This window comes from Mus musculus, chromosome 14, assembly GCF_000001635.26.
Source record: "Mus musculus strain C57BL/6J chromosome 14, GRCm38.p6 C57BL/6J".
NCBI classification, from domain to species: domain Eukaryota; kingdom Metazoa; phylum Chordata; class Mammalia; order Rodentia; family Muridae; genus Mus; species Mus musculus.
The window spans coordinates 72,501,061-72,763,206 of record NC_000080.6 but is presented as its reverse complement, the minus strand read 5'-3'; the positions used below and the strand labels follow the sequence as shown (position 1 = coordinate 72,763,206).

At 40.0% G+C, this 262,146-nt stretch overlaps 1 protein-coding gene and 1 pseudogene across 7 annotated transcripts; both read left to right on the top strand.

The window, feature by feature from the left end:
* The first annotated feature begins 52,505 nt into the window (after positions 1–52,505).
* On the top strand, positions 52,506–225,259 carry Fndc3a (fibronectin type III domain containing 3A). 7 transcript variants are annotated; one of them, XM_006519115.4, is made up of 26 exons: positions 52,506–52,649; positions 79,436–79,573; positions 111,116–111,191; positions 164,065–164,141; positions 173,216–173,453; positions 178,363–178,632; positions 180,192–180,250; positions 188,527–188,684; positions 188,796–188,855; positions 189,779–189,917; positions 191,719–191,772; positions 194,241–194,365; positions 195,723–195,897; positions 197,024–197,110; positions 198,463–198,601; positions 199,655–199,723; positions 201,491–201,609; positions 203,860–203,965; positions 204,052–204,227; positions 205,460–205,573; positions 206,219–206,368; positions 206,466–206,749; positions 206,848–207,060; positions 209,659–209,825; positions 210,608–210,735; positions 222,726–225,259. In XM_006519115.4, the coding sequence occupies exons 2-26, from the start codon at positions 79,475–79,477 to the stop codon at positions 223,038–223,040; spliced, it is 3,597 nt and encodes a 1,198-aa protein (XP_006519178.2). In that variant the 5' UTR covers positions 52,506–52,649; positions 79,436–79,474; the 3' UTR covers positions 223,041–225,259. The 7 variants fall into 7 exon arrangements, with proteins under 7 accessions (XP_006519178.2, XP_030103718.1, NP_997519.2 ...); NM_207636.2 differs by lacking the exon at positions 52,506–52,649 and adding an exon at positions 53,204–53,489 and having other exon boundaries at positions 222,726–225,254; XM_006519116.4 differs by lacking the exon at positions 52,506–52,649 and adding an exon at positions 53,521–53,813.
* Mlnr-ps (motilin receptor, pseudogene) lies at positions 230,552–232,186 on the top strand (annotated as a pseudogene).

The window sequence follows — 262,146 nt, the reverse complement described above, 5'->3', positions numbered from 1 at the left end:
ATTTCATGCATATGTGTTGCTCCACTTTGTTTTGATCTGTGCCCTTCCCTCGCACTCAGCTGTGGCAGTGCTGAGCTGACTGTTCATTTATTCCAAAAAGGTAGTCCCCACTACTACCTTAGGTCACATGAATTCATCCTGTCATCTCTTCTATGTCCAAGACCCACAATATTGCATGTATGTGCCCACACACATGCGCACGTGTGCACACATACATGCACACACTGGAATGTGCACGCATACTTTGTGTGTGCAATTTTAAATCTAGGTACCATTTTTGATAGAAAACATGTAGCTTTGGTCTGAGGCTTGTTTTGCCTAACACTTTGCTCTCTAGTTCCATCCATCTTCCTATGAATACCTTATTATTATTATCATTATCATTATTATTATTATTGGCAAATAAAACTCCACCATGTGTATGTACCGCATTTTCATTAGCATGTACTTATTGACGGACATATACAGGCTTGTTTCAATTCTGCCATCAGGAGTGGTTCAGTAATAAACAAGGCTGTGCAAGAATCTCTCTTGCATGGGAATGTGGCATCCTTTGGGTATACGCCTGAGAATGCTGTAGCTGGGTAATGTGATAAATCTGTTCTTATCACATGAACCGCCACACTAATTTCTGTAGTGGCTGCACAATTGCACATTCATGACAATAGCTTAGAAGCTCCTCCTCCTCCTCCTCCTCCCCTTCTTTCTCCTCCTCCTCCCCTCCCACATCCTCAGCAGCTTCTCTTGTCTACCAATGACAGGTGCTCTGACTGGGTTAAGATGGACTCCCAAGGAAGTTCCAATTTATGTTCTCTTGATGGCTAAGAATATTAATTTTTTTTCAAATATTTATTAGCCATTTATATTTATGTTTTGAAGACAGTCTATTCTGTTCCTCTGCCCATTTTTTGACAAGACAGTTGTGTGTGTGTGTTTAATTTTTTAGTTGTATCTCTCCTGGTCTGGTATGCAGTTGTTGAAGCTGTCTCCCACCTTGTGTGGTTTGCTTTTCACTCTGCTGATGATGTCCTTTGCTGCTGAAACCATTTCAATTCATAAATTTCCATTTGGCCAATTCCTGCTATTAATTCTTGTGATTTGGAGTCTACTTCAGAAAGTTTGTCCCTAAGGGTGCCTGCCTTGCTTATTGGTTAAGAGTATGTTTAAGACCCAGATATAGCTGTCTCTTGTGAGACTATGCTGGGGCCTAGCAAACACAGAAGTGGATGCTCACAGTCAGCTATTAGATGGATCACAGGGCCCCCAATGGAGGAGCTAGAGAAAGTAACCAAGACCAAGGAGCTAAAGGGATCTGCAACCCTATAGGTGGAACAACAATATGAACTAACCAGTACCCCCCGGAGCTCGTGTCTCTAGCTGCATATATATCAGAAGATGGCCTAGTCGGCCATCAGTGGAAAAAGAGGCCCATTGGTCTTGCAAACTTTATATGCCTCAGTACAGGGGAACGCCAGGGCCAAGAAGTGGGAGTGGGAGGGTGGGGGAGTGGGTGGGGGAGTGTGTAGGGGACTTTTGGGATAGCATTGGAAATGTAACTGAAATAAATACCTAAAAAAAAAAAAAAGAATGTCACTTCAAGATTACCTTGGTTATACCATTAAGCTTGAATGCATTGCCAAACTCCCAGACAGTGCAACATGGGAAGCAGTCATCCATACAGTGGCAATGTAATTAATCAAATTACTTTGTGGCTGCCTACTGTCTTAGTTCATTTTTTCTGTTACTGTCATAAACACCCTGACATAAGCAACTTTAGGGAGAACTGGCTATTTAGCTCATAGTTCCAGGTTACCATCTCCCATGGCATGGTAGTCATGGCAACAGGAACTTAGAGCAACTAGTCACATTATAGCTACATTCAGTCAGAAGGCACCAGTGGATATATGCATGCTAGTGTTGTGACAGTGCAAGACAGGAAAAACGTTCCTCCATTATGTACTCTTGCTGAGGCCATTTCAGGTTTAACAAGAATTTGATCTCCTTGATGGACAATCCCACTGGAAAATTAAACAATTCCAAAGGAATTGACTTTCTAGGATCCAAAGTCAAAATGTCCTAGCTAAGTAACCTTCTATTAAACTGCTTATTTCTGAGAAGTCTCCCTACAGCTGCTGAGCAAGAACCAGGATGTGGTTTTTGTCTTCAAAAACACTGTCCTCTGGACACTGAGGCCATACTTAAATACAAATACCTGTGTGTGGTCTCAACTGGCCAGAATAAGATTTTCCAACTGGCAATAAACTGTGAATGAGTGGTCATCTCTGGGCTACCTGTAACATTATTTACCTTGCTTTTTCTACTCATATACAGTGTAAGATCCTCTGCTTAGAGAACTGTCCTTCAACAAAGGGGATGCCTTCCCACCTTGATGAATATTAACATAATCAAGATAATTTCCCATAGGTGGGCTCAGAGGCTCATGTTTTTGATGGTTCTAAATTTTGTCAAGTTACATGTGTGTGTTAGTTGTTGGTTCATTTTTAGGTTTTGGGCTTTCTGAGATAGAATCTCACTATGTCACCCCGAAAATAGCTTTAATTTTGCTACACAGCTCAGGCAGGTCTCAAACTGTAACAGACTTTTAAGGACAAAGCTCCAGCTCTGGTGGGTTGCAGTATATTAGACTCTGCCTCCCATCCCATTCCACCAACTAGAAAGTGCTACTGAAAAGCAGAAAGAAGTCTGTTCATTGTAGCTGCATTAAGAAGAAGGGCCAGTGACACCAATGGGACAAGTGACCCCCAAGTCCATCTTCAGGGTACTGATAACAATCTTTTAAGTTAGAGAAAGAACTGAAGCAGAAGGCAAGCTTAAGCATGATTTTGCAGTCCTGGCCAAAATGTGGTCTCTGATCATCATCTCAGATCTAATCTTGCAAGAATGTCTGAAGAAGTCATTGCTCAATAGACAAAGTGGTCATGGGGAGATGAGTGGTTCTGGTGCAGGATAAAGCCTTGCCCTCATGGATAACTGCAAGATTTAGCTCTTGGAATCTTGGATGATTGTAGGTTTAGGACAATGACTTATCTCTGTGCCTTTAGCTTTAAAATGGGGTGAAATGCTTGAGACAAGTCAACCCTTGAGCAATTTACATGCAGATTTTGAGGGCTCATATGGGAAGTCAATACTTTTTAGCAAAAGTGGTTTCTAAATGCCAGTCTCAAAACTAGTGAACTTCCTACCCCAGCCTCCTGGATACACAGGTTATGGGTGTGTTGCCTACCCACCCAGAAAACTGATACCAAAAAAATGGGAGATGGTACTAGTGACCAAACTCTGGGTTCTTGCATGCTAGGCAAGTGCTATGTCTCGGAAAAAATTCTTAACTAATCAAGTGCTTGAGAGAAATGAGAGTTTGCTTCACTGGATTGTTAATAAAACGAGTTGCCTTCAGGACCTTGATATTGACGAGAACCTTTGGAGGGCCCAGGGGAATTTGAGAAGAAAAATCACAAACTTCAGTCTTACTTAGTTTAAGTAAGACTACCAAAGAACAGCTATAGCTTAAAATCATTGGTTACTTTTTTATATGCATGGGATCTATATTGTTGAAAGACATACCCAAAGCTTATCCATACTGGTCACATATTTATAGTACACAGTGGATCCCAGACCCAAGTCTGTCCTGTAAATAGGGCATTGATAGTGGAAGAGGGAAGCTTAAAACCTAGAATGGGAGAAATCAGCTCGAGTTCAAAAGACAGAGTATCATAAACCCTCCCCTGCCTGTGACCCTGAGATTCTCTCGACTGAAGTGGAAACTGTCCCTGCGTGTCTCCGAGAATGTTTCCCTTGGTTAATTGGTTACTTTAAAATATCTATTCCTAAGGACTTAACCAGAACATTCCTTGTGGCCACCGGACTCAGAATGGAGATTTGAGCTTGTGACGATCAAGAGGTAAGTGATCAGTGTGACCTGGAAAAATGAGCTGTAATAGAAACTAAGTTCAAGATTTTCTAATTAAATTAACAGAGACCCGAGGACAATGTGTGCAGATGCAAACCAGAAGGAAGAACAAAAGCTCCCATGGCCTCGTTAGCATCTTGGGAGCCAATGTACTAGAACACAAAATATCTCTTCCGGGGGGAAATTAATTTTTTTGCACTTGTTTGTTCTACCTAAAACATACAGAAAAACTGATACAGAAGGCCCCAGTCCACTGTGGGCAGTGACATTCCTAGGCTCTGGGTTATTATGGCTACAACAACAAGCACCTCATTTGACCAAATTCCTTGATCAGCATGCATGGAAATTTTCTCAACAAAAATGGAATTCAAGAACATGCTAAGAAGAGACCACATCACAACTAAGTTGGTTTCATATGGGGATGCAAGTTTGGTTCAATGTGTAGAAATCAATAAATTCAGTATATGAGCAGAAATAGGCAAAAGTCATATACTTACCCTGATAGATGCAGAAAAAGCATTTGACAAGTTCAGCATGTCTTCTTGCTAAATGAGGAAAGTAAGCATATACGAACATATCTCAATATAATAAAGTTTATATATTAGAAACCTACGCCATCATTTACTAAACAGGGAAAAACTAAGAACATTTCCTCTAAAATCCAGAATGTTCACTCTCTCCACTGTTTTTTCTTTTCAATACAAAGTTTAAAGTCTTAGCTGAAGCGATAAGATGAGAGAAATAAAAGGAACATGTGAGGCAGAGAAACCAAACTATCCCTCTTTGTAGATGACAGGTTCCTATATTTGACAAACCCTAAAGACTCTACCAGAAGCTTTTTAAATCTGATAAATACCTTCAACAAAAATAGGCTTTAACCAGGGAGGTTAAAGGTTTCTATAATGAAAAATTTAAGACACTGAAGAAAAAACAAAAAAAAAAAAAAAGGAAGACACTAAAAGATGAAATGGCCACCCATGCTCATGGATTGGAAAAAATAATTATATACAAATATCTGTACAACTGAAAGAAGTCTTCTAATTCAATGAAATGTCCATAAAATTTGATGACATTCTTCATAGAACTAGAAAAAAAAATCCTAAAATGAGTAAGGAATGCACAGAAGATCCAAGTCATTCCTAAGCAGAAACAGGAATGGCAGAGGCGTCACAATATCTGATCAGGCTATGCTACAGAGTAATAGCAGCAAAGCAGCATGAGGGTATGGTGGCTCAGCAAGGAATGTCACTTGCCACTAAGACTGGTGGCCTGAGTCTGACCTCTGGAACCTGTGTGATACACCATTGCATGGGCACAAAACAGAAATGTAAAATCAATGACATAATAGAGTACCCCAGAAATAAACCTGCAAAGCTATAACATTAATTTTTTTGGACAAGTGTCAAATCATATACATACCGGTAAACAATAAAACCAAACCAACAAACTAGATTTCATCAAATGGAGCAGTGCAAACTTATTTCCACAGATAGAGAGATGGAATGAGATCCATACTTCTCATCCTACACAAAACTATTTCAAAATGGGCCAAGTACCTTAATATAAAATCTAAAATGCTGAAGTGGATGGGGCAGAGAATGTAAATAAATACTTTAACAGGAATAAGCCAGAAATCTCTAAAAAGAACACAAATAGCTAAACAACTTAAAAACTGACAAGTGGTTTACATGCAATTGAACAGTACAAAAAAATCTTGAAAGCAAAATAAAGGGATAACCTACAGAAAAGGAGAAAATCTTTACAAATATACAACTATATCCATAATACAGACCAAAAAGTCTGCAATTTTTCAACACACATACATCTGTCTTCCAGTTGATGAGTGGGTTAATGAGCTGAATGGACAATTTTCAAAAGATAAAACACAAATGGCCAATGAGTATTTAGGAAAGCTTTCAATAACCCTACTACCAGGGAAACTGAAATTAAAATTGCTTTCAGATTTCATCTCAATCAAGTCAGAACTGCTGTCACTAACAAAGCAAATAGTAAATGCTAGCAAATAAAGACTGGCAAAGAGCTGGGATGGGGGCTCAGAGGTTAGGAGCACTTTTTGCTCTTCCAAAGGACCAGAGTTCAGTTGCCTGAACCCACCATGGGTAGGTTAGAAACACCTGCAGCTCCAGGGGATCCAATACCCTCTTCCAGCCTCCATAGTTACCAGCACTTGTGTGCGCATGCTGCACCTGTGAGCATGTAAACAAACATAATTAAAAGTAAAACAAGAACACTCACGTACCACAGATGGAAATTTAAGCTGGCACAAACAATGCAGAAATCAGTATGGAGGTTCCTGACAAAAAGAAGAAGATGATGATGAAGAAGAGGAAGAACAAAATCAAGGACAACAACAAGAAGAAGAACAATAAGACTAGCATTACTCTCTGATGCAGTTGTGCAACATCTGGCTATGAATTCAAGGGACTGTAAATGCTACCATGTTGATACTTGCACATCCCTCTTATTCCTGCAACACTCATAATACTAAAGAAATAGGACCAGCTTGTATGTCCATTAACAACAGACTAACAGGTCTCAAATGTGATACATGCACACAATAAGAATGGGAGGAAATGAAATCACAACTTTTGTGGGAAAGAAAATGTGTAGAACTGGAAATCATTATGTTGGGTAATATATGCCAGTCTCAGACATATGCTACAACTTTTCTCTTCCATGAAGAACTTAGAGGGATGTGTGTGTGTGTGTGTGAGAGAGAGAGAGAGAGAGAGAGAGAGAGAGAGATCATGAAACTAGAAAGAGGACTATGGGGGTGGGGAGAAGAGATCTTAGTGGAGGGGCAAGGGGAAAAGGGTAATAAAATGCTTGTAACATGAATGTCCAGTGGAGGAGCTATTCAGGACAATGAAGAGAACAGGCAAGAGAGGAATGAGATCTAAATAATACCAGTGGGAAGGGATCTAAATAATACCAATGTTTGAAAATGTTGCAATGAGACCCATGATTTTATATGCTAACTTGAAAAAAATGAATGAAACTAAATTTTAGGGATAAGTTCTGCAAAACAGTCTATCATTCTGTTGCAACCGTGCAATGAAACTTCCTACATGCTCCTAAGCATGTTCCCATTTATGTGTAACAAATCCTCAAATATTTAGTGCTATGTCTTCCTGAGTCTGATAATTGACTCCTTTAAACCGTGTGGGCTATTGCTTAATAAAGAGACAGTTTTACAGCTGGGCTTGAGTTCCACGCAAATCCAAATGCTGAGTCCTACTCCACTGTGAGCCAAGAGATGCTCTTTGGGGATACATAGTTTCATCACATGAGAGGATGCAACTTTTTGAGCTGAAGGGGCAGATGGATCCAAACCATCTTTCCATGCTTCTAAAAGTCACAGAGATACTCTTACCAAAGACCATTTGTCTTTCTTTTTGAAAAAAATTCACATCCAAAACAGAACTAAAACCTAAGCTGGGGGGGGGGGGATGATGATTCATTTATCACACATGGTGTGACCCATCTCATGCTGTGTATTTGGAATTACCACACCCTTCTGATAACAGAGAGGACCAAACAAAGAAACAACTCAATGTTTAAGTCCTCAGTGTTCTCTAAACCATAGAAGTCTAACTTTATCTCATCCATTCAAGTACTCTGATTGCAAAAAAAGGAATCAAAGTCTATCTGGATGCATTTATATACATATTCATATACAAATGCATATGTATAAATAATTAAAAATATAAATAACAATTAAATATTAACCATCTTAATCATCTATAGATATGCACATGATGAGTGAATATTTGATTTTGTAGAGTTATTTATGTGACATAAGACTAGTGGTTTTTAAGTGAAAATCTCTTACTGGCCATCAGATAATGTGAGAATTTTCTGAGGTGACTTATTAGTTTACCAGAAGCATGAGAGAATTTTGCAGTCTTTTATTTCTGCTATCCTTCAGAAGCATTTGACTCAACGTTCAACAAATCTATTCAAATACCTATCACATTTTACACAGACATGATATGATAGGGACCAGAACGAAAGGCATGTCTTGCTCTAATAGAAACAAACTTTCATAGCAATAAAATAAAATCACATAACTAAAGTTATCTAAGTTATCCAAGTACAATCTAAACTGAGCCCATGTGAAGGAATACTGTCTTAACTTGTGTCTTAGACAATAGTCTGTTGCCGTGAAGAAGCACTATGGCCTTGGAAACTCTTATAAAAGAAAGCATTTAGGTGGGGTTAGATTACATTACCCCCATGGATTACATTATCACCAACATGACTGGTAGCATGGCGGCACACAAGCAGACATGGTGCTGGAGGAACTGAGAGTTCTACATCCCTGTCTGTAGGCAGCAGGAAGAAGAGAGACACTGGGCCTGGCTTGAGTATTTAAAACCTCAAAGTCTACCCTCAGTGACACACTTCCTCCAACAAGGCTACACCTCCTAGTCCCTCTCAAGCAGCACCACTGGCTAATGACCAAGCATGCAAAATTTGAACCTAATGAGGGCATTTCTATCCAAACCACCACAGTTTGATAGGAAGAAATGTCATGTGTTTGATTTGAGTTTGAGACATGAATGTGAACTAATTTGGAGTCATTTATCAGTAGAGATGTTAAGGGGGCCAGTGCGCCTGCAAGAAGCGCTCAAATTGGGGTGAGTGAGGGGACTCAGAGAGTAAGAGGAACTTTTCACCAAGTCTAGCATCCTGAACTTGATCCACAAGGTAAAAGGAAGGAATTGACTCCTGCAGGTTGTACTGTAGGCTCACATGCAGTCCCACCTACCCACAAATACATACATACACACACACTTATATACGAGCATACATACACATATACATACATAAATGTAAAAAAAGTTTGGAAAAAGAAGAATTGAAGAATAGGACTCTGAATTCTGAGCATTAGCAGCATGGGAACTGAAGGGAAGATATACGGTACACTGTGAATAAAAAGATCCGTGCAGTGGGATGAACAGCCAGAGCGGGTCTTACTTTGAGAGGGGAAAGTGAACAGCTGTGGAAAAGTTACAGATGAGTGGCCATGGAAACAAACAAACAAACAAACAAGCAAACAAACAAAAGGGGAGTAAATCATAGGAAATTGGGAGTGGGGTGGTCTCTAGATGTAGATTTCCCTTTGTCAAACATGGAACATAGCATACATTTGTAGAATCACAGGTCTTGTTTAAGGGACATTATTTGGCTAGCTTGGCTGTTGTGTGTGTTCACAGCTGTTTAGGGATATTTCTCCAAGTTTCATAAAAAATATGAGTTCATATTTGAAATACAACAGTCCATGAATGTGCATGTAGAGTAGAGGTACAATATAAGTTTGAATATGGGCGTGCAGTCACTTCTCTAATTTTGAAATTTATTGTCATTAAAGACCTAGAAAAAATATCTAAAGAAGGAAGTAGAAATTGAACTCCTCCAAACTTCTTTCTACAGTTTCTTTACAAATGCCTATTCTCTGACACTTAAGATGATTTGATCCTATCACCTATATAAAAGGAAATAATCCATTTTTAAAGTCCTTAAAAGATAAGGAAGCAGCTTCAGAAGTGTGTGTTTAAAATGAATTGTGTGAAGCTAGATAGATGCCTGAGTGAGCAAGGGCATTGGCTGCTGGTCCAAAGGACCGGGGTTTGATACCCAGTATCCACATGGAAGCTCACAGCATCTGTAACTAGAGTTTCAGGAGACCCAACACCCTTTTCTACTCTCCTCAGAAGCTGAATATACACAATACACAAACACACAGGTAAAACACCAGTACAAGTAAATTTGACAAATTGATTTAATTATATACATTCAGTTGGTTTAAATGACCATATCTCGGGGGCCGTTAGCCATCTAACTATAGCTAGTGAGTGAGTGTTAGAATCAGGACTCAAGCATCTGCTCAATATCTCATTGATCATTCAATGTTTTCTTTAGTCAAATCTCATATATAGCATGCACTCTGTGTGTGTGTGTGTGTATATACATACAGTAGATCTATGAAATTATACACAATAAGGGAAGCACTCAATAAAAGAATAACAGTTGAATGGTATTACGCAATAACAATGACCTTTGGACAGTCTCTTGATGCATGCTATGACAGAATGTATTGTCAAGGACTTCTCAGAAAACTGTTTCTGAGTAAGCACTCTGTGGAGTCCCTAGTCCTCTTACAGAGCTGTCAGTCACCTGCCACGTATTCCGTGTCATCATCCTCTTTGATCTCAATCTGTTGTTTTAATACAGAAACCAAAGGCAAATTAGAAATCGACTCAGGAAAGAATTAAGAGAGAGGTGTGGCCAAGAGCCCAACTAATGATAGGAAATAAGGGTGTACCGAGTTCACTCCTCTTGATCAAAAGGCGAAATTAGCAGTTACAAGCCTCTCTCAGTGTCTCTGTTCTCGAGCCTTAAGTGAAGTTTAGATGCAGGGTTAATCTGTGTCCCTTGCTTTCCAAGAGCTCCCAGATAATTTCTTAGAACAAAAGAGTAGCCAGTTTAGAGAGTTTTCTTTTCTGTTAAATAATTTTGAGCCCAGGATAGGGTGGTTAGTCATTGAGGGCTGTGTCCCAGAACAGTGAGGCCGTGGGGATGGGGGTGGGGAAGAGAGGAAGTAACAAGAGTTCCATCCCACATATTTTGAATTTTAAAATGTGCTAATATGAATGGTGGAAAAGATATAAAAGATTTCTACTGAATGCTCTTTTTCTTTTTAAAATATTTTTCTACAGATAGAAATGTAGTTCAGTGGTAGAAATGCTTACCCAGTTTTAGCAAGACCCTGGGTTTGATTCCCAACACCACCAAAATTGATTATACAATATGATTAACTGTGTGATCATAAATGCCAAGCAAGAGCACATTCTGAAATGAAGACTATAGGAAGAAGAACTAAATCCTAGAACTTTCTAGCTTTTCTTCTCTGCACAAAGACAGAGCTAGAGGAGGGGCCCAGTAAGGGTTGCTGTTTGGCGGGCTGGTTTTATACATGATATCAAACCTTCTGGAAACTTTCTCTTTCCAGTTTCTCCTCTGGAAAGCAGGCAGCAAGGCATCGCCTACTAAGAAGGTGCAACCCACACATTGTTCAAGCAGAAACCCATGACTTCTTACTGGACTGGAGGATAATTAATTTTCAGTCTCACCATCATGAATACAGAGAACATGCCATTTGAAGCTCATTATTTTGTTTATCTGGAACAATCCTTGGGTCTTGCTTGGTCTGAGAGCTTCAGTCCTTATCTCTCTATGCTAAATTTTCATTGAATAGCCTAGAGCCATGGATAGGGCTCTAGCCTTGATGATCCCACCACCAGTTTTGTGTCCACTTCCGACATAATATGCCATGGTCTCAAGCTCTCTAAATGACAGAGCCAAACTCTCACACAGCAGCGTCCCGGCTCCATTTCCCTGTAACTTTTGACCATAATGGAGATACTTTTCCCCCCTGGTTTCTAGGACACAACTACATCCTAATTCCCCCCCACCCCACCCCACAGACCACTCTTTCTCATTTTCTTTGGTTGACTTTTCTTCCTGAGGCAACCCGTTGAACGTTAATGATGCCCTGGGTTCTGTTGAGTCCTCTGGGCTCTGTAGTCCTGTTGCAGGCAAACTCATCTAATGCTCTTCTCAAGTCAAGCACTGGTAAAGCAGAGCTCAGTCACATTTGATCTATAGCCCTTCGTCATAAAGTTTTATTAAAATAGCCACAATTATTTGTTTAAGTATCATTTATGGCTATCTTTATGCCACATCAGAAAAGTTAGACCATGTGAACTGCAAAGGCTAAATTATTTACTGTTAGGCCCTTATTAAAGAAAATACATATATTGGGGTTTTATTTAAATGATCGTTTCATATTGTCAATCCCAAGTCTGTTGAAGTGCACCTAGCTCAGTGGGAGACTGGGCATAGTCCAAGAGTGGGTTAAAAACAAAAGAGTAGGTGGCCAGTTCAGTCTGTGACCTATAAAACAAGGGTGAATCTGAGCAATCAATGCTTATAGCAGGAAGACACTTGAAGTCCCTCTTGCAGTTTCTTTTGACTCTGAGTGATAATTGTGATAACTGAGAAATTATATACTGGCAAGAGAACAGCACAACAGGAAGCAAAGTTGGAAAGATGGGGAGTCTGGCTTTGGGACAGCCAGTTAATGAGAGAAAAGGAGGAAGTTTTATAAGGTTGAGAGAAAGAAGGGTGCGAGAATACACATCTGGGGCCTGTCACTGTTTATATAAAGGGCTGAGTCTTAGACTGCAGATATTTGCAGAGTGTTTTAGCAAGTCCAGGTGAAAGGAGGCCAAGGTATACGCATATCTTCCTGTGTGTAACTCTGGCTTATTGATTTATCAAATGCAAATAGTGGTAAGAAGAGATAAAGCAAATCCACAGAGAAAGCAGGGGACACAAACCCTAAGCAAATGCTACATAATCTTGATTGGGTTATCTGCAGAAGGCCATCAACATTGCTGCACGCAGTACTTACTTAATTAAATCGTCCTCATGGGGCTTAGAGTGATATGACCTGGAGTGACCACCTGAGTGATATGACCTCATTCCCTGTATCAAGGATGCATGCTGTTGATGTCATGAGTGACTGGTAATGTTAGCTTTCATGGCTTAGTTTAGGTGTCACTATTGACTTTTATCTATAAATAACCACTCTATGGCCCTTCCCCATACTTCCTGCTTTGGAGTTCAGACTTTCATCCCAGTCCACACTCAAGAGAAATGAAGTTCCTAGAGGAGGGAATGCCTGACATGAGTTTGAATTCCTCTGCTAGGACTACTTGTCCCTTTTTTGTTTTATTCCCCCAAGGTATGCTTATGTCGGTGGGGTCCAATGTGCTATTTTTATACTTCAGGCTGTAATCTAATACAATATTGTTTCCTTTGTTGTTTTAATTGTTCAATAATAGGTTTGGACAGTTCTTTCAGGGTGCTCCTTGAACTCCTTTCACATGCCCCATCTTAAAAATTATTCATTTTTTGAGAATTATGAAAACACACACACACTCTGTTTTTAATCACACCTATTCCCCCATCCTTCCCCCAACCACTCTCAGACTCCCCCTGCTATGTGCATTTCCCAACTTCATGTCTTCTTTCATGACCCAGATCCAATTGGGACTATCTATATGTATATGCTTGGGTATAGGGTAATTCCACTGGAGTGTGGAAAATTTTCAAGCACTACTTCCCTGAAGAAAGTGGATTTTAGTAGGCCTTCAACTGTGAAAGCTCCACAGTTAAGAGTAGGGCTTTGTGGTCCGCATCCTGCTCCCATCTCTATTGGCATTTTGACTGCCTTGATCTTGTGCAGATTCTGTGGAAGCAACCACAGCTATTGAGGGTCAAGAGTACAATGGTTCTGTCATATCTAGGACACCATTTCATGGCAGTACTCCCTAGCATCTGGCTCTTACAATCTTTCTATCTCCTCTTCCACTCCCTGAGCCGTGGGAAGCAGATGGATATAGATCCAATTTGGGGCTGAGAAACCCACAATTATTCATTCCCTATACTTTAGCCAACTCTGTGTCAGTTGCCACACACTACAAAAAAAGATTCTCTGATAAAAGCTGAGAACTAAACTAATCTGTGGGGATAAAGAGAAGCAGTCGGAGGCCATTTGATACTATGTATGTAATATATGTTGCAAATATGTAACAAAATAGTAGCAACCAATAGTTCTTCTTCCTTATGTTTTCAGTTGACTCCTGTGGAGCTCACGCCTCCCATTCTTTATGTTTTTAGCAGTTCCTTGATTTCTGGCACAAAAAAAACCAAGATTATCTTCCATTTTACCGTAGAAATTAGCAGTTGTTTTAACTTTACAATGTATACATGTTCTAGTTTGCTTTTTCTATTGATGTGGTAAGACACTGACCAAAACAACTGGGAGGGAGGGATTTATTTCATCATATAAGTTATAGTCCATCATCAAGGGAAGCCAAGGCATTGGCCTAGAGGCAAGAATAGAAGCAAAGACTAGAGAGGAATATGGCTCATGGGATAGTTCTCCATAACTAACTTAGCCTGCTTTCTTTATATGACCCAGAACCCCTTATAAAAGGGGTTGCACCTCTATCATCAACCAAGAAAACAACCTACAGACATGTTCACAGACCAATTTGATGGAAGCAATTTCTCAACTGAGCTCTGAAGTTTCTTCTTTCCAGGTGACTCTAGTTTGTTTCAAATTGACCCAAAATCTAGCCACCACAATAAATGAAATAGTTTATTTAAAGTGTTAAATATCAAGTTATTAAATGAAATTGCAGTCCTGTTTTTAAAAGAACTAGATACCTCTTCAGAAAACCATATAGAAGAATGTGTATGGCATTGGTATTAAAATAGTGTAATGAGAGACAATGTAAATTTCCATGGATAAGCAATATAAAGAAATGTCCTATTCAATAGAATAATAAGATCACCCGTAAGAAAGAAAGGATGCTGTGTAGGCTTATACTTTTCAAATCCTACTTTAATAAGTGTACTTAGGTGCTTTAACCTCCCTTCTAGCCCACCACCGACCAGAGTTCGTGGAAAGGAAAGGTTAATAGGGCAAAGAGGGATGTAGATCTGTTTAGAAAGAATTTGGGGGGGGGGGCGAATCCAATCTGCATTATCAGGATATCAGCAGTTCAGTTCACAGGAGTCAGCAAACACCATTCATGAGTCAGCAACAACAGTTTGATCCAGAAGAAACCTTGAGGCTCTGCCAATTGGCCTGAGTCCACCACAGAAGTGGCAAGAAGCCTCTGGAACAACACCACAAGTTCTTTGGTGCATTTCTCTCTATAAAGTTATGACAGACGATGATCAGCAAAGAGCGCCAAGGCGAACCAATAGCACCCAGTGTTGCCCACTGTCTGTTGGGTTATATTTAGATTCTTTCCAAACATCCTGTGATCTCTCAAGCTTTTGCTCTAGCACAACAGCACATGCCCTTTTCCCAGGCAGTTTCCAGAAAAACACCACCTGTCTGGTCTCAGCAAAATGTCCTCCCACGTGTCTGCTGCAGCAAGGCAGTTTCCAGAAAAGCATCACATGACACAACTGACTCTCCAAAGAAACCAGAAATTTCCACTTCGTTGCTGTGCAGCATGTACAAACCTCAATAACATTAAATTAAGAGAAAAAAAAAAGTCTATCAAGTCTATTGTAAAAATCTACAGGTTATGTGATTCTCTTTGTCCATCAATAAATGCCTGGTCTAAGTAAATTTATAGACTCAGAAAATCCATCATTACTTGCTGTAGTGGTGTGAAAAAGAATGACCTTCATAGGTTCATACATTTCAATGTTTATGGAATGGCACTATTTGAAAGGACTAGGAGTTGTGGCCCTGTTAGAGGAGATGTGCCGCTTGGGTGGACTTTGAGGTTTCAAAAACCCAATCAAAGCCCAGTGGTTCTCTCTTCCAGCTGCCTGCAGATCAGGACATAGAACTCTCGGCTCCTTTGTTAGCACCATGTCTACCTGCCTGCCACCATACTCCCTGCCAAGATAATGATGGACTAAACCTCTGACACTGTTTTGTTCAGAGTATCTCTTCACAGCAAGAGAACACTGACTAAAGCACCATGAAGAGAAAGGGTGGAACGGAGATTAATTACTAGTAGGTACACAGAGTTTATTTTAGGGGAGATGAAGACATTTTAAAGTTAGAAACTGGCGGTAGAGCTACAATTCTGTAATTAGACTAAGAACCACTATAGTGTTCAATTAAAAAGAAATCAGTATGTGAAGTACATTTTAATAAAGCTGGCAATTTTTACATTCATTTTTATTTTCTGAGCGTTTGCTTGCATATAGGTCTGTGCACCACATCTGTGCCCAGTACACAAAACAGCTAGAGGTGGGCATTGGATTACCTGGAACTGGAGTTAAAGGTGGTTTCGAGCTAACATGTGGATGCTGGGAACTGAACCCAGGTCCTCTGCAAGAGCAGCCAGTGCTCTTAACCACTGAACATCTTTCAGAGTCTTACTTTTTTTTTTTTTTTAATAATATTGTACTTGGCATGATTGTCGTCTGGAGATCTAAAGAGCATCATCAATGAACAAATGTTATCTATTTTCAAGCTTTGGTGGTTTTTTTTTTTTCCTTATCTGATCATGTTCCCCTTTTCCCCTTCTCCTCCCCTCTCCTACCCAGGTCCCTCCCTCCCTCTGCCTCCCATAATTGCTTTCTTCTCCATCCCAAATGGGATTTAAGCATCCACACTGGGGAGACTTGAAGCCCCAGGGAATGGGAAGGCCTGGGGAGGGGGAGGAGGAGGGGAATATCCTCTTGGAGACAGGGGGAGGAGGAATGGGATGAGGAACTGTGGGAGGGCAGACTGAGAGGGGGTAATGACTGAACTGTAAAAAAGAAAAGCAATAATACTTTAAAAAAAAACAATAACCTTGTATTTAAAATTCTCCTGTTTAACACACTGGAGAGGCAGAAGCAGGCAACTCTTTTGTGAGTTCCAGGTCAGTCAGGGCTACATAGGGTGACCATATCTCAAAATAAATAAAATATTAAATGAAGATGTCAATCCTGGTGCCTAGTATGGTTGGGAGGGGTACCCACCATATGCCAAGCAATATTGCATAACACTGTTCATGTTTAAATACTGGTTGAGATAAAAATGACAATTTCATAAAACTCAGTTTAAACCAAGGATTGAACTATACTCTGTATAAACATCAAAAATGTAGCATCAGTTGGGAAATAGGCTCCTGTCAGCAAGCACTTCTTGGCATCCTCAACAGTGTCTGGGTTTGGAGCCTGTATTTGGGATGGATCCCCAGGTGGGGCAGTCTCTGGAAGGCCTTTCCTTCAGTCTCTGCTCCACACTTTGTCTCTGCATTTCCTCCCTTGAGTATTTTGTTCCCCCTTCTAAGAAGAACTGAAGCATCCACACTTTGGTCTTCCTTCTTCTTGAGCTTCATATGGTCTGTGAATTGTATCTTGGGTATTCCGAGCTTCTGAGCTAATATCCACTTATCAGTGAGTGTATACCATGTGTGTTCTTCTGTGACTGGGTTACCTCACTCAGGATGACACTTTCTAATCCCATCCATTTGCCTAAGAATTTCATGAATTCATTGTTTTTAATAGCTGAGTAGTATTCCCTTGTGTAAATGTACCACATTTTCTGTATCCATTTCTCTGTTGAAGGATGTCTGGGTTCTTTCTAGCTTCTGGCTTTTATAAATAAGATTGTTATAAATATAGTGGATCATGTTTCCTTGTTATATGTTGGAGCATCTTCTGGGTATATGCCCAAGGGTGGTATAGCTGGGTCCTCAAGTAGTACTATGTCCAATTTTCTGAGGAAACTCCAGACTAATTTCCAGAGTGGTTATACCAGCTTGCAATCCCACTAACAATGGAGGAGTGTTCCTCTTTCTCCACATCCTCTCCAGGATCTGCTAACACCTGAGTTTTTGATCTTAGCCATTCTGACTGGTATGAGGTGGAATCTCCCATGCTCATGAATTGACAGAATTAATATAGTAAAAAATGGTCATCTTGCCGAAAGCAATCTACAGACTCAATGCAATCCTCATCAAAATACCAACTCACTTCTTCACAGAGTCAAAAAGAGCAATTTGCAAACTCATTTGGAACAACAACAACAAAAGCAAACAGGATAGCAAAAACTATTCTCAACAATAAAAGAAGTTCTGGGAGAATCACCATCCCTGACCTCAAGCTGTACTACAGAGCAATCGTGATAAAAACTGCATGGTATTGGTACAGAGACAGGTAGGTAGATCAATGGAATAGAATTGAAGACCCAGAAGAACCCACACACCTATGGTTATTTGATCTTTGACAAAGGAGCAAAAACCATCCAGTGGGGAAAAAAGACAGTATTTTCAACAAATGGTGCTGGTTCAACTGGCAGTCAGCATATAGAAGAATGCAAATTGATCCATTCTTATCTCCTTTTACAAAGCTCAAGTCCAAGTGGATCAAGGACCTCCACATAAAACCAAATACACTGAAACTAATAGAAAAGAAAGTGGGGAAGAGCCTCGAAAATATGGGCACAGGGGAAATTTTCCTGAACAGAACACCGATGGCTTATGCTCTACGATCAACAATAGACAAATGGGACCTCATAAAATTGCAAAGCTTCTGTAAGACAATGGACACTGTCAATAGGACAAAACGGCAACCAACCAATTGGGAAAAAGAGCTTTATCAATCCTATATCCGATAGAGGGCTAATATCCAATATATACAAAGAACTCAAGAAGTTAAACTCCAGAGAACCAAATAACCCTATTAAAAAGTGGGGTACAGAGCTAAACAAAGAATTCTCAACTGAGACTATGGAATGGCCAAGAAGCACCTAAAGAAATGTTCAACATCCTTAGTCTTCAGGGAAATGCAAATCAAAGTTTGACATTTTAATGAGGAGAATTTGTTTTCCTCTTCCCAGCTGCTCATCAGTTTTTCTTTTGGTCAGTACATTCTTGTGTGTGTGTGTGTATGTGTGTGTGTGTGTGTGTGTGTGTGTGTGTGTGTGTGTGTTTCCTCCACTTTCCATTCATGAACTCACATCGGCTTCTGGTATTAGCTATATACAGTGCCCAATGCATGCTGTGGCAAAACAATTCTAGATCACCAGGTGAATCGAGAGGTCTTTCTTTGTTTTCTTCATTCATCTTTTCTGTTCTTTTTGCTAGTATCTGTTTGTTTTTAGTTATTATTCTGGTTTGTTATCTGTTTGTTTCTTTGTCTTTTTTCCCAAGGGGAGGGGGATACATTTTCTTACAGAACAAGACTGCATTGCAAGGGGAGAGCACTGCTTCTTATCCAACCCTATGCTCCTCAAACTTAACTACCTTATCTCTTCTTAAAATCTAACATTTCCCGAGAAAATATAATTTTTAAAAATTTATGTTCTTCCACACTCAGATGAAGAGCCATGTGGATCACTGTTCCATGGAATATCCCCCACATTAGGGATATAGCCCAGTCACAGGAAGCTTTTTAATAAATATGTAATGAAATGAATACATGAAATTACAAAGGAAACTGTCATTTTAAGGGAAGTTGCAACCTCTCCCCCTCCACCAAGTTTTCTTTATGGTTATTGTGATAGCGTTCTGAGAATAAAACAAAACCAAAGTGGGGAAATGTCCCTTTTATTCCAGCTGGAAATGCTAACTTCTGAGATGGGTGACCTCAGAGAGCAGCTGACAGTTCTGAAATATGAGAAGCGGGCAGAGATTAGACAATTCAGCAAGCAGGAGCAAGCATGGGGGCCCTAGGAAGGCTCACAGAGAAGGGAGGTGAAGAAAGAGATGACGCTCATGGCATCCCTCCCTCCTTTCCTCCTTCCTTCCCTTCCTCCCTCCTTCCTACCTTCCCTTTCCTTCCCTGCTTCCCTTCTTTCTACCTTCCTTCCTTTTCCTTCCCCCTTTCTTCCTTTCTCCTTTCCTTCCCTCCTTCCTTCCCTCCTTCCTTCCTTCCTTCCTTCCTTCCTTCCTTCCTTCCTTCCCTCCTTCCTTCCCTCCTTCCTTCCTTCCCTCCTTCCTTCCTTCCTTCCTTCCTTCCTTTCTTTCTTTTTTCTTTTTTCATTCTCTTCCTTTGAAATACAGCAGCTAATAATTGTAGTAGCTAAAATGGGCCTCAATTTAAGCACAGAATGTTTTAAATAGTTTGAGTAGATTACAGGCATCCCCAAAGATGCTGGTGGCCTTTGCTGGGGGAAAGAAACCAACGTGAATGGCTGAGAAAGTCAGGCTATGTGTGTTAGAGCCAACTGAGTTCATGGAATGTCCAAAGATTAACACTTTCTAATTAAAAATTGAGAATTATTTTCATTAAAGAACCTCACTTCTACTTATAGATAAACTTCTTATCGGCACTAGAACATATTTTAGTAACTTATCATTTGCCAAAATGACACCTTTAAAAGTCATCGTGGCTATCACTCACTCTCTTAAAACTTTTCAAATCCCTTTATAGCCAACTTTCGAGCCCAGCCTCACCCAATTGAGGTTATAAGTCAGCTACACCTGTTACCTATAAAATGTGGTTTATTATAACAAACTCAATTGTAAACCTAGATGCCCCATTGCTGGTTTTTATGGTGAAAGTCAAGCAGCCTTTGGCTTTTCTGTCTGGTCCCCAGTAGATGTCTTGAACAAAGCAGAAACTCTCAAAATGGCTACTCTCAATTCTGGTTAATTATAAGCTGTGCTTTCATGAATCATAGTCTCCCTGAAATAAAGTGTATGAGCCCTGGAAGATTTAAAAGTAAACAAAGCTATGACAGGGCCATCTTCTGAAAAGCTTAGTGCTTTTCTCAAGCAGGAGTACAGGTTCTTTCTCTGACATAGGTTTTGTGTATATGTGTGTGTGTGTGTGTGTGTGTGTGTGTGTGTGTGTGTCTGTATTACAAATCTACCAGTTATATCTTAACTCCATAAACCCACTCCCTCTCATTTGCAATGAATGAATTATCCTCATCTTAACTGCGATGGAAATTGGCTCTGCACAGTTAAATTGCCGCCATCCTTCTCCCAAAATAGTAATAATGATTTATATTTATATGCCTTGGCACAATTTGGAAATTCCTTACACATAAAAATTTTTTACCTGTGAGTGAGGTATTCTTAGTTGCAGTATTACAGTTATGGAAAATGAAGCTGAGAAGAGTTTGTTAAATTAAAAACAAACAAACAAAAAAATGTAGTCACTGTTGGACCTGATGACACAGACCTGTGATCCCCGATATTCCAGAGCCAGAGGAAGAATGGTCACAAGTTCAAAACCTACTTATCTGGTTTACAGAATGATCAAGACCACTCTGATCAAAATAAGAGGTAAAAAAAAGAGGGCTGAAGACATAGCTCAGTGGTAGAGTGCTTAAGGACAGAGTTCAAGTCTTAGAGAAGAACATCAACAATCCATCATTGACCTTTCTCTCTCCCACAGCCTCAGGCTCTATTATTTCCTATCAGGTTGGTCTCCTGTGGGTTCCTCATTGGGAGAGCAAACAGTGTTAGGAATCCAAGGCACTAGCATTTAGGGCTTTGGTGCTGGTCTTGCTGTACCCCAGAGTCAGTTAGTTCTCTTTGTATGCATATATCTGATCCCCTTGGACCGACTCTCTCTCTGAGCCCTTATCCAATTCCTGGCTTATCTGTTCTCCACTAGTACTTGAACTAAAGTGAGAGCCTCCACCCCCTTGCTTTCTTGGCTTGTGACCTGACCACACACCTAGGCTTCATATCTTTAGGAAGTGGAACCAGTTTCCACCTGGGTGGACATGTACCTCTAGACCACAAAAGGCTTTTGTAGTTATTACATGATGAAACTGACACCCACCTACACAGAGTGAGGCACTTTATGGAAAATGCCCCCAAAGTGCTCCAGATACAGGCTAAGACCTCTCTCTGCCCAAGTTCAGATGAAGCATATGGCAAGAGGCCAACCACATAAACGCTTCCCAGACAGCGAGCTCCTACTCTACAGTACAAAGCACATTTGTTTTCCTTAAGAGTTGATTATCGTAACCAAAATTTTCTCTTAAGCATTTCTTTAGCCAAGGAGGAGGAGGAGGAAAAGGAGGAGGGCAAACCAGAACACTAAGTTCTAGGGAGATGGCTACTTCTAATTGAGATCCTTCAGACATACCCAAATAGAAGAGGATACCTTTATCTCAATTAGATATATTGACACTTTTATATGGTATTATAAAACTCAAATTTTAGTACTCACTAAACTACAAATGGTTTTCTGTTCAAAATTCACAGTTGGTATTATAGATTTAGGGTGAAATCCTTAAAATTTTTCCTAAGGAATGTACACTTCTTCAGGTTTTCTGATCTCCCATTCATGATAGATGGCCTTCATACATCTGACCCTAGATGGTCTCTCTAGTCCCAGACATGGCCACCCTCCATTGGTCAGCAAGGCAGGAAAGATCAGGAAGAGTGTACTTCACCTTTAACTACACCTTTAACTACTTTTCCAGTTCACACATGACATTTCCACGGAAAGCCTGAATGGCTAAAAGTTAGTTTCACAGTCACATTTGACCTCAAATGAGGCCATATATGTGTGTGCTTGGTGACTATTTACTTCGCTGAAACTGGGGTTCTATTACCAAGTGAGAAAACAGTAAAAGAGAAATGAAGGCTAAGTGGCAACTAGAGGGGGATTGCCATCTGTCCCTTCTCAAACTACTGTTAGAACATTTCTCTAAAAAGGGCAATACCTTAGTCCACCTTCCTCCCAGACTGAGACTTTCCCTAGTGTCTCACCCTACCCAAGCCATGAGTCCTGTGAGCTGAGCAGAGTTTACAAATAAAACAGGTTGCCTGCGTGGGTGCAAAAGGCTTGCTGGGGGAATTTACGTAAACACGTGGCATGAGCTTCCAGCTCTTGAGTTTCTGATTCAGTGAATCAGAGAATGGTCCCTGAAAACTAAACTGTAAAAGCAAACATTGAGAGAAGTGTTTCTCAAATTGCTCTTGTTAATGAGCGTGTTTGGTTTGTGAGAATTCACTGGGTTCATCTGACTTCTGATGTTTGTAAGGCATTATCTTCTTTGGGTCCACTATGCTTCCTTAAAAGGTGTTCTTAAGGTTAAAGAGTATTTCCATCGGATTCTGTTGCACACCAAGTTAGACTGCAGAGGAAGAATGGACCAGAGATCGATTCTACCCAGTCCTCAAACTTTTGCACACACCAGTTCCCCTATTTGGACTGCAGTTCCTCTTTCATAGGTGTCTATAATAGAAGCAAGAATTAGCTAACTCACCTATCATTCAACCTGGGTTGAGACCAGATGAAAGGAGGATAGAAGTCACAGTACTGTCCCACGCTTTGTTTTCATGAAAATTCCTAAACTCCTCCTACTGCCTCTTGGCATCTCGGAAGTAAAGCGGGGTGCATTTGTTTTGACTGTCTCCCTGGTTCCCATTTATTGTCACCTTTCTCTGGTGTCTTTTCCTCTCTTGTCTCTCAGGGCCCACCCAGGACTGGGAAGGAAACTGACATCTTTTCTATAAGAGGTAGAAAGAGTAAAGGAGTTATCCAGGATGGTAGAAAAATGAGTTATGGAAAGAGAGACCATTCATCGAGGCCAAGGCTGTGAGGAAGAGCAGCGCAGCCCCTGTTGCCCCATTAAAGGACAGGAAAATATGCTGGGCAGGGCATGACCACAGGAATTCTGGGCTCTGGTCCCACTTAAAGTAACAAGGAAGACACTCTGGGCAAATCCAATGCAGCATACGTAGGGTGAAAAGACTAGAACATCTTCTGCCAGCAAGGATACTGACTGCAGAATAGGAATTGCACATTTCACTAAAGCTTGCTCTCCCCCATTAAAAATAATGGGTGGAGATGTTTTGACATACTTGCCTGTCTTATCAACCCCAAATAAAACATTAGCTGCAGTCATAACAATTTTTTACCTCAGATCTATTTTGGAATGCTTGCTGATGGTGCAAGTGTTCCCTTGTGGAAATGTGCCTGCTCTTCAAACAATGCCAAATGGAACCATTTTCTGGGCATATAGGACATTTTATTTTTGAAAATCCTTGCTGATGTACGCAGGGCCTGTGCAGTGTCAAGACACATATTTAATCAAGCATCCCTGGGAGAACAGCTTAGTACCATTAGCCTCATTACACAGATAAGAACACTGAAATCTAAATAGGTTGACTAGAGGTTGCCCGAACGCTTCTTAACAACAGAGTACTCTAAAAAATCCGTTGTGTATAAAGAAAACAAGTGAGCTCGTAAATGAGAAAGACTAGTGAAAACAGCCTAGAGGCAAAGAAAATTTACATTTTTGTTTTGAAAGCTTTCACAGTTGGTGTCAAAGAACACATTGTTCTCCTGAGCAATGTACAGTTTTTTTCTCGCTCAGGATTTTGGGGAATTAGACAACTTTATCTGCAGAACCCATGCAAACTAGAGGCCCGTCGGTGGCTTTCCTCCATGGAGTTCAATGTAATAAGAACACTCTGGTTATGTTGTTTCTGTCACCATTGTGAAAGTAAGATGTATCCTATGCAAATCCAATAAACCGCTGACTCTGACTTTCACCCAGCCGTGTATTGAGTGGTAACTCTGGATCGGTCAATAAGCTAAGCCTGGAGACTCAGGCATAAATAGGATAGCCCCCACCTTTCAGTGGCTTTCAGTCTAGGTGAGAGAAGCAAAATGTAACTCCAAACAGTTAAAAGATGATCTGCTAGTAAGTATGGCTACGTGAATAAATGGCTTCCTGAACAACTGTGTCCCCAGTGCTGTGAGTAGTAGACAGGAAGATTGCTGGGACTTGCTGGCTGCCAGCCTAGACTTTAATTTAATAAGGGATCCTGTCTCAAGGAAATATGACAGAGAGTTATAGAGCAGGACACACAAAACCCTACTTTGGCCTATATACACAGGCATGCATGCATACACACAGACACAGACACGCACACATATACACGTTCACATACATATAAACATACACCACACACACACACACACACACACACACACGCATACACCCACATAATCCCACAATATCATGTTAGTTAAACTACAAATGTATACAAACTACCCCAGAAATAAAAAGAAGTGTGGGATGTTCTCTGCCCATGAAAACAGTATCACTAGAGGACACAATACTGAAACAGTGTCTTAAAACAGAGTAAGGTGAAATGCACCCTGCCCAAACAGGATGGTAAATGAGAGGCTGAGAAGTACAGAAGTGTCATCTGGCCGGTATGTGCTGAAATGGGGGGTTGGGGTGGGGGATAAAGCTGGAAAGGCAGAATGAGATAGGCTGGTGACAGGTGGTGATCCATCATCACTGATGACTCACTGAAGGATCTAAACCAGGAAATGCCATGGTCATCTCTGCTTTCACAAACTGGGCTGAAAGGGGAAGTGTTGGAGGTCCGTGGGCCAGTCAGGAGATCTTGCATTCATGGTCAAGGACAGACATGATAATGACCTGAACCACCATGATGGCAGCAAGGGTACAAAGAGCCAACGGTATCATGAAGTGCGCAAAGTCAAACTCAAAAAGGCAAGCATCACATGTTTTCTCTTATATAGGGACTTTAGGAGGAAAAAAAAACCTATGAAAACAAAAGGGAAAAGTCTGAGGGTTAAGAGAGTATAGTGGGCAGCAAAGAATATCATATACATGCATGAAAACTTAATGAATCTATTATTTTCTACAACTAAAAAAAACTTTAAAATAACACCCAATGTAATGAGAATTCTGGAATATTTGTATATTTTAAAAACATAGAAATATTTTAAGAATATGCTTTTGTTTCAATCTCAGGTGCGGGGCTGGGGGGTGGGGGCTTCACGGCAGCTGACTATGATTTGCCTCTTGTTCTAGCAGAGGCATGTTTTTGCCAGCTGCAGATAGTTTCTGTGATTGTATGACGTTTGAAATTCTGGGAAATTTTCAGAGATTATATAAAATGCTAGGGCCCCAAGAGGTGGGGATGGTGGTTAGTGGTGGCTCAGGGGGGTTGGTTGTGGATTGTTAGTAGTCATCTTCAAGGAAGAAACAAAAGGAACAAAATTAGATTCAGGAATCAATCTCTCTCTCTCTCTCTCTCTCTCTCTCTCTCTCTCTCTCTCTCTCTCTCTCTCTCTCTCTCCTTTATCTAGTAAAGTATCTAACTAGAAGCTACATACCTTTCTCTTTTATCTAGTGATAGGGATGTGAAACTGGGTGGATAAAGGGTGAAAAGAAGAAAAACCCAGAAAGTAGTAAAGCCCAGCTACAACCCAAGACAGCACATGGGTGGGAGCTTGGTAGTACATGACTCTGATGTCACTGTCTGAATGGAGATTACAGGAAGAAAAGATTTTAAAGAAGCTAATGTTGATGTTTTACAATGTATATGGTCTTCTTTCTGAATAAATAGAGGACAGGGAAATACTTGGTCTTTTATTGCGTGATTTTCAGCACCTTATAATCTTCAGCTTGAAATGAAGAGTTGATAGATTTGGAAGAATTCTGTTAGGCATTTGTAAGTTTATGAATTTAGCATTAACATGTTTGAGGTTTTTGCTTCACCTCTCTTAAGGTGTTTTCCTCTCTTTGACCCAGGTATCAGTGTTGCACATGAATATTATCTTTTTCCTAAGTTAGTTAGGAAGTAAGGCCAGCAAACTGACATAAAAATGGGAACTGAAGGAGAGAACTGAAGGCACAAGTTTTAATTAAAATCAGCACAACAAAGAAATATCTACATACCCACATTTCAGCACTACTCATAACAATCAAGATATGGGCTCAATCTGCCAGCAGATGCACGAAGAAATGAAGATATGTATGTATACATGAATATTAGTCAACCAACCATAGAGAAGAATGAAATCTTGTCATTTTTCAGAAAAAAAAAAAAAAAAGGATAGAACTGGAGTTATCATATACCTGGAATAAACTAAGTACAGAACAGAAGATACAAGACATTCCTTTTCATATGTAGAAAGGTGATTATTTGTTTTGAGATGCTCTAATGTATCTGAGGCTGGCCTCTAACTTGCTATGTAGTAGAGCCTAACCTCAGGCTCCTGGTCCTTCTGCACCTACTTCCAGAATACTGATATTCTGGAGAGACGTGTGCCACTATACCCACTTTATGACGTGCTGCAGACAAAACCAGGGCTTTACAGATATCAAGCAGTTATTCTACCAGCTAAGTTTCATGCAAGCTCCAGTTTTCTTTCTGTTTTAGCTTGTTGGTTTTTTTTTTTTTAAGTCAGCTTGAATACAGAACAGAGATGAGTAAATAAAGGCCAGAAACAGATGGTGATGCTAAAAGGCTCAATTTGATTAGTGCACACTGTGTGTGCTGAAACATCACACTAATTTATATGTAAAATTAACATGTTAATTAAAACTTTTAAAGAAAAATAAATAGAATAAGCTTATTAATTTTAATATGCTATTTATTAATTCTTTGAGAATTTCTTACAGTGCATTTTGATTCACCCTCATTCCTCCATGTGATTCCTTCAAGTCTGCTCCCAACTTTGCTACCCCTCCCAACTTCATGTCTTCTATTTGGCTTTGTTTTCATTTGTAATAACACACTGTCTAATTTGTGTAGTCCATATACTCAATGAGTGTGGAGCCATCCACTGGAGCATGGTCAACTTTCTAGTGGCCACTCTTTTACAGAAAGCTGACTGCCCTTCCCCAGCATACATCACTGTCAATAACTCCTCAGTTAGGAGTGGGGCCTCATGAGACCCTCCCCCTTCCATCCTAGAGCGCTGATTGGCTTGATCTTGCACAAGTCTTAGGTAGGCAACCACTGATGCTGTGTTTTATGTCACATACAAAGGCACTGTTCCAGTCTGGTCCTCCCTGATCTCTGGCTCTTACAGTCTTTCTACTCCCACTTTCTTGATGGTTCCTGAGCCTTGGTTGTGAGGTGATATAGATGTCTCTAAGCACGACACTTATTCTTTATACTCTGACCAATTATGAGTCTCTTCATTAACCACAGCCCACCAAACAAAGATACACTTCAGATGGGGTCTGAGAGCTGGACCAATTTATGGGTAGAGAGATAAATTTAGAGGGTAATTTGATACTATGTCCACTTAGCAGAATAGATTATCAATTGTCTTAAAAGGTATGCCTTTCCATCTTTGGAAATTCCTCTATCCATTCCCACAGTGCTTCAAGTCATAGCATCTGGCCAACACAACAAACTACATGCAGAAAAAGAAAGTAGAGAGCCACACAGAGCATAAAAATGTTCTTCGGGAGTAACTTACAAGTAGTGAAGGCATTTTTGTAGATAAGGAAAGACCTATTGAGTTATTAAAGTAGCATACTTTCAGCAATCACATCACTAACAACTGAGACACTTTGGCAAATTAAGAGTTCAGTTCTAGGAGAGAGCCAACTAATTGCTCATTTGCTTTAAATTTTAAAGTTAAATGATGTGCATGCTAAAGATTCCAGTCACACGGAGCTTTTCAACGCTGTTCAAATTAGTGCACTTCACTCCTTACTTTCTTCTCTGCCTCTGTCACCATCACAGTCTAGCCTTATAGACAAGAATACAGATGTGGTCTTTCTAGTCCTCAAAGGGAGATTGTTTATTAAGCTCAAATATACCAATTATTTGAATGTGTGGCATCTACTCTTTATCTCCATATAGTAGACAGAAGGTAATCTCCCATTGCTAAGTATGCTATTCTATTTTGTTTTATTGTACTTGTTTATTTAATTTAAATGTTTCTAGTACCTAATGATCTCCAGGGTCAAAATGGCTTCATTAGAGGTGTGTGTGTGTGTGTGTGTGTGTGTGTGTGTTCACTTTATTCACTCATATATTTTTTACCACTGCACACGGATACTCCAAGGATAGTAAGCTGTTTTACAGCCCTGTTTCATTACTACTCTGCCTTCCCTTCTGAGGACTGCACATCTCTCTCCCATGTTTGTGTCTATTCCTTGTTTTGTGACACACTGAGATTAACCTGGGCTCTCTGGGTGACCTTGAGTTTGAAATTATCCATTGGAGCCTGGTGGACTCATCAGTGGGTACACAACTAAGAGAGGACAGGTGTTCTATTTTTAAAATATGTCCTCCTAAGGTAGTTGGCTCAGGCTTCCTCAATTTCTTTTACTGGTTTGAATTGTATTGTCAGTTCACCAGAAAGCTATTTTGTTTAAAATATATCTTTCATGGGAGCATTAGTGCAGTTTTATTGGACCAAAATCATGTCAACCATGCTGAATGAAGAGCTTTTGGGATTAAATAATATATTTGTTCATGGTTCAAAAGGATATATCCTTTCTTAGGAAAAGCTCTTTTCACTAGAAGTTGCTTTTGGTAGTAAGTCACTATCATCTCCAATTTTTCCATGTTCTCTATTTTTTCTAACTACCTTATGCATCAAATGCACTTCAGGGTAACTAAGGTTCCCCATTAATTAAACACCTATTTTTAAAAAAATAAATAGTAAATGGGTTTTTCAGTCTAGAATCCATTTATTGAATGTGACTTTAATCGTGGCTGTTTAAAAATAGCTTGTCCCATTTCAAATGAATAATGTCACTGCAGACCACCTCAAAGGTTACAGTGGGACCATAGCTGGGAGAGAGCTACAAACATGCATGCTTTAACCTTTAGAAAAGGGTCATTATTTGGTTCAATATCACACCCACTTAACATCCACATCTGTTTTAAGCAGTCATGTGCTAAATGATTACCCCAATGGATTTTTACTATATGGATACATGGAGATGATTTTAATACTTATATATTTTGTGTTTGGAGAAAGAAGTGACTGAAATATTCTTTAATAAGCACCAATAAAAGAAGAAAGTGCTTTTCCTAGAAATGTAGAATATGGTTAAAGGAAATGCTTACTATCCTCATTTCAAACCATTCCTAGAAATGATTTACCTGAGTATTTTGGCCAGTGGGATTAAGAAGAAGAAAGGAATGCACCAAGATTTTGTACAAGAGAAATCTGAGCCTGCTATTTCATCTGGCAATGGAATCATTTTACAGCCCTTTGGACCCCAGACACAGAAGCGATCTGTAGTCTGCTGCTTTGTACTCTAGGACAAGGCAGAACCCTTTGTTCAACAGGAGAAGGGGCCCTTCTGCGACAGACTTTCTGAACAAAAAGAAGTCCTTCATGGCTCAGTCTTGGCACACTCATGTAACCCTTAACTAGATCTCTTTGCTCTCACTGAGCTGTGACTTGTAGTGTAATTACATGGAGTCAGGAGATGCCAAGTCTTATAACAAGAGGCTTAGGTCATTAACAAGTTAAGATAATAAATGTCATCTGGGAAATATCATTGGGATTTAGTCAACCTGAAAGTACATCTCCCCTTTTCTTCCTGAAAAACAATGTTATGTTCCATATTTTGAGTGGTTTGGGAGGTCATGAATGTAGGCCCTTTAGCTCACTAAAGCTGGGTTTTGTTGTATGGTTGGTTGGTTGGTTGGTTCTCTTCATCTTATATTTGCCTGGTCATCTGCCCACATATTTATTTATTCATCCCTTCTAATGCTTTAAAGGATGAGAAAAGGCATTTCTGGCAAAGCCCCTACAATGGAGGACTCTATCTTCATTGAGTGAGGATGACCCTCCAGTATTGCCACAAACCGAAGCAAGGGCATACATAGCCTTCTCCCCCATCCATTCTCTCAGCCAGTCATTGGACTTGAGATGTTTCTTAGTAGGGGTGGTTCTTTGGTCAAATCAGTAATCTGTGACAGAGGACAAGTCCCACTCAGAAACAGTATAAGCAGACATCAGTCAATGTGGCCAGCAGTTGGGGGATGGAGGTGTCATTCTTCAGAGATTTCTGGAGAAAGCCAGTGTCTGAAGGCAAAATGAGGGTGTGTCTATTTGCATTACCTTGTCTAAACTCCTGAGTTTAAGAATAGACTTCTCACATCACCACAGAGGCTGTTAGTGTTGTTCCCTTCTACATAGTCTGGATTTCTAGTGTGTAATCAATAAACTAAGTTTGATGACTCAAAATGGTTGTCCTAATCATTGCAAATAGGGCACTTAGGTGACAGCATGGTGTAACAATCTTTCTTAGATGGCCCAAATGATCTCATCAAGTTCTGAATCATCCTTTCTGGGGGACACAGAGAACACTTGATTTGAAGCTTCTGTCAAAACTGCAGAAGACTCACCTACGATGAATACAGGCTTGTAATTTAAATTTACACTTTTTTTTAAACCTCATGCATTGAGAATACAGTGCATGTTGATTTGTAACTCTATCCTTGTAATAAAGCAAGAAGTTTGGTCTTTATAAAATCAACATATTTATGTACATAAAGACAAAACATCACTCTGACTTGCCATGGGTTTACAAACTTTTAATTCTTCAAGTTATTAAAGATGAGATTTCCTATTTTTAATTTACTACAGTCCAACTTTTAATTATTACACCATACTTCTAGTAGGCAAATGACAGAAAAAGAACGAGGCCCCTGGCTTTACAATTAAGTTAACATAGTACAATTTCATCTGAAATATTCAGACCTTACCTTCTACTAAAAATAACTGGTGTTGAATTCAAAACACATCCCACTGGGCCAAAAATTATATCCTCTAATTATCCAGTCTAAATTGATGATGATCTAAGTCGAGTCTCTAATCTGTGTAGACACACTCCTTTTTCAATCATCATGAAAGATATTCGAAGTTGTTATTTGCAAATTCTTAAAATCGTTTGGAAATTCAATTTGTACCCCTCAGTATGCCAATTATATCAAATCATGAGCTCTTTGGCCAGCTTCAGGCTGGATGACATTGGAATTCTAACTAAGGAAGTGGAAAAGCTATGTGAGTTGGCTGAGCCTCAATAAACAGCAAGTCATAAAATGGACTTTGCTCAAAGACTGATCATTCTATTCATTTAACTGTTATGACTGCTACCAATTCTCTGGAAAGGGATGAATAAGCTCTCAATAACAAATCCCTACAATTATTTGATGACCCGTCCCAGTTCAAAGAGTTGGCACAATGTTTCATAGCTCCCAAACTAAAAAGCCACACGTCTTTGTACCACCATCTCATTTCAGAGGCAGGTAGCACTGATTATCCGAATAATCTAAGCCTTATTTGTGAAGGTAAACTAATTTGTGCACAAGCAAACATTCAGGCTATGCTGGCTGGTTTTATGTCAAGTTGACACAAGTCAGTGTCCTTTAGGAAAAGGGGACCTCAACTGAAAAAATTCCTCTTCAGACTGGCCTGTGGGCAAGCCTGTGGTGCAATTCCTGTGGGTGGTTCCCATCCTGGACTGGTGGGCCTGGGTTCTTTTTTTTTTTTTTTTTTTTGATATTTTCTTTATTTATATTTCAAATGGTATCCACTTTCCTGGTTTCCTCTCTGAAAACCCCCTCCCCTTATCCCCTCCCTCCTTCCTCCTCCACCCACTCCTGCTTTCTGGTCCTGGCATTTCCCTATACTGGGGTATAGAGCCTTCATAGGACCAAGGGCATCTCCTCCCATTTATTGATGACTAACTAGGCCATCTTTTGCCACATATGCACCTGGAGCCATGAGACCCACCATGTGTACTCTTTGGTTGGTGATTTAGTCCCTGGTTGCTGTGGGAGTACTGTTTAGTTCATATTGTTGTTCCTCCTATGGGGCTGCAAACCCCTTCAACTTCTTGGGTCCTTTCTCTAGCTCCTTCATTGGGGACCCTGTGCTCTATCCAATGGATGGCTGTGAGCATCCACTTCTGTATTTGTCAGTCACTGAAAGAGCCTCTCAGGAGACAGCTATATTAGCAGCCATCCATCGAGAGACTGCCCCACCTGGGGATCCATCCCATATTCAGACACCAAACCTGAACTGATGGTATTGTGGATGTTGGAAAGTGCGTGCTGATGGAAGCCTGATATGGCTGTCTCCTGAGAGGCTCTTCCAGAGCCTGACAAATACAGAGGTGGAAGCTCACAGCCAACCAAGGGACTGAGCATGGGGTCCCTGATGGAGGAGTTGGAGAAGAGACTGAAGGAGCTGAGGGGGGTTTGCAGCCCCATGGGGGGAGCAACAGTGTCAACAGGCCAGACCCCTCTACCCAGGGGTCCCGGGAATGGATCACCAACAAAATAGTACCCATGGTAGGAACCATGACTCCAGCCACATATGTGGCAGAGGATGGCCTTGTTGGACATCAGTGGGAGGAATGGCCCTTGGGCCTGAGGGGGTTTGATGCCCCAGTGTAGGGGAATGCCAGGGTGGGAAGACAGGAGTGGGTAGATGGATGGGGGAGCACTTTCATAGATGCAGGGTGAGGGGGATGTGATAGGGGGTTTCTGGAGGGGAGACCTGGAAAGGGGATAACATTTGAAATGCAAATAAAGAAAATATCCAATAAGAGGGGAAAAAAGAAAAAGAGAAGAGAAAAAAAAAGAAAAGAAAAGAAAAGAAAAGAAAAGAAAAGAAAAGAAAAGAAAAGAAAAGAAAAGAAAAGAAAGCTTTTATTAAGCAGCGCTCCTCCATGGCTTCTGAATCAGCTCCTTCCACCAGGTTCCTGGCCTGTGTGAGTTCCTTCCCTGACTTTTCTCAGTGATAGATTCTAAACTGTAAGATGAAATAATCCCTTTTCTCCCCAAGTTGCTTTTGGTTATGGTGTTTTATCATAGCAATAAAATAAAAATTAAAAAAAAAAAAACAAACATCTAACTAACACCAGGAAACCCTGGTGTTAAGGTATTAATATTAAATAAAAGTGAAATTTGAGGTGTTCGTATCTCTCTTCTTGCACAGATTTGACCAAAACCAAATCTAGGAGTGTAGGATATGGGAAAGACTAGTCCATGGAGAAACGCTGCTTGTTGGCTTACCGTCATGATGGACAGTAAATTATAAAATGAAATAAACCCTTTCCTCTCTAAGTTGCTCTTGGTCATGGTGATGGTTACAGCAATGGAAAGCAAACTATGACAGATGGTTTGAGAAGAGATCATCCTCTGCAGTCTGCCTTGGGATACTAACAAAGGCTAATAAAGGACCTCCTTTGTCTCTCCCTTTGAGCTTCTAAAAGGCAGGATGTTCATAACAATGCCTAATGCCTAATTAATACCTTTCTTCTTCAAAGAGTTTTAAATAGAATAACTACCAATTAGGATCTGTGCCTACCTGGCCAGGAGAGACCCTTACCCATCCAGTGTTAATGTATGGTGTCCATGAAAACAAGAGGTAAAAAATAATTAGTCCATAACTGTCCTGAATGCATACACTATCTGGTAAAATTTCTGAGCCATTTTATATCCTTTAAGATCAACTATATTTTTCAATAATATTTTGTATTCTTTTTCCATTCTGTTTTATTTGTTTTGTTTTTTGAATGTGTTTCTTAGTAATTTTTTGTTTTATATATATATATATATATATATATATATATATATATATATATATATATATATATATAATATTCCATTCCCCAGCATTCTGGACCCCCCTTCCACAGTTCCTCAGCCCATTCCTCCTCTCCCTTGCCTCTGAGATGGTGCTCCCCACCCACCAGGACTCACCCTTCCCTGGGGCCTCAAATCTCTTGAGGATTAGGCACATCTTCTCCCACTGAGGCCAGACCAGGCAGTCCTCTGCTGTATATGTGCCAAGGGCCTCAGACCAGCCTGTGTGTGCTGCTTGGTTGGCGGCTCGGTCTCTGGGAGTTCCCTGGACACCAGGTTAGTTGAGACTGCTGGTCTTCCTATGGGGTTGCCCTCCCCTTTAGCTTCTTCAATCCTTCCCCTAATTCAACCATAGGGGTCCCAAACTTCAGTACAATGGTTAGGCATAAGTATCTGCGTCTGCCTCAGTCAGCTGCTGGAAGGGCCTCTCAGAAGACAACCATGCCAGGCTCCCATGTCTAAGCACATCATAACATCAGTAATAGTGTCAGGCCTTGGTGCCCCACCATGTGATGGATCCCAAGTTGGGCCAGTCATTCACTGGACTGCCTTCCTTTCAGACTCTTCTCCATTTTGGTCTCTGCAGTTCTTTTAGACAGGAACAGTTCTGGGTTTGTAACCCCATCCCTCCACTTGAGGCCCTGTTTATCTACTGGAGGTGGACACTTAGAGTTCCCTCTCCCCGTTGTTGGGCATTTTGGCTAAGGTCATCCCCATTGAGTACTGAGAGTCTCTCAACTCCCAGGTCTCTGGTAGCTTCTAGAGGGTCCCCCTACCTCCCACCCCCTGAGGCTGCATATTTCTCTTTTTCCCTTCTTAAAAGGAATGCATATCCCTGAAAAGCCTTAATAAAAAACAGGCAAGAAAAATACTTAGTGAATTATCAATTAGTTCCATGGGTTGTAATGGTGTACAAGTCTTTATTTCTAAGAAATGCAGTGAGGCATAGAAAAGATGCTGGGGTTTTACAATCCTGGACAGTTGTTCCAGGATAATGAGAGAAGTACAGTGAGTCTAAGTAGCAAGATGTATTTACATCCTGCAATTCCATTTTTAAAAACATTAAAACTACTTTTTATTGTATTTTGTTTTGTTAAGACCACTTCCTGCTATGCAGCCCTGGCTAGTGGGAACTTGCTATGGTTATCAGCCTATCTTGAGACAATTCTCCTGCTTTGCCTCCTGAGTGCTGGGATTACAGACATATGCCACCGTGCTTGCCTTAACCCCATTTATTCTCAGGCAAGATGATTTGGTTTTAACTTTAGTATTCCAAATATTCACCAGGAAGTGTGAACCACATTTTGGCTATTTCTTTGTTCAGATTCAATGTAAATGTAACATTTCACATCAGATTCCAGATCAAGTTAATTTGTACATTTATTTTTATATTTCTTGAATTGTACTCTTTTGAGGAGTTATTACCACATATATAATACTTCATACATATTTTTGCTGCTTTGAGAAACACTAGGTAATGGAGTAGGGGAAATATTGTAAGTGTATAATAGGTAAAGAAGTTCTAATAAATTCCACGGAAGCAGGGAAAACATTTACCTTGTTAGGACCACAGGGGCATTACCCTCTCCAGTAACTTTTTAGGTGTCTCGTGCTAATGTACAATATTTATCTCCCACCTTCAAATCCTATGCTACATTGACTCCTTGTGTGGACTGTACTTAATATAAGGCATGCCCATAAGACAGAAGTCTGGGTGGTCACCCTGCTGCCTGAATAGACTTGGTTTTCCTAAGCTAGATAATAAGTGCTTCCAGGGAAAGCTTTCTCCCTTATATTTCATTACATTTTCCCAAAATGTCCCCCAAGCTTCCCTTGTGCCACCTCAAGGAGTTATGTTAATAATTCTCTTCCTGAAGAAAGTAATAATGTCGTTTCCTCAATAGTGCAACATTGTTCCATCTCCCAAAATATATCTTGTTGTGATAGCAAGAAGGATAGGGGAGAGGTGAAGGGACTCCATTTAACCCATCTAAACCCATGTTCCTTGTAAAGGGTTTTCTTGGAAGATATATCCAACAATTTCTCTTCATTGTTCAGAATGGAATAATATAGAAGCCCTTATCCTTATGAAAGACTTGGAGATACAGGTTTTTGTTTCAGATGTTTTATTTGTTTCTCTTTTCTATGTGTATGTATGAAGAGGAGAATAAACATTGGTTAGATAATTATCTCAGCCCAATTATTAACAAGATGTAGACGTATGTATTTGTATATACTCTATAGGAAACATGAACTAAATAAGTCTAAACCTATTAGATATTTTTAAGGAAGATTCTATCAGAATTCTTAATGAAAAGATGAATGTCCAAGATGTGATAAAAAAAAATCTTGATGAGTAAAAATAGCTCTGACTTTCAAGGCTCTCAGTATAGTCACATACATGTTTGAACAAATAATGTCAACACAGTATCAAGTATCCCTATTGCATTGAGATAATCCAAAGTGTACCAAGAAGATGAAACAAATGGACTTTTCATATTGAAGGACAGTATAATGCAATGCATCTCAGCTACTGATGGGTCCATTAAAATACTGCAAAGGTCTACCATAGTATTCCAGGTCCTTGAGTTTGGTCTCCATATTATGGGCATCTCAAGCACAATATTTCCAATAATGCTGACTCTGCCAAATGAGTATTTCACAACAAACAGACAAAGCCTTCAAAATTCACCAAAGTTTGAGAACTAGAGTCTAGCCTTGTATAAGAAAGAACAAGCCAAAGAGATTATATCCAGTGTCCTCATCACACTCCTTTTGACTGTCTTACTTTAGTGTAGCTAGACTTCTACATAAAGGCATCCAATCTATATTTCTTAGTTATGAAGATGGCCAACTCTTTGGGAGATAGTCCCCTTAGGCCCTCACTGTGGTCCTAGTTTTCATCCTCTGAAGTTAATTCTGTCTTAAGGATTCAGGTGTGAGTAGAATGGTACAGGGATTCTGAGGTCTCAGGGGTGACATATTGTATTGCTTTTATGTGGTAGGATTCTTTGGCATGCTAATAAAACCTATGCACCCAATTCCAATAATAATTTTTCAAATGAATGAAGTAAAATGCAAAAGTGTACAGCACTTATCTTAAAACACAGCTAATAGAGACATATGATTGGAAGAAAGTCAAGGTTAAAAGGCCACCAACAGAGAAAGAAGAGAACGAGCTACAGAAAAAAAGATGAGGTTTTCTCTGTAAAGAAGCCAGCCAGTTCCTCCCACTCACACCAAGTCACTCACAGAGCTGGGAGCCACCAGACATGTATGCTCTGAGATTCGGGGGAGAGACTGTGCAGTCTCTAGCAAGTCAATGCAAGTCTGAATACAGCGTGTTACAAAGGAGGGGAGAGCACAATGAGCTGCAGACAGAGCCAGAAAAGGGATGTGGGAGCCTGAAGTTGAAGGATTTGCAACATCCACCCTTTCCCACAATCCATCATTGCCTGGAGGAGCAGAGAGTTCTGAACTTAGGAACTGGACTCAGAAAAAGGAGCAAGGGATCAAAATGATTGGAAAGAGCAAAGAGCAGAAGAACTGGGAACATGGAGCCAAGTGTGTGCTAATAGAATCTAAAGCTGACAGACAGTCTTCCAATGGCCCTCCCTCTGACTCAACTCTCCTTACCCCAGCCGTAGCCCATAGCAATGAGGAGCCGTAGCTATGGATTACAGGAAGTTTGTGTGTGTGTGTGTGTGGGGAGCTTGCTGCACTACAGGGAGATTGATAAAGGTAAACACAGGTTAGCTGGCTTTCCATGCTCTTCCTCGAAGCTCCAGACACAGAGAGAGCTCTGCCCAGACTTGTCTGAAAAGCTCGAGATAGAGGTGTAGTTTGCAACCTGGGGAAATCGGGCCTGAGAAAACGGGCAGAAAGTAGTCTCGGACCACAGAACCATCTTTCCCTGGAAGAATATGCTTGCTTGTTTGGATTACTGAAACTAGCAACCCTTCTCTCTATTTAAGAAATCTGGACTTTTAAAATAAGTAATAATAGGCTTGATGTCTTGAACATATCCTAGAGTTTGGGGGATTTTTGGTCATATTTGTTAATGTTTTTCTTTAAATGTGTCTGTCTATATTATTGTTTTGGCCTTTGTTCTACTTGGTCTTATATGGTAAATAATTTCTGTTTTTTTTTAATTATCATTTGATTTGTTGTTTTTTTTCATTTCCAGAATTTCTGTTTGGTTTATCTTTGGGACTCTAATCCCCTCCCAGTTTAAAAATTTTCATTTTGCATTTTTATACTTGCTCCGTGTACCATGAGCACGGACGGATGTGTTTGGAAGGTGCTAAGAAACTGCTTTAAAGTTTAGAAAATTTTTTTCAATGAAATTATAGCTGAGAAATTCCAAACCTCAACAAATTCAAGCATACAGGTGTTTAGAGTTCCAAAGAGGTATAACTGGAAAAGAATTCTGCATTATGTCATGGTCATGTTATCAAAAATAAGGGCCTGCGAGATGGCTCAGCTGGCAAATGCACTCGCCCCCAATCCTGACAACCTGAGTGGTATCTACAAGACTTTCATGGTAGGAGAGAATTGATTGCCACAGATCGTCTTCTAACCCTCACACATGCTCCATGGCCACTTCATGCCCACACATACTATCACATACACAAAGAAAATGTACTAATTTTTCAAATGTAAATCAAAGAACACCAAAAACTGTAAAGGAAAAAAAAATATCAACTCACATACAAAGGCAGAAACATCAGAACAATGCTCCCCAATGTGAACAACCCCCAAAGGCAGGAAATCATGGAAGAATGTATTCCAAGGATCTATGAAGGTAACTAACTGTCAACCTGTATTGTTATACCCAGAAAAATCTCTTTTAAAGTTGATGCAGAAAGAAGAATATTTGAAGACGAATATATCCTAAGGCCCTTCCTGATAAAGAAAGTTATCACTTTAGAAAATACTCTTCAGAGAGGATAGAGAAAGCATTTTACTCACGAGAAGACAGAAATGAACCCATTGCATGAGAGGAACCAAATAACACAGGAGGATCAGTAAGAAATCAATTGTATCCAGTAGGGAATTTCATACAAACGCTGGAGGAAAAAAAGAACTAACAACAACCCAACCAACTAGACCAGCAACCAACAAATTCATAGACAAGAGTACACTTTTAATCCAGCACTTAGAATTTAGGTGGATCTCTGAGAGTTCAAAGTAAGCCTAACATGTATAGTAATTCCAAGGCCTTCATTGTAAGACTTGTCTTTAAAAAAAAGTCAAATATGTACTGTCTTCAAGATAGTTATACAACTAAAAAAGGCAACAACATCTAAAAGCCAAGGCTGGAAATCAACCTACCAACAAATGGATGCTATATCCTGCTATATCACATATCTGATAAAGTAGACTTCAGAACAAAACTGATTAGAAAAGAAAGAGGGCCACTACATGGAGATATATAGGCCACCACTTTCCAAGGAGATATAACTACTGTAAATATTTATACACCAGATATGTATGCTCCCAATTGCACAGAACAAACACTGAAACATCACAGATGTCCAGCTACAGCAGCAGGAACCTTTAATATTTCACCCACATATTTTCCAAAGTAACAGTCATCAAGGAAACATTAGAGCTGAATTATACCACAGATCAATCAAGTTTAACAGGTGTCTACAGAGGAGTCCACGTAACAGATAGGAAATGCATACAAGGAAATAAAGGAATGAAGAGCTCCTTTGATTACCAGACCACAGTGAAATAAAAGTAGAAACCAGTAGCAAGAGAGCCCTCACAAATGCTTGGGGCCTGAACTCTATGCCTCTCTTCTTTAAAGAGATCTTGAGAAAAATGTCAAAGCCCTAGAATCAAATTAGAATCCTCAAACAGCCTACTAGAACCTTGGCATGCAACTAAGGCAGTTGTAACAGCAAACTCTATGGATATTTGGTTTTTTAAGGTCAGAGGGATCTCAAACAAATAACACGATGACGCACCTAAAGACCTGGGGGTGGGACTATAAACCTGGGTGCTGTAGATAGCAAGAAATAGAGATTGGGGGAAATTAGTGAGGCAGAGGGAAAGGAGCAATGCGTGGAGTCAGCTAAAGAGGTGGTTCTTTATGAAAAACGGAACAAGACTGACAGACTCCTAGATAATCTACTGGGGCGGGGTGAGAAATCAACAAAATTATATATGAGCACAACAATCTTCAATAAAACCCAAAGGATCATTTCTTTGAAAACCTTTATTTCAAAATCTGGAGAACCTAGAAGAGAGACAAATTTCTAATGATTCAACCCTACCAAAATTAAATCCAGAAGGCATAAACAATTAAAATAACCCCAGGGCAGGCAATGAGACTGAGAAGTAATGAAAATTCTCCTGGAAACAGAAAAGAGGAGGCTTAGAACTGTGGGGTTCTCTTCTGCACTCTACTGTACTTTAAAGTGGGAGCCAACCAGCATGTCTCAATCTACTCCCAGTAGAAAGGGAGGGACATTACCAAACTCATTCTGCGAAGCCAGTGTCAGCCTGACACCAAACCAGATAAAGTTATAAAACAAACGAGCCTAGAGACCAAAGTCTTTTCCCAACAAAAAGGTTGAAAACTGAGTTCTAAAACACATTAAGAAAATTATAAATTAAGACCAAATTGGTTTCATCCCAGGGATGCAAATTATACAATCTTGAACGTGTAAGTATTTAAAAATATAGTCCCCAAAGATGTAAAGCAATCTGTAACTAAGTTACTACTAAGACAAACTGATAACCTCAGTGGAAATTTATGTGTAAAACTCAGAACAGAAACATAAAGTGATTAATAAGAAAAATAAAAAGTTAAACATTAACAAGTTCCACAGAGCTGGAGAGTTTTGCAGGAACAGGGAAACACAGCCTTTCAGGTACATAGTCTTAGGTGGCCACATATTATCATAACAGAGAATTTAACAACATCAAAAAAGGAACTATTCTATAAAACATGTTCTCAACCTGGAATTCTTTAAAAGTTATTCAAAGAGGAAAAAATGTGAGACTTTCAAAGTGAATAAATAGTTTTACAGCATAGGTTGTAATGAGGGTCTCTCAAATGTGTCCTTCTCTTCAAATTTACCGCATTATATGCACAAAACATGTTCAACTTCTAATATGGGAAGCCTTCACAAGAAAGTGGTTCAAAACAAAACAGAAACAAGTTATATACCTTTCTCTACACATTCTTCTACTAAAAAAAATAAAGTGTGCTTTAAAAATGTTTGCTAAGAAAAAATACTTCCAAATAACCCAGTGGGGTGGGGAGAAATTATGGAAATTAAAATTCTCCTGGAATTAGTGGCAGCAGGCATATGTGGTCTGGAGGAAGGTCTTTTGCATGAGGACTCAGTCGTCCAGGGAGTTTTGAATCCCAGCCTTACACCTTTAACATCAGGAAGAAGGGCACGATGGAGTGTTTGAAAGATATGGTATAAAAGAAAGGACCAGCCTGACTCTAAATAAACCTAACAATTCCAACTTGTTGGGCCTATGATGCTATGATACTAAGCAAATGCTTTTAAGATTTCGAACTTTTCTTTAATGTGTTGATGATATCATTGCTGTTCCTTATACAACAAATGGACCAGAAGTAAATCTGGCTTATAAAATCACCAAACAAGCAAAAAGATCTCAGGGTAAAATGACACGAGTCTCCACTAAAAATACCACTGCTTGTTAGTGTGCCTTGCTAGAGGCTGTCTAGAACTTTACTGATATAGTGGCTTCAGATTATCAGTTCTGAACTTAATGAGAATAATTAACATCTTTAGAGAATAAGGGCTGATAGAAGAGAGATACTTCTTAATATTCTATATCTATTACAAAGGCTCTATTGTTTAAGTGGAAATAAGAAATTAAGTGAAAGAGTGAAATGAACTCGAAATCCAGTCACATGTTCCCTAGCCTTTTCTTGATCAGTAAGATCATTTCATTTCCTGGAAAAGAGACCAGTTTTCTTCGCAGTTGCAGGTATGAGCCTGCAACTTTTTATGCACTAGAAAGTGACTAAAACTATCTTTACAATTCCAGTCTATGGATAAAAGACATTCCCTACAGTTTCCAAATGTTATTATGGAGGAAGAATATCAGGCAGGTATTTCAAGGCTAGTCAACTCAATTCTTGACTTTTCCTTACTTTTGCATTGTGGAGACTGAAACAACTACTCAAATATGTTTTAATTATTGTACATAGAATGTACAAGAATTACCCTTTCTCCTCGGGTCTTTGATGGCAAAGAATTATTGGATTTGCCTCATGCTTATACCAAAAAAGATACTTTTAAAAATATCCCTTATTCTAAAATGAAGTATTGGATTTAAAAGAAATAAATTTGAAACCCTCTGAGATTCAGTGGTGTTAAAGCACTGGTAATAGAAAATTTACATTCAGTGCACAGGGGTTCCCCAAGTTGCAAGTTATAGTCCAAAAGTTGATTCAAGGTCTACTGTTTGGAAACTGCAAAGGCATCTCCCATGGAAACAAAGTTATAAGTAACAGTTGAATGTCTAACTAAGATAGCTCACAAAAAGATCTCGGGTATGACATGTCCGAACCCAATTGTTTCAATTACATGTTTGTAGCAGAATAAAACAGAACATTGGTGGCTAATTGGAGTCCCACTTGATCAAAATCTCTCTTTTTAGTGTCATTGGCTGGTCAAAGAAATGTTGCTATCTCTTCCTTATATCTTTTAAAGGTGTATTAGTCAAAGACTATCACCTTTCAGTGAGTATAGTTATTTGATCTCTCATAGTCCTGGAGATTGTCTTGGAACTAAAGCAAGAAACAAGTAAATATGTTTTTCTCTGGAAGAACAATTAGTCTTCTTCCTTATACAGTGTTTTTTTTTCCTTTCCTTTTCTTTTCTTTTCTTATTGGCTCATAGGCAAGTCTGTGGGGGCATCTTCTTGATTAATGATCAATGTAGAAGGCCCACTCTAGGTTGTACCATCCTTATAGAAGATGGGCAGCTGGGCACAGGTTATGTAAGAAAGCAGGCTGAGCAAGCCTTAGAAGGCAGGCATTTCTATCCCCCATTGTCTCTGCTGCAGTTCCTGCCTCCAGGTTCCCCCTCTGCTTCTGCTTTTGGCCCTAGAGATGGACTGGGATCAAAACACGTATCCCGAATAAACCCTTTCCTCCTCAAGTTGCTTTTGGTTAGTGTTTTATCACAGCAAACACACACACACACACACACACACACACACACACACACACACACACACACACAAACGCGGGCGCGCGCGCACGTGCCCCAAGAACATTTGGTGTAATGGAAATAAGCCATAACATTTTTTATTTAGTTTTGTTTTAATGTGTTAATTAAATACCTTTAGCAAATACAGTGACTTGGTGGCTATTAATAGCCTCTTTTCCCTTTTAAATAAAATAAATACCTTTTTAACTTTTGCCCATTCATTTTCCCAGCCCTTTATAAAATTGTTTAAAAATTCTTTATGTACCATTTAAATCATTCTGATCTTGGCCTCCATACACTTCTTCTGCATCTCCAGGCCTCCCATCATGGATTTCTGTTCTGGCTTCTTACTCTGGGCATACCTGATATTTTCCCACTTGAATGCTTTTTTAACTACCAGAATATTCCTTTTGATGCCTACTCTTCCATATTCCATAATATTCCACACTTTCTGAAGAAATGTGAACTAGTGGGAAGAGGATGCTGAGTACTACACAGCATTGAATCGCAGCCCTGACACTGTGTTAACCACCTGTTGGGAGCCTAAGTTGGAAGGCAGGTTTGCTCACCACTATAATACCAACACAGGTTTCTGGGAGCCTAAATTGAACCTCTCCAGTTATCTTTCTCCCATATGGAGTGAAACTTATACTGCTTTGATTACAATGTTGTTTTGAAGATTACAGTTTAAAAACTCAAAATTTCAAACTATGATGCTTGTCTTTTAGTATCTTTTAGTATCCCATAGCAGCTAGCCGCATTGTCCTTTTGAACTCTATACCAACTTTCATCTCAGCTGTTTATCTTCTTATATCTCGATTTTTTTTTTTTTTTGGCATGGAGTCCTCAAGCACTTTGAACCAACCTGTTTAAAAATCTATCAGTCAGCCAGGCAGTGGTGGTGCATGCCTTTAATCCCAGCACTTGGGAGGCAGAGGCAGGCAGATATATATAAATCTATCTGTCAAAGTCCAAATTAAGGCTCAGAAATCAGAATCCAGGATAAATTATTTCAGACAGAGTCATGTCTAAGAAACTAGTCATATATAGAGATGTTAAAACAAAACAAAAACAAACAAAACAAAAGCCAGAAGGAGCAAGTGGAGTTAGGTAGAGAAAGTGGCAGTAGTCTGGAGGACCACAGAAGTCAAGGGGCTAAGTGGAGAATCCTAGCCGACATCTTTTAAAGGAACTGTGCTGTTGGTCATCACAACAGAAAGCAAGACCTGTCTTCTGTTCTTCATCCCAGACACCCTTTCATTAGTAGAGCATCCATTGGCACCGGCTTTCCAAAGAAGAGTCCCGTGAAACGATTGGGACTGGGTAGATGGCCAAGTGGGCAAAGTGCTTGCTTTGTGTTGTGATTGTGGCATGCTAGGTCAGAAACATAGACACATGCCCATGTCCTTCCACAATGTCAGAATTTATTAAATAAATGTATGCTTGTCATTGAATAACTGTATTCAATGAATTCACATGGTGAAGGCGTTTCTGTGGCAGCAAGTTTTCAGATAATCCCTACTACCTTGGATCTAGCGGAGGCAAATTCAGGTCTTCTATTCTTATTTATTTATTTATTTATTTATTTATTTATTTATTTATTTATAGTGTGTATGGATATTTTGCCTGCATGTATGTCTTGATCATCTGGAACTGGAATTAGACACAGTTGTGAGCTACCTTGTGAGTGCTGGGAATTGAATTTGGGTTCTCTAGACAAACAGCAAGTTCTCTTAACTACTGAACCATCTCTCCAGCTCCTTTATTTCAATCTTAATTAACTCATACCACATATCACACAGTAATTCTACCTCTGTCTGTCTGTCTGTCTGTCTGTCTGTCTGTCTCTCTCGTTTACAGAACAAGTTCAAGTTAAAGAGGCTAAGCAGAATCAGAATATGAGATGTTTCATAAGTGGGCTGAGGGAGTCAGGATCGACAGAGAAGGTACAGTTGACTCTGGTTTCAATGTGAAAGGACAGAGCCACTGGGTTGGCACAGGGATGGCAGATCCAGGTCCAGAAAGGTTTGCAGGTAGACAGGCAGATGGCAGTCGAGCAGGTGACCAAGCTGAGTTGAAGCTCCAGGGATAGTTGGGAACTCTCTGCCTGTTGGTCCTTAAGCTGTATGCCAGCTATGAGATAACAGGTAGATATGAAGCTGTTCCATCACAGTACTCTGTTTCCGGCACTTTATAGGTCCAGGTGAAGGACTAGCACCCTTTCCGCCATCTGGAACATCTGATAAGTCCTTGGGCATGGTTTTTCTTGACACGATTTTAATACACCCATGTGCCCCTAATTTAGCCTAATAAGTAAAGAACCATATCATTTTTATGCTCAAGATTTAGTCATTATCAGTCAGTGCTATGTGGGTGGTACTGGCTAGATAGTAGTGTTTGCTGGCCCACCTTAGGAAACAATCATTCTCCGCCCTCGCAACTGAATCGAAAGCTGCTTGTAAACTAGTCTCTCAAGGCAGAGCACATCTGGAAAAATCTATTATTACATAATGATGAATAATGTAGAGTAGGGCACTTCTTCATCTTAACCCTGTACAACTATGAAGAACCAAGTCTGGACCCCATCACTCACGTTTTTCTTTTTTGAAAAAGGTAAGTATGCCTGTAAGAGTCTAGGGCCATATCACCCTGAATGTGCCCGATCTCATCTGATCTTGGCCGTGTGCCTGTAACCCCAGAACTAGAGGGCAGAAGCAGGAAGGTCCTGAGAACTCACTGTCCAGAGAGTCTGGCCAAAACAGTAAATTCCAGGTTCAGTGAGATATCCCCCCTCCTTCTCTCTTTGTAAAAAAAGGGGGCTGGGGGTAGAGCAGTGACTGAGGAAGATGTAACATCACACATATGTTCATCAACTTATACACATACGAAACAAATGGCAGAAAGGGTGGATTTAACGTTAAAAGCAAATTGTAAACAAAGGCTATGCATGGAACGGAAATCCATTGCGGTCAAGGCACTTGCTCTTTGATCAGAATCTTTATCAGAAATGGAATTCTATGAATATTTCTTTATTGTTAAGTGATTCTCTCCCTGGCAAAAGACCCTTTAGCAACTTTAGATTGTCAATTTAAATAGAACTCTTGTTAGAAGGAAGTCTGTACTTCTCGAGTAAGAGAACTAGTCTCATATATGTTTAATGGATACTGCTATTAAGAAAAAAAAAGATGTCATTTCTTTAATGACTACATATCTCACTGAAGTACCTAGTTGTTTTTATACCTAGAGTCACAACTTGAGCTTAGACTCTTTAGCCTTAGGACTAAAGCGTATTTGAACATGTCAACAGAGATAATACAGTAAGCTTATTTACAGAGGGGGAAAAACATAAAAATGATATGAAAAGTTTGCTTTGAGCTTGTTTGCCTCACAGTAGTGGTAATGGCTTAATGTTGGTAATGTTGTCTATACCGTGAGCTTACACAATGAGAGCTACAACGTCTATGAAATTAAAATATTGTTTTTGTCCACCTTCTGTTACTAATATTATAATAGCAAGAAGGAGTCTTTTCCATAGCAAAAAGGCTTATTTTCGTCCATTGTTCTGGAGGTGCAAAGTAAAAGGCTGCATGTGGTGGTAGTATTCCAACAGACTCCTGAGGTGGTACAGGGCATCCCTCTTAAGAGACGGAGGCATGCATGAACATGCGTTGCTTCAGATCTCATAAAGCCACAGAAATTCATCACTAGGGCTACATTCTGATGACTCATTCCTTCTCCATCCCATCTCAAGGCCTCATGTGTAAAGACTCAGGCCAACTGGGTGTCCAACTTTTCAGTTCTCAAGATAATCAGCCTACAGCATGAGTTCTGAGAAGGCAAACCAAGCTCATATCACTGCTATGGAAATGGAATGCTCTGTGAAGATTTGCTTGCAGGCATAGGGACGCATGCCTTTAATCCTAGCACCCAGGCCACAAAGGCCAGAGGAACTCTTGAGTTGTAGGCTAACTAGGTCTACATGGCCCAAGTCTACATGGGATTCTGCATAAAAGCAAACAAAGTCATACACACATCAGTACTTCCCTAGTTTTTCAACATCTATACAAGTTTGTCTCACTGTAAGAGCTGTCCATTTCATTCCAAGGTGTAGTTTAAAATATTATACAAAGACAAATGACTGTATAAATATATGCCTGCTGCCATGAATAGTTGATTTCGTCTGGTTGTTTTAAAATGCAATTTTGCTTAAATATTTAGTTCAAAAGTTTGAGAAGGAATTTCTTAAGTTCAGCAACTTACATTTGAACTTAGAGTATACGGATTTTCATCTCTAAACTCATGTACAGTTTGTTTTTCTAGATTAAAATTTCACTATTATCTTGGGAAAGAAAGCATTGCTCTAGTTTGAGGCATTTTTCCCCCTTCCTTTTTGGGGATGGTGGGATGCATGGGGGTTGGGGAAGGAGGAGAAGCCAGGCAGTTTGAGGATATTTTTTAAACTCTCAAGGCATCTACTGGCTTGTTTTTCTCATAGATGACTATCTTCCTCTTCTGTCTCTAAAATTGATTCACATGTCATCTGGTTGTGCTGGATAATAATCATGGTACGTTCAAACCTGAGGCAGATATAAGACTCTCCTAAACATGTACAAAGCATCAAAGAGCTGCTGACAGATCCAGGAACTGATATGGAAACTATCTTTCCAAGCGAGAGAAAAACCTTAGCTGTTTTAGGATTGTGTAGCCCTTTCATATGTGAAAACTTACTTACTTACTCAGTTTAAATAAGGCAAGTACGTGAGCCTTTTCCAATTTGGGAAGTAAGATCTGTCCCCTATAGTGTACTTTGAAACCATATCATTGGCAGTGACAAATCTGGGCTATTAGGATTATCATTTATGATTTTTAAAAAATCCCTTAATCCTTCTTAGTTTCTCTATAAGGAAGAAATCATATAAAATCTTGAACCATAGGCAAGAGGAACTTTTAAACAATTCCATTAATCCAAGTTAATACTATGTCACAGAGGAAAAAAATTCCTTGTGCAAGTTAACTGTGTTTGTGTTACTCTAAGATGCTTAAAGTATGGCCTGTGGGTCATCCACAGCAGAAGCCCTGGAGAGCTTATAAAATGGAGAATCTAGGAAAAGGTATGAGAAACGGAATGAAATACTATATTATATAGTATATAGTATATCATACATTGTACATCATATTATGTATTATATTGTATATTATATACTAATTACATTTATATGTTATATATTACATGGTACATTGGACATCATACACTGTAGATCATATTATATATTAGATTAAAAGTTTTTTTTTAACTATCATGTGCGCGCGTGCGCGTGTTTGTGTGTATGTGTGTGTGTGTGTGTACACATGAGTGCCAGTGCCTGAAAGGGCTAGAGACCTTTGATATCCCTGGAGCTGGAGTTTCAGGCAGTTATAAGCAGCTTGGTGTGGGTGCCAGAAATGGAACTCTGGTACTCAGGACGAGTGGGCTTAACCATTGAGCCATCTCTACAGCCTGAATTATTAGATCTTCAATAAGCATCCCAGGTGATTTTTATTTTTGCCAACACTTAAGAACTACCTCTCTAGGATAGTTACTACTCAACTCAGGAAATGACTTGAATTGTGTGTGCGTGCACGCGTAGGCATGTATATGTTTATTTATTCTGTTTTTATTTTGTTTTGTTTTGCTTTTTTTTCTCTGATGGTGAGAATCAAACTGAGCACCTCACATATGCTAGGTTCCACCACTGAGGCTCCTCTTCAGTCTTAGAAAAGTCCTTTAGTAGACTTTCTGGGTTCTGAAACAAAACTAAGGTTTCTGGGGCTATTTTGAATAAAAGGAGAGACAGAAAACAAAGCCCTCAGCTACTGCTCCAGCTCCACCCTTGCCTGCTTACCACCATGTTCCCGTACCAGGATGGTCATGGACTAAACCTGTGAACTCGAAGTAAGCCCTTCAGTGAAATGTTTTCTTCTTTAAGTTACCTTGGCCATGTTGTCTCCTCAAAGCAATAAAACAGTGACTAATACAGCTGGTGTATACCTGCATTTTCATCTCCTGTCCTTGCACTCAGTGTGAGAGCCAATGGTAGAAGTGTTCTCTCTGGCTCTATTCAGTTAGGACCGAGTAGTCTTACTCAGAGAATTTAGCCAGCATGCAGCCAGTCAATCTTCTGTTTGGTCTGTCTGTCTGTCTCCCCACTCTCATCTTTGTTAAGTGGCCTAAAAGACAATCTCCACTTTCCTTTTAAAAATTATTTTGTTTATTTTTATGTGTATTAGGTTTTTGCCTGCATGTATGAGTATATGCTGGTAGATGCCAGAAGAAGGCCTCGGGTCACCTGGGGCTGGAGTTAGAGACAGTTGTGAGGACCATGTATGTCCTAGGAATCAAGCCTACATCTTCTGAAAGAGTTGCCAGTGCTGTTAACAACTGTACCATCTCCAGCCCCAATATCTACACTTGACTTCTTCATCTTTTCCTCTTTTTAGTCCATCCTACCTCCTCAAATTTTCAAAGTTTCAGATTTTATCATCCTTTGCAGGATTAACTTAACGTGTTTCAGTTTTACAGATGCCAGAATAAGACACTTTGGGATCAAAAGACCGAGTCACAGCACAGCAGGCAGATGACCCACGTGGTGCTCCATTGTTGAATGCATTCCCTGCCTCCATAGTCTCAGGAGGCAACATGGACTGTAAGTCACAGCTAAGGAACTCGAAGCTTAGGAATCTCTCAATCTTTTAAAAATGCCTGCAAAACTTTTGCTCAACCTTGACTGCACCAAGGAGTTTTTATTATACTGGGTGATTTTTTTTTTTAAGGGCCCTCTCCTCCCCTGGGGAAATTATGTCTATTTTACACTACTGTCTGCCAGAGAGGAAATGTCCTTGGAAAGATAATCTACAAGGAAAGCTGTTGGTGACATGAGACACCATGGTTATCTGTCTTCCAACTCATTTATCCATCTCCTGACAGTGATCTGTCATTTCCTAGTTTTATAAGCCCACAACCTAAAATACCAAAAGGAACCTCGAAGGACAGCAACACTCAGGAAATATTTTTGGTATTTTCTATGTGCCAGGTACTACACAGGTCAATATAGACACCATCTGTTTTGTTATGAGCAACAGGAGCAGTACTCAGATATACAGAAATGTAATTGTACATTGTGGTAAATCATAAGAACTAAAAATACATGGTGATGGGATTGTTGATATCAATCAGGGATCTTAACCTTATCTGGGGTGTTAGATTTTGCTCTCCCGAACCCCGAGAAAATGTCCTATTCAAACTGAGCCCTGAAGAGTAAGTAGGGGATAACGGTTAAAAGGAAGAAGGGCGGGTATACAGAGCATACAACTATTCCAATCAGAGTACAACCGAAAAAACCGAAATGGTCAGGAAATCCTCAGCCCAGGAAGCAAGGGAAGAGTTATACGACACTGTGTTTAAAGGTCACCGAAAGAACTCTAGTTTTATTCTAGAGTAATAATAAATTATTTGAAAGTATTATGTAACAAGTGACATAGTCTTATTTGCCTTTTGAAAGATCATTTTGGCTGCAAAGTAGAGAACACACAGATTATCTGCAATTAGACCAAGTTAGCTCTGTAGTGACAGGAAAGAGGCGGAGTCATTAGGGGGGTTTTGGAGGAAACATTTCTAGGAGTTGGCACAGCAACAGATATGGGAGACAGAGTGAGGGAAATATCAGGAAGGATTGTTAGATGTTTGATTTGATGAGCTGAAGAACCAGGAAACCATGAAGTTGGGCCAAACCTTGCAAACCTAGGACATTTTGTAGCATGCCCGTCGGTAAAGAAACTGATGATGTGGAGGACTTTGGCACTGAATGCAAGAGTCTGGGTTCCAGGTGAGCAGAGATGTGAAAGTAGATGTGATAGCTTACACTATGGTTCGGTGACACAGCCTAGGCTAAGAGAGTTTAAGGAAAGCCCTTCAAAGGGACTTTAAGTTGTCCTGGGGTGCTGTGGAGAGGGTCAAGTGGTGTGTCACAGGCAGAGAGAAGAATGGGAATATGCGCAGAGAGTAGAGACAGTATGCAGGAAAAGAGGAGGCAAGTCTAAGAAAGAATGGTGTTCAAAGTGTTCACTGTGGCTGGAACTCAAGGAGGGTGAAGGTTGGAAATGGTTATTTATTCACTGATGAGGGAAAGAAATGTCTGCTCAAAGCCAACGTAGATTCCTGTGTCTCTCTGGCTAGGGTGATTTATGTCTTTCTTTCTCCCCAAAGGATATAAATCCCTCAGTTTTCCCCCTCCTCCTCACAGCATTGTGCACCATATCAAAGTGTCTAGGTCTACTTCAGTGATGTCTTGAATTACATGCCCTTGTCTCCTTCAACTAGTCTATTATTTTTTACTTTGCCTGTGGCATGTAGATGGGCTTTAAACATACTTATAAAAATGCAGGTTATTCTTAAGTTCATTTTTTATTTTTAATTTTTTTCATTATTATTATTTTTTGTCTACCACTGAATCATGGAACCAGAATCTTGAGGGAGTAGCGGTAGGATTCGGCATTTTTACGAAGTTTACAAGAGCAATGCTTTGGAAAATACTAGTTTGGAGTTAACTTTGGAGACTTTAGCCTCCAACCGAACAAGAGTTGGGCAGCAGTAAGGGGAAGCCACACAAGTCCTCCACATTCAGATATAAACTCTCCTATTGCAAAACAATGAGCAGTTATACTTCTGTTATTCCAAGCTCAGCTTTCCAGTAATTTTGTCTGGAAGAGGGCCAAAGCTGGAAGTTAAGAAAATGAAACATTTCTCTCAGGGAAAGGACTTTTGCCCCCTCTCCCCAACCCCCAAATATCTCAAGATGCAATTTGATAGAATCACTATCCTACTTGTTGACGGGAAGAAAAATAACCTCTCATTAGCTAGCTGTGGATACAAACATCGGATCAATCATTGCCTGCAGCCATAGCAAAAAGTAGGTGGAGAAGGAAGAAAGCGGGGCTTAAAAAACACCACCACAGGAAAATAGAAATGGTTAAAGTGGATGTACAGGCAGATGAACACAAGCCAAGTGAGGGGTCTTTAAGAAAAGTAAGAACACTGCAAATAAAACAGCACCAAGGTGGGGATTTTATACACTCGCGCACACCTCTGCAATCCCATGGGACTTTGGTACTGTCTGAGTATCTTATTTGATATTCAATGATCCACTAAGAATTTCATTATCCAGTTCTGTTTTGTTTTTTTCTTTTTTAAGAACGTAAGAAATTCGTACATCTTCGAGAGATTTCTGTCAAATGATTAAAAAAAAAAAAAAGATTGCCACCTTAAAACGCAGCGCAACCAATAAACTGAACTACAAGTCAGACGTGGAACCTGGTTTCATCAGTCACCAGTTTTGGCTGGACAGGGGGAGGACTCAGGTTCCCAAAGACGACCCTCTCCCTAAGGCTTCCGGTGAAACTGCAAAAGTAAGCAGTCCGGGCCGGCCCTCAGGCGCTACTGCAGCGTCCCCCCCACCGCCCCCCCATCGCTCGAGGCTTAAGGAAATTGTCGCCGCCTCCGCTTCGCTCTCCGCGGTGGCAGACGTCAAGGTAACGGGTTTCCACTAGATTCGGCTGGTCCGAGTCCAGAACCTTTAAGCTGTGCGTTTCTGAAAGACGTAAATCTGTTTCGTGGGTGCTAGAAAATGCCGGGGCTCTAACCGTCTGGGAGTGGGAAGGTCTGAGCCCACTTCGGGGCGCTTCCCCGTCCGGGGCTTGCCTCTAAAAGCACCTGCCGGCATCCTAAGTTCTGGGGCTTGCCGAGAGGGGCTGACACGGTTCGTCTCTGGGGGCGGTGGGTGGGGGGCGCTTTCTAAACTGCATTCGGAATGGCGTGTGGGGCCCCGGATACGTCAATCATCCGCACAGTTCCCGGGCTCTGGGAGAGCGGCACCGGAGCTCGCATGCCACACACACTTGCGGGCCCGGGAAGCCTCGGCTTGCGGGGCGGCGGGCGAGCGGGTTCGGGTGCGCGCGCTCGAGCTCGTGTGTGTGTGTGTGTGTGTGTGTGCGCGCGCGGGGGCTCCGGGTCCAGGCGGCCGGGGGCGCCGTCGGCGGGGCTCGCGCAGCCGCACTGGGCGCGCCGACTCCGGGCTCCTCCTCCCGGCTCCGTAGTAATCATGGCGGCGGCGGCATTCGCGGTCCCTCGGGTGAAACAGAAAGCGGGAGCTACGCGGAGAGGGAGCGAAGAGCGGGGCTGAGGCGGCGGCGCCGTCACTGCCGGGAAACACCCCTCCCCAACAACCCCCCTCCACAGCAGTCAGCGCAGCGGCGGCCGCGGGAGCCCCGGCCCACCGCCAAGCGAGTGAGAGGACGAGCCGGAGCCTCGCAGGAGAGACGCCCGGGGTGGGGGATCCGCCTTCCTTCGCTTCGGAGCGGCGGGATTCGGAGGTGAGAGCCGGCAGGGGGACGCCGGAGCCCGCGTCGGGGAAACCGTTAGGCTGGGGCTGCGGGCCGCGCCGCCGGAGGGCTGAGCCCGTCGGGGAGGGCGGGCGGACGGGCGACGCCCCCACGCGAGGCCGCGCCGTCCGCGGGGTGACGGACCCGGGACGCGGCGGGGACGTGCGCGACACCTGCCGGGGCTCGGCGACAGCGGAGCGCTGCCTGCGCACCTGAGGGTTAAATCCTCGAAAACACGCCCTTCGGGTCTGCGCCCGCCTGCCTGGCCGCCCGGGCGGCCGCCGCAGCCGGTGCCTGGCGGCTCCTCTTCCCCAGGTAAGGCAACCACCTGTTCGGTCGGTGGCGAGGAGGAAGGGAGGCTGCGGTGCTCGCCCAGCTCGGCAGCCTGCGTGGGTGAACTTTTGACACGACTCTGGGAAAGGGCGGCACGCGCTGGGTGAAGGAAAAGGAGCGAGTAATTTCGACGTCAGATCGCTAGCGCTTGCTGCTTTTACCGTGTGTGATAGGTAATTGTAGTTTTATTAAACTATCACCTTTCATAAAAAGCATTGGGGGGTATTCGTGTGTGTGTGTGTGTGTGTGTGTGTGTGAGAGAGAGAGAGAGAGAGAGAGAGAGAGAGAGAGAGAGAGGGAGGGAGAGAGAGAGAGAGATTGCTGAGGGTGCTAAGGATGGTGAGCTAGAGATTATTTATTTTAGTGAGACTGTAAGTTCCTTTGGGCACCTTCTCGGCTGTCCGTCTACTAACTGACAGTGGCAGGCGGACAAGGCTTTCCCTCTTTTTGTATTATAATCTTGAAGTGCTCACGGGTAGACTTTAAAAAACACCGAGCCACATAATGATGTTGCTGCATCCTATTGTGGTCTGTTTCAGTTCTTGAAACCCAAGTTTGTGCGTGTTGTAAGAAGCAAATAAGCATCGCCTCTCAGCCTCTTGGCTAAGATGAGTTGTAAGAATGAAAGAGCAGTTGAAGCTTTTCTGTAATATTTGAATCACTATGCTTTTGCCAGTATCAGTACGAAACATATGCCAGTCAAAACCGAGCCATATGTCAGACAGAAGCAAATTGAGATTTCTGGCTCATATCCCGTGTTTAGATAAATATTTAGTTTGTGTGTATTTGCGGAGTGTGTAATTCTTGTCATCTCGGAAATGTTGTTTAAGTCACCTAAAAATGTTCCAGAGAGATGACCCCCCTGCCTTCTTAACATTTTCTTGTTTAAATTGATTTTTTTTTTCTCAACTAATGAGATCAGTTACCCATGGAGACAGGTGTTGGGCCTATTGGAAAGCAATGATAAGGTCTTTTAAAACATGGCTTTTCGTTGGGTTTTTAAAAAAATTTAGTCCTCTTGTAATTTACCACTAATAACATCCTCTGAAGGGAGGAGAGAAGATAAGGGGATAGGGAGAAAAATCTTGTTTAGGTTTTACGTTTAAAAATTTTAGCATTTTCATATTAAATTTCTCTGTGTTGTTTTATCTTCATAGATCCTCTCCAGGCTTGCTTTGTAGGTTAAGTGGGACGTTTTTCTCTCAGGCTGCTTCCCTTTGGCCACCTGTATGCCTCTGCCTTAACTCTTTCCTTTTCCCCTTCTGTCTGAATCCTCGTCACCAGTGGTCAGGAAAAAGAAACTCATGCTTAATTAACACTAGCCTCAGGGAAGCATGATTGTAAGGGGAATTTTCTTCTCCCAAATTAATGGTGTGCATTTGAAAACACAGATTTTGTGTGTGTGTATGTGTGTGTGTGATGTGTCATCATTTCCTCTTCATGTAATTGAGAGATGATTTATTTTACCATACATTTAATGATTCCTTTTTACATCTCTATATTTCTATAAATTGAATACAAATGAAGAAAAAAATTCTCTGCTTTCCTTGTCTAGTGAGATGTAGGCTGAGAGATTCTGGAAAACACAGGAGAAAAATAAAGAATATTGTAATGGATATTGTCTTTTAGCTTGACTTCAGTAAAAGACATTTAATTTATGATTTGTTCAGCCATAGCTTAGACTCATATGTAATATTTCTACTTGAAAATATTTATATTTTTGGCATATATATGGCTTATTCATCTTATATTTTGCCTGTAGTGTTAAAATATCATTTGATGATGTAAACAAAATAGGTATTTCAAAGCAAAACATTCTTACTGCATTTTTTTTTCATGAAAATGAGTTTTGGGTTTGTCTTGGTTCATGATATAAGGACGCGCATATGATTTCCAAGTTTATTAGCCTGGTATTGATAAGCAATTCGTTGGTTTTTGTTGTTAAATGCTATCTCTAAAACAAGAATTACTAAAATAAGTTCTGAGTGTTTAAAAAAAAGTCAGCTTTAGAATTCTGTCCATTGAGTCCTATAGTACTTTAGTTGATCACTTTGGTACAACATGTGTATCAAGAGTGCCTTATTACAAAGAAATTGATGACCCACAGAGATAAAGGGCACATTTTGTTCTTTTACATGTATTGTGAGTGTTTATCCTGTTTAATCCTCTAGTCTTTATTTCAGAGTTCTTTTTATATCAGTATCCTTAACCTTCTCTCCAACTGGTTGGGTTTTGTTTGCCTTAATGTATACTGTGTACATTTGCCATGCGGCCTCTGGGCTACCAGTAACTTCTTTGTGAGTTTCATCTTCTGATGATCCCCATCCCCTATCAACCACTCCCAAGCTTTAGGCTAGTTTTCTGCACAAGATAGCTGCTGCACGATAGTGCTTGGGAGGAGATGGCTTAGACTCAGAGAATGATGAGCTTTTATTTAAAGTAAGGGATACAAAAGCAGTGGGATGTGTTCCTTCAAGTAATTTACAAATTATCTGAGAAGTGTACAATAACAAAGGAGACCATTAACAAAAACTTAGCACAATATCTTTAAAGTGTGTAGCATCCACTGTGACTGAAAGTGCTGTGAAGGAGGGCTACAACCGTCTGGGCATTTGGAGTGAGTCCAACTTGAAATTTAGGAAGAGTTTCTGTGTCAGAGGAAAACTCATTCCAAAAGAGAGTGACAGGCAGAGTTGGAGGTAGTAGTGAGAGGAGAGGTTCTGGAGCATCCAAGGACAAGTGTGAAGAAAAAGAAGATCAGGCAGAGGTTGGAGCTAGGCCCCATGAGGTGTGAAGAGTCAAGTAGGAAGAAGCCCTGGAGAAGAAAGTTTGCTTGTCATCAGCAGGAACTTGGCTATGAAAGTAATACAGAACCATATACCACTTTGTTTTGTTTTCACCATTTTTAGTTAGCATACAAAAAATAGAATTTGACATGACATTCTCACGCATATGTATCATTTACTGGGCTCATTTTTCTTCCCCACTACCATCTTTGGACCCTCTTCCTTGCTAATTGCGGGTCTCCATTTCCCCCAAATGCCTTTTCTGCTTTCATTGTGTGTGTGTGTGTGTGTGTGTGTGTGTGTGTGTGTGTGTGTGTGTGTGTCTGGGTGTATGTATATATATGTGTGTGAGTGTGGGGGGGTGAGTGCACATATTTCTGTATATTCCATTACCCTCTCCTGCTCCCACCTCCCTCTCACTTAATACCCCTCCCAGTCACACTTATGCTTTTATGCCATATACAGAGATTAAAAATTAAAAATTCTGTATATGAGAGAAAATAGTGTTTTATCTTTCTTACTGTTTTGTTTTGCTTAGCATTTTGATCTCTAGCTTTAGTTTTCTTAGTAATTAGAAAGATTATATATATTTATATAACTTAGATAAGGGTAGACAGCCTTTTTTTAGATTGCTTGGTAATATTGTCTTGAAAACTGTTTGTAATCTCTGTTGGATATTTTTGTTTGCTTGTTTAATTTTTTTTTTTAATTTAAAAACCATGTCTGCAGGCTAGAGTTAGCCATCTGGCTGAGTAATGGCTAACTGTCCATATAACACATATTGTAAAGTATTTTTCTAATGGTGTTTGAAGTAGTGCTACATATTTTTTGTGGTATATGAAAATAAAGAAAATATGCTAAAATAACCACAACTGTAATTATTGCCTGTGTAAAGTTGTAGCAAGAGCCTAGTCTAGGTTTCAGACAGGGAAGAAGTTGTCTTTGAGTTGGGCAGTGAAACAGCTGCACCGATGCTGGAATTAAAATGTGTGTGAAGTTAAACCTACCAACTCCGCTGGGTTTATGGTTTTAAAAAGTACAACTGTCATTTTAGAAACCTTGGTTAGAGTGCTGGAGGTCTGTAAGTGATGGCAGGGGACCAATAACCTGGTTTTTAACAGTAATCTAAGGTGAGTTCTAAACATTAGAAATCCTGCAGTAACCCCAAGAATAGTTACTGTTATGGAGCGATTGGTAATCAGATTGATAAACTAGACTCATCTAGAAAATATTATACCATGTAGATTGAAGGAGGGAAGACCCAGAAATCTCTAAAATATACTGTTTTGAAACTTCTCCTTTTGAAACATCTCTTTGAAGTTTCTAAATTTATAACATGTGCTTCTAAGACAGCAGCTTTCAAGCTGTGGCTTGCAACTCCTCTGGGGATGATTTACAGGGGTCAATATCAGATATCCTGCATATCAGATATTTATATTGTGATTGATAACAGCAAAATTACAGCTATGAAGAAGCAGTGAAAATCATTTTATGGTTGGGACTCACCACAATATGACATACTTACTGTATTAAATACAGAGTCACAGCCTTAGGAAGGTTGAGAACCACTGATCTAAGATAAGATACTTTTCTCCTTTTTCACTGTTTTTCTCCTATTCTTACGAGGTGACCCAGGGTGCCTGAGATTATGTATGGCTCTGCTCCTGAGGGCCGCTACATAGTTGTGATATCAAGAGATTAAAATGTAGATAGCGTAAGAACATATGTTTTATGCTTCAGGCATCATAAATATGCTTTGTATGTGGTGAGTATTGGGTGTTTGAGAAAGTAGAAGAGATATTGACTAGACAGAATTAGTACTGTTTCTCCCCCTTATTTTTCTTTTAAAAACACTAAAACCAAACCAAACATTAATCTTTTATGCTTCTATAACTTTGACTTCCTTTATAAATATTTTTACTATCTTAAGTTTAAAGGCAGCATAAGCTTTTTGAATTAGGTTTTGTTTGACCTTTCTCGATTGCTACCTAATACAATTTTGACTTAACATTGTGCTTTAAGAAGAAATTATTAGCCACACATGATGGCGTGTGCCTTTAATCTCAGCATTCCAGAGGCAGAGGCAGGAGGACCTCTATGTTAAAAGCCAGCCTGATCTACATTGTGAGTTCCAGGCCAGCCAGGGCTTCATAGTTGAGACCCTATCTTGGAAAAAGAAGGGTGTAGGGAATAATTCATAATTGGCCTCTGCTTTACCATCTTGCCATCTTCCCTGCCTAAGGGGGAGACCAAGAGCCTTGGATGGTGCAGGTCTTAGTTCCACATTCACTACTCATTAGTGACTGAGATTTTATGGTTTAGTTTTCTAAGTTTTAAAATTGAGAATATCTGCTTTGTTTTCACTACACACATTGTAAAGAGCTTAACAAGATGGTTGAAACATGAACATCTTAAGGTACCATGTATGTGTTTACATCAGTGCTCATATGTATGTACCAGAAGCTGTTGAACAGATTGTTTTTGTAATCTGACCAGAACTTTTGAGGTCGAGTTTTACTCCGCAGAGTTCTACAATCAGCCTTTTCAGGAAGTATTCAGTAGTCTAGAAAGTCATAACTGGTTTTTTGTTTTTTGGGTTGTTTTTTTTTTTTTTTTTTTTTTTTTTGCAAATAAAATAAGATATAACAAAATTTTCACTCATTAATCTTGAGGGCAGTTCTTGCTCCACTCTTCCTCTGTCCCTCTTTGTAAGGGAATGCTGATCTGTTCCATACTGCTTCGCTGTTGTATCCATAGTGGAAAGAAAATGGGTATATATGAAATGAGTGAAGTAGTTCTTCAGTAGAAGACAGTGTTTTGACAATACTGAGAAACACCTGCTAAGGTCATTGGACCATTACTCAGTTACTTTTAAAGCCCTGTATAAATCTGCCAGGTATTCTACTTGGGAATGACTTCTTTCTTCCTTCCTCACTCTTTGAGATGGCTTAGGTGCTAGTTGGTAGAATTACAAAGTGTAGTGTGTGTTTTGTCATCAACCTTGAAAGTTAGGTACATTTGACAGATAATTGTATGAACCAGACTATAGTCGTGTTGAATAGTGTTTTTTTTTTTTTCTGTTTTCTTCTTTAGAACTCACATCTTAATATACATTTGTACATAAAGATTTATATTTTCAAAGTGACTTTCTCCTTCTCTGGTGAGGGATCAGTTTAATTGATTTAAGTGTGTGTAGTTGTCTTTAATAAACCCACAAGCCACATAATGGGAGGGGAGAGGATCTTCTCACTTGGCTGCATATTTGGAGCAGATGTTTCTTAAGTACACTTCACAGCGTATTTAAGACTTCTCTTTAAGTGTAATTACAAGTTGAGCACCCCAAACCCCAAATTCAAGATGCTCCAAAATGTGAAACTGATTGCTACCATGATGTCACAGATGCAAAAATCTTCAGTTCATGTGGAGTGCTGGGTTACAGTTAAGGTGTTGGTAAGCTAAAAACACTGTATGTAGAAACACCAGGCCACGTATATAACGTATATATAAAACACAAGTGGATTTTGTGTTTAGATTTAGTTCCCATTTCCAGAATATGTCATGGTGTGTGCAGATACTCCAGAGTCTGAGCACTCCTGACTCTAAGCATGTTGATGAAAGGACATTGAACTTGGGTATGTTGTGCCTTGAGAGAAGTAGTCCATGTGCATACCTACTGCTTTGGTTGAAGGAGTAGTTATTTCATGTACTTCAAAATCAGTCTGTCTTAATATTTGCTTAAATAAAAAGAATTCATGATGTCAGTTTGTTTAAATTTTCTGGTGTTTTTTCTTTTAATATAGGCATTCTCAAATATGGTTTTGTTCTTGACTTTTTTTTTTTTTGGTTTTTCGAGACAGGGTTTCTCTGTGTAGCCCTGGCTGTCCTGGAATTCACTTTGTAGATCAGGCTGGCCTCAAACTCAGAAATCCGCCTGCCTCTGCCTCCTGAGTGCTGAGATTAAAGGCATGATTTTTTTCCCCATGTAGTATTTTTATTGATAATGTTTGGTGTATAAATTTTATTTACATTTTATCACAATGTTTATTAAGTACCTTTCTGTTGCTTTGTATATTGTTATGCCCAAGTACAACTACTACTTCAGAGCAATATCTTTAAAGAAAATATCATAGTATGTCAATGCTTCATTTATATATCTGTTATTTGAAACTTACTAAGATTGGTTCACATGGTTGGGCAGCAGTTTTCAGCTTGTGGGTTTCAACCCCTTTGGGGGTTGAAAGACTATTTCACAGGGACCGCATATCACACACATATCCTGCATATCAGATATTAACATAATTCATAACAGTAGCAAAATTACAATTATGAAGTCACAACAAAAATAACTTTCTGGTTGGGGGTCCCCATAACATGAGGAACTGTATTAAATGGTCTCAGCTTTAGGAAGGTTGAGAACCACTGCCCTAGGGTAAAGTATAGGAGCTGCTGTGTCCCTCTTAACCCACTTTTTAGGTTGCATCAGACTAATATTTTAAATGATGAGCTTATTAGAATAACTCCTCAATTTAAAGATATCCCAAATTGTCTCTTGACTTAACCATAGCCTTCTTTCTCTGCAAATCCATATTCTATTGATACCATTGGGAACCCCATTGTGTCTCATCACTTTCCAGCTTTGTACCATGAGGTAAGTGCTGTAACAGATTATTGGTTGTCTTTACTGGGTATATAGAAAAATGCTACTTTATCGCAGTGACCCCTGATTCCTCCATGTACAGTGGAATAATATCTGTCCTTTATAGGATAGTTTAAAAGGATTAAAAGGCAGAACTTATTTCTTGGGAATGGAATGAGTGCCGTAATATATTTATATCTGTAACTTGACAGATGTGTCAGTTATTGTCATCCGAGTTTCCTGTTCTTATTTTCACTATTAATTTATCTATCTGTCATTTGTTGAAGAATTAAAATGTCTTCGATGCCTGCAATACAAATGTTATAAAATGAATGTTATACTGCCTTCTCTCTGGGTTCACAGACTAGGATGAATGATAAAGTCATGTAAATAAATACATATTTTAAAATAATTAAATAAAATTCCTCTTCTCTTAACCCTTTTTACTTGTGTGACTCTTTCCTGGTTTTGACCCCGAGTAGCCCTGTTTCCAGTAGAGTGTTGTGATTGTGTACATTGTTCGTGTGTGAGTGTGTGTGTGTGTATTATATATGTTTTTGTATATTAGGTTTTCTAACTAGTGGACTGTGAACAGCACTGCTGTTACGGACAGTTTTGAACGGAAGGAGCAGAGAATCAGTATTTCAGGTGTTGTTGTTGGCAAGGACTCTGTATACCTACTGAAGCCAAGCTACAACAGGAGCAGAAAACAGCCATAGCTATATTATACAAAAATGAGTGTGGGTCTCTTCTAATTCAGCTGTATTTATGGAACAGGCATCAGGCCAGGTTTGACACCCAAGCCTTAGTTTGTTGACTCTTTGAATGCTACAAACTCTGTTCTTGGCTAGGACAATATTATTAATAAATAAGTTATTTATTGTTATAAATAAATAAGTGCTTTTTCTGCCTTGGGTGTTGTTCCAAACTTCACACATAGCTGCTTATTTGGTTCTCAAGCCATCTGAGTTAGATATCATTGCCACCATTTTTAAAATAAGGTAACTAGTATGCCCAAGACCATAGAGCTGTTTAGTGATAGACTTTGAGTACAGATGATGCTGGAACCTGGCCTTTTTGTTAATACCAGTTCTAATATGTTGCATCCCAGGAATGTAATGATTCAGTCTTAGGAGACATAGTCAATTAATTTACTATACAATTATTTACAATTATACTGATCTCTTTGGTGCTAAAAATGTTACTGTGCTGAATTCCAGGTATATAATGATTTACTTCTAGGAAATATTAATATAATTTGCCATATTTATGGATTTTAGGGACAATCATAATTATCTCTTTAGTGCTAAAATTTGTTTTCTTAAATTCAGTTACCAGTCCTAATAACTCACCATCAACAAGAAATAACCTTATAAAATTATTCTAGCAGGAACTTATATTGAATGCCATAGTGAAATACTAGAAGTACTTTTATTAAAAGATAGGAACATTATTAACATTGGTCCAAAACTCTTACCTGATTATTAAGAAACAAGAAAAATAACTTGTAATAGGAGAGTAGTACGTTATTATTTATAACTGAAATGATTGCAAACTTAGGAAATACAAAATAGGGCTGAGGGATGATTTAGCTTTAGAACACTTAACTATATAGCTGATGTTATGTGCTCTGTTCCCGGTAGCCCCGTCACCATCACCACCACCCTGACCACAGCAACGACAAAACGGAATTAGAAGAGAAGTGGTAAGACTAGACATCCTTTTCTTAAACATAGTGGCAAAGTATCTAGTTTCCTCATCTCTCTCTCTCTCCCTTTCCCCTCACTCTCTCTCCCTCTCCCTCTTTCCTCTCCCCCCCCTCTCTCTGTCTCTCACACACACACACACACACACACACACACACACACACACACACACACACACACACAGAGAGACACACAGATACACATGATAGTAAACTGAAAATTACTTAAAGGGTTTCAGTAAATATCTGGCTATGAGGTTAATTTACTAAAGTTTTTCTGTACCATCAGTGACTGACTTTTGAAGTAGTTAAGAAAAAGAGCAATTGTAAGTTATAAAATACTTTAAAATTGTAAAATGTGTAATAACTAAATGAAGAAAATATGATTAATGGAGAAAATTTTCTGAAATTAGTAACTCACTAATTACTACAAAGTGGCAGTTCTTAACCATATTAGTTTATAAAAATCATTATTTTAATTAGAAATTTAATGCCATTTTAAAATGACACTTGCAAAATTGAAGGTTGAAGATGGAGGAAGCTATAGAGGCACATAGCCAAATACAAGGGGGGCTTACTTATCAAAGGTAAAAATAAAATCTTTGTGAAGCTTTATATTTTTAAGATTTATTTGTTTTTATGTGTATGAGTGTTTTGACTGCATGTGTGTATGTGCACCAGATGTGTTCAGTGTCTGCAGAGTCTTTAAGAAGGCAAGAGATCCCTGGGAACTGGAGTTATGGTCAGTTATAAGCTGCCATATGGGTGTTAGGGCTTGAACCGAAATTTTCTTCAAAAGCAGTGAGTAATCGCAACCACTGAGCAACTCTTCAGCCCCTAAAAGTCTAACTTTGAAGCATTAAGAATCTGGGGTAGAGATAAGCATAATTATCAAAGGGACAGAATAAAATTCAAGAGAAAGAAAATATAGGGAACTATTGAGTAATGGAAAACTTAGCTTTTAATAGTGTAGGGAAGTCTTCCATACAGTTGGGTACTCTTAAGTTTCAAATGAACTTAAATATCCAAGAGGAAAAAAAAAAAAGACTAAATGTCAAAAATTTGGGGGGTAGTTTTTTAAAAAACCTTGGGGTGAAGACTGCCCACTTTTGGCATCATTTTAAAAAGGCAGTTAAGAGACTCGAATACAGTATTCACCAGGTAACAGAAAAAACACTGAAGCTTTATAAGTTTGCCTATAATTATTGTAACAAAGATAGCTTAGTAGAAAATAGGAAAAAATATGACCAATAAATTCATAGAAATAATAATGCAGAGATCTTGGGGCTGGAGAAATGGTTCTGTGGTTAAAAGCACTTGTTGCTCTTTCAGAGGAGCTGGGTTCCGCTTCCAGCCACATCATGGTGGTTCATAATCATCCATAGCTCCAGTTCCAGGAGATAGAACATCTTCTGCTGATCAGTCATGTATCAGGTGCAGATACGTACGTGCAGCCAAAACGGATCTTATAAACGATCTTATAAAAGATCTGGAGACAGCCACAGGAGGATTTTGAGAAATTTTGCTTAAAACCTCAGTGAGAGATGACTTAAAAACTTTGAAGTATAACTAGCAAATTATCGGGGAATTTTAGTAGTGTCAAACTGGAAAACATGCACTCAAGAATTACTGAACAGAGTATAAATAGGTTTTTTTTTTCTTTTTGAAGAAAGTAGCAGTTTCTGTCTACTTTTACCAGTACACTTTTGAATCATACCTATAATATAGAAATATTTTCATAGATTCCTGGAGAATGTTGATACTACATGGCTATAGCTGCAGAGGAAGGCAAACATAAATGAAAACTGCAAGTATGCCAGATGTGTTGGCAGGTGCCTTGAATCCCCACCCTAAGGAAGTAGAGGAAGTGGAATCTCTGTGAGTTCAAGGCCAGCATGGCCTTGTATAAGGAGACCTTGCCTAGAAAAGAAAAAAAAGAAGAGCTTGAGGCTGGAGAGAAGGCTCAGCAGTTACACATGTGTACTGATCTTGTAGAGACTCAGGTTCAATGCCCAGCTCTCATGGCAGGTGCTTTATAGCTACCGTGAACTCCAAATCCAGGAGATCCAGTGCCCTCTTTTCATTTCTGTGAGTATTGCACTCACAAGCATTGTACACATACATAAACACACACACACACACACACACACACACACACACACACACACACACGACACACAGACAAATCCTAAAAGCAGAATAAATTAAAAATAGAAGGTTAGGCACCACCAGATACATGGAATAGAGCTATGAAAGTAATTTTTAATGAAAATCTTCAAGATATTTTGCATGAAAAACCTAAGAGAGTCGTACATGTGACTTTATTTGTATAATAGCTGCTCCAGAATACCACTTGCACATGCAGAGGAAAAGGAGTGCTACCCACTGCAGTTGTGAAGCTTTAGAAGTGGAGTTTGGATTTGAGACAATAAAGAAAAAGTTATGCTTATATGTATATGTTTATGACAGCAGGTAAAGCCTTTGTGGTGTAACAAACCTGCTAACAAAAATGAAGACAGTTGGGTTTGGGCAATTCTGATCAGGCCTTTTCCAAATCATTTTCTTTATTGGGAAGTTTTAGTTTTTGTCCTTTCCTATGTATTTTTAAATAGTATTTTCTTTCACTTGCAAAAGCTTCCCAGTTGGTCTTTAAATTTATTCATAGTTTTAGAAATAACAATATCAAGGCCAATGGGATGGGTCAGCGAACAAAGACACTTGCTACTAAGCCTGCCTTCCCATATCAGTCTCTAATACACATGAAGTGAGTGGAAGGAGAGACTGACACACATACTCCCATGAACACACACATACATACCTGGCACCTGCAGGCACACATACACATATTATAATAAATAACAGGCTATTAAAGGCTAAGACTCAAAAACAAAATGTCAAAGGGAATAACAATTTCAATATAATGGTGTGTCTGAGCTGCAGTAAAGAAATAGGAATTACACTAGTGATTCTTAACATTTATAAGTTAACTGCTATCCAAATTAATCTTACTGTTTTTGTTTGTGTGTGTGTGTGTGATGTATGCATGTACTTACATGCCAGTACATGTGCAGAGGCAAGAGAATTCTGGGTGTTCTGCTCTGTTGCTCGCCACTTTTACTTCTTTGAGACACACTCTCATTGAATCTGGGGGTAGATTGGATAGCCAGAGGCCAGATGACAGGCCAGCAAGTCCACAGTCCTCCCATTCCTGCCTCCCCTGCTTTATCTTTTTAGATGTAATTCTTTTTTTTTTAATATTTTTTATTACATATTTTCCTCAATTACATTTCCAATGCTATCCCAAAAGTCCCCCACACCCCCCCCCCACTTCCCTACCCACCCATTCCCATTTTTTTGGCCCTGGCGTTCCCCTGTACTGGGACATATAAAGTTTGCGTGTCCAATGGGCCTCTCTTTCCAGTGATGGCCGACTAGGCCATCTTTTGATACATATGCAGCTAGAGTCAAGAGCTCCGGGGTACTGGTTAATTCATAATGTTGCTCCACCTATAGGGCTGCAGATCCCTTTAGCTCCTTGGCTACTTTCTCTAGCTCCTTTATTGGGAGCCCTGTGATCCATCCAATAGCTGACTGTGAGCATCCACTTCTGTGTTTGCTAGGCTCCGGCATAGTCTCACAAGAGACAGCTATATCAGGGTTTTCGATAAAATCTTGCTAGTGTATGCAATGGTGTCAGCGTTTGGAAGCTGATTATGGGGTGGATCCCTGGATATGGCAGTCTCTAGATGGTCCATCCTTTTGTCTCAGCTCCAAACTTTGTCTGTGTAACTCCTTCCATGGGTGTTTTGTTCCCAATTCTAAGGAGAGGCATAGTGTCCACACTTCGGTCTTCATTCTTCTTGATTTTCATGTGTTTAGCAAATTGTATCTTATATCTTGGGTATCCTAGGTTTTGGGCTAATATCCACTTATCAGTGAGTACATATTATGTGAGTTCCTTTGTGAATGTGTTACCTCACTCAGGATGATGCCCTCCAGGTCCATCCATTTGGCTAGGAATTTCATAAATTCATTCTTTTTAATAGCTGAGTAGTACTCCATTGTGTAAATGTACCACATTTTCTGTATCCATTCCTCTGTTGAGGGGCATCTGGGTTCTTTCCAGCTTCTGGCTATTACAAATAAGGCTGCTATGAACATAGTGGAGCATGTGTCCTTCTTACCGTTTGGGACATCTTCTGGATATATGCCCAGGAGAGAGGTATTGCTGGATCTTCCGGTAGTACTATGTCCAATTTTCTGAGGAACCGCCAGACTGATTTCCAGAGTGGTTGTACAAGCCTGCAATCCCACCAACAATGGAGGAGTGCTCCTCTTTCTCCACATCCTCGCCAGCATCTGCTGTCACCTGAATTTTTGATCTTAGCCATTCTGACTGGTGTGAGGTGGAATCTCAGGGTTGTTTTGATTTGCATTTCCCTGATGATTAAGGATGTTGAACATTTTTTCAGGTGCTTCTCTGCCATTCGGTGTTCCTCAGGTGAGAATTCTTTGTTCAGTTCTGAGCCCCATTTTTAATGGGGTTATTTGATTTTCTGAAGTCCACCTTCTTGAGTTCTTTATATATGTTGGATATTAGTCCCCTATCTGATTTAGGATAGGTAAAGATCCTTTCCCAATCTGTTGGTGGTCTTTTTGTCTTATTGACGGTGTCTTTTGCCTTGCAGAAGCTTTGGAGTTTCATGAGGTCCCATTTGTCAATTCTCATTCTTACAGCACAAGCCATTGCTGTTCTATTCAGGAATTTTCCCCCTGTGCCCATATCTTCGAGGCTTTTCCCCACTTTCTCCTCTATAAGTTTCAGTGTCTCTGGTTTTATGTGAAGTTCCTTGATCCACTTAGATTTGACTTTAGTACTAGGAGATAGGTATGGATCGATTTGCTTTCTTCTACATGATAACAACCAGTTGTGCCAGCACCATTTGTTGAAAATGCTGTCTTTCTTCCACTGGATGGTTTTAGCTCCCTTGTTGAAGATCAAGTGACCATAGGTGTGTGGGATGTAATCTTAGTTGTAGCTGTAGTTGAGCAGCAGAGTGGTTGTTTAGGCAGTGCACAGTCCTGGGTTCTATCACTACAGAAATTATAATTGTGAATGTTTTTCACCTTCCACATACCTCCATCTTTCATGTCATATGTGAAAAAGCTCCTCTTTCAAAGCTACTCCTAGGGATCAGGCAGGTAAGACAAGTTCTGCACCTCCAGAACTCTAAAGACAGCTGGTGTTAGAACTCTGGAGAGAAATCATTGTGTATTAAGAGTAAGGACAAGCTTTTTTGATAAACAGGATGGAGAGAAATGATGTGCTTATGGGAAATAACTTTTAGCCCAGGACTAGTTAGAGTTTTATAACAGAATTGGGAAAGCACTGCATTAAGTTACTGTGTTCTACTGAAAGGCTCTGTTCTGTTTCACAGAACATCAAAACAGGATTTTCCTGTGATAAAATTTGTTCTTTGCTAGTAATTGGTGAAGCTAACCATGTTAAGTATGCAAAGTTGCTCCAACTCTGCAGCATCTGCATCGATGTGCAAGCCATGATGCTGTGAGTAGAACTGCTAAGCAGTTAATGTGGTTAAAGAGGAGTCAGGTAGCACATGGTCTGGAACTTGAAATTCTATAAGACCAAAGTGAACGATCTATCACATAAAAAGTAATAACTTTTACAGAGGCCAATAAAATATCTGCAGATGAGAATAGAATTAACCCACGTGTAGTTACTTTTTGACTCTAGAAGTATCTCAGACGTCCTGCACACACCAAGACACCAGGGTCTAAGGGTTGAAGATAATGCTACTTAAAAAACATGTTTGGTTGTTGTTAAGTGGCCAATCTCAGTCTGTTACTGGGTTGGGCTTGCTCTTATTTCTATATTTTGTATCACATAGTTTTTATTTTTTTGTTTGTTTCTTTTTGAGACACAGGTTTTGCTGTGTATAGCCCAGGCTAGCCAGGAGTTTGCTGTGTAGCTTAGGATGGCCTCCATCTTACAATGATCTTATTGATTCTGCTTCCAGAGTGCTGGGCTTACAGTGTGTGCCACCATGCCCAGCTTACATTGCGCAGAGTGTCTCTATAATGGTGTGTGTGTATGTGTCTGTGTCTCTGTGTGTGTGTGTGTGTGTGTGTGTGTGTGTGTGTGTGCGTGTGTGTGCGTGCATGTGTGTGTGCATGTGTGTGCATGTGTGTGAAGCATTCTTTGGAATTAACTTTACTCTGAATCCAGATTTCATTATAGTGTGGCTTTGTTCTGGGGGAATGGGGACTGATTATATTTCCTGAATGTGTAATTAAATGCTGTTCACTAGATCAGACTAAGAAAAGTAGTAACAGTGCCTTTCAATACTGACCCCAAACTTCTGTTCCTTTGGGGATGAGGCCCACCCATCCTACCTGTTGTACCCATTTTTTTTTCCAGTAGTCAAGTGGAGCTGAATGTGATAAATATGTCATAAGAAATGTTTAGATTATTTATTAATAATCTATGAAACAATAATAGTAATAATGAATGTAGTTTAAAATACAATCTTTTAAACTTAAAAACCTTTACTGATTAAAGACACCACCCATTCCAAGACCAATTAAAGTGAGAACTAAGGATAGCTCTACACGTTACCAATTTTCACCCCTGTAGTTTGTACTTATGCTGCCTGTTTCATGCAGCCAGGTGTGCTAGAATCCTGAGTTAGAGGCCCCATGCAACCCCAGCTTAAGGTGACACATTTGAACAAAACTCATTCTGGAGGTTGCTAGTAATTTCAAGTCTTATACTGGAGTAAAAGCTATGGAATTGTGTCATTTATTCAAATAAGTAAATAGCTTTAGTTTTTCTTTTAGGTAAGGTCGAATCAAGAGCATGCTGATTTCCAAGAAATGAAGTCTGGCGTATACTCTTAAAAAATAATCATAATTTAAAGCATAGCCTGTTGCATGACCAAGACCCTTGGGGATTGGGGTAAAAAGGCACAAAGTCAAGGACACAGACTCTGGAAGTTGGGCAAGTGGCAAAACCAAACTCATTTATTACAGAAACTGGGCAAACCTTTATACCCCCCTCTCAGCATCTCATTGGCTCTCAAGTAGCCAGATATGAAACTATCTTTTTCTCAAAGGCTGGCTCCATTGCCTGGTCCAGCATCAATGGTCTCTAGTTGTCCTGAAAGATTCTAGGTTGGTTCAGGGAGGAAGTATCAGCAGCACATATGCCAGCATTGCGGCTGAGTTCCTCCTACAATAGCCATTTTGTCCTAGCAAATCTGATTACCATTCTACTGGCTATTGAGCACACTAAAAATGAGTCACAAATGTAGGTCCCTTGACATTAGAAAGTAAAAAGGATTGGATTTGCTTTTTGTCTTGAAACTACTAAAAACTAGACAAAAGGCCTGGAACAATATCACTTGAGACATTAGAATTCCACAAAAGAGGGAAAATAAAATAAGCCTGTGATTGGTTGAGCATTCTTGAGGTTGCCAGGTACAAAACAGTCAGGGCAACCCAAGTCTGTCCTGGCAGACTCTGACTTGAGATTAAGTTTCAGTCTAGGAAACCTATGAAGATTATAACGTGCCTGTCAAAGAACCTAAGATGGAAGAACTGCGTGGAAAACAAACTTTAAAAATCTGGAAGTGGTTCCCTTAAATAGTCAGCCAGAGTAGTAATAAATGGACACATTTGTCTATATCTCAAAGGAGACACCTAAATTGATCTTTCTGACCTAAGCTACTGCAGAGCTTGATAAAGCAAATGCTTCATTATTCAGAAGGCAGTTGACTACGGGGGCACTGAAAGCAAATCTGTACCTGAATAAGCAGTCCTATTCTGTAGTTGAGGGTGATCTGGAGTTCACTGTGTATGTAAGTCAGGTAGCCCGAAACTCATGGCAGTCTTCCTCTGTTAGCCTCTCACCTATTGAGATTATGTCATCTATTGCACTTGGCCATGTGGATTGTAAAGGACCAAGGACAAGAGGGACTACCAAGTGCCAGAGACTTACTATTGTTATAGCACCTGACACTACTAGAAGGGATGGATCACCTTGTCAGGTTGTGTGATTCTAGTAGGTCTGGAAAACAGAGCATTAAACCAAAGGTAATTATGCCTTTAGACCTTATGGTATTTGTACTGCTAGATTTTTAGAATTATATTTTGCTTTCCCCTTTCTGGACAGAACTTCTATATTCCATCATTATATTTGTAAGCACACAATTTAAAGGGGTTCACAAGTTCAAAGAAAAAGAATTATGTTGGAATAAGTCATGAGTTTCTCCCAATGATTGGTATAGGTGATGTTAATATGAAAATTTGAATTTTAGAGTTTATACTAAAACAAATTAATACTTTTTGGGACCATTGTGACAGAATGAAAAAGACATGAATTTGGGGAACAGGTAATGGCAGTGTTAAGTTTTGAATGTGTGTCTCCAAAATTCTGATTTGAATGCCTTAACCCTCAGTGTGATGATGTCAGGAGGCAGGGCTTTGGGAAGATAATGAGACCCAAGATGAGGTCATAAAGGTGGAGCATCCATAATGAAATTAATGTTCTTATAAGAGGAGGCACAGGTGCTTCCTCCCCCTCATTAGAGAAAACACGAAGAAGATGGCTGTCTGAAAGAGGAAGCAGGGCCTCTAAGAGCCAGCTAGCTAGTACATCACCTGACTTTGTAGCCTCCAAAACTGAGTAGTGTCTTTGAGCTACCCAGTGTGTTGGGTAGCTCATAGTGTTGCCTCACTATGACAGTTTGCAGTTTCTTAAACTGTTCTGAAAGCTCTCTGTTTCTGTGTAGAGTCCTCTGATGTGTGAACATTCATGTTAAATGTACTGCTATGTCTGTTTTATGCTTTTGCTATGTATGTACATATAGAAGAAACCCAGTGTCATGAAGCTTTCCTGTTTATTGTTGTCTAGGACTTAACTTTGATTCTTATTCTTAGATCTTTAACTTGCTAAGTTTTGTATGTGTTATAAGAGTCCAGTTTCACTCTGTGTGCGAATATCTCAGTTTCATGACCTCGTTGTTGAAGAAAATGTCCTTTCCCATCTTGTAGTCTTAGCACTCATAGAAGATTGACCATATGTTAGCTTATCTCTGAGGCCTATAGTTCATTGATCTAGTTGTCTTTTCCTATACCAGTACCTTATGTGTTATTACTGCATGGCTTTTTATATGTTTAAAGAATAGGAGGTATGAATCTTGCATCTCATTTCTCTTTCAAAGTTGTTTTGGCTATTTACAGTCCTTTGAAGTTCCATATGAATTTTAGGATCAACTTTTTCTACACCCTTAAAAAATGCTCTTTCATTGAATCTGCAGAACATTTGAAGAGTTTGGAAATCTTCAAAATAAATCTTTGAATAAATGAACATATAGTATTTTCTCCTTATTTGGATCTTTACCCTTTTCAGTGAAATATTATAGTTTCAGAGTACAAGTCTTACCTCCTTGGCTAAGTTTCTTTAAGTATATGTTTATTTGCTTGCTTGTTTGTTTATTATGTGTGTGCACATATGCATATGCCATCGTATATGTCTAGAGGTCAGAGGATCACTCAGGAGTCAGGTAGGGCTTTTCTTGTTTCTGTGGTTGTGCTCCTTACTCCAGGCCAGCTGGCCCAAGAGCTCCCAGGTGATTCCTATCTCTGTCTCCCATCTCAACATAAGTGTGCTGGGGTTATAGATGGGGCTACCCCTTCTGGCTTTTTATATGAGTTCTGGAGATTGAAGTAAGTGTCAGGCCTGCGTGACTCGTGCAGAATTACCTGCTGAGCTGTGTCCTCAGCCCCATCTTTATTCTTTTTGGTGCTACTGTAAATTGAATCTTGATTTCTTTTTCAGATTGTCCATTGTTAGTGTATAGTAACACAACTCATTTTTCTACATTGATTCTATATCCTGGAATTTTGGTAATTTTTTTTTATCAATCATAACTTTTGTGATCCTTACATTTTCTAGAAAAAATATGGTATCTGCAAATATCATCTTACTTTCGCCTTTAAATGCCTTTTTTTCCCCTTTCTTATATAGCTATTCTAGCTAGAACTTCTATAAGGTCATTGAATATATATGTCAAAAATTAGCGTCATTGTTAGGAAAAATAAAACTACAACCTTACTATAGTCTATTTCCATTTGAACATTGTAAATCCTTACAAAAATAATGTGTGTGATTGAAAATAAATCCAAACAACCTAATCCCAGAGACAAGTGCCAAAATAGCAAAACACACACACACACACACACACACACACACACACACACACACACAAACACACACACACACACAAAAGTCAAGGCAACATGACTCCTTAAAATTACTAATTAAATAGTAATTGACTTCAGTGAAAATGAATTAGATGAAAATTCAAAGTATTCAAAAGAATAATTATAAGAATGTTGAATGAAATCCAAGAGGATATGAATAAACTTCTTGATATATTTAGTCACTACAAACAGCTGGGTGAAATGAGGAAGTCAATACAGAATATGAAAGAGGAATTAAGTAGAGGTAGAAATACTGAAGAAAAGTTGAAAATTTGGAAATGAAAATGCCAATAAATGAAATAGTGGGAAACCTTACCAGTAGGATTAAATGGAAGTTAGTGTTAGAGCTTGATGACAGGCTAAGAGAATTAGAATACTCAATGACAAAATTGAAATAAAAAAGCATGAACATCATCTGAGATCTGTGGGAAACTATTAAAAGTCCAAATTTACAAATCATGGGTAGTATAGGACAAGAAAAATGAGCAAAAGGCAGAGACAATGTATTCAAGACAGTCGTGGGAAAATTTCCAAATCTAGTGAAGGAGGTGGCTATCCAATGTAGGCAGTATTTAGAAAACCAAATAAATAGGATCAAAAAAATAGAATGCCAAATCACACTCTGCCTAAAACAGCTAAGTATTCAGAACAGAGACTATTGAGAGCTGTCTGAGAGAAGCAGCAATCACTTATAAAGGCAAACCTATCAAGATAACAGTGGATATTCTAGTTAACTTTACAACTTGACACAACCTAGAATTAACCTGAGGGAAGAGTCTCAGTTGAAACATTCCTTAGATCAAATTGATATGTGGGATGTCTTGAGGCATTTTCTTTATTGTTAATTGACATAGAATGACCCAGTCCACAGTGGGTGGTACCATTCCCTAGGCAGTTGGTTCTTCTAGGCTATATAAGGAAACTAATTATGTGTGAGCATGAGACCAAGCAAGCAAATGAGCCAACATACAGCATGTCTCCATGATTTCTGCATCCTTTCTTGGCTGTGAGTGAATGTCTGGTTAGAGGTAATGCTCGTGTATGGAATAGCAAGCAGACCTGCCTTGAAGTTCATGTGAGTTTGTGCCCCGACTTCTCTCAGTAACCTGGAAGGATAAGTCAAATAAGTCTTTTCCTCCTGAAAGTTGCCTTTGTCTGTTTTTTATTACAGTAGCAGAAAGGAAACTTTAACGATGGATTTCTCAACAGAGGATCTAAAAGCTATGAGCTTTTAGAATAATATATACCAAGGTCTGAAAGACAATAGTTGCCAACCAAGATTTACTATACTCAGCAAAGGTACCCTTAAAAATTGAAGGAAAAAGTTTCTATGATCAAGAAATTAAAAAAAAAATAAATTCATGACTACTAACAAAACATTAGGGAAGATACTTATAAGGAATTATACTCTGAATGGTGAGAGACACATTCATGAAACTATAAGAGAGACTTTACTCACTAGGTTGGTAACCAAATGATTAGGAAAGTACCAGATATTATAAAAAAATAATAAAAGTACCCAAATGACAGGAGTTAATGCATACCTTACAATACTGAATGTTCCTAGTTCAATTTTCTGTGTAGAAGATAATGACCTATAGGTTGGATTAAAACACTGGACCCAAGCAGGATATGATAGTTCACACTTTAAATCCCATCACTCAGGAGGCAGAAGCAGAAGAGTTTTGTGAGTTCCATGGCAGCCAGGGCTACATAGAGAGACCTCTCAAGCAACAAAACAAGAACAAAGAAACCCAGACCCATCTATGTATAGTATATCAGAAACACATACAACTGTCAAAGGTAAGCACAGCCTTAGGTTAAAAGGGGAAAAGTATTCCAAGTAAGTGCATACAACTAGAAAGCAAGTGGGTATAGGAAGTAATATTACTGCGCAAAGACTTCAAACCAAAATTATGGTAAGGACAGTCATATTATTGAAGGGAACATCCCTCAAGAGGATATTTCAATTCTAAATGTACGTATGCTGAGTATGGATGTACCCCATTTTATAAGACAAACACTACTGAATATAAAGGCACAGATTGACTTCAGTACATGTCAGTAGGTTACTTGAGTATCCTACTCCAACAAAAATATCAACAGAGAAATAGAGTTAAATGATATTACAGATCAAATGGACTTAACAGACATCAACAGAATATTGTACCCAAACATTGCAGAATATACATTTTTTTTCTCAGAAGTTCATGGAACATGCATTGAAAGGGACCATATTTTAGAACACAAAGCGAGTCTAAAGAGTATAAGAAAATTGAAATACTTTCTTGTATTTTAACTGATTGCAGTTTAATAAAGCTAGAAATCAACAGCAAGAAAAATTACTGAACATACACAAAATCGTGGAGCAGCACAGTACTGAATGAATCATGTAAAAAATAAGGGAAATTAAAAAAACATCCTAGAGTTGAATGAAAAAAAAAAGCCACAAGATACAAGAACCTATGGAGACAATGAAAACATTTCTTTGGTTATGTGTGGTGGGTGGGTTCTGCACATTTGTGCAGTTGTACTTGTTCATGAGTATGCAATTGGGGGCTGGAGGCTGGCATCCAGGGCATCCAGTGTCCTGTCTTACCTTATCTCACCTTAATCTCCTGACCTTAGTTTTTGAGACAGGATCTCTCACTGAACCTGAACTAGCTGCTTTTGCCAGATTGGTTAACCAGGGAGCTGCTGGGATCTGCATCTACTTGTCTTTGTTCCCCAGTGTAAGGTTACTCGATACATTGCCATGCTTGGCTTTCAGGTGGGTGCTGGGGATCTAAACCCATGGCCTTATGCTTGTTCAGCAAGCATTGTCTCACTGACCCATGTCCCAGCTCCTAATCACAACATTTCAAAGAGAAATTTATAGCTAGACACTTATATATTAAAAATTAAATCTGAGACATACCAAATAATTTATTTAACATTTTTAAAATTCTGTTTTATGTGTATGAGTGCTTATCTGCAGGTATATGGATGTGTCCCATGTGCATGCCTGGTGCTTATAGAGGTCAGAAGAGGGTGTCAGATCCCCCTGAAGCTAAAATGATGATCATTGTGAGCCACCATGTAGGTGCTGAGAATGAATAGTCAGCATTGTTAACCCTTGAACTGTCTCTTCAGCTTCAGTTGAGTTTTGCATCTCAAGATCTTAGAAAAATAAGAACAAATATAAAGTTAGCGAATATTGGAATGATAGCAAAGATTAGGCAAGAAATAATGAAATGGAAGCAAAAAGAACAATACAAAAAATGAAATGGCTGGTTGGATGTTCATCATATTAAGCAATATACACCAGACTCAGAGTGACAAGTATTTTCTCTCACTTGTGGATCTAGAACAACAAAACATATATTTATTACTATGTATGTGATATGTATCTACCATGTATGTGAACACACATGCATGAGTGAACGGCATGAAAGCAGAAGAGACACATGGAGAGGAAGAGTTAGAATACCTGTGGGAAAAGGAGGAAGTGTAAGTCGAGACAGTATAGGGAATAAATATATATGGTCAAAGTATATGAAATAACTTGAAAGAAGTTGCCTTTGTGAAACAGAACTATATATAATAAGTATAATAGCAATATAATAAGGGAAATATTTGAAATAAGTATTTATAGAAATGGGCATTCTTGTCTTTTCCTGATCTTGAAGAAAAACTTCCAGGCTTAGTTATTACATATAATCTTCCCTGTGGTTTTTTATATATAGTCTTTATTTTTTTTGCTTTCAGTTTTTATCTTTTTCATGAATGAGTATTGAATTTATTGAATGGTTTTACTAGACAGTTTGAGATGATGTGGTCTTTAACTTTCAAAGATTATTGTATTGAAAAAATGTACAGAACAGTACATGAAAGATGAACATGTAGTGTTTACAATTTAGTAGTTGTGGTCCATTTAACAGCTCCTGGGTCAAGTCACAGAGCAGAGTCAGCATCCCAGAAACTGTTACCTGCCCCCATCTTTAACTCCCCAGAGGCAACCAGTGTGTTGATTTAACAATAAATTGTGTTTGAGCTTTCTTCAAAGTTGAACAGTATGTATTCTCTTTGTTTTTCACTCACATTGTATTTGAGAAATTTTACTCCCTGTTCTCTGAATTGACAGTTTATTATTTTCTTTGGTTTATATAGTTATTGAATAGATTGGTTGATTTCTAAGGGGCATTAGGTTGTCTCTGGTTTTAAAGGACTATTAAATCAAGTTGCTACAAACTCATATACTTACATGTGTGTTGGTCCACTTATATTTCAATAAGTGCATGCATTACTTTTGGGCATCTGTTGTGAGTCTTTGTGGTCAGAGCATAAACAGCATCCACTACATGTATGTGCCCAGCTTTGGTAGATAGGACTGTGGATCTAAGTGGTAGTGCCTGCCTCACTTGGCCTGGCTTCAAACCCTAGCATGAGAAACAAACTTTGATAGATTCTAGAAGAGTTTTTTCAAAATGATTGTAGGACTTTGTTAGTTACTGATTGCTATTTTGTTAGTTTCAATGCCACTTGACATAGTCAGTCTTAGACAGGTTTTCTCCTCCTAAGGGTGCCCACCCAGTCATATGCCATTCCAAGTTCAAATTAATTTTCCAAACCAATATATGATTTTGAGAATATTTTGTTTATTGGTACTTTGAATTCCTTCAGTTGTCTGTGGTGTAACTCAGTCCTCAGTCCACACACACACAAAAAGGAAAAAGAGAAGAGAAATGAGTGCAGTGAGGAGGAGGAGGAGCTTGTGGCCTTGTGGACCCAGGGGACCATAGCAGAGGAGGGTTGGAGTCTACCTGCATGACACCGAGAGGCTGTCTGTTAATGAAATACAAGTTCATTGCTATTATAACAAGGAGAAGGGGGAGGGAGGGGTGAAGGAAGAAAAAGAAAGAGGAAGCGGGGAACAAAAATGAAGTACTTACACACTCTCTTTAATTGGGAGTTTACTTCCTGAAAGTGTCTGCTCTTACATAATAAAATTGTGAGATTTGCAAGAGTCAAAATAACATAAAGATTCTTTGCCGCCTTAAAATTCTTTGTAAATTCCACAGAGAAATTATTTGATGTGATTCACAGTATTACGTTTTGTCAGTCTTTTAATAGTTTAGTAATGTACATTATGGCAGAAGTTAATGTGTTCATATGCATGTGTATGTAGTATAAACACTGTCTAAGTGGTGTGCCTTTCCATGAGTCAGCTAATCATATACAGTGTTCTCTATTGCCATTTTTAGTGTGAAATCATCAATAAGTACCTGTGTTGAATGCATTTTAAGAGTCTCAGCACTTTCTAATACAGCTAAACAGAAAATTGTTGTCAAGTTGAGTCAACTTCTATGGGAGTTTCTATGCAGATTCAACATTTTAAAATAGTGTGAATTTCATCTTTGAAAATTGAATGTCTTGTCCCTTAGCACTGACTTGGTGAATGTGACAGGCATCCAGAAATGACTCCATAAAGCTCAGCGTCGACTTAGTAGCACGTGTGACTGTGGTCATTTTGCTCAGTTTGCTGATGTTTATTGGTTCATGCAGTATAAACTAATCCTACCATCCCACCTTGCCGTATGAGTGCTAGTACACCCTTTCATTCACATAAGATTCATTGTGCTGTACAGTTGTTCTCAGAGCAGATGAATGGATACTGGAAGAGCTTAAAACTTAAAATTTGAAGGCTCTTGCCCTGATCCTGAACAACTCCCCCCTCCCCCTTAAACTGTGTTACTTTGTGTGAGGATTCAGTAGAAAATCATGATTCTTTTTGTATAGTGCCTCAAGGCAAACAGGACGATGAGGGAGATTGAGCCTTTGTAATTTTACCTTGTCAGCTCAAAGAAAAGTGTCAGAGGTACGGTTACCTCATTCAGCCATTGCAGCTTGATGTCTTTCAGGATGTAGATTGAATAGTGATGAGTAAATTAAATTCCCTATCTAGGAATGGAAGGATGGAGATGCAGAAAGTGTAAATAGAGCTTCTGGTATTAGCGTTAGGTTGAGGATAACTAATAGTTACCTTGGTTGGGTTGTATGAAATACATTTTCCCAAGTAGTTGATTGAAAAAGAAGTCAGGTGATCTTTTTGGTCTTCCTTGGACAGTTTGTTTGTTAGTGAGGCAATTCCTGATTGTATTTTAATGTATTTTCTGGATGTATACTTCAGTGGTTATGTCTTTTTGTTTTGCAGAGTTGGAGGGCTTTCCGGTATATTGATGCCTTATTGATAATGGCAGAACACCCGCCTTTGCTAGACACAGCTCAGATTTTAAGTAGCGACATCTCTCTTCTGTCTGCCCCTATTGTAAGTGCAGATGGAACACAACAGGTAAGGAAACAGAAATATGTTTTACCTCATGTCTTTGTCATTGTGGATTTTTTAGCCTAAAGGGCTGCTGTCTTTGCTATTGAATAACCAGTAGAAGTAGGCTTTTGTTTTTGCTTTCCCCTAGGAAAGTTTTGTCTTGGTTTTTGTTTTCATATGTGCTCACACACCTTCTTAAGCTTCACCTTCTTTTTGCTGACTTGCTTTTCAGGGTCAGATGGAAGTCCTGTAAGGTTTTATTTTCCCCCACACTAATCACAGCTGTGGCAGATACTTATGTACTTTCATGAGTCCCTGATAGATTTTTGTTAACATATGTTGCCTGAGGCCAGTCACTGACTTCAATATGAATCTATTAATGAGTTAACCACAGCATATTGCCCTGGTTGCCTGGTAATAACTGTATTCTGTTGCCCTGGTTGCCTGGTAATAACTGTATTCTGTTGCCCTGGTTGCCTGTTAATAACTGTATTCTGTTGCCCTGGTTGCCTGTTAATAACTGTATTCTGTTGCCCTGGTTGCCTGTTAATAACTGTATTCTGTTGCCCTGGTTGCCTGTTAATAACTGTATTCTGTTGCCCTGGTTGCCTGGTAATAACTGTATTCTGTTGCCCTGGTTGCCTGGTAATAACTGTATTCTGTTGCCCTGGTTGCCTGTTAATAACTGTATTCTGTTGCCCTGGTTGCCTGGTAATAACTGTATTCTGTTGCCCTGGTTGCCTGGTAATAACTGTATTCTGTTGCCCTGGTTGCCTGTTAATAACTGTATTCTGTTGCCCTGGTTGCCTGTTAATAACTGTATTCTGTTGCCCTGGTTGCCTGGTAATAACTGTATTCTGTTGCCCTGGTTGCCTGGTAATAACTGTATTCTTCTGTTGCCCTGGTTGCCTGGTAATAACTGTATTCTGTTGCCCTGGTTGCCTGGTAATAACTGTATTCTGTTGCCCTGGTTGCCTGTTAATAACTGTATTCTGTTGCCCTGGTTGCCTGGTAATAACTGTATTCTGTTGCCCTGGTTGCCTGGTAATAACTGTATTCTGTTGCCCTGGTTGCCTGGTAATAACTGTATTCTGTTGCCCTGGTTGCCTGTTAATAACTGTATTCTGTTGCCCTGGTTGCCTGGTAATAACTGTATTCTGTTGCCCTGGTTGCCTGTTAATAACTGTATTCTGTTGCCCTGGTTGCCTGGTAATAACTGTATTCTGTTGCCCTGGTTGCCTGGTAATAACTGTATTCTGTTGCCCTGGTTGCCTGGTAATAACTGTATTCTTCTGTTGCCCTGGTTGCCTGGTAATAACTGTATTCTGTTGCCCTGGTTGCCTGGTAATAACTATATTCTGTTGCCCTGGTTGCCTGGTAATAACTGTATTCTGTTGCCCTGGTTGCCTGGTAATAACTGTATTCTGTTGCCCTGGTTGCCTGGTAATAACTGTATTCTTCTGTTGCCCTGGTTGCCTGGTAATAACTGTATTCTGTTGCCCTGGTTGCCTGGTAATAACTGTATTCTGTGGAGAGAAGACACACTACCAGGCTGAGCCATAACCACAAAGACTTAGGTCTTGTTTTTCTTCTCTCAAAAAGGAGATTTTACTGGTAAAGTTCCATAGAATCTGAGGCTGTGAATAGCAGCAGTAGTACAAATGGCTGTTGAGAACAGCACACACTAAAGCATTAATCTGGGATGGTGGTCCAATAGCTGTGGTAGAATATATAAAACCATACAGCATAGGCTGGAGAGATGACACAGCCATTTAGAGCACTTACTTTTCTTGAAGAGGGTCCAGGTTCAGTTCCCACCATTCCATATAGTAGCTTTCAACTGTCCTTAGTCCCAGTGTCCTGGGCTTTGGGATATCAGGCACACATACACAGTGCACTTACATATATACACACAAAACACTCATATGCATAAAATTAAATCTTAAAAAATGTACAGCAGATAATAATTGAAGATAAACAGACAATAAAGGTGACAGTGTATGTTGTTAATACTGGTTCAAAACCTGACTAAGTCAGAGCTTGCCTGCGAGACGAGGCATCAGTAGGTGCCTGGAAAAGGAGCACACTACAGACAGAGGAGCATGCATGCAGGAATGGTGTGGGAATTCCAAGGCAACAGATACTCTCTTCTGTTGTCTTGACTTTCTCAGTCAAGTTTTTCTTGTATCTCTTGGAATCAAATTAACTTTCTTATGTTTGATTACTAAGATTACCTCTCCCTCAGAAATGCTTTTATCTACCTCTGTGTTGTATTGGCTGTAGTGGGCTTAGCTGACGGATTGCAGAGGACTCTTTTGACATATAGTGCAGCTTTTACAGAAACAGTGACAGGCATTTCTTATCCCTATCATGGCTGCTGAACCTGTTTTGGTTTTGCCTTCTTTCTAGTAAGTTTTTGTTTTTGGTTTTTGTGACACGGTCTCACTGTGTAGCTTGGAGTGCCCTAGAACTTGCTATGTAGACCTGGCCATCTGATTATTCATAGAGATCTCTCAGCCTGTACCTCCCAAGTGCTGAAATTGAAGGTGTGTACTACTACACCCAGTTATTAATAGATTGTGTTAGTTTAATAATTTTATTCATTTGAAATTGTAATATTGATATATCATTTCCCCCTTTTTTCCCTCTCACACACCCCTTCCCCCTCTTGCTGTCTTTTTTTTTTTAATTTTTTTTATTATGTATTTTCCTCAATTACATTTCCAATGCTATCCCAAAAGTCCCCCATACCCTCCCCCTCCACTCCTCTACCCACCCATTCCCACTTTTTGGCCCTGGCGTTCCCCTGTACTGGGGCATATAAAATTTGTGAGTCCAATGGGCCTCTCTTTCCAGTGATGGCTGACTAGGCCATCTTTTGATACATATGCAGCTAGAGTCAAGAGCTCCGGGGTACTGGTTAGTTCATAATGTTGTTCCACCTACAGGGTTGCAGATCCCTTTAGCTCCTTGGGTACTCTCTCTAGCTCCTCCATTGGGAGCCCTGTGATCCATCCAATAGCTGACTGTGAGCATCCACTTCTTTGTTTGCTAGGCCCCAACCTAGTCTCACAAGAGACAGCTATATCAGGGTCCTTTCAGCAAAATCTTGCTAGTGTATGCAATGGTGTCATCGTTTAGAGGCTAATTATGGGATGGAACCCTGGATATGGCAGTCTCTAGATGGTCCATCCTTTTGTCTCAGCTCCAAACTTTGTCTGTGTAACTCCTTCCATGGGTGATTGTTTCCAATTCTAAGAAGGGGCAAAGTGTCCACACTTTGGTCTTTGTTCTTCTTCAGTTTCATGTGTTTTACAAATTGTCTCTTATATCTCGAGTATACTAAGTTTCTGGGCTAATATCCACTTATCAGTGAGTACATATCATTTGAGTTCTTTTGTGATTGTGTTACCTCACTCAGGATGATGCCCTCCAGGTCCAACCATTTGCCTAGGAATTTCATAAATTCATTCCTTTTAATAGCTGAGTAGTACTCCATTGTGTAAATGTACCACATTTTTTTGTATCCATTCCTCTGTTGAGGGGCATCTGGGTTCTTTCCAGCTTCTGGCTATTATAAATAAGGCTCTTGCTGTCTTTCAAAGTCATGCCTTTTATTGTTAAATGTGTGAAACTACACACACAGAGACATGTACACACTGATCAGTCTGTATTATGTTGTCTGTATGGATATGACTTCAGGGCTGACAGGCTGACCACTTGATTGCTGGATAACCTATTGGGGAAGTCTTCTTGGAGGAGACTTATCCCCGACTAGGCATTCCCAGTCCTTGCCCATAGATCTTTGGCTGTGGCGGGGGGGGGGGCGGGGGGGCTGGAGGGGGACCTCTTGCTTTCCCCTGCTGTTTGATTGGTGTTGTCATTGTTCGGGTCCTGTTTAGGAAGCCACATTGGTGAGATTTGATGAATGTAGTCTCCCTGGCGCTTATTTCTAGGAGACACAGTTTCACAACAACCTTCCTATTTCTGCTCTCACCCTCCCTCTGCCCCCTTTTTACATAATGATCCCTGTGCATTAGGTTGGGAAGTTGTGCTCTAGATATATCAGTAGGGAACGGGTATCACATGACTAATCTCTGCTTCTCTGCATTTTGATCTGTGTGGTTTTATGTAATAGTCTCTTATTTGTTTCAAAGAGAACTTTCTTTAATGAGGGTTTTTTTTTGTTGTTGTTGTTTTTTTTAATACTATTAGGCTTGTAGGAAAAATTGAGTGACTATATGGAGAATTCTAATATACCATCTTCTCAGTGATTTCCTCCATTATCACATTAGTGTTAAATATTAATACATAAATTACAACCAAAATGATATCACTAATTAATATAATCTAATGAGCCACTATCTTATGTGTAGTCCTTCAGCTACCAAAACATTATGATTCGGTGAATGTCAGTGTTAAGCTTTCTGCTCAGTGTTCTATAGCCTGTGAGTTTTGCCATGTGTATACACTATACTTACATTATCATATATGGAATGACTTCCCAACTACAAAAAGTCCCATGTTTCCTCTGTTCATCTCCTTCACTGTCCTTGGAGGTTTTGCAGCCATGGTTTTCCTCCTGTCTTCTGTACTTTTATCTCTCCTGGATGCCATGTAATTGAATTCACAGTGTAGGTTTTTTCACATTGGTTACTCTGACTTCGCAATATAGTTTGGACAGTGTCTGGTCATGGTTTAATGGCCCCTTTCTGCTTTATTATTGTGTAACACCCCTTTGTGTGGATGTTTTAGACTAGGTCATTTGTCTAGTCTTCTTTTAAAACCTACTTTAGTTACTCTGAGTTTTGGACACTTCTAATATCATTTTAAACCTAAACCTTCTGGTGCAGAGTTCAGGGTGAATCTCATTTTCATCTCATGGTATACACAGTAAGAGAATGGCTTTAGGTCACATCATAAAGCAGTGTTTAGTTTTGTAGGATGCTATCAGTGTCTTCCAAAGTGTATGCTTTAGGTTAGATCTGAGATCTCCTCAGTGGTAGAGGAAGCCAAGCATGTAGGAGTGACTAATGCTGTTGGAGCTCCACCTTTGCTCAATTTTGGGGAATTTGAGCATCACAGGAGGGATGCTCAGCTTTGTACGTGTTGTCCATGTCAGGGGCAGTCATGGATTCTGGTTTCAAATGTAGCCCAACAGTTTTCTTTTTTTTCTTTTTTTCTTTTTTTTTTCTTAGACATTTTCTTTATTTATATTTCAAATGTTATCCCCTTTACTAGTTTCCCCTCTGAAAATCCCCTATCTCCTCCTCCCTCCCCCTGTTCCCCAACCCACCCACTCCCATTCCCAGTCCTGGCATTCCCCTATACTGGGGCATAGAACCTTCACAGGACCAAGGGCCTCTCCTCCCATTGATGATCAACTAGGCCATCCTCTGCTATATATACAGCTAGAGCCACAAGTTCCACCATGTGTTTTTTGATTGGTGGTTTAATTCCAAGGAGCTCTGGGGGTACTGGTTAGTTCATATTGATGTTCCTCCTATGGGGCTGCAAACCCCTTCAGCTCCTTGGGTACTTTCTCTAGCTCCTTCATTGGGGACCTTGTGCTCTGTCCAATGGATGATTGTGCGCATCCACTTCTGTATTTGCCAGGCACTGGCAGAGGCCCTCAGGAGACAGCTATGTCAGGTTCCTGTCAGCATAGCTCAACAGTTTTCTAATTTAAATTTACCTTCTCTGACTTCTTTGCATTTGTCTTCTAAATGGATTGAATAGACTTAAGATGTTGGTTGAGATAATTTTGGGCTGGGCTGGTCATGTACTTAGGCTGTGACAGGCTCTGGACATGACCCCAGCACTACAGTAGAAGCAGAACTGCTCACCAAGTCCTGTGGAGAGTCTTAATCATAATTGTCTCCATTTAGTTAGTCTGTTTTACTGATTCTATGTGTCCCGTCTAATCTGTGTCCAAGGCTTTTGCCTTATGCTGGAGACTAAGAGGCAATACAGAGATGCTGATACATCATCAGACGCTTTTTATTATTTGTGTTTCTCAAAGAAGGCTTACAGGAATGAGATAGCAGCATGGGCTACAAGGAAGCCTGAGCTGGGCACTTCCCTGGAAGAGGCTCCATGAAAAGCAAGGCAGGACAAAGGGGATTGGTTAGTCCTAATATGCCAGTAGTGTTTCTTAGTTACTTGGTAACGCCCTCTCCCCCATCCCCCATGGTTTAGAAAAAGGGAACTATGTGATAGGTGGGTGGTTGAAGCTGTAACGTTGGGACTGGATGATTTGGTATCAGAAGGGTAGCTCCCGCCATGCCCTTTATTATCCTTGGGAACTGGCTATCTCTTTGAGAGGCAATCTGTTACATGTGAATGAAAATGTTTAAGGGGCATAAAGTTGGGGAAGTAGTAAACACAAAGAGAACCTCAGTCAAGGTCAAATTATGATAAATAATTTGTGAAATATTAATAACTTGTAACTTGAGTCATAGATCTAGAATTAATAAGCAAAGTCAGGAGAAAGAAAGAGGATAAAATCTCCCAGGCATTTTATTTGAATCTGTGTGGGCATGGCAGGAACACTCAACAAGACAGGTCTCACAATCAGGAAAAGGAGGATAATATGACTATAAATATCCTTTTTAAAACAGTAGGTCAAAAGTTTTGTTGTTCATGCTATGTGTCCATCACAGGTTAACAGTGGCTCTGCCTGAATTATCTTCACTTGAGAACTATCCTTGAGGGTTGTTGCTGGTCACATTCATATATAGGCTGACCTCCATTCACATTTGATTGTTTACCTATGAGCTGGGATAATCTTACTTTAGGGCAAGGTCATATGTATTTAGTAAAAAGACTCCTCTACAGTAGAGAGAACAGAAGTACCAGCAGATTTGGGATTTAAGGAAGGGAGTCTGAGAAGACCTCAAAGGATCTTCAGAATTGGGGGATGTATCAGCAGAGGCAGTACATTATGTATGATGTCAGCAGAGGCAGTACATTATGTATGATGGTACCGGTCAAGCCCTTGCCTTGGGCCAGGCTGAGTCACACCCTGTCTGTATATTGTTTCCTTCATTCTTACCAAAGTCTTAAGAAACAAAATGAACATTTCCATTTTTTAGAAACTGAATTACAGTAATGTTTGGTTGTACGTTACTAGGTAAAATCACATAGCTTCTAAAAGACTAGAACAGGGATCAAGCTGACTGTAAGATTTCTACTCACATACCATGGTTTTAATTGCCATAAAAATAAGATTAACAGGCTAGATTCATGAAAGCTGTAGCTTGAGTCATAGATCTAAAATTGTGAAGATATTAGAGGTGGTAAAGCCATAGGAATATATAACATTATCTATAATGAAGGGATTTATACTTGGCATGCATATAGGGGAAGTATTAGTAACCAGTGATACAGCACCCAAATCAGCAGGTCTGTGCCTGCTTGGATGTGTTGGAGCTGCTTGAAGCTGCCTGTGTACCGTGTTCCTTAGCTTTTTTTCCCCGTGAACCTTGGTGGGTTTCTTGCTTTCCTGTTGGTTATCACCATGGGCAGTTGCAGTGTCAGCCTCTGCCACTGTTTTAGACAGACATGCAGTAACACAGTGCTGCTAGCCCCATGACCATGGTTTCCAGGGAACTGCTAGCTGAGTCCAATAATGATAGTTCTTTGGGGATGAAATGTCTATGATGCTCCATCATTCTGCCCCCTCCAGTGGCTGCTGTGATTTTTAAGACTGTTCATTTTCAAGGCTACCAAGAGGCTGAGAATAGGGAGAAAAGAAGAATCCAGCTTGAAGTGGTTCAGAACCCACTGTTCCCACCAGGATCCAGATGTTTGCTTGAGCAGAAGAAATTAAAGACAGCAGTTTAGACAAGTAGAGATGTTTCCTTTCCTTTTCCCCTATACCACCTAAACCTAAAAGTTGCATTTCTGAGACAATTAAGTATTCACTATGCTATTGCTATTTTAACTCCGTGATGGTTGTGTGTAGTTAATGGGAAATAAGAGTTACTAGTAACTGAAATTCAGATATGAGAACGTTAGAAAGTAAACATTTTCATTTTTAGAAGTTGTAAATTAAATTATGCACATTAAAAACAGATAGCTTATGTGACAAGCTCTTCCCACTTAGTAAACCTTACGGTTCAGATTCCTGAGGCGATAAAGTAAAAGCTCATACCTTTGTGTCCCAGTGCAGACCCCGGACACAGGTTTCACAGCAGCTGAACTTACCTTCTCCTGCTTTGTAGCTTAAAACAGCCCTTGTTAGAGCCTTCCTAGAAGCTCTCAGACAAGTAGAATTTAAACATTAAGCCAGAATCCTAGTTCCCACTGGCCTATTTTTGTGTCTACATCATGCTGCTTTCAATGATGCTTCATGAGAAAATAATACCTTCTTTTGTTTAAAAAACCAAACCCCAAAAAACTCCATTATTGGATGTGGAGAGAAATCAGGAGGACCTAAGTTCAGTGCCCCAAATCTATGTATGTATGTTTGTTTGTTATAGCCTGATATAGTGGCATACACTTGTAATTCCAGTGCTGGGAAAGAGATGGGTAGTCACATGGGGCTCACTGGCCAGTTAGCCTGCCTGAGTTGTAGGTGGTTGAGGAGACTGTCCCTTCCTTCTTTCCTTCCCTTCCCTTCCCTTCCCTTCCCTTCCCTTCCCTTCCCTTCCCTTCCCTTCCCTTCCCTTCCCTTCCCTTCCCTTTTTTCCCTTTCCCTTTCCCTTTTTCCCTTTCCTTTCCCTTTTTCCCTTTCCTTTTCCCTTTCCCTTTCCCTTTTTCCCTTTCCCTTTCCCTTTCCCTTCCCTTCTTCCCTTCCCCCTTTCCCTTCCCTTTCCTTCCCTTCCCTTCCCTTCCCTTTTTTCCCTTTCCCTTTCCCTTTTTCCCTTTCCTTTCCCTTTTTTCCTTTCCCTTTCCCTTTCCCTTTCCCTTTTTCCCTTCCCCTTCCCTTTTCCCTTTCCTCCTTTCCTCCTTTCTTTCTCTTCCCCCTTCCCCCTTCCCCTTCCCCTTCCCCTCCCCTTGTTAGAGCCTTCCTAGAAGCTCTCAGACAAGTAGAATTTAAACATTAAACCAGAATCCTAGTTCCCACTGGCCTATTTTTGTGTCTACACCATGCTGCTTTCAATGATGCTTCATGAGAAAATAATACCTTCTTTTGTTTAAAAAACCAAACCCCAAAAAACTCCATTATTGGATGTGGAGAGAAATCAGGAGGACCTAAGTTCAGTGCCCCAAATCTATGTATGTATGTTTGTTTCTTTCTTCTCTTTTCTTTTCTTTTCTTTCCTAAGGAATATTGTCTGAAGAATGATATTTGAAGTTATTCTCTGGCCTCTACTTACATGTGTATGCATGTGCATCTTCCCATATTCCTATATTATGCATGTGTGCACAAAAACAATCTCAGTATCATTCATTAATATGTAATCATATTATGTAAGAAACACTATACACATGGTTTAGACCAAATCTGTTAATATTACATACTTTATAATATAGGTTTAGTTGTGCTCCTTCCCCTAAAAATTAGCTGCATACATGTCTGTCTACCTATCTCTGTGTAAAAAAATGATGTTGATTCTGGTTCTAATAGAAACAAATTTTGCTTGTAGTTAGATTAAATAACAAGGCAGTCAGGAAAATATTTCTTAAAATATTATTGCTTTATTAGGAATTGGTTCACAAGTTTCAGAAGCATGTACAAGGGGAACTGCTCTCAGGTAATATATAAGGATCCTAATAAAAGATACAATTTCTAAATAAATAATGATGTCCCTAAGTGCACAGTTTTAAATCAGCATATTGTACTGAATACCAAAACTGCTTATTACTTGCCAATACTTGAGTATACTAGAAAAAAATAGTTTTTCTAGTCCATGATTTTATCATAGCTGGAATTATCTTTTATGACCTCCCCCCGGGAGAATAACTGAATAATACTCCCATTCTTTAGCCAGTAAATATCAGTCTCAGGGTTCCATGTATCTTTAGATATGTTGTGGACCCTTAATCATCTTTTTATCCATGTAACTCAGAAACTAAAGTGGTTGGTAGTCTTGATGGGCTTATTGATGAATGCGTTTTGTACCCAGAATGCAGTTTGTGTTTAGTGAAAGTAGAGCCACAGATTGCCTGTATACAAAGAACCCTTTCCTCTGGGAGTGAGTCATTGGGTAAATGAAAGGTTTGAGGAAAGAAGGGAGGTTGGAATTGTGCTCTAAAGGAAGAAACTGCAAATTAAAACCCAATGAGGCTCTGGGTGTGGTCTCCAGCACCACACAACAAAACTTAACCAGAAAGTAAATATTAACCAGCTTCGCATCAGAAGGCTGATGTTAAATTTACTAGATACTAGATACTCTTGATCCTCCTTCCTTTACTTCCCAAGTGCTGGGAAGGGTGTGTGCTAGTATGCTGAGAAAATCTTGTCCATGTATGTAGAGGCACACGCACAAAATAGTTCATTGCATTTTTTTGCATGAAAGAGTTGAACGTGGTATACGTGACCCACAGTAGGGAAGTAGGGATAGATTTTTTTTTAGGGGATTCATGAGAGAATGCTTGGATAATTCATACCAGTATTCTATTGCATGAATTTATACTACAGGAATATTAGATAGGGATAGTGTTGAGGTAAAAAGACTATATAAGCTAACCAAAACAACAACAGAAACCAAAGAAACATACAGATGCAGGTGAAGAATATTAATGATGAAAAAATATACTCCAAATTCTGTTTGTCCCTCCTTCCCCCTCCCTTTTCCCCCTCCTCCTCCTTTCCCTTTCCCTCCCCCTTCCCCTCTCTTTCCCTTTCCCCTCCCTCTCCCCCTCCCTTCCTCCCTCCCCCCTCCCTTTTCCCCCTCCTCCTCCTTTCCCTTTCCCTCCCCCTTCCCCTCTCTCTTTCCTTTTCCTCTCCCTCTCCTTCTCCCCCTCCCTCTGTCCCTCCCCCCCCTCTCTCTCTCTCTCTCTCTCTCACACACACACACACACACACACACACACACCTATAAACTTAACACTTATCCAAAGAGCATCTGCGTCTCATTGGCCAATATTAAATGTCTGGTTGATGCTAACAAGTAAAGAATATAATATTTTATACTTGTCTACTTATTTGAAATATTTTACAAAAATATTCAAAGATATGAGATTATATATATTTTAAAATAATTGATAAAGGTTTTAAATGTTATATTTTGACTTTTATATTTGAGCTGATAATTGACAGGTAGCCAAAAACATTTCAAAATAGATTAGTGAAATGAGAAAAATCCTTGAAGAGAATTGTTTTGGCTTAGGAAAAGGTACAAGGGAAAGACCCTGGAAGATGCCAGTGAGAGTGGCTAATGCTGTCAGCTTTACAAAGTTCATGTGTGAACCATGAACTTGAGTTCCCATCTCCATGAGTGGTTAGCTTCATGTTTACACCAACCACATAGACAGTGCAAACGGAGCTCGCTTTTTAAAAGAATAGCACTGTTAATACTGAAATCACAGTGCACATTTGTACTCCCAATACTTAGGAGGCTAAGGCAGAGGGATTGTCTGGGGTTTTGACCAGCTTGGGCTATGTAGCAATACCCTTGGACTGTGTGGCAATACTCTCTCTCAAACAAAACCAACCAACCAACCAACCAACCAAACAAACAACAACAACAAACCCAAAAAACAGCAAAATAATGTTCTAGATTAGTACTTGGTATATAATTTCTTCACGTTCTTAATTTGGGGAGAACTTGACAAAGAATCTAGCTGAGGATTCCCCTGGAATCTAAACTGGTTACAGCAGCACAGAGATGTAAGGAGATAAGCCTTTGTGCTGGTCTTCCCAGCACAGGCCTCTACAATCACAAATGAGTCTGCTGTTTTTGCCAGATTTCCTGGAGGAAAGGCATTAAAGGTTTATATAGAACTAAGGGTGGCATTTCTATCACATGAATGATCCTTACCAGATAGTCAGCTGCAGGGGCACTGAATGGTACAGGTACTAGACTTAAAACCCTGCTAGAACACCCTCTGGTTCTATCAGCCCCCAATGAACAAGTTTAGCAAGATTGAAAGATTGTGTGCTTTTCTTGACGATTCCTCTGTTGTTCTGAGTTTACAGCACTTCTTTAGTGCCAAACTAACATATACATCATCAAATTTTTATTTCCAGTTTATTGGATTAAGTATCTCAGCATTCTTTACTGAGTGTATGTTAAAATATATAGGTAATGTAAATATTGAGATTAAAAAGTTGCAACATATGCTATGCAAACTGTAACCAAAACAGAAGTGGCACTCTGTTTAACTGAACGACGTGCAAGTTTAAAAAAGTTACTAGAGGTATCAGTTTTATCATAGAAAGACCAATTTGGGGTTATAGAGATGGGTCAGTGGTTACAAGCATGGGCTGCTCTTGCAGAGGACTTGGTTTTGGGTCCTAGCACCCATATTGGACAACTTACAACTTTGCCTATAACTTGTATTACAGAGGAGCCAACACCCTCTGCTGGCTTTCATGGGAAACTGCACTCACATGCACATATTCCCATGCAGATGTATACATATATACATAACTTTAAAATAAAAAATGAAATAATAGGGCAGGCTTCATATAACACTACAGTTTCCAAATACCCAACAAGCTGACAGAATTGAAAGAAAAGATAGCCAATTAAACAAATTAAAAGTTCTTTGCAAAGATAACCAAATTTCTAGTAGGTTACATACTTAACAGAAAAGGCTTACAATACTGAAATCAAGAATATAAAGTCTTGTAGAAAAAAAAAAGGATAATTGGTTTATACAATTACATGCCATTTGAACTAGACCAATATCTAGAAGGATGTAAAAAATAAAATGAATAAAGAAAAAATTCAGTCTGATTAGAATAATGACAAGTAAAGAAAATTTGTGTGTGAATGTGTGCATGCAGACATTCATAAAAATGAAAACTCATAAAGGAAAAGGCTTGGTGGCTTCTGCTGTAAATTCCAGAAATGTTTAAGGCAGGATTAGTATTATACCTAAGTCAAACAGAGTCATCACAGGTATACTATAGGCCAGTGTTCTTGATGAATACAGATACGGGATCTTAACAAGTCCAGTCGAGCAATCTCAAGATGATTATACAGGACAACTAAGAGGGGTCTTCAGCTGTTACTGTAGTTAAGGCGCCAGAGCCACATGGTCATGTTGATAGGCTCCTAAGTATTGGAGTGAACTCAGTTCCCCTTTCTGATGAAAACAAAACAGCATCTGTTCAATTGGAAAGCAGGCTAGAGGAGCTTTTTCTATCTCAAAAGTATACATGTTACAGAACTCACATCAACTATACGGAAAAGCTGAGTGCACTTCCTCTCAGATTAGGATCAGGACACGGATTGTATATGGTAACACATGCTGGCAAACATGCAGAAGATGGACTCCATGCATTGGAGGCATGTGGTTTGGTAAGTCCACTTTATGAGATAGTCTGATGTGTCTGTATTAAAATTGTACAGCATCATTTGTAACAGATATGATGAAAGCACTTTAGATATCCACCAACAGATACATGGATAAACAAGATGTATGTATCTGTACAATATCATTCAACTGCATACTAATATGAATTACTTCAGTATTTGTAATTCCTGAATGGACTTCGAAAGCATGTTAAATGAAAGAAACCAGTGATTATTTTATACAAAATCTATAAAAGTTCTGAGTTAAAGAAGATACTGTAAAATTTACTTTGGTGATAGGAAAGTAGGTTGGTGATAGAACACTTGACCCTCATGTATGCATCCCCAAGCACCAGGGACACTTTACTGCTTATGATGGGTTAGGGTTTTATAACTGTATTCTAGAAGCTACTTATTTCTACATTTTCTACATTTTATTCTACAGATTTATGGGAAATGGGTTATAACCTGGTATAAACACTACAGAATTTGAACATAGTCATCAGTGATAGCTATCACACTGAGTTTCCATCTATGTCTTCCAAATGGGTTAAACTTGTGGAGCCACTTTTAGATTTATACCATGGGTAGACGATTATTTCCAGGTATATGCCAAGCACCTTGCACACAGACACTGCTTCATTCCCCGTGCGTCTTCATAGTTTGTATGTAAGCGAAAACACTAACATTCTCCAAATCCAGAAATACAAGTTAACTAGAACTATAAGTTTCCAAACAAAGTAAATTTAGCAGTAACATACTCTTACATTCTGCCAGCGGATATTGGATGATCCAGAACCAGATGCTACTATAGTTCTTTGTTGATTTAGTTGCTATGGTAACCAGATACATTCATGTACAATGGGAAGCTTCTTATACATTGGCTAATTTGACAATAAGGTTGGAGGTGGATATGGATGAGTGTAACTCATAAGTAGTTATAGCTTGCCATTTTACATCTATGTATGTTACAGTAGGTAACTGTAAACTTGTGTGAAAGAAATGCTGCTGGAATGGAGTTGTATAGGCTTACTTTGTTAGACTAAGCACAAGGACCATCTAAGTCCATCTTGTCAATGGAAACTATGTGTAGTTGGCGCAGAAGCTATTGCATTTCGTAGCAGCTATTGACAGCTGTGGCAGCAGCAGGAGGATGAGGACATTGAAGAAGATGCATGCAACAGTAAGTAAGTGCTACACTGGCAGAAGGGCTTGACTACGCATCGGGATCTAGCACTTCAGTCCAACTTCGTGGCTTTTATGTGAATATTATGTACTTACAGATGAGGGAGTAAGATCATGAACTGTCTAAAAACGTTAGCTTGGAATAAAAACTATGCGTTTCCTAGTTTTAAGCTTAACTTAAACATTATTGATCTTTAAAAAAAAACCTATAGAGTACTTTTATTAAATCTGTAGTTACCTGTATTTTGAAAAAATATTACAAAGTGAAAAGGTGGTGGAAGCAACTTTTCAGAACTATCATTAGGGTATTAATACTTTAACTAGGTAGGCCGTTCATCACTGAGGTTATTTTAGCTTCTATCTTGTATTAGGGTTTTTACTCCTGTGACCAATCACCATGACTAAAAACAAATTAGAGAAGAAAGGGTTTATTTTGCTTACAAACCCTCAATTACAGTCCATTGAGAGAGGCAAAGTCAGGAACTCAAATTAGAAATCTGGAGACATGAGGTGATGCAGAGGCCATGGAGTTGGTGTGCTTCCTAGCTTGCTCCTTGTGACTGGCTTAGCCTGCTTTCTTATAGCACCAGAATCACATGCCCAGGGAGAATACCTACAGTGGGCTAGGCCCTCCCCTGTCAATCACTAATTAAGAAAATGGGCTACAGGCATACTCATAGTCTAATCTTTTCTCTTTTTCAATTAAGAATTTTTTCCATACAGTTATTTTGTACATGGCTTCCCCAGTTCCTCCAGGTCCTCCTCCACCTCTCCACCCAACCAATTCCATACGTTCTTTTTCTCTCTCTTTTGAAAAACAGGCAAAAAAAAGGGTGGGTGGTGGATGGGGGAACAAACCCGAGTAAAAGAAATAATCAAAGAGAAAACACAAGAAGCACAGGTACATCACCCCTCCCAATCAGAAATCATAATTCACAAGTGAAGAAACCTATAAGACAAAAAACACAAAACTGCATGAAGTGATGAGACAAAGTGTCTCCAGAAATATCATCATGTTCATTTTGTGTTGGTCATCGTCTGCTGGGTATGGGGCCTACCCTTAAGTTGAAGAAAATGAATTTTTCCTTCACAGGGCATGTCAGGTGGAGATAGCGTCTCGGTTAGGAGTGGGAACTTACACTGATAGACACCTCCCCTGGCTCCAGCTGTGCAGGGCCTGTGCATGCTACCACAGTTGCTTTGGGAGTTCATATGCACATCATTCCTCTTGTGTCTACAAGGCATGGTTGATGGCCTCCATCCCCTCTGGCTTCTCTTCTGCATAGCTCCCTGATCCCTGAGTTTGATGAAGACATCCCATTTAGGACTGTCTGTTCCAAAATCTCTCACTCTCTTCACTTTGTCCAGTTGTCTCTAGAATGTAGTTGTCTGTTTATGGAGGCATTTTTCTCAGTTGAGGTTCTCTCTGCTCAGATGATTCTAGTTTTCAAGTTGATATAAAAATTAGTCAGCTCGTAGCTTATGTTTATTGCTAATTGTATATTACAGCACTTCATTAGGTCAAGGTTTGTAGAATACATCTATCTGCTGTTTTCCTGGTGTATTGTAATATGAATCAGAATTTACAACCATTAAGAGTGATGAGTTTCACTACACTGTATGAAATTGTGATTGTGAGAGATTTTAGCCATATTAGGAAGTCAGAAAAAGGTTTTGAAGGATTAAGTTCTGAGTCTGACATACACTATGTTTTCAAAATATTAACACTTCCAGCCTAGTGCTAAAAGAGTCCTCTTCGGTGACTTGGTCAAGGTAAAATAATTTGGGCAATAGTTGAAAAAGACATTATCATATATTACAGCATATAGACAGTGTGAATGCCTACATGGGTGTATATGTGTGTGCTCCCATACATCTGTTTGGGTACATATACAACAGTTTATATCTGTGCCTACTCAGATGGCTTATAATTCATTCAGTAGGATCATTCATTATGTGTCAAATACTAGAGTTTGTGTATACAGTTTGCTGGTCTTATTGTCTAAATATTGGTGTCAGACATACTTGTCTGAATATTGGTGTCAAGTTAACATTTTTTCATAGAACTAAAAACCAACTTAGAACATATTAGTTTGATAATTTTCCTTTAATTTTTTTAAAACCTCAGTCTATGGACATGAAACGTTGCATCATCTAGCCTATATACACATTGGTAGGATCTAGCTAAATGCAATAAAGCCTGATTCAGAGTTCCTCTTACCAAGTCAATTTCATGACTTGTGTAAGTCACTAATGATATATCAGTGTTTAAGTAATCTATAAATAACAAAGAGTTGTTTGTGAGCTAACTGTAGTTTGTGTAATGAATGTACCTCCTTGATTTCTGAGAGAATTTAGAGAAGTTCAAGTTCAGACATAGTAAAATTATATATATATTTAGGTAAATCAATTCAGAACGCAGTTGGAAATAGACTGTTGATGTTAGGAGTCCAGAATTCAAACCCAGAATTTATTTTTCCTAATTTATTTTAAGTGTTCAGTAACCACATTAAGTAGGAAACCTTTATATCTAACACTACAAATGAAGGGCATTTCAGTCTTTGCAGTTCTAGTACAACTGGTGTTGCCACCGAATGAAAAGATGGCAGTGTGACTCTGGACTGCTTAGCAAGTGCTTCTGTCAGCTTCTGTTTTTGTCACTGCAGTACTCTAGTCTAACTGTAAACATTAACAGTGACATTTTATGAAGTGTTGTGTTGTAGTGGGGATGGCAGTGTGTTAACAGTTGTGTGTGTCAAGTGTTACACAGAGGAAGGGTGATTTAATTATGATTTAGAATGTCTGAGCCTTGATAGACAATGTGGGTTTCTTGGAAAAAGCCAAATTCTCAGTTATAAAAGTTGAGAGCACCCAACTTAGGAAAATGTCTGCAAAAAAATTAAAATCTTAAATGTCTGTGCTAGAGAATAGTATTTAAATAATTCATGAATTTGGACATTAAAATGAGGCTATTGATTATTGGAATACTAGATTGAAAAGAATAGAGGAGATTGATAGCTGGAAAACTAGAGGATGGGTGAGCTCTTTGTTATTGTTACCAGATAGTTAAGAATAACATCACTGGTATAAGACTTAAAGCAATGCCACTGGTTTCCATGTACAAAGAGGGAATTAAGACCCAGAAACACACAGAGGAGAAAACATATGGATTCTGGAGCAATTCAGAAGAATTTTGTGTTCTCACCTACATGGTCTCATGTATAAAATGGTTCATTCTGCCAGAGGCAAGTCCTTCAAGCAACTGATAAAAACATGATAATACTCTTCCAGTTCTCATAGTAACTTGCTTAGGGTGTGCTTAGTAAATACTAATCACTGTCTGAGCATCTGGCATTTTCTAACTCGGTAAACATCACAGCTACTCTGTAAGTATTGAGTTATTTGAAAACCTTTAGGTATACAAGGGAATAGTTCCTTTAGTTAGCCATTGTATGTTATCAACTATTAGTCAAGACTCAAAGGCATTCTCACTTGTATTATTGTTCTCAACCTAATTAAATCTGTACTCCCCAGAAAATGTAAAAGAAGCTTGGATTAGGGCTACACAGTAAGGCTTTCTTTTAAAAAAAAAAATGTTTTTAAAGGACTTGTATCCAAAGATTTCTCCTTTAGAGAAATAATTTGTGATTGCACTCCATATTGGTTATTGACATTTAGGATTTGAAGTTAACATGCCTCATATAGAACAAACATAGTACGGGTTTCTGATTGCCGCCTGCTGATATGTCAGAGATTACATTTCTTACAGGAACACTGCTTTGCTGATTTGCAAAGGGGAAGATGGCACATTCCTCACCCTACAGAGAGTGACTTTGGTCTCTTTACATTATTTGCGGGAGACTGTGTGATTTTAAGGTGTCCTCCTTTCTATCTGATAGACCTGGAAAGATGCTTGCTGTTTATGTTTCTCATTCTCATTTTAAATGGAAGGGACTTAAACTAACGGGATTGGGTGCAATCAACACTGTTTAGATTTAAATGAGTATTTTCATAGTACACTTAGTGATGGTTAGTGGCAGTTGTTATTAGGTGAATGCAAGTGTTATTAATAAGTGAGTATACTTTATAGATATTTGAATAAAGTTTATGTAGACAAAGCATAGATATCTCAGCTCTGTACTTTTATTCATTAGTTCAGATTCCCAGGTGGCATTACATGCAACACTTTTCATTATAAAGATGCATTAGGTTTTAGCTCTTCCATGACTCTTAGCAAGCTATAATAGGCCTCTTTATTATGTATAAAGGAAGTTAAAATAATAGAAATACTTTTCTGAATTTGTGTGTATGTACATATATATTATGTATGTACACACACACACACACACACACACACACACACACACACACACAGGCCAGATTTACAGCCCTGTGATCCTGACCCTTTTTTGTTACATTTAATGGAATTTTTTTTGTGTGTATTATAATAGATTACATAGTATGTATTAAGATGTTGTGTTATAAATATGCTAAAAACAGTTTTTAGAACCTATTTTGTCTGAATTTTAAAAATGACAGAAAATGACCAAGTAAAATAACTGGTCTTTCGCTTGTATCTCATCTCATTCTTTTCCCTTCTTCTTGCTTACCACATCATGCTATTATTTATGAGATCATGCAGATTCTATTTTGTTTGTGAAAGATCCATGTAAAATGGCATGTTAACAAGATAATTTCAAGATAGGTTAAGTATTGTAATTTGGGACTTGTCAAAACTTACTTATTTACCAGAAACCTGAGTAGGCAGGAACCTATGTGTAGCTTAGCATGTAGGCAGGAACCCATCCAGTGTAGCCCTTGTTTGATCATCAGTGTTAGGAAAAGTGAGAATGATTCTCAGTCACACATGCATCTATATATATTACTTTTTTAGCTATTTATTTTCAAATTATTCTTAAAAAATAATTATCTGATTGTTGTTATTGACTGCAATAACTTGAATCCTGTAGTTTACTTTATTAGATACACCATGAAGACAGGTTTTATTTTTTTTTTTGTTTTTTTTTTTTTTGTCTCTTTTGCTTACTGCTCTGACCCTATTATCTAGAACAGCACTGCACAGTTAATAAGAGTTAGTAAATGTGTAAGTGATTGAATGAATTTTGCACACTTCCCAGCTCACCCTTTTTTTTCATTTCATGAAGGTCTTAACATACTGTAAGCCAGGTGCTGGAGTACAGAGGTTTATAAAAAAAAAAAAAAACACAAATCAAGGTACTTGTTCATTCTGATGATTGTGGAAATGATATACTGTAAAATAACAAACATGTAGAAATGGTTATAGGTAATGAAAAGTGCTTGGCACAAAACAGTATGATGATAAGAATGTAAAGGGTAGTGTTTCCTGAAGTTTGGTGATCAGATAGGATTCGTTTGAACAGATACTGTTCAGAGGATTCAGAGTAAGAACAAGGAGCTAGCATTGGAAAGATGTTGGAAGAGCCATCATTTTGATATTCCATGAAATAAAACTTACATAGAGAAAGACTTACAAGTTCCTATTTTAAAACTAGATATGTGACTAAACTCTTCCAAGGGTTATGAATCTTCTCTTAAACTCTTTACTGACATATATTAATTATATATCATAATTGGTTTTATTGTGATATTTTCATACATGTATGTTTTGAGCATCTTGGCTATTTGCCCTTCTTGGATATCTAGTTACTTCCAGCACCTTCCATGAGGTTGCAACTATCCTCTATTCTCTCTCTTTTTTGGTTCATTATTTCTGCTCTTATTTTGTTCCTTATTTTTACTTTTTGGGGTTCAATTCCAGCATTTTGAATTGGACCCATAATGTACTAACTTTCCATCTTTCCCTAAGTATCTTTTGTTGAGTACAGTTTTGTCTGCATTTTACTCTTCAAAAAATGGACTGGGGTTCCAAGATTAAACCGCAAGTGCTCTCTACCTGAGCTCCTGCCCAAACTGTGCAGCTTTAGTTTCTGTGTTTGTTTTCTTTTCTACTTCTCGTTAGAATTTCTTCCATATATATTATAATACTTCCATGATCTTTAATGGTGTTGTTCAAATATTTGTATTAGTAAGTTTATCTAGAGCAGTGGTTCTTAACCACTTGGTCATTTTCTTCCATGTGTATATGGGCTTTCTGTTATTTATGTTGTTATTGAAGAACAGCTTTAGTCCACCATAGTGATCTGATAGGATGCATGGGATAATTTCAATATTTTTGTATCTGTTGAGGCCTGTTTTGTGATCGATTATATGCTTTTGCAGGAAGGTACCATGAGGTGCTGAGAAGAAGGTATATCCTTTTGTTTTAGGATAAAATGTTCTATAGATATCTGTTAAATCCCTTTGTTTCATAACTTCTGGTAGTTTCACTATGTCTCTGTTTAGTTTCTGTTTCCAGGATCTGTCCATTGATGAGAGTGGGGTTTTGAAGTCTCCTACTATTGTGTGCCATGCAATGTGTGCTTTGAGCTTTAGTAAAGTTTCTTTAATGACTGTGAATGCCCTTGCATTTGGAGCATTGATGTTCAGAATTGAGAGTTCATATTGGTAGATTTTACGTTTGGTGAGTATGAAGTATCCCTTGTTTTTTTTGTTTGTTTATTAAGGATTTCATAAATTCATTTCATAAATTCATAAAATTCTGGGCTAATATCCCCTTATCAGTGAGTGCATATCATGTGTGTTCTTTTGTGATTGGGTTACCTCACTCAGGATAATATTCTCCAGATCCATCCATTTGCCTAAGAATTTCATAAATTCATTGTTTTTAATAGCTGAGTAGTACTCAATTGTGTAAATGTATCACATTTTCTGTATCCATTCCTCTGTTGAGGGACATTGAGTTCTATCCAGGTTCTGGCTGTTATATATAAGGCTGCTATGAACATAGTAGAGCATGTGTCCGTCCTTATTACAGGTTGGAGCATCTTCTGGGTATATTCCCAGGAGAGGTATTGCTGGATCCTCCAGTAGTACTATGCCCATTTTTCTGAGAAACTGCCAAACTGATTTCCAGAGTGGTTGTACAAGCCTGCACTCTCACCAACAATGGAGGAGTGTTCCTCTTTCTCCACATCCTTGCCAGCATCTGCTGTCACCTGAGTTTTTGATCTTAGTCATTCTGACTGGTGTGAGGTGGAATCTCAGGGTTGTTTTGATTTGCATTTCCCTGATGATTTAAGGATGTTGAACATTTTCTTAGGTGCTTCTCAGTCATTCAGAATTCCTCAGTTTAGAATTCTTTGTTTAACTCTGTAACCCCATTTTTTAATAGGGTTATTTGGTTTTCTGGAGTTTAACTTCCTGAGTTCTTTATATATATTACATATTAGCGCCCTATCAGATTTAGGATTGGTAAAGATTTTCCCCAATCTGTTGGTTGCTGTTTTGTCTTATTGACAGTGTCCTTTTCCTTATAGAAGCTTTGCAGTTTTATGAGGTCCCATTTGTCTATTGCTGATCTTACAGCACAAGCCATTGCTGTTCTGTTCAGGAATCTTTCCCCTGTGCTCATATCTTCGAAGTTCTTCCCCACTTTCTCCTCAAGTTTCAGAGTCTCTGGTTTTATGTGGAGTTCTTTGATCCACTTAGACTTGAGCTTTGTACAAGGAGATAAGAATGGATCAATTCCCATTCTTCTACATGCTAACCACCAGTTGAGCCAGCACCATTTGTTGAAGATGCTGTCTTCTTTCCACTGGATGGTTTTAGCTTCCTTGTCAAAGATCAAGTAACCATAGGTGTGTGGGTTAATTTCTGGGTCTTCAATTCTATTCCATTGATCTACCTGTCTGTCATTGTACCAGTACCATGCAGTTTTTATCACAATTGCTCTGTAGTACAGCTTGAGGTCAGGCATGGTGATTTCCCCAGAGGTTCTTTTATTGTTGAGAATAGTTTTTGCTATCCTGGGTTTTTGGTATTCCAGATGAATTTGCAAATTGCCCTTTCTAACTCAGTGAAGAATTGAGTTGGAATTTTGATGGGGATTACATTGAATCTGTAGATTGCTTTCAGCAAGATAGCCATTTTTACTATATTAATTCTGCCAATCCATGAGCATGGGAGATCTTTCCATCTTCTGAGATCTTCTTCGATTTCTTTCTTCAGAAACTTGAAGTTCTTATCATACAGATCTTTCACTTGCTTAGTTAGAGTCACACCAAGATATTTTATATTATTTGTGACTATTGTGAGGGTGTTGTTTCTCTAATTTCTTTCTCCACCTGTTTATCCTTTGTGTAGAGAAAGGCCACTGATTTGTTTGAATTAATTTTATATCCAGTTACTTTACTGAAGTTGTTTATCAGGTTTAAGAGTTCTCTGGTAGACTTTTTGGGGTCACTTAAGTATACTATCATATCATCTGCAAACAATGACATTTTGACTTCTTCCTTTCTAATTTGTATCCCTTTGATCACCTTTTGTTGTCTAATTGCTCTGGCTAGGAATTCAAGTACTATATTGAATAGGTAGGGAGAGAGTGGGCAGCCTTGTCTAGTCCCTGATTTTAGTGGGATTGCTTCTAGTTTCTCTATTATTTAGTTTGATGTTGGCTACTGGTTTTCTGTATATTGCATTTAATATGTTTAGGTATGGGTCTTGAATTCCTGATATTTCCAAGACTTTTATCGTGAACGGGTGTTGGATTTTGTCAAATGCTTTCTCGGCATCTAATGAGATGATCATATGGTTTTTTTCTTTGTGGATTACATGGATGGATTTCTGTATATTGAACCATCCATGAATCCCTGGGATGAAGCCTACTTGATCATGATGGATGATCCTTTTAATGTGTTCTTGGATTCGGTTTGCGAGAATTTTATTGAGTATTTTTGCATTGACGTTCAGAAAAGAGTTCTTCTTGGTGGATTTTACCTTTGATGAGTTTGAAGTGTCTTTCCTTGTCTTTTTTGATAACTTTAGGTTGAAAGTCGATTTTAATTGATATTAGAATGGCTACCCAGCTTGTTTCTTATGACCATTTGCTTGGGAAATTGTTTTCCAGCCTTTTACACTGAGGTAGTGTCTGTCTTTGTCACTGAGGTGGTTTCCTGTATGCAGCAAAATGTTGGGTCCTGTTTACATAGCCAGTCTGTTAGTCTATGTCTTTTTATTGGGGAATTGAGTCCATTGATATTAAGAGATATTAAGGAAAAGTCATTGTTGCTTCCTATTATTTTTGTTCTTAGAGTTGGAATTCTGTTCATGTGGCTACCTTCATTTAGGTTTGTTGAAAGATTACTTTCTTGGTTTTTCTAGGGTATAGTTTCCCTCCTTGTGTTGGAGTTTTCCCTTTATTAAAATCTTTTGAAGGCCTGGATATGTGGAAAGATATTGTGTAAATTTTGTTTTGTCATGGAATACTTTGGTTTCTCCATCTATGATAATTGAGAGTTTTGCAGGGTATAGTAGCCTGGGCTGGCATTTGTGTTCTCTTAGGGTCTGTATGACATCTGCCCTAGATCTTCTGGCTTTTCATGGTCTCTGATGAGAAGTCTGGTGCAATTCTAATCGGTCTACCTTTATATGTTACTTGGCCTTTTTCTCTTACTGCTTTTAATATTCAATATTTGTTTAGTACATTTGGCATTTTGATTATTATGTGTCAGGAGGAATTTCTTTTGTGGTTCAGTCTATTTGGAGTTCTGTAGGGTTCTTGTATGTTCATGGGCATTTCTTTCTTTAGTTTAGGGAAGTTTTCTTCTATAATTTTGTTGAAGATATTTACTGACCCTTTAATTTGAAAATCTTCATTCTCATCTATACCTATTATCCTTAGGCTTGGTCTTCTCATTGTGTCCTGGATTTCCTAGATTTTTTTTTTAGGAGATTTTCCCATTTTGCATTTTCTCTGACTGTTGTGTCAGTGTTTTCTATGGAATCCTCTGCACCTGCAATTTTCTCTTCCATATCTTGTATTTTGTTGGTGATGCTTGTACCTATGGCTCTTGATTTCTTTCCTAGGATTTCTATCTCCAAAGTTGTCTGTCTCCCTTTGTGATTTCTTTATTGTTTCTAGTTCTCCTTTTAGACCCTGGATGGTTTTGTTCAATTCCTTCACCTGTTTGGTTGTGTTTTCCTGTAATTCTTTAGGGGATTTTTGTGTTTCCTCTTTAAGGGATTCTAGCTACTTACCTGTGTTCTCCTTTATTTCTTTAAGGGAGTTATTTATGTCCTTCTTAAAATCCTCTACTAGCATCATGAATATGTTTTTAAATCCAAATCTTGCTTTTCTGGTGTGTAGGGGGTACCAGGACTTGCTGTGGTGGGAGTACTGTGTTCTGATGATGGCAAATAGCCTTGGTTTCTGTTGGTAAGATTTTTGCCTTTGCCTTTTGCCGTCTGGTAATCTCTGGTGTTAGATGTTCTTACTATCTCTGGCTGGAGCTTGTTCCTCCTGTGAGTCTGTAAGCCTGTGTTAGCACTCCTGAGAGACCAGCTCTTTCCTGGCAAGTCCAGTGCACAGAGAGCTGCTGAACAGCCCTGCCTCCTGGCTGCAGATGTAGGCCCATAGGTCCCTGTCCCAGCTGCTCTGCAGCTTCTGCAGCCTGTGCACTCCTGAGTGGACTCACCTTAGAGAGAAAATGGTGATCTCCCTAGTCCTGGGGTCAGAGCACTCCCCTGGAGGCATAGTCTCCTCTGGCAGGCTTCTTGAAGTATTCTAAATAATTCAGACTATAAAAACTTTAAAATTAAACCATAAATGATCACAATCTCAGATTAAGCACTGGTTTCTAGGGTATTGCCTATGTGAGTCTCCATATTTTTTAGTGCACCTCCTCTAAGACTGTCCCTGATTGTCCTGGAGTGATGGTTCAAAGTTGTAGAGTTACTGTTGAACATTTCCCTGACATCTAACTCAGTACACCCCAGAGTTGGGCAGCCAAGACTGCATCCTAACCACAAGACTGTTTGCTACACAATAGCATATTCTCTCTCTCTCTCTCTCTCTCTCTCTCTCTCTCTCTCTCTCTCCTCTCCCTCTCCCCCTCTCCCCCTCTCCCCCTCTCCCTCTCCCCCTCTTTCTCCAGGTTTATTCTAATCTCTTACAGTATATTAACTGCAGGTTCCCCTTCCTCTGCTCTCCTTTTTCCCTTCAGAAGAGAAGAGAGCCCTCCCAGGGATAGCACCTAAAGATGGCATAACAGGATACATTAAAAGGAGGTGCAAACTCTCACGTCAAGGCTGGATACAGCCACCCATTGGGAGGAGAAGGTTTCCAAGAACAGGCAAAGTGTCAGAGACACCTCCCATTCCCATTGTCAGGAGTCCCACAAGAACACCAAGCTACACAAACATATTATATATGTAGAGGGCCTAGCACAGATCCATACATGTTCTGTGATTTGCCTGTTCAGTCTCTGTGAGCCCTGTCTAGTTGATTTTTGTGGGCCAAATTTTCACCGTGTTCTTGACTCCTTTGGCTTCTGTAGTTCTTCCTTCTCTTCTTTCCTCTTTTCCTCAGGGGTTCTGTAAGCTCCAGCTAAATGTTTGACTATGGATCTTTGTATTCGCTCCCATCAGTTGTTAAAGCCTCACTGATGGCGATGGGCTGGGCACTGATCTATAAGTTATAGCAGAATATCATTAGAAGTTGTTTCATTGACTTTATTTGTCTTTTTGCCAGTTGTGTTTGGTTCCATCCTGAGTCTCTGGGCTGTCCAGCCTCTGCTTCCTGGCTATTGAAGCAGTGTCAGGCGTGGGCTCCCTTTCGTACTGTGGGCCTCAAGTTAGAACAGTCAGGGGTTGGCCACTCCTACAAGTTCTGTACCACCATTACCCCAGCACATCTGATAGGCAAGGATAGATTATAGGTTGAAGGTTTTGTGGCTGAGTTGGTGTCCCAGTCCCAACGTGGGAAGCCTTGTCTGGTTACAGAAGGCAGTTCAGGTTCTGACACCATTACTAGGTGTCCTCTCTAGGGTCACCCTAGTACATTCCAGGGTTTTGCTCTACTAGGTTTCTACCTTGATCCCTAAATGTCTCCCAATCCCACTTATCTTTCTCAGGACTTTTTCCCTCCATATATTCTTTCCCCATCCCTCCTCATTTATCTCAGCCTGCTCCCCATGCACCCACAAAATCTGTTCTCTTTTTCCAAAGAGATCCATGCCTTACCCCCCAGCCCTCCTTGTTTCTTAGTCTCTGCAAAGTAGCTCTTTAATAAATGATTCTTAAATAAAGAAGTAAACTTTACTTACTCCTTTTTGTTAGAATTTTTAATATGATTGTTTCTCTTTATTATTATTAGGATATTAGCTTCAGTATATTGTGTTTGATTTTCTTAGTTTTGTTTCTTTTTGTCAGTTTTATAGTGAACAATTTTAATATAGAAACTATTCATATTTTATAAGACTCCACAGTATACTCAATTTATCATAGGTACTCAGCACAGTTTGGCTCAGTATGAACAGTTATTGCTTGATAATGTACTACATTTTTAGGCATTATGGGAGATTATAGTGATAATTTTTGACAGGTTGTTTAGATAATTACCTAATGTTTTCTCACATTAGATTCAGATGTTTAATTTACTTGTTTTGGACAGAATTTAATTTTTTTTAAGAGAAGAGACCATAGAGGCCCTAAAAAACATGGATTTAAAAATACAAAACAAAACAAAACAAAAAACTCGTGTTATAGAAAATTTTTCATAGCACAAAATGAAATTCAGCAGCTATACAGCAAAATATGCTATGATAATGCTAACACTGGGGTAGTTAGGAACTTTCTTTCTCCACTTCTTGGTCTTCAGAAAGATTATTTGGACTTGTTACCCATGGGTTTCAATGGGAATTTTCCAGTGGGCTCAAAGCCCAGTGTCTGTAATTGTGATAACATGATGAAGCCTGCATTTGACCCTGAGGACTGCAGGATGTAAGGTGTGGGTCACTGAGACCACCACTATAGCAATACTTGCTCAGAGTGCTTTTCAGAGCTGTCTTGCTGACTTTGTTTTTGCCACCAGTGTCTCCTTAGAAGGAGAGACTCCACTATGGATTCATCCTGCTTGCTTGGCTGTTTTCCACTTTTATATCTAACTAGAATAAGATAAACTTCAATTTTGGAAGTTAGTAAATTTTTGTTGAATAAGTACAGTAAGCTCTAGCTAGCACATGTTCAAAAAGAGATGTAGTAGGAGCAGCAGCAAGCATTCCTGCGTAGGTAGTAAAGCAGAACAGTTTTATTAATTAGGAATTAGACTTGAAAGATAGGGTGCTTCATTTATATCTTGCGACTTCCTGAGTCTCTCATTGATACCATTCTTTGTTTTTACAGAACTCTTAGTTTCAAGTTGCAGACCTGCTTGGATGAGTAGGAAAACGCCAAATTATTTGGAAATCATATAATATTCCATTGTTTTTATTCAAGTTATTAAAAAACATCACTTGGAGCCAAATCTTTGTTCTACATGATATTTTAAAGCCAGACAAAATAAAATAAAGTATCAAGAATGTTCATTTGTGACTTTGAACTAATGTTTAAGACTGTGTGGGAAACAAACAAATTTTAAGCTATCTGTAGTCCTCTGGTTTAGATCCCCTTGCCTTTTTGGTTCATTGGCAGATGCCAGCGTATTTGTTATTGTTCTTGTTTGTGTGATACAATACTCAACAAGGGCAGTTTAAGGAAGAAATGGTTTATCTGGGCTGACATTGGAAGGTTTATTATGTCATGGTGGGGAAGCCATAGCAGAAACATCTAGTGTGAAACGTCTAGTTACATTGTTTTCCCAGGGAGGAAGTATGTCTCTGTGCAAGGTGAGGATGGCTCCGCCTACATCCAGGGCGGGTCTCCCTTTCTCAGTCAGTCCTTCTAGGAAACAGCTGTATACACTCTTAGAGGTGAGTGCCCTTGTTGATTCCAAATCTTCCCAGGTTGATGGTCAGATCACAGACAGCCACCACAAATTTACATCCTTTCAACTTGATAACCAAATATATGACACTTTATGGCATAATATTTCACTTCTGGTTCCTAAAGTCTAATAATGTTCATCTCATAAAGCAGTTTGCCTTTAGTCCATCTTTAAACGTCCCCAAATTCTTTAATAATCTCAAACACCTCAGAAGTCCAAAGTCTCTTCTAACACTTGAAAAATCTCTTAGCTGTGAGCTTTTAAGATACACAGTTCCATGCTTCCAATATACAATGGAATAGAGTAAATATTTCTTTCTTTCTTTTTTTTTTTTTTTAAGAAATGGGGACATGGTTAGGACAGATTAGAACAGTGGTTTTCAACCTTCCTAACACTGCAACCCTTTAATACATGTTGTGGTGACCCCCCCAACCATAAAATTATTTTCATTCCTACTTCATAACTAATTTTGCTACTGTTATGAATCCTAATGTTAATACCTGATATGCAGGATGGTCTTAGGTGACCTTGGTGAAAGGGCCCTTAGACCCTCTAATACAGGTAGTGACCCACAGGTTGAGAACCACTGGATTAGAGCAAAACAAGTCTGAAGTTCACTAAGGCAAAAACTAAACCCCGAAGAAGAAGATGATAGAATCATCTAGGGGTTGACTCTAAAGGCTTGGGCAACACTAACCCCATCCCTCTATCTCTGAGGCCCGTAGCACATAGCTATGACTACCGTGCTGCAGCTTCCCTTGACAGCACCCTGGGATCCTTTGCACATCCAGGTCTTTATTGTAACTTGGTCTTCCTCTTCCCAGCTTCATGCAGTGGCCTCTCATGGTTTCCTTACAGAGAATGTAGTCCTGCCACATACTGTCTGGTCTTAGTGCTTTTCCAGAACTGTCAAAATCTCCATGACCCTTTGCATTGTGTGCACGTGCAAAACCAGAACCTGTGGACATTGCTGTCATTTCTGTTGCTGGATGGAGCTGTATATATCCTATACCCCTTGGACCACAACTGCAGTATCTTCTATTTTTTGGTCCTTGGGAAATATCTGTGGTGGGGACCCTGTTGAGTCCAGGTTCACTCATTTAGAATCAGTTTGTATTTTCACAAAACCTTCAGTGAGTAGGGCTCTTTCCCTCCGGCACCTTTCCTATTGTTCTAATGAACAAGACGTTTCCCTCCATTGATGCTAGCCTCTTCACAGTTAGAGCTGTCCGTCTGCGGCTTTAAACTTGATCACACTTCTTTCCTTTCCAAGCTTCACACTTTTCCTTCTTTTTGCTCTTTCTTTTGGTAGATGTGGGTAAGAGCAGAGAACAGTCTGAATGTTCTTCTGCCTTGAAACTTTCCTGCCAAATAACTCAGTTCATTGCTTTCTAGTTCAGCCTCACTTAGGTTCTCAGGACACAGGCACAATGAAGGCAGATTCTTCACCAGAATATGACACAATGTCTTTTGCCCAGTTACAGTTTGGATCGATGCAGCCTATTATGGTGGGAACATAAAGCAGCTAGTCATGTTGAATCAGAAACAAATATTTATACATCCTCTGAATAGATTGTCCAGTGAAATTATAATGCAAACCATGTAAAAACTTTAATAGTCACCTTAAATTTTTTAAACAGGCAAAACTAATTATACTATTTTTACACAACTATGTCCAGAATACTGGAGTAATGGGAAATAAACACAAACGCTGCTAATGATGTATTTTCCACTGTTAGGGTTTTTGGGGTACTAAAATGCTTTTAAAATCTACCCTGTATTTTACTTACACCATACTTACATACAAGCACATTTTAAGTGTGTGATAAATACATCTGGCTCTTGTTACTAAATCACACAACTATAAAAGAAATTAAATATGGAAACAATAGAAAATATCATAACAGAAAAAGACAACATTGACAATAGGAAAATAATTCTAGTAAAGTAAAAGGCAAAAACAAAGTGAGAGAATGTTTACAACATAAGAATATAGTAAGACATTATTCTAAATTATGTAGAGCAGTCATGTAAATTTCTAGAAACACTTGAAAGCCTACGAAATAAATAGTAAGGTGACACAATCAGACCATTTACAAAAGACTTAGTATAAAACACACTGAGTTTTATGCTGAGAAGCAGAGAAGTGCAGTTCTCACGGAAGGCATTTTACTCAGTGGTGGGTTGCTTGTCCATCATGTGTGAAAGCCCAGGTTTGATCCCAGTACTGAAACACCAGCAAATTAAGATCTGCTACAGCATCAAACAGTATAACGCTACAACTTGAGGCATATTCAGGATGCAGTGAAAGGGTGTGCTTCTAGAGTGTGAGAGGGGATGTAACATAGGAGAGAACTTTAAGGTAATAGAGTAAAGGGCACCAGGGTTTGTTTTCTACATCTCTGTTATAAGGAAATCAAGCTAACTTTGCTGTCTACATTAATGGAAACATTAAGGTGAGGGCTGCCAGAACTCCTCATCTAAGGGAAGACTGCTTAGCTGGTGATGCAGTGAGGTGCTCCCGTGATGGGATACTTGAGTACTATAACATGGAAGTTCTTTTAGAATATCACAGTGTTATATAAAACTTAGGAGATAAAGCAATTCTGCACAGATAATGAAGTGAAGAATTTTATCATTATCTTGACTGTATTTTAGGACTCTAGATTTCATTTTTCCAGTTTTTTGTTTTATCAGGTTTCAAATGTCAGAAAATTAGTATATAGTTTACTTATAAATGATGAAATTAAATTCACATTTTCACATATAACTTTTTCTCTTAATTCAAGTAGAATCTCATTATCAGTTTATCAATTCCTAAGTGCTGTGTTAAAGTATAATATGTAATCCACAATTGTAAGGTTTGACTCCATCATTTTTACTGAAATTTTTTACTTCTCAGTAAATTTGCCATTAGCTTATTTTTTTCTTTTTGTTTTCTTTTTTCTAGCCTGATTATGACCTATTGAATACTAAAATAAGCACAATGTAGTATGTCCAGTTTTCTAAGGTTAATTAGCTCACATATGCTCAAGAACTAGCTGCACATTTTTCTATACTGATTGGTTCTTTTATTGTTTTGATGAATTCTTCTTCCGTTGTTTCCAGGTTATTCTGGTACAGGTTAATCCAGGGGAAGCCTTTACGATAAGAAGAGAAGATGGACAGTTTCAGTGCATTACAGGTAAGAGGAATAATTTGCTACATTCTGTAACAAGAGAAAATCTGCCTTCTATTTTTCCAGGTAGGTAACAGTGTGTACACTTGTGCGTTCTCCCTGTGTCACAATCACAAGCTTGAGTACTCCAGTCATTTAACTATTGCAGTAGAACTCTAATTAGTCTCTTTCTCCTTTTTTGATTGATCTAACTATAAAATTCTATTGTGTACATTTTATTAGTCAAAAAAAGTAAGTAACGCTAGCCAGGTCTTTCAGTCCTCCAAAGGTCCATTCTGTTTTCTAATATTGTTTTTATTTCCAGTGTGGCCTCAGGCTTTTCTTTTTAAGATCTACACTGTAGCTGTCTTCCTCAGGCTTTTTAAAGAGTCTGCTTGTTAACTGCAAACCTGTCTTGTCTAGTCAGCACGAGTTTCCTTCTCTAGGATTCACCCTTGTCACCTCATTCCAGGTGGTTCTAACCCAACTGCTTTAAACTCAGCTCAGATGTTTTCCCACGTTCACTGCAATCTTCCTTTATTGGACATCGCCTTAGCATTTTGGACTGGATATTTTTCAGCTATTGGGAGCCATCCTATGAATTGTAGTGGGTTTAGTAGAGTTCCCTGTCTTCTATACACTCGTTATTTCTTACCCTCCGAGATTCAGAACAAATAGAAATCTCTCCAGACATCACCATATCCCCTGAGAGGAGGAGCAAAGCAGCCTCCATTTAGTGAGCATTGTGTTCATATATGAAAATGAGGGCTACAGGAAGGTTAGGGTGGCCCCTTCATCCACTGTCACTAGTATCATAAAAGGGGAAACTTGGACAAGAGCGGATGTGGTATGATGACATATGATGAAGATTCAGGTCTTTGACTTGCTTAAATTCACTACCCAAAGATTGCCAACAAAGCCAGAGATAAGCAGTGTCATGGGACAGAAGTCCCCCTTTGTCCATCAGAACAAGCCAACCTTTCCAGCAGCTCAGTACCCTTATCACTGAGATAGTAAGATTCTGTCAGCAAACAGACAAACAAAAAGTCAGTGTCTTTGGAGTTAGAGAAGCTGAGTTAAACATTAGCTGTTTCTTAGTAGCTTGTTATAAGGTGCTGTGGGTTATTTAAGTTCAGTAATACATTTCGTATCAGTTCAGCTCTTGTTCCCATCAGTATTAGATCAGGGTAAGAATAACTGCCTTACTTGGGGTCTTATTGCTGTTTAGAGACACCGTGACCATGGCAGCTCTTATAAAGGAAAACATTTAATTGGGGCTGGCTTGTAGGTTAGATGTTTAGTCCATTATTGTCAAGGTGGGAAGCATGGTGGCATTCAGGTAGACAGGATGTTGGAGAGGTAGCTGAGGATTCTATATTTGGATTTGAAGGCAGCAGGAAGAGACAGTTAGCCACTAGGCCTGGCTTGAGCTTCTGAGAACTCAAAGCCCACCCCAGTGATATACTTTCTCTTACAAGGCCATGCTTACTCCAACAAGACCTTATAGTGCTACTCCCTGTGGGATTGTGGGGGGCATTTCCATTCAAACCACCACATTCATAAGCATACATTATACTTGAAACTGGACCTGTTACCTCTGCAGTACTCAGCAAATAGAGATATTGTGAGTTCTGGGTGTAACTGCTAAGAGAAGGTGAGCCCAGACTGCTTTGAAACCCCTTGATACCAGCTGTTGAGAAACTGACTTCCCAGGTGCCTTTGTACTGTACCTGCGTGCAACATTCCTTTTAGTTGTTAGGAAATTACGTATGTTATGTTTAATTTGAAGTGCTTATTTTACCTTTCAACTAGTACTAGTACCTGAACGCTTTGGATTTGTATTTTTTACAATTCTTTGTATCCTTTTTGGTTCTTACTACTACCTAATAGTCATGGCTTTAAATTAAAGAATCCATGGAGGTGGGTCACTCCCTACCTTGTTAACATCTAGACTGTAATACTTCTGAGGGTGAAGGACTCGTCACACTCTCTGATTAGCATTGGCTGTGATACCATAGGCTGACAGTTTTCAGTGCCCCTTTCCTATCACTACATAGCTGAGCCTGATGGTGAATCTTTTAAAATACCTTAGCCAGGAGTCACAAGTCAAACTTGGAACCCTACATGTATTAGAAATATCACTAAGTTAATCTAAAATATCTGTGCTGCAGTTGGGTAATACACAAATAATCAATATTCCTGAAAGGATCTAGACAAGAGAATATATAAGCAGTATAGACATTTAAAAAGCTTTGCCATCTTTACTAACTTTTCTTCAAATAGAATTTTTTGTTTTCACTATGAATCACATGGAATATAAATTTCTGATCACATAGCTTACTTGTGTGCCTTCCAGATTATTCATAAATATTAATCAAGAAAGCATTTTAATTAATATAATATTGATTTTCCCCAATACACTAGCAGATGAAAAAACAGATTGTTTTATTGTATTTTAAAATGTAGGGATGGCTTAATCTCAGAATGATAAACAGCTTGTATTTCAAGAGTCAGTTTGTGGCTGCATCCTGTAAGTTATCTCTTCATAACTCCTTTCATTTGATTTTAATATCTAGCAGCAACAGCCTCCTGCAGGACCTGAAGAGTTGTGTACTGTACAGACTGCCTCAGTGTTCACCAGACCTTAAGGGAGCTGACTCCTGTATCAGCATTCTGTACAAGGACACATTTCTGTGCTTTACTGGGGAACAGTCTTTTCTCTCTATAGTAGTAATAATAATAATAATAGTTGGAAACTTTATTTTTAAATTACTGCGTAGATTTTTTTAATGAAGGAAAAAGAATAAAGCTCTCTTATTTTATGTTTGCATCTGTCCAGAATTATCAAGTGTGTTGTCTAGTTTTATGCCAATTTGACACAAACTAGAGTCTTCTGTAAGGAAGACCTTCAATTGAGAAAATTCCTCTATAAGATCAGGCTGTAGGGCATTTTTCTAATTAGTGATTGATGGGGGAGGACCCAACATACAGTGAGTGGTGCCATCCCTGGGCTGGTGGTCCTGGGTTCTGTAAGAAAACAGGCTGAGCAAATCCTGAAGAGCAAGCCAGTAAGCAGCACTCCTTTGTTGCCTATAGATCTGCTTCCCACTTTAGGTCCCAGCCCTGTTTGAGTTCCTGTCCTGACTTCCTTAGCTGATAAACAGAAATATGGAAGCATAAGTTGAATAACCCCATTCTTCCCTAGTTTGCTTTTGGTCATGGTATTTCATCCCAGCAATAGAACCCATAACTAAGATGAGAGAGGTCTGCATGTGAAAGAGGAGAAGGAATAAGTGAAGACTGGTTTGGAGAGAAGCCTATAGGGAAAAAGTTAATGGATATTTGATCTCCTCTCCTCCCCTCTGTAAGACCCTTTCTGGATTTGAGCTGTAGAAAGAAGAAAGTGCAGCAACAGAGGAGAAGCAGCCACCAAGAGAATGAGTGCCTCGGGGGATGAAAATCAGGGCAGTGGAGTTGAGAGAAAAAACAGGTTCCTTGCGGCTTTTACTGTTCTCATAAAAGAAAATCTCCATAGGAGCATATAAAAGATGAGGTAGGGTTAGCATAAATATATGTTTGAATGCCTCCCTTAGAAGAATTCATAGAAACAAAGACTAGATTAAAACTTTAGATAGGTCTAAATTGCTGCCACCTTCATTGGACTCTCATAATTAGTGAGGTCCACTTAGTTATGGCCAGAGCTTAATTTGTACCTTTCTACCACAGCACAGTTCATTGAAGAATAAACTACTGATCATGTTTTCCGTGTGAGTACATGAAGTCTGAGTATGCTGTGCTAGTTCCTGGAATTGGGGGGAAACCAACTCATGGTTCTTATCTTTTAAGACTGTAGTGTAACAATGCTAGTGATGTAGCTTGGTAGTAGAGCCCAATAAGGCCCTGAGTTGGACCCCAGACTAAAAACAACAACAGCAACAACAAATACCCAGTGTATTAATTAAGGAATGAAAAGGTGAACAGTTGTGTCAGTGCAGTGATCACATTGAGTGATTTGGTGTTACAATAACATATGGTGAGGGTCCTTTAACAGTCGTTTTGAATGGAGAAAGCTCTTCACATGAGCTGTCTTTAAGGAATCGTAACTCCAGGAAATCAAATAACCCCATTAAAAAATGGGGCTCAGAGCTGAACAAAGAATTCTCACCTGAGGAATACCGAATGGCAGAGAAACACCTGAAAAAATGTTCAACATTCTTAATCATCAGGGAAATGCAAATCAAAACAACCCTGAGATTCTACTTCACTCCAGTCAGAATGGCTAAGATCAAAAACTCAGGTGACAGCAGATGCTGGCAAGGATGTGGAGAAAGAGGAACACTCCTCCATTGTTGGTGGGATTGCAAGCTTGTACAACCACTCTGGAAATCAGTCTGGCCGTTCCTCAGGAAATTGGACATAGTACTACCGGAGGATCCCGCAATACCTCTCCTCGGCATATATCCAGAAGATGTCCCAACCGGTAAGAAGGACACATGCTCCACTATGTTCATAGCAGCCTTATTTATAATAGCCAGTCTTGCGCTCGCCGGACTCGACCAGCAAGAACGATACAATTTGCTAAACACATGAAACTCAAGAAGAATGAAGACTGAAGTGTGGACACTATGCCCCTCCTTAGAATTGGGAACAAAACACCCATGGAAGGAGTTACAAAGACAAAGTTTGGAGCTGAGATGAAAGGATGGACCATGTAGAGACTGCCATATCCAGGGATCCACCCCATAATCAGCATCCAAACGCTGACACCATTGCATATACTAGCAAGATTTTATCGAAAGGACCCAGATGTAGCTGTCTCTTGTGAGACTATGCCGGGGCCTAGCAAACACAGAAGTGGATGCTCACAGTCAGCTAATGGATGGATCACAGGGCTCCCAATGGAGGAGCTAGAGAAAGTAGCCAAGGAGCTAAAGGGATCTGCAACCCTATAGGTGGAACAACATTATGAACTAACCAGTACCCCGGAGCTCTTGACTCTAGCTGCATATGTATCAAAAGATGGCCTAGTCGGCCATCACTGGAAAGAGAGGCCCATTGGACATGCAAACTTTATATGCCCCAGTACAGGGGAACGCCAGGGCCAAAAAGGGGGAGTGGGTGGGTAGGGGAGTGGGGGTGGGTGGGTATGGGGGACTTTTGGTATAGCATTGGAAATGTAAATGAGCTAAATACCTAATAAAAAATGGGGAAAAAAAATAAAAAGAATGAACTTATGAAATTCCTAGGCAAATGGTTGGACCTGGAGGGCATCATCCTGAGTGAGGTAACCCAATCACAAAGGAACTCACACAATATGTACTCACTGATAAGTGGATATTAGCCCAGAAACTTAGGATACCCAAGATATAAGATACAATTTGCTAAACGCATGAAACTCAAGAAGAACGAAGACCAAAGTGTGGACACTTTGCCCCTTCTTAGAATTGGGAACAAAACACCCATGGAAGGAGTTACAGAGACAAAGTTTGGAGCTGAGATGAAAGGATGGACCATGTAGAGACTGCCATATCCAGGGATCCATCCCATAATCAGCTTTCAAACGCTGACACCATTGTATACACTAGCAAGATTTTGCTGAAAGGACCCAGATATAGCTGTCTCTTGTGAGACTAGGCCGGGGCCTAGCAAACACAGAAGTGGATGATCACAGTCAGCTATTGGATGGGTCACATGGCCCCTAATGGAGGAGCTAGAGAAAGTACCCAAGGAGCTAAAGGGAACTGCAGCCCTATAGGTGGAACAACAGTATGAACTAACCAGTTCCCCGGAACTCTTGACTCTAGCTGCATATGTATCAAAAGATGTTCTAGTCGGCACTGGAAAGAGAAGCCCATTGGACTTGCAAACTTTATATGCCCCAGTACAGGGGAACGCCAGGGCCAAAAAGTGGGAGTGGGTGGGTAGGGGAGTGGGGGGGAGGGCATGGGGTACTTTTGGGATAGCATTGGAAATGTAAATGAGGAAAATACCTAATAAAAATATTTTAAAAAAAAAGGAATGGCAATTGGCAAGATGGATAAAAAACCTCAAGGTGTTTTAGAGTGAACAGCATTTAAAAACATTAGAGGGAAGGACTGACTTGAATTATTTGAATAACCATGGAGACTAGAATTGCTTTAAAAAAGAGTTGTTTAAAGGGGAGTACAACTGGAGATGGAGCTGAGATGCTGACAGGTTTTGAAATGGCCCATACAGCATGCTGACAACTTGAACTTTATTGAGAGGATGTGGAAGAACTCTTGAGGGGAGTTAATGGTCTAGAAAGCTGGAAATCATTTGCCTGACTTGCCTGGGCCTGTCAGTGTTGGGATTATAGGTGTGTGCCACCAAACCCAGTTCACTGTGAACTTTTTGAGTACTCTCCTGGGTTTCCTGGTGCAGCTCTCCCTTTGATCATTGAGTTATTTCATTCTGGTGTATGGAGAAGTCAGTCTCTTGTGACTGGTCTCCAGTTTATCCTTCTGCTTATACATTGACTTTATTTCTGCTCCCTGATGGGACCTGTACCATATTAGCTTAGACCATCTTTAGGTGAAACTCAGTAGTTTCAGCCTAAATACATTATTACTTTTGAAATGAAAATACTATCTTGAGTCTGTCTTGATTGTACATTAAGAGATTTTCGAAACATATATAATAATAATAATAACAACAACTTAATGTTTCTCTATTTTAGTGGTAAAATGTAGATGTTGTCTTCCTAGTGAGTAACACTGAAAACTAGGTCATGTAGACATTAAATGAGTATATTTGTAGATTGAATATTATTAGATCTTTGTATCTTATGCTTGTGACTGCCTTTCCTAGTTTTATTTATAGACTATTAAGGAGAATAAGGAATTAGGCAAGGTTTCTAAATTAGGCTTACTGACAACATGAAGAAGCATATTTTATAGAGAGTAAGTTGCAAACTTTTCAAGTAAGCATATAATGTGTTTCATTATTATATGCATATATATCTTATATATGTCTGATATGTATTACTATATTCTTTTTAACATTAGTTATTTATAGATTATATGAATGCTTTGCTTGCATGTACATGTGTGTCTAGTGCCCTTAGAGGCCAGAAAAGGGCATCAGATCCTTTAAAACTGGAGTTATAGATGTTGTGAGCTACCAAGTGGGTGCTAGGAATTGAACCTGGATCCTCTGCAACAGTAGCCAGCGCTCTTAACTGCTGAGCCATCTCTCCAGTTCTTTCATTTCCTTTTACTGTGAACTTCTCAATTCCTCCTGCCAAATAGTTCCTCATTCTGTTTTCATGTTGTATATGTTACATTACCCTCTTAGACCTTCAGACCTCTTCTTTCCCTGTCATAATATAATCTTCTTCAACTTTAATATCTTACACAAGTATAAATTCTGCATATGAAAATTATATGTTTTTGTGAATTTGACTTATTTTGCTTAATGTAATGCTTTCAAGCTCTATATGTCTTTTCTGGAAGCGATATTTTGTTCCTCTTTACCAGTGTATAAAATTCTATTCTGTACATTACCAAATTTTCTTTTTCCAAACACCTTCCGGTGAATGTATAAACTGATTTCATATCTCAGCTGTTAGAAACAGAGTAGTAACAAACATGGACATGTCATTATCTCTTTGGTGTGATGACTTAGAATCTTTTGAGTATATGCTCAGCATTTCCTACAGTTTAGGGTTTAAAAACTTGTTTATTTTGGGGTGTGTGTGTGTGTGCCCATGCGTGTGCATATCTGCATGTGTTGTGTATGTGGGTGATTATGAATGTGGAGGTCAGAGGATACTTGAAAGAGTTGGTTCTCCTCTCCCACCTTGTGAGTTCTGTTGATAGAAGTTGTGTTGTCAAACATTGTAAGTACCTTTACGTGCTGAATTGTCTCCCCAGTTCTCAGGTATCCTCTATACTGACTGCTGAAATGACTGTGCCTGCTTAGCCTTCCCTCCGTAATGTGCAAGTGTCCCTCTTTCTGCATAGCCCTCAGCAGTTCCTAGAACTGGTTTCTTGATGATAGCTGTTCCCTTTGTGGTTTGATGGAGACCTGTAGAAATTTTTATTAGGGTTCTCCTGATGGCTGATGATATTTCAACACTTTCAGATACTTACCCAGTTTTATTTCTTCCTTGAGAACTGTCTCTTTAGTTCATCAGCCCATTTATTGATTATATTTTATGGGTGTTTTGTTTGTTTTTTGTTGTTTGTTTGGTTGTATGGTTCCTCCTTAGAGGTTTTTTATTCATCCTTGTCAAATACATACTTTGCAAACTTTCTCTCCCATTCTTTTTACCTTCATGCAGGCCCATTGTCAATTGCTGCAAGTATTTCTTTTCCTATTGAAGTCTGTTTTATAGTCAGGGTTATTATTGCTGAAATGAAACACCATGAGGAAAAAGCAAGTTGAGGAGGAAAGGGTTTATTTGGCTTACACTTCCATAGCACTGCTCATCATTGAAGGAAATCAGCACAGGAAGTCAGCAGTGCAGGAAGCTGGAGGCAAGAGCTGATGCACAGGCCATGGAGAAGTGCTGTCAACTGACTTGCTCCCTTTGGTTTGTTTAGCCTGCTTTCTTATAGAACCCAGGATCACTAAATAGCCCAGGGATTGTCACAATTCACAATGAGCTGGGGCCTTCCCCAGTCAGTCACTAATTAAGAAAATGCCCAACAGATTTGCCTACAGCCTGATCTTATGGAGGCTTTTTCTTTTTCTTTTTTTCTTTTTCAGTTGACCCTGTACTCTGCCCCTACCCTAGCTTGTGCCAAGTTGTCATAAACCTAGCCAACACAGAGTTTCTTTTTCTTTTAAAGAAATTTTCTATCTATAAATGATAGTGTTTTACCTGTTTTCTTCTAGCAGTTTGATTAAAAGTTTTCTTTTGTGTTATGTGTCTGTGTATGTATGCCATGTGCTTGTGAACAGCAGAAGATTATATTGGGTCCTCTGGAGCTGGAAGTACAGGTTGTTATGAGCTACTCAGTTTCAGTGCTGGGAACTGAATCTGGATTCTTTGGAAGAGCAGAACTTCTCTTTGATCCATCCTGAATTAATTCTCATATAAGTTAAAAGATGGAGCTAATTTCATTCTTGTGTGTGAGGAAATTCAATTTCCCCAGAATCATGTATTAAAGAAGCTATCTTTTCTCCAATTTATATTTTTGACTGCTTTTATTCAGAATTAGGTAGCAGTAACTATATGGGTTTTTATCTGGTCTTCTAGTCTCTTGGCGTACATGTCTGCTTTATCAGATTCTTGTTCTTGTGGCTCTTTACTGGATTTGAGATTGGGGACTGAGGTATCTCTAGCATTGGCCTTTCTCTGCCAAGGATTGCTTTAGGTATTTAGAGTTTTTTGTGTTTCCATATTAATTCTCTAGTACACTGAAAAATGTCGTTGGAATTAAAAACATTTTTATCTATCAGGTATCTGTGTCCGTGCTCACATATGTACCACAGTATATAATATACCAGAGCTTTGTAGAGTCGCTTCTCTCCTTTTGCCTTTCAGGGTTGCCAGGGATCTAACTTAGGTTACTAGGCCCGGGCTTACACACCAGCTCCCTTGCCCAGTGACTTACTGTCATTAAAATGGAATTTCATTGAATTTGTACATTGCTTTTGGTGATGTAGCCATTTTCACAATATTAATTCTGAATACACTATAGGCTCATAGCCATTATATGATGCAAATTACACTGAGCACAACTTCATAAGCTGTCATATTTTTTTTGACAGCTAGATACTATTCAGAAGTCGAAGTCTAGGATCTCCTGAGACTTAAGGTAATCTGTTAATTGTGACACTTCACGCCATAAAATTTGGAAAAAAAAAAAAAGACTAGCAAGCAAATAAAAAACATCATTATATACTTCTGACATACCATGGCAGAGTATATATTCCTCTTCCCAAAGGGAGACATAGGGAGATCCTAAGGAAATACTAAATCAAGATTAAAACGCAGCAAGGCACACAGTAAGTCCTGTTGCTAGGTGCACAATATCTAGGGCTTCACTTTGTAAGGGTTTAGGTGGCAGTGCCCCTCCAGCTTTGGTGCCTGCAACATGCATCTCTTTTGAGCTGTTTCGGGTCCCTCTGTTCAGCCCTCCTAGGGAGACTTCTCATGGCTGTGGCATCTTCAACATCATAGAGTATCCATCACAATCCAGACTTTTATTTCCATAGCTTAATTCAGTGACCTTTCAAGGCCTGCTTGCAAGGAAGTAGACCCAGCCATGTGCTACCTACCTCTGCAGCTCTCTAAAGGAAGAACTCATGGTCCCCCGCCCCAATCTTACATTTTTATTGTCTTTAAAATATGGCCTCTTAGCCGGGCGTGGTGGCGCATGCCTTTAATCCTAGCACTCGGGAGGCAGAGGCAGGCGGATTTCTGAGTTTGAGGCCAGCCTGGTCTACAGAGTGAGCCCAGGACAGCCAGGGCTACACAGAAAAACCCTGTCTCGAAAAACCAAAAAAAAAAAAAAAAAAAAGGCCTCTTTAGACCCATCTATACCACTCCAACATGTAATAAGGACACATGTTCTACTATGTTCATAGTAGCCATAATAGCCAGAAGCTGGAAACATTCCAGATGTCCCTCAACAGAGGAATGGATACAGAAAATATGGTACGTTTACACAATGGAATACTACTCACCTATTAAAAACAATGACTTCATGAAATTCACAGGCAACTGGATGGAACTTGAAAATATCATCCTGAGTGAGGTAACCCAGTCACAAAAGAACACACATGGTATGTACTCACTGATAAGTGGATATTAGCTCAAAAGTTTGCAGTACCCAAGGTACAATTCACAGACCATATGAAGCCCAAGAAGAAGGAAGACCAAAATGTGGATGCTTCAGTTCTTCTTAGAAGTGGGAACAAAATACTCACAGGAGGAAATACGGAGACAGTGTGTGGAACAGAGACTGAATGAAAGGCTATCCAGAGACTGCCCCATCTGGGGATCCATCCCACACAGTCACCAAACCCGGATGCTATTGCAGATGCTGAGAAGTGCTTGCTGACAGTGACTGTCTTCTGAGAGACTCTGCCAGAGCCTGACAATTATATAGGTGGGTGCTCGCAGCCAGCCACTGGACTGAGTGAGGGGTCCTTAATGGAGGAGTTGGAGAGGGACTGAAGGAACTGAGGGGGGATTGAAGCCCCATTGGGGGAGCAACAGTGTCAACTGGCCAGACCCTCTGGAGCTCCTGGAGACTGGACCACCAACCAAAGAATACATGTAGAGGGACCTGTGTCCCTGGCCAAATATGTGGCAGAGGATGGCCTTGTGGGACATCAGTGGGAAGAGTGGCCCTTGGGCCTGAGGGCTTGATGCCCCAGTGTAGTTGCTAGGGCTGGTAGGTGGGAGTGGGTGAGCACCTTCATAGAGGCAGGGGGAGGGGGGATGTGGTAGGAGGCTTCTGGAGGGGAGACCTGGAAAGGGGATAACATTTGAAATGTAAATAAAAAAAATATTGAATAAAAGCGGGGGGGGGGGGATGGCCTCTTTGGACCTTAGTTGCAATAGCTTCTCTATGCTGAAGCTGGTTGAACCCTCCACTAGGCATTTGCTTTCTAGGAGCAGAGAACTTGTTTGTTTGGTCTTTTCCTTTCACATCCCGGTGGTTTAGCTAGATGGGGTCTTGCCTTCAGCACACCTTTCCATTTTAGTACAGAGCCAGAGACTCTTCTACTGGTATCAGTCGCTATATGAATTACTACTTTTCTAGCAGTAACTTTTCTGAAACCTTAAGCTTCCTGGTGCCCTATGACTCTCCAGACTACACATTTTAAATGTATTTTACAAAAATTTGTTGCTCTTTTTTATTGTATACAAGAATAAGTAGTAATAATTATGCTGCAGTATAATAATAATAATATTAGTAGTATCAATGTCATGCTGTCTGGAAACTTCCTCTGTGAGCTTAGTCTACTGCTTCTTAATTCAACCACACACAAATTCTCAGAACATGGGTAGGTTACAGCTAGATTTTTGATTTAGCTAAATATCTCATAAGCAGCCTCTTGCACAGGTCCTTGATTCTCCCCCAGAACATTATGAGCTAGCCCTGTCAACTGAAGTCCTTGGCAGATGGTCCTGGGTAGTATATGAAAGCAGGCTGAGAGGCCATAGGGGAGCAAGCCAGTAAGCATCACTTTTCCATGGCCTCTGTTTGCATTCTTGCTTTTGGGTTCCTACCTTGAGGTCCTGCCCTGACTTTATGATGAACTAGAAGCTGAAATATGAAGTAAACCCGTTCCTTTCCAGGTGGCTTTTGTTGATGGTGTTTATCATAGCAGTGCAAGGCAGACTAGAACATGGACTATAGGGCCATTTTAGATAGTCTTTACTATGTTGAGCTGTGCTTCTTTCTAAGCTTGCTTCCTCAGGATGCTGTGAAAGGCCTTTTTCTTAATGAGTTATGATGCTCATAGAACTTCATCCTTTAGTCTGTTTATGAATTATAGCATGTTGGTTAGTTGCACATGTTATATCATCCTCATATCCCAGCAGTGAAACCAACTTGATTATAGTTTATGACCATGTAATGTATAAGAACACATGCAGTTTGCAGCCATTTTTAATGAGAATTTTTGCATCTATATTCATCAGGGAAATTGGTGTACAGTTTTCTGTTTCATTTTGTTCTTACCCGATTTTAGTGTCAGGGTAATGCTGGCTGAAGATACTTTGTACTTCAGTCACAGGATATAGAGAAATGCAGCTGGTACCGACTTGGAAGCTTCATCTTTACTGACTAGCTAGCATAGTGCCACAATGTGCTATGCCTTTGGGAGAGAGAAGTAATCAATACTCTTGCTCAGCTGTGAGCCCAACAAGCCAGAGTAAGGCTGTTGATGCAGTACTAGCATGACTGTCATAAGAGTAACCAGCCTCTTCCTGATTGAACTTGCAGACCTCTCTACAAGATGGATTGGATGCCTGATACTGCTAACTGGGCCAAGAACCAGTGGCTAGGTAGTTGATAAGCCCTATGGAAGAATCCACTATTATTCTAATTGAACATAATGTTAAACTGCTCCATAAATATGTATCCTTACACCCAAAACCTGATAACCATGTATTAGTGTAACTCTCAAAAAACATTGTCAAGGAGAGAACAAAAAGAGTATAAGAGCTAGAGATAGTAGAGCACTGCTATAGACAGACCTAGGTCATTGCATACATGAGCTCACAGCATCTGTGACTGCATCAGTCATAGCACATGATCAAGCTAGCGAGAATCTTAGCATGAGTGGGGGAGAGGCTCATGATGTCCTGACTGTAGCTGGGGAGCTGTTGTCAGTGAATGGCCTCTGGGAGAGGGAGTCATCGCCCTTCCCACGCAGTCCCTGATAGAGTGCTCATGTTCTAATGTGCGGCCCTGTAACTGCACGTGTATTGGCAACAAGAAATGGAGCCACTACATTTAAAAAACAGTACAGGAACGTGAGAGGAAAATGTGATGAGACAGATAATAGGAATTGGAGAATAAGGACTGGGGGCCAGATTGGACCAAAATTCATTGTGTTTTGTATGAAATACTCAAACAATGAAAAAAGCCCTGAGTATGATGAACGCACCACTAACATTGAGGAGGGTGACGAGCCAGAGCTTGGAGGGGGAGACAATTTGTGTGGGAGAGTAGTTGGCATGGATTGAAGACGGCCAGGAGGGTTTAGACTTGGCCATATGTGTGTAAGAGCTGTCTTAAGGTCAACAATGAGAGCCAAGAGGGATTAATTTTTGAAAGGCACACAGCAAAGTGGTCTGACTTGGAAGGTTTCTTCTTAATGCCATATTGTACTCTTAACTGTTTTCTACTTAAACAAACAAACCAAAAACTAAATACATGTTTACTTTAGTGCAGATACCACTTTTGCAGCCAGAATTGAATAACTGTTTACTATTCCTACTTGATTATCAACATGTATAGGAGGGACACTCTTTGTATCACACAAAGATGAGTCAGACACTCAGAGGAGCTTGGGAAACAGTGGCAACATAGTTATTGGCAGTGTCTACTCTAGTACAAGAGAGGAAGACTTAACTTTATAAATAAAAACTGCTAATTTTAGTGGATCTAGAACTAACTGAGTCATGTTATTGAATCTTATTTTCAAAAGAAAATGAAGTCTTCGACTACAAAAATAGAAATGTAAATTGAGGGTAGATGATGGTCTATGCATTTTACATGGTATCATATTAACAAATTTGAAAGAAATATTAGCACATTGGGATTATCCCAAGAAAATTAAAACAGGAGAAGATATGAATGTAAAATCATTTTTATTAGAATGTAGACCTGTGAAACCTAGAAAGGAGAACTGACTTTGGTCCATTTTTTTATCTATACTGTGTGAGACCAGTAGGATATGAGGAGATAGAGTTTGACTCAGGGAAGATTGTCCATCTGTTTTGGCTGCACATAAATGGAGTCATTCATTATATTTATACCAAGATCCTCCCGTGTGTGTGTGTGTGTGTGTGTGTGTGTGTGTGTGTGTGTGTGTGTGTGTATGTGTTCATATTCTGCTTGGATGGTACAATAAAAGCAATTCTTGCAAAGAAAGAAAATTTGATTAGATAAATTCTAGTGTTCCTTAATTCTGGAATAAACTCTTAATTAGACTGAGACCTCTTTAGTTAATTGCAGAAATGTGTACTTTGAATGAGAATCTTAAATTTAACAATATACTTGTGCAGAGGCACATTTCAGAGTAACTGAGCTGGTAAGTGGTTATACATGCACGATCAGACTGAGTTAGATAGCTTACTAGTACCCACCACTGATTAATGAATGTATAGGAGAGACACTTCCACTAAAGTGTCGGGATCTTATAGGGACATAAACAACAATACCTACCTCTACTGGCATGTAAAAGCTTACCTCAAGGGTTCAAGGAATGCTATCTTCCAATTTGCTTAAAAACTCTCTCTTCATCTTATTGTCTGATTAAAAAAAAATACCCCTTTCCTCAAGATTCTGTTATATATTAAACTGTGAAGACATTTAAGATTTATTTTTCATGGTTTGTGTGTGTGGTGTGTGTGTGTGTGTGTGTGTGTGTGTGTGTGTGTGTGTGTGTGTACAGGTGGAGAACAAAAGAGGGATTCAGATCCCCTGGAGCCAAAGTTATAGATGGTTTGAGTCACTAGCCATTTGGGTTGCTGGGAGCTGAACTTGGATCCTTTAGAAGAATAGTAAGTGTCTTTAACTGTTGAGCCATCTCTGCAGCCCTTGCTAAATCATCTTTAAGTATACTAATGTACTTATTTGCTTTGCTAGGATTGTATGTCAAAATGGACTTGCTGTACTTGGGAATATTTTGGAGTCTTGTCATCTTCATGAGTACCAGTTCAGATGGTATATGGAAATGCTCATAGTGTGTAAATGGTGAGCTGTAGATATGACCTGGATGTAGAGATTTAAAATTGCTATTTTCTTACAAATTGACTTACATGTGCAGATAAGTATTGAGGTGAATTTAGGTTTGTTGAACAGTGTCATCTTTGAGTCCTCCAACTGTGCCTCACTTAGGGAAGCTGAGAGCCCAGTTTACATCCAGATCATGGTGCTTTGCTTTGCTTTGCTTTGCTTTGCTTTGCTTTGGCAACAGTGTCTTAATGTGTAGTCCAGGCTGGCTTTCACCACCATCCTCTGCCTTGCCTTCCTGACCAGAGAGAGTCCTGAGACTCTTACTCACCAGTTAAGTGGCATTAAACCCCACTCTTTCAGTACTCAGTGACTGAACTGGCAGTTACTGAACAGCACTGTTGCTGGGGTGTCTTTCTTTTCTCCCATGGAGGGTTAGTTGTTCCCCCACCCCCAAGATAAGAGGTCAACATTACTGCTGTTCCAATGGCCATTGTCAGCAGCCTTCCTGGTCCTGTTTTTCCTTGCCTCTTTGCTATTGATATTATCAGGACTTTTCTGTTCATACCTTCTTCATTCCAGTAGCAGATCCTGAATCTTCTCCCATGACAGAAGGTTTTACTTTATCCAAATCAAGTGTTGGTTTTTCCCCTTCTCTGTGTTCTTGGTGATAAGCACATAGCCATTCTGCCTTTCTGTCCATCTGTCTGTCAGCCTGTGATAGGATCTCACAGTGTAGCCCATGCTGGCATAGAATTTGTAGCAGTCCTGCTTCAGGCTCTGGAGTGCTTGGCTTAGGGTTGCACCATCCAGCTCACACTTTTTATAGGACCACTGACTGGTCCAGGGACTATATTTCTACAAGTCTGACCTTTGCTAAAATGTCTAAGTAACTCTCTCTAATAAGTAACTCAGGTTAAAATAATATGTAGTAGATTTTCATTCCCACATAAGTAGGCATTAGTAACTTCATTTGCCAAAGTAAACTCTTGGGTTTTGTTCTTTATGCATTGCTTAGAAAATCTGAACTATCCTGGGAAATGCCCTAAAATGCAGGTAGATATTTCTTCGCCACTGGAAGTCACCTAATTCTATTAAAACATTAACCTGTAAGAATTTCCCTTATTGAGGAAAATATTAGTACTATTAGAGTGACTCAGTATACTAGTTTTGAAACTTAGTCTCATATATGAAGTGAATCAAGCAGATGGTCCATTCATAAATGCAGCTCCACCCCCCTTTTTCTATTTAGTAATTCTCCCGGAGTACATTCTGAAATAGTCCTCATTCTCCTAGAGACCTATGTGAATGTTACTTTTCAAAAGAAACTATAGAGTATACAGTTGAATTAGGGTAACATCGCGAGTTATGTTTAAAAGCAAAATATAGACAACCAGAATCAGTTACTTTTAATGAATAATGTTAATAGCGTTTATATTTTCTGTTTTTTCTCCTATTGGAAGTCCTCAGTCTTTTTATGTGTATGGGCATCAGATGCAATGATACATAGCAGTTAAGTTAAATAAGCCAGTCATAAAAGGGCAAATAAATGCCAAATGATTCCACTGCGGTACTGGGAGTAGACATAGTCATAGAGACATGTGTGTGGTGGTGGTTGTCGGGGCCTGGGGAAAGGAAAGTAGAGGATGGTTCCTCGGTGAGTTCATAGTTCAGCTCCAAAGATGGCTGGAGGTGGTGGTTACACAGCAATGTAATTATAGTTACTACTGAACATTGCAATTGTTAAAAATACATATTATATATATAATATGTATATAATTTCATTTAAATAATCTTTTAAAGTAGCAGAGACCTGAAGTAATGTTACAGAATTCAAAGATAGTCCAAGGTCATTGCCCCTTTTGTATAAATCCTATATAATTTTTCAAACTTACTTTGATGAATTTTGTTTCTCTGGCTTATTCTCTGTATACAGTTGACTTAAGAAATCAGGACGAATCTTACCTGGTCATGTGAGCTTTTTAAAGGGACAGGCCTCTTCCAGGAGAACATCAGAGCACAGCAAGGCATTCTACAAGTCCAAGAGTTTGTGTGCTGGCCTTGAACATGGAAATGTGGACCGGAAACAGACTTTGAGTGTGTTCAAGGAGTTGTGGCCTCAGATGGTAGTCAGGAGGACATGGTACCCTTTTGCTTATAATTCTAAGATCGAGTTCTTCCATGCCAGAGGAGCTTGGAAAAGTACATCAACCTCCAGATAAGAATACAATCTGTCTACCACTTTGGTTTTCATCTTGTGGGACCTTGGCCAGAGAAACCAGTCACACAGGCCAGATTCTGAATCTCACAACTGTGAGCGACTAATATGTCTTTGTGGTCATTGTGACATAACAATAGAAAGCCAAGACAAATAGTATGAACTTTGTTTTTCCCCCTCTCATAAAAATTGACCTAGAGATAGGCAGTAGTTAGGTAGAGTCTCTATGCTCTATGTCATACTTAGGAGATTGCTCTAGTCAAGGTTGCACACTGTCCTGTCCCACACAGAATGAAAAAGGACAGGAAAAGAAATAGGCGTGTAAGATACTCACCCTCTTTCTTAAGAACTCTTGTCCATTGGCTGGAGTTTACATAATTAACTGATTCACATGATGAATCAGTGACTAGGATTTCTGATTTATAGTAGCTGGTTGCAGCTCTTTAGAAAAAAAGATACTTTAGGAACTATACACAATTCTGAATGGGTTTTTAAGAAATATTTCAATAAAAATATATCATAGAAGGCAACTGTTGAGAGACTGTCTTCGTTGCTTCCCCTGTTGTGATGAAGTCCTGTGACAGCAGCAGCTTGGAGCAGAATTCTTTCAGGCCAGCATGGCAGCAAAGTCCAGCAGCAGGAGCTGGAGGCAGCTGGTCACATGACATCCACAGTCAGGAAATAGATGATACCTCTTACACATTAGTGCTTAGCTTCTTCCTCCATTTGTACAATCTGTGCATGGGGTATACTTAGAAGGTGCCTTTCTCTAACTGCAAGCTTAAAAGCCTCTTTTTCAACTGAAAACGTTAGAAAATAGCATTAAAATTCAGCCATGGTGGTAGAGAGAACATACTTGTAATAGTCATTCTTTCAGGGACCTAAATATTGATTGCATTTTATAATTGTTGTAGATTACAGGAAATACTGAATTGAATAAATTAGTAAGTCTTGAAATATGACCCAGAGGTTGTTTTTTAAATTCACTTAATTTAAATAATTATTGCTAAGTATGTGTATTCACTATCTAAAAGATTGGTGAGCAGCATAGAATTCATCCCCATGCCCCCACGAGGTTAGTAGACCGCTAATAAAAAGAACATTAAGGAATTGCATGAAACAGTGCTGTGATTGAGAAAGCAGGAAGGGACCTATGAGTTCCAGGGGGACCTCAGCCAGACCAGGGACTCTGCGGCATGATGTGCTTCCTAGAGGAAGGTCACAGGCTTACTCCTGCCCTCTACCTTCTCCCTCTAGAAAATGGAAGGTTAAAACCTTTAGTTAGAATCTTGGTGTAATTGAAATTAGGATGATTATGAATTATTAAAGTAATAAACGGAATTATCTCTTTAGGAGCTGAGAAAACATTGCTTTGATGAACATAGATGCATAGAAAATAATTTGGGCATGTTTGCTTCATTTGATAAAATTTTAAGTTTTCTTTTTTCCTACATTATTTGATAATTTTGGCAACTTTGATTGTATAAATCAAAAGCCAGCTAAATGTAACTTTTAAAAATAGATTTTTAAGAAATATTTAGACTTTTTTCTTTAAATTTAGACCCTCCACTTACCCCAAAGGGGCTGGGGGAGATGCACTAGACAGTATTTTGGGTGCAGAAAAAACTGGTGACCAGTGGGAACGAAGAGAAAAGGAAGAAAAAGAGAAATATAACAAGTTTATAAATTGATAACCGTACATTTTCTGTGAATTAAGGTGGGCAAAAAAATGTCTGTTTTGTATTTTATATAGAGCCAGCTTAAAGAATTCTGGCAATGAGGAGGATGGATAGCCACCTCAAAGCCATAGGATCTTTAGCTATTAAGGATTTTTCTCAATCTGGAAAAGTTTGAGAGTGAGCCTCATTGAATTGATGAAAGGGGATTTTTAAAAATTATTCGTCGTCATCAGTCATCCTCATCATCAGAGTTTATTCTCTTAACCAGGCCATTCTCTAAAGGAATGCTGAGGAAAGAATATTTATTATTATTTACTTACCTTATCCTTTTTGTGTGTTTCTTAACCTTATGAAAGAATGTCCAAACAGATCATGTTTTTTACTAAAAATAAAAACCACATTAATCCAAGTCAATCCCATTAGGAGACTCTCCTGCTGAGAAAAACACTGCATCAAAAATGTAGAGATTTTCTTTAGCTTTACATATAATAGGGCAGCCTACTATAATTTTAACTTGAGGAAGTACTACTTGTCATTCAAGAAAAAAAGATGAACCTTTATATTTGTTTATGAAGACATATCTTGGTTTACTGGATAGTTTTATGTCAATTTGACACAAACTGAAGTCATCAGAGAGGAGGGAACTTTAATTAAGAAATAAAATGGGGCTGTAGGCATGCCTGTAAGGCATTTTCTTAATTGGTGATTTACTGGGGAGGGCCCAGCCCATTGAGGTAGTGCCGTCCCTGGGGGGCTGGAGGTCCTGGGTTCTGTAAGAAAGCAGGTGAACAAGAGTGAAGAGCAAGCCAGTAAGCAGCAGTCCTCCATGGCCTCTGCACCAGCTCCTGCCTCCAGGTCCCTATCCTCTTTGAGGTCTTGTCCTGACTTCCTTTGATGATGAACAGTGATATGGAACTATAACTCTAGTAAAGCCTTCCCTGCCTAAGGTGCTTTTGGTTGTAGTGTTTCAGCACAGCAATGATAATCCTAACTGAGACACTAGGATATATATGACTGGGTATACAAAGACTGTCACTATAGGAAAACAACCAACACTATCCTGAGTGAGTGAGTGCTGGTGTGGAGGCCAGAGGTCTACATTGGCTATGTTCCTTAGCTGCTCTCTTTTTGATACAGGCTACCTTATAGAACTTGGGGCTCGCTGGTTGGGCTGTGTTGGCTGGCTTGTGAGCTCCAGGGATCCCCCGGTTTCTGCCTCCCAGAACCGGAATTACAGAGGTTCTGTGTATAGCTTCTTACATGAGTGCTGGGCTCTTAACTCAAGGCTACAGCAAGCATACACTGAGCCATCACCAAAGCCCCTGGAATGAATGACAATGAGTTTATATAATCTGATTCATACCCTGTGACACATAAAGAGACTTTTCCAGGAAACAGAAAAGACCACTCCTAATCTCCTTTTTACAACATCTTAGGGATGTTGGGTTTGTTGGTTTGTTGTTTTTCATTTGCTTGTTTGTTTACCTTCCTACCTGCACAAAAATAGAAAGAAAAAAAAAACCTTTTCACAACTGTGATTTTGAAATCTGTGTGCTTTGAGGCAGGGTCTCATTCTTTAACCCACTCTGGTCTAGAATTCACTAGGTAGCCCTGACTAGCCTCAAACTCACAGCAATATTTTTGCCTCTGTCTCCCAAATGCTGGGATTATAGATGTGAGTCGCCATTTCCAGTTTAGGATTCACATTAAATATTTTTTTCCTTTTGCAACAGCAAACATTGTGTGTGATTTTATTTTAAGCCTGAGAAGCCATTATACTCCATGGCTATAGAGTCAAGACAACATAAATGTCACTCATGTCATTAGTGACAAAATAATCCAGCGATGATGGAGAATATCTGTGTACTTATTCTGTATGGCTCAGAGCTGATGAGCTCTATGGCAGACTCATGGCATTAACAGAACTCTCTCATTCCACATCTGCCAATAACAATTGAAGATACTGATTGTAATCACATACAGTTTTTTATTTTTATCGTTAAAGATTATTTTAAAAGTTCTTTTGACATTCTCTTCTGCTTCATTGTGTCATATCCTTCAACATGTTTAGAAAAAACCCTGTGTTGTTTCAGTGAAATGTCAGCTGTTTTTAGTTACAGTGTGTTGCAGTTTTTCACCGTTCATACCCTGTTTTGCAGGCGTCCGGCACTTGCTAGGACACACAAAACACCTTTGCTCAGTGCACATTCTTTCCTGTGGATATACAGTTTGCCATAACTCTTGTTGCTGAAGGGTAACTAATTTTTGAGAGACATGAGCGGTGCTTCAAAGCCTAGCACTGATGTGGCATTAGGTCTGTCCAAATAGGTGTGAGGCAAAAGTGTGAGCATGCGAGGTCACTTCTAGGAATGATGCCACTTAAAGAAGCGGTAGCTGTTACCAGGGTGAAATTAGAGACATACCTGTGAGACAGGAGAACAGCGTAGTCCTTCTAAAGGTGGAACAGACCTAGATTAGAAATGGTGGAAAAGGGATCTTCAGAATACAGTTCAAGGGCGTGTGGCTGAAAATAGACTACAACTTATTTATACTTCATGTTATAAATACTGTTGCATCCACACTAAACACTTCCTATTTAGAGAAACGGGGCAAGTAGCTCAGTAGTAGAATGTATATTTAGCATGCATAACAGGAACCTACAAGCAAGGCCAGGGGCTACAGCATACTTCATAATGGACATTCACTAGGTAACTCCTACTCTTGGCCCTGTCTTTCCCTGCAGTGGAAAACTTTAAAGTTTTATCAGGGGCAAGAAGGATGGCTAAGCAAGCAAAGGCAAGTGCTACATAGCCCTGGAAGCCATGTGAGGGTGGAAGAGAGAGCAGACTCCACAAAGCTGTCCTCTATACACGTGTGTGTCTGTGGAAAGAGAAAATGAAAGAGACTATATATATATATATATATACACACACGTGTGTGTGTGTGTGTGTGTGTATCTTGTTTCTAGGGAACCAGATTATAAATGTGTTTCCTGCCTCTTAACCTTTCTCTGTTCAATTTTACCATGAGTGATCCACATAAACAAGGCTTCCCAGGCTGGTGACATTTGAACCTGAAGGTAGTGAAAGGGACATGAAGCCCTGTCCCTCTCTTTTCGTTTGTAAGATCTTAATCTGCCTCTTTTCCATCTTTCCATCTTTAGATGTTTAGATATCATATACATCTGGAAGTTCCATCCACTTTTTCATTTTATGGTCCTGATAGCGTGAAGAAATTTGGATGGATAGGGTAGTATATGAGGCAACACAGATGATCCAAATTACATAAATGATAGACAAAAGGCTTTCTGACTTAGTGATTCCCAGGTGAAAGATGGTATGAATGGAAGCAGGATGCTGTTCTTAGCACATTAGAAGTCCTCAAGAAGTACTGTGTAGACAGCTACCACAGCAAGTTACATTTGCTGATGCTGCACTCTGGTCGATAGTTATTAAACAAACAAACTAAGAAAAACTATTTTCTTACTTTTAAAAAAATTGATATTTTTTATTCTATGTGTATGAATGTTTCACCTGCATGCATATATGTCCTTGTGGTGATCAAAAGAAGGCATCAGGATCCCTGAAGCTAGAGTTAAGATAGTTGTAAACCACCATGTATATATGGACCAGGACCAGGAATCAACCACTGGTGCTGTTGAAGAGCAGCAAGCACTCCTAACTACTTTCCCTTCTGTAGGTCCCTTTTAAGTCTGGGCCTTGTGCCAACAACAGAACCTAGACAGGCTAAAGAAACTCTACCAAAACTCTACCTGAGGATGGGAAGTAGTCCTCAGCTTGTTGGCAACTCAAGTCTGTGTGAGACTGATGATGAGAAAGCACAAGGGTCCTAGATACCTGCAGCTCATATCCTGCCACCTTTCTCATCCTCCTGGGAAGTGATGCTTTTTGAGGAGATCATAAGTTGAAGAGAAGATGTTGGGATTAAGATGACTCACTCCTTTCCCAGGGGCCTATAGCAGGATGCAAACACTTTGTGTCAAGCTTCTAGGAGTTTTCATTCATGTTCCAGAAGACATTTCAACTCTGCATGCATGTAATTTGAGAAGCTATTTTAAAACTGCACACAGCTACTCATAATCATTTGTTTTCTCTAATCCTACAGTAACCATAAACTAGGAACTTTTTTTACATTCAAAATAACAATAAAACTAAAAACATTACAGGGAAGAAGCAGTTGAGAGTGGGAAGAAGACCCTTAGATTGGAGTGGATCCTGGTGTCATGTTCAAAATCTGATTCTAAATGGGATTTGTCAAGCAGAGCACCATATATGTTATGCATAATAACTAGTGCTATACTCTTGTCTAAAGTGCCAGACTGCAGAGATCATTTTCCATGTAGTTTATTTGACTGATAGTCCCTTAACATGTTTTGAAATATCTAGACCTTAAACCACAGAAATCCCAAGGAAAATTAATTTAGAATCTACTACATGGAAATCTGGAACTAAAATTAAAACAGTCCATTGCATCACTGCAACATTGACCTGGTACAGTCAAGTGGCAGGTGACTGGTCTGCCCTGCCACGTGTATACCTTTTCTCCAAACCTCTATGGCCTTAATGTTTAATCCTGACAGGGTTTACGTCATTGATCTATATTGCTTCTCTGCGATGTCAGTGTGTGGGTTTTGAGTTCTTGAGACACAGTTAACCTAATGTACTGCAGTAAATCCTGAAGGCTGTTAGATGATTCATTATTGTTCACATACTACTGCATCCTTGCAGACTTCTGACAAGACTAGAAAGAACTTCTTGTTTAGAAACAGTCGCTTGGTAAATACAATGCCTGACTCAAGTGTTATATGTAATTCAACTTAGTTCTAAAGTTAGAATCTAACCTTATTTGTCATATTTTTCCTGAGGAGAGTTAAATGTTATCATAGATAGGGTACCAATAATAGATCAAAAAGACAACTTCATACCAATGCAGCTATGGAAACCAGTCTGTTTATTTGGATTAACTAAAGAACATTGGTCAGAGGTTACCGAACAGGAGCAGGGTAATTTACAGAAAGCTGCATCACTGAGAAGTCCCATCACAGGTGGTGACCTCAAGGAGGCTGCCTACTGGACGGAGTCCCACTTGAGCTGGCCTTTCATATCCTATACATGCACTTCAACTCCCCATGAGCACTTTCAGGTAAGAGTGGTGTTGGACTCCAAACATGAAAGGTCTCCTGTCTTTCCCTCTCCATCTTCTAGGGATATGTTGATAACTTCATGCTACTGCCACATACCTAGCTGCCCCTGTATTGGTTTACTTTGTTGCCATGGTGGTAGGCCAAGATTAACTCTGCCTACAGAAGGCCACTGATCATGTAAAGCCCTGAAGATATATATGATTAATTCTTATTTATTCTACTTAAATATTGCAGTTATATCTAGGTGCATAGAAAATCTAATAATAGACATTTTCAATTACTTGTACATAGATAAATGAAATTATCCATAAATCTGAATCATACTTAGGCCACTAATTTATGTTTTCTACATTATCTAAGCTTTAAAATGGATAAGTTTCCATTAAAGAGAAAAGTCCCCCAAAATTGAGGTATAAGTAATAGTCTTGATCATTTCATTCTCTTCTGTAACTTTCTGCTTCATTCCTTTCTAAGCTGCACTCCCCAGCTTGTGATATCCTAGGCTGTCAGCAGTGCTAATTACCTGTTGCATGTTGTACTGGCTGGTTTTGTGTGTCAACTTGACACAAGCTGGAGCTATCACGGAGAAAGGAGCCTCAGTTGAGGAAGTGACTCCATGAGATCCATCTGTAAGGCATTTTCTCAATTAGTGATGAAGGGGGAGGGCCCAGCTCATTGTGGATGGTGCCATCCTTGGGCTGGTGGTTCTGGGTTCTATAAGAAAGCAAGCTAAGCAGGCTAAGCAAGCAAGGCAGGGGGAGCAAGCCAGTAAGCAGCATCCCTCTGTGGCCTCTGCATCAGATCCTGCTTCCAAGTTCCTGCCCTGTGTGAGTTCCTGTCCTGACTTCCTTTGGTGATGAACAGCAATGTGGAAGTGTAAGCTGAATAAACCCTTTCCTCTCCAACTTGCTTCTTGGTTGTGATGTTTTGTGTAGGAATACAAACCCTTACTCAGTCACATACTTAGCTAGTAAATGACTGTTGCTATGTGTTTTATAATCTTACTAAGTAGTTCCTATTTTTAGTAAGGTAGTCTTGTACCCAGTTAGTTTAGACATTCCAGGTTTGTTCCATTTTAGTATCTAATTGGCGTGATATTTGTCTCATAATTATTTTTAACAGTATAATGTGATTGGCCACCACTTTGCAGTTCCAATTTCTTACTTGATTTTTCATCTCTGGAGTTTGCACTTGAATCTTAAACAGAAAGTCAAAGACATGAGCTATACTTGATGTTACTAGTCTATATTGTGTTACTGTGACAAACTGTGTTAGACTGAATAGTTGTCAAGGAAAGATATTTATGGTGTATGTCTGCTGAAGGCCTCTCAATGGGTGGAAGAGGGCATCTCATAGAGACAAGAGGCACAGTAGCTTATGTCATACCTCTCTCCCATCTTTTTATAAAGCAGCTCCCTAACCTTGCTGAGCTCATCCCAGTTAACCCTTGAAGGCCTCACCTCCAGATTTTATATGTATATGCCGAATTAGGGAATTAAGTTTCTATCATGAATTTGGGGAAGACATTTAAACTAAAACACTTAGATATAAAAAGGCTAGCAAGCAAGTTCTTTCTTTCCTGGTGTTAGTGAAACTATTTGGTGCTGTTGGCTTCTGCTAGCCACTTGATGTCACCAGGCCACCAGCTGAAGGAAAATTTGGAAGACAGGTGACTGTAAATTATATATAGACAATAAAAATCTAAATATTTTTGCTATAGCTTACATTTTTAAAAGTAAGAATTTTTATTACCTAACTATATAATTCTGTCACTTGGCAGTGCTTTTCATTTATACTCATTTAATAGCATCAATAAGCTAAGAAAATGTAGTCTAAATTAGTGAAACATTCACAAGAATTATAGCTGAAGAAACTTGAGTAAGATCTACTTGTAAAAGTATTTGAAGATGTCATGGTTCCTGTTTTAGTAAGATAAAATAGAAATGTTTAGTTCTCCAATAATGACAATTGATGCCAAGCTTATCAGGCAATACCTCAGAAACAGAGTTTTCCTAATATGAATATAATCTTAAAACTGTCCTAATATGAATATAATCTTAAAACTGTTTACAAAAAGAAAGAGCCTGTTGAAGATATTAGTAACATTATATGTATCACTGTGTGATGTAACAGTCAGCAGCAGCTTTATCTAAAAGTACAAAAATTATAATGAAAGAACTTTTCCAGTTAAATGCTAAGGAATTAAATGGATAAATAGCTAATAAAGTCTAAAAAGACATAGGGTAGGGTTGTTTGTTCCCTCTGACCCACCCTGGGAGACTATATTTGTTTATTACCCCAGACGGGATGCTGAATAACAGATTAAAGAAATTATTCCACCCACTTCTGGCTTTACTGGGCTTGCTTACAGAAACATGAATGACTCAAACGCAGCTCCAAGTGGCCAATAATTCATGAAGTCTATATCCTGTTGCTTACAGTCATCTGCAGTGGAGAGCACACCCTTTGCACTCCTCTTAGTTGCTGTCATGAGCTTGTGGAGGGGCCTTCTGAATGCTGTAACTTTCTTAGATTCTCTGTAAGATGCATTGGCTTCCCAAGTCACCATGGCTTCCACCTCCTAGGAAGAAATGCTTCACTTAGGAAATAACTAAAAAGCACCTCACCCACTTTTCTGGCACTTAATTTTTTCACTTCTCTTTGGTCATGTTCCCTCAGCCTTGATGGCAATGAAGTAAATGTTTCATTATTTTCTCTGTGTTTGGCCAAGCCTTGGGCCACGGTACCACACCAATTTACTAATTTTTATCAGCTTGACTGGTTGTCTCTGCAGTAAGTCCATTGTAAAAAATGAAGTTTACCTCCATGAATAGCTGAGGCTGACAGCAGCAGTAATCTGTAGGCTTGACCATTTAGAAGGCAGATTGACAGGCCCCTAACATCCATTTAATAAAACAGTAGCAGTTGCTTCTGTATTGAGATCCATGTCTTGCCTAGTCACAGACTTTGACCTGAAAGTACCAGATGTGTGTTCACTGCTGTGGGGCAGCCTTTAAATAAAAGGAAAACAGTTGTACTCATAACTATTGTCCCACCATGATTATGTTGATGAATATATTTTACCAGGCTCATTTATGTTTGCAGCATGAAGGGTCCCATACCAAGCAGGGCCATGACTAGTAATTCTGCCAAACACGCTGTGTCATGCCTTCAGCATTCTGAAAGTCAGTTAGCTCAGTCCAAGCCTGATCTCATGTAGCTATTGTATGTGGTGTCTTAAGCAGCAGGGTCTTGCCATCTGTTTCTGGTGTACCGCCAACATCAGTGGCAGTAGTCATAGTCTGTGGGTCTCAGAAGTCTCCCCAGCCAACTGCTCACAGGAAGGGGCTCACCTTTGGCACTGAGAAATAGTCAACCTTATGGCTTCTGGGAATGCCCTTTCTCCACCTATATAGGGTGTTGTGTATATTTAAATTCTTTAATTGCTGTTCTCTGTTTTTCCAGATGCCTTTTCAGCTCTGTAAAGAGACTCAGAGGTTAACACAACTAATGAAACCTTTCTCACTGAGGGCAGCAGCTGGAGGTGGGGGGTGTCTCTGAAGGCCCATTGCTATTTGCTCTAAGCCAATGCTAGTGGATCTTGGGCAGATAAGGGTAAGAAAAAGAAATGTAAATAAAATCCAATAAAGCATGAAAGGATTCACCACTTTTATCAAGTGTTTCCTCAAAAGAATAATGTTGTGTGCAAAGGCATTATCTTACTTTCTTTTTCTGTTGCTGTGAGCAAATATGTGTCAAAAGCAACTGAGAGAAGAAAACATCCTGACTCATAGTCCATCAAGGTAGAGAAGCTGCAACATTATTTTGTCCAGTTTATACAGTCTAGGACCCTGCCTAGAGAATGGTCCCAGACACAGTACACAGTCCTCTCACCTCAGTTAACTGAATCGAGGAATACCCAGTGCCCTGTTGCCCAATTAATTCTTGATCTTATCAAGTTGACAGTTGATATTAACTATCAGAGGCATGGAAGGGAGATACACCATCTAACCCTTCATAGTCCAGTCATTTCCTCTTAGTCGTCAAACCTCCCCATCCTAAGATACTGACGCTGCTGTAGGATCCAGCAGACTGTGAGGCAAGCTTTCAGTGCCTGTCTACACTCAGATCTGAGGGAGAACAAGGCCATGTTCCAGCCTTGCTGTTTCTGCCCCTGGAGTTATTGCCTGGTTCTGACAAGTTCAGCCAGATCAATGGCTCTTTTTCCATGGGTCACACATGGCCACTAGACTGGGCAAACATACTGTACCCCCAATATATGTGTAAGAGAGAAAAATATACAACACACTCTGGAAGGATGGTTGCCCATCCTTAGGACAAACTTATTTTTCATTTGCATTGTCATGTATGTCTTTTATGAACTGCTGCTTGGTGCTTAGGTCCTTAAAAGCTCTTTAGCATATATGGCTTTGTCAGTTTTTTCTCCCCCTAGAAATTCCAGTTTGACATGAATCCAATCACATTTGACTCCAAGTGACTTAGACAGATTCCCTTTTTTTCTGTCCCCCCTGAATGCTGTATCACTTTATAAACTTCATTGACATGTCTGTCTAAGTTCTTTCAGTATATCACAGCTTCTTCTCTCTCATAAAGAACCACATCCCTTCATGAGATCAACAAAGCCCTAAAGCTCCAAAGTCCCTGATAGTTTTTGAAAGATCTCTCTTATCACACATTAGCTGCATTGGCACAAAATACCTTGTGGTGTGTGAAGACTCTAAATTTACTTTTATATTCTTTTTCCCACCCACCATTGACATAGACTTATTTAAGGAAGTGTGAAACTGTGGGGGTGGGCTTTTAGACCCTCTTCCTAGCTGCCTGAAAACAGTCTTCTAGCTGCCTTCAGATCAAGATGTAAAACTCTCAGCTCCTCCTTCTCCATGCCTGCCTGGATGATGCCATGCTCATATCTTGATGATAGTGGTCTGAGTCTCTGAACCTGTAAGCCAGCCCCAAATAAATGTTGCCCTTTATAATATAGAGTTGCCTTGGTCATGGTGTCTGTTCACAGCAATAAAGCCCTAACTAAGACGGAAGTTGGTACCAAGGAGTGGGATATTGCTGTGATAGACCTGACCATGTTTTTATTTGGAGGAATGTGGATTTTAGGACTTTGGATTTGGAAAGCCATGGAAAGCTTTAAGTGGGACTTATTGGGCTATTTTAGTAGGAATATAGAAGACCCTACACTTAGGGCTTGAGAACACTACAGAAGAGAGGCCAAAATTGTAGAAATCAAAGGACCAAGAGGAATGGTACAAGATAACATCTTTTACACAGGACAGAGATGCTACACTCTCCTAACTCTCAACAGAATAGATACCTGCTCAGAGGTACACACCCCCAACTAATTTACATGGTAAAGTAGGTGGAAACCCTAAATGGAGAGCTGTAGACAGTCAGTGGCTATTAAAGGAGGGAAGTTTTCTCTTGGGACACCAAATCCTAAGTGGTTACCCTTAAACACATGTACATATGGGCAGCACTAAATGGAACCATGTGTGTGCATGTTCATATGCCATTGCATGTGTAATTATACATTAAAAGGAGGTCATGAATTCAGGATAGGAGCACAACACAGGAAGAGTTGGGAGAATGAGGGGGCAAAATGATGTAACTGCAATGTGTTTATGTACGAAATTCTCAAAAGATTAAAGAATTATTGTATAAAAGAATGTATTGAATTATATCCTGCCCTTTTGTTGCTTTTCAAGGAGATGATTGGTTGGTTTATTTGTTGAGACCAGGTCTTCCTATATAGCCTTAGTTAGCCTGGAACTCCCTATGGAGACCAGAATCACCTGGAATTCATAGACAGGTGCTTGCCTCTGCCTCCTAAATATACCACCATGCTCAGCTTCTTTACTATATTAATGATCTTGAGCAAATAAGACTTTTTGTTTGCTTCTTGTGAATGCCATAGATGTTACTAACTTCTGCCAAGAAGATACAATGCTATACTGAGTTACTACCCTTTCTGTCCTCAGTTAACATTAGTTAAAAGACTCAGCATTAATGATATGGTCCTTGTTTTTTTTATTTATTTTTTTATGGTCCCTGTTTTAAATAACCTTTCAGCTATAATAGGAAGATACAGATACATCCATGTTTCCTAAAACCCTTGTTAAGTTAGTAATCTACATCAAATAATTTTCCTATAAGAATAAATACTGGAGATGAATTGAGAGTGTTACAGTTTATACAGTGTACTTTGCATCAGTGTGCATGTGGCCTCATCCTTGTCTGATTGTGACAACAACAAAAAACTTAAAAACATACTTGCTTTTTATTTTCATAATGTCCTCAACTATTAGCAGAGTTCACCATACCAATTTTTTATTTTTATTGGATATTTTCTTTATTTACATTTCAAATGTTATCCCCTTTCCTGGTTTCTCCTCTGAAAAACACCTTCCCCCATCCCCATCCCCAACCCACCCTCTCAGGCTTCCTGGCCCTGGCATTCCCCCACATTGGTGCATAGAGCCTTCATAAGACAAAGGGCTTCTCCTCCCATTGATGTCCCACTAGGCCATCCTCTGCTACATATGTAGCTGGACCCATGAGCCCCACCATGTGTGCTCTTTGGTTGGTGGTTTAGTCCCTGAGAGCTCTGGGGGTACTGGCTAGTTTGTTGTTCCTCCTATGAGGCTGCAAACCCCATCAGCTCCTTGTATTCTTTCTCTAGCTCCTTCATTGGGAATCCTATGCTCAGTCCGATGGATGGCTGTGAGCATCTACCTCTGTATTTGTGAGGCACTGGCAGAGCCTCTCAGGACACAGCTTTATCAGGCTCCTGTCAGCCAGTGCTTGTTGGCATCCACAACAGTGTCTGGGTTTGGTGGTTGTTTATGGGATGGTTCCCCAGGTGAGTCAGTCTCTAGATGGTCATTTCTTCAGTCTCTACTTTACACTTTGTCTCTGTAACTCCTTCCATGGTTATTTTGTTGCCCCCTTCTAAGAGGGATAGAAGAATCCACACTATGGCATTCCTTCTTTAGTTTCATGTCATTTGTGAATTCTGTTTTGGGTATTCTGAGCTTCTGGGCTTCTGAGCTAATACCCACTTAACATTGAGTGCATATCATGTGTGTTCTTTTATGATTGGGTTACCTAACTCAGGATGATATCCTCCAGATACATCCATTTGTCTAAGAATTTCATAAATTAATTGTTTTTAATAGCTGAGTAGTATTCCAGTGTGTAAATGTACCACATTTTCTGTATCCATTCCTCTGTTGAGGAACATCTGAGTTCTTTCCAGCTCTGGCTATTATAAATAAGGCTACTATTAACATAGTGGGGCATGTGTCCTTATTACATGTTGGAGCATCTTCTGGGCATATGTCCAGGAATGGTATTGCTGGGTCCTCAGGTACAACTTTGTCCAATCTTCTGAGGAACCACTAAACTGATTTCCAGAGTGGTTGTACCAGCTTGCAATCCCACCAACAATGGAGGAGTGTTCCTCTTTCTCCACAACCTCCGCAGCATCTGCTGTCACCTGAATTTTTGACCTTTGCCATTCTGACTGGTCTGAGGTAGAATCTCAGGATTGTTTTGATTTGCATTTCCCTGATGACTAAAGATGTTGAACATTTTTTTAGGTGCTCTCGGCCATTCAGTATTCCTCAGTTGAGAATTTTTTGTAATTTGTTCCTCTGGAGTCTAACTTAATGAGTTCTTTGTATATATTGGATATAAGCCCTCTATCGAATGTAGGATTGATGAAGATCTTTTCCCAATCTGTTGGTTGTCATTTTGTCTTATTGACAGTGTTCTTCGCCTTACAGAAGCTTTGTAATTTTATGAGGTCCCATTTGTCCATTCTTGATCTTACATCAGAAGCCATTGGTGTTCTGTTCAGAAATTTTTCCCCCTGTGCCCATGTTCAAGGCTCTTTCCCACTTTCTGTTCTATAGGTTTCAGTGTCTCTGGTTTTGTGTGAAGGTCCTTGATCTACATGGACTTGAGCTTTGTACAAGGAGATAAGAATGGTGGGTCGATTTGCCTTCTACATGCTAACCACCAGTTGAACCAGCACCATTTGTTGAAAATGCTGTCTTTTTTCCACTGGATGGTTTTAGCTTCTTTGTCAAAGATCAGATGACCATAGGTGTGTGGGTTTCTTTTCTGGGTCTTCAATTCTATTCCATTGATCTACCTACCTGTCACTATACCAATACCATGCAGTTTTTATCACAATTGCTCTGTAGTACAGCTTGAGGTCAGGGATGGTGATTTCCCCAGAAGTTGTTTTATTATTGAGAACAGTGTTTGCGATCCTGGGATTTTTTTGGTATTCCAGGTGAATTTGGAAGTTGCTCTTTCTAAATCTATGAAGAATTGAATTGACATTTTGATGGGAATTGCATTGAATAGGTAGATAGCTTTTGGCAAGATGGCCATTTTTACTATATTAATCCTGCCAATCCATGAACATGGGAGATCTTTCCATCTTCTCAGATGTTCTTTGATTTCTTTCTTCAGATACTTGAAGTTGTTATCATATAGATCTTTCACTTGCTTAGTTAGATTCACAGCAAAATATTTTATATTATTTGTGTCTATTGTGAAGGATGTTGTTTCCCTAATTATTTTCTTAGCCTGTTTATCCTTTGTGTAGATGAAGGCTACTGATTTGTTTAAGTTAATTTTATGTCTAGCTACTTTAATGAAGTTGTTTATCAGGTTTAGGAGTTCTCTGGTGGAATTTTTGGAGTCACTTAAGTATACTATCATATCATCTGCAAATAGTGATATTTTGGCTTCTTCCTTTTCAATTTGTATCCCTTTGATCTCCTTTTGTTGTCGAATTGCTCTGGCTTGGACTTCAAGTACTATATTGAATAGGTAGGGAGAGAGTGGGCAGCCTTGTCTAGTCCCTGATTTTAGTGGGATTGCTTCAAGTTTCTCTCCATTTAGTTTGATGTTGACTACTGGTTTGCTGTATATTGCTTTTAATATGTTTAGGTATGGGTCTTGAATTACTGATCTTTTCGAGACTTTTATCATGAATGAGTATTGGACTTTGTCAAATGCTTTCTTAGCATCTAATAAGATGATCATGTGGTTTTTTTTCTTTGAGTTTGTTTATATAGTGGATTATGTTGATGGATTTCTGTATATTGAACCATCCCTGCATCCCTAGGATGAAGCCTTCTTGATCATGATGGATGTTCCTTTTAATGTGTTCTTGGATTCGGGTTGCAAGAATTACATGGAGTATTTTTGAATCGATATTCATAAGGGAAATTGGTCTGAAGTTCACTTTTTTGTTGGGTCTTTGTGTGGTTTAGGTATCAGAGTAATTGTGGCTTCATGAATGAATTGGGTAGAGTACCTTCTTTTCTATTTTGCAGAATAGTTTGAGGAGTATTGGTATTAGGTCTTCTTTGAAGGTCTGCACTAAACCTATCAGGTTCTGGGCTTTTTTTGGTTGGGAGCCTATTAATGATAGTTTCCATTTCTTTAGGGGATATGGAACTGTTTATATCATTAATCCGGTCCTGATTTAACTTTGGTACTTGGTATCTGTCTAGAAAATTGTCCATTTCATCCAGGTTTTCCAGTTTTGTTGAGTATAGCCTTTGGTAGTAGGATCTGATGATATTATGAATTTCCTCAGGTTCTGTTGTTATGTCTCCCTTTTCATTTCTGATTTTGTTAATTAGGATGCTGTCTCTGTGCCCTCTAGTTAGTCTTGCCAAGGGTTTATCTATTTTGTTGATTGTCTCAAAGATCTAGCTCCTGGTTTGGTTGATTCTTTATATGGTTCTTTTTGTTTCAACTTGGTTGATTTTAGCTCTGATTTTGATTATTTCTTGTCGTCTGCTCCTCTTGTATAAATTTGCTTCTTTTTGTTCTAGACCTTTCAGGTGTCCTGTATGCTCTCTCCAGTTTGTTTTTGGAGGCACTCAGCACTATGAGTTTTCCTCTTAGGACTGCTTTCATTGTGTTCCATAAGTTTGCACATGTTGTGGCTTCATTTACATTAAACTCTAAAAAGTATTTAATTTCTTTATTTCTTCCTTAACCAAGTTATCATTGTGTAGAGTGTTGTTCACCCTCCACATGTATGTGGGCTATTACTTATGTTGTTATTGAAGATCAGTCTTAGTCTGTGATCTGATAGGATGCATGGGATTATTTCAATCTTCTTTTATCTGTTGAGACCTGTTTTGTGACCTATTATGTGGTCAGTTTTGGGGAAGGTACCACGAGGTGCTGAAAAGAAGTTATATCCTTTTGTTTTAGGATAAAATGTTCTATAGATATCTGCCAAATCCATTTGTTTCATAATTTCTGTTTCACTGTGACCCTCTTCAGTTTCTGTTTCCACGATCTGGCCATTGATTAGAGTGGGGTGTTGAAGTCTCCCACTAATTTTTTTTGTGCAGAGCTATGTGTGCTTTAAGCTTTAGTAAAGTTTCTTTAATGAATGTAGATGCTCTTGCATTTGGAGCATAGATATTCAGAATTGAGAGTTCATCTTGGTAAATTTTACCTTTGATATGTATGAAGTTTACCTCCTTATTATCTTTTTTTTAAAATATTTTTTATTATTACGTATTTTCCTCAATTACATTTAGAATGCTATCCCAAAAGTCCCGCATACCCTCCCCCCCCCCACTTCCCTACCCACCGATTCCCATTTTTGGCCCTGGCATTCCCCTGTACTGGGGCATATAAAGTTTGCAAGTCCAATGGGCCTCTCTTCCCAGTGATGGCCGACTAGGCCATCTTTTGATACATATGCAGCTAGAGTCAAGAGCTCCGGGGTACTGGTTAGTTCATACTGTTGTTGCAGAGTTGCAGATCTCTTTAGCTCCTTGGATACTTTCTCTAGCTCCTGCATTGGGGGCCCTGTGCTCCATCCAATAGCTGACTGTGAGCATCCACTTATGTGTTTGCTAGGACCCGGCCTAGTCTCACAAGAGACAGCTATATCAGGGTCCTTTCAGCAAAATCTTGCTAGTGTATGCAATGGTGTCATCGTTTGGAGGCTAATTATGGGATGGATCCCTGGATATGGCAGTCTCTAGATGGTCCATCCTTTTGTCTCAGCTCCAAACTTTGTCTGTGTAACTCCTTCCATGGGCGATTGTTTCCAATTCTAAGAAGGGGCAAAGTGTCCACACTTTGGTCTTCGTTCTTCTTCAGTTTCATGTGTCTTGCAAATTGTATCTTATATCTCGGGTATACTAAGTTTCTGAGCTAATATCCACTTATCAGTGAGTACATATCATTTGAGTTCTTTTGTGATTGTGTTACCTCACTCAGGATGATGCCCTCCAGGTCCATCCATTTGCCTAGGAATTTCATAAATTCCTTACTTTTAATAGCTGAGTAGTACTCCATTGTGTAAATGTACCACATTTTCTGTATCCATTCCTCTGTTGAGGGGCATCTGGGTTCTTTCCAGCTTCTGGCTATTATAAATAAGGCTGCTATGAACATAGTGGAGCATGTGTCCTTCTTACCGGTTGGGACATCTTCTGGATATAAGCCCAGGAGAGGTATTGAGGGATCCTCCGGTAGTACTATGTCCAATTTTCTGAGGAACCGCCAGACTGATTTCCAGAGTGGTTGTACAAGCTTGCAATCCCACCAACAATGGAGGAGTGTTGCTCTTTCTCCACATCCTCGCCAGCATCTGCTGTCACCTGAATTTTTTTATCTTAGCCATTCTGACTGGTGTGAGATGGAATCGCAGGGTTGTTTTGATTTGCATTTCTCTGATGATTAAGGATGCTGAGCATTTTTTCAGGTGCTTCTCAGCCATTCGGTATTCCTCAGGTGAGAATTCTTTGTTTAGCTCTGAGCCCCATTTTTTAACGGGGTTATTTGATTTTCTGGAGTCCACCTTCTTGAGTTCTTTATATATATATTGGATATTAGTCCCCATCTGATTTAGGATAGGTAAAGATCCTTTCCCAATCTGTTGGTGGCCTTTTTGTCTTATTGACAGTGTCTTTTCCCTTACAGAAGCTTTGCAGTTTCATGAGGTCCCATTTGTCAATTCTCGATCTTACAGCACAAGCCATTGCTATTATATTCAGGAATTTTCCCCCTGTGCCCATATCTTCTAGGCTTTTCCCCACTTTCTCCTCTATAAGTTTCAGTGTCTCTGGTTTTATGTGAAGTTCCTTGATCCACTTAGATTTGACCTTAGTACAAGGAGATAGGAATGGATAGATTCGCATTCTTCTGCATGTTAACAACCATTTGTACCAGCACCATTTGTTGAAAATGCTGTCTTTCTTCCAGTTGATGGTTTTAGCTCCCTTGTCAAAGATCAAGTGATCATAGGTGTGTAGGTTCATTTCTGAGTCTTCAATTCTATTCCATTGGTCTACTTGTCAGTCATCATACCAGTACCATGCAGTTTTTATCACAATTGCTCTGTAGTAAAGCTTTAGGTCAGGCATAGTGATTCCACCAGAGGTTCTTTTATCCTTGAGAAGAGTTTTTGCTATCCTAGGATTTTTGTTATTCCAGATGAATTTGCAAATTGCTCCTTCTAATTCGTTGAAGAATTGAGTTGGAATTTTGATGGGGATTGCATTGAATCTGTAGATTGCTTTTGGCAAGATAACCATTTTTAAAAGGTTGATCCTGCTAATCCATGAGCATGGGAGATCTTTCCATCTTCTGAGATCTTCTTTAATTTCTTTCTTCAGAGACTTGAAGTTCTTATCATACAGGTCTTTTACTTCCTTAGAGTCACGCCAAGATATTTTATATTATTTGTGACTATTGAGAAGGGTGTTGTTTCCCTAATTTCTTTCTCAGTCTGTTTATTCTTTGTGTAGAGAAAGGCCATTGACTTGTTTGAGTTAATTTTATATCCAGCTACTTCACCGAAGCTGTTTATCAGATTTAGGAGTTCTCTGGTGGAATTTTTAGGGTCACTTATATATATTATCATATCATCTGCAAAGAGTGATATTTTGACTTCATCTTTTCCAGTTTGTATCCTCTTGATCTCCTTTTGTTGTCGAATTTCTCTGGCTAGGACTTCAAGTACTATATTGAATAGGTAGGGAGAGAGTGGGCAGCCTTGTCTAGTCCCTGATTTTAGTGGGATTGCTTTAAGTTGCTTTCCCTTTAGTTTGATGTTGACTACTGGTTTGCTGCATATTGCTTTTAATATGTTTAGGTATGGGTCTTGAATTCCTGTTCTTTCCAAGACTTTTATCATGAATGGGTGTTGGATCTTGTCAAATGCTTTCTCTGTATCTAACGATATGATCATGTGGTTTTGTCTTTGAGTTTGTTTATATAATGGATTACTTTGATGGATTTTCGCATGTTAAACCATCCCTGCATCCCTGGAATAAAACCTACTTGGTCAGGATGGATGATTGCTTTAATGTGTTCTTGGATTCGGTTAGCGAGAATTTTATTGAGTATTTTTACATCGATATTCATAAGGGAAATTGGTATGAAGTTCTCTATCTTTGTTGGATCTTTCTGTAGTTTAGGTATCAGAGTAATTGTGGCTTCATAGAATGAGTTGGGTAGAGTACCTTCTACTTCTATTTTGTGAAATATTTTGTGCAGAACTGGAATTAGATCTTCTTTGAAGGTCTGATAGAACTCTGCACTAAACCCATCTGGTCCTGGGCTTTTTTTGGCTGGGAGACTATTAATGACTGCTTCTATTTCTTTAGGGGATATGGGACTGTTTAGATCGTTAACTTGATCCTGATTTAACTTTGATACCTTGTATCTCTCTAGAAATTTGTCCATTTCGTCCAGGTTTTCCAGTTTTGTTGAGTATAGCCTTTTGTAGAAGGATCTGATGGTGTTTTGGATTTCTTCAGGATCTGTTGTTATGTTTCCCTTTTCATTTCTGATTTTGTTAATTAGGATGCTGTCCCTGTGCCCTCTAGTGATTCCAGCTAAGGGTTTATCTATCTTGTAGATTTTCTCAAAGAACCAACTCCTCGTTTGGTTAATTCTTTGAATAGTTCTTCTTGTTTCCACTCGGTTGATTTCGCCCTTGAGTTTGATTATTTCCTGCCGTCTACTCCTCTTGGGTGAATTTTCTTCCTTTTTTAAAAGAGCATTTAGATGTGTTGTCAAGCTGCTACTGTGTGCTCTCTCTAGTTTCTTTTTGGAGGCACTCAGAGCTATGAGTTTCCTTCCCTCTTAGAAATGCTTTCATTGTGTCCCATAGGTTTGGGTATGTTGTGGCTTAATATTCATTAAACTCTAAAAAGTTTTTAATTTCTTTCTTTATTCCTTTCTTGACCAAGGTATCATTGAGAAGAGTGTTGTTCATTTTCCAAGTAAATGTTGGCTTTCCATTATTTATGTTGTTATTGAAGATCAGCCTTAGTCCATGGTGGTCTGATAGGATGCATGGGACAAATTCAATATTTTTGTATCTGTTGAGGCCTGTTTTGTGACCAATTATATGGTCAATTTTGGAGAAGGTCCCGTGAGGTGCTGAGAAGAAGGTATATCCTTTTTTTTTTTTTTTTTTTTTTAGGATAAAATGTTCTGTAGATATCTGTTAAGTCCATTTGTTTCATAACTTTTGTTAGTTTCACTGTTTCTCTGTTTAGTTTCTGTTTCCATGATCTGTTCATTGATGAAAGTGGTGTGTTGAAGTCTCCCACTATTATTGTGTGAGGTTCAATGTGTGCTTTGAGCTTTACTAATGTGTCTTTAATGAGTGTGGCTGCCCTTGCATTTGGAGCATAGATATTCAGAATTGAGAGTTCCTCTTGGAGGATTTTACCTTTGATGAGTATGAAGTGTCCCTCCTTGTCTTTTTTGATAACTTTGGGTTGGAAGTTGATTTTATTCAATATTAGAATGGCTACTCCAGCTTGTTCCTTCAGGCCATTTGCTTGGAAAATTGTTTTCCAGCCTTTTATTCTGAGTTAGTGTCTGTCTTTTTCCCTGAGATGGGTTTCCTGTAAGCAGCAGAATGTTGGGCTCTGTTTGTGTAGCCAGTCTGTTAGTCTATGTCTTTTTATTGGGGAATTGAGTCCATTGATATTAAGAGATATTAAGGAAAAGTAATTGTTGTTTCCTTTTATTTTTGTTGTTAGAGTTGTTCTGTTCTTGTGGCTGTCTTCTTTTTGGTTTGTTGAGGGAGTACTTTCTTGCTTTTTCTAGGGTGTGATTCCATCCTTGAATTGTTTTTTTTTTTTTTCTGTTATTATCCTTTGAAGGGCTGGATTCGTGGAAAGATAATGTGTGCGCTTGGTTTTGTCGTGGAATACTTTGGTTTCTTCATCTATGGTAATTGAGAGTTTGGCCGGGTATAGTAGCCTGGGCTGCCTTTTGTGTTCTCTTAGTGTCTGTATAACATCTATCCAGGCTCTTCTGGCTTTCATAGTCTCTGGTGAAAAGTCTGGTGTAATTCTGATAGGCCTGCCTTTATATGTTTCTTGACCATTCTCCCTTACTGCTTTTAATATTCTATCTTTATTTAGTGCATTTGTTGTTCTGATTATCATGTGTCGGGAGGAATTTCTTTTCTGGTCCAGTCTATTTGGAGTTCTGTAGGCTTCTTGTATGATCATGGACATGTCTTTCTTTAGGTTTGGGAAGTTTTCTTCTATAATTTTGTTGAAGATATTTGCTGGCCCTTTAAGTTGAAAATCTTCATTCTCATCCACTCCTATTATCCGTAGGTTTGGTCTTCTCATTGTGTCCTGTATTTCCTGGATGTTTTGAGTTAGGATCCTTTTGTGTTTTGTATTTTCTTTGATTGTTGTGCCGATGTTCTCTATGGAATCTTCAGCACCCGAAATTCTCTCTTCCATCTCTTGTATTCTGTTGCTGATGCTCTCATCTATGGTTCCTGATTTCTTTCCTAGGGTTTCTATCTTCAGCGTTGCCTCATGTTGGGTTTTCTTTATTGTGTCTACTTCCCTTTTTAGGTCTAGTATGGTTTTATTCATTTCCATCACCTGTTTGGATGTGTTATCTTGTTTTTCTTTAAGGACTTCTACCTGTTTGTTGTGTTTTCCTGTTTTTCTTTAAGGACTTGTAACTCTTTAGCAGCGTTCTTCTGTATTTCTTTAAGTGAGTTATTAAAGTCCTTCTTGATGTCCTCTACCATCATCATGAGATATGCTTTAAATTCGGGTCTAGCTTTTTGGTTGTGTTGGGGTGCCCAGGACTAGGTGGCGTGGGAGTTCTGCGTTCTGATGATGATGAGTGGTCTTGATTTCTGTTAGTAGGATTCTTACATTTGCCTTTCGCCATCTGGTATTCTCTGGAGCTAGTTGTTATAGCTGTCTCTGGTTAGAGCTTGTTCCTCAGGTGATTATGTTAGCCTCTATCATCAGACCTGGGAGCCTGGCTCTATCCTTAGTTTCAGTGGTCAGAGTACTCTCTCCAGGCAAGCTCTCCTCTTGCAGGGAAGGTGCCCAGATATCTGGTGTTCGAACCTGCCTTCTTGCAGAAGTTGTATTTCACTCACCAGAGATCTGAGGTCTTAAGATCCCGTGGAGGGTCCTGTGAGGACCTTGGGGGTGTCCAGAAACTCCGAGCACAAGGAAGTCCGCTGCTGGAGTGAACCGGAAGGGACTTGTGCCCCTGTTCAGGCCGGGTTATCTGCTTCCCTTATTAATGCAGTCTGAGGTCCCGTGCAATTGGATTGGAGCAGACACTGTGTTCCACTCACCAGAGGTCTTAGGATCCCGTGGGGAATTCTGTGTGGTTCTTGTGGGTGTCCGGAGACTTCGCGGGCAAGGCACTCTGGTGCTGGAGTGGTCCAGAAGGGACTTGTCCCTTATTATCTTTTTTGATAAGTTTAAGTTGAAAGTCAATTCTATTTGATATTAGAATGGCTACTCCAGCTTGTGTCTTGGGATCATTTGCTTGGGAAATTGTTTTCCAGCCTTTTATGCTGAGGTAGTGTCTGTCTTTCTCACTGAGGTGGTTTACTGTATGTAGCAAAATGTTGGGTCCTGTTTACGTAGCCAGTCTGTTAGTCTATGTCTTTTTATTGGGGAATTGAGTCCATTGATATTAAGATATATTAAGGAAAAGTCATTGTTGCTTCCTGTTATTTTTGTTCTTAGAGTTGGAATTCTGTTCATGTGGATATTGTTCTTTCAATTTGTTAAAAGATTACTTTTTTGCTTTTTCTAGAGCTGAGTTTCCCTTCTTGTGTTGGAGTTTTCCCTTTATTATACTTTGATGGGCTGGATTTGTGGAAAGATAATTGTGTAAATTTGGTTTTTTCTTGGAATACCCTTGTTCCTCCACCTATGGTAATTGAGAGTTTTGCTGGGTATAGTAGCCTGGGCTATCATTTGTGTTCTCTTAGGATCTGTATGACATCTACCCAGGATCTTCTGCCTTTCACAGTCGCTGAGGAGAAGTCAGGTATAATTCTGATAGGTCTGCTTTATATGTTACTTCACCTTATTGCCTTTTTTGGTTTTTGAGACAGGGTTTCTCTGTATAGCCCTGGCTTGTCCTGGAACTCACTTTGTAGACCAGGCTGGCCTCGAACTCAGAAATCCTCCTGTCTCTGCCTCCCAAGTGCTGAGATTAAAGGCGTGTGCCACTACTGCCGGGCTCACTTTATTGCTTTTAATATTCTTGGTTTGTTTTGTGTATTTGGTGTTTTGATTATTATGTGACGGGAAGAATTTCTTTTCTGGTCCAGACTTTTTGGAGTTCTGTAGGCTTGTATGTTCATGGGCATCTCTTTCTTTAGGTTTCAGAAGTTTTCTTCTATAATTTTATTGAAGATATTTACCTGCCCTTTAATTTGGAAATCTTCCTTTTCATCTATACCTAGTATCCTTAGTTTTAGTCTTCTCATTGTATCCTGGATTTCCTGGATGTTTTGGGTTAGGATCTTTTTGCATTTTCTTTGATTGTTGTGTCAATGTTTCCTATGGTATCTGCTGCCGCTGAGATTCTCTCTTCTATCTCTCGTATTCATATCTTGGTGATGCTTGCAACTTCTTTCCTAGGTTTTCTATCTCCAGAGTTGTCTCCCTTTGTGATTTCTTTATTGTTTCTAGTTCCATTTTTAGATCCTGGATGGTTTTGGTCAATTCTTTCACCTGTTTGGTTGTGTTTTCCTGTAACTCTTTAAGGGATTTTTGTGTTTCCTCTTTAAGGGCTTCTAGCTGTTTACCTGTGTTCTCCTGTATTTCTTTAAGGCAGTTATTTATGTCTTTCATCATCATCATAAGAAATGACTTTAAATCCATAACTTGTTTTTTTGGTGTTATGGTTTATTCAGGCCTTGCTATGGTGGGAGAGTTGGGTTCTGATGATGCCAAGTAACCTTGGTTTCTGTTCCTTCTGTACTTAAGTTTGCTTCCCACCATCTGATTATCTCAAGTGCTCCCTGACCTTGATATATCTGATTGGAGCCTGCCCTTCCTGTAATCCTGGTTGAGTAAAAAATCCTCAGAGTCCAGCTTTCTCTGTGATCATGTGATTCCAGGATCCTGTTATCCTGAGATTCTGCGTCTGTCAGAGTTCTTGGTAGTCAAGCTTCCTATGAGACCCTGAGATCCTGGTGTGAACAATCTCCTAGGATCCTAAGATCCTGGGCATGTTAGACCGCCTGGAAGTGGTACCTCCTCTGGGGGCCGTGGGGTTGTCTGCTGAGTTCAAAACCAGGGTAGATCAGTGCTGACTGAAGGAACCCGAGCCACTGATCGAGTAGGGTTCCTGTGCCCTGTTCCTATTGGAACAGATGTCGTGTTGTACTCACCAGTGATCCTAAGATCCTGGGTGTGCTAGGGCACCTTGGGGGTGGAGAGTCCTCTGAGGACAGTGGGAATGCCTGCCGAGTTTGAACCCAAGGTGGCCTAGCACCAACTAGAACGCACCACACTAATTCTTTACTTTGACACTCTACTAGCATTTTTTTGAAACAGTCAATTTTCAGGTAGGTTTGTCAAGGCAAGCACTACTACTTATATTGGGTATCCTTGCTTATGCTGTGAACTTCATTTAGCCCTTGTTATATCCACATAATATAGAACAGTAGTTGTCTCTATTTTAAGCTGAGGAAAGTAAGATACAAGCATTTTAACTTTTCAGGTCTCACAGCTATAGGAGTTTGATGGGGTAGCTCCAGAGTTCTGCACAGTTTAGGACTTGACCTACCTAGGTTGAAGAGGAATGAAGAAAGTACAGACATTTACAGACAAGGTGGGATCCCACGTGTGATTTGCTGGAATCTCAGCTTGTTTAGAGAATTGAGTTTGCCATCCTTAGTAGGAGGACTCTGTAGGGACTCACAGGCACAGTGATCTCTGAGGAGGAAGCTGCAGTTGACACTTTTATGAACAAACTGGTTTTAGCTGACATTCCATAGTTTCTAGAGTCAGTTCTAGACCCCAAAAGGCTCTACCAACCCCAAAAGGTTCCACCATTCCCAAAGCCTGAGCCAGGAAGGCCTTGCCTTATTCCTATGAGTCCTATGTATCCTGGTCCTTGCTTAGTTACAACCCTGACAGTATGACACATTCATTCAGGACTTCATCTGCTCTCTACAAAAAAATCTGCTACATGTTATCACTAATTATAATAAAATAGCAAATAATGATCAAAGTCATTTGAAAATATTTTGTTACAATGGCAAAAAGGATATTGTTCACTCAGTATTGACAGGAATAGAGTAGTATTTCATCAGGTTGGACCTTTTTTCATAAACAATAAAAAAACTTTTAAGCAGAGGAGAATACAGGTAGTTTGTTTTTTAATTCATTTTAGCAATAGTATGAAACAGGTGTTTACTGCAAGGGACTGGTGACTAGGAGACCCACTAGGAGGATACTGAGATAGTTTTAGCTTGTTACTCCTCGGCATTAAAAACAGTAGGAGAGAAGGGATGAAACTGTCAGAGCTTCCCAGGTAATGATATGAGATGAGCAGGAAGAAGAAAATCTAGTGTTACCTTCAAGTTTCTGTTAAAATAAAGCCATGGGAAGTACAGAAGGTAGTGTGTGTGCTGAAGGAAAAACAACTGATTTGAATTTCATGTGGATTTCATTTTGTAGACCTAGAGCCCAGAAGAAAAACCTGCAGAGGTGCATTATCCCATGCTTTTATGAGTGTAAGTAAGGCCATCTTGAGAGTTGATGTAGATGCCAAGAACAAACCTTCAGGAAAGCAACACCTGAAATAAAAGAACACAAGCCATTAAACACTTAAAAGGCATGATCAGAAGATTGAAATCAAGGATTAGATGTTAAGGAGAAACAGAGATTTGTCAGCAATGTTAATTAGATTTGTCAGTAAGAGTTTGATCTTAGTGGCTGTCCTTAGTATAATCTCAGCAGAGTGGTCTGGGGAAACATTTTTTGATTGTGGTTAATTGAAGTATGATTTTTTTTGAAGCTTTCTGGTTTTGTTTGTTAGACTGGATCCTCAGGTAATCATTCTCTCCTAAAACAAGGTTTTCCACAAAATGTTTTACTGGCATTATGTGCTCCCAAGAGGATATTGATCTCATAATTATGGACTGGAGATATCTTTAGACACACACAGTGCTGTCCAACAATGTTTCACTCCAACTCAATTAGAAACATTTGTACATTTTCATAAAGTATTTGAAAAACAAAGCATAAACTAAGAAGATAATTACAGTCAGTTTAACCCAAAGGAGTAAGTACCTAGAAAGCTGAAAACTTAGGAATCTACTTAAAAGAGGCAACCACATAGAAATAAAAAGATGCAAAACAGGAACTAGGTAATGTACAATAAGAACAAGATAAGACTGTCCAGATTTTTAAATCTGCATTCTAAGTATCAGTGAGACTGAATTGATAGAACCTCTCATGCAATGTGTGCTGAAAGGAGTGTGATATATTAGGGAAAGTATTTGGTACTGCCCTTCAAAAATAGCAATTACATACATAATCCTAAGTCTAGAATTTTTCCTCCTGGGTATAGAAGAGTACCTCAAAGGTGTGGGCCAAGAGACCTCGGAAATCTCTCCCCTTTAGAATCTCCACTTCTTATTGATGTTATCAAGTCTCATGGGTTAAATGCCCATTCATCACAGACAATGGAATTTATCTCTCAGACTATATCTTTGAATCCCAGAATAGTTAAGTGGTCTCTAGGATGAGGTATTTTATCCTGATGCCTTTGGAACATCTCAAATGTCACATGTCCACATCTTGCATCTCCTTATCCCCAGACCCATTTCATCCATTTTGGGGCTCATAGTGTCTTCATATTGCATGGATACTTTAGGTCCAGTTCTTTGTGCTTTCTATTACTGGATTGTGGCCTATATAAAAAGGCTTAACTTAGGGTTTTTAAGTGTTGTACCATAGTCCAGCAAGCAATGTGTATAAATTAGATGAATTCCTTTCTTTAAAGTCCATCAGTGGCTATCTTGTTTCCCTCACAGTAAAAGCCAAAGATCTGACAGTATCTTACAAGGCCCAGGAGACCATTTTTTTTTTCTGTCTCCCCACTACCTGTCTGGCCACGTTCCTCTAGTAACTCTAGTATTCTAAGGCAGCTTAAGCATCCTGTCATGTCCCTTAGGCATTGATATTGGATGCTTTCTCTTATTTAAAAAAAAAAAGATCATTCAGTGAAACTGAGAATCATCACTGGTCATATTATTTACCTTCACACATGTTTTCAACATACATACTTGCAAACATTTATGGTTCATCTCACACTGATTTATTATGTATTCACTATTTTTAAAAAATTTAAATGAGGTTATGGTTTAAATTGGAATGGCCCTCATAGATTTATGTGTTTGGATACTTGGCCATAGGGAAATGTGTTATCAGGAGTGTGGCCTAGTTGGAGGAAGTATGCCACTAGGGGGTTGGGAAGCTTGTTGTTCAAGCTAGGCCCAGTGTGGCACAGTCTCTCCTTGCTGCCTATGGATCAAGATGTAGAACTCTCAGCTTTGTCTCCAACACCATGTTGGTCTGAATGCTGACATGATGAATAAACCTCTGAAACTGTAAGCCAGTCCCAGTTAAATGTTTTCCTTTATAAGAGTTACTGTAGCTTTACTGAAACAAATGCAGATATTTACAGCCATCCATTGGACTGAGGTGGGGGACCCCTATAGAAGAGTTAGGAGAAGGATTGAAGGAGCTAAAGGGAATGGCAACCCCATAAGAAGAACAAAAAAAAAAAAAAAAAAAAAAAAAAAAGTTGCTGTGGTCATGGTGTCTCTTTATAGTGACGAAACCTTAAGACAAGGGTGTTAAGTGCCAAGCCGTGCATATGGACAATTTGCAGGAGTCTAGTTGTGTTAGTCCACTATGTGGAAACTGGGGGTTGAATTTAGGCTGTCAAGTGCTAGTAGCAAACACCTTTACCCTGAGCCACCTCTTCAAATGTAAGATTTATCCATTCTCATTTACTAATCTGTCCCAAATGCCTAGACAGAATCCAGCATGTGGAGGAAGAAGTTACAGAAGATAATACTATCTAATTTTTATAAGCCTCAAAATTAAGTAAATTAATTGGTTATATAAAGGATAGTTTTCCTCTTATGTTTTTTTTTTCATGATACTGGAATCAGATCTAGGATGTTGTGCATTGTTAGGCTAGCGAAGTAGTCTACCATTAATATCCTTCTCAACTAGAACTAGTAGTCTACCATTAATATCCTTCTCAACTAGAAGACTGTAAAGATAAGAATAAAAGCAACCTTAGGAGGAGCAGAAACCTGAGTGGTACAACCTGGCTCGATGGAGAGCAGTGTCCATCACTGGGCTCTACTGCTTAGGTTTAGGGAAGTCACTTCAGTGTGCTTAATGGCTGCCATCAAATATTGTCTAACCAACTAGCCGAGGCAACGACTGTGCAGCGTTGGAATCTGCTGATGCTGTGAAAATCCTAAAAAATTTGAGCTGTGAAATAAGGTACGGTTTGATCAAGGTCAGGTCTAAGAATAGTAATTTAAACGAAGAGTATTAGGTCTCTCTATAGTGATTTTGGTAAGATTAGCTGTGAAACAGGATGTACTTATAGTTGTAAGAAATAAGTTCAAGCTTTAAGAACACAGCAGGAAAAGGAGCAGAGAAATCATAGATCTAGAGTTTGGACATTGAAGTCATTGACCTGACAGCAAGTGTTGGGGCAGAAAGAAAAAAAAAAAAAAAAACAACTCACTGACTGTCAAAATAGCATAGGAGGGCAGAGTGGCGCAGTGAGAGAGAACAGGGAAGTAAGCGCCCATCCCACAGCCTCAGGGGAAATGCATTCATAATGGAATAAAAGGTCAGCTATTACCCTTTTCCACTTTAAACCAGTGTCTCTTCTCCTCTGGCCTCTGACTTGCTTTTATTGAGTCAAGTTGCCAGGGGTGTGTCCTGCCAGGTTTTTTTTTTTTTTTTTTTTTTTTTTTTCTTCTTCAGGAAAGACACTGGGCCTTTAAATAGGGCCTGGCCTTTAACATGTGATTATATGAAGCAACCCTGCCTTTGCCTATGTACCCTCAAGTTACTTATCTGCTCCTGCCTCAGCTTCTCTAGTAATGATACCTCAGTTTGCGTTAACAAGTAGGACACTCCACATGGTTCGTCTCACTGTGTAATCTTTAGTTTTGAGAGTCAGCGATCATACTTTTACTTACAATAACTATCAGTTACTGAGAGGTCCTAAACAGTGTATTTCATGTACTAGTTTGTCTAACTTGATTCTGCAACAGTGCTTTGAGGTTGATCATTTTAACCTTTCCACAGGAGACAGAGCCCAATAGTAGTACATTTGCCATGCTAGTAAGTATCGGAGCTCATTTTAACTTTTAGTATCACCTAGTACCCAAATCCATCTTCCCCACTGTGGTGCGTGTCACAGATCCCAGCCATTGCTTGTGTATGTAAGCAGTTGATAAAGTTCCTCTGAACTTATATGCCCTCTTAAGTAATTTACGGGGCGTATTTTTTTTCCAAAAGAATAAGTTTTCACCTCAATTAACTGAGTATTTTTCACATTCCTGCTTTAAGAATACTATCCACCAAGGATCTTTCCTTAATGTCAAGAGTAAGTTCTATTTTTAAAATAATCACTAAAAACAAAGTACACTGACTATAAAAGCAGAAGCCTTCATTAGCTTTTAAGGAAAAACAAAACAAGCCTGAAATATATTCCACCTGTAAGGAACTTGTCATTTAATTCTATTGTGTGGGCAATTCTCTGTGTGTTATAGGCATAGCTTGAGTATCGAGCATGAAATGATCACAAACTATACACTCATATTTTGGATCAAGGCTTTGAATTCATTTTACCCCAATCTTTCTATGTGAAAAAGCAGCAGGCTGCGTTAGTCAAACCGCGAACACAAAGAGGATGGTTTTCCATCGCGTGCCTATCCACCAGGTTCTTTTGATTAGGGTTTACTTTGGCTCTTAAGGCAGAACGCGTTGCAGTCAGGAAAGCAGCTGAAGAAGCCTTTAAGTGTTTTGTTTCAGTAGCGCCCCAGCGTACCCTCTGCGCTGTTTCCTCTCCCGGTCTTTCCCGGTTCACTGCGGGTCATGTGATACCGGTCACGTGACTCGGTCAAAGGATCTTTTCCTCTTACCAGCTTTGAGGAAAAAAAAAAAAAAGCGAAACTGTTCTCCAATTAAAGCTGCTAACGTGTACTACGCCGTTTCCTTGTTGGGTTTTCTTGTTCGCTGGCTGCTGCTCCTGTAGAAACAAAATGAGTGGTAAGATTTGCTGATTTTGAACATTCGCTTTTATTTGAAAACATAGGAAGCTTTTGTATTAACCTAAAGCCGTGTTGTGTGTTTTTAGTGCCAAATCTGTTCGCTTTAGAAATACTACATATTGTTATGTGGTTATGAAAATTGTAGACTCTATGAGCTAGAGTGATTTTAAATCTCATAGCATGCCCCATTCTGGCTGGCCTCTTGATTTTTTTCGTCTTTTCTCTTTTAAGACTGATCAGAAAATTGGCATCAGGTAATTTGGAAGCCATTGTGTGCGGCAGGAGTCAGCAGTCAGCAGTCCGTTGTTTATTTAATTTTAAATGCTTAGACAAATCTGTAGTTTTGGGTTTTTTCTAAAAGAAATAAAGAAAAAATTGAATATGAATGGTAGATTAAGAAAGACGATAGGTTTAGTTTATGTTAGGTAAAATGAACTAGGTATAAATCATTGATGGTACCTTTAAGAATTGGGATGGGAAGTTTTTCATATTTAAGGCAAATGACAAACAGAATTGTACCCACTTTTGCAGATTTTAAAAATAAGTAGGCCCTTAACAGTAATGTAATCACTCTGCTTTGGGGTAGCTTTTGCCTAAAGCTTGTCAATTCTGAAGGAGCTGTTAGGTGTAGCTACAGTTGTTCAGGTACAGCTTTCTTGTGCCAGGTGGACATGTTATGTACTCCTATAACAGGTTTGCTTCTTCCCTGGACACAGTCTGCTTTGCTGCATACAAATTTAAGACAGTTTGCAGTTAATTTTCTAGAACTTTCTGAGTTAGAAAGTACTGTTGGACCTGAGAGGTAGTCAGGCATTGTGTCAGTGAGTGTCCAGGGTTTAGAGTTTGATGCAGGACAAGCAACATGGTGCTGCCAGCATTGTGGATCTGAATATCAGTACTTGTGTTTACTGTCTATGTATTGGGGGTGTGGCAGGTTTGTGTTCAGTGTTGAATATATCCCACCATTATTTTAGATAAATGTACATAGCACTGATAAATTATCTTTTTAAAATCTAACTGTGTGGCATTTCTGCCTCCGAACTAGAAAATTTACTTAAGTAGTCAAAGTGATCACGTCATAAAGGAGTCCTTTGTGAAACTAAATGATGACTTGTTCCAGCAGCTATCAAAGTAAACTGTGAGCTGAGTCCAGTGGCACATGTCTGTAATCCTAGCATTGTGGAGGCTGAGATGGGAGTGTGGGTGCATCGCCTGAAAGTTACTGCTCTAATAGCCACAGAGAAACAGAACACCGGGTTTAGTTGTTCTGCTTTGAAGATGCCTGTCTGCTTTCTTTCATTTCCACATCATCTTCATCAATCTCTGTCTGGCATTAATGACTTGACACAAGGTTCAGCATGGCAGTGGGTGCAAAGAGCCTGCAGTCTAAGCTTAGTACATAGAGCTCAGTAAAGTTTCCTTGACTAAGTAAACAAATGCAATTTTCAATAAAATCTCTAGTTCTCAGCCAATTTCCACATTTTATAAATAATATCTAGGGCGGATCTTACAATTTAGAAGGCTAGTTTACTGGTTTATGTGAATTAGTTAATGAATAAAGTGACCATTAGTGTACAACTGTTCCCCTTTCTCCAGAGAGCAGAAATGTATTTTGAATGAAGCCTTTCTAAATAGAGATTTTAAAGAGGATCTCACAAATGCTGTTTAGCAAATTAATAGGTAGCATTTACTTAAATTTAGAATTGTGGTCCTGCTTTCTGTTATGTTTTTCAAGGAAATAAAAACAAAGGTAGACTTAATTTCCTTAAAGACAAGATCTAATGACTCATGGCAGTTACTGACAGTGAGAAGCATTTCAATGTTCATGTGATGTATATCCTAAGAAATGAAACTGTTAGCTTTTAAATTCCAACTGAACCACTTGAGCAAAGTTAAGTTCCCTCTGCCTCATTTTCTCTCCGGAAAATGGGTAATGTTAAATTTAGTTGCTTGATTAAATGATTATGAAGAGAAAAAGTACATTTAAAACGTGGCTTATAGTATTAGTGTTCATGAATTATGATTAAGATAATACTTAGAGGGGCTGGAGGGGTGACTCAGGACTTAAAAGCACTTGTTGCTCTTACAGAAGACCTGGGTTCAGTTTCTAGCATCCACATGGTGCCTCACAAGCATCCATAACTCCAGTCCCGGAGATCCAACACTCTCTTCTGACCTTCACAGGCACCAGACACATAGATAAGCACACATGAAGGCAAAACACTCACGTAAAACATAGTTTTAAGGTAATAGTCAGAAGACCTTCATTTACTTGGAGGTTGTGCTGTTACTTAGCTGTAGAGCACTTGCTGGCCAGGCCTGAGCACTGCAGCTCCGTGCATTTTCCAGGTTTCTTTTGGACAAGTGTGTAGGTGGCACAGTGTACTGCAGAAGTCTGCACTCGCTCTGCTTACTTTCTAGTAACCACCTCGGCCTGTTCTTGCTCTCTGTCCTTCCATCTCTACCTTCTTCCCTTCTGCATTCCCTCCTTTTCGCTATTTAATGTTTCCTCCCTTCCTGCTTCTCTCTTGTCTTTCTTCTCTTCCTCTTCTCCCTCCCCTTTCTTTTCAGTTCCCCTTATTTGCCATGATTTAGTACTTTTATTCTCGAAGCCCAGTATCTTAACGTTTTCCGTTCTCTTTCTTCAAGGCCCCCATCCATCGCCCCAGGTAGCTCTGATCTCCCCTCCTCCTCCCTAGAAAAGCTGGAATCTGGATTTTCTGGGACCTCCTTGTTTTTCTTTCAGTCACAGTGGCCCTGACCAGTGATACCATTCACTTCACCAGCAGATTCTCTGCATGTAAAAGAGGTCATTCCCCACTCCCCAACATTTTTTTTTACCAGATCTGTTGATCTTTCAAATGATTATAAACTGGAGCAAATGAAATACTGCAGTCTAAAGTTACTGGGAGAAAAAAGATCCAAATGAGATATTTTTCTAAAAAATTATTTAAAACAAGTGATGTTTTGTTCTAGAAAGAATAAAACTTCAAGAGTACTTATTTTATTCTTAGAAAGTTGAAGAGAGAATAAGATCACATTTATAAAGGTTATCTGGAAAGATGATACCATAAAAGTAAAAGACAGAGTGCAAATGAAGTTCACATTGTTTAGAATATATTCAGGGAAAGCAACCTTTTCTCAGAGGAATGCACATGTACATTCCTCCAACTGTACTTAGCCCACAGACAGGACCCCTCTACACTGTACAAGTCTTTACCCTTAAGAAGCCCTCAAAGACCTTACTATTCCTCCTCTCACTACTCCCCCTTCTGCCTTTGAGTTTGTGTGTGTGGTGGTGGTGGGGGTTCATTTTCTATTTCTAATTGATTTTTATTTTTAAATACAAAGTTCAGTTTGATTTTCCTAGTTGCACAATCATTAGAGTCACGTGGGGTATTTGTACAGTAAATAATGATTTGAGATTATAAACTGACTATGTTGGAAAGCCTGTAAATCTTAGGTTTTAAGTGATAACCATAAGTATAAAAACTGAGCAAGTTTGAGAACTGTAGCTGTACTTAACGATAATACATATACTTCATAAAGTAAATGTTACATAAAAACTCACATGTGTTATTATATATAACTTATATTAAAGTGTTACATAAAACATAAAGTAAATGGTATATAAAAACTCAGAAATGTTCATTTCTTTCCACCGTATAAGATTACAGCCACTATTAGCTTAATGTTCAGCTTAGGTGAAGTAATCATATTGTTCTGCGCCTTCCTAAGCACTGATGGATTATTGCATCATTTCTGTAACCCATTCAGGTCCTGCTCAGGTTCCAATGATGTCCCCAAATGGTTCCGTGCCTCCTATTTATGTGCCTCCTGGATATGCCCCACAGGTATGCGTTTTGTGTTTTATTTCGCTGTGTGTGTGTGTGTGTGTGTATGTGTAGATAGTTAATAGGTAGGTAGGTAGGTAGGTAGGTACTTTCCTTGACATTGATTCTGGTGAAAATATGCTGTGAAAGGTCTGGATATTATCCAGAGGAGTATCTTCAGTAAATCCATTTTAAATATTTTACTATATTTGTAAAGGAGGGAAGAAAATATTGGTAGTATTCACCACTCAGAGTTACCTTTGGGCACTAAATTCCAAAAGAAATTTTAGTGTTTTGTCTCCTTGAATATGCAAATTGTGTAACTAAGTTAAATTGCTTCCATGGAGCTCTTTAGATGATTGACTTTTTAAGTAAGCCAGGCTAGTGCTTCCAGCCTTGTTTCATAGAACTGTCTTCAGGTACTTCCAGTAATCAATTGGACACATTGTGGGAATAGAATTTGTTTCCATGTCTCCTTCTAACCCAGGCTGACCTCAGACTTAGTCTTCCTGCCTCCTGAGAGGCTGGATTGCATATGTTTGATGCTGTACCTGCCTCTTATACAAGAGCACTTAAGACTGCAGGCCTGAAGCTGGGCGGTGGTGGCACACGCCTTTAATCCCAGCACTTGAGAGGCAGAGGCAGACAGATTTCTGAGTTCGAGGCTAGCCTGGTCTACAAAGTGAGTTCCAGGATAGAGAAACCCTGTCTCAAAAAAAAAAAAGAAAAAAAAAAGAAAATAAAAGAAAAAGAAAAAAAGACTGCAGGCCCGAGACTGAGGAGATGAGGAGATCACTGTAATCCACACTGAAGCCCCTCCTGCAACGCTGAGGACTGACGGATATCATTGCTGTCTACACTGTAGCCATTCCCTGCAGCCCTGAGACTGAGATCAGTGCCATCTGTACCATAATTGCCAATTTGAAGAATTAAGTATAGCTAGGTCAGATACACAGGCAAATGAAATTAAATTATAGAACTGAGGTGCTCAGTGTTTTCCACTACTGGGATTCTTTGTGCTCAGTGCTTGTTGAATCAAGTCCCTATTAGGGAATACTCATAGTCTCTTCTAAAAAGCAAATTTGCATTTAAGTGCTCTTCAGACCACGTGTTACTTCCTCCCTGACTATAGCAGAATATCAGTAGGCTATTGTGATAGATTCTTGTTTAGATTATGAAACACACCTCTGTGTGACAGCAGAAATTAGTATGGTAAGATAGACGTGGCCTGGAATATCAGAAAAGCTGAATCCTTTATCTCAAGCCTTTGCTGGCTGTTGGGTTTAGGGCATATCAGCTTCCTTGACTGTGTGCCTGCCTTGTAATGCGATGAAGACACGAGATTGTATATTTAGAAAGTACCCTGTAATCGTTGTAGATTAGCCTCTGGTCACTGTCACTACTTAAACTCACTGAGTCCTTCACTTACTATAGTTTCCATTCTACATATGGGCTTAACTAACTTGCTCACTGCTGCATTCCAGACCTAAACACCTATTTTTTCCTGATCTTTAAAAATTGGAAAGTGTTGATGTGATTTTCTCCAGGTTTTGTTGGCATAATGTCTGTTATTGCTTCTGCTATGTTTCTTGCTCTTCCTCAAAACTTTGTTCACGAATTCAGAGATGGTCCTCAAGCATAATTCAGTTCTAACATTTACTGAGTCTTATCATTGCCAAAACTGTGTCACATGCTGTTTATATAAAGATGAGTGGGGCAGTTATTCCAATTACAGGATATTCTTGCAGAGGTGGTGGTGGTTTGAATCTTGTTGGTAGTGGTAGTGGTTGTTTCTTTGGGACTCGTGTTTGGCTTACTGTTTAATACGTTCTCACTATGTAGCTAGACTGGCCTTGAATTCATGATCCCCCTGACTCTGCTCCCTAGTGCTGGAATTAGGGGAGTGAATCCATGTGCCAAGCCTATTTGTTGTCTTACAATACTTTCTGTTTTTATGACAACCCTCAACCTTCTCATTTCACTCAATCATGAGTGTAGAAGCAAACTTAGTCACTTTTATTGGCATACCTGTGTTTATCAGTTTGTTGATTAATTTTCTTTCTTAAGAAGATAATGTTTACCAGTTCTTATATACAACAGTGTTCTACAGATGTGTAGTAGTCTGTATCAGCCATCCTTGAAAATGAAAGAGGCAAGACTCTACCTCCCTTCTCCCTCAAGGTTACAAAGGTTTTTTTTCCTCTTTTCTTTTCTCTTCTTTTCTTTCCTTTTCCTTTTCCTTTTCCTTTTCCTTTTCCTTTTCCTTTCCTTTCCTTTCCTTTCCTTTCCTTTCTTTTCTTTTTTAGGAAGAAGCAAACAAAAAGCACAGTCATTGGTCAAATGAGTCTGTTACAAGGAGAGCAAAGGCAGAAGTGAAAATAGAGCTGAGTTGGGTTGTGTTCCATAAAAGCATGGCAGAGCAAGCCATGGGGAAGGTGTTAAGGAGTCTAAAGAAAGGCAGACATTTTCCTTGCCTTTATTGGGTGAAAACTGATTCTAGAAACAGAAACTGCCATTGCGGATGACCTAACTGAAGTCTATCCCATGCCTGAGCACAGTGTGGAAGCTAGTAGAACTGAATACAAATAGAGAGTGAGGCCAAAGTTATCCAGCTCATTTAGGGACACCAGTCACTATATCCTCAACACCAAACAGCTAGCCTAATAAATACTTAGAAGTCAGTCCATTATCTCTAGATTGAGGTCCTAACTCCCTAGATGGAGAGAAACTAAGATTTCTGTTATTTCCATGAGATCTTAGGTTCCTTGGAGATAGAAGCTGCCTTTTAATTAATTTTACATTCTTATACTTAGATATAGTAGGTGTCTGACAAATATTTGTCAAATAAATTGGTAAATTTTAATAATAATCTTTGTGGAAGGATTGTGGGAAGTTAATGAGTATATTATTTTAATTTAAAAATCAAGATTGTCTCTAGGAAATTTATTAGTTTGAAGTATATATATAAGATAATCCAAAGACAAAAATAGTCTTTTGAAATATTGAAAGTATACAGTAAGCCAATATGCTCAGGTTCTCATTACCCCTAGTTAACATTCTCCAGTTCAATGGCACATAATTTCTAATACTAGAAAACCTTAATAAGATCCACATTGTACTCACAGCTAAGCACTTGACACATTGTCCAAAACCTGACACATGAGCATAATGCTAGCACATCAAGAAGCCATAAGTAGAGGGAAAGATGGAGGCATATGTATGGCTATAAGAAAATGCAGGTTGTTTGGTTTGGCAGGAATGAAGTTGGACACATAGTAATAACCACTGCCTGGGACCTTTTATTATTTTACACCATGAGCAACCTCAGTTGTTAGATTTCTAGTATGTTTACCCTTCAAAAACAGGAAGAAAGCTTCAAACCAGACAGGCTGTTTAGAAAAGATGCTTTGTGATCTGTAAGCCGAGACCATATATATACCTTCCTTATTGATAAGCTCTGGAGCGGGTCCTTTTTGTTGGGTATAATAATAAGCTGTTAATGCTCCTTAACAAGAAAGGGAAGGCTGTAGGAGACTGACACACAATATAGAGGCAGAAATATTTGTCAGAGAAGTTAAGAGAGCAAAAGGGGAACAAAGTTAAGGAAATGTAAAGTTTAAAAAAGCAAATGGTGACAAGAACAGAAGAAACTGCAACTCCCTAACAAATGTGAATTTATTTCTTAAGAGCCTTGCATTGCAACATGGAGTAACTTAATATCTTAGTAATGAAGTTAATGACTTACTGAAAAGTTTATAAAATACCTGACTATAACTCTTGGATGGCATCATCAAAAATTCTCCTTGAACTACCAGATGGCATAGTAGTCAAGGTGCTTGCTGACGAGCCTGGGGACCAGAGTTAAATCCCCTAGCACCTTCATAAAAATTAAGTGGGAGTGGGTGGGTAGGGGAGTGGGGGTGGGGTGGGGGACTTTTGGGATAGTATTTGAAATGTAAATGAAGAAAATATCTAACTAAAAAAAAGAAATGGCCAAAAAAAAAAAAAGAGTCATTTAAGGTTTAATGATATAATATGCTTTGATACCTTTCTTGCACTGGAAAAAATAAAATCAAAATTTTATAGTAAAAAATAAATAAAAATAAATAAATAAAATAAAATTGCCTAAAAACAAAACAAAAATTAGTCAAAAGGGGTGAGGTGCGATTCCAGTGTTTGAAGACAGACACAGGAGATTCCCAGCAGAGGCTGAGTAGCCAGAGCCAGAGATTGGAGAGCACTGGCTTCAGTGAAAGACTCTACCTTAGGAAGTAGTGGCCATGTATCTATTACGGAAGACCTCTAATGTCAGCCACTGACCTCCACATGCAGATGGTCCTCTTGAGCCACACATGGTGGTTCATAACTAATTCAGGGCTTAAGATGTAGAAACGAGATGAACAGGTTCAAGGCTAGCCTGGGCTATAAAGCGGACACTCCCCCACCCCCACCCCCCTTAGCCATGAATAATCTTGTTTCTTTTAGTGCCATGGAGCTGGTGGTTCAGATGAGAGGGGTCCTGTAGGATTGTAGATTGTGTAAAGTAGGGGGGAGACCCATGTTAGCTTAAAATTATAAGTCTCAAGTTACTCTTTTAAGCTGTGCTTGGTTTTTTAAGTTTAAATTATGTTAGCAGCCAGTGGTGAATCAGTACATTCCTCAAAGCTTCTGCATCCTAGCAGATCCTGATGCTGTCTTTGGAAAGCAGCCAGATGGGAAGAGCATGGACCTAAAAAGACTAGAAGAAAACTTACAGGAGTTCAGATGAGGACAAGAGGGTGGAGGCTGTGTGCGGACTTTGTGTGTGTGTGTGTGTGTGTGTGTGTGTGCGCGCACGCACGCACGCACACAAGCGTGTACATGCATGTACAAACACTTGAGTGTCAGGAAATAGGGATTTCCTGGCAGAGTGCTCAGGTACTAGTATTTATCATTTAAAACTTGAAGGTGGGGAACTTGTCGAGCCTGGGAAGGAAGCAAAGATTGGAGGAAGTCATCTAAGAGTCAGTGTGGTGATGAGTGAAAAAGAAACGTGAACTTTCTAATTGAACTGAGTGTTCATATTTCTAATCATACATGTCATTTCTTTAAAAAAAAAATCCAGTACTATTCCCAGAAATAAGAAAAACAAAACAGATTGACCTTAGACTAGTCACTAAGGCCAAGAAAGCACGTATTACCATATAAAATGCCAGACACTGAGCACAACCTTTCTGCCTTCAATGGAAGAAATAAGACCTCCTAATTGAGACTAGCTGGTACCTGTAGTTAAGGAATTGCTTGTCTTGTGTTTTCATTCTGACTATCAATCTAACTTTCCTTACTGCTTTTACTTTACTCCTCATGGCCAGAGGGCCGGCTGATGTGAAATTTGCTGTCTTCCTGACGGCTTTCTTAGCAGCTCTGGGGACCTGAGGCACTTTTGAGGTCTCTGGGCCTCCTAATCATTCACTGAAGTGCTGAAGTGGTCTGTGTTCTTTTGGTTCTGGTCCAGGTCTTTGTTGCTTTTTTGTTGTTTTCTTGGTTTGCTTTGGCTGCTGTTTCCCAATGACATTTCTGCTGTTACAGTTTAGCTTTTGTAATTGTGATAAACACACACACACACACACACACACACACACACACACACAGCACAGCACATCTTTTACCAACTTAACAATTTTTGGTGTAGGACCCAGTGACAACAAATACGTTCATACTCCATCCTCTACAGAACTCTTCACATTGATCAAAACTAAAGCTACCAATTAAATAATAACTTCACTCTCCTCAGCTTGTGCTCTGCTTTAGTAAGAATATGGAATTAGGAGTCAAACTGCCTGAGTTCTAACGTGAGTTCCTGCTTACTGCTACTCTTATGGCCTTGGGCAATTTACTTAACATCCCTATGCCTGGGTTTCTCCATCTAAATATAGAGATAATAGTATCTAACTTACAGTGTTGTTGTAAGAATTAAATAATTTGCAGTGAGCAGTGAAAAACAAGATGTCTCTGGTCCACTGTTCTCAACAGCCAGGACCCTGTCTCTGTATTCCTCTTTGCAAGACTTGCAAAATTGTGCTGTGAGCTCTAATTCTCTTCATTTCTTCTTTTAAATGCACCCCAGCCAGTTTTCCCTCTGAATTTCCCAAAACTGTTTTCATGGGGTCACAGTTTTATAACCCATTAGCTAAATCAGTGGTCAATTCTTATTGACCATCTACCTGACTCATTAGCTTTTTACAGGTTGAACCTTCCCCCTTAACACCTATTAACAAACTTCTGAACTCCACAAAGGAAGTATGGTTTCTTCCTGCTGTGCAGGCTGTCCTTTGATCTTTTTGGAAGTGCAAACTGGTTCTTACTGGTTGTCTTAGTTAGGGTTTTACTGCTGTGAACAGACACCATGACCAAGGCAAGTCTTTTAAAAAACAACATTTAATTGGGGCTGGCTTACAATTTCAGAGGTTCAGTCCATTATCATCAAGGTGGGAGCATGGCAGTATCCAGGCAGGCATGGCACAGGAGGAGCTGAGAGTTCTATGTCTTCATCCAAAGGCTGCTAGTGGAAGACTGACTTCCAGGCAACTAGGGTGAGGATCTTATACCCACACCCACAGTGACACACCCATTCCAACCATGTCACACCTATTCCAACAAGGCCACAACTTCAGATGGTGCCACTCCCTGATCCAAGTATATACAAACCATCACACTGGTCTACTAAACATTTCCACTTAAATGGCTTATAAATTTATAAAATTCTTACCCTTGAATCCTTTTGAAAACTCTGAATGCTAAACCCCATAAACTTAACTTGTTCTACCCCAGCCTTGCTCATCACAGTTAGTGGGCACAGTCTTCTCTTCTCTTCCCACATGGAATCGTCAGCTAATTTCTTGCCTTTAAATACATGCATATGTGGGCTACTTCTAAACCCCACCTGCCTGCACCCTAACCCACGTCCTGTAGCCCACCATCAGCTTTTGCCTAGGTGACAATGCTGGCTTTCAGAAGTTTCCTCACTTTTGTCCTTCATGTCTCTATTCTCAAGTCAGCAGCGAAAATAATCCTATCAAGTAGAAAGTTGTGTCATAATTTCTAGACCTGCTTCTGTAGACATTTTCTCTGGGTAATTTTTACACTGGGTTTATCCCCTGTGTTATAAGACAGATAGCAGCATTCCTGACCTAAGACCCCAAAATGTCCCCAAACACAACAAGATATTCTCTAGAGGGCACAGTGAACTCTGGATTAGAAAACTCTAGGCTATATCACTATGTTGTACAAAATTCTCCTAAATTGTCCATTTCTTTGTTTTGCTCAGAAATAATTTTTAAATGGAAGAGATAATGTTATATCTGGATTTGGATGGATAGATAGGATTCACCTGTTTATAGATTAAGAGGAAACAAAATGAAAAGGAAAATAATCTCAACAGAAGATACAAGGTACAGAATGACAACTTCTTGACAAGACCATCCTCACTGCAGTTAGAGTGTAGGATTTGGTGAAGAAGAATAGATTAGAAAGGCTGACTGCTGTGGAGATGGCTCATCGGCACTTGCCGCAGAAGCAGGACTGAACCACATGATTGCTGGGAATGCAGAAGCAGGGGAGCCTGGCTACTAGGACTGGTTGGTCAGCAGGCTTTGCATTTGATTAAGAGACCCTGCCTCAAAATAATAAGGTGGAAGGATAATTAAGATCCCTGACATTAACCTTAGGCCTCCACAGAGACACATGTGCACATATTCCTTCACCCTTACATACATGAAAACATGTACACATGCATACCACACAAAGACACAAAGCCAGGAAAGGTAATTGGAGCAATACTGAGAACTAGAAATCCTTTCAGGGTGACTTGTCTTCTAGGAATTGGAGTGAGAGGGAATGCTGTCCCAGCAGATGTTGAGGTCTATTTCACTCAGTCTGTTCTAAGATCTCACTAATGGGCAGTCCTAGGGCTGAGGCTGAAAAGGTATACACCACTCCAGACTCCTGTCAGGTTCCAGATGCATCTGATTCCATGCGCTGGACATGCTGTGCACTTGCCTGAAGATTTGCATAGGAATAACATGCATTGTGGAGTATATATGTTAGATATATTACATATAAGCAGTGAATTCCTTTGATATTCCAGTAAAGTGTTGTCAAGGAATACTCTCACACTTAAGTAGAAAGTAACTCAAGTTGATCTGTATCCACAGAAATGTTATACTTACCAAATAAATAAATAAATAGATAAATAAATAAATAAATACAAGACTTGCTATCCTTACATATAGAAGGATTTGTTTTTAAATGAGCACTTTTGTATAATAATTTTTCTGTTTTTCAGAAGTGCTGGGTGTATTATTAGCCATTTGTTGTGAAAGGATTCCTAGTTCTGAGGTTAAAAACTCTCATGCCTTTTAGGCATTCCTGTCCGTACTAAAGCCCTCACATTCCTAAAGGTCCTGTGAGATCCAAAGGCGGTTTATTTCTTAAAAAATTGATTCTCAAAGTTGTATTACTTTAGAATGTGGCAGTATAGGATGGGGAACATTTTTCAGTTTGTAGACCAGGCTGTCAGGGAACTCTGGGATCCTATAGTCTCAGCCTCTGGGTAGTGGGATTTCAAGTATACAGCACCACACCCTGCTGAGTTCCAGAGAAGGGGAAATATAATTTTAAGCTACAATGCCACAAATACTTTTATTAACCTGGACCTAAGATATCTGGTGCTCTTTAGTATTCTTACAGCTTGTTTTTTTTGATCCACCCTCAGCTATGATCTAGAAAACAAAATTCTTGACCCCATTGTGCCCAAACCACCAAATGTACCTAATATATAAGCTAAATACTCAATGTCCTAGCTCAGTGTTAACTCATAGTGTAGTCACTCCCATCAGTATTTTAAGATCTACTTTAGATAACATTCTTATTGTATAGCAAGAACTATTTTGTTGTTTAGTGCTGATTTAGTCCCTAATGTGTTGAGTAAATTTTTTTCATGGTTACTCTCAGTCTTTTGAGACCTAATAGTACATACATGTTTTTACTAGATTTTATTTGAAGAGAATTGCTTATTTCCTTCAGCAGAGACTTGTAACCTGATGTTCATTTTATAGGTTATCGAAGACAATGGTGTTCGGAGAGTCGTTGTGGTTCCGCAATCACCAGAATTTCATCCTGGTGGCCACACAGTTATCCACCGCTCCCCACATCCTCCTCTGCCTGGTTTCATTCCTGTCCCAACCATGATGCCCCCTCCACCACGCCATATGTACTCACCAGTGACTGGAGCTGGCGACATGGCAACGCAGTATATGCCGCAGTATCAGTCTTCACAAGTATATGCAGATGTAGGTAAGACATCTCAAACATCCCTGCCTTGTTTTGGCCATCCCTGACATGGACATAACAGAAGCTCAGTTCGTGTCATAGAAAGGAAACTACACATGGTAATGATAGCACAGTGTGTTTCTGTTACCCAAGTATTATTTAGGAACTTTGTCTTCATGATGCAATAGGTCTCCAGCAAACAGATAAGTAAACAGAAAATCAGGATGTGATTTACATCAGACAGAATAGCAGGATCATGTTAGACAACAGGTCTTTTCTAAGGATATTTTTAAACCTTTAGCTTTTGTTAAACTTTAAAGGCTATGATGCTACTACAGAAAGTTCCTGGATTCTATGAAGAATTGAGAAGCCCAAAGTTGTCTTCAGTTATTAAATTGCTGAAAAGACAAGACTGATGCATGCATGCACATACACAACTCAATAATCTTTATAATCTTTTTCTTTGCTATGGCTTTAAATAGTATCTTTCTACTTGTAGGTCACGTTTTATATCTTCTATGAAAATCTCCTTTTCTGATACTGCCTTCCTGTTCTACTGCCAGAGCATATTATAGCAGCCTTCATTGAAATAAAAACTGTGTAGCACAATCTCTAGGTAATAAGTAAAACTGTGCACAGCTACACTTGACAGTGTTCTGAAGGAAAGTGAAGGCCATAAGCGCACTGACCAGCTCAGGACGGTGGAAGCCTCACTTTCAAGGCTCTCAGTTTGGGAATTTGATACTAGGTCTGAGGGTCTGCCAGTGCTGGTTTTCTAGTCAGTAACATGTTTGGATCCTCAGAATGGGACCAGTGAAATGTTTCATTGTTAGCATACTGTTATGGAGACCAGATTTCACTGTACATTGTTCTTATGAATACATTAGCTCATGTAACATTCCCAAGATACAGAAGAAGGAGCTGGGGTCCAGAAAGATTGTCCCTGAAAGGTCATAGTAGTTAGCTGTTGTGGTTTTAATTCTCTCCGGTGCACTCTGTTACAGCATAGTCTTTATTTTCTCCATGGATAATCTTATTTTATCATGAATAGCTAAAATGTAAATGCACATGTGTGACCAAACTACAGTTTAAAAAGGGGTACTAAGTATAGTTCCTTTATCTGAAGTGTTTCCAAATCTGGATTATTTTACATGTACACTAATACACAAGATATCTTAGGAATGGGATGTAAGGAATTGTAACATATACATACCCTGATGATAATTTTCATATAATATTTAATAATTTTGCATCACCATTCAGTTATGGCGTTTTGTATTTGTGTTTTATGAGTACTCGAAGTTCCAGACTTGGGGGCATTTCGGGTTTCAGATTCTTAGATGAGGGAGTCTGTAGTTCTAAGTGACCCTTTCTGCCATCATAGAGACAACCCTTCAGCCTGTCAAGTAGTCTGTCCTGATTTCTTTTGCCCCTTCCCTCTCAGCTGCTTTCTGTCTCTGTGTTTTTGCCTGTTCCTGACTTTTCACTGACATGCATAGAGCAATGTATGTGAAGCATTTGTAATACTCATGTAAGGTAGGATATTTTCTGCCTGGGTTTTTAGCTTGCGGCTTGTCTATGTTGTGTCATGCGGTAGCATTTCATCAGCTCTGTGGTTGAAGGTTAGACTTGGTGCACCTCACATTTTGTACCATCCATTCATTAGTTGTTGACATGTGATATGTTGACTGACTTTTGTTAGTGATGCTATTGCAAGCATACACAGATCTCAATGCCAGCATATTTTACACTTCTGAGTAGAAGGGCTGGAGCATGTGAATAGCACCTGCCATGCTGTCTGCTCATTGGTTTCCCCATTTTCTGTCCCTACCAGTGGTGTATGAGGGTTCCAGTTTTTCCATATCCTTCTAAAATGTACTTTCTTTCATAATCATTTTTTTACTTGTGAATTTTATTTCATTTTTTGTTTTGATTTTCTTTTCCTTATTTTGTTGATGCTCATTGGCTATGGAAATATTTATTCTTTAGTAGAATTGGCATTTTATTGTTACGTTATCAAATCCATGGTTTGCAGGTATTCTTCCACCCCATACAATCTTTTCACTTTCCTTGTGATATCCCTTGAGAGAAAAAAGGTCCTAATTTTAATAATGTCCGGTTTGTTTTGCTTTGTTTATATTGTTTATGTCTTATCTAAAAAGTATTACCAAACCCAAGATTATGCAAATATACCTTTGTTTCTTTCTAAGAGTATTGCTGGTTCATATGAAGAGTAAATCCGGTATATCCTTATAATATTCATTTTTAAAGTATTATGCTAATTTTCATAAAGCATTGTTAATGGGACTTTATTAGGCTTTTAAATATTTTTCTCAGTACATATTTCAGATACAAAATGAGAAAAATACTGTCAATAAGACAAAAAGGCCACCAACAGATTGGGAAAAATTTTTTACCAATCCTAAATCTGATAGGGGACTAATATCCAGTATATACAAAGAGCTCAAGAAGCTGAACTCCAGAAATTCAAATAACCCCATTAAAAAATGGGATACAGAGCTAAACAAAAAATTCTCAACTGAGGAATACCGAAGGGCTGAGAAGCACTTGAAAAAAATGTTCAACATCCTTAATCATCAGGGAAATGCAAATCAAAACAACCCTGAGATTCTACCTCACTCTAGTCAGAATGGCTAAGATCAAAAATTCAGGTGACAGCAGATGCTTGTTGCTTCTGAGTCCCACCAGCAGAAAAGAGCAATGAGCATTCTTCTCAAAGCAGTTTATTCAGGAACCTTTCAACATGCAAGCAGGAATCTCCTCTTCGCCCCCAATCGCAATCCCTTATATAACCCCTCAACCACGCCCCATCAGCCCAGTCCTTGTAATCTCAGTTCACTGGCCTTCGTCAAATGGCCTGATCTTGCGTCATGGTGCACCTGCGCAGCTCTCACGATGGACATGGCTTATTTTCAGGTGTATGAGGAAGTCAGATGCAAGTCATAAGACTCGGCTGCAGTCCCAGGCGCCATCTTGGGACTGCTGCCACACCCGCTCCCCACAGATGTTGGCTAGGATGTGGAGAAAGAAGAACACTCCTCCATTGTTGGTGGGATTGCAAGCTTATACAACCACTCTGGAAATCAGTCTGGCGGTTCCTCAGAAAATTGGACATAGTACTACTGGAGGATCCCGCAATACCTCTCCTGGGCATATACCCAGAAGATGTTCCAACATGTAATAAGGACACATGCTCCACTATGTTCATAGCAGCCTTATTTATAATAGCCAGAAGCTGGAAAGCCCCTCAACAGAGGAATGGATACAGAAAATGTGGTACATTTACACAATGTAATACTACTCAGCTATTAAAAACAATGAATTTATGAAATTCTTAGGCAAATGGATGTATCTGGAGGATATCATCATGAGTGAGGTAACCCAATCACAAAAGAAGTCATTTGATATGCACTCACTGATATGTGGATATTAGCCCAGAAACCTAGAATACCCAAGATACAATTTCTAAAACACGAGAAAATCAAAAAGAAGGAAGACCAATGCATGGATACTTCATTCCTCCCTAGAATAGAGAATAAAATACCCATGGAAGGAGTTGCAGAGACAAAGTCTGGAGCTAAGATGAAAGGATGGACCATCCAGAGACTGCCCCACCCAGGGGTCCATCCCATAATCAGCCACGAAACACAGACACTATTGCATATGCCAGCAAGATTTTGCTGACAGGACCCTGATAGGGCTGTCTCTTGTGAGGCTATGCCAGTGCCTGACAAATACAGAAGTGAATGCTTACAGTCATCTATAGGATGGAACACAGGGCCCCCGTCTTAGTTAGGGTTTTACTGCTATGAACAGGCACCATGACCAAGGCAAATCTTATAAAAATCATTTAATTGGGGCTAACTTACAGGTTCAGAGGCTCAGGCTATTATCATCAAGGTGGGAGCATGGCAGCATCTAGGCTGTCATGGCGCAGGCAGAGCTGAGAGTTCTACATCTTCATCCAAAGGCTGCTAGTGGAAGACTGACTTCCAGGCAACTGGGATGAGAGTCTTAAGCCCACACCCACAGTGACACACCTATTCCAACCAGGTCACACCTATTCCGACAAGGCCACACCTCCAAATGGTGCCACTCTCTGGTCCAAGAATATATAAACCACCACAGCCCCCAATGGAGGAGCTAGAGAAAGTACCCAAGGAGCTGAAGGGGTCTGTAACCCTATAGGTGGAACAACAATATGAACTAACCAGTACCCCCAGAGTTCATGTCTCTAGCTGCATATGTAGTAGAAGATGGCCTAGTCGGCCATCATTGGGAAGAGAGACCCCCTTCCTTGGTCTTGCAAACTTTATATGCCCCAGTACAGGGGAACGCCAGGGCCAAAAAGTAAGAGTGAGTGGGTAGGGGAGCAGGGGGGGGGGTATAGGGGACTTTGGGGATAGCATTTGAAATGTAAATGAAGAAAATATCTAATAAAAATTTTTAATTAAAACATAAATTTAACACTAAATAATTTTTGTTTGCTAACTCCTGTAGCTTTTTCAGAGATAATTTTCCGTTTTAGAATTATAATTCAGACTGGTGACATCTCTTTTCTGTTTTATATGGTTGAGATTGAAGAAGGTTGAGAGGTAATAGCTTATAGTACAGTGAAGGAAACATGTAACCAGGTCGGCCTGATCTTATTACTCAGCAGCTCACAGACTAGTGTGGTGGTCCTCTGGAGAGATAGTTAGGAAAATGGTTAAGGAAAGAAATGTCTGTGCTAACTTACATAGAGCTGAAACCAAGTCATGAAGCTTGCTTGAGTCTGTTGGTGGAGACATAGTATCATACTATTTTATAATAAACTGTATACCAGGTGATGGGCTGACTGCCTGTGCTTCCGCTCTAGCAGATCCCTTTGGAGATTGCGATAGTCTTAAAACTTGTGCATCACTTCTTCTAGATGCCCACTCTACACACGGCAGGTCCAACTTCAGAGATGAAAGATCTAGTAAAACATATGAACGCTTGCAGAAAAAATTAAAGGATCGCCAAGGAACACAGAAAGATAAAATGAGCAGCCCCCCACCATCACCGCAGAAATGCCCTTCTCCCATAAGTGAACACAATGGACTCATAAAAGGGCAGAACGCCAGTGGTGGGAACACAGGATCTGCAAGAAACAGATCGGGGCGTGGGAGAAGCTGTACACAAGTTGACCCGGAAATGGAAGGTAACTCTGGACATGAGTGTCTCTCATAGTTTTCATTTAAACTGCCAAAATTATATTGTCACCCTTCAGCCATCTCATCCCAGACCACATAAGTTCGTAGCCTAGCATTTTCTTAACTGTGAGAAATGTTTTATAATCTTAATGATTGCTAGACAGCTGCTTTAGCATTTGGAAATCTCAAGTAATTTCACATTATCATGAATGTTACTAGTTAAGAAGTTTCCTTTGATAGGAAAACTGACTAACCAAGATGTCATTTCTTCTGTTTCTGGTCCTTTTATAAGGCTGTTTTACCTTGTACCAAAACTTTATTTTTTCCAGCCTCATTATATATGAATACATGATAACTAGTTATGTCATTAACCAATTCTCTCTGCATGTTCCATAGTTATAGTATTCTCCTTCCCTTTGCTTCAGAAGTTTTACTTTTTCTTTAGATCCTTCTCCTAACATATGACTGTCACCATATAAACTCTGAACACTATTTTCTATCATATATTAGACTCAAGTCTCTGTAGGTAAATAAAAGCTAGGTTAACAGTAGCCTGTCTCAAGTGTGAGGTTTGTGCCCAGGTACTTTGACTATATGCTAAGCCTCTCATGGATGCCTATCTTAATTTCCATAGATTTCCTTGATACTGTTGCCTGTTTTAACTTCTAAAGGTAGACCATACTATATTTCATCCAATGTGCCTGTGAGGCAGACTAACATGCCTTTTCACAAATACTAACAGCTTAATCTTCTTAGTCCTTGAATGTACTTGTCTAATGTGATACTCGTAATTCTTACTGTGTTGAATTATCAAATGATGCAGCTGATTATTGTGACAGCAACTAGGATGCACCCAGCTTTGGGAACAATATCAAAAGTATTAATATGCTCACCTCCATCTTCCTTAACATTCATTCTGCACCTTTTAATCAATGCTTTAATGGCTTCATGATTTGTATGTTAACATTTACTAAAATGTTCTCCAGTTTTTGAGATTGTCTGAATATCCTTTTCTGCACTAATGTCCCAAGTGAGTTGAGCTAAAGAGTTTTTTGGTTGTTGTTTTTATTTTTTGGCTTGTTTTGTTTTGTTTTTTATGTCAGTGGTTGCTATGAACTACAGCAGATTGCATCTATCTGGGCAACCATGATCAAATATTTAGTTCACCAGTTAAAGCCAGGTGTGGTGGTGCATGACTGTAATCCCAGTACCTGGGAAGCTGAGGCAGGAACATTGTAAATGCCAAGCCATCTTAGACGGCACTGAGTGCAAAGCAGAAAAATGAAAAGGATGATGTGAGAATGGCAAGCAGCCTTCCAGAGGAGAGACGGTGTGTCCAGTATGAGTGAGAGTCCATTCTGTGCAAGAACAGCCACAAGAGGTGGTGTCTACATGCATACTTGCATGCACACATGCGAGTACCATAGAAACCGAAGCGATGAACTGTGAAGGGCTGCAGACACCTGTGTGTGACTAAGGATTAAAAACTAGAAAACAACAAAAGGAGAGGACGAGAACTTTGCATTTAAGTTCTTTTTTGTTTTTGTTTTTTTTAATTCTTTTAAAGAAAAAGATGAAGAAACTAAAGCATTTGAAGCATTTCTTTCCAACATTGTCAAGCCAGTGGTAAGTAGCTCATGTCTCTCTTTCTTTTGCTAATTAATGTATTCATGGAGGATTTTGTCATTCTCACTTAGGCTTTGTGTTAACTTCATAGAAATGTGAGGCCAGCAGTAGCTCATCGCGGAGTGAGTGTTCTGAGAGGGGTTCTCCTCGGGGAAGCATGATTGAGACAAGGAGAACACGAGTAGTTCCCAGGTCTTTGCAACGCTAGGTATAGAAAGTTAGAAAATACATAAGACAAAGCTTACATAAAATGGTGTATATACATTACCAAAGGGCTCATAACAAAAGATGACATAGTCATATGAAGTGAAAATTTTCAAATTTGTTAAGCATAGGAAGTTCTCCATTGACACCTAAAAGAAACAAGGAAGTGCACTGCTGGGATCACATTTTCTGTTTAAAAGTTACATTAAAATGTTCACTGCAGCATTAATATTCATAAAAGGTGGAACAAGAAATATCAATTGTAATAGTTTTATCAACAAAATATGAAGAAAGCAGAAATAGGCAAAGGTGCTATTGACAAAAATTTGATATCGTAATTATACATAAATCAATGATATAGTCTTGGAAAAAACTTAGTGCGAAGTAGTGAAAACATCAAACTACAATATTTGCTCTGATTTGTTCTTTTCTTCCTCTACTTTCTAAGTGCTGTGACTCTGCTCCATTATATAAGCAAGCTAGCAGAGACATCAGTCACTAAGATTTAATCCTAGCTTTTATGTAAAAGTTTAAGTCAAAGATACACAACCTAACAAAAATAAATCTCTATAATCACTCCTCCATCATCATATTTAGTTACTTGGGGTTCATACCAGTGTTTGGAATTCATTTCTGAGTCCAGCAATCAATACACTCTTTGTAGCTCTTTTCTCTTTTCCCCCTTCCCACCTCCCGCCCCCATAAGGTCATACTCTGCTTTCATGGCTTGATTTTAATCTCTTACTATGTATGGCTTGTGTTCCTGTGTCATATTATTCTTAAAGAAATTAACCTACTTATTCATTCATCCAGAAAATACTTACTATGCTATTCCTATATGTTAATAAGTAAAAAAATGTGTAGACAAATCTAGTATAGAAAGTAGAGTAATGTGGAAAGTAATATTTTACATTGAAGCAATGAAGAAAATGCCACTCGGCTTCCATAGAGGGAGACAAGTGCAGACAGCGCATGGACACGAGGCAGGAGCAAGGACCAATGTCAGCATACCGTGGTGAGGGATCAACCAGGCTTCCCAGAGCTTTACCAGCCAGGACAAGGCCATTTTGCATTGAATAAAAATGCCCCTCAGCTTACAAAGCAAAGAACTTCACCTCTCTGCCCCTAGAAGACATGGATCAGTATAACAAGAAACACACTTGGAGCGTTTTGCTTATTTTTAAACAAATTAAAAGTTGTTGCCATTGTTAACAGCCTCTCCATGAAGGTGTTGTAGATTGTTCTGATTTTGCCTGTTTAGAAAGGGTGAATGCATCAGTCCTCATCAACTAGGCTGCTCATGGCTCTCTTGTTCTGTGACACCTCCCGCTGATACATTCAAGCACTCGAGCTCTCTCTCACTCTAGCTTGTTTCCTCTTAAGAATGGACCATGTAGATGGAATAAAGGTAGAAGAACACAGTAGCTGACAAAGTTTGCTGATGTCTGTCTCTTTCCAGAGTAATTGAGATGCACATGTGTTACTCAATTCCTATAGCTCGTGACGTACCGTTTCCCCTGTTTTACAGATAGGAACTGAAACAAGCAAGTAAGAAGTAGTAAGAGCCAGGGTTGGAGTGCAAGCAATCCCTAGAGCTCTGACCTAGAACTTCTCAAGGGGTTCACTTGAGAAAAAAGATAGGGCTCACATGGCCATCATTGTGATAGTGTTCACTGTCAGTGTGAGGGCTGGTCTGTGGGTGATCACTCCTGGGTTTCTGGCCTGGTTTCTTAGATGGCTTTGGTTGTGCAGCAGTTTACCTGTGTGCAGCAGTGCCAAGGTGTCACCTGTTAGAAGGCTCACAGTTGGTTGTCTGTCCTAAGCCCAGCATGACTCCTCTTGAGTGGTTTTGCCATGATTATAAACAGGTAGTTGAACAAAGAGTAACACTCTTAATGCTGTGGTATGGATTAGAAGAGAAATTTCAGTGAGCTTACCGGCAGCAGCAAGTACTTCAGCCTTAAAAATAAAAGAACCTTAAAAGTTACATGTTCAGTTCTAGACAATCTGTAGTGTGGTCAGGAGAGCTGTGGGTTCTTCAGAACGCCTCAGCTACTTTAACTACTGTCACTGTGTCATGCCTATGATGGCAGGGGAAGAACTGTGCAGCAAGCTGAGGGCTTTCAGTAGTAGTTGGCTGAGTTTCCTTCTTCCTGCCAGTTTAGAAGCTCAGTGTGCTCCCAAATCAAACACATACACTAACACAGCTGTCTGTCACACACAGCTGCTTGAATGTAAATACCGTGTGTGCACAGAGGATGTGCAGAATATGACATGGACGGTAGACTGCCCCATACCAACCAGATGCCCGTGGTTACTGTGTCACACCTTTATCTCTTGGTGTTGTAAACTCTATGTAAAACCAAAAAAAGAAAGAAGAAAGAAAAGGAAGTGGCCCTACCTATTCCTAGTAAGATTTGTGTTTGGTTGACATAACAGCTAATGCTATTTTTTGTAGATAATATTAAAAAGTGGCCACAGAAAGTGAAGTTTTAAAATAATCTACCTGTTAAAATAAAAAGATGTAGTTTAGTAAAGTGTATAATACTAAAAGGGGGGAGGGATAATTTTATTCTTTTAGTTTTTTATTTAATGATTGGGTGATTAATTTGCTGTCTCTGATTAATTTTATGAGCTATAAAGTACAAGTCATTTTTTTTGGTGGTTTGCATGCTTGTATTGAGATCATAAAATTAAATATATTTATTCACTCCATAAACATTTGACCCTGAACAAAATGCCATTTGCCATACTTGGAGCTGGAGATGGACTATAAAACAAAGTGTGGTCCCAGTCCCTACAACTTCCTTTAATAAAATCATTATCACATGATAAATGTAAAGTTTTTAAGTGTCAAGGCTGGAGAGATGCCTCAGAGGAAAAGAGCAGTTGGTGCTCTCAGAGGACAGGGTTCGATTCTCAGCATCCACACAGCAGCTCATAACCACCTATAACTCCAATTCCAGGGACCTAACACCCTTTTCTGGACTTTGCAGGCACATATGTGATGCAGAGACATATATAGAGGCGAAGCACCTATACACATAAAGTTAATAAACGTTTAATGTAAAATAAATTTTCAAACATTTTTAGGTATTGTGAACCACCAGAACAAAGAGAATGCTAGCCAAGTGTTTAATAAGGAAACTAATCCTTGACCAAGGGCATTAGGGAAATTTTCTTCTGAAAGGATGTTTGAGCTGAAATTTCAAGGAAAAGTGGGTGTTTGGTTGTGGATGGGGCAGAGGGTGTGGGGCAGTACTGCACACATAGCAGTGTGTAAAAGACACTGGCCTTGGCCCATTGGAGGAGCACAGTTGCAGCATACATATATACCCACGTAAATAGAAAAGACGTTCACTTGTGGAGCTCAGCTGCACACTGTAGGGAAAGTCAGTGTGCATTTTACTTCAGAGTGAGCTGTGCTCTCAGGGTTGATTGGCCTGCAATGTGGCTAAGCCTTTCTGAAGCCATGTCTTCCAAATGATAGAGTAGAAGGGTGCCATAGTCTCCTGTATATTGAACTGACCGTGCTAGCATGCTGTTCTCTTCTGTGAGGGATCTTTGATAGAACTCTTGAGTTTAAAATCCTGCATCTGTTTCAGTCATGCCTGGAACTAAATGTGTTTGCTGTTAGGTCATTATTGTCTTTCTTCAGAACCATTTTCCATTCTCTGTGTTTATGAATTCTAGAACTGTCTGTCTTCAGATTTCATAGCCAGAGCTCTTAAGTTCCTTTCTCACTTTGTGTGTGTCATTTGTTTGTTTTCAGAGGCAGGGTCTTCCTATGTGAGCCAAGCTGTCTGCAAGCTTATAGCCCTCCCGCCCTAGGCTCCTGCATCCTAGGATTGCTAGCGCACTAGAGGCCAGCTCCTCATTTCTTAATCACACATCTATCCAACAGTTGAGTGTGGCTGTTTTTTTCTACTTTAGCATCTTTTGGAAATCCAAAAATATTGTAATCTTTACAGTCTTTGTCACAGTCCATAGCATTCTGAGTTCCTTTCAAGGTTAGCTTCCTGTTAAGTTTTACTGTATTAGAAACTGGCAAACACAACAACCTGCCTCACAGGTTCTAACAATGCAGCAGCTTCTCGTGGCGTTTTCATTGTCTGCCTGTTCTTCTTGGCCACTGTCCATTTTTACACCGCTCCTTACACAGGTGTGTCGCTTCTTAGCTGCTTCACAGAGTTGGATTCTACTCAGACTGCTCACTGCTTGAGCGCCCACGAGTCACTTAACACTTCTAAATGTTCTTCCTGTAAAAAGACAGGTGTGCATGTTTTGCCTGCTTTTGAGAGCAGTGAAAATCGAATGAGATGAACATGAAAGCATATTGTATTTCTAAAGTAGCATACAAGAGGAAACAGTTCCATCCAGTTTCTAAATTAGCTGAAAGACATCCTAAGGAGCACTTGAATGGGTTGCTTTGCCAGCAATACTTAAAAGATAGTTTATCTTACTTTCAAAACCTTTCCGTCTTTTTTGTCTAAAATGAAAATGACATAGAATGAGAGACCATGTGTGCTTTTCATACATGCCCAGTGGACACTTGTTATCTGAGTAGCTGCAGTTTCAGGCTCATCTCTGACTCCTCCTTTACCTTCAGTTCTCCAGCAGTTAGCAGGACTGAATATTTGAGACCTGTGCTTCCCTGCCCTATCCCTGACACATGCACATCACTCCTCACACACGAATTTTAGAGTAGTTGTGTGTAGGTCCACTTTTGTTTCTTTTAGATAACCTTTTTATAATTTACCTGGCCCCAATAACACAAACAGCCTTCTAAAGCATTGTTTCTACTACGTTCTTTCTTGTTAATTGCCAAGCTGCAGTTGTCATTTCTGCTCACTTAGTATTTTCAGGACTTTCATAGCTGCCTACTAGTCTCCTGTAACCCTTGCTCGCTTGCTCTCGAGCGTATACACATACACACACACACACACACACCTACCTGGTTCTTATGAGAGTGAAATTACCAGGTTTTCCTTAAAAGTTAGTTTTCTGTATAAACTTAGGAGTTAAATCACTCCCGAATTAATCACCTACTCTCCTGCCTTAGGAGATCTAGATTAGATTTTTCCTAACCCTTCAGGATCTGTTAAAGCAGTAGGCATGGTGGTGTGGTGGCATGGGGCCTGCCTACAGTCTCAGCACCTGGGAGGCCTAGGCAAGGAGAAGCTTGAGTTCCAGAACACCTGGTCCAAGTGTATGACAAGACGTTGTGTTTTATATTACAAAAACAACAACAAAAAATTCTTTTTGAAATGAACTTCTCAGATGATTTTCTATTGCTCACTCCAAGTAAGCATTTCTCAAATGGCTTACTTAATTTGGATATATATGTAAGAATAAGAGTCTAGCTTTTTAATAAAAGTAGAGAGCAAACATTTTTCTGTAACAAAGGGCTGCAAAAAGAGTCTGCCCTAAATTTCTCTTAGCTGTATTTGCCAAGCTGAACATAGTCCTGGAAAGGTCTGTGTAGGTGATAGTTAGAAACAGAGCTCGGCTTCTCCTTTAGATAAATAGTGTTTAGGTAACAGTACTTCCCAGTGCTGTTCTTAGTTTTGATAAGAAGTGCATGGCTATATAACATCTTAAGCTTAGGGTTGAGTCCAGTGAAAGAAGCAGGAAAGAATTCAGTATTGGCCAAGCAAGTTTTCTTCTCATGATTTCCTACTTAATGCTTTCCTACTGCCTGTCTTTGTGAAGTGCAGTAATGAACCACAGGCCTAATAGGTAGATGGATTTCAGAAGGCCGATCAATGCCAGTTAGTCTAGCTCCATAACCACCTCCTTAGTCCTGTTGACCTTGGCATTCTGTGGGGTCAAGACACCTAATGGGATGTGCATGAGCACACACATGCATGTGACAGGAACAGTGTGCTTATGTTTAAACAAAAACAAAAGTCTGTCCCATCTACCAGCTAATAGCCAGATAGACACTGTTTAATGTAGAGTCATTTTAAGTCCATTGAAGAATTTATGACAGCATTACAGTAAGTAAACTTTTGTGTTCCCCTAACTTCACAAAAGCAGAAAATATGCAATTTGGAAGTTATTCAGGCTTGGAGAACTTTCAAAAAGAAAGTTATATTCACAATTAGGCTTGTTTTTGCTGTGATGTGGTTTAATTTTACATTTGGAAACAATAAGAATATATATGAGGGACTGGAGAGTTGACTCAGCGGTTAGGAGCACTGACTGCTCTTTCAGAAGTCCTGAGTTTCAATTCCCAGTGGCTCAGAACCATATGTAATGGGATCTGATGCCCTCTTCTGGTGTGCCTGAGAGAGTGACAGTGTACTCATATACATGAAATGAATTAATTAATTAATGTGTATACACACACACACACACACACACACACACACATATATATATAATCTTTTACATTGTATTCATCCCATGCGTTCCTAAGTGTGCTTGCCTTGATACTCATGTGACAGTCGAAGGGTACTGTGAAGTCAGGCCTCTCCTTCCACATTTATGTAGGTTCTGGTCACAAACTTGGGGTACAAAGCTTACATACCAAGTGCCTTTACCCTCAGAGCCATCTCGCCAGCCCCATTCCTGTGCTAATCTTTAGACTATGTCTAATTCCTATACCACTTTCTCTTTCATTAGGCCACTGCTATAAGAGAAACATACTCTTTCTCAGAATTATCCAATAAGAGTGTGCATGTATAAAGCAATTAAAACCTCTTGTGTTTTTTCCTCTTACAACTCCTCTTCTACATATGAACAGAAAACAAACACCAAAAGGCAGCAGTAAGTTTACTTGTATAGTACATTTCAGGCGTCTTTGAGCACTTAGTATTTAACAAACTACTATAAACTACCACCCAGCTTTTCTTTTTTCCATACCCTTAGGTATCACCAATATATTAATGAAACTTTTATCATTCTTTTCTCATTCTTTTTAAATACATGAATAGGGATGCTTTAAGAGGCAGCACCAGTATTAGAGGCCAGCACCTGTGTTTCCAGCTTGCTGCCATCAGTCATGCTGCAGTGAACATCTTGAAGTGAGTGTACTTGTGCACTTTTGCAGTTTGTAGGGTAGTGTCCTGAGAGAAGAAAATACTGAAGTGAAATTCTTAAATCTAAAAGTAAATACAGTCTGGCATGGAAGTATACAGGTTTATAATCCCAGAACTGAGGAGGCTGAGGCTGGGAACTCACATTCTGGTTTAGCCTTGCCTGTATTGTGAGACCTGAGATAGGTAGACAGACAGACAGACAGACAGACAGACAGATAGGCTGACCATAGATAGATAGATAGATAGATAGACCGACCTGAGATAGGTAGACAGACAGACAGATAGGCTGACCATAGATAGATAGATAGATAGATAGACAGACAGGCTGACCATAGACAGACAGACAGACAGACAGACAGACAGAGACAGGAAGGTAAATAAGTAGAACAAACTACTTGTTTCCCAAATAGCCCTGAGACAGAGGAGGGATAAGGGAAGGAAGGAGGAAGGAAGACACTACTTGTTTCCCAAATAGCCCTGAGCAAGGGCTGTAACAGCATACATTCCTATTCTCATTCTACATGCCCATTTCTCTGGACCCTCAACATACTAATCCTTAGCTTTTTCATATTCTCCTGTCTAGTGGTTAGAGCAGTGTCTCATTGTAACAGCTGCCTTTTAACTGTGCTTACACCTACAGTCTTTAATGTGTGGTGCATTTGTGGTTTGTCTCCTTGAAACATTAATGCCCTTCGTTCATTTTCTTTTAATCCATTTTATTTCCTTCCTGTTATATACTTGGTGAATATAAAATGAACGCTCAGATAAGTTTAAAAGTTACTTTCACCCATCGTTTAATGTGGCACTGTACAGCCTGGAATGGACCACATCAATCTTTCTATTTTGTCTGCCTTTCATCTTCACAACAAATTCATCTCCCCTGGACATAGAGCATCCTGCTGTGAGCTGTTTGGGGTAGTTTAGGCTGCTACTGCTTTGTGCAGTTCTGTGCCCACAGAGAGCTCACTACTCATTGTGCATGTGCATTTGATTCATAGTGCTTTCACCTGTTGCCATTTTGTTTCCTAGGCCTCAGACATTCAGGCAAGGACTGTCCTGCTCACCTGGTCGCCACCATCCAGCTTCATTAACGGCGAAGTGAACGAGACAGCTGTACCAGAGCTCTTCAATTATGAAGTCCTGGTTTCCAGCACTGGGAAGGAAGGGAAATACAGAAGTGTTTATATGTAGGTGTTTTCTGGTCCTGCTCTTCTATGTTACATGGGTTAACAGTTTGTGATAAAGGGCTTATTGCCAATTATATTATGTATTCTTTTTTTTTTTTTTTCCTTTTTCAGAGGAGAAGAAACAAGTGTCACTTTAAATGATCTCAAACCAGCCACAGATTACCATGCAAAGTAAGGACTGTGTACCCTTGCTTCCATGTGACAAGCACTGCAGAGGGCGAGAGTCATTAATGATTGCCTTTAAAATCTAGAATTATTATCATTTCTCAAAATCATCCACAACACTTAAAAATATTTAACTCAAATGTAAGTGGTACAGTAAGGGAAAGAGCTAATTACCCTGTCAGATGAAGGGTTAGAAGGACTCTGTAGAGGATCTGCAATATTTGCTTTAGCACTTCCAGCTTGCCCTAGCTTCTGAGGTGTTTATACACAGAATCATAAACAATGCTTGCTTCACTCTGATGTGTAGTAATCTGCATCATGTTTTTGGAGGGACCTTGGGATTTTAAGGATCTCAGAATTCCACATTTAATAGGACCAATTCTGATAATGTCTTATAGTTTCCCAGTATATTTTGTTAAGTTTTTACTCGGAGGCCTCCCCAGCAGAGGCTCAATACATAGTCACCCTGTTTTTCAAAAGAACATTTATAGTTAGGAGTATTCCCATTTTACATTAATGCTGTAAGTTTTCTGTACTTCCAATCAAAGCATTGTCCAAGCTAATCTATTTCAACTGGATTGACACCATTATTGAATCATGAATAGTGTGGGTTAATATTCAAAAATTTTTAAGTCAAGTAGAATAGAAAGTTAACTAAGAATATTTTTTTTTTGGAAAATTATTAGTTTGGGAAATTGTGTGTGTTTGTGTGTGTGTAGACATGTCTACATTTTAATTCTCTTACTTTGAGTTACAGTAAAATAAAAACACTGGTTTATACTATTTTTCTATTTTTAAGAGATACTCTTTACTTCTAGATAATACTTATATTTTCTTGGTAGAATATTTGAAAGTCACCTTACTACCTGTATATATTTAAAGCTGATACTGTTGAAAGTAAAAGTGGATAAAACTATTTTATCCCATAGAGTACAGGCAGAGTCCAATTCAATCAAGGGAATTCCTTCAGAAGCGGAAAGCTTTACGACCTTAAGCTGTGAGCCTGATCCCCCCAATGCACCAAGAATAGCCAACCGGACCAAAAATTCACTCACCTTGCAGTGGAAGGTAAGAATAGCCATGGAGGATTTCTAAGTAGACATTTCTTCTTTTTTCCTTTTCTCTCCATGTGTTAAAATGCCAATTGTTTTTGGAGACCAAAAGAGTGTTAACTTAAATAACATGTTTTTCTCATTGTACAATAAAGTGGGTGCTTGCTTCTTATGCCTTCAGATAACTCACTTTCTGCTACTGTTGTCACTGGCGAAAACCAACTTGCAAGAGGATAGAGTTTATTTTATCCCACAGGTTACAGTCTCACTGGAAGTCAGAGTAGAACCATGGAAGAACACTACTTACTGGCTTGCTCCTAGGCCCACCTACCTAGAGATAGTATCTCCATGGTGGCCTGGGCCCTCCCACATCAACTGGCAATCAAGAAAAAGCCTCAGTCTGATCAAGATGGAGCCCAACTGATTCTGTTTTAGATAATCTAGGGACACCCTCTCCCATACCAGAGGCTTGAGGGTTGATGAGAGAGCCTTCCGTGTGTTAGGCAAACACAACAACTGACTTTTATCCCCATTACCCCACTTCTTTTTTGAACTTGCTATCATTCTGTCTCAGTTGTCTTAGTAAGTCGAATTACTTTAAAGCCCTCATTTTGTCGTTTGTATAATTTCAATAAAGGGACAACATAAAGATGGGGTGATAATTCAGTGAGGTATGCAAAACGCTTTACACATAATAGTTTGCTTGGAGGACAACAGGAAGGTGGACTTTGGGTTATTGAAAGTGGGCATTATATCTTTCCCCCTCCCCCCAAAAAAAGCTTTTTTAAGTAAAGGAACCATGATGACTTAGCAGCTAGACTAAGACAATTTAGAGCCATGAACTCTTGGAAAATAAATTTTTACCTCCTCCCTACTTTCAGTCTCTGTCTATGAAATCTTTTCTTCTGTTACAAAACAGCTGGGACTTCCAAGAATCTTTTCTTCCCCCACTTCTCAATGTAGTCACTTGGAACTGTTTTTGCTGTATCAATTAGTAGTTACTATTCTGACTCAATATTTTGTGTAAAATTTTAATGTAAGATATTAGGAATCTCAGAGTAGAGTTTCTTTAGATACAGAGTTTTAAGATCGTTTGTTCTACAAAAGAGAAGCGGATTGAAGTTGTAGGAGGGAAACTTAATGGAAAGGAGATTGGAGTTCTCATTCCAAGAATGATTAATGCTATAGTGAAATGCCAAGGAGTTCTCCTAAAGCCAAACAGATTATGCAGTCTGGGGGGATGGGCATGCTTGTCTAGCAACATGGATCCCAGCACAGCCCTCTGTCTAGCAGCATACCCTCTAGCACTCTGTTCTTTGGTATATTACAGATTGTCTAATTACATTGTAAGGTTACTTACAGTAAAAATAGTGGGAATTTAAACCTGATAAAATCTAATGGGCAAATGATTTTTTAAAAGAATTGTGAAAGTTAATATAGTTATTGTTAAAGATTATAGAATACTCCGAAAAATGTAGATGGCCTCTTGCTTTATTTTTTGATTTTTTATGTGTATGAGTGTTTGCCTGCTTGTATTTACGTACATTTTGTATGTCTAATGTCCACCAAGGCCTAAAGAGGGTATCAGGTCTTCAGTAACTGGAATTAGGGGTGGTTGCGAGACACCATGTGGATTCTGGTAACCAAACCTGTGTTGTCTGTAAGAGCACCAATTGCTCTTAACCATGGAACCTGCTCTCATTCCCTCTGTGACCATTTTTAAAGGCTAAGTCACAGACAACATCTGTGACATAAAGTAGGTTGCTTGTTATTTATGTCTAATTTTTCTCTTTTTTTTTTTCTTGACCCTGTTTCAGGCACCTAGTGACAATGGTTCTAAAATCCAAAGTTTTATTTTAGAATGGGATGAAGTAAGTACATTGAATCTTTTTTAGTGGTTAAACTTAAGGGTGTATCTTCACACAAAATAATGTTTTCTATGTTTTAGTTGTATTTCTCTTAGGAAACAATATTTTGTATGGTGGGCAACTAGATGGTTAAGTAAATGTCCTTAGCAAACATAACTAATGGACTTGCCCGTGAAGGAGGATGGTGTGTGTTTCAGCAACCAGCATTGTTACCACTCTCTTTGGCAGTATGAATGTGGGAGATGGGGCCTGAAAGTGAGGCAGACAAAGTCTCATGCACTAGCCAGCTTGATTCAGAGCATCAGACAATGTATTGTCTGAAGTGAGGTTTGAGTAAAGTGTACAGTAACAAAGACAAAAACATGTATTTCCATAGAGTCATATAAACAAATAACATAGCAAGTTGTAGTGAGTAATCCAAAGTGAACTCTACCCACTACTCCTGGGAGGGGCACCAAGCACATTCTAAGAACAACCGTGGTATAGAGGAACAGTCAAGGGTATGAAGGAACAGTTTACAAGACTTGTGTTCACTTGGAGATTTCTCACAAGTTGTCAGAAAACTTACATAGCTTCTTTCATGGATTGTGTTCCAACATACTATTAAAATAGTCACTTGAGGAGTTTGGGATATAGCTCAGAGGTAGAGCCTAACAAGTTCGAGGCACTGGGTTTAACCGCGTGAGCGCGCGCCCGCATGTGTGTGCGTGTGTGTGTGTGTGTGTGTGTGTGTGTGTGTGTGTGTGTACAGAGAGAGAGAGAGAGAAAGACAGAGACAGACAGACAGAGTTGGGGGGAGCAGTTTTTCTTTGTAATTGCCTTGGAAAAGGCAGTATTTTTTTCCCATGTCAGCCTTAATAGCAAGACTATTTGTTTTCCTGTATAGAAAATTACCATAAAACTGATGATTTAAACAACATCTTACAGTTCTGAAAGCCAAAAATAAAACAGTTTTCACTGAGCCAAAATTAATGTGTCAACATGACTGTTCCTTCCAATGGTTCTAGAACTGTTTCCTTTCCCAGCCAGTTTCCTGTGGCCCATGGCTTGACTCAGTGCCTGTCTCAGGACGCTGTCTGTGCTTACCTTTGTGGCTGGTCCACATAATCAAGGGCAACCCTCTTTCTCAAGACCCTTAATCTAGCCAGATTGTTCATCCTGTCACCATCTAAGGTGACATTCGGAGACTAGGGATTATTAGGTCTTGAGCATCTCTGACAGCCACAGCAACACAATAATGGGCTATACAGTTTTAATGCATTGTTTTCTTGTTTCTATCTTGTATTTGAGAATTACTTCATTCTCTCTAATCCTGTTGTTTATACCAAGCAAAGAAAAGGTGCCAGAGAGAGTGGAAATTCTATTGATAATGTGGAGATTCAATGGTATATATTGAAAGAATAATAACGCATAACTAAGAAGGTTTGTTCCAGAAATGCTAAGAAAATTCAGAATAAAATTGCTTTTGACAAATCACAGAAGACTTCATAGGTGATAGGAGGGGAAATGCTAAAATGTAGCAGGAACAAGAAATTTATTCATTGTTCAATAATTTTATAGCATTACTAAACAAGGGATTTCTTTTTAAAGTATCCGCTAGCCAAATATACCACTCTACATTCTATTATACCAGTTTATATTATTCAAGAAGTTGTAATTTAATGACTTTAAACTCATGATACAGTCATAGTGTCCAGACAAGAGAACAAAATCTACCATTATTCAGAATATGTGATTTTGTGCTTAGACTATGCAGTAGGTTTAGCTAAATACTATTAAAAATAAGACAGTTCAGTTTTACAGCCAGATGCAGTCATTCTCAGAGAAGCAGAAGTAGCCCCAACTGCCCTTGACCAAGGTACAGGGGTGAAAAATAGGTGGGAAAAGACCCAGCATTACTGAGTTTCCAGTTGTCCTGGGGTGGCCTAACTTTTCCTCTTTGTTATCTAATTGTGCTGCTCCCACTTCTGCTAGAATACTTATATGTAACTTTTGGAGCAGTTGCTGCTTCCGGCCTTTATTTTAAAGACACTTAGCAGTGTCTAGGAGGAGGTTTGAAGATAGGTTTATAAACTCTTCACAAAGAACTTTTCCTGAGTTAATGGTAAGTGGCTACTTGTCTGTCTCAGACAGCAGCCTGTTGCCATCACTACTTGTCCCCTGTGGAGATTATAAGGTCCATACCTTATAATGGCCAGAAATTTAGCACTGACTGAAACACCATATTTAATTTAAAAAACCATGCTTGGCTACTTGGAGAGCTATTTCTGCTCTTGGAATTCTGCACCTGAAGTCAACCATACATAAGATGTTCAGTGTCTCAGCCTTTTCTTAAGATCCATGGTATGTATAACAGAGTTCTGATACTGTATACTGTACCAGCTAGTAAACAACTATCAAACAGGAACTGATATGGATTTGTCTCTTGTTGGTAGTGCATATTATATATAATAACTAGCCATTTCTCCTAGGGGAAAGGAAATGGAGAATTCTGTCAGTGTTACATGGGCTCACAGAAGCAATTTAAAATTACCAAACTCTCACCAGCAATGGGTTGTAAATTTAGATTATCAGCCAAAAATGACTATGGTGTAAGGTAAGACATTTGTAAAATATATATATTTTAGATTAGTCAGACTATCCACTGAAAAGTTTGCTTTATTTTGTTGATAGAGTTATGATGTAGCAAAGTCCAGAAGAGAGTTACATAGAGGTGACAATAAAGATTAAACTCAAAACCTATTCCAACCTCAAATATAAGTTAAATCTTTACATGTCTCTCCAGAGGGCTTATGGGTGTTTGTTTGTTTGTTTGTTTGTTTTTGTTTCTGGATTTTTTTTCCTGTTTTTTTTAAATCAGTGTATATGTTTTAATGGTTTTGTTTAGAATCTAGTGGTTTTCATAACCGTGGTGCTTGATGCAAATAGAAAGTGCCCCTCCCCTTTTTAATCTTGAAAGGCTCAAATTTCTATTGTTTATTTGTGAATGAAATAATAAATCATATTTAGGATAAAACATATTAATGCCACTGGTAAACAGGCTTCGTTGAGTTTAGGTGGATTTTCGGTAACCATTAAATTGTATCTGGAGTTTTGTTTTGCCCGTCCTCCCTCCCTCCCTCCCTCCCTTCCTTCCTTCTTTCTTCCTTCTTTTTTCTTCTTCTTTCTTCCTTCTTCCTTCCACCTCCTCCTTCTTTTTCTTCTTCTATTTTTTTTTTCTTTTTCAAGACAGGGTTTCTCTGTGTAGCCCTGTCTGTCCTGAAACTCACTCTGTATAGACCAAGCTGGCCTCAAACTCAGAAATCTGCCTGCCTCTGCCTCCCAAGTGCTGGAATTAAAGGCATGTGCCACCACTGCCTGGCTTGTTTTCTGTTTCATAAATGTTTCTCTGTGTAGCTCAGACAAGCCTAGGCCTTTTAAGTGTCCTGTTAAAAATAGCCTTTGTTTTATTTTAGAAATTCCTCTACTTACCTTTTTGGGAGTTGGTGGGTTTAATTACACCATTTACATGTTCTTTACATAAAATGGCATTTATGAGAACTGTCTTTTCTGCTCCATATACATACCATATGGAAGTGTGACAGAAGTACACAGTGAACTGGGTTTACTGCGTTCTGTTTCCTACAGACCACTGTGGTTTTTTTTTCCCACTGACTGAATATATTTCACTACCAAAGCTTAAAAATGTCTGAACAAAACTTACACATTTGAAAGAATACTAACCTTTTGGTATCTGGGCTTCCTAAAAAATTCTTCAGGTCCATTCAGTTTTAATTTTCTAGGCCTAGCTCAAACTTAGCTGGTTCAGTCAAGGTTCTTGATTTGAACCCCATCACAACAACAACAACAAATTTAAATTTTTCATTTTGAAGAAATAGTATTAGTGGGGAAAAGAGGTTCTTTATCAATAAAATGATTTTTACTCCTTTTTTAAAAATCATTTGTTCCAACAGTGATTTTAGTGAAGAGGTCCTGTACTACACCTCAGGCTGTGCCCCTTCTGTCCCCGCAAGTCCTGTGTTGACCAAGGCTGGAGTTACTTGGCTGTCCCTACAGTGGACTAAGCCCTCAGGAACACCATCAGATGAAGGGATTTCTTACATTTTAGAGATGGAAGAGGAAACATCAGTAAGTATGATTCTGTAGTTTAAATAAGAGATGAAGTAATTTTGGTACAGTGTTAACCCCAATACAGTAACTGTCACCACAGGAGTTGGCCATTCCCCAAGTTCCATCAGGCCTTGCTTTGCTATTGTGTAAGTGAGATTGGTAGGAAAGTCAAGTCTCTTGATTTCTTGGTGTATATAAGAGGTTTAGGGCTCTATGAATGTTGAAGACTATACTTAGAAACCATAAAGACTGCACTTTGCATTTGAGAGCTGGCTGCATAACTCAGTGGTAGAGCATTTACCTAAGCATCATGGCACCTTACATCTCCCAGCCCAGAGAGTCAGACATGGATTGACTGACTTAGGAAGAAATAAAGGGAATGTCAGCACAGCTTTCAGCCTCTGCACAGAGCAGTGTCAGAGTCCTGTCACGTTCAGTACTGCTTGTGGATGTACCACAGACTGAGAGTTACGTGGGAGGCTGTGTAGTGCATCCTGAATTCTTCTTCCCTGCCTCTATTTCCTGCTAACCAAAAACAGCCTTGTTTAAGATTATGATCAGGTAATAGTGGCACATTCTTGTGAATATGCTATAAATCTTTATGTATACATTTAAATGGAATCATACTGTGTTTTCAATTATATCTCCACTTTTATAATTTCATCATAGGAGCTAATACAATAGTGAAATATTGTCACTGGAACTGTAAATAGCAATATTGGACCTAAATGGTACCTTATCTCCCAGGACAGTCACCTGTTTATTTGTTCACTTAAACACAGTTATGTATTCAGGGCAAAGTAAGGGTGTTAAAGACTTGTGTATGGTTAGTTCTTGTGACTTTGCTGAGAAATTTGGTTCTTGGGAAATCCCTTTGATAGTGAACTTGCCATTGGCTCCAATTCCTCCCTCAACACAAAGACCTTCTCTTGGCTCTCAGATTTTACTGAGACTGAGTTATCTCAATTCATCTACAAAAGGTTCTGTAGCCTATCAGTGTTCAGTCACTAAAGATAGGAGAAGGGCCAAGGTGAGACTTCATCTACACAGTCATAGGTGAAGAGTAAGTCAGGCCTTCACATTGCTGTTACTCTTCATACCTCTGCAAGCAGATGCCTAATGGAAACTGTGTTTCCCTTTCCAGGGCTATGGCTTTAAGCCGAAATATGATGGAGAAGATCTTGCTTACACAGTGAAAAATCTGAGACGAAGTACAAAGTATAAATTTAAGGTAGAATTTAAAAGCCCATTAAGAAAAGTATTCTTTTTATTTTTCTTGTAAAGTTAAAACCACGTGCATGTTTACATTTTATGTCCTTCCAAACCGTTCCTGTGGTCTTAAATTTTAATTCTTTCATTTGTAATGGGTAGTTGGTTCTGTTTTACTTTTTACTGTAATATAATAATGTTCTTCAAACTTCATATATTTACATTCACAACCGGTTTCAACATTTTGTGGACCTATTACTAATACTGTGTAATGTGAGTACAGATACTAAAATATGAATGTTAAAACATACCCAAAATGATTATTAGCATCATGCCTTAGAAAGATTCTTCATATACTGTTAGTCATAATCCCTCAAAGGAGGTGGTATTTACCAGTTTCTTAGCTGCAAAATCATTCTCTGCCCTTTGTACCCATTGTATTCTGTACCAGGGTTCCACTCCTGTTTTAATGTCCATTGACAACCCTTGCCTGGGTCTGTTCTTGTTGTGACTGATGGTGCTAAGTGGTGATGCCTTACTTTATAATTCAACCTTGTGGCACTTGCTTGTTGGCAGTAGTGACGGATTGAAATTTTTCTATGGAAAGTTCTGGAACTCATCTTTCTTCCTATGGCATCACTCTAGGATATATTTTGGCTCTTAAATTTGCCCAGTACTTGAATTATTTAATAATTACAGTTAGTAGAAACAAACCTAAAATTATAGTGGGATGCTGAAAGTTACCTGGATGTGTGAGAGCAATGCAAAGACCCAAGAAAGTCAGACAGAGCACTGTCTTTGACTAGGTTCTCACAGGCCAGTTGTTACTTAGAATGCTGGAGTTACTAAAATTCTCATTCATAATTACATAGTTCATGACAAGGTGAAAATGTGGGCATCATTTCTAAAATCAAAATGACTCCCAGATTGAATTTTTTTTTTCATTTCTGTGTTAAAATCTATCTCATTTTTTTCCTTCCTGGAAATAAGTATTTGTTATCTTGTAGCTTCTGTTGGCTAGGAATCCAGGAACCAGTGGTTCAGATTTAAAGACTTCTGAAGTGGAATCATTTGAAAGGTGTTGACTTCCAAGTTCACTCACCTGGTTCCTCCCTGGGCCCTCAGATCTCACCACAGATACTTTCCCATAATATGCCTAGGGCATTTCTGCTGTACTCTTTACATCAGAGGAAACTATTGGGAATAACTTAGGGCTGTCAATTACAAGCACACTTAATGTGAAGACACACAGTTCTCCAACAGAGAGGACTTCTCAGTTTCAAAGTGTTTAGTCATTTCACTGAGCTTGTGTTTTGCTCACTGCTTGATTCAATGTGTTATCAGGTAATGAACATTAGATCTTTGTGTTCTCAGGTCATTGCTTATAACTCAGAAGGTAAAAGCAATCCTAGCGAAGTGGTGGAATTCAGTACCTGCCCTGATAAACCAGGAGTACCTGTGAAGCCTTCAGTTAAAGGGAAGATACACTCGCACGGCTTTAAAATTACTTGGGGTAAGATGTTCATTTTGTGTTTGATAAAAATAATTTAAATATGAACTTTTCTTTAAGACCAGCCTTGTGAAAATAAAACTGTACCTGTTGCTAGAAATTTTTCCCATTCATCCTTAGAAGAGAAGAAGAAAATCCATAAGCAACTAGTTCAAAACTCAAGTTCCTGTTTTGTGGATGTAAATGTCCAGATGGATAAATTATTGTTATTTTAAGCCATGCGCAGACAATGGCTCATCGTGTGTGTTGTTAGATGTTGTAGCACCTTCCTATGGGACAAAAGGCAGACTCACAGGAGTTGTTCAGAAGAAAGGGATACTGTTGATGGACACAGTATCTGTGGAAAGCTGTGCTCACAGATACTGACTAGGTTTGACACTAAAAGAACTAGGTGGGTGGGAGGGAGGCTGCTGTAAGAGGATAGACAGGGTCAGCTTCCTGTGAAAGAGAGATTGCTCAACATGGAGCCAGCAGCATTGCGTCATCTTGGCTCTCAAGTCAACAACAACAAAATGGAACATTTGCAGAACATCTGCCCACTTACATATGGGCAATCCTGCCTTGGAGACAGTTGAAAAAGTCACCATATGACAAGTACAAACTTCAAGTTCCCTTTGGAGCTACATGAATGGAATGTTGTGCAGCCACTAAAATTGTTATAGACTCAACTGTTTTTTGTTTTGTTTTGTTTTTAAGATTTATTTTTTATTATACATAAGTTCGCTGTAACTGACTTCAGACACGCCAGCAGAGGGCGTCAGATCTCATTATGGGTGGTTGTGAGCCTCCATGTGGTTGCTGGGATTTGAACTCAGTACCTCTAGGAAGAGCAGTCAGTGCCCTTACCCTCTGAGCCATCTCACCAGCCCCTAGAGTCAACTTTATATGGGTAGGTTCAGTAGGAAGACTGATATATTAATTGAAAAACGCTGACAGCAGAGTAGACAAAGGATGTGTGAATAGTAATTGTTTCAGGTAATTCTTTTCCCCCTATAACTATCTGTCTTTGTATTCTGTCTATTGGGATTTCCATAATACCACTTTTGTTTGTGATAGATCCACCAAAAGACAATGGAGGGGCACCCATCAATAAGTACGTGGTGGAGATGGCAGAAGGTTCTAATGGTAAGTATAGCCAGTACAGCTGATAGACATGTTCTGTTTGCTGACATAAACACAGTTTTGCTGCGCTGCAAATTGTCCTTGATTTGGTGATGGCAGGGGTGAGGGTGTTTGTGGCAGCTATGATTATGCCCATTATGATGCACTTCAGATAGTGACCTCTGGAAATACAGTGGGTCAAATGTCAGCCTCTATTATGTTTTCTTTCATTCTTTTTTTCATGTTTATATTGTTTAAACCTAGCATATCCAGACTCATTTTTAGATACTATATATTTAATGTTTTTATTAAAGAGTAGTTTATTAAGTAAGGCTTATACCCATGTGTACTAGAGGAAAACTAGTCTCTGGAGGTTAGCCCTAATTAAGGTTTTTATGACATATGAACTTTATGCTTGAGTCACCTGTTCATCAGATTTTATTTCTATAAAAGGCACGCTTACTGCAAAGAAAGGTCTTAAAATTATGATTAAATGTGTTATGATACTGATCCTTTATATTCTTTGTTATTACTGGGCCAGGAGACACATTTAATATGCTTAATTAAAAACAAATTACCAGTCTAAGCCAAAGATTGTACAGAGATATTTCAGTTCAACAAAGCCATTCAGATTTGTGTTGTAGACCACGTGCATAAAGAAAATTAAATCTTTTCCAGGAAACATAAAGTTAGGCTTGAATTGTTTCTGACAAGTTACATACACACTTTTTTTTGTTTTTGTTTTTTATTTCTTTTTTCTTTTTTTATTAGATATTTTCTTTATTTGCATTTCAAATATTACCCCCTTTCCTGGTTTCCCCTCTGAAAATTCCCTAAACCCTCTCCCCTCCCCCTGTTCCCCAACCCACCCACTCCCATTCCTGATCCTGGAATTCCCCTATACTGGGGCATCTCCCATTGATGACTGACTAGGCCATCCTCTGGCACAAATATAGCTAGAGCCACAAGTTCCACCATGTGTTTTCTTTGATTGGTGGTATAGTTCTAAGGAGCTCTAGGGGTACTGGTTAGTTCATATTGATGTTCCTTCTATGGGGCTTCAGCTCCCTGGGTATTTCTCTGGCTCCTTCATTGGGGACCTTGTGCTCCGTCCAATGGATGACAGTGAGCATCCACTTCTGTATTTGCCAGGCACTGGCAGAGCTATATCAGACTCCAGTCAGCAAGCTCTTGTTGGCATCTGCCTAGTGTCTGGGTTTGGTGGTGGTTTATGGGATGGATCCCCAGGTGGGGCAGTCTCTGGATGGTCTTTCCTTCAGACTCTGCTCTGAACTTCGTCTCTATAACTCCATCCATAGATATTTTGTCCCCCATTCTAAGAAGGAAGGAAGTATCCACACTTTGGTCTTCCTTCTTCTTGAGTTTCATGTGTTTTACAAATTTTATCTTGGGTATTCTAAATTTCTGGGCTAATATCCCCTTATCAGTGAGTGCATATCATGTGTGTTCTTTTGTGATTGGGTTACCTCACTCAGGATAATATTCTCCAGATCCATCCATTTGCCTAAGAATTTCATAAATTCATTGTTTTTAATAGCTGAGTAGAACTCCATTGTGTAAATGTACCACATTTTCTGTATCCATTCTTCTGTTGAGGGACATTTGGGTTCTTTCCAGCTTCTGGCTATTATAAATAAGGCTGCTATGAACATAGTGGAGCAGTTACATACACACTTAACTTAGTGAAGCCTGAGATGCCTACCCTCTCCAGAATACCACAATGTTAACCATTACTTCGGAGCTGATTGTACATAATTCTACACTTTTCAGGAAACAAATGGGATATGATCTACAGTGGCACTACCAGGGAACATCTTTGTGACCGGCTGACTCCAGGCTGCTATTACCGCTTACGGGTTTACTGCATTAGTGACGGAGGGCAGAGTGCGGTAATGCTTATATGTACATGTTTGTTCGTTAATTTGGACCACATGGAGCAGGATCAGCATTTCCTGCCCTCATTGGTGAAATGTGTGGACAAATCTGCAAGAGTAGTTTTTTTGTAACCTGGGTGACTATTGTTACACTTACCAGAATATTCTAACAGGTTATTTTACTCACAGTCTATATTTAGGTAAATCCTAGGATGATATTTGATATTTATATTTAGCAGAAATTGAAATAGTTAGAAACTGATTTGCTGCTTTGAAATTTTGTCTCTGGAGAAACCATAAATTATTCAAACACAGATACGACATTTTAGTATTTCAGAAAAAGTAACTATTATTTTATGATTATTAAGAGAATCAGTAGCTGGGTATTTAATCCCAGCACTTGGGAGGCAGAGGCTGATGGATCCCTGAGTTCAAGGCCAGCCTGGTATACAGAGCAAATTCCAGGACAGCCAGGGCTAAGAAGCCCTGCCTCAAGAGAGAGAGGGAGAGGGGAAAGAGAAGGAGAGAGGGAGGGGAGAGAAAAAAAAAAAGAAAGGGGGACTCAGTAAGTCAGTGACCAGTAACTTCATCAGTTACATTGATCGTATCCCAATTCTAAGAACAGCTTTAGAGCCTGGCTCAATATTGAGTTCATTTAACATCTTCAGTTACACTTACTCAGTCCCAACATTTTCATGGGTCAGTAATTCAGTGAGGGTGTCTTCATCAGGCTTCCCGACTGCCTGTTTGGGCTGCTTACAGTCCTCCCACTGTTTGCGCTCTTGAGGGATTCTACTTTGAGTCTGCTTGAGAACAAACAAGAGCATGAGAGAACTGGCAGAGACTGCCCTTTTCCTCATCTTTAAGTCATTTCAAACCACAGAAATATTTTGTGTTCTCCATTCCCTGCCAAGATGCTTGCTTCAGTCCCTGTCTCTACATTTCCTACTTGTGAGTTTTGGGGGAGCATCCTAAAGCATGCCAGGAGCTGTGGCCCAGGCACAGACCACAAGCAGCCCCAGTCTCCGAGCTCAATGCAGCAGGATGAGGCAGACCCCTCCCCCAGTTTTGGACAGCATATGGAGCCCCTTTCCTTGCTCATGTCTTCCCATTCTTCACTCCTGGGCTGGAATCGTGCTCTAGGCTCCTGATGTATTTTTAATGAATTTAACCAAGAATCACTTATTAGAACATTCATAATAATATTTTTCTAGTGGAAGTTTACATAATGAAAACACTCTCGTTAAAAATGGCTTTTAAACTTCTTTTTAGGCCTGCAAGTATTGTGAAACTGAGTGTGTCCTGCCCAGCAGGCTTGTGGTACAGTGCTCTCTGGTATTCCTTGAGAAGCTCCCTGGTAGTAAAGGCATAACTTGGTGTTAGAACAGTCTTCGTCTGTAGAAGACTCCTTCCTGAATTCCAGAGCCACCTGGAGCAAAAGAGAGTCTCCCCACATTTAAGAACAACAAACATAGCGTCTAAAATTCTTTTCTAGTATGTCAGTGAAGCATTCTTACATAGATTGCCTGTCTGAAAAAATGTTGAACAAGTGGTTTGTGTTTAAAAAAGAACTAAATATTAATTGTGAACCTTAATATACAACTAGGCCAGGTAATCTTTCAAGTAAAAATCAAGGCTGAGGCTGATAGCTTTTCATGGTGAGATACTTGCTTAGCATTTGTAAGGCCCTGGTTTAAACTCTTGTCATATAAGAAAATACATGACTTTAAATATAGGAATCAAAGCAATACTAAATAAAGGTGTCTTACTAGAGAAACTGACTGGCTGTAGAATTGATATTAGAGGAATAAGATAGATAAATTAACATTTAGGTTAAAAGATGGTTTAAAAAAGAAAGCCAAAAAAATTTTTTAAAAACCTAACAACACCAGCAAAAACCAATCCTATGAGTCTTAACTTCCAAAAACAATGCAGTAGAAAACATCTGTGCTGTTGGAACAACTAGAAGGTTGTGGGTCCCTGTGGACAGGATTTGTTTAGTTGCCTATTATCTTGGATACTTTGTTTTGTTTCATTATAGAAAGGACATAATTCCTTTTCCTACTTGTTTTTTAAATAGTAGTTATAGTAATGTCCTTTTGTCTATAAAAATATGTTGTAATGATTTAATAAGGCTTGATTCTATTCAGTACGTTATTTCTTTGGGTAGTAAAGTATGATTTCACACTGTTAATACAATTTTATGTTGTGTTAAAATTCTTTATCAAAGCAATCCAGTTGTTTGATTTTGCTTTGTTTCTGCAGGTCTCTGAATCTTTACTAGTACAGACTCCAGCTGTGCCTCCTGGCCCATGCCTCCCTCCCAGGTTACAGGGTAGACCCAAAGCAAAAGAAATACAGTTACGATGGGGTAATTTCCATTTTGGTACTGAATTATGATTAAGTTAGAACCAAAGTATTTCTCCTGTTTAAACTCCTAAATATGTCCCTGCTTAGGACCTCCTCAGGTTGATGGTGGATCACCCATTTCCTGTTATGCAGTAGAAATGACTCCTGCAGATAAAGATGAGCCCAGAGACGTTTACCAAGGTTCTGAAGTGGAGTGTACAGTGGGCAGCCTTCTTCCTGGAAAGACGTACAGCTTCAGACTTCGTGCAGCAAACAGAATAGGGGTGAGGCAACTGCCTACTGAGTCATCACTTGAGCATGTATTGTCAAACCTACTATCAAGCCATTTTGCTTTAATAAGCTTCTAGTGACAAATAAGGAACAGCGTGCCCTATAACTCGTCTTTCTGTCTTTGTACTTTGAGACCTTAGAGTTTGTGTCACTTGGAAAGAGTTATGGCTTCTTTTACAGATGTTTAAATGCCTGTTTTCATGGTCACGAAACTGGTTTTATGCAGCATTTACTCCTCATTGCAAACCAGATATGATTCATGCTTTGCTTCATGAGCAAATGCTGATATTTAAGCATTTATGGTTTATATGAGTTATTTAACTGTGTATCTACATACATATACATACTGAGAGAGAGAGAGATGCATAAAATGCATTAAGAGCTGATAGCCCACTTTGCAACTAGTGATGCTAGGGCTAGAAGAGAGTGCTTCCACACAGTTGCTGATGCTCTAACTCTCCGCTAAGGCAGATGCCCTAAGACAAAGCAGTTGCTTATTTGTATGGCACATAAAAAAACAAAAAAACCCAAAACTATTCTGTAAGTAATTTTTTTCAAAATTTAAGATCACAGGTCTCTTTACCACAGTTTTAAAGACTTGAGTGAGCTGTGCTTTAATTCATGTTCTGTCTCCATCTGAACTATATTTTAATCTGTGAGTACACTTAAATATTGTGGATGGAATTGTGTAGTCTGCAGACAGTCCTTATTTAAGCTGTCAGTCTGTGTGCCCTTAGCAGCCTCACAAGGCTGCAGTTAACTGGTAGCATTTTCAATGTAATGTCTTCCTTTTTATTTACGCATTTTTGCTAGTTTGACAAAACAACTTTGAACATTTACTTCCCTTATTTCCACTAACTACCCATCTTTGACCCTGTACTATAAGATTGGTGCCACCTCTTTCCTGTGCTCATATTTGGTGCCCTCATTCCTCTTCACACCATTTCTTTCCTCTCACTTCCTTAATTTACTAGAGCCCTGCTCTTTTTACAAAAAGCATTTCATGAAGAGAATAAGGGAGTAGGAGAGGCAAAGTATATTAAATGAAACGTTAAAGTCTGCGTCTATTTCCATACTTGTTAAGTCTTTTACTTCTAATGCCTGTAGAATTATGAACAAATAATTTTGGAGGACTTAATTGCTTGTAAGACTTTAGATACAGGATTCTGTGCACTGAACATCTAAGGATGAAAAAGGAAAATATGTGTTCTGCTTGTTTTTCTAGTTTGGACCATTTTCAGAAAAATACGATATCACTACAGCTCCTGGGCCACCAGACCAATGCAGACCCCCTCAAGTGACATGCAGATCTGCAACTTGTGCACAAGTGAATTGGGAGGTACTGCACTTTCCACTAACTTACATAGTTTCCCAAAGTGATCAGAGTAGTGCATATAAAAGAATAAAGGTAATCTTCCCTTTTGCTCCTTCAGATATGTGAAAACTGAGTCCTAGATAAATTCACAAGGCAGAAATGAGTGAAGTGCTGGAGTAAGATAGATTTGCCTCTTAAGTATTCAGACTCTGGTTCGTGTCACTTGGTGTTTTTATCAAAGGTTTTCTTTCTTTACTGAGATATTTTAGCCACTGGTGAACTTTGAACAAACAGTCATAAGATTTGGTATAATATTTCTTTTTCTCAAATTCATTATCATCAGTGTTGTATGTTGTAACTGGTCACTGATTTTTCATTTCCTTTGAAACGTGGAATATCCGTGTAAGTTAACATCCTGCCCTCAGATTATTCTGAAGTGTCTTTACTAGGATACTCTGACTCTTGGGCATATTTTTCTTCTGCTGCAAGGCACTTATGGTTTTCAGGTAGTTTTAATGAATAAAAATTATACACTATTGGTTATGTTGAAATGTTTTAAATAAATTCAAATAACCTCATTTTTAACATGTTAGAGGAAGGAATGATTTTTGCCGCAGAGCTATTTAATTACTGTCAAGAATTAAAGAATACTGTATCCTTTTCATAAAGATTCCTTTGAGTAATGGGACTGACGTCACTGAGTACCGGCTGGAATGGGGAGGAGTTGAAGGAAGTATGCAGATGTGTTACTGTGGGCCTGGCCTCAGTTGTGAATTAAAAGGACTTTCACCAGCTACTACCTATTACTGCAGAGTCCAGGTAGGTGACTGTGCCTGGGCACACACTGTCCAGAATCTTCTGTTTAGAGGTCACTGCCACAATTGTGTCTTTGTTAACTTACTTTATTCATTTGTAGGCTATGAGTGTTGTAGGTGCAGGTCCTTTCAGTGAAGTTGTTGCCTGTGTGACTCCACCGTCAGTTCCTGCCATTGTGACTTGTCTTCAAGAAATAAGTGATGATGATATAGAATACCCCCATTACTCACCCTCTACCTGCCTTGCAATTAGCTGGAAAGAGCCTTATGACCATGGCTCAGAAATCCTTGCCTACAGCATAGACCTCGGAGATAAGCAGCCTTTGACAGTGGGAAAGATGACAAGCTATATCATAGACAGTTTGCAACCAGATACAACATACAGGTATACCTCAAAATCTCTGTTTATGTTTGCCTAAACCAGAAAAATAGAATACATAAAATTGCCATAAACCAAACTTGTTTTTTGTATGTGTCATTTAGAATACGAATTCAAGCCTTGAATAGCCTTGGAGCTGGGCCTTTCAGCCATACAATTAAATTAAAAACTAAGCCCCTTCCCCCTGATCCACCTCGGCTGGAATGTGTTGCCTTTAACCACCAGAACCTTAAGCTTAAGTGGGGAGAAGGAACTCCAAAGACGTTGTCCACAGATGCTGTTCAGTACCACCTTCAGATGGAAGATAGGAATGGAAGGTAGGTTTTCTACTTCCTTTTTCATGTGTATAATTTGGGGGTTAATGTATATAAATGTTATAATTTGCCAGAGCAGAATGAAGACTACTATAAAGGGCCACTAGGTGGCTCAGGGGGAAGAGACACCTGCTGCCAAGGCTCCCAACCTGAGTACACTCCATGAAAACTGCTTAATGAAAGGATAGGACCAATTCCTGCCAGTTGTTTGACCTCACACACTTCACTGCATGTGTATCACAAACAACACACAAAAAAAATATATTTTTCAAGATTTCAGAAGACTCCCTATGGCTTTCCTGCTGTAATTCCAGTGATGCTCAGGGAAATTAAGTAGGCTGCTCTTGAACTCTGCCCCATGAGCTCTGACCTTGGCTGTGAAGTGACTGTGCTGTTGATTTTCAGCTTGACACAATTTATAGAAAGTGATTGTGTGTGATTTGTTCAGGGTTTCTGTGGGCCCAGAAAGTGTAGTTATGACTCTCACTCCCGTCACAAGGGCACTCCGAACCAACAACAGTGTAGTCCCTCCCTCACCAGCAAGGCCTGGTTGGACTGTGATTGATTGTCCAGTGTTGTTACCCCACTGCCTGTCATCCAAGGGCTGATATGTGCCTCTTTCATGGTCCTCTACACATACTCTCTGGCTTCCTGCATAGCACATGCCCTATAGTAAATCTGTGTTTCAGTTAGAGTATGTTATTCAGATTATTTTTAACACTATTTAAATACCAATTTAGGACTGTTTATTTACTCTGTATATACCACATAAACATTGCCTTGTGCCTTCTATAGCTGGTAATGTTGTAATATTTTAAGATTATAAATTATACTGTTGTACTTTTTACATAATTAGAAGTTTGCCCAACTTAAGCATTTAAAATACTAAGGACAGTTTTCCCAAGGTTTACATTGGTTTTAATCACTTTAGGAACATTTTAATGGCCATATTATGGTTTCTTAATGTCTGTGCATTTATTTATGGCATTATTATTATGTATATTTTTCCCCCAGAAGGTTCTTTGTCAATTGTGTGGTATAACCACATATTTTTATTATGAACTGTTCTGGGTGAATTGTTTAAATTCTTCTCACTCTTGTTAGATCATTTGCTCTTGGAGTGAGGAGCAAGAAGGCTTGCTAGAAACAGTTCTAACTCAGTGCTTGGCTAAAGGTGCAGGATTTAAAGAATCATTCATTTTTAGCATATACTACAAGCACTGGGTGAATTGATTTTTAAAAGTTTGCTCCAGCTTATAGCTTTTGCATTTGGGATAGTTCAGAAAGGTTTATCAGAAAGCATTCTAGTTAGTGGGCAGAAGATAAAGCTTCTGATAAACATAAAATATAATATTGCAAACATTTCATTTATATTCATTTAGCATCTGAGGAATTGCTGAGGTATGAATATGACTAGGAAAAATGGAAATTTAAGCTCTTTAATGATCTATAAATTAACATATAAGTTTAATAAATTATGCCAGCTTAATAGCTTAGATTTATTTGTCCTTTTTTAAAAGATTTTAAAAAATTTTTATTTTCTGTTGAATGTGTGTGTGCAATACATGCGTGCCTAGTAGCCTCGGAGGTGAGCAATGACGGTTGATGCCCTGGAACTGGAGTTACACTCGCTTATGAGGCACCAGATCCGTGTTGAGGACCAAGCTGGGATCCTCTGCAAGAGCAGCCAGGGCTCTTACCTACTGAGCCAGTTCCCCAGCTCCTCTTTGCTCCTTTTTGTTTCTATGGAGATTCATATTGTCATCTGGTGGCATCAGAGGATGACTTTCTCACCTTCAGCAGTTTTCATCTGTGCTTGTTTCCCACCTCCCTTCCTTTCTTTTTTAAAGAAAACGTACTTCAGAGGATCAGAAGCCAGGCTTATCCAGCTACTGCTTATTGCAGGTCTATTTGCTTCAGGTCATCAACTGTCTCCTATTCCTAACTATAATATATTTCCAGGTTATTAGCATTGTCTGACCATTCATTAGTCATTCCTTGGTTTCCAACTTTTTTTAAACTACCCATTAAAAATACTGAGAAACATCCTATTTATAAGTAATATATTAAGGAAAATATGTATAATTATAAGCATCTACCTAATATTTTATATGTACAATTTATTTGAAATTTTATAGTCTCACATAGTACTATCTAAATCTCTTAAGAAAAGTCACTAAACTAGCTAGAATTATGCCCATGAATTAAGAATCCCCTTTCGTTTTCAGATAAAAACAAGAGAAATTGAAGTATAGGTCATCTCTTAGCTCAAGTTCCTGCTGTAGATTAAGACTTGGTTAGAAGTAACTCATAAAAGAGTGCCTTTATGGTGTTCTGATGCCTTTAAAAGGCAGCAGGAAGAGTCAGCACTGTACCAGATGGTTGAACATTGGATTAGTGATAATTGTTATGTTTCAGGTTAGATTGGGAGAGTACATCTGTGATTCTTATTATCTGATGGAAAGCGTAATTGTCAGTTACTCTGAGCTTTCAGGCTTTGAAGCCACGTGGTCCTCAGTAACCTCAAGCCCGATTACACACTTGTAGAGGGTTGGAAAGCATTTTTCTCTGCTGTTGTAAAGTTGATTATTCCCATTTCAGGTTTGTCTCCCTGTACAGAGGGCCTTGTCATACATATAAAGTACAAAGGCTCAGTGAGTCCACGTCCTACAAGTTCTGCATTCAAGCTTGTAATGAAGCTGGGGAAGGTCCTCTCTCCCAAGAGTATGTTTTCACCACTCCAAAATCTCTTCCAGCTGCCTTGAAAGGTAATTTATAACCTCCTGCAGTTATTTTCTTTAATGAAGTGTTTTATTTTGATTAAAATTTAGCACCCAATGTGTCTCCATCAGTTAGATAAGAGCACATGCTCAGGGCTCCACTCAGCCATCAAAGCTGTCTCCTGTGTTGCACTAATACTCAGAAAGTCCCTGCTCCCTTTAATGATCTGACAGCAAATGCTAAATCAAATAAGTAAATTGTGTTCTTAGTCGGGTGACTTGCTATTTCTTCTATTGTTACTTAAAGACTAAATATCACAAACTCTGGTCATTTAAATGTTTCAGATTTGGAGAGCTGGGTCTCCCCTAAGAAAGACAAATGTTTCTTTAGCTTGGCTTCACATACAAATGTGTCTTCATGTACATATACACACTATACGTATTTCTAATTCTAAAGTAGCTGTTATTTTTAAATGATTCTGGCAAGGATTGAAGTTTGTGTATCATCCAAAGAGTTGAAAATCCATTGCACTCTGAGAACTGGCAATAGAGACTGTTGGGACAGTGTTGTATCAGGCACTGAGAGTCATTTGTTAAGCAAACCCTGTCTGTAACTAGTCTGTATGATGTTGATGAGTTCTCCAAGTTAGTGTCTCATGACTTCATAAAGACTTTTGTTTCTTTAATGTCTTTACATGCCTGTGGCAAAAGTTCACTATTTAAGTTTATAAGCTGGCTTTGAGATTTGTTGATTTTTATTAATCTATATCTGTGTAATGTGCCAAATGAAATCAAATGGAGCTGATCTTACTTATGTTTCTTCCATCCAGCCCCCAAAATAGAGAAAATAAATGATCACATTTGTGAAATTACATGGGAATATTTACAGCCAATGAAGGGTGACCCAGTTATTTATAATCTTCAAGTTATGGTGGGAAAAGATTCAGAATTCAAGCAGGTATGTGTCAAGATACCATTTTATATGCACATATTTTTAGTCTTTCATTTTTATTTATTTTCTAATTGTTCCACATCCCACGCCTCTTCCCCACCACACCTGGTTTCCACATGGATACCCCACCCTCCACCCCACCCTCCCTCTAAACTCCCTGGGGCCTCCAGTCTCTTGAGGGTTAGGTGTATCATCTCTGAATGAACATAGACCTGGAAGTCCTCTACTGTATGTGCATGGGGGGCCTCATATTAGCTGGTACATGCTGTATGTTTGGCAACCCAGTGTTTGAAAGATCTTGGGAGTCCAGATTAATTAAGACTGCTGTTCCTCCTATAAGATCACCCTTCTCCTCAGCTTCTTTCAGCCTTCTGTAATTCAACAACAAGGGTCAGCTACTTCTGTCCATTGGTTGGGTGCAAATATCTTCATCTGGCTCTTTCTGCTGCTTGTTGGGTCTTTCGGTGGGCAGTCATGATAGATCCCTTTTTGTGAGCTCTCCATAACCTCAGTAATAATAGTGTCAGGCCTTGGGACCTCCCCTTGAGCTGGATCCCACTTTGGGCCTGTCACTCGACCTTCTTTTCCTCAGGCTCTTCTCCATTTTCATCCCTGTAATTCTTCAGACAGCAACAATTATGGGTCAGAGGTATGACTGTGGGGTGGCAACCCCATCCCTCACTTGATGTCCTGTCTTCCTGCTGGAGATGGGCCCTATAAGTTCCCTCTCCCTACTGTTGGGCATTTCATCAAAGGTCCATCCCTGTGAGTCCTGGGAGTCTCCTACCTCCCAGGTCTCTGGTGTACTGCGGGGGAGGGCTCCCCCCAACTTCCTATTTCCTGAAGTTACCTGTTTACATTCTTTCTGCAGGTCCTCAGCACTTCAGTCCTTTTCCCTCACCCAATACCAGGTCAGGTTCCCCCCCACATCCACTTTCCCTCTCAAGTCCCTCCGCCCCTCCCCACTTAGGATTGCTTTCTTCTCTCTCCCACTTGAGCACTTCAGCTTGTTGAGCCGTATGAATTCTGTGGACTGTATCTTGTGTATTCTGTATGATGTTTTGTTTTGTTTTGTTTTTTGGCTAATACCCACGTACTAGTGAATACATACCACACATGTCCTTTTGGGTCTGAGTTACCTCACTCGGGATATTTTCTAGATCCATCCATTTGTCCATAAAAGTCAGGATGTCCTCGGTCTTAATAGCTTAGTAGTATTCCATTGTGTAAATAAACCACATTTTCTGTATCCATTCTTCTGTTGTGGGACATCTAGGTTGTTTTCAGCTTCTGGCTATCATAAATAAGGCCACTATGAACATAGTGGAACACATGCCCCTGTGGCATGGTAGGCCATCTTTTGGGTATATTCCCAAGAGTGATATAGCTGGGTCTTCAGGTAGATCTATTTCCAATTTTCTGAGGAACCTCTAGATTGATTTTCAGAGTGGTTGTACCAGTTTACAGTCTCACCAGCAATGGTGGAGTGTTCCTCTTTCTCTACATCCTCTCCAACATGTGTTGTCATCTGAGGTTTGGATCTTAGCCATTCTGACTGGTGTAAGGTAGAATCTCAGAGTTGTTTTGATTTGCATTTCTCTGATCACTAAGGACTTTGAACATTTCTTTAGGTGCTTCTCAGCCATTCGAGATTCCTCAGTTGGAAATTCTTGGTTTAGTTCTATATCCCATTTTTTGATTGGGTTGTTTGGGTTTTTTGGTGATTAGCTTCTTGAGTTCTTTATATATTTTGGATATTAGCCCTCTATCGGATGTGGGTTAGTGAAGATTTTTCCCCAATCTGTAGGTTGTTGATTTGTCTTATTAACTATGTCCTTTGCCTTATAGAAGCTTTCCAGTTTTGTGAGGTCCCACTTATCAATTCTTGATCTTAGAGCATGAGCCATTGGAGTTCTGTTTAGGAAATTTCCCCATGCCAGTCAGTGAGTTCAAGGCTCTTTCCCACTTTCTCTTCTATTAGATTCAGTTTATCTGATTTTATGTTGAGGTTCTTAATACGCTTGGACTTGAGCTTTGTACAAGGTGACAAATATTGGTCTATTTTCATTCTACATACAGACAGCCAGTTAGACCAGCACCATTTATTGAAGATGCTTTCTTTTTTCCATTGTATATTTTTGGCGCCTTTGTCGAAAATCACATGACAGTAAGTGTGTGGTTTTATTTCTGGGTCTTCAATTCCATTCCATTGATCAACATGTCTGTCTCTGTACCAATACCATGCAGTTTTTATCACTGCTGCTCTGTAGTAAAGCTTGAGGTCAAGGATGGTGATTACACACACACACACACACACACACACACACACACACACACACACACATCCCGCCCCGCTGTTCTCTTATTGTTAAAAATTGTTTTCGCTATTCTGGGTTTTTTGCCTTTCCAGACGAATTTGAGAACCATGTCCTTGAAGAATTGTGTTGGGATTTTGGTGGGGATTGCATTGAATCTATAGATTGCCTTTGGTAGGAAGGTCATTTTTACTATGTTAATCCTGCCAATCCACGAGCATGAGAGATCTCTCCATTTTCTGAGATCTTATTCAATTTCTTTCTTGAGAAACTTGAAGTTATTGTCATACAGGTCTTTCACTTGTTTGGTTAGAGTTGTCCCAAGATATTTTATGCTATTTGTGGCTGTTGTGAAGGGAATTGTTTTCCTAATTTCTTTCTCAGCCTGTTTATCCTTTGTATAAAGGAAGGCTACTGATTTATTTGAGTTAATTTGATATCTGGCCACTTTGCTGAAGTTGTTTATCAGCTGCAAAAGTTCTCTGGTAGAGTTTTTGGGGTCACTAATGTATACTATCATATCATCTGCAAATAGTGATACCTTTATTTCTTCTTTACCAACTTGTATCCCCTTGATCTCTTTTTGCTGTCTTATGTTTTAGCTACCACTTCTAGTACTATAGTGAATAGACATGGAGAGAGTGAGCATCCTTGTTTTGTCCCCGATTTCAGTGGGATTGCTTCACATATGTCTCCATTTAATTTGATATTGGCTTTTGGTTTGCAGTAATTTGCTTTTATTATGTTTAGGTATGGGCCTTGAATTCCTGATCTCTCCAGTACTTTTAACATGAAAGTGGTGTTGTATTTTGTCAAATGCTTTTTCAGCATCTAAGAAGATGATCATGTGATTTTTTTCTTTGAGTTTGTTTATATAGTGAATTATGTGAATGGATTTTCATGTATTAAATCAACCTTGCATCCCTGGGATGAAGCCTACTTGATTGTGGTGAATGATGGTTTTGATGTGTTCTTGGATTTGGTTTGCAAGAATTTTTATTGAGTATTTTTGCACCAGTATTCATAAGTGAGATTGGTCTGAAGTTCTCTTTTTTGGTTGGGTCCTTGTGTGGTTTAGGTATCAGAGTAATTGTGGCTTCATAGAATGAGTTAGGTAGTGTTCCTTCTGTTTCTGTTTTATGGAATAGTTTGAGGAAAATTGGTATCAGATCTTCTTTGAAGGTCTGGTAGAATTCTGCACTAAATCCATCTGGCCCTGGTTATTTTTGTGTTTTTGTTTGTTTGTTTGTTTGGTTGGTTGGTTGGTTGGTTGGTTGGTTTGATTTTGGTTTTGTTTTTTTTTTGTTGTTGTTGTTGTTGTTTTTTGGGTTTTTTTGGTTGGGAGGTTTTTAATTTCCTTGTGTGATAGGGCCCTATTTAGATAGTTTACCTGCTCTCGATTTAACTTTGGTATGTGACATTTGTCAAGAAAACCATCCGTTTCATCTAGATTTTCAAGTTTTATTGAGTATAGGCTTTTATAGTAGGATCTTATGATTTTTTGAATTTCCTCCATTTCTGTTGTTTTGTCTCCCTTTTCATTTCTGACTTTATTAATTTGGATACTGCCTCTTGGCACTTCAGTTAGTTTGGCTAGGGGTTTATCTATATTGTTGATTCTTTCAAAGAACCAGCTTTTGGTTTTGCTGATTCTTTGTATTGTTTTCTTTGTTTCTATTTGGTTAATTTCTGCCCTGAGTTTGACTATTTCCTGCCTTCTCCTCTTAGGTGAGTTTGCTTCTTTTTGTTCTAGGACTTTCAGGTGTGCTGTTAAGTTGTTAGTGTAAGATCTCTTCAGTTTCTTTACTGGGGAACTTTGTGCTATGAACTTTCCTCTTAGCAATGCTTTCATTGTGTCCCAGAGGTTTTGGTATGATGTGTCAACATTTTCATTAAATTCCAGGAAGTCTTTAATTTCTTTCTTTATTGACCAAATTATCACTGAGTAAAGAGTTGTTCAGTTTCCATGTGCATGTGGGCTTTCTGTAGTTTTTGCTGTTACTGAATACCAGCCTTAGGCCATGGTGGTCTGATAGGATGCACGGTATTATTTCAGTCTTTTTGTTGAGGGTTGTTTTGTGACCAATTATATCATTGATTTTGGAGAAGATACCATGAGGTGCTGAGAAGAAGGTGTATTCTTTTAGGGTGAAATGTTCTGTAGATATCTGTTAAATCCATTTGGTTTATAACCTCTCTTAGTTTCACTATGTCTATGTTTAGTTTCTGTTTCAGTGACCTGTCCATTGGTGAGAGTGGGGTGTTGAAATCTCCCACTATTTATTGTGTAGGGTTCAATGTGTGTTTTGAGTTTTAGTAAAGTTTCTTTTATGAATTTGGGTGCTCTTGCATTTGGGGCATAGATGTTCAGAATTGAGAGTTTCTCTTGGTGGATTTTCCTATTAATAAATACAAAGTGTCTTTCTTCATCACACTTGATAACTTTTGGTTGTAAGTCTATTTTATTGGATATTAGGATGGCAACTCATGCTTGTTTCCTTGGACCATTTGCTTGGAAGACTTTTTTCCATCCTTTTACTCTGAGATAGTGCCTATCTTTGTTGTTGAGGTTTGTTTCTTGTATGCAGCAAAATGCTGGATCTTGTTTGTGTATCCATTCTGTTAGCTTATATATTTTTATAGGTGAGTTGAGTCCATTAATATTGAGAGGTATTAAAGAAAGATGACTGTTGGTTCCTGACATGTTCATTTTTGTAGGTGGTTTTATATGTTTGTGGCTCTCTGCTTTGGACTTTGTTGTAAGATGATTAATATTTTTGTCCTTTCTTTGGAGCAGGTATCTTCCTTGTGTTTGATTTTTCCTTCCAGGATCCTCTGTAAGGCTGGGTTGGTAGATAGATACTGTTTGAATTTGGTTTTGTCCTGGAATATTTTGGTTTCTCCATCTATGTTGATTGAGAGTTTTGCTGGGTATAGTAGACTGGGCTGGCATTTGTGTTCTCTTAGAGTCTGCATGACCTGTCACCAGGCTCTTCTGGCTTTCCTAGTCTCTGTTGAGAAGTCTGGTGTAATTCTGATAGGTCTACCTTTGTATGTTACTTGGCCTTTTTTGCTTGCAGCTTTTAATATTCTTTCTTTGCTCTGTGCATTTAGTGTTTTGATAATCATGTAACAAGAAGATTTTCTTTTCTGGTCCCATTTATTTGGTGTTCTATAGGCTTCTTGTACCTTTATGACCATCTCTTTCTTTAGGTTAGGGAAGTTTTCTTCTATGATTTTGCTGAAGACGTTTTCAGGTCCTTTGAGCTGGGAATCTTCATTCTTCTCTATTCTGATTATTCTTAGATTTGGTCTTGTCATTGTGTCCTGAATTTCCTGGATGCTTTGGGTTAGGAGTTTTTAATGTTTTGAATTTTCTTTGACAGTTGTGTCAATCTCTTCTACCGTATCTTCTATGCCTGAGACTCTCTCTTCTCTTGTATTCTGTTGGTGATACTCGCATCTGTAATTCCTGACCGCTTTCCTAGGTTTTCCATTTCCAGGTTTGTGTCCCATTTGTGTTTTCTTTATTGTTTCTACTTCCACTTTTAGGTCTTGGATCTCTTTATTCAATTCCTTTAACTGTTTGCCTGTGTTTTCCTGTATTTCTTTCAGTGAGATAGTGATATCCTCCTCAAAAGACCCTATTATATTCATGAGATAGGACTTTAGGACAGATTCCTGATTTCAGGTGTGTTGGTGTATTCAGGGCTTGCTGTGGTGGGAGGAGTGGATTCTGATGATGGCCATGTATTTTGGCTTCTGTTGCTTATGGTCTTGTGCTTGCCTTTCGCCATATGGATATCCCTGGTGTTTGTTGATCTAGGTGACTGGATGGAGTCTCCCTCTTTGGTCCCTGGATTGATTCAGGTCTCCTTTTATGCTTGTGGCCCTGGCTCTATCAGAGCACCTGTGGGGCCTTCCAACTGGGGACTCTTCACAGGGCCAGAGAAACTGCTGTCTTTTGCGCTGCCTGCAGTAGATCTTGTGGGAGGCCTTCAGACTGTTGGGTCTTCTGTGGAGCAGTCAAACTGTTGTCCAACTGAGCTGAGTGCAACCGATCCTCAACTGCTCTGAGAGCAGAAGGTCCTCAACTTCTCAACTGCTCTGAGTGCAGTGTGTCCAACTGCTCTGAGTGCAGCCAGTCCTCTAGGATGTATCAGGATATGGAGTCTTCATGGGAACAGACCAGCTATGGTCTCATTTGATATAAGCTCATTTGATCCCCCAACCCCCTCTTTTTTTTTTTCCTGCCAGCCTTTACATATGAGGGCTCACAAAGTGTTTGATTTTAATGCATGTATTTTTCTTTCAAATTATATTAGTATATAATATATCAAAGGACTACAGGGGTTAAATTTGGCATACCATTGTTTTGCTCCATTAAATCATCTGTTAAGTGACATGATAATTAGATTTCAAATGTAATTTACAGATGAGCAAAATTAATATTAAAGAAAATGTAATTGTCTAACTGTATCTTTAAAGGAAATAAAGATCCCACATTTTGGTAGGCTATGAATGTTAATAAGTTTATGTCACTACACGAGACAGTAATGCTAATTCTAATTTAACTTTAAATCAAAATTAGTATCACTTTAGATTTCTAACTATTAAACTAAAAAGACTGGCTTGTTCAGAGCTCTGTTGTGGCTTAGAGGTGCTGTATATGTCTCCAGCAGTCACAGAACCTTACAGCGAATAATGGTCCAAATTCTGAAAGTCATCTGATTGAAGAGTTCAGCTTCTTTTTTGGAATCTATATTTTATTTGTAATTAATTTGATAATCAGCATGTATAGCTACAAGGAAGTGTAGGAAACTAGAATTAGTATTCTAAGTCACTAAGTTATCTTCTGATTCAGGAAATTTGTTTGGACTCTAGCAAAGTTCAGGATAGGTGCAAGCTCAGACTTGTGAGTGAAGTCCTAACAACAAACAGTAGGGTGGCTGAGGTTGCAGGAGTACTGCATAACTAAGTCTTAGAGGCTGGGAACTTCCAAATGTAAGGCTTTAGTAGAAGAGACGGGGTATTGATGGGTCTCTGTTCTCTAGCTGTAGCAATATTCGGTTTGTTGTTGTTGTTGTTGTTGTTGTTTGTTTGTTGGTTGGTTGGTTGATTTTTTTCGAGACAGGGTTTCTCTGTGTAGCCCTGGCTGTCCTGGAACTCACTTTGTAGACCAGGCTGGCCTCAAACTCAGAAATCTGCCTGCCTCTGCCTCCTGAGTGCTGGGCTTAAAGTCGTGCGCCACCAGCAATATTAGTATTTTTAAGAAGGGGAATATTATTTTAAATTATTATTTTTGCAGCTAACCTATAAAGATGTGATTAACCTGTACATTTTCTGGGATTGGGAGTTCTGCAGCAGCAGGTGCCTATAACCCCAGGCCGAGGTCAGAAACAATTTGGTTTCTGTTTTATTTCTAGTTCTTAAAGGTGAACTCAGGGCTTCAGTAAGCTATATAAATGTTCTGACTCTGAATCCCTTTCCAGCTTCTTTAAATTTGTTTTTCTGAGTTTATTTTTTAAATAGTCCTGTGGGTGGGTGGGTGGGTGGGTGGGTGTGTGTATGTGTGTTGATACTGTTTCTCTTTGTTGCCTGGGCTGTGTTGCCACACTGACCCCGCCATCAGGGCTTTACCCAGACCTTGCTGCCCTCTCAGCCTGTGCTTTATGTAACTCCACTTTTTCTAAGGTTGCTCCCATGTCTCTTGCTGTGTCTTATCATCCTCCATCACAACCGTGCTCTAACCCCTGGGTACTGTCTAGACTTTACTAGATGTTAGCAGGAAGATTGCTTGAGAAACTTTAGACAAGTCAGGTTTCTACTGGCTCTTCTGAGAGTCTAAGGAGGTGACAAATGACGTGTAAAAGAACACTAGAGCCACCTTCAAAGCAGATGAACAAAGACATTAAGGGCTTTAGCCAGCCCAGGCCTGGTCTGCCTTTGAAACTAAGTGTGAGGCCAGATTCTCTTTGAACATGAACTGGGTAGGGAAAGGTAAGGCGTCCTGTCCAAAATCAATGGAGACTACTCAAGTCTGCAGTTTGTCATCCATCAGCTTGGGGCCCAGGACAGCCAGTGGTCTCTTTACAACACAGACTCTCAGGCTTTAGAGCCAGGAGGACTAGTGATTTTAAGTTCTAGCAGGAGTCCAGAGTCAGCAGAAGGGTGTCCCAGCCAAGCAGAGGTGATGAACTTGCCTTTCTTTGTCGTTTCATTCTAATCGAACATTGGATGGTGCCCATCCACACTGGTGAGGATTATGTACTTCATCAGTTCCCACCCTGGTCTGTTCCAGAACATTCCCATAGATACACACTGAGGTGGTGGTACACCTGCTCAGCTGGGCAAGTTGTCATGTGAACTGTGGTGACAGCAGAGCATGAGTACTGAGACAGTGGCCATTGCAAGCTTCTGGAGTTTTAAAAGCAGTGCTCCTCAGAGTACACAGAACCGTTCCTTGATGTAACCATAAGCCAGACAAGGATCCTATCACATGACTAGACACAGCTGCTACAGTGGTGTGCTTATATATTGGTCTGATTTTTAAATGTAATCAAGTTATGTCCGAAGGAAATATGTAACATTTGGTTTGGGTGGTACTGAGATTGAGCCTTTTTTGTCTGTATTCCATGCAAAAGTAATATATTTCCAGAATCACTGTTTTATACTGATTAAAATAACATTGTGTAGTCACTCCAAAACTGATGGAAAATACCTCCTTGTCTCCCTCCCCTCCCCTCCCCTCCCTCTTCCCCCCAACACACACACACATCTTTTCCTCTGTAATGAGAGCTTCATAGGTAAATGTATACATTTGTCTTCAAAAGTTAAGAAGTATTTGAATTGTAGTGAGTCCTTGTTAAGTTAAATCTATATGGCTAGCCAAATGAAGTGCTAGAAGATAGAAATAGACACAAAGAGGTAAGGTATTAATTTTCATTGACCTCGGGCCTCAATTATGTTTTCCTTATCTATGATATGTTTATAATGTCAAAATAAGGACAAACAGCAATTTCCCAAACTCTTAAGGTCCCTCACAAGCCCCTGTAGAAAATCCTCCTGCATTGTATTTGAAGTGTCTCTACTACTTAGACTTCCCAGAGTTCATACACTTAAATTTTAATGTATTTCTCTGTTAAAATGTAGAATGGAAGGAGTAACATGTTCTTGCTGTCTCTAAACTTAAATCTGTGTGTGGAGTAGTGACTCTACCTACAAGTGGATGATTGATTCGTAGTGAACACAAAGGGCTGTTTTCATTCTCTGTAACCTAAACAATAACAGAGGCCCCCAAAAGCTGTAAACTTAAACATTTTTCCATCTCATTTACCAGATATGTAATGTTAGAAGAAGAGTGTGATGTGGCTTGTCTTAATTCTTTGCATTCTGAGCCCTAGCCAGTTCCTCTCAAGCTCTTCAGACTGAATGGCTCCTCTTGGGCTTGCAAACCCCTTGAGTTCTTTCTAGCAAGAGCCTGTTTCCTTCAGTACTGTATCTGTGAGCCCTGTGAGATGCAACCTGTCTTGCTCCCAACCTCTCCAAGTAGAACTAAACACGGGGTCTCATCCAACTTCAGTATCTAAAGCAATAAATATTATCTCTGTCCTTTTGTTCCTTTACCAATTCATATTCAAAACACATATCTAGGCCTACTGTATCAGGACTCCATAGCCCCATTTTATAGCAAGAACCTACCTCTTTTCCAGTTCCTCATACAGTTTCATGATGAGAATTTCTTAAATACTTTTAATATTATACTACTAAAGACTCTTTGAATAAAAAATACCTAAATTTGGGGCTGGGTGTGGTAACTCGTGCCTTTAATTCCATCATTCAAAGGAGGCGGAGGCAGGCATATCTCTGAGTTTTAGTACAGCCAAGACTACAAAGAGAAACCCTGTCTTAAAAAAGAAAAAGAAACAAAAAAATGTAGTACAATTAATGTCTTATTTCTTTCTTTATATCTTGTCACTTGTAACACTCAAGCCATTTGTTGAAGATTTTTCCTCCCTAGCCATAATATATCATACTCTTTTAAAGATTAAAATGAGAAAGAAAGCTCAAAGTAAAAATATTAATTAATTTAATTAATAAATATTCTGAATTCAAGTCCACCCTATACTACAAAGCAAGATCCTCTGTACCTCAGAAAAGAGGGGAAGGGGTAGACAAAAATTAAAAATGACTTTATTGTACCCATAAGATCAAAGCCTATTTTAACTAAAATGACTTTATATATGTATAGAGCTTTCTGTTGAATTCTTCTATAGTTCCCTGTCTTGTGTAAGTTACTCTGCCATACCTCAGACATGAATCCTCTCTACATTTCCACTTGGAACACTGATTGCTTTCTCAGGACCAGAACACGTTTCTTTAAGATACAAATGTGGCTTCTTATAATGAAAGTTTCTTTTTCCTATCAGCATCTACTTTTTTACTTGAAGTCACTAATTTCACTAATTTGCTAGATAGCCACTACATACTGGATTGTGCAGGCATTTTTAAAAATGAGATTAGATCTTACATTGCCTCTTAGAGAATAAACTAGTTTGTTAGAAACTAGATTTACAACATAAGTGCAATTGGGACAGGCAGAAAGCCTGACAGAATGCAAGCACGAGTGGCTATCTATAACTGTGGCTTGTAGCCCACCAGCAGCTGAAAGAAGCCACCTGAGAAGAGGTGTGACAGTGCAAGCCTTGGTTTTCTCATTGGCAGGAGAAGCTCATTAGTGAAAATGGCAGTGTCTCTGAGCATCCGCTGTCTGCAGGGTACTGTGCTGACACTTAGCCATGGAGAAACCAGCTCTGGTGTATAGCTTCCTTTTTTGTTCTAGGACACACCAGGGAAAATCCATGTAGCTCCAGTAGTGTTCATCTCTTGTCTAAGTCATGGCCGCAGAGTTGGGTTTTAAGATTCTAGTCTGACTCCCCGTGACCAGTCTCTTGAAAAAGTGATTTGCAGTGGATGCCCATCAGCAGCTTCTCTTCTGTTTGACTCGACAGATGTTTAAAAGTGGAAAATTCTCAACCTAGGTAGTCAGGTCCCCTAGTTATGAAGTGACAAGATTATATGATCTCCTCTCACACAGTGAGCTCACAAAGAGCAGCTACCGAAAAAGCCTTCTTGTTCTCTTATTTGAGGAAACCAAATGGCCAGTTCTGTGTTTTGTATTTTGTCACTTTGGAGCATATAGTTAACTCTAACTCCCTTACAAACTGTGAGGACTGACCTCACATCTTCACTTTTGCAGCAAATAGGCAAGTACTTGCATGTTTTTAAATGTCATTTAAAAGAAAAAATTGAGGCTGGCAGATGAAGAACTTGCTATGCAAGCTGGGAAACTGAGTTTGAGCTCCAGCATCCACATAAAAGCCATGTGCCCACAATGTCAGTGCGTGGGAGGTGGACAGGGGAGTCCTCAGGCGAGCTACAGGTTCATGAGAGGCTTCCCAGAAAATACTAATAAATAAGGTAGAGAGTGCGTGAAGACGGTAAGACAGCCAGCATTGCTCTCTGGCCTGCGTGGGCAAGTGCCCACATTCCGCACATACACAAGATGAGATGAGTGATTTTCAGACATGTTCACATCTGAAATAATTCCAGAATGTACCTGTGCTAATAGTTTTTGTCCAGACTTTGTACTCCATTCTTTTTCTAATATTTCCTCAACAGATTTACAAGGGCCCTGATACTTCATTCCGGTATTCCAGCCTTCAGCTGAATTGTGAGTATCGATTTCGAGTGTGTGCCATTCGCCAATGCCAAGACCCTACAGGGCATCAGGACCTGGTAGGTCCCTACAGCACCACAGTGTTCTTCATCTCCCAGAGGACAGAACCGCCGGCCAGCAGCAACAAAGACAGTGTGGACAGTGCCCGGACCCGGCGTACTCTAAGTGACGAGCAGTGTGCTGCAGTCATCCTGGTGGTGTTTGCTTTTTTCTCCATTCTGATTGCCTTTATCATTCAGTACTTTGTAATCAAGTGAAAATATAACTTTATTTTTAACACTGTATTACATTTTATTTTGTCATGTACTAAAATTATTTCTGTATTGCTTTTACAAAATGGTGGCATTTAGCACTGGCATTGAGACTATCTATTGAAACATGGCTTTGGCATTTCAGTGCTTCTGTTGTTAGGCAAAGGCTGGCCCTCCATGGGAGTCCAGCACAGAAACATCAATCTGGGGAGGCTGGGTATTTTGGTTTGGGGTTGGAACTTTTTTCCCTGCTTCTTTTTTTTCTCTCTCTCTCCCCTACACACCTCCCTGAAACCCCAGATATGCCTTCTAGTGAAACAAGCTTTTTAAAGGACACTGCTATGATCGTGTTGACCAGTCAGCATAAGTAAAACAGTGGCAACCACGTCTGTGGGTTTCGCAGATGACTGCCATGTGAAAGAACAGTTCAGAATGACTAGAATTTACACTAACGTTCTCTACGAAACTTGTTCAAGTCTGATGCTGTGAAAGCAATCTAGTGCTATACTTCTACCTCCTCATTTGTCTTAATTGTTTGGTAAGTGGGATTTTGATGAATAACTGGAGGGCTTAGCAAACAAAAACTGGATGAAGGAATCTGAGTGAAAAAGAAGCTGTTTGTTGAGTGTGGAGTTCTTCCTTACACACACACACACTTACACACACATACATCCACACACATACACAAATGCATACACACGAACTCACAAGTGAGACCAAGAAAGCACAGACCCAGAAATACGGATCATTACCTGAACAGTACCTCTTTTTGGGATTTGAGAACAGAAGACTTTTAAATAATAACTAAATATGAAGCCCGTTTAGCTTCTGTTTTCTGGGCCTTGAAACTCGTGTGTGTGTGTGTGTGTGTGTGTGTGTGTATGTGTGTGTGTGTGTGTACACGCACACATGTGCACACACATTCACATTGGGTCTGTGTGCAGACTGTCAGGTAAGGAGATGTGTCCACACTCATCACCTGGTCTAGGCTAGCTTTGAAGGACTCCCAGTGGTTCTGCAGCATCTCCTGTAACTACTGCTGTTGCCGTCAGAATTTCTAATCAAACTCAACCTTTTTGTTTGGGGTACCAAATCTGAAGACAAAATTAATTTGCACCAGTAAACTTCAAGCTGCTTTCTTTCTTGAGAAACTAATGTTTAATGTATAATGTCTGTTTGGATACTGTTCCAAATTGTTGATTGCATGTGGGTACCGTTGCATTAGAGCACTTTGCAAATTGCATAGTTCATTGTTTGTGAGCTTGCATTTGTGAGTTATTGGATGATCAGATTGAATTTTGTCATATCACATTGTACATCTCGCCTCGATGTCAATGACTGCCAGTAATAATACAGTCTGCAATGAATTTATATGAAATTTTTGTTTTATCACATGTTATCTGTAGACATCTGTAACTAGCTTCTTTAATTTATTATTTGGATTTTAGAGTAGCGAGTCACTAATTTTTAGTTGCTGAGGTCTGCATTTTAGTGATTACTAAGCACTTCTGTCTGTCAAAAAGAAATGTATGTTTTGTACTTTGAAGATCTCTGAAGAATTTCCCTTATAATAGAATGGGCATGTATTGTAATTGTTTTATGTCAATGATCTGCGCTATAGAAAAAACATTAACCTTTATTCAAAAAAGAAACGGATAAACTTGGCCTCTCCAAGTGTAAGAAAACCCTGTCACTCTAATATACTGTTTGTTTACATTTTATTTAATCTCTTATGAATAGGGTGATAACTTGTCCCCCAAACAACTGCGATTACGATTGTTTTCTAGAACTTCTTAAAAGTGCCACATTTGGCAGTACAAATGAGTCTGAGTGTAAGAGCCCAGAGATTTCTATATAGTTGAATGTCTAAAATGGTAAAATGTGCCACACAGTGGCTTATGTTTTTCATAGTAATTCAAATGAACTCCTATTTTTGATAGTAAATGTCATTTAATAGTGTACTTGCCATTTGAGCCTCACTGCAATGTTAGTGCAGAGGAGAAAACAATTTTTAATGTAATCTTGATTTTACCTCATATACTGTACATTCCAAAAACTCAACTTTTTAAAGATTATAGATACACTACCAAACATACCACCTTAAAATTGTATAAGGTTGAACTTCATACAAGTGAAAAAGTATAATCTCATAAGAATACATAAACTATGTAGCAAAAGTATCTGTAAAATCCATGGAAAATAAAAGTTGTATCATTCTTTTTTGAGATATGTTTTTTGTATTTATAAACAGTTCATCACTTGCTACCTATATAAGAAAATGAAATATCTCCTGTCCAAGGGGCTTAAACATTTTCCCAGTGATATTTGAACTTCAGCCTGAGGGGACACATACTCAATATGCAATTCAATCTAGTAGACTCAAAAATGAAATTAGAAGCTTCCCCCCAGCACATGGGAGGCAGAGGCAACTGTGTCTCCATGAGTTCCAAGCCAGCAAGGGCTATATAGTGAGACCCTGTCTGAATAAGAAAAAAAGAGTTTAGAAGCTTTACCTAATGAATTGATCTTGCCCAATTCATTGTCTTGCTTTAAATAAAGAAAAGGATGATTCTGGTATCAACTTCCCATTGGAAAGAAAAAGGGAAATTCTAGTTGCCTTTACTTGAGAGACGCTTAAGGAGGATCACTTCAGTCTGGGAGTAAGTGCCACATTGGACAGCATTGTAAGACTGAATTCTAAGTACCTTTGCCCCTGAGGAATAAAATCCATGACCATCCTTGAATTCCTCATCTGCCCAGAGCTTTCCACGCCACTGAAAAGTTCAACTTTTCTTCATTTTCCACTAACACTCAGCTCCCACAGGACTCCTGGGGTTTGTTGCTTTTATTGCCATTTGTGTGTGTGTGTGTGTGTGTGTGTGTGTGTGTGTGTGTGTGTGTGTGTGTGTGTGTGTGTGTGTGTGTGTGTGGTACTGCAGAAGTCTTTTGGATCAAAACCATCATACCTCTCAGAGGGCATCAAAGGCCCATACAGCGCTGCACCTGTCTCCTCTCGTTTTTATGAACATTGGATGCAGACGTTTTACGCATCAGCCTGAGCATCCCAGGGCTTGTTACTAACTCATGCAAGCTGCCCCCACCCCCTGCAAGGTGAAAGCACAGAAGCCCTGGCCCCTCCACTCACCTGGTGTCAAGTGGAGTGGGACCAGGGATGGTGCCTTCCCATTTTCCTTTGCCACCTGCAATTGCTGGACCTGGGGTCACGAGAACAGGAGAACTAGCCCTGATCTCTCACTGGCTGCAACACTCAGAGCTGACCCTGTACCTTGCCTGGGTAACACAGTGGACCTTGCCTTGACTGTGAAGGCATGAGAGAGCTGGGCCAGCCTCTTAAGGCTGCAGCACTTGGGAGAGCAAGCCCACACCTTTACTGGGCAGCACAGTGGAGCTGACCTAACCAGAGCAGTGCTGGAGAGCTTGGCCTGGTGGTGCTGTTAAGGGAGCGCCTACCACACAGGCCCACCCCAAAACCTATACTATCAGGGAATTGTTGGGATGCGAGAAAGTGCCAGCTCCAAAGCTGCAGGATCTCCTTGACCCAGGAACAACAGGATAACGGGGAGGAGTCCTGGTGAGGAGCCAATATTAATGGTAACACAGAAGCCAGAGATCTCAAACCAGACCAAAGACTCATCATGGTGCACATTTGCAAGTGAAGATGTGTGAACAAAGGCGTATACCACTGTGTTGTACTACAGCTTCCACAATGAGATGTTTTCCATGCTTTGGTTTTTTTAATTGCTGGTGTATGGGGGGGGGGCGAGGGTTGGGGGGGTGTTTTATTTGCAGGGAGGAGGTTGCAGGGGCGTAAGGCAGATATGAGTGGAGAGATGAGCAGGACTGTGGTGCATGATGGGAAATCCACAAAGCAGCAATAAAAAGTTAAAAAGAAAATGGAAGGGCTCAAATAGCATAGCTCTAGCTATGCACATCCCAGCCTGCCAAAGGCTAACTTAGGAGGCATCCTGACAGAGACCAGAAGCCTATTAGTGACTCTGTCCTCTTGCTTTCAGAAATACAAGGTATTAAAGGCTGGGCCAGACTTAATGTATATTCTTGCCTGCTTCCCCACCACCACCACCTCTCACCCCAAATACGAAGTAGAGAGATGCTTGAGGGGAGAGAGATGTCTGCAGCCCTGATCCATTCGGAAAGCCCCCTCATCAGATGACCTGCTGGTAGATGGTTCTAGAACTACCAAGCAGAGGTGCTTGGTTCTTAGACCACAGAAGACCAAGCCATTATAATAAAGGCTCAGCTATACCTGCAGGTCCGAAGCCTGTTTGAATTTCTCCCTATCAGTGATCCACCTGGCCAATGGTAGGTGATTATCCAAGAAATCTTCCAAATATATACTGAATCCTCATTTTGTGAGATGTACCCATCCAGACAACAATGAAGCAGCTATGGACACAATAGATTAGAGCCCTGCCTTCCGGTGCACATAGTGCTGATATATATTTATTAAATAGCCAAGTAAGCGGAATAGTATGTAACACACTAAAGAAAGAGAACACAAAATGGAGAAAGGTAATACCTGAATGGAAGGCACGATACAGAATAGAAAGCTATAAATACAGCTGGTGTAATGTTCACTTGAGACCCAGTCAGCCTGCCTAGGTGGCACTCTAGTGGATTCTACAGAACAGAATGGAAGAAATGAGAGACTCCGTGGGATTGGCAGCTCATGGCGGTCCAGAGTTCGGAGTCAAGGAAAAGTGCACAGACAACTGAGGAAGAGGGAGAAGGCAAAGAAGTGCAGTCTAGCAGGTGCCAGTCCAAGCCACCAAGAATAAGTACAGTTAGGTCCCCATCTTCTAGCTGCACAAAGACCTTTAAGCCACCTGTCCTACCCACAACCCATAGGTACCCAAAGATAAACCAGGAAAACTGAACGCACCCAAGTGCTCTGTTCCTTTGGCTGAGCTGCATCCTGCATTGCCCTAGCAGGTCTTTTTTTTTTTTTTTTTCCTCTTGCTCTACTGCAGCTAAAAGCTCAGAGAACAGATCCACTATGGATAAAGAAATTGCATTGTCTCGTCTAAAAGGTTGGGAAGGCAGGTGCCTGGAGACTTGAAAACAAACTCTTGAACTTCAATGAATGTATGGAAATAATTCAGAAGAAAAAATATGACCCAGGAGAGGAAGTAGATTTGTCCAGGAAATGATGGAATGCTCAAGGGGGTCAAACTGTCTCCAGCCTCCGGACCATCAGCTTATCCTCAGTCTAGCAGGGTAAGGAGGGCAGAGCAGTGTGGCAGTGGGACAGTATGGATAGTTCCTTCCAATCGCTTCTGGATTTTTAGAGAAATTGGATGCAAGGTCCTAGTGTGTGTGTGTCAGGGTGGGGGAGGGGGTAACAGGGTTAATGAAAGATGAAGATGCAGGACACAGATTGGAGGAGTGGGGAGTGAATGAGATAGAGAAGGGTAAATATTCAGATGGCGGATACTGGGCTGAAGCTAAGTCAGTGATTCTCAAGATTCCTAATGCTGAGACCCCTTAATACAGTTCCTCAGGTTGTGGTGACCCTCCCCCCCACAACCATAAAATTATTTTCGTTGCTACTTCATAACTGTAATTTTGCTACTGTCATGAATCATAATGAATATCTGTTTTTTGATGGGCTTAGGTGAGCCCTGTTGAGCTAGGTCCTGCTGACACTGCTTTCCCAGTGACAGCAGCAGATTGAGAGCATGCATAAAGAAGGCAGAGCAGAGCTCAGCTAGAGTGCTGGCTGTCCTCTGGGTGGAGCTGTGTGGCGATGAAGATAAAGGGAAGGACACCGAGGGTGTTACTGCTCATGTAATTAAAGTTGGGAAGTAGAGGAAAGTGGGCGGGGGGTAATGAGGGTTAAGGGACAAGGAAAAGTCAAAACCAAATGAACGTCATGGAAATACATGAAGGATTACAGAAATGTGCAAGAGGGAAAATGAGCTACACAACAAATGTAGGGATGAACTTCCTGGCAAGATGGAGGTGAGTTCCCACATCCTTACATAAGGAATAATTCCAGTCCACTGGAGTGGCTGGATGAGATGGGGTCAAGGACCTGCCTTGCCTAATCATTGACAGAAACGAAGTCATCAGTCCAACAGGCCATGGTCACAAGGGCGGGGTAGTTCGTCTCAGCGTGGTGCTGGCGGGCAGTAGTGAGGAACCTGATGCTTGGGAGTGAATGTGAGCATTGAGGGCTGGAGGAGGGGGAGTCGGCTGCACTTTGGCTGAAGCAGGTTTTAGAACGGCAAGAGAGCAGTGAGAAAGATGTCAAGCACCCCTCATAATGCCCATACTTCCTGCATATATGGAAGAACGGCAGAAGGCTTTTAGTCCAAGTTTCAAGTCCAAAAGGCAAGGAGGAACTTGGGAAGGGAAGTTGATTTTTTTTTTTAATTTGAAATATTTTTTACATTTATTGAAGAAGGGTGACTTTTTAAATTGTTTTGCATCTACTTTTTAATATGCACATGTGTGTACCACAACATTGCATGTGGAGGCCAACAGAGAACTTGTAAGAACCTGTTCTCTCTTCCCACAATGTGGGACATCTCTCCAGCCCGAGACTGACCTTGCAAGCCACAACGGAATGAATGAAAGACTTTGCTAGGCTTGAGGGTTTTTTTTTGGTTTTTTTTGGTTTTTTTTTTTTTTTTGGTTTTTGTTTGTTTGTTTGCTTTTTGTTTTGTTTTGTTCACAAAGATAAAGGCTTTGGCAAGAGGGATGCTGAGAAATGCCAGGGTTAGGGGGACGTGGTGGAGGAGGAGCCAGCTGAGTGGGCCAGCCAAATCCTAGTGAGTCTATCTTGAGTACTACTTTGTACAGGCCCATGAGGACTAAGCTGAAAACACAGAGCCAGATAAGTTGGAAGCTTCCATCAGCTATTGTCAGACTACTAGAAGGTGGCTCATAGTCCAACCGGTTTTCACCTTTTCCCAAAGCTTTGTTCTTTCAAGTGTTGGCATTGTCTGTTTTTAGTTTAAGTTTAAAAGACTCATACAGTGTGAAAACAATCATTTAAGTTCCTGGTTCTTAGTGATTAGTTTTTTTAAATGCTCGTTTGCAGATTTTGGGGGATCCTTAACGCGAGGGCCTATGCCCTCCACCCTCACTTGTAAACTCTCACTTGTATAAGGGCAAGATTTGAGTCTCGTCCATGCTCAGGCAGTGGCTCTGACCTTCCTGGGCTCTGATGCTTGTCTGGACTGCTCTTTTTCGAGTTAGGCTTCCTGATAGAAGAAGCACTTCCTCATCTTTAGGATGCAGCCTAAAGCTTTAGGCTTAGCCCCCCAGGGTTCCTTGCAGTGCGGCCACAGTTGGAAGTCCCTGCAGTACCTAGGAACTAGGAGTATCCAGGCAGGTTCTGGGAGCCGGTCACGTGCGTAGGCGGAGACTGAGCGCAACCAACTAGTGACCTGCACTCTGAGCGGTACTGGCAAGTGAATGAATCCACCATCCTTCCAAGTGCATTTCCTGCGGCGGGATGCGCTGGTTCTCATGCTGCTGCTCGGCGTTCCCCCTTGTGGTGCCGGTGACCACGGTGTGCCCCAACCTGTTCGCGGTGGGTATAAGCGGCCACGTGGTGATGGTGCTGCTGATTGGGCGCTACCAGGACATGTGGATCATCACCAACCTGTACCTGGGCAGCATGGTGGTGATGGGGCTCCCTTCCACCTGTACCGCCTGTGGCGCTCGAGGCCCTGAGGATTCCGGCCGCTTCTCTGCCGCCTATCTCTCTATTTGGGCGAGGGCTGCACCTACGCCGCGCTGCTGCCCAAGACCGCACTCAGTGTGGAGCTCTACCTGCCAAGCGGCTGCCCGCTGTCAGCGCGGGTCCTTGTCATCCGGCATCCGCGCGCTCATTGCCTCGCTCTGGGTTGTGGCGCTGTTCTTAGCTTCTTCTTTCTGGTGGGCGTCCATCAAGATGTCCTCCCCGGCCTCTCTGCGGACCTGGATCACACTTGGCAAATCAACCCCTCGCTCCGCGTCCTGCAGCTTCCTCTTGGGTCCTCGAGGACACCAACGCTGTCCCCGCAATATGGAACCAAGGCTGCAGGAGCGTTCAGCCGCGAGTGCCATCGAGCCCCACTCAGCTAGAGGCTCTGGGGGTCGTGCTGTGGGTCACCACCGCCTATTTCCTGCCCTTCCTGGGCCTCGGTGTCCTCTGCGGGCTCGTCGGCGCTAGCCGTGCAAGAGCCGGGTCCCCGACCAAGGTGCGGAAGGAAAGGGGCCGCCAGCAGACAGTCCGGGTCCTTTCTAAACACTGGGGAGGGCCACTGTAACTCTGATCTTCTCCACCTGTAGATTTGTTCTGCAATACCTGTGGGGGCACCACCTGTGGGGGAACCACCTGTGGGGAGAACCAGCAATGATTCTCCAAAGTCCAGGACAGATAACTGGGGGCTCCTCAGTCTCTGTTAGGTTTGCAATTGGGAGTTTACCCATAGTTCTCTTGAAAAGACGAGGTTGATGGCTGAAGATTCTACTAAATGTTAAGTTATTCTGGAGATTTAGGCAAACCAAATTGGAAAACACACACACAACACCCCAAAACATCACAGACCTGTTGCTAATCGTTTGTAACGAAAACCAACGTATTTCTGAAGCAGAAGCACGCCAAAAACAACTTCTTAGGAGTGGGTGCTCTTTCCGGTGTATAATCAATCATATGTACACATGTATGAACCTACCATACAGCTAGAAAGCAAACATCAATGCAATTTACGACTATATGTATATGTATATGCATATGTATATATATATATATTAGCATGAAGGTCTGTTTGAGTAAAGATTCTAATTTATTTTGCTTGTTACCTTTGCAGGAGTGGGAGAGGGTAGGACTTTATTTTATTTGAATGCTTCTGCTAACTCCGGCGCCTGTGTCTTGTTTCCGCAGCGATGGTGGTGGAGGTTCTGGCATTCATAGTTTGCTTGGTTGCCTTTCCGAGTTGGCAGAATCTTTTTCATGAACACTGAAAATTCCGGGGTAATGCACTCCTCTCGATACTTTAATATGGTCACTCTCCAACTTCTCTACCCGAGTGCATCCATCAAGCCCATCCTCCACAACCTCATGTCCAATTAGTACAAAGCAGCTGTCAGGAAACTGCTTCTGCCGAGACAGTCCAGGCTCGGGGCAGGGAGGGAGGGTCTGTAGAGGCAGTGGGAGGAATCCCGAAGACACTGCTCCACCAAGATGATTTCCTAGCCAGCAGGCGGAATCAATTTGGGAACTTTAGGCCTGTAGAGAAAACTGAAGAGAAGGAGGGGAGGGGATGTTAAAAAGAATACCATGAGCGAAATTTTGCAAGTTGGTTAGGAAATGGCCAGAATGTGGTGGTGGTGTTTGTTTGTTTATTGGTGGTGGGGGGCGGGGTTGCTTTGTTTTTAACTACCATCAAACCAAAACTGTCTTGCTGGTGATGGAACTGGGTCTTGGACTTAGCAAACAGGGCCTGGGTGGCATGATTCGAATCTGGGTTCTGATTTTCTTACCCACCCCAATCCTGGGCTCACCGAAAAGTAAAAGTCAGTGGATGAAAAGTGGTGAATGTATTGAAGACTCCTTTTTAGTATACATTTTCATTTCATTGCTAGGGAGGGTGCCTTAGCCAGAGTGCGGAGGCAGAGGACAGCTTGCTAGAGCTGTTCATCCACCATGTGGGATCCAGGGATCAAACTCAGACCACTGGATGCAGTGCAAAATGTCTTTGCCCACTGAGCAATCTTGCTGGCTCTTGCTTTGGAATTGTTAACTACATGTCTGAAAACTGCTTAAAAGTATAGTTTACAGGGCTGGAGAGATGGCCAAGAGTTTAAATGTGAATATTGTTCTTCCAGAGGATTCAAGTTGGGATCCCAGCATCCATACAGAGTGCTAAAAACCTGGAATCTGGCTCTAGGGGATCTAATGGCCACTCCCACTTGTAGCCTCCTTGGGTGCCCACACAGAAGAGGCATGCATACATACATGCAATGCATGCATGCATACACACATAAATGTGTGGCAAGTGGACCATGCCACCAAATAAAAGAACTGGAAAGGTTGAAGCAGGTTCAAAACCTCAGGAAATCTCAAGATTGACAACAGTAGGCGTGCAGCCAGCTCCCTGACAGGATCCACTTGTCTACGTGTAACCATGACACCCCCACAGAGAGGACCATGACAACCAGTCACATAGCATAAAGACCTGGAGTTCTCTATGCTAATGAGGTATCTAGAGAGACCCAGAGGGTTCAGCCAATGAGCCTCCCTTCCTGGACATCCCTTCCCACAAACAGTGTTTAATCCCTGGTTCACCCTGAATAGGACATACGCATTCATATCCACCATGAATAGAACAGTTTGGACAAGCGAGGACTGCCTCCTCCATCTACCATCACTGTCAGGGGAGACCTTTGTTGTCAAGAGCCATACCTACATTTTCCAGAGAAGGCCTTTTCTCTTTCAGCCCCTCTGTGCTCTCTGCACTCACTCAAAACCAAACTGGATTCCGCCCTGACCCAGGCTCAGCCGTCCTCTTCTTGCCTGGTGAGTAGGGGAATGCTCAGACACTGTCTCCAGCAGCATCTGGGTAGGCAGGAGATTGAGGACCACAGCATCCATCCAAGATCTCTCTGTTTTTTACCTAGAAGAACACAGGCTGGGACCCTTATCATGGACATGTTCTGCCTTTCTTAAGCTCCAATACCCCAGTAGCAAGGCAGGCTGGCATGCATCCTGTCACATAAGTAATCTTTTAAAATGTATAGTCTAAGCATAAGTTTAGAGGCCCTCTTTCCTGTTCCACAAAGCCTGGGGGTCTCATTCTTGCCTCCCTCTGTATGAATGGAGCCCTACAGAGAGATTCAGAGCTGGAGAGCTAGCTCAGGTTACACTCGCTGATTTAGTGACTTTGCGCCCAGCTCACAATTTCGACAGCCTCAACAGGTTCCTACTTCATGTTGCAGACCACTATAGCTCCGTTTGAACAGTCACAGCTGCAAATGATAACTAAGCTAGCAGGGTCACGGGGTGATAGGTTCCTTTACTTTCTCATCTTATTAACAGAGACAAGCTTCCTCCACATACCAGCCCCATGCTTAGCACATGCTGGGATGAAGCAGCCTATCACCTGTGTCTGCTCCCAGCTAGTGAGGAAGCCATCTCACTTGAAAAGCATCTCCTGCAACAGCCTTCCACGAATTTCAGGACTTATCGACACAAGGGCTCTGCGGGGAGATACACGGCAGAACATCGGCACATTCTATATCCCTGCACAACCACTGCCCACCCCCACTACAGCCTAAGTCAGATGCTGAGAAAAGGCTGCCCTCAGCATCTTCCTCAGTTCATCACTGAATCTGATCACTGTCCCCAAGAATGCCTACGAAGCCGTCTGCGTGAAGCACAGCACGGAGGACAGACAAGATCTCTTTGGAATTCTCATACTAGAGGGACAGCCCTGTACCAGCTAGAAAAGGTCACTGTGAGGAATATCACAGATATAGAAACAAAGATCTCTCCTTTGAGCTTTCTTTTTCATATTCTAGATGATAGTTATTAGCGTCATGCCTTCTTGTGACCAGAGCATGTGTCTTAGTTAGGGTTTTACTGCTGTGAACAGACACCACAACCGGGGCAAGTCTTATAAAGGACAGCATTTAATTGGGGGCTGGCTTACAGGTTCAGAGGCTCGCTCCATTATCATCACGGCAGGAACATGGCAGCATCCAGGCAGGCTTGGTACAGCTGCAGCTGAGAGTTCTGCATCTTCTGAAAGCTGCTAGCAGAATACTGACTTCCAGGCAGCTAGGATGAGGGTCTTAAAGCCCACGCCCACAGTGACACACCTACTCCAACAAGGCAACACCTCCAAATAGTGACACTCCCTGGGCAAACCATCACAGCATACTTCCAGGTGTGGACATGAGTGGGGGGTCATCACTAGTCTCTTTGCTACAGGGTCCCTGAACACGCACATATGTGGGTTTGTGTGCATGGGTCTCTGTGTGTATGTTTGTGTATATGTGTATATGTCTGTGTGTGTTTGTGTGTGTATGTCTCTGTGTCTGTGTATGTCTGCGCATGTCTCTGTGTGTCTATGTTTATGTTCATGAGTGTGTGTGTGTATGTGTGAGTATGTGTTTGTATGTGTCTCTGTGTCTATATGTATGAGAGTGAGTATGTCTCTCTGTGTGTGTTTGTCTCTGTGTATGTCTATGTGTGTCTGTGTGTGTCTGTGTCTACGTGTATGAATGTGTGTATATGTGTGTGTGTTTGTATGTGTCTCTCTGTGTCTGTGTCTATGTGTGTGAGTGTGTGTGTCTCTGTGTCTATGTGTATGAGTGTGTGTGTGTGTGTATGTGTCTGTGTGTGTCTCTGTGTGTCTGTGTCTATGTGTATGAGTGTGTGTGTGAGTGAGTGTGTGTCTGTGTGTGTGTTTGTGTGTCTGTGTGTATGTGTATGAGTGTGTGTGTGTGAGTATGTGTCTGTGTTTATGTGTTGAGTGTGTGTGTGAGTGTATGTCTGTGTGTGTGTCTGTGTGTCTGTGTGTCTGTGTCTGTCAGTGTGTGTTGGGATTTAGCCCAGGACCTTATTCATGATAAGCACTCATGCTTCCACTGGCTGGCAGCCTCGGGAGCTCCCTTCTTAGCATAGTGTTTCTGGCTGTGGTCTGACTCAGTGAAGCAACTTCTTTAAAAAGTCTAGACTTGCTTTGCCTCAAAATCCATTGCACAGAAGGTACACACTCTGCTTAAGACAGGACTTTATTCTCTGACCTCCTTGACTAGAAGGAGACTTTATCCTTTGGTAACTGGGTGTGCTAGCTTGCTTTCTACTGCTTTGATAATGACCATGAATGAAAGTGGCGTGGGGGAGGAAAGAGTTCATTTGACTTATGCATCACAGTCACAGTCCATTAGTGAATGACTCCAAGGCAGAAATGTAAGCAAGGCAGGAACCTAGAGGCAGGCACTGAAGCAGAGACCATGGGGAAGCTGACTGGTTCCCTGTTTTGCTCAGCTACATTTCTCACACAACCCAGGTCCTCCTGCCCAGGATTACATTGCTCATAATGGCCTGAACCTCCTACATCAATCATTTATCAAGAAAATGCCCCACCGTGTGCCTTCATGCCCATCTGATGGGGGCATTTTCTTAGTTTCCTCTTCCCAGATGACCTAGTATCAAGCTGACAGAAAAGAAAGAAGTTGGGGGCTGGTGAGATGGCTCAGTGGGTAAGAGCACCCGACTGCTCTTCCGAAGGTCCAGAGTTCAAATCCCAGCAACCACATGGTGGCTCACAACCATCCGTAACGAGATCTGGCGCCCTCTTCTGGAGTGTCTGAAGACAGCTACAATGTACTTACATATAATAAATAAATAAATCTTTAAAAAAAAAAAAAAAAAAAAAAAAAAAAAAAAGAAAAGAAAGAAGTTAAGAAAGAAAGGAAGAAGGGAAGAAGGAAACCAAAACCAAACAACCAAACAAAAACAAGAAAAGAAAAGAAAAAATAGGAGAACCGGACAGCTTCTGGGATGGGCAGAAGCACAGAGCCGCTGAGGCAGCACCCTTGGCGGGCCGAAGACAGCCGGCCACCATCCGGACCAGAGGACAGGTGTCCGCCTGGCTTGGGAGGCGGCCTCAGCCTCAGGAGCAGCGGTCACCATCTTGGTTCCGGGACTCAGCAGAGCTTAGGAAATTAGTCTGAACAGGTTAGAGGGTGCGCCAGAGAACCGGACAGCTTCTGGGACGGGCGGAAGCACAGAGCCGCTGAGGCAGTACCCTTTGCAGGCTGCAGCCAGCCAGCCACCGTCCAGACCAGAGGACAGGTGTCCAACTGGCTCGGGAGGCGGCCTCAGCCTCAGGAGCAGCGGTCGCCATCTTGGTTCCAGGACTCCCTGGAACTTAGGAATTTAGTCTGCACAGGTGAGAGTCTGCACCACAGAAGCTGACAGCTTCTGGGAACTGCCAAAACAACACAGCTTCTGAGAGAGGACCTGTTTTGGGCCTTCTTCTTCGACCAGGAGGAGGTCCAAAAACAAGATATCTGCGCACCTTCCCTGTAAGAGAGCTTGCCAGCAGAGAGTGCTCTGAGCACTGAAACTCAGAGGAGAGAATCTGTCTCCCAGGTCTGCTGAGAGACGGTAACAGAATCACCAGAAGAACAATCTCTAAACAGAGTCAACTATAACTACTAACTCCAGAGATTACCAGATGGCGAAAGGTAAATGTAGGAATCCTACTAATAGGAACCAAGACCACACACCATCATCAGAACCCAGCACTCCCACTTCGCCCAGTCCAGGGCACCCCAACACACCTGAAAACCTAGACCTAGATTTAAAAGCATATCTCATGATGATGGTAGAGGACATCAAGAAGGACTTTAATAAATCACTTAAAGAAATACAGGAGAACACTGCTAAAGAGTTACAAGTCCTTAAAGAAAAACAGGAAAACACAATCAAACAGGTAGAAGTCCTTACAGAAAAAGAGGAAAAAACATACAAACAGGTGATGGAAATGAACAAAACCATACAAGACCTAAAAAGGGAAGTAGAAACAATAAAGAAAACTCAAAGTGAGGCAACACTGGAGATAGAAACCCTAGGAAAGAAATCTGGAACCATAGATTTGAGCATCAGCAACAGAATACAAGAGATGGAAGAGAGAATCTCAGGTGCAGAAGATTCCATAGAGAACATCGGCACAACAATCAAAGAAAATGGAAAATGCAAAAAGATCCTAACTCAAAATATCCAGGAAATCCAGGACACAATGAGAAGACCAAACCTAAGGATAATAGGAGTGGATGAGAATGAAGATTTTCAACTCAAAGGACCAGCAAACATCTTCAACAAAATTATTGAAGAAAACTTCCCAAATATAAAGAAAGAGATACCTATGAACATACAAGAAGCCTACAGAACTCCAAATAGACTGGACCAGAAAAGAAATTCCTCCCGACACATAATAATCAGAACAACAAATGCACTAAATAAAGATAGAATACTAAAAGCAGTAAGGGAAAAAGGTCAAGTAACATACAAAGGCAAGCCTATCAGAATTACACCAGATTTTTCACCAGAGATTATGAAAGCCAGAAGAGCCTGGACAGATGTTATACAGACACTAAGAGAACACAAATTCCAGCCCAGGCTACTATACCCAGCCAAACTCTCAATTACCATAGATGGAGAAACCAAAGTATTCCACGACAAAACCAAATTCACACATTATCTCTCCACGAATCCAGCCCTTCAAAGGTTAATAACAGAAAAAAACCAATACAAGAACGGGAACAATGCCCTAGAAAAAACAAGAAGGTAATCCCTCAACAAACCTAAAAGAAGACAGCCACAAGAACAGAATGCCAACTTTAACAACAAAAATAACAGGAAGCAACAATTACTTTTCCTTAATATCTCTTAACATCAATGGTCTCAACTCCCCAATAAAAAGACATAGACTAACAAACTGGCTACACAAACAAGACCCAACATTTTGCTGTTTACAGGAGACACATCTCAGAGAAAAAGATAGACACTACCTCGGAATAAAAGGCTGGAAAACAATTTTCCAAGCAAATGGTATGAAGAAACAAGCTGGAGTAGCCATCCTAATATCTGATAAGATTGACTTCCAACCCAAAGTCATCAAAAAAGACAAGGACGGGCACTTCCTTCTCATCAAAGGTAAAATCCTCCAAGAGGAACTCTCAATTCTGAATATCTATGCTCCAAATACAAGGGCAGCCACATTCATTAATGACACTTTAGTAAAGCTCAAAGCACACATTGCACCTCACACAATAATAGTGGGAGACTTCAACACACCACTTTCACCAATGGACAGATCATGGAAACAGAAACTAAACAGGGACACACTGAAACTAACAGAAGTGATGAAACAAATGGATCTGACAGATATCTACAGAACATTTTATCCTAAAACAAAAGGATATACCTTCTTCTCAGCACCTCATGGTACCTTCTCCAAAATTGACCACATAATAGGTCACAAAACAGGCCTCAACAGATTCAAAAATATTGAAATTGTCCCATGTATCCTATCAGATCACCATGCACTAAGGCTGATCTTCAATAACAAAAAAAATAACAGAAAGCCAAAAGTCACGTGGAAACTGAACAACACTCTTCTCAATGATACCTTGGTCAAGGAAGGAATAAAGAAAGAAATTAAAGACTTTTTAGAGTTTAATGAAAATGAAGCCACAACGTACCCAAACCTTTGGGACACAATGAAAGCATTTCTAAGAGGGAAACTCATAGCTCTGAGTGCCTCCATGAAGAAACGGGAGAGAGCACATACTAGCAGCTTGACAACACATCTAAAAGCTCTAGAAAAAAAGGAAGCAAATTCACCCAAGAGGAGTAGACGGCAGGAAATAATCAAACTCAGGGGTGAAATCAACCAAGTGGAAACAAGAAGAACTATTCAAAGAATTAACCAAACGAGGAGTTGGTTCTTTGAGAAAATCAACAAGATAGATAAACCCTTAGCTAGACTCACTAGAGGGCACAGAGACAAAATCCTAATTAACAAAATCAGAACTGAAAAGGGAGACATAACAACAGATCCTGAAGAAATCCAAAACACCATCAGATCCTTCTACAAAAGGCTATACTCAACAAAACTGGAAAACCTGGACGAAATGGACAAATTTCTGGACAGATACCAGGTACCAAAGTTGAATCAGGACCAAGTTGACCTTCTAAACAGTCCCATATCCCCTAAAGAAATAGACGCAGTTATAAATAGTCTCCCAGCCAAAAAAAAGCCCAGGACCAGACGGGTTTAGTGCAGAGTTCTATCAGACCTTCAAAGAAGATCTAATTCCAGTTCTGCACAAACTTTTTCACAAGATAGAAGTAGAAAGTACTCTACCCAACTCATTTTATGAAGCCACTATTACTCTGATACCTAAACCACAGAAAGATCCAACAAAGATAGAGAACTTCAGACCAATTTCTCTTATGAATATCGATGCAAAAATCCTCAATAAAATTCTCGCTAACCGAATCCAAGAACACATTAAAGCAATCATCCATCCTGACCAAGTAGGTTTTATTCCAGGGATGCAGGGATGGTTTAATATACGAAAATCCATCAATGTAATCCACTATATAAACAAACTCAAAGACAAAAACCACATGATCATCTCGTTAGATGCAGAAAAAGCATTTGACAAGATCCAACACCCATTCATGATAAAAGTTCTGGAAAGATCAGGAATTCAAGGCCCATACCTAAACATGATAAAAGCAATCTACAGCAAACCAGGAGCCAACATCAAAGTAAATGGAGAGAAGCTGGAAGCAATCCCACTAAAATCAGGGACTAGACAAGGCTGCCCACTTTCTCCCTACCTTTTCAACATAGTACTTGAAGTATTAGCCAGAGCAATTCGACAACAAAAGGAGATCAAGGGGATACAAATTGGAAAGGAGGAAGTCAAAATATCACTTTTTGCAGATGATATGATAGTATATATAAGTGACCCTAAAAATTCCACCAGAGAACTCCTAAACCTGATAAACAGCTTCGGTGAAGTAGCTGGATATAAAATTAACTCAAACAAGTCAATGGCCTTTCTCTACACAAAGAATAAACAGGCTGAGAAAGAAATTAGGGAAACAACACCCTTCTCAATAGTCACAAATAGTATAAAATATCTCGGAGTGACTCTAACTAAGGAAGTGAAAGATCTGTATGATAAAAACTTCAAGTCTCTGAAGAAAGAAATTAAAGAAGATCTCAGAAGATGGAAAGATCTCCCATGCTCATGGATTGGCAGGATCAACATTGTAAAAATGGCTATCTTGCCAAAAGCAATCTACAGATTCAATGCAATCCCCATCAAAATTCCAACTCAATTCTTCAACGAATTAGAAGGAGCAATTTGCAAATTCATCTGGATTAACAAAAAACCTAGGATAGCAAAAACTCTTCTCAAGGATAAAAGAACCTCTGGTGGAATCACCATGCCTGACCTAAAGCTTTACTACAGAGCAATTGTGGTAAAAACTGCATGGTACTGGTATAGAGACAGACAAGTAGACCAATGGAATAGAATTGAAGACCCAGAAATGAACCCACACACCTATGGTCACTTGATCTTCGACAAGGGAGCTAAAACCATCCAGTGGAAGAAAGACAGCATTTTCAACAATTGGTGCTGGCACAACTGGTTGTTATCATGTAGAAGAATGCGAATCGATCCATACTTATCTCCTTGTACTAAGGTCAAATCTAAATGGATCAAAGAACTTCACATAAAACCAGAGACACTGAAACTTATAGAGGAGAAAGTGGGGAAAAGCCTTGAAGATATGGGCACAGGGGAAAAATTCCTGAACAGAACAGCAATGGCTTGTGCTGTAAGATCGAGAATTGACAAATGGGACCTAATGAAACTCCAAAGTTTCTGCAAGGCAAAAGACACCGTCAATAAGACAAAGAGACCACCAACAGATTGGGAAAGGATCTTTACCTATTCTAAATCAGATAGGGGACTAATATCCAACATATATAAAGAACTCAAGAATTTGGACTTCAGAAAATCAAATAACCCCATTAAAAAATGGGGCTCAGAACTGAACAAAGAATTCTCACCTGAGGAATACCGAATGGCAGAGAAGCACCTGAAAAAATGTTCAACATCCTTAATCATCAGGGAAATGCAAATCAAAACAACCCTGAGATTCCACCTCACACCAGTCAGAATGTCTAAGATCAAAAATTCAGGTGACAGCAGATGCTGGCGAGGATGTGGAGAAAGAGGAACACTCCTCCATTGTTGGTGGGATTGCAGGCTTGTACAACCACTCTAGAAATCCATCTGGCGGATCCTCAGAAAATTGGACATAGTACTACCGGAGGATCCAGCAATACCTCTCCTGGGCATATATCCAGAAGATGCCCCAACTGGTAAGAAGGACACATGCTCCACTATGTTCATAGCAGCCTTATTTATAATAGCCAGAAGCTGGAAAGAACCCAGATGCCCCTCACCAGAGGAATGGATACAGAAAATGTGGTACATCTACACAATGGAATACTACTCAGCTATTAAAAAGAATGAATTTATGAAATTCCTAGGCAAATGGATGGACCTGGAGGGCATCATCCTGAGTGAGGTAACACATTCACAAAGGAACTCACACAATATGTACTCACTGATAAGTGGATATTAGCCCAAAACCTAGGATACCCAAGATATAAGATACAATTTCCTAAACACATGAAACTCAAGAAAAATGAAGACTGAAGTGTGGACACTATGCCCCTCCTTAGAAGTGGGAACAAAACACCCTTGGAAGGAGTTACAGAGACAAAGTTTGGAGCTGAGATGAAAGGATGGACCATGTAGAGACTGCCTTATCCAGGGATCCACCCCATAATCAGCATCCAAACGCTGACACCATTGCATACACTAGCAAGATTTTATCGAAAGGACCCAGATGTAGCTGTCTCTTGTGAGACTATGCCGGGGCCTAGCAAACACAGAAGTGGATGCCCACAGTCAGCTAATGGATGGATCACAGGGCTCCCAATGGAGGAGCTAGAGAAAGTACCCAAGGAGCTAAAGGGATCTGCAACCCTATAGGTGGATCAACATTATGAACTAACCAGTACCCCGGAGCTCTTGACTCTAGCTGCATATGTATCAAAAGATGGCCTAGTCGGCCATCACTGGAAAGAGAGGCCCATTGGACACACAAACTTTATATGCCCCAGTACAGGGGAACGCCAGGGCCAAAAAGGGGGAGTGGGTGGGTAGGGGAGTGGGGGTGGGTGGGTATGGGGGACTTTTGGTATAGCATTGGAAATGTAAATGAGCTAAATACCTAATAAAAAATGGAAAGAAAAAAAAAGAAAAGAAAAAATAGAAAGAAGAGAAGAGAAGAGAAGAGAAGAGAAGAGAAGAGAAAAGAAAAGAAAAGAAAAGAAAAGAAAAGAAAAGAAAAGAAAAGAAGAGAAACCTCAAATAACTAGCCAGTACACTGGGGCATATCTTCAACATAAACTCGTGTTCTCAGAAAGGACATTATTTTTTAAATTTTTATGGTTTTTTTTATGTTTTTTTTTTTATATCAAATCATTGGATTGGGTTCTTGTGGCTGAGCCATTTTATTTCAAAGCCAGGAAATCCTTTTTGTTTAAAACTAAACATTATTCAGTTCATTTCTCTCCACTCATAATTTTTCACAGGCAAAGACAGAAGTTCGGGTAACACACTCTCTTCCCAGACACACAGAGTTACTTTTTCAACATTCCATGTCCAGATAAGCAAGAATTTTACTGTCTTTCCACCCTGTGACCACTCGTTCTCCTCCAGTTCCCAAGACATCTTGATCCCTGGCTTTCATCCAATCACCAACAGTCTTAATGTGCCTGCAGCCTGCACTGGTGGGTCCCCTTGGCCTGGGGTTGGCAGGCTACACCACAATACCACTGCTCTTTTTTAAATGGTCATCTAAAAGTTTTGGGGAAAAAAAATCATGATTTTATTTTATGGGTATGAATGTTTTGCCTGCATGCACTTCTGTGAGCCATGTGTGTGTGTCCAGTGCCTGAGAAAGGAAGCCACTGGACAAGTTGCATGACCTCTTACCTCTGAGGATCCTAAATGCACCTCCACCTTGCTTCATTGGGTGACATCGCCACTGCAGCCCGGCAAGTTTTATTGGAAATCATTTTCCAACACAAAGGGAGGAACTGGAAAGAAGTTGCCGTCTCATATAATCTTCCAGAAAACCACTGTTGTGATGTATTTGTGAAAATCCTTTCCAGTTTGCTGTGTAGTTAACAAGTTATTCCAAAGCATTTTAATTTTCAGGTTTGGAAACTTTCCTGAACTCCTGTTTGTACTGGTGTTGTTGTTGTTGTTGTTGTTGTTGTTGTTGTTTTGTCTTTCTTAGATGACTTTCTACTCAAAGGACACAGTAAGATTAATGTTTTCAAATTTTTCTATGACTCAAAATGTGGTACGTGTTGGCAAATGTTCCACATGAAACGTTGTGAATATCAGTTAGTTCAAGACTTTGTCAGTGAGTTCTGCATTCCTCTGAATTTGTGTGTCTAGCGTTCAGTCAACCATTCTTCTGTTGAATGTTTCGAGGTTTTTGCCTGCACTTTGACTTTGACTTAGACTTTGAACCTAAGTAATTTTATGTCTTTCTTTTATCACTCCCTCTGGCTTCTCCTCTAATTGCTTCATCTGGGACACCCAATACTATGCTAAGTAGAACTGCCAAGAGCAAGCGTCCTCTGTCCTCTGTCACAGAGGAAATGACATAGTCTCACCACTGAACTCAATGTCAGCTATGAACATTTTATGCGTTGCATTTATTGAGGCTGTTCCCTCCATTCCTGGTCTACTGAGTATTTGTAGTTGAATGTAATTAATGATGATCATTTAACTTTGGCATTAAGGTAATGCTAGCCTCTTCTTCAGTTTTGGGATATTTCACAGGGAGGGGTCCATATTAACAAGATAAGGATACTCAAATTCTAAATTTTGGTGAGGATGCATTTAAATCATGGCACATACCCTCCTGATTATTACAGCTTTATACTACAATTTTAAAACTCCAACTGTGTTGATATTTCAACTATCCTCTATTACAATATGTTGATTTTTCATTTCCCTTTTTTAACTAGCTCGTTGATATGTTCATGTAATGTGTTTGACCATGCTCACCCCTCCCTCAACACCTTCCAACCTTCCAGCTCAACCCTTTCTCTGTCTACCCAACTTTATGTCCTCTTCTCTCTCTCTCTCTCTCTCTCTCTCTCTCTCTCTCTCTCTCTCTCTCTCTCTCTCAAAACCCAAGTCTAGTTTTGTGTTGTCCATATATTCTAGGATGTGTGGCCTTCCACAGAGTATGATCAACTTACCAGTTTCAACACTCTTTTTTTGGGGGGTGGGGGTGTCGAGACAGGGTTTCTCTGTATAGCCCTGGCTGTCCTGGAACTCACTTTGTAGACCAGGCTGGCCTCGAACTCAGAAACCCGCCTGCCTCTGCCTCCCGAGTGCTGGGATTAAAGGAATGCGCCACCACGCCCAGCCAGTGTCAACACTCTTAAAGAAGCTGATTCTCCACCAGTCCACAGCTATCAGTTGCCAATAGCTCTTCAGCTAGAGATGGGACATGTGCCCATCTCCTCTCTCAGTGGAGAGAATCCATCTGGCTTGAGCTTGCACAGGCCTTACACATGCTGTCAGAATCACTGAGTTTATATGTGCGGCTGCCCTGCTGTGTCCACTTGTAGTGGACAAGAACACTTGTAGTCGACATCTGCCTCTGACTCTTAGACTCTTCCATCCCTTGTTCTGCAATGACCCCTGAGCCTTGGGGTGAGGGGTGTGATAATAGATGTCCCATTTCAGACTGAGAATTCCAGTCTTTTATTCTCCGAATCTTGACCAGGTGTGGGTCTCTTTCAATTGCCATCTATTGAAAATAGAACCTTTGGCCATTAAAAAACTATTTATTTTATGTGTATAGTTATTTTGACTGCATGTACTTTAATGCACCACATACATGCCTAGTGCCATTGGAGGTTTGAAGAGTGCTAAATCCTTGGCACTGGAGTTGCACATGGTTATAAGCCACAGTAAGCATTTTGGGAATTGAACCTGGGTCCCCTAGAAGAGCAGGCAGTGTTTAACCCCAAGAGTCTTTAACCCCAAGAGTCTTTTACTACTCCTCAAATACTTTATAGTTCAGTTTAGGGTTTTGTTTTGTTTTATATTCACAGAAGAATCTAACAAGATAGTTATTAGAGTACCAGCAAATACTGTTAAGTTAGTATTCTAACTAATTTTATATTTAATGGAATTGTAAGTTAGTAAAATCAGAGAAAGCAATTAGAAAGCTGTGCATTTTATAATTTTTTTGATAGAAGAAAACCTATGATTTTTATGAAACTGTAGGTCACTAGGGATAGGAGGGGCTTCCCTCCCATATTCACGAGCACTCCGTAAGTGGTGTTAAGATGTGGCTCAGAGGTACGGCTTTCCTACTCTATCTAGTTAGACACCTGAAAGTGAATAACATAGATGACACAGTGACGAAAGTGAAGGCAGACACATGTGACAAGCTGTGTCACTACCACCTTTCTATTAACTAATTAAAGAGTTAGGAAGGTTTGCCTGAGCTCACACTATGATTTTAAAGTAATTGTAAACAATGGATATTTTAATTTTTGCAGCAGGGTTTTGCATAGCGCAGCTTGGTCTTCGTGTTGATATTTATGGCAAGGACGACCTATAATTTCTGATCCTCCTGCCTCAACCTCCCAAACGCTGCATCCCACATTGCTTCCTTTTCAGAGTGGAGTTATCTTCCTTTTCACTGAAATTGTCTTCATTGGCAAAACTCTATAGAAGTGGGTGAGTTGTTTCACACACTGCGGAATCTTCCATTCCCCTCATAATAGAACTGTTTCTTTGTCACGTTCTGATCCACAGTCTCCTGTCTTCACTAAGCCCCAGCTCCTCTCACTCACCCAGAATTCCTAATTGAGGTAGCATGCAGCCGGGGGCCTTGCCAGATGATGGCAGTAGAAGACCATGCAAGCACACAGGAGAACCAGGGTCAGGGCACAGAATGTGTGTTTCAGTTCGGAGAGGCTCTGATAGATAGCCAAAAAAATACTCAAAAGGAACACCTTTTTAGGAAGGGGATGCTTGCTCCGTAGGCCTAAAAAGCTTGATACTATCTAAGAATTCTCTGAGGAAGTTGATTTTCAAAAGAGATTTAAGGATCTCTTCAAACAAAGACAAAATAGAAAACCTATTGGCTCTAGATTAGCATACGCGTGGGACAGTCTTTGCTTCTAGAACCAGGTAAAGGTAAACCCAGCTACTGACTTCAAATAATAGCTTCTATATAAAGCTCATTGCGTTTTCATGTTTTGGACAGTTTCTACTTCCTTAATACACTCAGTGAGAATTCAGAAAACAGAAGAATTTAGAAGCATTGTACTGGCGTCGCAGCCAATCCAGGGTTTAGCTGCGATTTTAAGAAAGACAGACCGGGCATTCAAAAGGAGACTTTATTCCTATGTCCCTTCCCTGTGTTGGTCCCTCTTTCTTTGGTTGCTCCTGCCTTCTAAAGTACAGCCATACTAGTGAGCTCCATTTAAGTTCACGGGGTAACCTTATGGAGAGAGAGCTTGCTGCAGTGGAGAACACAGATTCTGTGCAGTTCACTTTTCAGTTCTGACTTCAGCCCCAGTACTTAAGTCCCGGGCATGCTTCGTATTTCTTTGAAAGGTTGCTAATAGTATGTGCGAGCATAAAAATATACAAATACGATTATAGTAATGAAATCAGCATTATGGAATTTTTCTGGTCAATAATATATTATACATATTTGTTAACTATTATATTGCCCATGGGTATTTAAAGTCCACAAAAACAAACAAACAGCAACAAAAATTTAAAGAATTTTTTTTCTCATGAATGAAATACAAATTAAATAGGAATGGGGACACACAAACTAATGGGTTCTTTTATTTAATTTCCTCGCTGGTGATCAGGGCTTCAGAGCAAGGATACAATAGTTCTAGTCTTGAGGACAGGAAAGGCATCTGCCATTCCTTCTTTAGGCTGGAACTGAGTGTGTTCAGGAACCTTCTCAGCCTCTGCCACCTTCTCAGCCTCCGCCATACAGTCCACTGCCTGAAATGTCACCATGGCAGTTTGCAGTACTTAAAGCTTTAGGATGGGGTCCCCAATGAAAACAGGGAGGTGCTCAGAAGAATGTGTGGGTACGAAGAGGAATGTGAAGACACCACTTGAAGACAGCCCCTAGGAGATGCATGTCCAAGTCCTGGTCTCCCATTACCCACCAGTTAGCAGCAGAGGGGTCACTGGCAGGTCCCAGATATTCTCCGCCTCCTCCCCCCCATTCCCCCCCCCCCCACACATCATTCTGTGTTTACTGCTTTGGGCAATACACAGATAAGCATATGCAAATTGATAATAAAGTGACCAAATTGTCTTAAAACGCAACCACAGACACATTGAATGCTTCGTAACTACCGTTTTGAAGGAGGGGTTGCGTTTTTCCTGGTAATGCTATATTTTTTGTTTTGTTGTGTTCGGGCCGACTGGGAATAGCAGGGGAACTGGGGTAAGGGCGGGAGGAGACTGTTCTGATCTTTGTTCTGACCTGCTTTGTAGCCTTGGGACAGAGCGTACTTTCAGACTTCTGCTTTGCTGTTCACTGTAAAGAGAGTTTGAGACATAGGAACAGAGTTCACCCTGCAGGGAGACAGCCCCTTGCCCAGCATTAACCAGTCCATGCAGTCAGCTCCCACATACATTCACACATTCGGATCATTATGAAAACTCACAAAATTATCTGTGTGTTTTTAGTGAACGTCTCAACAAGGACATAGGAAAGTTTCAGAGCTTTCACAAAAACTCTGAGAAACCATCACAGCTTTTCTGTTATTAATCCATTCTCTGTTTCCAAAAAATTAATCTTGACAGTGCCCAAGGTTTTTTTGTCTGCAAGATTAATGCCAGTGAAATGGCTCAGCAATTAAAGGCCTTGCTGTGTAGGCTTAGAGACCTGAGCTCAATGCCCAGAACCCACTAAGGATGGAAGGAGAGAACAGGATCAACTCCACAAACCTGTACTCTGACCTTCTCACGTGTGCAGTGGCATGCACAACCGTATACCAGTCATTTGAGCATAAGCATGCACACACATTACACATTACACATACATTCATACACACACACACACACACACACACACACACACACACATACACAAAACAAAGAAACAAACAAACAAGCACCTCAAAAGGGGCCAGTGAATTCTTCCTGCCTCAGTATATTAACACTTCTACTGTTGTATTTTGTAAAAAAGAAAAGGAAGACAGAGATATGTTTGGTAGAGCGAGGTATGGTGCAGTGTGGTAGGAGTGCCTCTGTGGGCCCATGTTGAGGCATCCCTTCCCCCTCCCCCCACAGGTGAAGTGGTCAAGCTCAGGGCATTTGGAAAATTCCACCAAGACCCCAGAGCATAAAGACCCCTTCCTTCCTGAAAGGGAGAGAAGGTCAATGATAGGCAGCCTTCCCATCCTGGATTATATTCCTCAGGAAAACTGCAGGGCACACTGACCATTGGCCACCTGCAGACAAAGGGCATCCTTGCCACCTCATTTCCTAAGGACCAGTCAGTTTAAAAGTCACACTGTTCTGCCAATCACATTGTGCCTAGTTGCTGACACTCTATTCTGACCCAGGAAATGGCATAAAAACTCACTGAAAAGGCCACCTGGGGTCATCGCCTCTCCTTCAGCTGCAAGATAACCCCAATGCATTGGAACAATAAATTCCTCTTGCTTTTGCCTCAATCCCTGGTTCCACGTTGTTCACTCTGGGGTCCTCAGTAAGCTAAGACTCATTAGAGTCTTACACAGGTACTAGCCACACGATGTATAGCATGGAGTTTAGGGAGCATAGGGAGGGGGGTTGATTAGGGAGTAGAAACAGAGAAAGGCAGAGAGAGAGAGAGAGAGAGAGAGAGAGAGAGAGAGAGAGAGAGAGAGAGGAGTGGAGGCCAGCCATGAACACATGGAGAGAGATGGGGAAGGGGAATGGGGAGAGAAGAGACAGAAGAAGAGAGAGAGGAAGAATGGAGAGGGTAAGAGGGTAAGAGGGTAAAAGGGTAAGAGAGAGAGGAGGAGGCAAGCAGCTCCTTTTCTACTGAGTGAGGAGTACCTGGCTATTGCCAGGTAACTGTGGGGGTGAAGCCTAGAAGGAATGACAATGTCTACCACTTAAAGCAAGGCTGCAGTTTGAAGTGATCTGCTTAGTGGATTTGAAATAACAGGTCAGTCTAAAAGTTTTATTATTCCAAACTTTAATGAAAACAACTCTGTAATATGCTTATAATACTTCAATTTAGTAAGGGTAGTATGATGGGAACCTTCAGCTGTTGTGAATTGTAGTTGCCTGTCAACAAAAAAATAAGCCATTCTGCTGAAATTACATTAGTGAATAATTTGTGGAATTTTGAAATGATTGGATGATGTTAAGTATTCAGAGTTAGTATAAGCATTATGAAAAATAGTGTGAACGTTACTTTTTAAAACGATGCATGGTCTAGTAACACATTTGAATATTTGTCTGAAAGCAATGAAATTAGTATATAAAAAAGGATGTCTGAACTAGCTTGTCAGTTGTCCTCATCTACTTGTTTGGGTCTTTGTTCAGAACCATGTAGAAAACACCAGCTGAATAAGATGAGAAGATACTAGGAAGTTTAGTCATGTTTTCAAGGGCTGAGAAAACAATCTCCATAGTTTCTAGGTGGGGCTGGGGGTGTGAAGATAAAGCAAAGACACTGTCAAATACACTCTGGTCCTTGGCCTCTATGTAGCACCTCACCATCATCATTCTGAAGGGCTCACATTTCCCAGGCACTCACTGTCCCTGTCACCACTGACATAAAACCTTTGGACAACAGTTTGAGAACACTGAAACATGATTGTGGTGGTTGGAATAGGAATGGCTCCCAAAGAATGCTTGGAACATAGGGAGTGGCACTATTAGGAGGTGTGGCCTTGTTGGAGTGGGTGTGGCCTTGATGGAGGAAGTGTAGGATTTGAGGTCTCCTATGCTCAAGGTAGGCCCAGTGTGGCTCACAGTCTCCTGCTGCCTGCAGATGAGGGTGTAGAACTCCCAGCCCCTTCTCCAGTATCATGTCTGCCTAAATGTCAACATGGTTACCATCATGATGATAATGAACTGTAAACCAGCTCCAATTAAATGTTGTCTTTTGTAAGAGTTGCCTTGGTCATGGTGTCTCTTCACAGCAGTAAAACCCTAAGACAATGACTTTACCCTAAGACAAAGAATATTCAGTAGATACCTCTTCTGTATATCTAAAGAACAACGTAAAATGTGTTGAGTGATATGACCTTTTGGCTATTTAATTTCATAGAGTATTTTTAAAGGGGACCTAACCAATTCCTCTGGTGATGATGGGGGCTTCAGAAGTGGTTCAGTCCTTCCTCTACAGATTTCCATGATGTTTGACTAAGTATAAATCACTCCACTGTTTTGCGACTCACATTACTTACACATAAAACAAGTAGTACCAACCTCTGGGAGCTGATGAGACTACAAGGTGTAAGACTTTTTTAAAAAGATTCTTAAGCATGCTATAAATGTGACCAATAATCTTGGCTCAAGAGATATGGTTGTCCCACAAAATAATTGCTCCCATGTTCTTAGAGAGTTAATTTTATGTTGAAATTATTCTGTGTTAAGATAAAAACTAATAGTATGAGGAAATGCACAGTTTAGAGATAGATGCTGGTGCATGTTATACTAGTGTGTGTGTGTGTGTGTGTGTGTGTATAAACATAGAAGAACTTGTGTGTACAGTAAGTAGAGAGGCAAATATGATTGCATTCCCCCACGAGCAGCAATGCCTGGGATGATTTATTTTCTTAACTCTTTCTCTGAGAACATGGGAATTTAAGAATCCACACCCTACATTAGACTCATGTTTCATCCCTAAAGACCCCACTGGTTTTGACAGTCAAAGTCAGAACTGTAACTGACCTCCTCAATTCAGTAGTGAATATAAAGAATATTTGGCTAATACGTGCCTGGTTTTCATGTAATTATTTGTAACTTTTAGAGATAAATGTAGCAAGAACAAGTAAGTTTTAAGTACACAACATTTCTGTAGCAATCAAGAATTTGACTTCTCTCTCTCTCCAGGGAGAAATTTAAAATAATATACTTTAACAAACTCTTCTGTTTCCTTTCCCTCCCTGGCCCACCAAACCTTTTGCATAGCTTGCTGAAGGACCAACACAAAGCAGAGGGAACTTGATGCTTGCTGGGTACCACCATGACTTAAAAGCTATCTTCAGCACACGCACTGTGATCAGAGAAGAAACTATTATTCACTGTGTTTACTCTACAGCCAATTATAGCAGCAGCAAATACTGAAAGTGCTTTGTAAACATCCTGGAAGACTGGGCCGACTTGTTAACCTACATGACAATGCAATTAAAATATACCCCTTCCTCCCTCCCCAGACAATTTACAACAAAACAGACTCACTGAATTACCAACATTATTAAAATGTACTCAAACAGTCAACTATGCCAAAGAGAGGCATTTAAGAGAAAGGAGCTGTCACATCTAGGGTTATATTATTATTATTATTAACTTATTGTCATACTTCTCTCATATTTCTTACTAAGAATTCTGATATTCTCAAATTAAAAGAAGCACATATCTTACCCATCTCACTCTGAACTATGCTGTAGATAGTGCTTAGGAGGAAGCTCAGGAAGCTTCCTAGGAACCTACTTTGTCCACATCCCTCCCTGGTCAGGAGGTCCTTACCATTCTCTTAGACTCATAAACTCATCTCTGTGTATGAAGTACTCAAAGTCCTTAAAACATTTTGATAAAGGCTCTTCTCTTTTGTGTTCTGGGGCAATATTTGATCCTGTGGAATTCTATGGAAGCAGTCCTATGTAAGTGAGGGCCTTTGAAACCCTGGGGTTTTAGTCTATCCCGAGGACTCTGGAGTTCAGCTCTACTTCAGGTAAGGATGACAAGCAATGACAGCATTTGTGTGTTTTGGGGAAGGCTACCAAACTGTACCTTCCTTGGGTGTTGGTGGCCTTGCTCTTTGGGGACAGAAGCATCAGCTTCATCAAGTTCTATCCTCTGCTGGAAAATGGCATTCTAAACCCAGTCCCCATCTTAACAAGCCAGGTTTCTGCATTCTGTTTTGCTCATAATGGATACCGGCATTATGTCTCGTGTGTGTATTTAAGATACCAGGGCAGAGAAGCAGTTTATAAATGTGGGGTCTGCCATTTTGTATCTGAAACTTCTCCTGAAATTTTTAGTTTATGTTATGAATATTTCTGAAAGAATTACTGATATATATATATATATATATACACACACACACATATATATACAATATATACACATATATGTATATATACATACACACAGATATATATATATATATACATACATACATACATATATATACACACACGCACATATAAGATTTTGGGATTCTGGTAGGAATCAATTAGCAAAGTGAGTCATACATACATAGATGCAGTTTATTTCATCGATTTTATACATACAACACACATACATATATACTACAGAAGATACATCTCTACAGAAACCCTATAAGGATAAGCAATGGGAAGTGGTAAAATTTAGATTGGATTCAAAGCAGAGTTTACTCCAGTGGAGTGATCGTCCAATCGAAAGTGTTGTAAATGGTCTTTCACCAAGAGAATGACCAGGTTTTATTTATTTCTTGAATGCTATTATTATGATTAATGCCTTCATATTGCACTTTATTAGATATTTAAAGATATTAAAATTTCTGCCTTAGAGGCTGGGAATATAGTTATGGCAGAAAAGTCTTCTGTCCAATCCCCAGCACATGAATGAATGAATGAATGAATAAATAAATAAATAAATAAATAAAACGGAAGAAAAGTTCTGGTTCACAAAATAATATTTCCTTGAAATATATTTTCAAATGCATCAGCTGGAATTGATTCAGTTAAATCTATTTTATAGTTAGATCTAGTGCCTGGCTTTCTGCTATTTGAGCATAAACATGTATTTCCTATGACATGGCTAAATAGTCCTGTTTCAGGTTTTTTTTCTACTGCCCAGGTATTCGGCTTCTCCAGGGCCAAGTGTAGCATTTTTTTCTTCCTTGACTTCTATCTCATACTTTGGCGACAAACCTGGAGCATGGTTGGAAACCAGCTACACTAGAGAGGGAGGCCGAGAAAGCAAAGCCTGGGAAGGCATTGCAGGGCCTGCTCAGTGCTCTCAGCTGGGGCAGGGATCCTGTCTTCTAGAAACGGTTCTCAGCCTTACCTCACCGAGCTTCTTCTCTTCACTGCATACTTTCTGTGCTAGAGGTGTTACTTTAATGTGGATTTGTGGCCCAACTGAATTTCTGTCTAGTCAGTTTGGCTTATGGGTATAACACACACACACACACACACACACACACACAAATTATCCTAAATACAACCTTTGTTAAAATCAAGTGAGAATCAAACTTTCACAGCTAAAAATTAAACCACATCGTTAGCATCTTAGTTGTTGTCCTAGTTAACGTTACTACTGCTGTGATGAAACACCATGACCAACACAATGTGGGGAGGGAAGGGTTTATTTGGCTTATACTTCCACGTTACCTTCATCACCGGAGGAAGTTAGGACAGGAACTCAGACACGGCAGGAACTGATGCAGAGGCCATGGAAGGGTGCTGCTTCCTAGCTTGCTCCCCATGGTGCATCAGCCTGATTTCTCATAGAACCCAGGACTGCCAGCCCAGGGAGTGGCCTCATCCTTATGGCCTGGGCTCTCCCCCATCAATCACTAGTTAAGGAAATGCCTAACAGGCTTGCCCACTGCCAGATTGTGTGGAGGCGTTTTCTCCATTGAGTTTGCCTTCTCTTCTGTGACTATAGCTTGCGTCAAGCTGACATAAAATGATCCAGCACAGTCGTCTGTTAGAAAACATGCAATAGGACATGTGTAAGGAGCCATTGTCTCCTTGGCGTCCCTTTTCTATGTACAACGTCATTTAAAACACCAACGGTAGTAAAGTGTATATACTATAATTGGTCGTTTTAATCATCTCAAGAACACAGCACCTGCAGCCCTCACTACATCCACACTGCTGAGCAACTGCCTCCCAACCAGTTCGTAGAACTCTTGTTCCCAAATGAGATCCCACACACTCACAACTTCCCAGTCTCTACTCCCTCAGACCCGGTCAACCACAATTTTACTTTCTGCTTCTATGAATTCAACCTTTTGTTTGTTTTTTATAAGGCAAGTTTCCTGTAGCTCCTGATCTTTTTGCGTCCACTTCCCAAGTACTGGGAATACAGGCCTGTACAGGCATTGGTGAGGGCTAGACTGATTCAAGGCTTTCCCTGGGTCCCTAATGTATGGAGAAAGAACAGTTTCGTCTCCAAAACCAGGAATATGCTGGGGACATTGTGGCTTCAGTCATGGGAACCAAACTCTTCCTACTATATGAGGGTCATGGTTATGAGTTCAAGGCTACTGAGTGCTGCACTATGAGGCCCAGCCACCTGTGTGATACCCCGGAGCTCCCAGATTCCAGGATGCTTCCACAATCCTTTTCTGAAACTTGTGGGGATGCTCAGGCAACTTTGGCAATGATTGGCCTTCCTTCTTGGCTCCTGAAGATCTGACAGAGTGCCTGTTCTCCTTAATGGATGGCCTAGGCTGTGTCGGGGTGGATTGGCTAGGTCCAGGTGGTTTTCCTGGCGATATGCCTAGAAGCTGGGGCAAACAGGGTCCCCCAAGCCTTACTTAGCAGCTGCCCCAGGGACAATCAGTAGCATCAGGTATCCCCAGACCATTCACATCTCCGAGGCCTCAAGTCAACTTGGAATTGGTTAGAACCGAGATGTTTCTTTTAAGAACATTTTTTAAAAAGTATTTTTTGTATAATAATATTTTAGACGTTAGTGTCTGACCTGAAATCTTGATCTGTATGTATTTGATGGTACATGTTCAGAAGAGGAGGAAATCACATCTGCATTCTACAGTGAGCCTTTAAGAGACTATTCATCCTCCAGAGCAGGATTCTTGGCTCATCAATATTTGTGTAAGGGACTTTCGCACTCCAGTTTTCATTCTGTCAAGAAGCCTCCAACACGAGCCTCCAACATCATTTAACCTCGGCAGCTTTCAAACATCCTACATGTCAAAGATGCCCTACTGTTCCCTAAAAACTTCGGAAAGAACTTCGACTCCGAATCTGTGGACCATTTCACTCATCACTAAGTGATAGGCCTGTGAAGTATGCTGCAAAGTAGATTGGGGGTGGGGGAGGGGAGGACACTTGTAAACATCACTGTGATAGTTAGATACCAGCTAACTTGGCACAAATTCCCTGGCTGGGCAGTTTGGTTCTGGCTGGGATAGGCATCAAACGAAGCCAGGTAATGTACATTCATCAACTTCACACCTCACATCACCAGTAATGGGACATTCATTCACAAAATGGTCCTGAGGGAAACAGCTGTTATGCTAGCTATGGGAGTGGTTGTTGGGTCTGCTCTTTTAAGTCACAAACTGTCAGCCCTCTTAAACTGCAACAAAACCAAACCAATCCTTTGCCCAAGGCTGACAGACCCCCTGCCGGAAAGATTTAGCTTCAAATGGAGGTGGGGGTAGGGTAAAAACAAGACAAAAGAGATTAGGCGGCCTCCCCAGTAGCTTGTCACTTAATCTCGGAAGGAACTGGCTGCCGAGAAAGTTTGTTTGTACTTTCTTCCTATCTCTGCAGTCCGTGACTGAGTTATGTTCAGCCTCACAAGGCATTTTTTTTTTTAAGTCATAAACCCTGTTTAGGTCTCAAAGAAACACAGGACAAGGCGCAGTCCCTGTGGGTCCTTTCTGCACTCCTCACCCTGCTCCCCACCCTAACTGTCCTCAGCTGAGCGGTCCGGCTGGGCTTCCGATCCCCTCCCCCTGCTTCGCTTCCCGAGTTAATCTCAGCCATTTTGGCTATACCCTCTCGGAGCCTCTTGGCCCCTTGCTGTCTCTGTTGGCTTACAGGCGATTCCACTGGGCTCCTCCCTGGGCCCTAGCAGCTGCTTATGTCATCACCTGCCGCTGCTAGGTACAAGCCAAGTACAGCATAGGAAAAGGACTGCTGGCCTCTCTCTCTCCCTCCTCCCCTTCCCTCTTCCCTCTCCCCTTCCTTGCTTCCCCTCCCTCTGTCCTTTCTGTCCTCTCCCCCCACCCCCCCACCCACCCCCCACCCCCCGCTTCTCTGCACTCTGCTCCCTTCTGTCTGTCTCTACCCCTTCTCCAGATCCTCATTTCATTTCCCTCCCTTCCCCCAAATAAACCTCCCTATACCAGGTCTGTGACGTGACAGATACCTTGACATGGGCCCGCCAGGTACCCCCACCCATTGGCATATAACATTTCATAACAGGTTCCCCTCCTGGATCTCTGTTGCCCTGCTTGCTATGCTCCTCACCCCCCTCCTCCCCCCCAGTTCAGTTTGCAGGACATGTTCAGTCTGGACCCTTCCAAATGCCTCTGGCTGTTCTCTCCATCCTATCTACCTTGTCAACAATAACTTGGAATGGTCATGTCCCCATTTTTCACTCAGAGACCATATGCACTGGAGAACCAGCCCGCCCAGGGGAGGTGTTGTAAAAGGTCTTTCCTTTTCCTCTTGCAGTTCACTCTCACCCAGAGGCAGGAGCCTACCCACAGAGGGTCACACAGGTAGTAAAGATCCTGCTCTTCCTGGGAATTCTGCCTCAGCAAATAAGCTCACAGTCTAACCTGTGGCCCACATTGAAGCAGCTGCTGTACTTCCTCCGTTATAGCAATGGGATGCCTCAGAATATCGTGGCACAAAATTGCATTCTTTGCCAACAAGAAAAGAATTTTGACCAACTTCTTGAACAATATTTACATTTTAAGTTATTGTGTTCCTTTCTCATAATTAAAATGATTTATGTGGTGAGTTTGAAAATTAAAATTTCCTGTTTCCCATGGCTATTGTAGATTGCCTTGTGCCTGTTGAGAGACTTCAAACTGTAGCCTTTTAGATGATGTCATCACTGGAACACACCCCTAATCGTAAGGGGGGTAGACAGTTTTAGGATCTTCAGCAATTCACAAAGTCCTGCGGTATGTCAGTCAGTGTCCTAGTTAGGGTTTCCATTGTTGTGAAGAGACACTGTGACCAAGGCAATTCTTATAAAGAACAGCATTTAATTGGGGCTGGCTTACAGTTCCAGAGGTTTAATCCATTGTCATGGAAGCATGGTAGCATCCAGGCAGACATGGTGTTGGAGGAGCCAAGAGTTCTACATCGCCATCTGCAGGCAGCAAGGAGAAGACTGTCCTCTGAAGACAGACAGGAGGAGGCTATGATTCCAACCACACTGGGTGGGGCTTGACCATAGGAGACCTCAAAGTCCACCTACACAGTGACATAAGGCCATGCCCACTCCAATAAGATCACATCTCATAGTGCCACTCTCTGTGTCCAAGCATTGAACACAAGAATCTATGGGGCCCAAACCTATTCAAACCACCACAGTCAGTGAACACACAGTATTTACAGTGTGCTAGCATGGTGTCAGAACAATCCAGAAAACTGAAAGGTCTTTGGAAAACCTGCAGCTGTTCAGAAGCCTGTTTTTCAGATGTGTAGATGTGAAGAAACTCAGTCGAGTGCAACTTGGTCTTCCTGGGTCTGTCTGCCCCCAGGACTAGGCAGTCAGCTCTGGATTTTGATTTATTTTTCCATGTTTGTCTCTTCAACAAGCTGCAAGGCAATCCCTTGCTTGATGTGATGACCATATTCTTGTTATTTGAGTATTCATAGTACCACACAAATTTAAGCTCAGTGCTACATGTAAAAGGATTTTAATGTTTATTGGAGAGAGAGAGAGAGAGACCATCTACTATACTACACGTACAAAAACAGTTTGCAATTTCATCATAATGCTTCCAAGACAATAAAAAGTGTTTCATCTAAATTTTCATTCTCACTACAGTGTAAAATTCTTCCTGATGATAACTAGGTTAGTAGTCTTGGCCAGGTAGCCATGACAACTAACTGAGCAGATTAAAGCAGAAGGAGCTAGGTTACTGGTAACCACCGTGGAGTTGTTATCAGTCTCAATAGAAGAGAAAGAAGAGTCGCAGGACCCTTGTTTGAGAGTCATTACTTTCTTATGTTCTCCCCCAGCTGCAGATAATGTTAATCCTACTGACTGAAAGTAAAGACCATTACCCAAATTCTTTGGTTAAATCACACAAGTTTTATTTTCTCCTAAACAGGACTAGCTCTCTAAAGTGGGGGTTAAGAAAATAGCTTTGAATGTGGAAGAAGGTGGGGGTTTATATTAGTCCCCAAACTGCAAAGCTAGGGTCTTTTGTTTGTTGGTTTGGTTTATTTTGTTTTGTTTTAAGGTTGGGGGATTTCCAGTGGAATTATGGTTATGTAGGAACTTGGCTGAACATTTCAAAATTATTTGTCAGGGTGAAGCTCAGGGTATAGGGTGTGGAACATGTCAAAATCCAGAAAATTGACCAAGACCTGATCAAATTTAAGTTTCTCAGAAAACAGAGATGAAATTATTTTTGACCTTGTAATATAAGATGGTGTTTTAGTGTCTTAGTTGGGGTTTCTATTGCTGTGAAAAGACACTATGACCATGGAAACTCTTATAAAAGAAAACATTTCATTGGGGCTGGCTTACAGTTTCAGAGGTTTACTCCATTATCATCATGGTGGGGAGCACGGCAGGGTGCAAGCAGGCACTGAGCTGGAAGAGCCAAGAGTTCTATTGTGAAGCAAATGGAAAAGAAGGAAACAGTTAAGGAGAAAGAGAAGCAAAAGGATGTCTAGAATCTTAGTCTCAAACCCAGAATGTGCAGTGTCTTGTGCAAAGACTGTGCGACTGAGAAATAGTCGTTAAATATAATGTCTCTCCCCACCTCAGCAGCTACAGGGTAGAGGCAGCAGAGTGCAGAGAATTACGCCTCTTCAGGTTTAAGTTAAGGCAGCCAGGAGGAGACGCTGGATCATGCTGGCCAGACTCGAGCATATGTTTGAAACCTCAAAGCCCTGCCTCCATAGTGACCACTTCCTCTAGCACCTCCTCCAATAAGTCCACACCTTTTCCAATAAGGCCACACCTCCTCCAATAAGGCCACACCTCCTAATAGTGCCATTTCCCGTGGGCCAAGCATATTCAAACCACCAAAGTGAAGGTTAATCCCAAAGATTTGAGGAGGAACACCACCAACCCAAATTATCATTGCCAAATTAATTAAAGCAAGCTTTTTTTTTTTTTTTTTTTTTTTAACTCATGAGGTGTACATGGGCTGCCTCCCTGTCAGATGAAGTTCAAGAGGTCAGCACTGGATATAAGGAAGAGAAGGTTTTTTAAACTAAGGTTTAATGGGATTCTAAATGGGGGGATTTAGTCGGAAAAATCGGTAGGGTTACAGGAGGAGAACATAAGCATAAAAGTTAGTCATAATGATCTCCTGAAACAAAGACATGATTGCAAGGAAGTCATAGCAGCAGGTAGCCATAACAAGGAAGTCATAGCTGGTCAAAATAACCTTTTGAAACAAAGGCATGATTGCAGTTTCTTGGAACAGGCAGCTCGGAACTATTTGAAATTTAAGATTGTAGGTGAGTCAAGTCCAATCCTTGAGAAACAGATGTAATCAGAAACAGGAAGAAACCTAGTTTCTTTTTACTCTAAGGTGGCTTTGAAGCCTAAGATGGAGATGTACCGATTTATCACAGCATCAGTGTAAATACATTCTGAAGCAAGAGGGAAAGACAAACAAACAAACAAACAAAAAAAAAAAGCAAGTCCTTCCCTCACATTCTTTGTCATCTGTACTGCTGCAGGAAGGTGCTGGCCACACTTAGGGAAAGTCTTTCCGTGTCAGTGAATGCACTGGAGAGAACACCCCACAGATGGTCTAGCCTGGTATACATAATTCCTTAGTTGGAATGTTCTTTCCAGGTGTCTCTAAATTGCGGCAAGTTGACATCTAAAATCAACCATCTTACACATGTTGAAAACCAAAACATTTGGGTGTCCAATCTCACATGCCCTTTAGACATTCTGTCTTTATCAACCTGTGGGGAAATGCAAAGACACAGCAATGGGTGACATGCATACTTCAAAAAGGTGTTTACTTCTTCATACATATTGACTTCGCATTTCCCACAAAAATAAGAGGACATGCTTTGTGAATACACACTTAAACAATTGCTCATAAGCACCCTTGCTGTAATACAGAATTCAACATTTATGGTAATTCCACTTCAGGGGCAAAGTATGACAGGTGATAATGCTCCTCTCAAAGAGATTAAAATATTAAAAAATATTCCCATCTCCAAATGTGAGCCTGTGTACTGGAGGCTTTCCATGTAGATCTCTGGCCTGGTCAGGTTCAAGGGTTCAGGCAAAGTGGAGAGTGTTCAAGCAGGAGGGGCAGGAAGGGGGAGAACTCTAAAGTTGACATCTAAAATCAACCATCTTACATATGTTGAAAACCAAAATATTTGGGTGTCCAATCTCACATGCCCTTTAGACATTCTGTCTGAGCTGCATCCACCTCAGTCTCTGCCACCTCAGTGGTTCCAAGTCTCCCGCCCTGCACTGAGTCAGGCAGGCTGAGCTGAAGAGAGGCCGATTGGCCAGTGAGGAGTACAGGGGAACTTCTGCTGGCATTTCGGGAGAGCAGACTTCTCCCCAAGTGGCAGTGTTACAGCTCTTATGACAGAATCTCTCAGATGACAGAGTAGTTCTCACACACCTTTATTCCTTCTGGGTAGGATTCTTATATACAATTTTGGGGTGGGTCAGGTACTTCCCATTGGCTTGGTCTGAGAGTTTGGGGATACCTTATCTGCATGTGGGAGGGCTTGGGGTGCTGCTCCTGTGACTGATGTTCACAGACTTCTCTACGGGGGGTGGGGGTATAGTTATGTGATAGGAGCTAGAGACCCAGGAGAAGGCAAAACACCTACTGTCCCTTGCAGGCTACAGTCACTTGCTGGGTCACCAGGTTTTAAGCCTGAGCTTGACCAGCCTATCACAGCTCACCACCCCACATTCAAAGAGCCACATACATATCTGTGATGGCTAATCTTGGTTGTCAACTTGACTGCATCTAGAATCAACTGAAATCCTAATTACTTGGCACTCCTGTGAGGGATTTTCTTTTGGGTTTTTTGTTTGTTTGTTTGTTTGTTTGTTTGTTTGTTTGTTTTGAGATAGGGTTTCTCTGTATTGCCCTGGCTGTCCTGGAACTCACTCTGTAGACCAGGCTGGCCTTGAACTCAGAAATCCGCCTGCCTCTGCCTCCCAAGTGCTGGGATTAAAGGCATGTGCCACCATGCCCGGCCTGTGAGGGATTTTCTTAATCAGACTATTTGAAGCAGGAAGGCCTACCCTAAGTGTGGGCTTTCTG

Excerpts from the sequence above, each read along its gene's own strand:
- Fndc3a (XM_006519115.4), top strand. The coding sequence starts at position 79,475 with ATGGCAGAACACCCGCCTTTGCTAGACACAGCTCAGATTTTAAGTAGC. Across the intron at positions 180,251-188,526 it reads CCAACATTGTCAAGCCAGTG|GCCTCAGACATTCAGGCAAG; the intron begins GTAAGTAGCTCA and ends TTTGTTTCCTAG. Across the intron at positions 194,366-195,722 it reads AAAAATGACTATGGTGTAAG|TGATTTTAGTGAAGAGGTCC; the intron begins GTAAGACATTTG and ends TTGTTCCAACAG.